Below are 288,358 nucleotides of genomic sequence, written 5' to 3' on the forward strand. Positions count from 1 at the left end.
GGCCCAAAGCCATGACAAGTGGTGACTGCAGCTGACCTCCCCCCCCCTCAGGGGGTAAGATGTCTTTTAGTATGCAGACAGTGACCCTGGGCAAGTCACTTAGCGCTCCATTGCTCCAGGTACCAATATATAACTTAGATGTTGAGCCTTTTAGGGACAGTACAAAGTAAGTGCAGAGTCAGCTGAGAGATCACTGGCCATGCAAGTACTGAAATGAAACTTGTGTCTGCCAGCTATCAGCACTGTTTCTTAAGGCTTTGATTTATTGACAGTCATGCTCCAAAGTTAACTGCAACAGGCTCCACAAAAAAAAAAGCCAGAAACACTTCCGAGCTGAAGCTCACCTCAGCTCAGCAGCACCAATGGCTTCAGCCCCTCCCCCCCTAAAACTCCAACCAGTACTCGGTATCATCACCACTGGGTCCTGCATGGTAAGTGCTTCTGTACATGACTGCACCATCTCTTAGGGCACCCTGTGACTTGACAGCAGCAGTGCTTTATTAAAAAGGAAAGAGGCGTTATGTTCTCTGTGTATTGGGTCATCTGGCCTAGGCAGCATCATGCTTGGAGCCACTGTAGCTCTCTTGAAACTTGTTAAACTGGTTTTGTTCACCACCTTAATACAATCAGGCTTGTCTAGCCTTTTACTTTACTGTCAGGAGCCACATTGCATATGTTGTAACAGTCAGAGGGGGCCAAACCACCACCATTTTGCTGCATGTTTCATCAAATAATGGCAAAATACAATGCATTTATCCGCTGCTTAGCCTTCACCTAATCTCTCTCATGTAAACCCCCCCCCACCCCCTAGTTTCTTTTCCCTCACCTGGCTTCAGCTGCAGCATAAACAGAGATTCTTGCTTCCCTTCTACAGACTAGAGCCACGTGGTGCTGGCATTCAGGTGGATCTCATGGGATTAACCACAGGATCAACCTGAACTTGTGGCAGTGTGTGGCTGATGCTTACAGAGAGCCAAGTTGAAGCAGGAATCCTGCAGTAAGCGACAAGAAATAAGCTTCTGAGGGCCATAAAACATAGTGGTCTGTTAAATAAATAAAAGGACTCATGCCACATTCACTTCTCATTACTCTTTGAGCCAGTCCTCAGTGAAAGTGTGCATTTGGTTAAACAGTGCTTAGTAATTTATGTTGATTTACACGTGGAGACAGAGCAGGGACAAACTTTGTTCCCAAATCATTCTGTAGCCAGGGTGACAAACAGTTAATATAGAACTTATTCAAAGCTATATTTATTTTCCACTGAAATTTTTACCTACACACAAAAGCAGGTGTAACTGCACTTAGGGAGATATTCCACACTCCCCTTATCTCTGATCTTTTTCTGTAATTTATTACTTAAGAGCAAGGAAGCAGCAGCTGTAATGCTAAAAAGCCACTGCCAGAATTATAAGACGTTACATTGTTCCCAGTAGACCCAAGCAACCTGTTTTAGTTCTGTGTTATAGGTTACCCCACAGGGCCTAGGAGCTGATACAGCTACATAAGCTATGATGGACCTTGCAGATGAGCTGCTGAAAACTGTAACCAGTCATTTGTCAGAATTTCTATTAGCACTTGCCAGATATATGCAATACCATGCATAGTGCAATTTGGCCAAATCCTTTGATAACACCCACATGAATATATGCTGAATTGTATGGTACTGTACTGAAAAAGACACACATGGCTGCGCAGACTTCAGTATTCATTTCTAGGGTGGCCACTGTTGAGTAGGACTATAATTGGAAAACAAACACAAAAGCCCATAGGTGCTCTTAAGGGCTATATAATAAATTCAAGAGTGAAGGTGTCTGCCCACTCTGTTGATGGCATCACTCTTTACTGTGCTACTTTTAAAATATGTAGCTTTGTGTGCCAGGCCAAGACTACATGAAGGGGTGAAGTGGGGGCGATAGGATTAAGATTTGACTAATATTCTCTCAGCAAAATTAAATGTGAAAATGGGACTGGACAGTGGAGGTTTCATCCCTGGAGAAGTCAAGCTAGACACTATAGTGCCAGCACTGAAATTAAGCCCTCACAGAATCTTTAGCATAGCCAGTAGAAGAAATCCCTGCATCCAGCTGCCTTGGTTTTGACTTTTGTAAAGAGCACGTCCTGTTCTGTTTTGCTCCCCCTCCCACCCCTTTTCAGGTGCAGCCAAAAAGCCCAGATCCAGAAACATTTATGATGCTGCCTCCTCTCAGCACAAAGGAGCAGATTGTGCATCAGCCTAGTTTTACACATTTCTGACTTCTATGAATGTAATTTATGTGCTCATCCCAAAAGCAGGAATCTACCCCTCCCGGCACTGGCCAGGTTTGTGATATGTAAATAGAAAATCAATAAAGAAAAACTTGTCTTATCTTTGTGCAGTGTGGTGAATAATGGCTAAGGGGAGAAACAGAACAGGGGGTGGGCAACATTTATAGACAAGAGGGCCACACGAATGCCAGTACTATCCCTAGTGGGCCACAACATTACATCAGAACCATAAATGCACAGAGCTTCACAGACCTGTATAAAAATGTAAAGATTTTGGAAACTTGAGTGGTTATTCTGAAAATATTTGTAAAATACAGTATTTTAAAATACCAAAACTCTGGTTGTTTTTCTCCAAGGACAAGCAGGCTGATATCACGTATGGGTCATCGTCTGCAACGGCCCAGGAGACTGGAGCAAAGAAAAAAATCTAAGAATCTAGACCCAGCATCACGTGGGACCAACACACCGCGCAAGCAACTTCCCGCCCATGATGCGAATGTGCTACCTCAGTTCTTTTCTTTTCGTGACCCATCTTGGCTCAGGAGAACCGTGTTTTACACCTATTTTTCTTAGCTCTTGTTTTGTCGAATATTAAAAAAAAAAAAAATTTCTCCTCTATTTTATCTTAGATTTTCTTCCCTCCTTAAAGTTTCCTTATTTTTTCGTCGCGGCCGCCTTTAGGCTGCTCAGCCGGGCTGTTTTTCCCTTTGTGTGCCCCTTTTTCTTGGCACCATCGAGCCTTTTGATTTCACGACCGCCGTTTTTCCCTCCATGTCATCAAGGACACCCGGCGGCTTCAAGCATTGTACTCTGTGCAACCGGACCATTTTGCGCACCGACCCCCACGCGTGGTGTCTCCAGTGTCTTGGGCCCGACCATCTGCCAGCTTCTAGTAAGCTGTGCAAATTGATGAAAAAACGGACCCAGGTGGCTCGAGAGGCTCAGCGTGAAAAACTTTTTCCAGATCGGTCCGGTCCTTCGACATCAGCATCGACATTGGGAGTTCAGGTAATGGCTGCCGAAAGACCACAACGCGCAGGGAGCAGCGAGGCATCGAGCAGATCTCCACCTGTCTCAAGGCCTACTGCTATGAAGGCCCCCCCCCCCCCGGGACTGACCTGGCCCGGAGGCGTGAGGATTCCACGCCCTCTTCGGTACCGAGGAGTCTCGACGGGCATCAAGCGAAGGTGAAGAAGCACTGTCATCGATCTCCTTCCAGACACGGTACCGAGAGCTCCAGGGAGCCAAGCGAGTCAGCACCCGAGAAGGGGTGGCACCGGGAGGATCGCTCACCCTCCATACAAGAGGTGCCGATGCGTCGGTCATCAGGCAGCCTGGTACCGGCTCTTGAACCCCCTCAGCTTCTGACACTGACTTCTGCACCAGCCCCACAGCCTTTTCCGATGCAAGCTCTCGACGAGCGCATCCGGGCCCTTCTTCCAAAGCTCCTGGAAGGGTTGCTTCGCCAGTCTGCCTTGGTATAGTGGGTGCTTGCGCCTTCCGTACCGACTGCTGAGGCGGCATCTGGGCCATCACCTGTGAGGAGGTCTCTGTCCTCAGTACCGCTTGCGGAACCAGTGCTGGCTGCCACCCGGGTCGATTCCCCCTCGATGTGGAGAAAGCGTCAACTTCTCGACATCCCCCATGAGATAGACGATCCTCGACAGGCTCGGGTTCAGGCTGCTCTTAGGGAGCTTTTGTCCGATACCAATGAGCGCTCATGGAAAGAGGAGGAAGACCCCAGCTACTTTTCGGAGGAAGAGTCATGTGGGGTTCCCTCTGATCCTACTCCGCCTATTGAAAGCAGAATGTCTCCACCTGAGGGAGTGTCTTTCTCCTCCTTTGTACGGGAAATGTCTAAGGACATTCCATTCCCTATGGAGGTTGTGGATGAGCCCAGGGCCGAGATGCTTGAGGTCTTGGACTATCCTTGTCCGCCCACAGAGGTTGCAACGGGCCCTCTGCATAATACACTCAGGGAGTTACTTATGTGAAATTGGTCATGCCCTCTTTCTAACCCAGTGGTGCCGAAAAAGTCCGAGTCCCAGTACAGAGTCCATGGAGAGCCTGTAATGGTGAAGGACCAACTTCCTCACAATTCCATGGTGGTGGACTCTGCTCTCAGAAGAGCCAAGCGTACAAGCGACTATGCCTCGGCACCCCCAGGCAGAGAGTCTAGGACCTTGTATTCTTTTGGGAGGAGAATGTATCAGTCCGCTTTGCTCGCCGCCAAGATCCAAACATACCAGCGCTACACGAGCATCCACTTGCAGAACTCAGTGAGGCAACTGTCCAGTTTAGTAGAAGCACTTCCTCCGGAGCTTGCTGAACCTTTTCACCAGGTGGTCAGGCAGCAGAAGGCGTGTTGCAAATTTCTGGCCAGGGGGTCCTACGACACTTTTGATGTGGCATCCCGCGTAGCTGCTCAAGGTATAGTGATGCACAGACTCTCATGGCTGCGTGTCTCTGACCTGGATCAGAAGACCCAGCAGCGGATGGCAGATGTTCTTTGCCAGGGGGATAATCTGTTTGGAGAAAAAGTAGAGGACATGGTCGATCAGATCAAAAAGCATCATGACGCCATAGATTCTCTCTCCCACTGGACGTCTTCTGCTACTTCCTCCTCTTCTAGGTTTTTTGGAGGGAAGAGGAGTACTCCCTATTTCTATAATAGGCATAGGTACACTCCTGCTTCTCGTCAGCTGGTTCAGGCTCAGCCCCAACATGCACGTTCCCATCAACGCCGTGCGCCTAAGGCCCCTAGGGCTCACCAGCAAAAGCAAGGGACGGGCTTTTGACTGGCTCCAGTGCAGCATAGCCGCAATAAAAGTGTCCATGCCGGATGGCTTGCCTGTTGGGGGGGAGGTTGATATTTTTTCACCAAAGGTGGCCTCTTATAACCTCCGACAGGTGGGTTCTTCAAATAGTCCGGTTAGGATACACTCTCCATCTGGTTTCCAAGCCTCCAAATTGCCCACCGGGAGCTCAATCCTTTAGCTTCCAGCACAAGCAGGTATTTGTAGAGGAACTCTCCACCCTTCTAAAGGCCAATGCGGTCGAACCTATTCCACCAGGGGAAGAAGGGCTGGGATTCTATTCCAGGTACTTCCTTGTGCAAAAAAAAAAACGGGGGATGCATCCCATCCTAGACCTAAGTGCCCTGAACAAATTCATAGTCCGAGAAAAGTTCAGGATGGTTTCCCTGGGCACCCTTCTTCCCATGATTCAGGAAAATGATTGGCTATGCTCTCTGGACTTAAAGGATGCCTACACTCACATCTTGATACTCCCAGCTCACAGGAAGTATCTTCGGTTTCGGCTGGGAACTTGGTACTTTCAGAAGTGCATACTGCCCTTTGGCCTCACGCCTGCGCCCAGGGTCTTCACAAAATGCCTGGCAGTTGTTGCAGCATTGCTATGCAGACTGGGAGTGCATGTGTTCCCTTATCTCAACGATTGGCTGGTGAAGAGCACCTCGGAGGCAGGGGCTCTACAGTCCATGCAGATGACTATTCAAGTGCTAGAGCTACTGGGGTTTGTAATCAACTGAAAAGTAGCTTCTATTTCCAAAGATTTTTGCCTCAGTTCCAGAAATTTCTTTCTTCTTTGCTGAGTCCATTTTGAAATATCTGGGAAAATCAGAATCTTATCTCCCATAAACTGAGGTTGTAAGTTCTTAAAATACTGTCTCAGTAGTGCTTCTTTGTCTTGTATAAAGACAAAAGAAATTATCAAAGTTGCACGAGTCTTAATTTCTTCTTGAGATCGTTCCAAGAATTCGGATATATCCAAAGATTCAGGAGGTGGTTGTAACTGAGTAGAATCCAATTGAGAACTTTTCCCAGGTTTAAGATAATATAACTTCTGCAAAGGAGGGAGCGAATCTTCTGGATACTTAAAAGTCTCCTTCAAAAGTTTATTGAACAGTTCTCTAGCAGTCATAAATTGTGTTTGAGGAAAAGTTAACAAGCGTAAATTTAAGTTTCTTGAAGAATTTTCCAAGTTTTCTATGAATAAGCATACGATCTCCTGCTAATTGAAATTGCTGTTCTTGAATCTTCACTAAATCCGATTCCGTCAAAGCCCCCTGTTAAACCTCCATCAGTGTCATGGGATCTCAACGTCGTTCTCACCCAGCTGATGAAAGCTCCTTTTGAGCCACTGAATTCCTGCCATCTGAAGTACTTGACCTGGAAGGTCATTTTCTTGGTGGCTGTTACTTCAGCTTGTACAGTCAGTGAGCTCCAAGCCATGGTAGTGCATGCACCTTACTACTACTACTACTATTTAGCATTTCTATAGCGCTACAAGGCGTATGCAGCACTGCACAAACATAGAAGAAAGACAGTCCCTGCTCAAAGAGCTTACTTATAATAAGTTTCATCATAACAGAGTAGTCCTTCGCACTCACCCTAAGTTCTTGCCAAAGGTGGTGTCGGAGTTCCATCTGAACCAGTCAATTGTCTTGCCAACATTTTTTCCCCGTCCTCATACCCGCCCTGGTGAAGACAAGTTGCACATCTAGGACTGTAAGAGAGCATTGATCTTTTACATGGAGCAAAGCCCTATCGTCAGTCCACCCAGTTGTTTGTTTCTTTTAATCCTAACAGGAGGGGAGTCGCCATCGGAAAACGCACAATCTCCAATTGGCTAGCAGATTGCATATCCTTCACTTATGCCCAAGCTGGAGGGCCATGTCACGGCTCATAATGTTAGAGCCATGGCAGTGTCAGTGGCTCACTTGAAGTCAGCCTCCATTGAAGAGATTTGCAAGGCTGCGACGTGGTCATCATTCCACACATTCACATCTCACTACTGCCTTCAGCAGGATACCTGACGCGACAGTCGGTTTGGGCAGTTGGTGCTGCAAAATCTGTTCGGGGTTTAGAATCCAACTCCACCCTCCTAGGCCCATTTATGTTCTGTTCCAGGCTGCACTCTCACTTAGTTGTCTTTCTTTTTAGGTCAATTCATGTTATGTCCTCGCCGTTGCGAGGCCCAATTGACCAATGTTCTTTGTTTTGAGTGAGCCTGGGGGCTAGGGATACCCCATACGTGATATCAGCCTGCTTGTCCTCGGAGAAAATGAAGATAATACCTGTAGCAGGTATTCTCCGAGGACAGCAGGCTGAAAGCGAATGCTACATACCTGTAGAAGGTATTCTCCGAGGACAGCAGGCTGATTGTTCTCACTGATGGGTGACGTCCACGGCAGCCCCTCCAATCGGAATCTTCACTAGCAAAAGCCTTTGCTAGCCCTCGCGCGCCGATGCGCATGCGCGGCCGTCTTCCCGCCCGAAACCGGCTCGTGCCGGCCAGTCTCATATGTAGCAAGACAAAGACTAGGGAAGACACAACTCCAAAGGGGAGGCGGGCGGGTTTGTGAGAACAATCAGCCTGCTGTCCTCGGAGAATACCTTCTACAGGTATGTAGCATTCGCTTTCTCCGAGGACAAGCAGGCTGCTTGTTCTCACTGATGGGGTATCCCTAGCCCCCAGGCTCACTCAAAACAACAACCATGGTCAATTGGGCCTCGCAACGGCGAGGACATTACTGAGATTGACCTAAAAAATTTACCAACTAACTGAGAGTGCAGCCTGGAACAGAACAAACATGGGCCTAGGGGGGTGGAGTTGGATTCTAAACCCCGAACAGATTCTGAAGCACTGACTGCCCGAACCGACTGTCGCGTCGGGTATCCTGCTGCAGGCAGTAATGAGATGTGAATGTGTGGACAGATGACCACGTCGCAGCTTTGCAAATCTCTTCAATAGTGGCTGACTTCAAGTGGGCTACCGACGCTGCCATGGCTCTAACATTATGAGCCGTGACATGACCCTCAAGAGCCAGCCCAGCCTGGGCGTAAGTGAAGGAAATGCAATCTGCTAGCCAATTGGATATGGTGCATTTTCCCACAGCCACTCCCCTCCTGTTGGGATCAAAAGAAACAAACAATTGGGCGGACTGTCTGTTGGGCTGTGTCCACTCCAGATAGAAGGCCAATGCTCTCTTGCAGTCCAATGTGTGCAGCTGACGTTCAGCAGGGCAGGAATGAGGACGGGGAAAGAATGTTGGCAAGACAATTGACTGGTTCAGATGGAACTCCGACACAACCTTTGGCAGAAACTTAGGGTGAGTGCGGAGGACTACTCTGTTATGATGAAATTTGGTGTAAGGGGCCTGGGCTACCAGGGCCTGAAGCTCACTGACTCTACGAGCTGAAGTAACTGCCACCAAGAAAATGACCTTCCAGGTCAAGTACTTCAGATGACAGGAATCCAGTGGCTCAAAAGGAGGTTTCATCAGCTGGGTGAGAACGACATTGAGATCCCATGACACTGTAGGAGGCTTGACAGGGGGCTTTGACAAAAGCAAACCTCTCATGAAGCGAACAACTAAAGGCTGTCCTGAGATCGGCTTACCTTCCACACGATAATGGTAAGCACTAATCGCACTAAGGTAAACCCTTACAGAGTTGGTTTTCAGACCAGACTCAGACAAGTGCAGAAGGTATTCAAGCAGGGTCTGTGTAGGACAAGAGCGAGGATCTAGGGCCTTGCTGTCACACCAGACGGCAAACCTCCTCCAAAGAAAGAAGTAACTCCTCTTAGTGGAATCTTTCCTGAAAGCAAGCAAGATGCGGGAGACACCCTCTGACAGACCCAAAGAGGCAAAGTCTACGCTCTCAACATCCAGGCCGTGAGAGCCAGGGACCGGAGGTTGGAATGCAGAAGCGCCCCTTCGTCCTGCGTGATGAGGGTCGGAAAACACTCCAATCTCCACGGTTCTTCAGAGGACAACTCCAGAAGAAGAGGGAACCAGATCTGACGCGGCCAAAACGGAGCAATCAATCATGGTGCCTCGGTCTTGCTTGAGTTTCAACAAAGTCTTCCCCACCAGAGGTATGGGAGGATAAGCATACAGCAGACCCTCCCCCCAATCCAGGAGGAAGGCATCCAATGCCAGGCTGCCGTGGGCCTGAAGCCTGGAACAGAACTGAGGGACTTTGTGGTTGGCTCGAGATGCGAAGAGGTCTACCAAGGGGGTGCCCCACACCTGGAAGATCTGTCGCACTACGCGGGAATTGAGCGACCACTCGTGAGGTTGCATAATCCTGCTCAACCTGTCGGCCAGACTGTTGTTTACGCCTGCCAGATATGTGGCTTGGAGCACCATGCCGTGACGGCGAGCCCAGAGCCACATGCTGACGGCTTCCTGACACAGGGGGCGAGATCCGGTGCCCCCCTGCTTGTTGACGTAGTACATGGCAACCTGGTTGTCTGTCTGAATTTGGATAATTTGGTGGGACAGCCGATCTCTGAAAGCCTTCAGAGCGTTCCAGATCGCTCGTAACTCCAGAAGACTGATCTGCAGATCGCGTTCCTGGAGGGACCAGCTTCCTTGGGTGTGAAGCCCATCGACATGAGCTCCCCATCCCAGGAGAGACGCATCCGTGGTCAGCACTTTGCGTGGCTGAGGAATTTGGAAAGGACGTCCCAGAGTCAAATTGGACCAAATCGTCCACCAATACAGGGATTTGAGAAAACTCGTGGACAGGTGGATCACGTCCTCTAGATCCCCAGCAGCCTGAAACCACTGGGAAGCTAGGGTCCATTGAGCAGATCTCATGTGGAGGCGGGCCATGGGAGTCACATGAACTGTGGAGGCCATGTGGCCCAGCAATCTCAACATCTGCCGAGCTGTGACCTGCTGGGACGCTCGCACCCGCGAGACGAGGGACAACAAGTTGTTGGCTCTCGCCTCTGGGAGATAGGCGCGAGCCGTCCGAGAATCCAGCAGAGCTCCTATGAATTCGAGTTTCTGCACTGGGAGAAGATGGGACTTTGGGTAATTTATCACAAACCCCAGTAGCTCCAGGAGGCGAATAGTCATCTGCATGGACTGCAGGGCTCCTGCCTCGGATGTGTTCTTCACCAGCCAATCGTCGAGATAAGGGAACACGTGCACCCCCAGTCTGCGAAGTGCCGCTGCTACTACAGCCAAGCACTTCGTGAACACTCTGGGCACAGAGGCGAGCCCAAAGGGTAGCACACAGTACTGGAAGTGATGTGTGCCCAGCTGAAATCGCAGATACTGTCTGTGAGCTGGCAGTATCGGGATGTGTGTGTAGGCGTCCTTCAAGTCCAGAGAGCATAGCCAATCGTTTTCCTGAATCATGGGAAGAAGGGTGCCCAGGGAAAGCATCCTGAACTTTTCTTTGACCAGATGTTTGTTCAGGGCCCTTAGGTCTAGGATGGGACGCATCCCCAGTACCTGGAATAGAATCCCAGCCCTTCTTGCCCGGATGGCACGGGCTCGACCGCATTGGCACTGAGAAGGGCGGAGAGTTCCTCTGCAAGTACCTGCTTGTGATGGAAGCTGTAAGACTGAGCTCCCGGTGGACAATTTGGAGGTTTTGAGGCCAAATTGAGGGTGTATCCTTGCCGGACTATTTGGAGAACGCACTGATCGGAGGTTATGAGAGGCCACCTTTGGTGAAAAGCTTTCAACCTCCCTCCGACTGGCAGGTCGCCCGGCACTGACACTTGGATGTCGGCTATGCTCTGCTGGAGCCAGTCAAAAGCTCGTCCCTTGCTTTTGCTGGGGAGCCGAGGGGCCTTGCTGAGGCGCACGCTGCTGACGAGAGCGAGCGTGCTGGGGCTTAGCCTGGGCCGCAGGCTGTCGAGAAGGAGGATTGTACCTACGCTTGCCAGAAGAGTAGGGAACAGTCTTCCTTCCCCCGAAAAATCTTCTACCTGTAGAGGTAGAGGCTGAAGGCTGCCGGCGGGAGAACTTGTCGAATGTGGTGTCCCGCTGGTGGAGCTGCTCTACCACCTGCTCGACTTTTTCTCCAAAAATGTTATCCGCCCGGCAAGGCAAGTCCGCAATCCGCTGCTGGATTCTATTCTTCAGGTCGGAGGCACGCAGCCATGAGAGTCTGCGCATCACCACACCTTGAGCAGCGGCCCTGGACGCAACATCAAAGGTGTCATACACCCCTCTGGCCAGGAATTTTCTGCATGCCTTCAGCTGCCTGACCACCTCCTGAAATGGCTTGGCTTGCTCAGGGGGGAGCGCATCCACCAAGCCCGCCAACTGCCGCACATTGTTCCGCATGTGTATGCTCGTGTAGAGCTGGTAAGACTGAATTTTGGCCACGAGCATAGAAGAATGGTAGGCCTTCCTCCCAAAGGAGTCCAAGGTTCTAGAGTCCTTGCCCGGGGGCGCCGAAGCATGCTCCCTAGAACTCTTGGCCTTCTTTAGGGCCAAATCCACAACTCCAGAGTCGTGAGGCAACTGAGTGCGCATCAGCTCTGGGTCCCCATGGATCCAGTACTGGGACTCAATCTTCTTGGGAATGTGGGGGTTAGTTAAAGGCTTGGTCCAGTTCGCCAGCAATGTCTCTTTTAGGACATGATGCATGGGTACTGTGGACGCTTCCTTAGGTGGAGAAAGATAGTCCAGGAGCTCAAACATTTCAGCCCTGGGCTCGTCCTCCACAACCACCGGGAAGGGGATGGCCGTAGACATCTCCCGGACAAAGGAAGCGAAAGACAGACTCTCGGGAGGAGAAAGCTGTCTTTCAGGAGAGGGAGTGGGATCAGAAGGAAGACCCTCAGACTCCTCGTCAGAGAAATATCTGATGTCTGCCTCTTCTTCCCACGAGGCCTCACCCTCGGTGTCAGACACAAGTTCACGAACCTGTGTCTGCAACCGTGCCCGGCTCGACTCCGTGGAACCACGGCCACGGTGGGGGCGTCGAGAGGTAGACTCCCTCGCCCGCACCGGCGAAGCTCCCTCCGCCAACGTAGTCGGGGAGCCTTCCTGGGAGGCGACCGCAGTCGGTACCGCACGCGGCACCGACGACGGAGACCTCACCCCGGGCGATGGACCAGCCGGCGCCACGCTCGACGGTACCGGTGGCGCAAGCACCGCCGGTACCGGAGGGGTAGGGCGCAACAGCTCTCCCAGGATCTCTGGGAGAACGGCCCGGAGGCTCTCGTTCAGAGCGGCTGCAGAAAAAGGCATGGAGGTCGATGCAGGTGTCGATGTCAGAGTCTGTTCCGGGCGTGGAGGCTGTTCTGGGCTGTCCAGAGTGGAGCGCATCGACACCTCTTGGACAGAGGGTGAGCAGTCCTCTCGGTGCCGATGCCTGCTGGGTGCCGAGTCCCTCGGCGACCCAGAGCTCTCGGTGCCGACACGGGAAGGGGACCGGTGACGATGCTTCTTCGATTTTTTGGAACGAAGCACGTCACCGGAGCTTCCCGGCACCGACGAGGAGGACGTAGAATCCAGCCGTCTCTTCCTCGGGGCCGAGGCCGAAGAAGGTCGGTCTCGGGGGGGGGGGGGGCTGTACCGCAGGAGCCCTCAGGGTAGGGGGAGACCCACCCGAAGGCTCACCGCCACCAGCAGGGGAATGGACAGCCCTCACCTGCACTCCAGACGAAGCACCACCGTCCGACGACATCAGCAGACGAGGTCCCGGTACCACCGACGTCGATACAGTCGTCCGATGTCTCAGCGCCGATGCAGAGGGTCGATGCCTCGATACACTCGATGCACTGGCAGCCGAGGATGAAGGTCTGGACGCTGAAGACGTCGATGCACTCGATACCTCCGGTGCCGATGCCGACGAAGAGCCCGAGAACAAAATGTTCCACTGGGCCAACCTCGCTACCTGAGTCCGCTTTTGCAAAAGGGAACACAGACTACAGGCCTGAGGGCGGTGCCCAGCCCCCAGACACTGAAGACACGACACGTGCCTGTCAGTGAGCGAGATTACCTGGGCGCACTGGGTGCACTTCTTGAAGCCGCTGGAAGGCTTCGATGTCATGGGCGGAAAAATCACGCCGGCGAGGTCAAAATTCGAAATGGCGAAAATTGGCACCACAAAAATAGGGAGAAGAAAATTTCGACCGAGGCCTAACTAAGGCTTACCCCGACGACGAAAGAAAACTTACCGGGGCAAAAAGCTCGAAATACGGGAAAGGAAAACCCGAAAAGGGTCTTCCCGAACACTTTCTCAACTTTCTCAGAAGAAACGAGTCGAAAACGACGTGCGAGGTCAACTTTCCGGGGCACGAACGGCGAAACACGACCGTACCGAGCGCGGACAAAAGAAGACTGGCCGGCACGAGCCGGTTTCGGGCGGGAAGACGGCCGCGCATGCGCGGTGCAAACCGGTGCGCGAGGGCTAGCAAAGGCTTTTGCTAGTGAAGATTCCGATTGGAGGGGCTGCCGTGGACGTCACCCATCAGTGAGAACAAGCAGCCTGCTTGTCCTCGGAGAATATTATTATCACAACCCACCCTCCTCCCCTTTGGAGTTGTTCCTGTTATATATTTTTGCTTTCTTGCAAACTGAGGTAGCATGTTTGCGTCGCGGGCGGGAAGTCGCTCGCACATGCGTGGTATGTTGGTCCCGTGCGACGCTGCATTCTAGAAGACTCTGATTTTTTTGCTTTGCAACTGCTCTGGTCTCCTGGGCCTTTGCGGATGATGACCCATACGTGATAATATTCAGCCTGCTGTCCTCAAAGAATACCTGCTACAGGTATGTACCTTCATTTTTTATTTGTATGCTTTCCCATGGTCTTGCAGGCTGCAATCGGCACACGGGCTGTAGGTTGCCCACCCAAGCTAGAATCAAGTTGACTTCTGCACATTTAAACTCAGCAAACGATACACAAACAGCCCCAGTAGGGTGATAAAGAATCCAGCACATGCATTACAGCTACAAAGGATGTTTCTTTATTTTCTATACAAATTTCAGACAAAGGCTTTTGAGGTGGTCTCAGACACAACCTTCTGCTTGCCAGCAGTGCTTCCCTTTGCTAAATCCCGATTAGCTTTACAACTGTTACATACAGTTCAGTTCACAAACATTACAAGGTTCATAATTACAGTTTTAAGAAACATGCTGCTTACATCCCTCCTCTCTGCCGAATTCTCATTTTAACAAGTACAACAGAGTTTCTGTTTTCAGTCTTTCCAACTGCATTTTAAAAGTCAGATAGGCTTGAAAAGAAGCAACAGTGACAGCTCCCACAATTACGTTCAGAGATGGAGAACCCAGTGCTTTGGCCTTCCACAGACACGGATTCTCTCGGCACCCAGAGGTCAGACGGAAAGGATAAACCCAATCAGTTCCATTTCTCTTGCAGATCAACACCCCATACATAAAAAAATATACAGAAATTGTCAATAAGGGCATTCAAAAATACTTCCATGTTTTGGCACTTAAATACCAAACCCCCCCCCCCCCCCCCCGCCTCTCACTTAAGAAAAAAAAACAACTGTTTCCTTCCCCAAACCACTGGTTTTAGCAATGATGCCATGAGAAATACTCATTCAAAAGTAATCTTACTTGTACTCTTAGATCTTGAGAAGTGCTTTTGGCCAAAGAGTATGAATAAGAGTAAGCTTAACCCTTGGGGCCAGTAGCCTACTAACACAATCATACGTGTATGATCTGGATACCAGAATAAGCTGCTAACTGACAGTACCATCCTGGCGTGCACTAGCACCTTCCAAACCACTGCTATGCCATTTCCTCACTTGTGGAAGCTGGGCTTCAGCCCTCACATGGCACTTTCCTTCCCACTCCTACCTCCCTGAAACAAACAAAAAATTCTCCAATGGAAGAGAGGTTGAGGAGGGAGGGAGGTAGACTTCAGCTGTGAGTTTCAGGTCATCAATATAATTGAGCACTAGAAAAACAAGCTGACAGTCCTGAAAGAGAAGCAATTATTTCAGAAACCTGGGATGCAAGTAGCATGAAGTTGAAACAGTTTAAAACTCAAAGCTGTGCCATATCTCTCTCTGTCCTTTGATTTGCTCCAAGTGTTGGAAGGGAGGACTCTTCTACTAGTCTTGCAAAGGCCCAAGTTATAGGGCTGCCTGAATGTTGATGAAAATGGATTGTGTTGTGAAAATGACTAAACGTCCCTGTCCCCTACTAAAATCTTCAGATTGTAATGGGCTTTATATGTTACTGAAAGAGTCACAGTTTTCAAACTGTTGACACATGGAGCCTATTTGTACATTATCAAAGAACAGTACTTTTACTGCATGCACCAGTCTGTCTTCAGCAATGCTGATGACTGCTTACTGCCAACCAGAGGAGCTACACTATCATCTGCAGACTGAGATCATCTCCAACACACCCTGGCATACATAGGAAGCAGGTTCATTTTTAGCATGGTAAGCACAAAATTAACCCATCTGGAGATGGTTCAATTTGCATACAATAAATTTGCTTCAAGGGACTGGCCCAATGGTGAGAGATTTGGGTTTCAATGTCTAAGTCCAGCTTTTGCTATCCGTTTACTCTGTGGAAGCATTTAAGCCACCAGTACGGAGGCAGCTACTGAACAGACTGAGGGCACATGCATATCAAATTCTGTTGCTGAAAAGGCTGGGCGGGAATGCTTCAAAACACTAGAGGGTATATTTACTAAGGCACGCTACAGGTGTGTTAGCATTTTTAATGCGTGTCAATGGTTGACGTGCGTTAAACGCTAATGCGCCCACAGGAATATATTGGCGTGTTAGTGGTTAACATGCTTTAAAGGCTCGTTAAAAATGCTAAAGCGCCTTACTAAACATACCCCTAGGTGCTTTGAATGAAGGCTAGTTTCCAATTTAGCTGGAAGCTCAAAAGGAAAAAAGGCCAAGCCCCCTCCTCTGACCTCCCCATCTCAACAAAAAAATTGTAAACAAAGAGTTGTATGTTGTGAGATGTGTTTTCTTGTTTTTTTAACCCCCTCTGATGTATGAAGTACCTCGCAGAAGCATTCTGACTGGTTCACCATCAGGCTGCCTTACACTGCTTTAACTTTAAAAGCATCTTATGACGCATAAAAAGGACCCCCCCCCCCCCTCCAAGCTCACCATCCTATAGGTTAAAGTAAACCAGCAGCAGTTCATAGAAGCACTAAAACAGTTATTATTGGGGCTATCAGCCCGATAAGGACCTGAGTAAAGTTTACTAATGTTTAAGGAATGAGGTTTCAGATGCCATTTCAGTGCTAAAAGTTACATGGATAAAAAGAATTGCTCACAACTTGATTTCAATTTCAGAACACAATCTGTCTGAGATTCTCTCACATCCACCTCTCCTACATCCCTGGGCTCCTAGACAAGGATGGCCACATCAGGTGCTTCTTTTTGTGGCCCCAATTTCTTTGGCTGGGGTGTAGCCTGATTGGACAGAAGTCAACTAGTCCCAATCACTCCTATTTAGTAAAAAAACAACAACCAAAAAGGCAAGAAGAGAAATGTCCTATGCCTTTCCCCTACCCTTCAACTCACTGCTTTCAAGATGAGTCCCTGAAGGATCAATGTCAAGCCTAAACACAGCTGGTAGTGCTACCAAAGTGCATCAAAACATGAGTTATGTAAACAAGTGGCCAGAACCAGCCCCCATCCCCATCCGCCTCACCTGTCCACAGTACCTGAGGCCATACTGTGTGTGAATGCGCACACAACATTAAAGGGGGAGAAAAAAACCTATTATTCTTTTTATAGTACAAGGTGGGGAAAGAGGAAGAAAAAGTAAACCTACAATAAAACAAATGCTCAAAAGAACACAGGAAAAAAAAAAAAGCTCAAATTACAGAATCTAAAAAAAAAAAAAAAAACCCAAGGTTCAAGACACTGAGCTTCACACAGCATTGCTTTAAATTACCTGCAATCAGGTTCAAAATGGATTGCAAACAGCTTGCGCATCACGATTCACTTGAAAATATATTTTCTGTGACATTACACATCTATCTTTGATCCCCATTTTCAAAAAACTAAAATTTTGTCTCTAGTGAAAGTTAATGCATTTTGTGGACAAGCACAGAGAGCTGCAGGGACACTTTTCGTGCTCTTATGGTTTATAGTAGTCTGCTCTAAGGATGTAAACAAACTGCAAAGTTTTTGAGAGGGAACATACATTAAACACACACCACAAAATAAAAACAAACCAAAAAATGATTTTGGAATCCGCAGTGTCCGAGACTAGAGGAAGGGGAAACCAAACTTGCTCCAGTCACTTCAACCCCAGCATCCTGGGGAGAGAAAAAAAATGTGTCCTTGTGGATTGAACTAAACAGATCTTAAAAAAAAAAAAAAAAAAAAAAGAACATAAACGTGTCCTTCCTGGATAGAAAGTGATGGAGGAGATGGGGTCCTGACTGCTTCCAGGTTCTCCTTTGGAATTCACTTATGTCTCTGTATGCCTTTCCTCTTCCTTCGTTTAAAGAAACAGCAGCACCTGTAAGTAGAGAAGGGGTGATGGTTAGATGCAGAGTTCATTCATAAAAGGACCTAGGCAATCCATGTTTTACAAAATATCAAGCTGCCTGTTTCTTCTGCAGAAAATCCATTCCTTACGCCTGGGTTCTCTCTTTTCTTTGACAAATGTATTGAGAATATTTTTTTTTAATAAAATTTGCAATATTTTCTTGGAACAACTCATTGTTCTCACATAAGGAAGTGCTTTCTCAGCCTTCTCCTGGAGGTAGTAGGCCTAACCAGTCAAGTTTCATGATCATTGTAATGAATATGCATGAGAGATTTGCACAGTGGAGGAGTGGCCTAGTGGTTAGGGTGGTGGACTTTGGTCCTGGTGGACTGAGGAACTGAGTTCGATTCCCGGCACAGGCAGCTCCTTGTGACTCTGGGCAAGTCACTTAACCCTCCATTGCCTACCGCATTGAGCCTGCCATGAGTGGGAAAAAAAATGCGGGGTACAAATGTAACAACAAAACAAAAAAAAATAATGGGTCACCAAAATATTCAAATGTATCTAATGCATATTTTTTATGGTGATCCTGAAAACTTGACTGGTTAGGTCTACCTCCAGAAGTGTCAACATAAGAGATTATAATAAAAGAGGTTAACTAGCATATAGGGCAAACAAAGGTCTCAACATATTAGTGGTTCTCATCCCAGTCCTTGGGACACACCTAGCCAGTCACATTTTCAGGACACCTACAATGAATATACATGAGATAGATTTGCATACAGTGGAGGTAGTGCGTGACGGCAAGAATGGAGTGGATAAATGATATGTGATTTTAATGAAGCACAAGCACGAGCACAATATACCCCAAGGGAAGTGAAATAACTGTGTGGAAAAATATAAGTGTATATTGTATTGTTGGTTTATGTAAGACATGTGGGGGAACTGAGATCAGGGTGTCATGAATTAGCATATACCTCCTTTAGGTTCAAATAAATACTGTACTGTATGTTCTATTATTTATGTATTGGATGGTAATAGAAAATGCACCATATTATATGGGTAGAGGCTTGAGCTTAAGCTTAATAATATCTAATTTGAGTAGTTTATGATTTATATATATCATGTTATAGATATATGTATATCCTGGTGGTAAAGATCCATTTAGGCTCAGCTGTATGTACATACACAACTAGGAGGCGGAACATTGTATGTGCAATGATGGTTCCATCGTGACACCACCACATATCCCTCTTGGGGATATAATGGGTGTAAACGGTATGTCTGAGCACATTTTAAACACTTAAAGTGCATAAACAGAAAAGATAAAATTATTTTGAACCCAAGTTTGTTATATAGTGAGTTGAAGTTTATACTGCCTAACAAGATATATTGCATAGTGTCATTTTTGTTTTATTATGTTCTTGATTGTATTCTGGTTTTCAAATTTTATTAAAAACCTTTACAACTAAAAAATAATAATAAAAAAAAAATGGAGAGAAAGGAAACCCCTTATCCCCTCAGCTCTGAAGAAAACCTTCTTCCCCCCCTCTCCCCCCCTTTACTGAAGCTCAGGCCCATAAAAGGAACCCCCTTCCTCAACTGGATCCTGATTCTCTAACTGGCCCAGGAACTACTATCTGTTACCAGCCTAGAAGGTGCAGACTATGCTTGTCACCATCTGCTGGGGACAAAATACTGAAGACCTAAAGCTTTACAGTAGGGCAGAGCTCATAGGTTTTTGGTTTCTATCTCCATCAGCTGGTCTGGTAAGGGCAATAAGCAATCATTATTTATGGAAAGGGTGGTGGATACATGAACAGTCTTACAGCAAAGGTGGTGAAGATGAGAGTGGTATGGGACAAACACAGGATTCTATGACAGAGAGGGAGGAATTGCAAAGCTTAGTAGTTGGTATGGATGGGCAGATTGGATAGGCTATATGATCTTTATCTGCCTTCATTTTCTCTGTTTCTATGCACAGAGGATCTGTGAGGGAGAGGAAGGGATTGTACAGCTTAGTAGTTGGTATGGATGGACAAACTGAATAGGCCGTAGGTCTTCTTTATCTGCCGTCGTTTTCTATTTTTTTTCTACACAAAAGGCAGGCAATACCCTCTTTTCAAAAGTTTAGACCCTCATTTCCTAAGACAGCTTGTGAAGACCAGATCCTTTAACTCAATAACTTACTTTGTCTCATCTGCCACCTCCACCTCAGCAGGTGCTGTGATTGGTGCATTAGAATGTCCTGCAGTTGGATCGTCTGTGTTCAGTTCACCATTGGTTGAGCTGATCACCTGAGAAGAGGTGGAGAAAAGGAGATGAACTGGAAAGTGTATGGAGGCAAAGACGGAAGTCTCACCAATTTAAAGCACATTTAGAAAGGCATACAGTGTCATTCAAAAGCTGACACATTTGTTCTACTTCACTTGTTTAAGATTTTAGTGTCCGTACTTCTTCCCCATATTGGAGATACAGTTTGCTTTTTTGAACTTTGTGAGCTGTATCACTATTAAAAGTACAGACTTCTTCCTTCCTGCCCAACTTCTTTTAAAATTTTCATGAAGTCTTTATTAATACGTAAAACACAGATTCAAGTACATAGCACATCGTACACAGCATGGTACATTTCAATTGTACAGAATCAATCTCTGATAATGTGGATGACAGATAATACAGCACATGGTAAGACTCTCACTGCATACCCATCAACCCAGACATTTCTTGCTGTACAAGTGCGCCCAGGAGACTATTCAGTATGTCCAGTCCAATACTTCAAGATTTGTAGTTTTGTATATGTTAATTCCCATCCCCCACCCACACCCCTGCCCACCCTATCCCACCCCTCTATCAGGCATCACCCTAGCCGATAACAGCAATCATATTATACATGAAGAAGAAAAGGATCCCAGATCAAGTGCCATCTGTTCAGGTGGTTGCACCTCTCAGCTAGTAGTCTTTCCATCTCGCAGATAAGCCTCAGTTTTTGAATCCACCGAGTTATCAGTGGAGTTATAGGCTGCTTCTAATGGGCTGCAATTACAACTCTAGCAGCGCATATAGCCTGCCTCAGAAAAATTTGCTGGGTCTGAGGGCGATTTGCAACACCCGCCAGAAACAGGAAAAAGGTTGGGTTCCAAGGTAATGGGCTACCCGTCCATCTTTGCAGCCTGCTACGTACAGATCTCCAGAAGGCACTGATCTTCCTACAAGTCCACCATATGTGTCCCACTGTGCATTTTACACCGCAACCCCTCCAGCACACTCCCGTTGTAGTGGGGAAAATGCGCTGAAGGCGCTCAGGCGTCAGGTACCATCGATACAACACCTTCACCGCATTCTCCTTGAAGGGCACATGAGACCACACCCTCATCACATCCCGCTCCAGTCTCTCCCACGTTGCCTCCTCCATTGTCAACCCCAACTCCCCTTGCCAGCCTTTCCTATGAAGCGTGTAATTCTGGGACTGCCTATTAACAATGTGGTAGAGGCGTGAGACCAGCCCACTCGTCTTGGGTGGCCCCTCACAGATGGCTTCAAGTGTGGATTTTTCCTGGGTCACCACCTCCCGAACTGCCCGTGTCCTAAGAAAGGTGGATAACTGAAGGTAGGCATACTGGTCCGACCCAATTATCGGGAATCTCTCAAGAGCCTCTGGATATGACAATGAATCCCCCTCATACAGTTGGCCCCACATTTGTAAACCTCCCTTGTACCATCTGGTGAAGACTCCCTTTATTGTACCTGGGTAAAATAGTAGATTGTGCGCTATAGGGGACAGACAAGAGAGTTCAGTATGTCCACGTGGAAACATACTATTCCAATTAGAAAGGGTGACGTATATGGAAGGACACAAGCCCCCCTCTCTAGGGATCTAAGTGAACTCGGGATCCACAAGAGCACCCCCAAGGGCTGCGCACCTAAGGTGTATTGTTCCAATTGCACCCACTGTCGATCCGGATAGTCCTGAAACTATTCCACTGCCGCGCGCGCCTGAACTGCTCTAAAGTACCAGGCCAGGTTGGGTACCCCCAGCCCTCCTCTCTTCTTATCCTGGTACAGGACCGAGCGCGCCAGCCGCGGACGTTTCCCCGCCCAGATAAAGCGCATGATACGTTCCTGCAATGTTACTAGAAATTTCCGGGGCATTTTGATTGGAAGGGCTTGAAAAAGGAAGAGCAGGCACGGCAAAACATTCATCTTTAGGGAAGGAAGTGACGTCACGCGGCTGAATGGCCGCTTAATCCCTGAGCTCCGTGCCTCCTTACCCTCTCAAAGGTGCCATCCGAACCAGAAAACCTCTTCAAACACGCGGACGGAGCTATAAGTGAGTGGCGAACGTCCTAGGCAAACCATCATGAGCAAGAAAAGTGGAGCGCAGCAGCGCGACCATGACCGAACAGCCACGAGGAAAACGGAATGGGGCCTTGTGCGACCTCCATCCCCCAAAGCACGCTGCCCGTCGGAGTCAGGATCAGCTTCCTCGAGGGAGGACGGTGCTGGATGCACGGAACCGGCCCCTATGCAAGCTCTCCCCGCGGACCTGGCGCGCTGCCTGGAGACCATTCGAGCTGAAATTAGAACATCCAAGGAAGAGATCCTAGAGCACGTGGATGCTCTGAGTGTGGATCTGCGAGAGTTAGGAGGCCGAGTGGAAGTCTTGGAAGAGCGGGCAGACGAGCAGGGGGAAAAAATGAGGAGGTCGATAAACAACTTGCCAAGTTAATGGAACAGTCGGAGGAATTCCAATATAAATTAAACGATCTAGAGAACCGAGGGCGCAGACACAACCTAAGATTCAGAGGAGTCCCAGAAAATGGCGACCGAGAAGTAGTCCCGGAGGTGGTGCGTGCTATATGTGCCCAGTTGATGGGAGAAGACTTTGACTCAGCTGCAATGGGCATCGACAGGGCTCATAGAGCGCTGGGGAAAGCGCGAGACAATAAACCCCGGGACATGGTGCGTTTCTCCTCATACAACTGCAAGGACCAGATATGGCAGAAAGCTAGAAAGAACCCCGACGTGGAATTCAACGGGGAGCGAATTGCAATATATCAGGATCTCTCCTTATTCACTTTGAATTCGCGCAGAGCTATGAGACCGGTAACAGAGATTTTGAAGAGAGAGAAGATTCTCTACAGGTGGACATTTCCGTTTGCACTTTGTTTTGATATTAAGGGTGCACAGAACAGATGTCGAGGAGTGGGAGCGGCCTGGAAAGTCTTGTACGAGGCTGGATTGGCTTCTACAGCTACCCTACCAGTGGAAGTGGCATCCTCCACAAAAGCAAGACTTCAGAAGTGGAAGAGGGTAGAGAAAGCACCCAGGAAGCCCAAGACTTGAGCAACAGCGGTGAGATCAAGGAACCTGTGTATGGAATTAGAAGCCGAGGGCCCTCGAGAGGAGGTGATGAAGAGAGACATTTGGGGGAGAGGTGAAAAATAATGGACGGTACAAGTTAAATATTGATGTGTTTGAGATCATATGAGGGAGGGGGGTGGGAGGGGGGATCGAAGGGAGTGTTTAGTTGTGTTAAGCTCCTGTTTAAAAGTGAGTTTGTTTGGCCAGTGGGGTCGCTTCCTTGTAACTCCCAATTGGTGCCACATGGGACCAGTTGGTGGATATTGGGTTGTGGGGCAGGGAGGGTATGGGGGGGAGGGGGGGTGGGGGGGAGTTGGGGGGGGGGGAGAGGTAAGGGACTGAGAAGAACCAGAGGGTCTAGGAAGCAAGCGGGTTGGAAGAGGGGGGGAGTAAGGCAGGATAGGCGTCCTCCATCTGAAGTGGGGTGCACTTACAGAATATTAAATGGCGGGATTTAAATTGGTTACTTATAACATTAAGGGGCTGAACTCCCCTTACAAGAGGCATGCGCTGTTTCGTGAACTGCAGTTGCTGAAACCTCAAATGGTCTTTTTGCAAGAAACACACTTAATGCAAAAACATGAAGGTCTGTTGTCCTCCAAACAGTACCCGCTGGTGGTGTGTGCCTCAGATGTAAAGGGGGCTAAAAAACGGGGGGTGGCGGTACTATTTCATAAAGATGTGCAAGTGCAGATTGTACGTTCTAGAAAGGACAGGGAAGAAAGATTTCTTCTACTGCAAGTCGTGCTTGAGCAGGAGGAGTATACCTTGGCAAGTGTATATGCACCAAATGAGAGGCAGGGGGAATTTTTCCTCCGTCTCCGAAAAGAGATGCAGGGCTTTGCCAAGGGTAAAGTAATAATGGCAGGAGACTTTACGCCACCATGCAGCCTCGATTAGATCGTTCTACTCCTCCTGCCCCGCTGGACTGTAAAATTTCACAGGCCTTAAAAGATTGTGTGGATGAGCTGGGCCTGTATGATGCTTGGAGACTGGCACACCCCAGGGGGAGAGATTACACATTTTATTCCCAGGTTCATCTGTCCCACTCTAGGCTTGACTACATCTTTTTGGACAAGGCGCTATCTGGGGGGGGAGGAGAGTCCTCCATAGGTCACATTAGCATATCTGATCATGCCCCGACCTGGTCTACTCTCCCGTCCCTAAGAGAGGAACCGAGAGAAAAAAGATGGACGCTAAATAACATTTTGCTACAGGACCCGGACTTAGTAGCTGGGTTTCGTCCAGTTCTGAAAGAATACTTTGATATGAACTTAGACTCGGGACCCTCTCTGGGAACGGTGTGGGACGCCTTTAAGGCAGTCTCGAGAGGTTATTTTATACAGGGAGCAGGTCGGAGGACGAGGGCACACAAAGCTCGATTAGCCCAATGTATGGACAAACTTGGGGCAGTGGAGGCTAAATATAAGGCCACGGGTTCTCTGTCGGACCTGCGTAGACTGCAGGCGGTTAGACTGGAGCTCAGCTCGCTGCGTGAAGACAGCTTGCAATTTGCACATGCAAGGATGAAACAGGTTTACTATGAACACACTAACAAACCCGGTAGGCTACTAGCAGTCAAGTTAAGACAGTTGAGATCCTCTCGTCACATTTTGAGAACCCGAGATGGAAAGGGGCAGGTGGTGCACAGTTCAGCGCAGATCCGACAGTGCTTTGCCCAATACTATGAGAACCTATACAGGGAAGACGCCACTATGCAGACTGAGAAAATTGACGCCTATCTGGAGGCTAGGGGGCTGGCGGTTCTGACCGACTCACAGAGGGCGGAGCTTGAATGTCCGGTGCGGGTGGATGAGGTCATTGGGGCTATTAAAACTCTACCCACAGGGAAGGTGCCTGGCTTGGATGGATTTACCAACGAATTTTTCAAGGTATACGCAGTAGAGCTGGCCCCCTATTTGACAATGATTGTTAACTCAGTGAGGGAGGGTGTGCCCCTTCCTCAGACTATGATGGAGGCGTGGGTGGCTGTAATCCCTAAGCCAGGTAAAGATGTTACGTTGTGTGCCTCATATAGGCCAATCTCCATATTAAATGCTGATGTGAAAATTTTAGCTAAGGTTCTGGCGAACCGACTGGGGGATGTGCTTCCTAGTCTCATCCACCCGGATCAAGTAGGGTTCGTAGCCAAAAGACAGGCAGCAGACAATATAAGGAGAACAGTGGACCTTCTCTATGCAGCCCAGAAGAAGGCTAGACCAATAGTACTGCTTGGATTAGACGCAGAAAAGGCATTTGATAGGGTCCACTGGGGGTATTTGGACAAGGTCCTACACAGAGTAGGGATAGGACAGTTCTACAGAACGTGGATTAGGGCCTTGTATTCGGCACCACAAGCCTGTGTGCGCATTAATGGAGGGAACTCCGACTCATTTCGGCTGGGTCGAGGAACCAGGCAGGGTTGCCCACTATCCCCCCTCTTGTTTGCTCTGGCAATGGAACCATTGGCGGATGCCGTTCGAGCTAGTGAAAACATTGCTGGGGTACAGGTGGGAGGGAGGGAGTATAAAATTGCCTTATTCGCAGACGATGTCCTCTTGACCTTAACTAAGCCATTAATTTCTTTGCCTAATTTAATGCAGGTGATAGAGGAGTATGCGACAATATCTGGGTATAAGCTAAACGCTAACAAGTCCACAGGACTGGCTGTGGGAGTTCCTTCTAGAGTGATGGACACCTTGAAGGGGTCTTTTGTCTTTAAATGGGAGGCTAGAGCGTTAGGATATTTGGGAGTACAGTTGCCTGGCAACCTGTCTGAGCTATTTACCAGTAATTATCCGCCACTTAAGCGAGCTGTACAGAGGGACCTGGATGTCTATGGGACTGTCCTGGTTTGGGCGGATTGCTGCAGTAAAAATGAACATTTTGCCCCGGCTTCTTTATCTGTTCCAGGTCCTTCCCATGCAACTGTCCAGATCATTTCTATCAGGTCTACAGGAGGCGATTAATCGCTTCATCTGGAACCAGAAGAGGCCACGTTTGCCCAGGGACCTGCTATATAAGTGTAAGCGGTTGGGAGGGTTGGGGGTACCCAACTTGTTCTGGTACTACGTTGCGGCTCAGGCCAGGGCGGCAGTAGCCTGGTTTAAAAGGGAGGATCACCACGTATGGGTTGACATTGAGCAAGCGTTGGTGGGTTCTCGGAGACTGGGACAGTTAATGTGGGTTGCGGGTAGGTACAGGGGGCAAGTAGACAGATTTCCGCTCACAGTGCAGGCTACTTTCCACTATTGGGACCTTATGTTTTCAGACAAGCAGCCATTGGTTTCGGGTTTGGCTCCGATAGTGGACAACCCATTGTTTGAACCAGGGATAGGGAGTGTCACTTTTCGCAGATGGGCGGAGTCCGGATTAGACTCATTGGGGCAGCTGCACGTGGGAGAGACTATTGTGCCCTTTGAGACACTGATGGAGGATTATGGGCTTGGGCAGGGGGATCGATATGCCTACCTGCAGCTGGTGCACTTTTTGAAGAGCCCGGCTTATGTAGAATGTTTGAGGCGAGAACTTCACCGGCTGGAGGAGATGTGTGTAGAGGACAAGGACACGCAGGGTATGCTTATCAGGGGACCAGAGCTAAACCGTCCCTCCTACATAGGCAGAGATGGGAGCAGGAGCTGCAGTTTACATTGCCGGAGTCCGGTTGGGTGGCCCTGGAAAAGCAGATTTTGAGGTCATCACTGGCAGTAGCCACGCAGGAAAACGCCATAAAGGTCTTTTACCGGTGGTACCTGACACCGGTCTGATTAAACCACATGTTTGCTCAGGTATCAAAATTTTGTTGGAGGAAATGTGGGGGGGTGGGGACCGCAGGTCATATATGGTGGCTATGTCCCAAGGCACAGGCCTACTGGAGGGGGGTGCGTTCGCGACTCCAGGGGTGGCTTGGTCGGTCTGTGCAGTGGCATCCCTTAGTTTTCCAGCTTAGATCCAGGCCGGCAGGTCTAACGTCTGACCAGTGGATGCTGACAAGGTGTGCTCTGAATGCGGCCTGAATAAATTTAGCGCAAAGTTGGAAATCCCCGCTGGTGCCCTCAATGCGAAGATGGATTACCAAAGTAAGATATATGTGTGAGATGGAAAGACTGACTGCCGTGAAACGGAAAACCGTGTATAAATGGAAAAGAGTTTGGGAACCCTTCTTACAAAGGTGCTCTGGTTGAGATATGTGTTGGTTGATGGATGGGGGGTAGTAGGGAATAAATGGGGGGGAGAGGGGGAGGGAGTGATGGTGGGAAGGGGGGTTCAAAATCACAAAAATTGGATAAAAATTGAAGTATAATAAGTTTTTGTTCTAGCATTGATATTATGTTGGTACCTTTTGGGTGCTAGAGTTATGTACATTGAATGTTCCAGATTATATGGCTCTGTATTGTGTTACATATGTATTGTATTATTTATCGATGCCTAATAAAGACTTCTTTAAATTAAAAAAAAAAAAACATTCATCTTTACAGCAGCTATGCGACCAAACCAGGAGAGGTCAAGGTCACCCCATCTACCAAGGTCCTCAGTGAGTGTCCCAGCCAAGCCCTTATAGTTTACAGCAAAGAGATCAGAGTGGCGGGCCGTCAGGTTGACCCCCAGGTAACGGATGCTCCTGTCAGCCCACTGGAAGGCATAGGTAGATCTCAACGTTCCCACAAGCTCCTCCGGGAGAGACACATTCAAAACTTCAGATTTTGACATATTCACTTTAAAGCCCGACACAGTCGAGAATTCCTCAATCTCCCTCAAGAGCCCGGGGAAGGTGGTTAGGGGGCGAGTGACAAACAACAGCACGTCGTCTGCAAATAGGGATAGCTTGTGCTCTCTTCCACCTATGGAGAGACCCGAGATATCCGGGTTATTCCTAAGCCTGGTAGCAAATGGTTCCATCACCAGGGAGATAGGGGGCAGCAAGGGAGATAGGGGGCAGCCCTGTCTAGTACCCCGATGTAGAGGGATCGCTGCAGAGTTGCCCCCATTAACTCGTATACAAGCCTTAGGAGAATTGTAAAATGCTTGAATCCATCCCCGAAACTGAGGTCCTACCCCAAAGGCCTCCATCACTTTTGTACATAAATGGCCAATGCACGCGGTCGAAGGCCTTTTTGGCATCTAGGCTAAGGAGGCCCTACCCAACTTCTTAAGTCTAGTTTCTACACGTTTTAGGGCTCCATTCTGATTAAAATGTGTAATTGTGGTTAAAAAATAAAAAGTAATAAAATGATAATAAGTACAAACTGAATAAACAGGCTTACAGTTTTCAGAGACTACTTCAGAAAAGCAAGCTTAAGTACAGGAAATGCATTCAGCTAGCCAATTAGATAAGAATGCATTTAGTAACATCAAAAGAAACAGCTGGGTGGACTTTCTAAAGGCTTTAGTCTACTCCAAATAGAAGGCTCCGGCTCATTTGCAATTCAAAGCGTGCAAAGTACTTTCACCTCTGTGGGCATGAGGCCGAGGGATAAACCTTGGCAGGATGATTAAGATGGAAAATCCACCACCACCTGAAGAACAAACTTCAGATGGGTGCACAGAACCACCTTACGGTTTAAAAATCTAATACATGGTAGAGATCAGTTGCTAAAGCTTGGAGCTAACCAACTCTGAGACAAAATGAATGCCACTAAAAACAGGACCTTCCAAGATCAGGTATTTCAGATCAGAGTCTAGCAGCTCAAAAGAAGTTTTCATCAGCTGGGTTATATATAGATCCAGAATTGTCTTATATTATCTGCTTGTTATTCTAATTCCATGCTTTTTCATTACCATGTTACCAAGATCATTCTGTAACTACTAAGAGCTATTTCTTATATACCTCCATTATTCATGATAATTGTAAGCCACATTGAGCCTGCAAAGAGGTGGGAAAAAGTGGGATACAAATGCAATAAATAAATAAATAAAACAAAAGTGAGGTACCAACACACTGTGGGAGGTTTGATGGGAGGCATCAAAAAGAGAAAGCCTTGCATAAAATGAACTAAAAGTTGTATAAAGATGGTTTACTTTCTACACAGTAGTGATATATGATAGTTGCACTAATGGGGCTGATTTGAAGACCTGACTCTGAAAGAGATAGAAGTTACTCAAGTAGTTTTGTGTGGAATAGGAGAATGGCTTTAGGATCTTCCCATCAAACTATATGGCAAACTTCTTCTATTTAAATTTGTAGTACCTTCTTGTACAGTCTCTCCTGAAAGCCATAATGACTTGTTATATATTATCAGGCAGATTGAAGAGAGTCAAGGTTATAATCTCTACATCCATACTGTCAGGAAAAGGGATTTGATGCTGGGATGCAACAGTATTCTCCAAGCCTGAGTGATCAGTGCTGGAAATTCCCCCATTTTATGGATCTTCTTGTGAGAAAGTTTCAGAAGAGGAAACCATACCTGTTTCTGCCATCACAATGATATAATGATCATAGTTCCCTACCACCACATGAGTTTCATGAGAATCTTAGCTATTTCAGGGGAGAGATGAGGGCTGAATAAGAGGACACACACATAAGACCCTCTTCCCCCAATCTAGGAGGAAAGCGAGGCTAGTTTGCAGCAGAACTGATGCACTTTCCTGTTCTTAGGAGTGGCAAGATCAAAGCCACTTACACACCCGGGGACTACTCGTGTGGATTTACTACACATCTCAGTTTGTCTGCCAGACCACTTGTCCTTGCCTGCCAGACAGGTGGCCCTGAGAGTTATCCCATGAAATACAGCCCACTTCCATATTCTAACAGTTTCCCCAATACAGGACAGTAGGATCTTGTTCCTCTGCAAGTTAAACCCATGTGTAGGGAATTCAGTAGCAAAGTATGCTCCCTCTTCCCCACACACTCCTGAATAACCAGAGATATACTAGATACAGCACAGTAGTCCATTAGGAATAAAGCTAATCCGTATGAAACTGATTCACATTATTTAGTGGTGGTTATAGTCACATTTTGTGAGACTGTAGGTAGAAAACCTTTTACTGGTTATATAAGACAAATTTTTAAAAAAACAAACCTGAAAAAGAACAAACAAAAACCCTATTGCTCCTTAAAGGAAAAATAGGATCTTACCTGCTAATTTTCCTTTCTTGAGTTCAACCGGACTAGTCAAGAATATATGGTTACACCTGTCAACCAGCATATGGAGATAAAGACCTAAAAGCTGTGAGCTCTACACTGTATGAGATTCTGTGCAGCCATAGCTCAGCAATATTCCCGTAACAAAGAAATTATCCACATACTAAAAATCACGGAAGAGAATTCAGGGTTCCACAGAACCAAACTGTCCCCTCAGGGAAATCTTAAAGAGCACTCACTCCTCCTCACAAATTACACTGCATAGACAAGAAAACCAGATACTAAAAAGTATGTCCCTCTCCGGGTACAGGGTGGGCCTATGGACTGCTTTTGTTGGACTCGGGGAAAGAAAATTAGTAGGTAAGATCAAAATTTTCCTTCTTTTTTGTCCTAATCAGACTAGTCCAGAATGCACTGGATATAGCAAATCAATCTTTAAATTGGGAGAATAGATACTTCTACTGCCAAAACTCGAGCTCCGAAAGTAGCTTTTTCCCTTGCTTAGAGGTTTAATCTGAAAACTTGGCAAAGGAATGCAAGGAAGACCAGGTAATGCCTCTACAAATCTCTTCTGGGGAGATTGACTGATTTGGCCTAAAAAATCTCCCACTTCACTATAAGGCTTATCCTGTAATTTTCTGCACTTCCGGTACACGGCAATATAAGGGGCATACTGATCTCTTGGGACATTCAAACAGTGCTTTGAGGTTTAGAGACCAAGAGGGGCATGTACTAAAACGGAGAACTAAGACTCATGGCAGTATACTAACATGAGTAAATTATATACCCCAAACAGACAACAGGAGGGCTTTTTGGAGACATTGGCTCTGCAGCTAGCAAGGGTTCTGCAGATGGAGAAAGGGTTGGGAAGCGATTTTAACTGAACTTTAAACCATAGTATCAACTGTTCTTGTAAGAGTGATACTACCTCTAGGGCAGCAAGACGCTGCTTGTGAGTGAGACTTGATGAACACTATAAGCCTGTGGACACATGGCGACACAACCATGGGAAGGCAAGGGATTGCACATTTATTTCTAGACCTTATAACAGTTATTTGCATTTTGATTATCTTTTATTGGATCCTTAAGAGGGTGGAGGCAGCAGACATAGGCTCAGTTACTTGGTCTGATCATGTGCTGTGTCAGCTTCAGTGGAAATTGAATGACAGCTTATAGTTGGATGAGAAAATCAAAATAGCTATCAATATACTGGTGTACCTAGCCATTAATGATAATGAGTTACCCTTCCCTGTGGTATGAGATGCTTCAAAAGTGATCTTGAGGGAGAAACTTATGGAGTAGACAAAAAGAGCAAAATATGTTTGCTGGGCAGAAACATACATGAACTGGAAAACCAGCATAAAAAAAGAACCCTTGCCCCATCAATTAGTCTTGCTAGCAGACCCATCTGAAGGGGAGGTAGCTTTCCAGTTGCACAGATTAACACAGTTCTTTGAAGGGGGCAATAAAGTTGGAACATTTTTGGCTCAGCAACTGAAGCAGAAACAATTTGCAGAATCATATATTGGAAGTCACAGGGCTGGGGAAACCCAGTTCTTGATCTGGGGAAATTACAGAAGCTTTCATATGTTATCATCAATAATTGTATATTCTGGAAGTCTCAGTGTAAGATACAGAAGTCTGTGTAGTGAATGCGCTGCTGAATGTACTGGAAGTAAAAGAGCAGGACTCTTTTAATGTTCCCATTTCTGTCCTAGAACTGGTAGAAGCAGTACAGATGCTCAAGTCTGATAAGGCACCCAGGATAGATGGTTTTACTGCTAAATTTTATAAGTACCTTGGATGCTGTGTTTAGGAGGTAGTAGAGCTGGAGCCTGTGTGCCTTAGGCCAATTATTGGATAAGAGAGTACTTAAAAGGTTTAGTACTTTATAGGTTGAATTTCCATAGGGGAAAGGGAGGTCCAGAGTACTGAAGTGTGGCATTACCTTATTACCTGGGAGGGGGTAAATTGAAAGTGGATTTGTAGGGGGAGGGCCAAAACGTGGGTTTGAAAAATTACATATACATGCTGATGTGCAGAGGCACCAGATTTCCAAGATTTATAAGCTGCTTAAAAGACAAGGTGAAGCCAAATGAAAATTATAGCTAGCATGGGAAAACGATGGGCTTGAAGATAATGGAACTACAATGGTGCGAGATGGCATTCTTGCTGTTCTAAGGGCTTATAACTATGAATCTTACTAAAAATAGGGTTAAATTGCTTTTAATGGTACTGGACTCCAGCAAGGCTACATGTGGCCTGTTGAGCTCGGTGATTGGTGCTGGCACCAATGTGATCAACGAGGTATGTGGCACCATGTCTGGTGGGACTGCCCTGGGGTGGTGAGTTGTTGGGCACAGATACAAGTTGAGAATATCATCAGTAGTGCTGCTCTGCATGCCTGTTTATCTCACATCTTGCCTTCCTGAAGAAATCTGGGAGGGGTCTCAGCATTGCATCCATCACATTTTGGTGGTGGAAAGAATCGCTCTGGCTGCGAAATAGAAATAGGCAGTGCCTCCAGACAGAAAAGATTTTAAGCAGATTGAGTTGTGTGTATGTGATAGCCACAACCTATAGGTAGGATAACTGGCCACCCTTCTTGACAGTGTGGATACCCTACAGGGAGTGGAGGTCTAAGCTTCCATTGGGAGAGCGGATATGTTTTGGAATATTCAGAGGTATTTATGTTGGTATACTACAGGTGGGATGGGAAGGTGGGTTCAGGAGGGGGACGTGTTAGTTGTATTTGTTGAAATGTAGTATGCGCTTTCAAATCATATAACATAACATGGATTTTATGCTTTGCCCGACCAAATAAAAACAATCACCATCTCAGGGTGAGATACAAATCACTGCAACACTCAGCCCAACAGTGGCCATGGAGGAAAAAGACATACAGCAAGTCTAATTGTGGTCATGCCTGAAGTATAGCATACAGGCCCATAGATCTTGGCTCTCTCTTTGGCATTCTGACTGGACACCATCAAATTCACTGCCAGGACTCCCCACTGGTTAACAATTCCCACTTTCTGGGATCCAACGTGTCCCCACTCAAAATGTCCACCTGGACATTCTCGACTCCTGCTGCTATGTGGACCACTGACAGCCTGAAGATGTTGCTTCGTCCAACAAAAAAAAACATGACTGTTTCTCTGGACACTCCTTGACTTTCATGCCTCCTTGATTGACATAAGCTATTGCTCTTGTACCGTCAGAGCAGATTTGCACTGTTTTCTTCTGAATCAAAGGCTGAATGATCTCCTGCATTCTCCTGATGGCTCGAGTCTCCAAATGATTGATTGACCATGTCGCGTTAAACCTTTGTCCAGCACCCCTGAGCAAACTGATACTGAAAGGGAGCTCCCTAGCCAAGGAGACTTGCGTCCGTATTGACTGTCTAAACTTGACGGTTACAAATTCTGAGTCTAACTACCATGTCATGTTGGTCCCGACTCCTGCTATCCATGTGAAATGGAGTCTGAGGGAACCAATGACTCAGCAGAGAAGTCTAAAGGGGATGCATACGAGCTTGAGCCCATGGTACCAAATCCATAGTTGTAGCCATGGACCCCAGCACTTACCTATAATCCCAAGCTTGAGGAGCATTCTGCTTCATAAGGGGCCGAATCTGGCCCTGAAGCATCTGGATCCTCTGCTTAGGCAAGAACATCTGCCCCAGGATCCCAAATATTCTATGGATTTGGAGGCCTGTAACTTGTGCTTAGTGAAGTTAATTACCCATTCTAGAAAAACTGCAGAAACTACACCTCCAATCATCTAGATACTATTGGACCGTGAAGCCTTCTCTGCACAATGCAGTTGCCACTACATCCATAACCCTTGAAAATGTCTGTGGAGCTGTGCTAGGTCAAATGGTAGAGCCTGAAACTGGTAATGCTGATCTAGGATGACAACAGGGATATTTTTACTAATGAGAATAAGAGTCAAAATGAAAAATTTTGACCATTAGTTCACGAGAACTAGAAGTAAAAAAAATATATATTTTTTCAAAACAAAAACTGAATAGGAATAGAAAATTTACTGTTCTGAACAGAATGAACTATAAATAATTTTTCTTAACAAACATGGCTTGAGAAAGAAAATATTTTCATATATTATATATAAACCAAAGAACTGAATAAAACTAAAATTTTTAGAAGAGGACTGAATAAAAACTAGAATTATTGTGTCTGTTTTGCATAAACTGAAATTATTTGTTATGAGTTTGTGACCGGAATAAGAACCAAATAAGAACTAAAATTTTCAGAAGACTGAATAAAAGCTAGAAGAGTGTTGTCAAAACTAGAATAAAATAAAAATAAAAATTATATGTTTTGTAACTGAATAGGAATTAGAACTAAAATTTTATGCTGAACTAAAATATAATTGGATGACAAGTCTCAGAAAGTTTGGGTGTGGAAACTAAGTGGGAATGTGCCAACATGCTTCTTTGAGATTTAAAGCGTGAGAAACCCTCCAAGTTCACCTTGTTGAAATGACCAATTCATAGAGCTCAGGTCACAGTTTTCGAAGTCAAGAATTGGCTGAAAACTACCTTCTTCATTTGCTACCACAAAATAAATTGTCTCTTACAATGACACAGGAGCAGCTACCTGTAACACAAGCAGTCTCTGTAATATACCTAATACTTACAACTTTTTTGCCAGTGCCTGACAAGGAAAGATTAAACAGGCATTTTGTGAGGTGATGGTAAAATCGCAATTTGTACCTGAAGAACATAAAAATAGCCATAATGGGGCATACCAATGGTACATCTAGCCCAGTATCCTGCTTCCAACAGTGGCCAATCCAGGTCACAAGTACCTGGCAGAATCTCAAATAGTAGCAACATTCCAAGCTACCAATACCAGGGACAGCAGTGGCCTTCCCCATTTCTATCTTAATAGCAGACTACGGACTTTTCCTCCATGAACTTTTTTTTAAACCTAGATATGCTAACTGCTGTTACCACATCCTCTGGTAATGAGTTACAGAGTTTAACTATTTATTCATTGAGAGAAAAAATAGTTCCTCCTATTCATTTAAAAAGTATTACCATGTAACTTCATTGAGCTTCCTCTAGTCTTAGTACTTTTCATGTTTTTACCCATTCTACACCACTCAGAATTTTGTAGACCTCTAATATATATTCCCCTAGAAGTCTCTATTCCAAGCTGAAGAGCCCTAACCTATGTCTTTCCTCATATGAGAGGAGTTCCATCTTCATAATCATTTTGGTTGCCCTTCTTTGAACTTTTTCTATTTCCCTGCTCTCAAAACATCTAGAATCTACTTAGTCAGAAGTAATTTGGGTCTATTCCTCAAAAAATGTGGACAGCCAACCTCTTAACTGCTCCAATGTGGGATGAGGTTCAAGAAATCTCTCCAGGCGATGGTATGTTAAAGTAATACTGATCATACATTTTTTCTTTTACAGCCTGCACCTTATTTGTATTCTTATTTATGTTTATACATTTTTGTATTTCCATTTTTTAGTCACATGTTTTTCACTGTATACATTGATATGCAGTCAATACTGCACACACATCTGTTTGCCTCGGACCACCTTTCTACTTTATTTAATTATTGTTTTATTTATTTTTTGTTCCCCAACATATATTATAATGACATTAGCTTTTGCACATTTACCCCTTTTCTCCAACTGTTTGATTTATTATGTGTTCTTCCTTTTTGCTTTCTTCATTGTTCTTCTTTTTGATTTTCATTCAGACATTGTTACCAGACATTCTTCTCTCATTCCGCATCTACATTTGGTGATTTTCCATTGCCATTGCCTATTACATATGTTCTCTTGTTAACTTCTATATGCCATTTTTATCAATGTTATTACTTACTAGTAAAACATGCCCGTTTCTGGAGTAAATGAAACGGGTGCTAGCAAGGTTTTCCTCCCGAACCCCCCCTCCCTACCCACCCCTTCGGCGTTCTGAAGCCACTGACCGCCATTGCTCCGCACCTCGTCAACGCACGCCACCTTCATCTCCTGAGTCGTGAAGCCACTGACGCCATTGCTCCGCCCTTGCTCTGTGATGCCATTGCTCCGCCCTCGACGTCATCACGTTTGACTAGAGGGCGGGGCCCAGAGACAGTGATTTCGGTGGCTTCACCACCATGAACCCTTCGAACCCGAAGGAAGTGCCCCAAGGAAGTGACACTGACGTCAGTGTCCTCAGAACGTTGAGGGTGAGTTTTATTATATAGGATAATATTACCTCCATTGTTTATTCTATACAAATTGTAAAGTTTTTGTTTTGAATTATTTATTTTTATGTATTTATTTGTTATGCAGTGTATGACCCCTGAAGCAGACGGTAGAGCCGTCGAAACACAGCCCCGTGTCGGGTCTTGTACACACTTGGTGCTGAATAAAGTTACTTTAACATACCATCGGCTGGAGACATTTCTTGGTCCACCCCTAATCTTTTGTACCTGATTTGGACTTCATGTGGGAATTTTCTTACCATGACCTGTTGGTTGTTGTTCTGATGCCAATGTGGGATGAAACATCTGAGGGCTTCTAGATGTCCCTGTAGGCTTTGGACCCTAGGAAACTTTCCTATGTTCAAAGCAAAAGGATGAAGTTCTGTTTTATGGCCAAGCACACTGCAATGCGGTTGTACTGTCTGGTCAGTAGTGCCTTGTCTCCCCGAAACACGATCAACTTTGCAGTAACCTTGACATGCCTCGATGTCTGTCCTCCGGCAATCTCTTGTGTTATTGTCTCTCACAGGTAACGATTTCCCAAATCTTCTATGAAAAGGAAGTCTGTTGAGATGAGTCATGGAAGCTGTATCCCCCTGGCAGAAAGACACCATCACAATCTGACCAGTCGTGATGAGATTGTATAAAGTATCAGCCGCTTGGGCCATACTAGATTCCAGGTGGGCCACTTTCTTTGGATACTTGGCCTCCAATGTGCCCCCTACCGCTAAATCCAGTGCAAACATATTCTAGACATGTATGCTCCATATACAGCTGCCTGTAAAGCTAATTCTTCCACCTCAAAGACTTGCTCGAGTATGGACTCCAATTTACTATCTTGGATATCCTTCAGGGTTGTTCCATCCGGCACCAGGATAGCTAAAATATCCATCTTGATGTAGAACGAAACAGCCTGCTTTCACCAAAACATCATCTTTTCGTAAGTTCAACTTTGCCTTTTCTTCAGGAAGTAAAGGGTAAATATTATCCATGGTTCTTCCCAAGTGAAGATGAGTCTCTGGAACATCCCACTCTGCTGTAATGAGTTCTTGAATACCTCAACGAATAAGAAAATCTCTAGAAGGGTTATATATCCCTTGGAGAATGGAATCTTCAGATTCTTGCCTCCTGTGCAGCAGGCTCTGTAATACTCACAGCTTCCAATGCCTATGAGATCATTCCCGTTAGTTCTTCTCTGTGGAAAAGCTAAACAATCCACAGTAGGGTTAATTTCCTTCTAACACAGAATCTAAGGAGAGTCTTCACTCTATATTGCTCATCATACTCCAGCTGCTTGCACCAATGTCCCTAAAAACAATGGACAGAACTTTACAGTCTTCCAAAGTGTCCAGCCTCGGCATTTAGCCTGAGAAGGGACATCTAAAATCTGAGACCTCGAGTGGCCAGGTTCCCCTGCAAATGTGCAAAAGAAGGGCTTTGTGGAGGAGGAGGAGGAGGAGGAGGATAAACTCCAGGGAAAACTCACACAGTTGGTGCTGTTCTTCAGAATTCTCCTCTGCCTCCTGTACACCTTTATGAATTGGCAGAACCTGGGGGAGAGAGGCCACCAAGGCCCTAGATTCCTCTTGGTCTGCCTATGTTTAACCAGGGACCAGTTCTCCAACTTCACCCAGGAGATGCCTTCACCAGTTTAGTCTAGAGTTACATAGAAAGTCTGTAACCAACTGCTGGAGACAAGAGAATACAGCTGAGCTGTGGCTGCTTGGAACTTCTTATAGTGGAGAGTTCATATCTCTTAGGTCCATCTGCTGGCTGACAGGCATAACCCATATGTTACTGACTGGTCTGATTAGGATGAAAAAAAAATTATGTTAATGAGAGAAGAGGGAAGGCTACACTCTGCTCATAGCATTTAGTCTTCCCTGGTGGACTTCCATGCATCATCCCATGGGTGAGATGCCTTACCTGGTGTTTCGTGTGTGTCTGTGCTTTGTCTCGGCTGGGTGGCTGCACTGGTACATCACTATGGATTGTTCCAATCGGAGTTGGCTACAAAGTGGAAGACAATAAGAGGAAATTTTTTTTTAAAAGTGCTCCGTTTTAACACCATGCAGCAGTTAGACATCTTTTAGATCTAACTGCATTAGAAACCCAAAGATTTTCCAAATGCTTTGCAGATTACACTGTTAATTCACAATGCTATTTAAAGTTACTCCATCTTCCGCTCCCTCCAAAATCACTTCTTTGCTCATATGCAGTCACAGGCTGGACACTAATTCTACTGCTTTAACATGGCTAGGCAGTACAAAAAAAAAAAAGTTCTCTCTTCTCAGCTGCAGCACAGCATTAGAAAATACATTGATATTAACTGCCGTGCTCAAGATCATAGAATGCCAAAGGCAGAGCAGGGATCCACTGATGCCCTCAATCACACTCAGTAGATGACCAATCAAACAGAATTGAAAGAGATCCAGGTCAGCACTTACTAGGGGTTTTCCCACCCAGTCATACTCATAGTCAAACACAAATCCATTCCTGTCGAACAGGTCTGTGAAGAGTTTACGGAGATAGTCATAATCAGGCTTCTCAAAGAAATCCAGCCGCCGCACATAGCGCAGGTAGGTTGCCAGTTCCTCTGTAAATTAAAGCAAACAAAAAGATTCTTATAAGAGAGAAGGACTAAATAGTCAGTTTCACAAATGGTGAAAGGTCAATATTGGCATGCTCAAAAGGATCTATACTGGAACCTGCGATGTTTAACATATTCATAAACGAACTGGAGAAAGGAGCAATGAGTGAGGTGACCATATGTGCAGACATAATTATTCAAAGTCATAAAACATCAGAGGATCGAGAGGAACTTGGGCATCTAGATGGCAGAAGAAATTTGTTGTGATCAAGTGCAAAATGATACACAAAGAAAATAATCCCAACTACAGGTAAAAAAAAAAATACTGGGTTCTGAAAAGTTAAGATACTTACCTGTAGCAGGTATTCTCGGAGGACAACAGGCCTTATATTCTCACAAGTGGGTAACACAGGCCATGTTGCCCGGTCTGGGTCTTATGACCAGCATAAGAAGAGTTTTATGGAATGTGAGAAGCGCATGCTTGAGTGCCTTCCCACCCGCAGCATGAACGCAGTTACCTCAGTTGAGTATAATAGCAAAAAAGGAAAAATAATAAAGGAAAACTCCAAGGGGAGGTGTGATGGATTGCGAGAATATAAGGCCTACTGTCCTTGGAGAACACCTGCTACAGGTATCTTTCTCAGAGGATAAGCAGGCCTATCTATTTTTACAAGTGGTGAATCCCTAGCATCCAGGCCCACCAAAAACAAACCATTGGTGAATTGGACCTCGCAATGGCGAGGACACAACAGATTAACCTGAAACTATATACAATCTGAATGACAGTGCAGCCTGGAACAGAATAAAACAGGCCTAGGAGGGTGGAGTTGGATTCTAGACCCCAAACAGATTCTGCAACACTGTCTGGCCGAACCAACTGTCGCGTCGGGTATCCTGCTCAAGGCAGTAATGTGATGTGAATGTATGGACTGAAGACCACTTTGCAGCCTTGCAAATTTCTTCAATGAAGGCTAACTGCAAGTGGGCTACCGACGCAATCATGGCTCTAACATTGTAAGCCGTGACACGACCCTCTAGGGCCAGCCCAGCCTGGACATAAGTGAAGGAAAGGCAATCTGCCAATCAATTGGATAAGCAAAGATAATTTACTGTAGCAGGTATTCTCCGAGGACAGCAGGCTGATTGTTCTCACATGTGGGTCGACACCCGCGTCGGCCCAGGAACCAGCATTTTGCCAGCAAAATAAAAACAAAGTTTTGCTAGAGTCTTATAGTGCGCAAATCACACGCACCGCGCATTCGCAGACGACTTCCTGCCCGTCGCGTGAGCGTGCTTCCTCAGTTTAATCAAAAAGCATAGAAACAACAAACAACAAGAACTCCAAAGGGGAGGAGGGCAAGTTTGTGAGAACAATCAGCCTGATGTCCTCGGAGAATACCTACTACAGGTAAGTATCTTCGCTTTCTCCGAGGATAAGCAGGCGGCTTGTTCTCACATGTGGGGTATCCCTAGCAACCAGGCTCACTGAAAACAATGAACACTGGTCAATTGGGCCTCACAACGGTGAGGACATAACATAGACTGACCTGAAACCATAAACAACTAACAGAGTGTAGCCTAGAACAGAACAAAAATGGGTCTAGGGGGGTGGAGTTGGATTCTAAAACCCAGATTCTGTAGCACCGACTGCCCAAACCGACTGTTGCGTCGGGTATCCTGCTGAAGGCAGTAGTGAGATGTGAATGTGTGGACTGATGACCACGTTGCAGCCTTGCAAATCTCCTCAATGGAGGCTAACTGAGACACTGATGCAGCCATGGCTCTAACATTATGAGCCGTGACATGGCCCTCTAAAGACAGCTCAGCTTGGACAAAAGTGAAGGAAATGCAATCTGCTAGCCAAATGGAGATTGTGCATTTTCTGATGGTGACTCCCCTCCTGTTGGAATTGGAAAAAAAACCAAACAACTGGATGGACTGTCTGAAGGGATTTGTCCGCTCCAAGTAAAAGGACAATGATCTCTTGCAGTCCAAGGTGTGCAAACTGCTTTCGACAGGGCGTGCATGAGGACGGGGAAAGAATGTTGGCAAGACAATTGACCGGTTCAGATGGAACTCAGACACCACCTTTAGCAGGAACTTAGGTGCGTGCGAAGGACTACTCTGTTGTGATGAAATTTGATACAGTGGTGGAAATAAGTATTTGATCCCTTGCTGATTTTGTAAGTTTGCCCACTGACAAAGACATGAGCAGCCCATAATTGAAGGGTAGGTTATTGGTAACAGTGAGAGATAGCACATCACAAATTAAATCCGGAAAATCACATTGTGGAAAGTATATGAATTTATTTGCATTCTGCAGAGGGAAATAAGTATTTGATCCCCCACCAACCAGTAAGAGATCTGGCCCCTACAGACCAGGTAGATGCTCCAAATCAACTCGTTACCTGCATGACAGACAGCTGTCGGCAATGGTCACCTGTATGAAAGACACCTGTCCACAGACACAGTGAATCAGTCAGACTCTAACCTCTACAAAATGGCCAAGAGCAAGGAGCTGTCTAAGGATGTCAGGGACAAGATCATACACCTGCACAAGGCTGGAATGGGCTACAAAACCATCAGTAAGACGCTGGGCGAGAAGGAGACAACTGTTGGTGCCATAGTAAGAAAATGGAAGAAGTACAAAATGACTGTCAATCGACAAAGATCTGGGGCTCCACGCAAAATCTCACCTCGTGGGGTATCCTTGATCATGAGGAAGGTTAGAAATCAGCCTACAACTACAAGGGGGGAACTTGTCAATGATCTCAAGGCAGCTGGGACCACTGTCACCACGAAAACCATTGGTAACACATTACAACATAACGGATTGCAATCCTGCAGTGCCCGCAAGGTCCCTCTGCTCCGGAAGGCACATATGACGGCCCGTCTGAAGTTTGCCAGTGAACACCTGGATGATGCCGAGAGTGATTGGGAGAAGGTGCTGTGGTCAGATGAGACAAAAATTGAGCTCTTTGGCATGAACTCAACTCGCCGTGTTTGGAGGAAGAGAAATGCTGCCTATGACCCAAAGAACACCGTCCCCACTGTCAAGCATGGAGGTGGAAATGTTATGTTTTGGGGGTGTTTCTCTGCTAAGGGCACAGGACTACTTCACCGCATCAATGGGAGAATGGATGGGGCCATGTACCGTACAATTCTGAGTGACAACCTCCTTCCCTCCGCCAGGGCCTTAAAAATGGGTCGTGGCTGGGTCTTCCAGCACGACAATGACCCAAAACATACAGCCAAGGCAACAAAGGAGTGGCTCAGGAAGAAGCACATTAGGGTCATGGAGTGGCCTAGCCAGTCACCAGACCTTAATCCCATTGAAAACTTATGGAGGGAGCTGAAGCTGCGAGTTGCCAAGCGACAGCCCAGAACTCTTAATGATTTAGAGATGATCTGCAAAGAGGAGTGGACCAAAATTCCTCCTGACATGTGTGCAAACCTCATCATCAACTACAGAAGACGTCTGACCGCTGTGCTTGCCAACAAGGGTTTTGCCACCAAGTATTAGGTCTTGTTTGCCAGAGGGATTAAATACTTATTTCCCTCTGCAGAATGCAAATAAATTCATATACTTTCCACAATGTGATTTTCCGGATTTAATTTGTGATGTGCTATCTCTCACTGTTACCAATAACCTACCCTTCAATTATGGGTTGCTCATGTCTTTGTCAGTGGGCAAACTTACAAAATCAGCAAGGGATCAAATACTTATTTCCACCACTGTATAAGGTGCATGTACTACCAAGGCCTGAAGCTCACTGACCCTACGAGCTGAAGTAACAGCCACCAAGAAAATGACCTTCCAGGTTAAGTACTTCAGAAGGCAGGAATTCAGTGGCTCAAAAGGAGCTTTCATCAGCTGGGTGAGAACGACGCTGAGATCCCATGACACTGGTGGAGGTTTGACCGGGGGCTTTGACCAAAGCAAACCTCTCATGAAGCGAACTAAAGGCTGTCCAGAGATAGGCTTACCCTCTACACGGCGATAAAAAAACACTAATCGCACTAAGGTGAACTCTTACGGAGTTGGTCTTAAGACCAGACTCTGACAAGTGTAGACGGTATTCAAGCAGGGTCCGTGTAGGACAAGAAAGAGGATCTAGGGTCTTGCTGTCAAACCAGACGGCAAACCTCCTCCATTTGAAAGCGTAACACCTCTTCGTGGAATCTCTTCTGGAAGCAAGCAAGACTCGGGAGACACCCTCTGAAAGACCCAAGGAGGCAAATTCTAAGCTCTCAACATCCAGGCCGTGAGAGCCAGAGACTGGAGGTTGGGATGTAGAAGCGACCCCTCGTTCTGAGTGATGAGGGTTGGAAAACACTCCAATCTCCACGGTTCTTTGGAGGACAACGCCAGAAGAAGAGGGAACCAAATCTGACGTGGCCAGAAGGGTGCAATCAGGATCATGGTTCCGCAGTCTTGCTTGAGTTTCAGCAAAGTCTTCCCTACTAGAGGTATGGGAGGATACGCATACAGAAGGCTTGTCCCCCAATGTAAGAGAAAGGCATCCAATGCTAGTCTGTCGTGGGCCTGAAGACTGGAACAGAACTGAGGGACCTTGTGATTGATCTGAGTGGCAAAAAGATCCACCGAGGGGGTGCCCCATGCTCGGAACATCTTGCGGACTACACCCTTGTTCAGTGAGCATTATCCTGCTCAACCTGTCGGCCAGACTGTTGCTTACGCCTGCCAGATAAACGGCTTGGAGAAACATGCCGTGACGGCAAGCCCAAATCCACATATGGACGGCTTCCTGACACAGAGGGCGAGATCTAGTGCCCCCCTGCTTGTTGGTGTAATACATGGCAACCTGATTGTCTGTTTGAATCAATATGATATGGTTGGCCAGCCGGTCTCTGAAAGCCTTTAGAGTGTTCCAGATCGCTCGCAATTCCAGGAGATTGATCTGAAGACCTTTTTCCTGAAAGGACCAGGCTCCTTGAGTGTGAAGCCCATCTACATGAGCTCCCCATCCCAGGAGGGATGCATCCGTCATCAGCACTTTTTGTGGCTGAGGAATTTGGAATGGACGCCCCAAGGTCAGATTGGATCGAATCGTCCACCACTGCAGAGATTTCCGGAAGTCAGTGGACAGTTGGATTACATCCTCTAGACTCCATGCAGTTTGATACCACTGGGAAGTTAGAGTCCATTGAGCCGATCTCGTGTGTAGATGTGCCATGGGAGTCACATGAACTGTGGAGGCCATGTGCCCCAGAAGTCTCAACATCTGCCGAACCGTGATCTGTTGAGACAGGGACAGGAGGTTGTCTGCCCTTGTCTCAGGAAGATAAGCTCGAACTGTCTTTGTGTTTAACAGGGCTCCAATGAATTCCAACTTTTGCACTGGAGTGAGATGGGACTTGGGGTAACTGATTACAAACCCCAGTAGCTCTAGCACCTGAACAGTCATTCGTATGGACTGCTGAGCGCCTGCCTTCGAGGTGCTCTTCACCAGCCAATCGTCGAGATAAGGGAACACATGCACTCCCAGTCTGCGTAGTGACGCTGTGACTACCTATACACACTTTGTGAGTACATTGGGTGCAGATGCCAGACCAAAAGGCAGCACACAGTACTGAGAGTGCTGAGTTCCCAGCCAAAATCAAAGATACGCCCTGTGAGCTGGAAGGATTGAGATACGAGTGTAAGCATCCTTTAAGTCCAGAGAGCATAGCCAATCGTTCTCTTGAATCATGGGAAGAAGGGTGCCCAGGGAAACCATCCTGAACTTTTCTCAAACTAGAAATTTGTTCAGGCCCCTTAGATCTAGGATGGGACGCATCCCCCGCTTTCTTCTGCACAAGGAAGTACCTGGAATAGAATAACAGCCCTTCTTCCTCTGGTGGAACGAGTTCGAACGCTTGGGCCTGTAGAAGGGCAGAGAGTTCCTTTGCAAGTGCCTGCTTGTGCTGGGAGCTGTAGGACTGAGCTCCCGGTGGGCAATTTGGAGGTTTGGATTCCAGATTGAGAGTGCATCCTAACTGGACTATTTGAAGAACCCACCGGTCGGAGGTTATAAGAGGCCACCGTTGGTGAAAAAATATCAACCTCTCTCCAACCGGTCTGTCGTCTAGTACGGACACTTTTATTGAGGCTATGCTGAACTGGAGCCAGTCAAAAGCCCGTCCCCTGCTTTTGCTAGGGAGCAGTATGGGCCTTAGTCGCATGCTGTTGACGAGAACGAGCGCGCTGGGGTTGAGCCTGGGCAGGCTGCCAAGAAGCAGGAGTGTACCTACGCCTAGAATAGGAATAGGGAGCACTTCTCTTCCCGCCAAAAAATCTAGATGAGGAGGCAGTAGTAGAAGACGTCCGGTGGGAGAGAGAATCCATAGCATCATTATGCTTCTTGATCTGATCAACTAGATCCTCTACTTTTTCATCAAAAAGATTATCCCCCCCCCCCCCCCCCCCGGCAAGGAACATTTGCCATTCGCTGCTGGACAGATCCAGGTCAGCGACACGCAGCCATGAGAGTCTGTGCATCACTATACCTTGAGCAACTCTGGATGCCACATCAAAAGTGTCAAAAGTACCCCTGGCCAGGAACTTTCGATACACCTTCTGCTGCCTGACCACCTGGCGAAAAGACTTGGCCAGCTCTGTAGGAAGTGCATCAACCAAGCTCGACAGTTGCCGTATCGAGTCCCGCAAGTGCACGCTCGTGAACAGCTGGTAAGACTGGATCTTGGCGGTGAGCATAGCAGCCTGGTACGTCTTCCTCCCAAAAGAGTCAAGAGTTCTAGCCTCTATGCCTGGGGGCGCCAAAGCATAGTCTCTAGTACTCCTGGCTCTCTTGAGGGCGGAGTCCACCACCATGGAATTGTGGGGTAACTGAGACCTCATCAATCCAGGTTCACCGTGGATCCGATACTGGGATTCAGCTTTTTTCAGGACCAAGGGGCCAGACAGAGGGGCTGACTAGTTTCGCATAAGGACTTCCTTCAGTACCTTATGCAAAGGAACTGTCACAGCCTCTTTAGGTGGAGAAGAATAATCCAGGACCTCGAGCATCTCAGTCCTGGGCTCATCCTCAATTTCCACAGGGAAGGGAATAGCCGTAGCCATTTCCCGGACAAAAGAGGAAAAGGACAGACTCTCCGGTGGAGATACTCTCCTTTCTGGCGGAGAGGAAGGATCAGAGGGAATCCCAAAGGACTCATCAGAAGAGAAGTACCTGGGATCCTCTTCTGACTCCCACGAACGCTCCTGCTCAGTATCGGATAGAACCTGAGTTAAAGTGCTTCGACACTGAACCTGCCTTGATGCCGAGGAACGATGTCCTCTATGGCAATGTCGAGAGGCCGATGCCTGGTCTAACTGCGGCGAAGCTCCCTCCACTGACGTTGAAAGGGAGTCGACCTGAGTGGCAGCCGACATGGATGCCGCAAGTGGCACTGCGGTCAGGGACCTCACCGCAGGCGAAGGGCCAGACACCGCTGCTGCAGCAGGTACAGAAGGTGCAAGCACCCCTGACACTGAAGCGGACTGTTGTAGCAGTCCCTCCAGAAGTTCTGGAAACAAGGCCCGGATGCGCTCGTCAAGAGCCGCCATCAGAGAAGGCTGCGGGGTTGGTGGAACAGGTGGTGTCAGAATCCGTGGAGGCTCGGGAGCAGGTACCGGGCTGCTAGGAGACCGACGCATCGGCACCTCCTGTATCGAGGGGGAGCGATCCTCTCAACGCCGACGCTTCTCGGATGCCGACTCTCTCGACACCCCTGAGCTCCCGTTACTGCGTGTCGGAGAACAATGACTGTGCTTCTTCGCCTTCGCTCAACGCCCGTCATCGAGACTCCTCTGTACCGATGAGGATGTGGAATCCTCACGTCTCCTCAGGGCCGGGTCCAACGGTCGGTCCTGGGGGGGCCTGCATAACAGGAGGCCTCGAGGCAGGTGGAGACCCACTCGACGCCTCACTGTTCCCAGCCCAAGTTGGTCTCTCAGCAGCCATTACCTTTCTTCCCGATGTCGATGCTCCTGTCGATGTCGACGTTGAAGGACCGGACTGAGCCCCAAAAAGTTTTTCTCGTTGGGCTTCTCGAGATGCTTGGGTCTGTTTCTTCTAATGAAGACACAGCCTGTTTTGCAATGTGTGGGAAGCCTACATTACCTGGAGTGATCAAGCAGTGGCATTCTCGAGGACTATTGTGATGGGTGGTATCTACTGACCTTGGTTTGGTGGGGGAAGTGCTTTAGGGGGTTGGGGTAGGACTGGTAGGGGTAGGCTTGTTAGTTAGGTGCTGAAGAAACACAATGTATCTGTACTGAGTGTTGGCAGGAAGTATTGTATTGATGGTATTTTTTTGTGTTCAAAGAAAAAAAAAACATAAAAAAAGATAACCAAATAACTTATCTGCTTATCTTTCAGTGGTGTGATCACAGGGTTCAGAACAGCAAGCTTCTTAAAGAAAAAAAAAAAAGGAGGAGGATTGCTCCTTTTAAGCAGATGAATAATTCAACTTCCTTCTGAAAAGTAGTTTCTTGGCCAGATATTTATGTACAACCATCTCTGGGGTGGAAAAAGGAACCCTGAACACTGCATTTGTAGGAATGGAGGAGAGGGGGAAGAGAACACATCCTCACATACAGAGATAGAAAGGGTGTCCTGATTGTTCAGCCATGTTATTCCCACAGTGCAGCTTGGCAGCTGAAGCACCACCATAACAAGTGGGCATAGAGACAAAACTAGACACATATTACAGACAGAAGTGGTTAGAGCAGTGTCTAAGAACCAGGGAGATCAGTGTTCAAATACTGATGAATGTCCTCTTAACCTTGAGTAAATGAGGGGAAGGAAATATCCATCTGTACCTGAATGAAACTCACCTTCAGCCACCACTGAAAAGGTGTGAGGTTAATACAACTAAATAATAATTATACATAAAAAATAAGTTGAACCAGTTTATCAATAGCTAAGCAGAAAGATTTAAAAGTATATGCGCTTAATTATCATAAAACTGATTTCTTTAAAAAAATTGCATTTCAAAACGTTCTTTCATGGATAATCTAACCCTGCTTCCAAGTGTGTACTTACCTACAATAAACTGCTGTCTTAAGTAGGTCCCAAAGAGGGAAATGTTACATATATAGCAGTACTGGCAGCAAATAGGGTGGGGGTGGGGGATGTAAACTAGGATCCTTACCTGGGAAGTTTTCACACAGCACTTCCACGGGGGTGGCTCGTTTCGTGTCCCCTATCTTTTGATACCTTTCCTTTAACGTGTCAGCCTGAAGGAGAGACGAGAGATCACTCAAGCAGGGCAGGCACATTCTGATAATGGAAGGGGACGCCCAAAAACAAGGTCAGATGCACAAAGCTTACCTTGCTATTAACGTTTGCTTTAGACTGGTTGTAGCCAGTCTAAAGCAAATGTTTAGGTAGCTAGGAATGCACCAAGGGGTTTTCTGTGGCTCTAACATGTGCCATTTGCAGCCACCGAGAACCTCATGCAAATGTATAACAATGAGCTCATTACTATTCTAATGAGCTCATTCGTAATTGAATGTGTATTCATGGGATGCACAGCCCAGAGCAGCCCTAATTTAAGGAGCAAATTTTATGACTGCCCTGGAGCTGTTGGAGAGGAGAGAAGCACATGCAGGAAGCTATAAAGGCTGCCTGCTTGTGCTTCCTACCTCTCACCTCCCGGCGCCACCCCCTCCCCCGAATAAAAATTTGTTTTTTTCCCCTGGTGGTCCAGTGGGCCAAACCCCTTCCCCTGCGCAGGCACACATACCGCTCTCCCTCCCTCCCATACCACACCCCACCCCTCCCCGTACCTTACAACAGGGTGGAGAAAGGAGGGCAGGAGAAACAGCTCCCCCCTCCTGACTCGGGCCTGCCCGGAACAAAATGGCGGCACCCAGGACCTGCTCAGTGCATTCCCAGTCTAGTGGTAAAAGCAGCAGCCTGAGGAATAAGGGAAGTCAGGGTTCAAATCCCTCTGGCATGAGTTAAATCCCAAATGAAAAAAACGAAAGTGACAGAGACAACCAACTATGTTTTTTTGGTCCTATTAAAAAACTTCTGGGTAGTGCTAAGTTTTGGTCCTACAACAATTTAATTTTGCAAATTATTTCTGCATTCCAAAGAGAAATTATTGCAGAAATACAAAAAATAAACAAAAACCCTGCCAATTCAGTGCACATGTACATTCTGTACAGTTTGAGCATGCTCTAAAAAGGACCAGAGACTGCCACTTGAATCCTCTAGCATGTTATCGCCTCAGCTTTTTGTAATCTCTTAGTAAGCAGGGACCCTTCCATCATCTCACAGCCAGTCCATGATCAGGCTGCCATATTTCACCCTTAGGTTTGGGAGTTAAAGTCCTCACCTTGAGCCCTTGCCAAGGGAGGCTCCCCCGCAGGAAGTACATAAACATGTGGCCAAGGGCTTCTAGATCATCCCTGCGGCTTTGCTCTAGAGAAAGAGAAAAAAACGTATATAAAACACACAACAATGTGTTTTAAACATTCCCAAGTCAAACAGCAAATGCTCATTTGCTTCATCTTTCCCTACCTGCATGCATCTCTGGGGTCTCATTCCTCAGTTAGGAGTATGAATACAATACATAGTCCTGAGGAAAGATGAATCCTTGGGCCCCCAGATTGCTTTTGCAGGAAAACTTCACCCGTTTCCTGAAAAGATAGCAATCCTAGCTCAGGGAGAGAATTCCAGAGGGTGGGGACTAGTCCTGTAAAGGCCCATTCATCTGGGGAAGTGGGGGAAGATTTCTTACAGAGAAGAGGGTGGAAGTGGAACTGGTCCTTCAGAAGACCACTGAGGCCTAGACATCATCTGGAGATAGTTTGTCTTTTAAGGTCCTCAGGAAATGGACCAGAGTTCTTAAGAGCCAGAGTTAGTATTTTAAATTTGTTCCTGAAGTAAACTGGTAGCCAGTGTAGATTGTGTTCTTTCTGCTTGCATCTATCATTCATGGTACTGCAGTCAGTCTGGATTAGCTAGATGTGAAACAAGCCCTTTGTTTTCAATTTGTTATATAGCACCTTACTGTAGTCAAGTCATGTTGACATTACAGCAGGGACTAATGCAATCAGACTTACTTTCTCAATGTAAGGCTTGTGCTTACACACTGACACAAAGGAAACCGTTTTTAAGCGTTGCTTGGATGGGATATATGATTGGTTAAGTCCAGTATCTATAGGCTCTTTATCTGAGATTTAGGGACATGCACAGTTCTGAAAAAGAATTTTAACATCTGGTGCTTGAGTTTTGAATCCATAGAATCTCTAGTTTTATTCTGGTTCAGGGAGAATTTATTTCCTTTTTTGGAAATTGAATGGCTAGCAGACTAGGCATTTATCAAAAATATTAGGACTAGGGGGCACGCAATGAAGCTACAAAGTAGTCAATTTAAAACAAATAGGAGAAAATATTTCTTCACTCAACATGTAATTAAACTCTGTAATTCGTTGCCAGAGAATGTAGTAAAAGCAGTTAGCTTAGCGGGTTAAAAAAAGTTTTGGATAGCTTCCTAAAAGAAAAGTCTATAAGCCATTATTAAGATTGACTTGGGGCAAATACACTGATTATTCTAGGATAAGCAGCAAAAAATGTATTGTACTGTTCTGGGATCTTGCCAGGTACTTGTAACCTAGACTAGCCACTGTTGGAAATAGGATGCTGGGCTTGATGGACCTTCGGTCTGTCCCAGTATGGCAATACTTATGTACTTTTTTTTGTGGTCATTTATAAGTCTTTTTCCAGAGACATAAGGAGTTTGTAGTTTGAAATTTATTCAATATACTGCTAAGGCCATTCACAGTTCCTTCAGTATTTTATAAAAGGCTCTGCTGAACATGGAGCCTTTTGTAAAATATGTATCAGGACACTGGCAAAGGAAAAATCACGGCTTACCTGATATCTTCTCTCTTTTAGTTTTGCCAGAGCAGTCCACAAACATATGGGCTATGCCCGTCTACCAGCAGATGGAGACAGAGAACTTGTGAGCTCTACCCTTTAAGGGTATTGTGCATATTAAGTCCTTCGATATTTCAAGTAGGAGGCAATAATGACCAATTTCCGCTTAAAATAAAACTCTGCCCCTGTTAATTATTTCCTTTAAAAATTATTATTATTATTTTATGTATTTCATTTTTTAAGAAAATGAGGTCTTGTCAAAACTCTAAAAGAAGGTAGGGAAAAACATGAATTACAGGAAACAACTTCCAAAGCAAACATGAAGTAAAAACACAGACCAGAATGTGCATGTATAACTGGGCTGACCAGGTGGAAATAATGGAAAGAAAATTAGCAAGTAAGCCATAATAATTTCCTTCCTTAGTGTCCTCACCAGACCAGTCCAGGAACATGTGGGTTGTAGCAAAGTAGTTCCAACGGAGGGATGGATTCTGAAACTGCAGTCAGCAGAATCACAGTGTCAAAGAAACTCCATTCTCACTGCAACATCCAACCCATAATGCTTTGCAAATGTGTAGCAAGGACCATGTTGCCACCTTACATATCTTCTGGTGAAACACATGAAGCTGCATCCAAAATGCTACTCCTCTGGTTGAGTGTGACTTTAGTGCTTAGGGGGCTGCAAGAATATAGGTGGAAGAAAACACCTCTTGTAACTAGTACGAGTTGTAGCTTTAAAAGCGATTTCTCCCTTCCTAACTCCACCAAATACGAATACATCTGTCCAACTTTCTAAAATTAATAGTTACCTCCAAACAAGAGAGAACTCGACCAACATCCAGTTACTGCAAGATCAAGTTTTTGACTTAAATTCTCACTTCTAAAGAAAGAAAGGAGAAATGCTTGATTGGTGTGAAAGTGGGAAACAACTTTTGGAAGAAAGGACGGTACAGTTCAAATAGAAAACCCATGTCTGTGAGATATAAAAATTAGGGCTGTACATTGATTTAAATGTTTAATTCCATAAAGCACCCCCTCACATTTCATCCTGTACAGATAGCAGTATCTGAGAATTTACAATTTCTAAACTAAAAATGAAATCATTTTTCTTACCTTTGTTGTCTGATTTTATTTTTATAATCATCTCACTCCCTGTCTATAGTTCTGCTTCCTTGTGCTACCAGCACACTTCTGTGCTCTGAACTTTGTTTCTAGGGCCTCCTTTCTATTCACTATTTTTTTTCTCCTCCTTCAGTTCCTGCCTTATCTTCACATTCAACTTTCTTCCATTTTTTTCTCCTTCTCAAATCTAACTAGTTTCCATCTCCTCTTACCTCCCCTTGCCCTCCTCTCCAGGGGCATCATCTCCTCCAGTCTCTTTACTATCTCCTTGTCCTCCTCTCCAAGGGCACCATCTTCTTCCCCTTCCCTCATAGGTCATCATCTCCCTTCTTTGATTTTTTCCATTCCCTATTTCCAGCATCTGTTCCTCTCAAGAAAACCCTCCCCCAGTCCACATCTCTCTCCCTCTCCTGGCACCTCTTTCTGCATCCTGAACCCTCCCCTCCAGATCCCTCTTCCCTCCCCCCCGGCAACTTTTGTCTGTACCCCTGAACCCTTCTCACAACCCCCCCCCCCCCACCCCCACTGTGGTCCACATCTCTCTCCCAGCACTTTTTTTCTTCACAACTGAACCCTCCTCCTGCCCCCTCCGCGGTTCACATATTTCTCTCCTCCTTTCTCCCAGCACCTCTGGGCCCTCAAGACCTTGTCTCTGAGGGCATGATGTTTCTCTCACCTGAGCCAAGCTTCTCTGTAGTGTCCCGCCCAGAAATAGGAAGTTCTGTTGTAGGAGACAGGATGCTACAGAGAGGCTTGGGGCAGGTGAGCGAAGCAGCAGAAAGTGGGGAGGAAAATGGATGAGGGCGAGACCTGTTGTAAAACTGTGTTAAAATTTTTAATGTGCTTTAAATGTGCAGCCCTAATAAAAATGGATCTCTACACAAGACAACCTGTCATTCTGAAATTCTACTGGCTGAACAAATGACCAAGGTCCGAGAAGGATAGCTCCCGTTCAAGAAATGGGCATCAGGATGACCTGTCAAGGAAGCATTTTGAAAACATCCACAAACACAAGTTAAGGCTATTAACTTGAATCTTAAGATATTGACAGCCAGGCTTTTCCAATGAACCTCAAGAAGGAAGTCCACATACTAATCCAGTAATCTAAGAGTACATCACAACTCAAACACATGCCAAACCCTAGAATAAGCTAAAGAAGTGAAATGTTTTCTAACATGAAGAAGAGTACCAATGACACCTTCCGAATAACCATGAATTCTCAAGAGCCAAGTCGCAAGACAAAACTGTGTTGATCTTCCATTAGTACTGGAACTTGGACAAGATGATCTTTTAAGACAGAATAGACTGATCGATCTTTGAAATAAGTCAGACCTGCAAACCAAGGTCTTCTGGACCAATCTGGAGACACCAACACTATATTCAAAGGTTGACTGGCTATCCTCTGGAGCAATTGTCCTTTCATCAGCCACAGTGGGAAAACATACAGAAGCTCCAACTATAGAAAAGGTTGGGCTTGGGTGTTCAACCCTTCCAATCCCTGTTTTTTTCACCAATTGAAAAAAAACGTGGAACTTGGCATTGACTTCAGATACAATCAGATCTATAAGGAGCATCCTGCACCACTTTGTTATGACACAGTGTTGTTTCAAACAATTCCCACTCTCCTGGATCTAGAAAATGTCTGCTGAGGAAATCTTTCTGAATATTCTGAGCTCCCTCTGTATGGGCTACTGAGATGGAGAGAAGGTGAGACTATGCCCATGACAGAATAAGAAGCAAGGCTTCTCCTATCACCATATTCTTTGTATCCCCTTGCTTGCTGATGTACGCAACTGCTGTGGAACTGTTAGAGAACACTATTACCAGTTTGTCCTTGACTAGCGTGCTGAAAGCCAGAAGAGCTTTCTGCTCTGCTCTAAACTCCAATTAGTTGATGGATCACAACTTCTTGCGTTGAGATCCAAGTTCCCTGAGACACTTAACAGTGGGATCCCCAACTGAGGAGACTTGCATCCATTGTTACAATTGACCGACTAGATAACCACTCCTTTGTGCAAGTTGAAGGAGTGCAGTTACTACTTCATGCTAGCTTTCATCTGAACAGTTCACAGAAGATAAGACATCATAGCTTTGAAATTAAGGATGCCAGCAACTGAGCAAAGAGTATCTAAGCTCAGGCCCACAGAACATGTCTAATGTCATAGTCATTGATCCGAACATAGGCAGAAGATGATGAACTTGGGACTGGAGTTTCACCATCCTCTGTTCTGGAAGACTTTGCCCTTCTTTGTACTGAACCTCACTCCTAGATACAACGACTGCGAAGGAACTAGACTGATTCTGTCAAAATTGGCAACTCAACCTACAGCTTGGAGAAGGTGAAATCACCCAGTGGTCCCCTGAATACACCAATCGTCTAAGTAGAAATGGACTCTGATCCCCTCATGCTGGAGAAACACAGCCACTACAATCATGAATTTGGAGAAGGCTTTGGGAGCTGTTGCCAGACCAAAAGGAATTGCTTGAAATAAAGTGCTGGCCTAAGACTGCTGACCTCAAAAACCTTTGATACGGGGGCTAAACTGGAATATGGAGATAGGCCTCCAAGGTCTAGAAACGTTAAAAATTCCCCTAGCCAAACAGCCACTATCACAGATCTGAAAGTCTCCATTCTCAAATGTTGCACTTTTAGTGCCCAATTTACACTCTTGAGATCTAGAACAGTTTCCAAGTTTATTAAAATTTGATAACCGCCAAGATGCAACAAGAACGAAAGGTGTTCTTTTTCTTTGGGACTATTTTAATACCTGTGATGCTACTCTTTTTGGCACTGTAGCAACTGTTCCCAACTCCAACAGATTTTGAAGACTAGCTTGCACTGCAGCCACCTTAGCTGGAGCTTGATAAGGAGAGACTAAAAATGAATATGTGAAAGGGTGGAAAACTCCAAATTTGCAACCTTGATGTATGTAATTTGGGTCCATTCCTCAAAAAAACTCAGACAGATGAGGAATGGACCCACCAGCCTTCATGACGTACAGTGTAAGGAGCTCACAGTCTTGGATCCTTTAGAATCTCCTTTTGTTTTTGAATGAAATGAAGTCTGATGAGATCGGGAATCACGTTGAAAAAGACATTGTATGCTCAGGCTGGTGTTTTCACTTCCCTATACCTGGAAACGATAGCAAAGGAACAAGAAGTCTGTCCTCAAGTAGTCTTTGTAGCTTAGAAGCTTAGACTCTCCCAAATCTTTCAAGGTTTTCATCAGAGAGCAATTTATTTATTTCCATTTGATATACCACCATATGGCCTGTACTAGGCTTCAAAGTGAATTACAATGCAATAAAAGAAAAAGGGGAGAAATGAAGAGAAAGAAAGGACCCCCCCCCCCCCCCCCAAAAAAAAAAAAAAAGACACCACCACACACAACTAGTTGCTATCTGGACCAAAACCTTGAGTAAACAGATGAGATTTGAGAAACCTCTTAAATGCAGAGAGTTGATTAGTTCCTGATGTGAAGTGGGAGGTCGTTCCACAATTTGGGGCAATAAAGCGGAAGGCAGTAGAGCGTGGTGAGATGAAGTTCTGAGGGTGACAGCAGCCAAAGAAGATAAGTGATCAGTGGAAGGAGGGAGCAGAGGGGAGTGTAGAGGATGAGAAGTTTATTGAGATAAGCAGGAACAGAGGGTGAGCGCTATTTCTAAACCAAAGTGAGAAGTTTAACATGGTCAAAGCAGGAGCAGAAGGTGAGCGCCATTTGTAAACCAAAGTGAGAAGTTAATACAGTCAAAATGGTATGCATTGTAGAGCATCTTGACTGATGTAGATTGAACAAGCTGAAGGTGCTTAAAAGATTGAATACGGTTGCCAGCATAAAGAGAGTTACAGTTTTGAGGCGAGATATGACTAGGGCCAAAATAAGTGGACAAAGAAGGGAAATTGGAAAGAAGGGGCATACTGAACGAATATGGTGGAGAGAAAAGAACAATGACTGAATAACAGAGTTGATTTGTGGTTTGAAAGCAAGTTTATTGTCATAGATAACGTCTAAAATCTTAATGGAATCTTTAAAAGGTAAAGATTAATTCTCAATTCTCATTAGCTCCGTGTGAGGAGAAAGCAGATAGATTCAATGTTTTGTAGCATAAGAAAAAGGAGATTTGTTTTAAGCCATGCTGAGACTGTAGTCAGACATTCATTGAGGACAGCAATGGAGCAGGACAGCTCAGTGATGCAACAGAGAATCTGAATGTCGTATGAATATCACAATGGCATACACCCGTGGTTTTGTATGATAGTCAGAAATAGAGAAAGATATTGAATAGCGAGATGCCAGGATAGAACCCTGGGGAACACCAGATCGGAGGTCAAAAGTGGCTGTAGAGGTGCAATTAAACATGAGTTGGTAAGAATACCCAGAGAGGAAGCTAAAAAACCAGGAGTACTATACCTGTGATACCAATTGAGCTAAGACTATGGAGAAGCAGGGTGAACCCTAGCATCAAGTCAAAAGGTGAACCCTAGCATCAAGTAAATATTTTGGATTATTATTCCCAATTTGCATCACTTTGCATTTGTCCACATTAAACTTTATCTGCTATCTGGATGCTCAGTCTTCCAATTTCCTAAGGTCTTCCTGCAATTTTTCACAGTCCAAATATTTTTAAAACTTTGAAAGGGAAGCTATATCTGCTGACCAAGAGTCTTGATACCATTTTTATAGATAGCTATAGACTGTTTATCTTTTTAGCTGATTTGTGTTTGACATTTTTAATAAATATCCCTGAGCACTGCATTTGTAGGAATGGAGGAGCGGGGGAAGAGAACACATCCTCACATACAGATAAAAGCGCTGAAATGACTTTACCAAAGGTCACAAAGCAAGATAGAAAGGGTGTCCCGACTGTTCAGCCATGTTATTCCCACAGTGCAGCTTGGCAGGTGAAGCACCACCATAACAAGTGTGCATAGAGACAAAACTAGACACATATTACAGACAGAAGTGATTAGAGAAGTGGTCTAAGATCCAGGAAGGAGAAGTGGTCTAAGAACCAAGGAGATCAGTGTTTTTCCTCATGCTAACTACTGTAACCACATCCTCTGGCAACGAGTTCCAGAGCTTAACTATTTATTGAATGAAAAAAATATTTCCTCCTATTCATTTTAAAAGTATTACTATGTAACGTCATTGAGTGTCCACTAATCTTTGTACTTTATAAAAGAGTAAAAAACAAAACAAAACCCCCAAAACAAACGAAAAAACAACAATTTGCTTTTACCTGTTCTACACCACTCAGAATTCTGTAGATCTCTATTATATCCCCCTCACCCCCAGCTGTCTCTTCCAAGCTGAAGACCCCTAACTTCTTTAGCTTTCTCTCACATGAGAGAAGTTCCATCCTCTTATCATTTTGGTCACTCTTCTTTGAACCTATCCTAATTCCACTATGCCTTTTTTGAGATACGGCGACCAGAATGGCACTCAAGATGAGGTCACACCATGGAGCAATATAGAGGCATTATAACATTCTTGGTCTTATTTTCTGTCCCTTTTCTAGTAATTCCCTAGTATCCTGTTTGCCTTTCTGGCTGCTGCTGCAGAATATTTCAGTCCATTGTCTATGACACCTAGATCTTTTTTTTGGGTGCTGATTCTTAATGTGGATCCTAGCATCAAGTAACTATGATTTGGATTATTTTTCCCAATGTGCATCACTTTGCATTTGTCCACATTAAATTTCATCTGCCATTTGTATGCCCAGTCTTCTAATTTCCTAAGGTCTTCCTGCAACTTTTCACAGTCTGCATGTTTTAACAACTTTGAAAATATTGTCATCTGCAAATTTAACCGCCTCACTTGTTTTGATTTTCAGATCATTTATAAATATGTTAAATAACACCAGTCCCAGTACAGATCCCTGTGGCACTCCACTATTCACCCTCTTCCACTGAGAAAAATGGACATTTAAACCTACCCTCTGTTTTCTATCCATTAACCAGTTCCTAATCCACAACAGAATATTGCCTCCTATCCCATGGCTTTTTAATTTTTTCAGGAGTGTCTCATGAGGAACTTTGTCAAAAGCTTTCTGAAAATCTAGACACACCACAGTCGATCCTTTTAGCTTCTTTTTAACCATTTTTCTAATTTTATTATAGTCACCCATTTGAAAATTAAATGCAGCTACAGTAGATTTTCCTTTGTGGCTTAATTCCAGATATTAGCTCAGATGTGATCATGTTATGATCACTGTTTCCCAGGGTACTCAACACCATTACCTCTCATACTATGCCCTGAACGCAAAGGACTAGATCTAAAATGGCTCCCCCTCTAATCGGTTCCTGGACCAGTTGCTCCAAGAAGCAATCATTTATTACATCTAGAAATTTTATCTCCCTGGTGCTCCCTGATGTAACATTTTATCAAGTCAATATTGGGGTAATTGAAGTCAACTATTATTCACAAAGAATTCTACCCTATGAAACCCAGTATTGGAGGTGTAAAGTCACAATTCTACATGAATATAAATGTGGAGAAAAAAAGACTTCAGAAACCATGGAGTTGTCTCTTTAAAGGAAAACCTTTCAATATCTAGAGGACTCCTCTTCAATCAATAGTCTAAACAAAAAAAAAACCTCCACTCTTCTTATTCATGGATTATATGTAAATACACCTTTTACAATTCTTAATCCATGAATAAGAAGAGTGGAGGTTTTTTTTGTGAAGACTACTGATTGAAGAGGAGTGCTCTAGATATTGAAAGGTTTTCCTTTAAAGAGACAACTCCATGGTTTCTGAAGTCTTTTTTTCTCCACATTTATATTCATGTAGAATTGTGACTTTACACCTCCAATATTGGGTTTCATAGGGTAGAATTCTTTATGAATAATAGTTGATTTGTATTCTACTAATTCCAATATTGATATTGGTAATTGAAGTCACCCATTATTATACTGTTGCCCAATTTGCTAGCTTTCCTAATTTCTGTAAACATTTCTTCATCTGTCTGTTTGCTCTGTCCCGGCGGTCAGTAGTATAGCCCTATAAGAATACTCCTTCCCTTCACACATGGAATTTCTATCCATAATCAACCAGAGAACTCTCTCTCTGGTTTTGTAAGCCACATTGAGCCTGCATGTTTGTGGGGATAACGTGGGGTATAAATACATTGATAAATAAATAATGATTCCACACTGCTGTTTCATGTGGAATGTTTATTTGACTAAATTCCCTCTTTAACATGTAGTACAATTTAATACTATCATTGCGATACAATTTGTACCCTGTTAACACAGCGTCTCATTGATTGTCTTCTTTCCACTAAGTCTCTGAGATGCTAATTATCTCTACCTCATTATTCCGTGCTATATACTCTTAACTCTTCTATCTTGTTTTTTAGGCTTTTAGCATTTGTATACAGGCACTTCTAAGCAGCTTGTAGATGCAAGGAAAAAATACATTTTGAAGATGATGTGCATCCGTTCTCCTGCTCTCTCCTTAAACACACCTGGCTTTCTTTGAGTATTGTTGAAACCTCTCTACTGGGATTCCCTGAATGTCCTGCTTCAATAGTATCCTTCCAGGATACTCCACACCGAATCATGTGCTCCTGGATGACTGTCAGTTCTCCCCCCCCCCCAATTCTAGTTTAAAAGCTGCTCTATCTCCTTTTTAAAAGTTAGTGCCAGCAGCCTGGTTCCATCCCAATTAAGGTGGAGTCCACCCTTTCGGAACAGTCTCTTCCTTTCCCAGAATGTTGCCCAGTTCATAACAAATCTAAATCCCTCATCCCTGCACAATCGTCTCAACCATGCATTAAGACTTCGGAGCTCTGCCTGCCTCTTGGGTACTGCACATCTAACGGGGAGCATTTCTGAAAATTCCCCCACATACTTTCTGCTTCTGATGTACCTGAAAAAGTTATTACTTTGAGTTTTTGCTTCTTTGGCAAGTTTTCATATTCTCTTTTAGCCTTCTTTATCAATACTTCGCATCTAACTTGTCAGTGCTTATGTTACTTCTTATTTTCTTCATTTGGATTTTTTTTCCATTTTTTGAAAGATGTTCTTTTGGCTCTAATAGCCTCTTTCACTTCTCCTTTTAACCATGCTGGCTGTCGTTTGCTCTTCTTTCCACTTTTATTAATATGTGGAATACATTTGATCTGAGCTTCTAAGATGATATTTTTAAACAATCTCCATGCATGATTTAAAGTCCTAACCTCTGTGGCTGATCCTTTTAACGTAACCATTTTTCTAATTTTATTATAGTCGCCCTTTTAAAAATTAAATGCTACTACAGTAATTTCTTTAGTGACCACTCCAGATATTAGCTCAAATTTGATCATGTTATGATCACTGTTTCCCAGTGGACCTAACACTGTTACCTCTTGTACTAAGCCCTGCATTCCACTAAGGATTACATCTAAAACAGCTCCCCCTCTTGTCGATTCTTGGACCAGTTGCTCTAAGAGGCAGTTATTTATTACATCTAGGAATTTTTCTTCCCTAGCACTCCCTGATGCGGCATTTATCCAATCAACAGTGGGGTAACTGAAATCACCATTATACTGTTGCCCAAATTTGTCAGCTTTCCTAATGTCTATTAACATTTTTTTAAATCTGTTTTGTCCTGGCAGACGGTAGCACAGCCCTACGAGTATACTCTTTCTTTTCACACAGAGAATTTCTATACATAAGGTGTAGTGCTTAAGTGATCATGCTGCCCAGAACTGGTTTTCTTTTCATTTAGTTTTGGTAAAGAGCTTTAGGATGGTTTACAGTTCTGGGTGAGGGAAAGAAACCCGGAATGGAATCCAGTTAAGTGGAAGGGAGGTGACCTACCCATTAGCTACACCTGGGAGCTAAGACTGCTTGGAGGGATTTGGCAGGGGTGGAGAATTTGGTTGGATGGGCTCTTCAGGAAAGCGGAAGTCTAACTAAGGGGAGGAGTTTCCAAGCTCCTTCAGTTCCTACCTGTACATCAAAGAAAGGGATGGGCTGGAAGGGAGGGGCTGGAGGACTCCGTCAGCCAAAGAGAAAGAAAGGGTGGGGACAAACAGGGAAAAGGGAGAGCCTGAACCCAAAGACAGGGGAGGGGGGGGGGGGTAGAGAGAGCCCACCTTACAGAGAGCAAGGCCAGCGATAAGTAAAATGTGCTACCCAACCTGGGACAAGAAAGTACCCCAAAGTAAAAGGCTGAGCCAGGAAGCTCTGGAATGCCTAAGGAGCTGTATATGAAGATAATGGATCTAAGGGAGACTGAGGAGTCAAGGGCCACCCCTGAAGCTGACATGCAGTAAAGCTAAGTTACTAGTGTTATAAAGTTGTGTTTTGGGAAACTGAATAATTTATTGGTCTTGATGAACCTGGGGCAGCGCAGGAGGGACTTTTTACCTGCTCCTCATTACAAGTGTCACTTTGGGGGCTAATCCCATTTCCCTCTCTCACTGCCTGTCTCAGAGTGCAGCTCTCCCCCCCCCCCCAGGTTAGTAATCAGACAGTACTGGGGCCTGGTGCCAACTTCAGCACTGAGGAGCCTTCAAGCTCCTGGAGGCCCTGTTGGTATATGTCAGCAAGGATGGAACCAACAGGGCCTTCCCAAGTATGTGGGCATGAAGGCTCCTCACTGCTGAAGTTAGCGCTGGCACCAGGCCTAGTACTGTCCAATTACTGCCAGGGGCCCAGTCTCTCAGAGGCAGGCAGCGGAAGGAGGAAGGTTTGATGAGAAATAGTGGATCGGGGGTGGGGGGGTTACGTTGGACCGAGGGAGGTGAAGAAATAGAGCAAGTGGGTGAGGTTGGATGGGTAGGTGGGAGGGAGGGGACAAATGTTGGACATGGATGGAGGGGAGGGAGGAAAGAGAGAAGAAATGCTGGACATGGATGAGGGAAGGGGGAGAGGAAAATGCTGGACATGGATGGAGGGGAGGAAAGAGAGAAATGCTGGACATGGATGGAGGGGAGGGTAAGAGAAATGCTGGACATGGATGGAGGGGAGGAAAGAGAAATGCTGGACATGGATGGAGGGGAGGAAAGAGAGAGGAAGGAGATGAATATGGATGGAGAAGAATGGAAGGAAAGTAGGGAGGAGATGCACATGGATGGAGAGGAGGTAAAGGGAAGAGAGAAAAAAAAAAACTGCATGTGGATGGAGAAAATAAGCAAAAGCTGGATCCACTCTATACCACCTTCAGAAAGTCCACGGAGGACCCAGATTTTACTTATGACATAGGGTAGGAAGTGGGGAAAAAAGGAATGTAAAGAAATAAATAGACAAGAGGCCCTGGAAATGGAGTTGAGAACAGATAGAGAGCAGCAGAACCACAGACTGGGACCAACATGATCAGGAAAAACAGTCACCAGACAACAAAGGTAGAAAAAAAATCATTTTATTTTCATTTTAGTGTTTGGAATATATCCAATTTGAGAATTAACATCTGCTGTCTTATTTTGCACTATACAGGAGGAAATGTGTTTCTTTCTGTTTTCCTGGTATTGTGCTCCATACAGAGGCTGGCTTTTTATGATTTCAAGTTAATTTTTGTCTGTATATGAAGAGGGGCTATGTGTGATAGCTAGACCAGTGTCTTGGATAGGGATCTTTTTGTTAGGTTCTCAGATTTTGATAACACTTGGTCTGTGTGCTAATTTGGTTTATGTCATTTTGGGTGTACTGGGGCTGTTAACAGCTTACAGAAATTATTTATAATGAAAAAAATCATAAGTTATTTTTCATCTCCTATACTGGTGTAATACTTTCAATTATGCCTTTCTATATGCTCCATGGCTGTTAAAAGGGTGTGGCTACTATAAGGGCAAAGCCATAGTGACCCTGTCTCAAATTTTCCCTGTATGAGTACTGGTACCTTTTTAATACAAAAAAAAAAGCACTGGCCGATGCTGCAGCATTGCCAAAGGTTCCGGTGGCAGGCAGACAGGAGGCTCAGGCTGCATCGGTCTCGCCTCCTGCTTATGCGCGCCAGCCAGGACCTGAGTTATTGAGTTAATGCGCTGTCTTCTCTGCCACCACAGGTCCTTCTTCCTGCCTCATCCCGCGCAACGTACTTCCTATTTCTGTTGCACGAGGGATCGTGGCAGGAAGAGGATCTGCAGCGGCAGAGAAGAGTTAATTTGGGTCCCAGCCAACACACGAGCGCAGAAGAGAAGACAACAAGGCGGGAGCAGACACTGAGGATTAAGCAGGAATTGAGGTTTGGGCTGAGTGCACACAGCTGAGGAAGTAACTCCACAAACACTTTCTCTCTCTCTCCCAATCCTATCATCGCTCTCCATGCCCTGAGGTCACCCAGTCGCTTTTTTAGCTCATTACACTTTACCTAAGCCCTACTCCTCATCCCAGGAGCAGCAGAATGCCTTTATGGTAGGGGGTGCCCAAGCTCCCCCCCTCCAGCATCTCTCTCCTTCCCTTCTTCCTTACCCCCCCCCCCCCAGCCCATGGTGTCCAGCATACCCTCCTCCCCTACGCCTCACCCCATCTAACCCTCACTACCCAGGAGGACAACTGGCCACCTCCCTTCCCTATCCTTGTACCCGAGCCAGCCAGCAGGCCAGCCTTCTCCAGCCCTATACCTTTAGCCAGTCAGCCACCCCCTCGCCAGCCAGATACCTTGTTCCCCAGCCTTGTACCCCAGCTAAGCAGCCACCCATCCCACTTCCCCAACAAGCAAGGCAGTTACCATCTCCCATCCCTATCTCCAGCAAAGCAGTTTCTCTCCTCCTCTTCCACTAGCCCTTGGAACTACCTGTTGCCCTGCTATCCATGGCTAACAAGAGAATCCTCTTCCATGCATCAAATGAGTCTGAGGCACTTTTTGCAGGAATACTGGCCTTGCAAGATTTGAGGCCAGCACAAGAGTTCCTGCAGCCACACAATGCAGAGGAATTTCCTGCTGGAGCACCTTAAGTTGAAAACACTTAAACCTGCAAACAAATCCTAGATGCCAGGGACAAATTCAAATATAGGCTAAAAGCCCACCTTTTGACGCTGCTTTTAACTCCTAACTCAGTACCTATGTCTGTTTTAATCATTCCCACCATACTTAATTCCCTAATCCCTTATTTGCCCCGTTTGTCTGTCTTGATTAGATTATAAACTGTTGAGCAGGGACTCATATGTGTTTAGTGTACAGTGCTATGTACATCTAGTAGCGCTATAGAAAATTTTTGGCGACCTGGGATTTGTCGAGCCCTGCTCATAGGTGTGGAGGAGTGGCCTAGTGGTTAGAGCACCGGTCTTGCAATCCAGAGGTGGCCGGTTCAAATCCCACTGCTGCTCCTTGTGATCTTGGGCAAGTCACTTAACCCTCCATTGCCTCAGGTACAAACTTAGATTGTGAGCCCTCCTGGGACAGAGAAATATCCAGAGTATCTGAATGTAACTCACCTTGAGCTACTACTGAAAAAGGTGTGAGCAAAATCTAAATAAATAAAATAGGTCTGCATTAACAATGCCTCCAGTTTCCTGTCTTGAAAATCTTTCAATGCAAAGTTCCTTCAACAGGAATGGTGATCTTTTAGTGACTGCGTGACCAAAGCATCTATTTTGGGCAGTCTGAAGGTTTTCATCAGATAACAGAGAATAAAGCTTACCCATAGCTCTTCTTACTCTGAGACCTGCTTCAGGCGTATCAGCCAAGATCAATATCTTAAAGGCTTTCTAATATCTTCTAAAATGGGATTGTCATAAAGAAGCCTTTTGAACTGGAGTGTCTGAGATGCTATGCACTTCCACAGTTCTTAAAATTAATGTAGGCAATTCCTCTATGTAGAAAAGATAAACTGTGGTATCATCCCCCTTCACTTACAGGAATTTCTCCTTCTTCTAGGGGATCCAAAACCGATGAAGCTTTTATTTTGAATAACTCTCCAACTTTAGAAAGTGGTAAGGAAGGTTACCGACTAAGAATCCCCATTCTCCTGATAGCTCGTGCTGCCATTTATCAGATCTGGCTTCACCCTCAGAAGCAGGAGTCACTGTGCACTTTGAGATTTCTTAAATAAAAACACTTATGGAACAGAAGCTATGAAAGTATCCATCTGTCTGGTGATGAAATGCACCCTGAAGACACCAAGTCAGACTTTGACAGGAATGATAATGGAAGGAGCAGAAAGAGAGGAATCTAAAATGACCACCACCACTTCCGCCTCTTCCAAGAGAGAAATGTGGCAGAATATTCAAATTTTCATGGGTTAAAATCTTCTCCAACATAGCCCTTTTACTTAATACAGTACTCTTTTCCCCATGTGGGCAGGTTAACGGCTTGCTAAGACAAATGGAGCAGTAACCCAAACTTGTACAACTGCTGTTGCACCTTGAGCACCTCTTTACCTGCTTTGCTAAGGGTTTCTAATGCCCTAGGATAAACCTTCAGCTATGTATCCCACCTCCATCCCAACCAGGCGGCTTGCAGCTCAAGGCTCTCCACCCCACCACCAACTTGGTGTCAAGCATGTCTTCCAACCTCCTGTGGTCTCAAGCATCTCTCATATCCATACCCCAAACCTAACACCCATCCATCTCTCTCATTCCTTTCTTCCCTCCATCTACTCCGCCCCACCTACTCTAAGGTGTTCAGGCCTTACCTCCCTTCCAAGTCAGCAATGCAGTAGTCAGCAGCTATAGAAAATGTTTGGTAGGTGGCATGGGGTCTACAGCATTTGTGAATGCTCAAGTCCTACCAGCTTCTGCCCCCACTGAACTTCCTGTTTTGGAGGTGTTGGGAGCTGGCAGGCCTTGAGAATGCACAGATGCTCAAGGCTCCGCACTAGCCACCATGCATTTTCTATAGCTACCGACTGCTGTGTCACTGCCCTGGAGGAAAGGGTGGTAAAGCCTGAACACCTCAGGGTGGAGGAAGGGAAAGAAGGAGAGGGAACCTGGAGACCAAAGTGCCAATGTGAAGCCGCTGCCCCCTAAATTATGCTGCCTTAGGTGGCCATCTAGTCTGCTTAGTGGATAGGCCAATATTGTGCACAGAAATGACAGACCAGAAATTGAAATATTAACAGCTTAGAGAAATGAGGAAGCACAGAAGGACAGACTCAGATTCTTCTGCTTTTACCTTTAAAGCTGAAAAAAAAGTTTCCAGAATGCTTAGTGAGCACTGCATAACATGCTAGTTATACTTTGTATGTGGATGAGGAGGAATTTCTCATTTACCAAACTAGCATTAACCAGACCAATGTTAAAGGCAGTTCAGTTGACAGAAGTGATTTAGCAGCAGGAGGGTGGTAGCCGAGGTAGAATTAAGGTAAAATTAGGCCTTACCTGATAATTTTCTTTCCTTTAGCCGCAGCAGATGAATCCAGTAACTGGTGGGTTGTGTCCATCTACCAGCAGGTGTAGATAGAGATAACTTAAACTGAAGTGAGTGATACTGGACGACCAACCCCTTCAGTAGCCAGTACTTGTCTCATCACAAAGCATGAAAGAACAAACAGAAATCAAAAATCTTCCTCACCAACAGTGCACCAAGAACAGGCAGAGTCATGCCACACGCTGAAAACTGTAAGTAAGAATCACGACAAGACAGTGCCTGTAATTCTGAGATTCTCCTTGCAAAGGCCATAGCCACTAAAAATACCGCCTTCAAGGTTAAGATCTTTCTTAGATGCCTTGCAGAAGAGCTTGAAAGGCCATCCCTACAAAGCCTTAAGGACCAAATTCAAATTCCAGGTCGGGCAAGGCTGCCACTTGCATCCGCTGGGAATTATAAGCCAGCCCCTTCTGCAACCCATCCTGCAAAAAAGCCAACAGCTGCACCACCAAGGCATTGAACGGCGACTAAGCATGATCCTCACACCACGCCACAGACGTCATACGCGGCCATAGGCCACTGAAGTAGGCCACTGAAGTAGATCTCTTCTAAGCCTGCAATAATGTAGCAATAACCTCATTTTAATAGCTCTTCTTTGTCAGACGTAACTGCTCAAGAGCCAGGCTGTAAAATCAAAGCGGTAAGGATCCTCCATGTGAAATGACCCCTGATGCAGAAGGCCAGGGGTTACCAGAAGCCGAAGTGGCAGCTCCATGAGGAGATGAACCAGGTCCGCATACCATGGGCGCCATTGCCAATCCAGGGCTATCAGGATGACCTACCCTTGGTGTCACCCTATCAGGAGCAGCACCCTGCCTATGAATAGCCATGGAGGGAACACGTAGAGAAGGACCGACTCCAGCCCCGGCTGCAGCAGCATGTCCAGACCAGCGAACCCAGCTTCTTTTCTTCTGCTGAAAAAGACTGGTACCTTGGCATTGACTTGGGTTGCCATCAGGTCCATCTCCAGAATGCCCCACGTTTGGCAAATCAGGCAAAAGGTGTCCTCGGATAACGCCCACTCCGCCGGATCCAGGAGAAGCCAGTGAGAAATTCAACCTGCACACTGCATTGCCCCATGATGTTAGCTTCCGAGAGACACTGCAGATGGGCTTCTGCCCACTCCAAGAGACAGGCTGCCTTGACTGCTCTGTGTGCCTCCCTGGCGATTCATGTAAGCCACCGCCGTTGTGTTGTCCGGAAAAAAAACTCAGACTGCCTTAGCAGAGCCTAAAACGCCCATAAGGCATACATCAACGCCTGCAGTTCCAGCCGACTAATCGGCGAAGTCGCCTCCAGTGCAGTCCAAGTGCCCTGCACATACCAATGGAGACAATCAGCACCTCAACCGGAAAGGCTGGCATCCGTCATCACGACTACCCACTGCGGAGATGCCAGCAGCATCCCCTTCATTAAACTGTGGTCATGGAGCCACCAGGTCATACTGTGGTGGGCCTGAGGGAGCCACGGAAGCCAGAGCCGATGAAGTTGGGAAACCGGCAACTACTGACTCAGGAGTGACAGTTGTAAGGGCCACATGTGGGCCTCAGACCACAGCACCACCTCTAGCATGGCTGCCATGGAACTTCACACCTTCACATAGTCCCAGACTCGAGGGCTCGATGACCGGAGAAAATTGTGAATCTGAGAGTGTAGCTTGATCCTCCTGTCCTCTGGCAAAAATACATGGCCTGAGCTGTGTCGACGTGAGCCCCGAGAAAATCCAGGATTTGAGACTGGACCAGATGACTCTTGAGATGGTTGATAACCCAGCCTAAGGACCATAACCAAGCTATAACTCAATCGGTGGCCTGCCGACTCTCCTGGAAGGAGTTTGCCCGAATCAGCCAGTCATCCAGGTAGGGATGAACTCGAATTCTCTCCCATCTGAGGGCCGCCGCTATGACCTTCAAAAAAGGTACGCGGAGAAATGGCCAGATCAAAAGGGCGAGCTCAAAACTGAAAATCGCATCCCAGGAAACGCTGATGCAAAGCCCAAATAGGAATAATAGGTAGGCCTCCTTGAGATCCAACGCTGTGAGAAATTCTCCTGGCTGAACCGCTGCCACCACCGAATGAAGTGTTTCCATGCAAAAGTGTTGTAAGGAAGTGACTGATCTTGAGAAGGTCGTGAATAGGACAAAAACATCTCCCTTTTTGGGGAACCACAAAATAAATCGAATAACGCCTGTGCATACCTCTGAGGGAGGAACCAGCACCACAGGCCCTAGGTCCAACAGGGAATGCAGAGTAGATTTGACTGCCACTTGCACGGAGACAGTTGCGCACAGACTCAAAAAATGCCTTGTCGACAGGTGAAGCAAATTTGAGCTTGTAACAGTCTCTGATAATATCCAAGACCCATTGGTCTGAAGTACGCTTGGTCCACTCTTCGTAGAAAAGGGTCAGCTGACCCCCTATTCTATGGGACGAGGAGTGAATCGGTCCACCATCATTGGGAAAAACGTCCAGGAACTCCTGGACAAGCTGTGGCAGTAGCCAGTTTCCGGTCTTCCCGAAAGGAAGACCGCTGCTGAAATCTAGGACGCTGAAAAGGAGTCACGGGGCGACTTGGATGGTACTGGGAGGTCCTGGCCAGAGGGGTGGACCTGGATCTATCCTCTGGAAGATGCTGTCCCTTGGAGTTACTCAAATCCTTCACTATCTTCTCCAGTTACTCGCCAAATGGGAGCTTGCCTCGAAAGGGTAACCTAGAGGCATATTTTCAAAGCACTTAGCCTTCCAAAGTTCTATAGGTTTCTATGGAACTTTGAAAGGCTAAGTGCTTTGAAAATATGCCTCCTAGTGAGGTGCTGCTTCAAGGCCAAATCTGCCATCCAATGGCAAAGCCACAACTGTCATTGAAAGGAAACAGTCAAATTCATCAGCTTGGCTGAAGTACGGATAAGAACATAAAGGGAATCGGCCAAATAGGCCCAACCCCGATTCCTGATGAGATCCTATGGAGCCCAAGACTGAAGGCGCATCCACATCCGGCTCCAAAGGCACACTCTGGCTATGTATGAACTACAAATAAAGGCCTGGCCGGCCAACTCAGAGACCTCAAAAGCTCATTTCAAGGAAGCCTTCAGCCAACTGTCCTACATATCCTTGAGACCTACACCACCCTCCAAAGGGAGAGTAGTCTTCTTGGTAATCGCCGTCACCTGCGTGTCCATGGTAGGAAGACCAAACCTTTCGGTCTGATCAGCAACAACAGGGTAAAGATGGGATATAGCCTTCACACCCCAAAGACCCCCATCAGGGTCTGACCACTGAGCTGTAATGAGCTCTTGAACGGCTTCATGCACAGGGAATGCCTTCGTAGGCTTCCTGGTGCTGGCCATTTTAAGGTTGACCGCAGCAGACTCAGCCACCTCAGGGTCAGCGACATTCAAGGTCGCTAAGGCATTGGAGATCAGGAAAGGCAATTCATCTTTATGGTAAACATGAACAGCAGTGGGATCATCAGGTTCCTCCTGAAACAATTCGCCCTCCTCCAATTCTTCAAGATGTGAATTCCCAGAAAGGGTGGCAAGGCGGGTGGGCAAACGGGTCCACCAACCCCAACCCCACACTCAGACTCCACGTCCACTCATCTTCTCTTCTGGGCAGAGAGCTCTAGAGGCTACTGAGAAGGAGATCCCAAATCTTGAAAGGAGCACCCTAGGGTTGAGAAATCAGCCAGGAGTTGCGACTGAGGGAGGGTCCACTTTAATAAGTAGGCCTGATGAAGCAGCAGGATAAATTCATGAAAAAAAACCCTCCCCTGCCCCACCAGCTCCACTAGAAGGGCCAGAGGCAGCAGCGAGGGAAGAAAGAGGAGCCCCAGGGGAACAGGAGCCAAATTAGCAAAACAGCACAAAGGATCCGACACTGCTGTCAGCTGATCAGCGGGAATCACAACAGGGCCTGCAGGCAAAATGGCACGCGTGCCGGAAGGCTCAGGGTGGAAACCAAGGATGCCGAAGTTGCAGCACTATCCTCTGCGACAGGCTCCAAGCAGCCTGGCTAAGTCGATGCCTGCTGTGAATCTCCTTTTCCTGCAGCGGGAACACTGCTTTACAACTTCAGCAGCCATGCCGCTGATGCGCCTGGCACGAACCACTGCGAACAAGAGTGAGGGAAAACAAATCAGGTACTCACAGAAATACAGCTTAAGGCACGGCAGCAACACCCAGCGCAGTCCAGCAGCCACAGAAACTCTGTGGAACAAGGGGAAACACCATTATGGTCCTGTCAGCAGCCATTTGACCGTAACTTAATTTTTTTTTTTTTTTTAAAGGTTGGTGAGAAAGGCAAAGGCTCACAGGCCCCAAGGCTGGGATGTAGGGTAAGATGGGGTGAAGCAGAGACCTGACTGATCAGGTATGCTTCCAAAGAGAACCAACAATGTCCAAACACCCCCCAACTCTCAACTGGCCAGCAGCCCAGGAGAGGACCCCAGAAAAGAATCCAGGAGCTGATGAGGAGTCATCCATCACCTGGTGGAGATAGAGATATAAAGGCTACTGAAGGAGCTGGTCATCCAGTATCACTATTAAGTTATCTCTATCTTCACCTGCTGGTAGATGGACACAACCCACAGTTACTGGATTCATCTGCTGCATGCGCTAAGGAAGGAGGCATTTCATTTCTTCAAACTGTGCCATCTTCATGGTCTAGGGGAATCATGGCTTTCTCTCTCTTGTACAGTTAGGATTCCAAAGGCCGTTGTATCTCTGGTTTGCAAAATATTTCAGGGTGTTTGTACTTATTCATCAGCTTTCATCAATGTAAGAAGGATATAAGGAACAGAATAAGCACAAGGATGGAGAAATGGTCCTGGGAATATCATCAAACCTGTGAGAATGGAGAGCTATACTGAGCCTGGCAAATGGTTTGATGGCATCTAGCCATTTGATTTAGAAGTAGGGTGAAAAGCTGGAATGAAATGCTGATAAAAGGATGAGAACAAAAGGGGCATGTCATTTGATTATAGGTCCTGCCAGTGGTGTGACTTTTAAGGGCACCATGCCGGCTGTAGCTGATGTCATAGAACTGGGGGCAAAGTCAACAGGGCCTCTCTTCCCAGCAGAAAGCAATGGGCTGGGGAGAGGAGAGAGACAACCTCTCAGGGCAATAGGAGAGCCAAGTTCACTCCCTGCTTTAATCTCAGCACAAAGGTCTCAAGATCTTCTTTATCCATGACTTTTTAGGGGGCTGTATCAGTTGCTGGAGAAGTCACAGGTCTGTAGACAGTCAGCAGGGTCCTGCTTTCCAGGAGAGTGCAGCAGATAAATAGTAGTATCCCAGGGGTGCCAATGACTTATCTTTCCCCAGGTGTAACATATCCCAGGGGTGCCAAAGACTTACCTTTCCCCAGGTGTGTGTTTATACTCATGTATCGTGCGGTCCCAGTCAAGCTCTTGTGCTCTCGGTATGGGATGTGTTTTTTGGTCTCAGGGTCAATATATTCTTTAGCCAGTCCAAAGTCAATGATATGAATGGTATGCTGCCGCTTACTCCCCGGACGCCCCACCAGGAAGTTCTCTGGCTTCACGTCTCGGTATATTAGACTCTTTGTGTGTACATACTCCATCCGTGTAATCTGTAAATTCATGTAAAGACAAAATAAAACAGTTACGAATTTTCCACTGAATGCAAGTTAGAAATTCTTATGGCTGTGCAACATGATGGGCAAAAGAACACTTGCCATTTCTGAATCTGTTCAAAAGTTCCGACAGTGGTAGCCCAAACAGAAATCAATGGACCATTGCTGAGCCTCTGTTAAATCACCAGCAACATACACTAAGAAGTAGATAAAACTGGACTCTGTAGAATCATGAGTCAACCCTGAAAAACTGGAATAGTGCCATATATCTAAAAAGCATAGGATACAGAGCTAATATGCAAATATGTGCGCTGTCCTTCTGTAACACACACACACTAAAAAGAGCAGGCTCTTATTCGCTTGCCCTGCTTTGCTCTCTCTCTCAGCTTCCATCATGCTGCCTTTCTTCCTGTTATGTATTAGCAGTAAATTAAGGACACTAATAGTAAAGAAGAAGTTAACTGTCAATGGCAACCCTCTCCTTGTGTTATCTGAGGACCAGGTAGTCTTTCAGATAGACCCACATGTGTCAGAATTTTACTCATTTACACAAAAACAAACTAGAACTTGTGCAAAAGCAAGGTAGCAGACTCACCAGCTGGATCGCTATCATGAGCACCGTTTTCAGTGTGAATATCCGATCGCACAGATCAAACAGGTCCTCCAGGCTGGGCCCCAGCAGTTCCAGCACCATGGCATTGTACTTTCCACATGGCCCAAAGTAGTACACCTGAGGGATACCTTCTATGGGAACAAAAGACAAGAGACTCACAACTGACAGAATTATACACAGCAGAGGACAGGCCCATAGTGCATGAGCATGCATATCATGGGAATTAAGCAGGGAATAGTCTCAAAGGCATGATTCAATGGAGCCTGGATAATGAAGGAAATCTTAAAGTTCCATCCCCATCTGTCACCAACATGCAACTCAAACACCATCAACTTTAAATCCCCTTATACTGCTTATTGTTAAATTAACCAACTGATCATTCTTTCTTCTTAAACCTCACCTGAATTGCCAAGCTGTTTGTAAAACCGATATTCCAGATGTAGCTGCGGAGCTCTGGATTTTATAGGTTCCTTGTGTTTCGTAGGGGCATGGAAAGAAAGAGGAAATAAGTGATTGATCTAGATAATTTCATTTCATTTATTAGGTTTATATCCTGCCTATCAGAAGGAGAGCAGGCCTCAGCTTTTTAACAGAAGGAGTTTGGAAATAAAGAAGCAGAAAGTTTATTGTATAATTGTTAAATTCAAGAAAGAAAAAAAAAAGCTTTCACACCAGAGAACTAAGAAGAAAGGTTGCACAACAGGTAAATAAGGCGTTGGCAATAGCCAGAAGGATGGTTGGATATACCAGCAGGAAGGAGGAGGAGACAATGCTTCTGCGTAAGTTTTTCTAACCAAAGAAAGCAACAAATGAGTCTAATTCCTGCAGTAAACCAGACCAAATCAAAGCAGAAATAATATTTATTATAATCATTAAATAGATAAAAGCAATCCTAATAACGTGTGTATGTATATGTGGAGCGGGGGGGGGGGGGGGGGGGGGGGTTCCTGCTGGGAGGCATATGTGAGTTTAAAATGCTCTAGAAATATATTAGCTTTCCTTGTCATCAAGCAGATGAAGCCATTACGTATGGGTTGTGTCCATCAACCGGCAGGGGGAGATAGAGAGCACTCAACTTTTCTCAGTGCCTCATGGCCAGCTAGCTCCACTGCCTCTTCAGTATTCTCTATCTCCCTAAGCAGGATGGCTGCAGCTTCTTCGAGCTCCATCAAAAATCTGCCTGGGGGTGGCTCCTGGCTTGCCAGTTGTTAGCCGGGGTGTTAGAGGCTATAGCAGCTTCACTTTGAAGGCACATAGGTCAGCCCTTTCCCTGCCTTACCCATGCCCCCGTGGATGTGGACATATTAGCTTGCTTTTCCCTGTCCTTTCCCACTCAGTGGATGCAGGCACATTGGTTCGCCTTTCCCACTTATCTGAGCCTCCAGAGTGTTTTTATTTACCTCTTTTGCCTCTGCTTTCCTCACAGCATAAAAATAAATAAATAATTAAAGTTGTGTCGCGCTTTAGTGCAGCGATCTTGGAAAAGAGGGTTTTTTTTTCTTCAGATTCTTCTGCAGGACCGGAGCTGTGATACTCGGTCTAGTGAGGTACGAGTGTTTTCCGACTCCTCTGGGGTGGGCCTGCGATCGTGACGTTTTAGGCGGTGTTGGGAAAACATTTCCAGTTTCGGGCCTTGCCTTTTGGCCTCGCCACAGCTCCCTGAACCTTCTCCAAGGTAATGGTAGTAGTAGCTGCCTTTCTCAGGCGAGAGGGTATGCGGGTTCACCCGTACCTAGACGACTGGCACATCAGAGCAGACTCAGAGAGAGTCATCTCGCTACAGCCAGAGTGGTTTCAGTCCTTCAATCTCTGGGCTGGGTCGTCAATATGGCCAAAAGTTACCTGACCCCTCGCAATCTCTAGAATATTTGGGGGCCAGGTTCGACACAGCCTCGGGCTATGTGTTTCTTCCCGAACAAAGGCGGTACAAGCTTCAGAATCAGGTCTGTCTGGCTCCTGAGGATGCCCCGCCCACGAGCTTGGGACATTGTCCAGCTGTTGGGATCGATGACGGCCACCTTGGAAGTGGTGCCATGGGCAAGAGCGCACCTGAGACCTCTACAGTATTTTCTACTTCAACGATGGTCTCCAGTATCTCAGGATTATCAGTGCAGACTTTCTTGGCTCCCTGCGGCCCGCCTCAGTATGGAGTGGTGGCTCTCGGACAGCATATTGCGGCGGGGAATGCCGCTAGTGCTCCCCGATTGGTGCCTAGTGGTGACAGATGCCAACCTGAAGGGCTGGGGCGCACATTGCCAGGGGAAGCATGCCCAGGGTCTGTGGACATCAGACGAGTCGGAGTGGTCTATCAACCGCCTGGAGTTGAAAGCGGTGTTTCTGGCTCTTCTGGCCTTTCAAGTGGCCCTGATTGGCTGTCCGAGTGATGTCAGACAACACGACAGCAGTGGCCTACATAAATCGACAAGGCGGCACTCAGTGCAGAGCTCTAGCCGCACAGGCCAAACAAATTTGCCACTGGGCCGAGCTGCATCTACAGTCCCTGTCAGCAGCTCACATTGCAGGTCAGAGTAATGTGCAAGCCGACTATCTAAGCAGGCATCAGATCGACCCAGCGGAGTGGAAACTAGCAGACGATGTATTCCTGCAGATATGTGCCAAATGGGGCAAGCCAGTGATGGATCTAATGGCGACCAGTTCCAATGCCAAAGTCCCGTGCTTCTTCAGCAGATGGAGGGATCCTCGCTCTGCCGGGTTGGATGCCTTGGCTCAACCCTGGCCCTTGGGCTTGCTGTATGTCTTCCCTCCGTGGCCCTTGATAGGGCGAGTGCTCCTGCGGATTCGGCTGCATCCAGGAGAAGTGGTGCTCATCGCCCCGGATTGGCCCAGGAGGCCTTGGTATGCGAACCTCCGACAGATGCTGTTGAAGGCTCCCTTTCAGTTACCTCTGGTTCCGCACCTGTTGTCACAGGGGCCGGTGGCCATGGAGGACACCTGCCGCTTTGGTCTTATGGCATGGCGATTGAGAGGGCGCAATTGAGAGATAGGCTACTCAAATAAGGTAATTTCCACTCTCCTGCAGGCCCATAAGCTCTCCACTTCCGTGGCTTATGCCAGGATTTGGCGCCAGTTTGAAGTCTGGTGTGTTTCAAGAGCGCTTTCTCCGTTGTGGGCTCCTCTCTTGCTGATTCTGGACTTTTTGCAGGATGGTGTACACAAAGGCTTGGCCTATAATTCCCTGCGGGTGCAAGTGGCAGCATTGGCCTCCCTGTGTGGCAAGGTTGAAGGCGTGTCCTTAGCTGCTCATCCAGATGTGGCACGGTTTCTTAGAGGGGTGCTTCGGCTCCGTCCTCCCCTGCGGGCAAAATTGTCCAGCTTGGAACCTGGGTTTAATATTGAAGGCCCTTCAGGGGGCTCCCTTTGAACCGCTTTGGCGTGCTTCAGAGAAAGAATTACACCGAAGGCCGTCTTTTTAGTGGCCATTACCTCGGCAAGACGGGTGTCAGAGCTCCAGGCGCTGTCCTGTAGAGACCCTTTTCTGCAATTCTCAGAGTCAGGGGTCACGGTTCGGACCGTGCCTTCCTTCATGCCTAAGGTGGTTTCAGTGTTTCACCTAAACCAGCCTGTTTTTCTTCCCTCCTTTGTTGAGGAGGAGTTTCCAGGTTCATTTGGGCAGTTGCACCTTTTGGATGTGCGCAGGACTCTGTTGCAGTATCTGCGAATTACAAATGCTTTCAGGACCTCTGATCATCTTTTTGTGCTGTTTGCAGGTCCTCACAGAGGGTCTTCAGCGTCTAAAGCCACTATTGCCCGTTGGCTCAAAGAAGCTATCTTTTCAGCATATCTGCTGTCTGGCCGGGCTCCGCCTGAAGCCTTTAAGGCACATTCCACAAGAGCGATTTCCTCTTCCTGGGCAGAAACTGGAGCACTATCTCTTCAGGAGATTTGCAGTGCTGCAACATGGGCTTCTAAGCTCTCTTTCGCCCGACATTACAGGCTGGATGTGGCTGCCAAGAGGGATGCGCTTTTTGGAGCACAGGTGCTAGCGCGTGGTGTGGCTTGTTCCCACCCTATTTAGGGATTGCTTTGTTACATCCCATACGTAATGGCTTCATCTGCTTGATGACAAGGAAAGGAAAATGAGGTTCTTACCATGATAATTTTCTTTCCTTTAGTCATAGCAGATGAAGCCATGAGCCCTCCCTGTATGATTGTCTGTATTGCAGTGATTCTGATTTTAGGTGCTGTTCTTGTTTCCTGAAGTTATATTCCTTCCTTGGGGAGTCGTAAAACAGACTTCAGGATTCTTGTTACAGTTATAGGAGGATGAGTTCATTCCCTCCAGTTCATGATTTGGGAGGATGAGTTTATTCCCTCCAGGAGGATGCAAGTATTCCCTCCGTTTATACAAAGTGGAGGACGAGTTTATTCCCTCCAGGAGGATGAGTTCATTCCCTCCTTTATTGAGTTCATGCCCTTGTTAAGGAGCCATCGTTCGCTGTGAGGAAAATTCATGTTATTCCCATTGCGGTTTGCCATACTGCTTTGGAAGCTTCAAATACTGAAGAGGCAGTGGAGCTAGCTGGCCATGAGGCACTGAGAAAAGTTGAGTGCTCTCTATCTCCCCCTGCTGGTTGATGGACACAACCCATACGTAATGGCTTCATCTGCTATGACTAAAGGAAAGAAAATTATCATGGTAAGAACCTAATTTTCCAATCTCCTCTGTATAATGACTATGCTCCTCTCTAGCATTAACTAAATTAGAAATTTATCTAGACCCCTGCCAGGTTTTTCTGACCCTAGCCAAAAGCCTGCAGATTTATTGTCAAAACAGTGGTATTTATATTTGTGATAAAATAACATCTTTTTGGTATATTCATGAATAAGAGAGTTAAGTGCTGTTTGTATAGATTCTAAAGACTCTTTTGCCACTGTGGTGGGATATTTAACGAAGTGCAACTTAGCTACTCTATATTTCTTTTCCAATGATAATATACCCTGAAAAATACGCTTAGCTTGAACTGCCATATACATAAGTCTTGCCATACTGGAACAGACTGAAGGTCCACCAAGCCCAGCATCCTGTTTCCAACAGTGGCCAATCCAGGTCACAAGTACCTGGCAAGATCCCAAAAAAGTACAATACATTTTATGATACTTATCCTAGAAATAAGCAGTGGATTTTCCCCAAGTCCATTTTAATAATGGTCTATGAACTTCTCCTTTAGGAAGCCACCCAAACCTTTTATAAACCCTGCTAAGCTAACTGCAATGAATTCCAGAGTTTAATTACACGATGAGTGAAGAAATATTTTCTCTGATTTGTTTTAAATTTACTACTTAGTAGCTTCATTGCGTGCCCCCTAGAGCTAGTATTTTTGGAAAGAGTAAACAAGCGATTCACGTCTACCCGTTCCACTCCACTCATTTTATAGACCTCTATTGTATGTCCCCTCAGCCGTCTTTTCTCCAAGCTGAAGAGCCCTAGCTGCTTTAGTCTTTCCTCACAGGGAAGTCGTCCCATCCCCTTTATCATTTTCGTCGCCCTTTTCTGTACCTTTTCTAATTTCACTATATCCTTTTTGAGAAGCGGTGACCAGAATTGAGCACAATATCGGTCTCACAATTGAGCGATACATTATAATATCCTCATTTCTGTTTTCCATTCCTTTCCTAATAATACCTAACATTCTATTTGCTTTCTTAGCCGCCGCCACACACTGAGCAGAGAGTTTCAACGTATCATCAAAGATGACACATGTAGATCCTTTTCGTGGTCAATGACTCCTAATGTAGAACCTTGCATTATGTAGCTATAATTCAGGTTCCTCTTTCCCACATGCATCACATTGAACTTGCTCACATTAAACGTCATCTGCCATTTAGATTCCCAGTCTCGTAAGTACATATGCTCAGTTTCACTTAAAGGAACATGCAGGACGTGAAGAGGAAGAAAAAGCAGGCAGGGAACGTAGTGGCACTGGCGCCGGAGACTGGTACTGAAGAAGGCTTCAGCTGGCAGGGGTTGGGGACCCCCGCCAGCAAAGGTATTTGCTGCTGTGTGTGGGAGGGGGGGGGGGGGGAGCGGCAAGGCAGCAGACTAAAATATGCCCCCCCCACTTCAGGCTCTGGCACCCTCCCACTGCGAAGTCTGGCTATGCCCCTATCTACCCTTCTCCATTGAGAATACTGACCATTTACCTTACTCTCTGTTTTCTATCTTTTAACCAGTTTTTAATCCACAATAGAACACTACCTGCTATCCCATGACTCTCCAATTTCTTCTGGAGTCTTTCATGAGGTACTTTTTCAAACACCTTTTGAAAATCCAGGTACACAATATTGACCGGCTCACTTTTATCCACGTTTGTTCTCTCCTTCAAAGAAAAGCAGTAGATTGGTGAGGCAAGATTTCCCTTCACTAATATGGGAGTGTCTCATAATACAGAGACAGTGCATCTCTTTCACTATCAGTCAAACAGGTCCTTTCTTGCCAGCGATAAAAGGAACCAAGAAGTGTTTCTTCCCATGTTGTTTATCAGGTAGTCGCTGTAACAGCCCCTGATGTATCCTCCAAGTTAATCCACTCCACGGCTTTGTCTGGAGAATCAAATATATTCCTGTGGCCTTCTCTGTGCACTTTAAGCAGAGCAGGCTACAGCAGCATAAATCTCAAACGCTTCGCATTGAACTTAGCATACAATGGGACAAAGGCCTTTCTTTTTTTTTCGTGAGTGCCACAGAATAATCCTGAAAAATATGGATGGGAAGGCCTTCATACTGAACCTTATCACTTTTGAGCTTATAGCAGCGCATTAGCTCCATTTTCTGAGCAAAATTATGGAACTTAGTGATAAATGCTTGGGACTTCACCTCACCCTCCTGCTGCTGACATAGGCAGTGCACCCGCTCAAGCTGTATTTGGCCCTGCTGTAACCGTAGTCAGGAAGGTGGCCATAATCCAATGCTCCAACTCTGGCAACAGGTGCTGATCCATGATAGACTCTGGAAAGCTGACAAAATGTTAAGATCTGTTTTCCAGATCATCCAGCGTGGCTGTGTGCTCTATTACCTATTTAACAAGCGTTTTGAATTCAGTGCCAAAGGACTGCACATCGACCTCAATGTAGACACTCAACATTCTAAATTCCCCAGTTCTTTTAGAAAGTTCTGACATTAATTGACACACACTGTTTATTGGAGAAGACAGTTTTCAAATCTAGGATCCAGTGCCTTTACCACTGCCGCAGTGTGCTCCGATATTAAAGGTTCTGAAGTAGGCCCCTACAGGCCTGGCTGCAGTTCCACCATCTTCTCATCAGGCAACTTATTTTGGTCCTTTTCTTTCTTTCAAGTTTTAGCCACCATAACATCCAATGACTTCGTAATATATTTGTCCATACAACTATCAGAAGACATCCCCCACAAGGAGGTAGGTGAAATCCAATGTTAGAGAAAATATTTAGGGGGGGGTGGGGGTGGGGGCGGGGAATACCATAGCAAGTCCAGACACAAACACCCTCTGCTGTTCACAGCATTATGTGACCCCTCCTAGAACTCTTTTTAATAATTGTTGTTAAATTGGCCACCTTCCAATCTTAATTTTATCTTTGAGTTTTCAGTAACCTGCAGTGTATACTATCTGGTCCAGATGATTTGACACACTTTAAATTTGTCAGATTGGCTTATTACATCATCAGGGTTCACTGATATTTCTTTCAGCTCCCCCATGTTGTAACCATTAAACACCATTTCTGACACAGGTAGCTCACTTACATCCTCCTCAGTACAGACTGAAGCAAAAAACTCATTTAGTTTCTCTGCTATGGTCTTACCCTCCCAAGTGCTCCTTTTAACTCCTTGACAGACTCCCGAACAGGCTTTCTGCTTTTAATGTACTGAAAACGTTTTTGCTATGAGTTTTTTCCTCTACAGCAAGCATCTTTTCAAATTCTTTTTTAAAATCCTTTATATCGCACATCATCTCTTGGAAACAGTGGTTGGGGGCTCAGGAGGAATTTTGGAAACATGTTCACTTATACCCTCACAAATGCTCGGCAGTTACTTTGTACAGGCAGATGCAATATATGCTAACCACCAGACTTTACTGGACATAAGAGAGGTACATACATGCTCTGCAATAGACCATGGTGGATATTGTTGGGAGAAATCTTGGGAACAGGGGAAGTTATGAGCATGTGTGGTTGGAATGCCCTAGAGCTAAACAGGTTTGGGTGAAATATAGGATGACTAGTAAAACATGCCTGTTTCAGGCGCAAATGAAACGGGCGCTAGCAAGGTTTTCCTCCCGAACCTCCCCCCCCTGCTCACCCCTTCGGCGTTGTGAAGGCACTGGCCGCCATTGTTGCGGACCTCAACGCACGCCAACACCACCTTCAATGTGCTGAGTCGTTGGTTGTGAAGCCACTGATGCCATTGCTCCGCCCTTGACGCAAGGGCGAGGCCCCAACACAGTGATTTCGGTGGCTTCACCACCACGAACCCTTCGAACCGGAAGGAAGTACCCAGAGGAACTGACAGTGACGTCAGTGTCCTCAGAACGTTGAGGGTGAGTTTTATTATATAGGATATTACTTAAGTGGACAGGTGTGAACTGGAGGGGATCCCCAGAGGTGTGCCTGTTGGGAGTTATGTTGGATGAAGGCAGGCTGAGGGACACAGGTAGACTAGTACTGACCCTGTTATTAGTGGCAAAGATGACTTCTGCGAGACGCTGGAGAGATGCTCCGAGTCCCATCAATGAGACCTGGAAGCTCCTTCTGCCAGAAAAGGTATACCACCAACAAGTGCTCCTCCTTCTGCACTCCATCAGTGCACCTCTACCTCTATCTACAGGGATAACAAACTGGGTTCCCAGGGGACAGTGGCTTCATCTGGCTCCCTCAACACCAGCTGCACCCAGGTTGAGCCCCTCAGGGGTTTCTTCAGCTTGGAGTGCGTTGCCACCGAAGGCATGGCCCCCAGGGAATCTGCTACCTCAGAGCTTGGGAGGCTTCCCTCCGTGAAGGCTTTCTGGCATGGTCCTGTGGTTTGGTGGGAACAGCAGCCATGTTGTTTCTTCCCCTTCTCTGCTCCTAGAGCAGCACCAGCAGGTTCCTGTGCTGGGAGAACCCATGGGTGGGGGTGGGGGGAACCACCACCCACTCCACTTTGGGTCGGGGGGGGGGGTCCTCTTGAGAGTCTGATGGGGCACCTAGTGCAAAATGGCTCCAGCATGTTATTTTGCTGGCTAAGGAGCCAACCAGCGGTGGAGCCACAGACACCTCCTGGCCATGACCACTGAGACAACTGATTGAGAAGAAATATAAATCAAGTTGTATAAGACATTTGCCAGAAAGGCAGCTCTGGACTCCAAAATATGCCATCTCCAGGGAATCAGGGAGCTGCTGGTGCCAAAAGAACAGTGAGCAGCAGGGAATAGAGCCTCTAGAGGATCTTTGCCCCTTTTAAGGTCCCCTCCGGGGTTTCCTACTCCGTGACCATTATGCGCATGACCACTATGTAGAGGGGGAAAGGGCTGTTAAGGCAGTGGGTCCCATTCATCTGGCTCCAGTGCCGAGACAGAAGACAGCTGCAATGCCTGCTCCCCCCACCCCACTGATGGCATCAATGAGGCTAGGGAATTCTTCCAGCCAAAATAGCTCAATGATCAGGGAGTGCATCTCCTTCACATGGGGAGGTTCTTGGTTCGAATTTGCATCCAACACAGAATCTTCCAGTAGGAAAGGCACATGTGGGCAACATTTCCTGGACTGGTGTGGCAAATTTTTTTGTGTGTGAGCAACAAGTTTTAAAAACTAAATTTTTGAGCACCAGTATTAGAAATGCATTTATGTAAATAGCGCAAAAAAACATGTTTGTGAGCAACCATGAAAAATCTGTGAGCGACGCTCCTAAAATGTATGAGCAAATTGCTCATGAGCTCTGTCTTTGAGGAAACATTGCACGCGGGCTCTATCTGGCATAAACCCACTCTGAGCCATTTCCATTCAATTGGAAATGGCCCCAGAAGGTGCTTCACCCCTGAAATCCCCCTCCCCCACCAAGTGCCCAGAAGTGGCACTGTCTAATGTAAGAGACTGCTTAATGAGTACCCCCCAGATCCTCTCTCAGGGACTGCTGAGGAGAAAGTAGCTGCCGTTTCCATCCAGCCCTTGAGATTGCAGGCCACCCTGACCCTCCCCAGGGCCATTTTCACTAAACTGCTTACCCACAAGCCGGGCAATGGGAACCAGCAGAGCTGCTGGTTTCTGCCGGAAGTGCAGCATCTGGCAGCCAGCATGCCCAGCTATATAGTCTGCCTCTGTCCACATCCTCCTCGGCTTCTGATGTGGCTGCTTTTTCTCTTTTTTCAAAGCCCTAAATTAGGCTTGTGCTTTTTTTTTTTTTTTTTAACTTGATGTTCCTGAGCAGCAGGTAAATAAAGCTAGGACGCCGAGATCCCTAACCTTTTTTTTTGGAGGACCTTGACTACTCAGAGCTGCAGGGCACCCCCAGGCAAGCAAGGAGAGCGGGGATGTGGAACCACACACCCTGTGGGGTTTGAGCCTGACTGCTTCGGAGTTCAAGCTCTGCTCGACTAGACCCGGTTAATGAACCAGGGGCAGAAGCGAGGCTGTTTGGCTCAACCATGGTTCTATCTAGGCCAAAGGACCAAAGAGCTAGGCCTAGGACCAGCACCAGTCTGAACACCTTTACTATTTCTAGAGAAATACTGAAAAGTTCCAGTAGAGCACCAGTCTAGATACAGATGATCTCACTGGAATTTTCAGCTCTCTACCTCCATCTTCTGGTAGGAAAGGGAACACACACAAGTCACTTGTACAGACTGGAGTGACTGGGACGCTAAGGAAGTACATATATGATTGCACTGGAAAAGGTACCCAAGTACCTGTGGCATGAAAATACTGATACAGTTTTTGTAGTAAAATAAAATAATCATCTTTAAACTGAAAAATAAACACAAGTTTACAAACATGTAAGAATAGAAACCCTATTTATAAAAAAGTCAAGAGGTGCTTGTGTGTCTCAGAACTATGTCTAAATGTCAGCAAGTATTCTGTGCTATAGAAATAAAACTCCACCTAAACTACACTCCCAGAATGCATACATGCAGTGCACATCTGAGCATGTGTGATCTTGTCAGCATGTTTATCGTTTATTGTTGTTTATTGCTTATTAAAATGTGTTATACTCTGATCTCAGTGTACAACAAATATTAAAATAAACTTTAGTGAAAAGAACTCCATTTAAAAGACAGAAAGGCCTAACACAAAGTACACATATCACGGTTATGTCCATAATTTAATAAAGAACCGTACCTTCTAAAATCACCCTTCTTTAGTAAAGATAAGTTGTTGTTGTTACATTTGTACCCCGCGCAATGCACAATGCTGTGTTGTAGTACATAGGTACATATTTACTGCACATACCTGCACATAATTTTCAAAGCAAATTATCTAATGTAGAAACTAGGTGCTAAAGACAGGCATACACTATCCAAGGGAGGGGATTAAAATAACTAGCACATGTTGCTTTCTTCCCTCAATTAACCTTTTCCATTTTAAGAGTAGGAAATTCCACTGTTATTTTAGCGTTTATTTCTGCTATATTTTTATAACAAATCTGTGATATGTTTATTACCTCTCTTACTTTAAAATCAAGACTTGAGTGGAGGAGTGGCCTAGTGGTTAGGGTGGTGGACTTTGGTCCTGGGGAACTGAGTTCGATTCCCAGCACAGGCAGCTCCTTGTGACTCTGGGCAAGTCACTTAACCCTCCATTGCCTGCCGCATTGAGCCTGCCATGAGTGGGAAAGCGCGGGGTACAAATGTAACAAAAATAAAAAATAAAATAAAATAAAATTTGCTCAGCTCAAGATAAACTGCTCAGCTAAGCCACAGAACCATTAAAAGCCACATCAAATAAGCTCTTTTTGGAACTAAATGTTCTAAATGAGGCATTTGTGCCTGTGACATACATCCTCGGAAAGAACACTGTTGTCAATCTGGACTGTAACCCTGTTCAGTGCCACTATGTAACAAATTCTAGGCAATACTTCAATACACAAACTCGCTAACATGGGGGCGTCCATATTTTGTTTCCTAGTGATGTTACTAGTCTCATTTTAGTCCAAACTCACTGGAATAGCAATACTTTTCTTGCTTAAAGAAAAAAAAACCAGAAGTGAGAGAAATACCAGCACTATGACAGACACATACCAAAGCAAGATTATGGATGTCATTAGCAAGGGTTGAAAGCGAAAGGCTGGGTAGAAATCTTTGGCTGACACTGAAGTTTTTAAAAAATGTTTAGGCCATTTCTTGGCTTGTTTTGCTCAACTTCATTCTTTTTACCTTTGGTTGTTCTTTTTCTTCCTCCTCCTTCCCCAGCTAAACAGCTTAATTTGATTTGATTACTTGATATACTGCTAAAGACTAGTGCTATAGCAGTTTACAATTCTATTAAACAAAGTGTAAACCATTTCATAAAACCAATTGAAAACACAATATTGGTGAGTGGGGGGAGAGAGAAATGCACCATAACCTCTTCTTGATTTCACTCATGGTTATTAACACTAACAGCAACACCAGTGAACATTTTACTAAAACAAACATTCAAGCAAAATGAAAATTGTTTTAGATTTGATCACCTTAATTGACTGCTGCAGCTTATACACTGAACCAGTGAGTAGTTTGTCTCCCTCCACACCCAAATCTCATGAGCTGGTCATCTTCCCCCTCCCCCAACTTCCCACTTCATTCAATAGAATGGGACTAATGCAGGCAAAGCACAAGACTAACCAGTCAAACCAGCTATATAGAAAGGAAATGAGAGGGCTTACCAGTTTTATAGCCACATAATCATTGGTGTAAAGATTCTTTCCTGCATGAAGAGAAAGTAAATAATCCAGAGATTAGCAGCCTGCCTAAAAGTCAGGTCACCAACAGGCAGATGATCAAAAACCCCATGCTGTTCCAAACAAAACCGTAAAATTAGTGCCAGAAGAGTGCTGGGAAATGAAGCCTTGATGATCAGACTAATAGCATGCAAATTAAAGCAAGCTATTAACGCTGATCATTGGGGTAACTTCTGTGGAAGGATTTTGTGATTGGGCACATGTCCAAGGCACAATCCTCCCGCAAAAGTTGTTTGACAGGTCCGGCCTGTCAAAAAAAGAAAGCCTGGACCTGTCAAACAGAGTAGTACATGGGGCTGGAGGTGCAGAGGACCTCCAGACCCCCCCCCCCTCTCCCGCACACAAGGGAATTAGATCCAGTGGAACTCCACCCCCCACTTGCACACAAGGGGTTGGGGGTCCGGTGGACCTCCAGCAACCCTCCGTTCAAAACAGTTTCCCTAGTGGCCCAGTGGGCAACACCCCACCCATCCTGGTGGCCTTATTCCACTCCCTCCCAAAGGCCGAGTGAAGCTCCCTCCTCCTGTGAGTGCCACCTTCAAAATGGCAGTGCCCTTATATGGTACTGAAGCCCTGCCCAGAGCATCCCAGGATGCACTGGGCAGGGCACCAATCTGAAGGTGGCACTAGCAGGAGGGAGTGTTATTCCCTTCTCCTGCTTCACAAAGGTACGGGGGGGGGGGGGGGGCCCTAGGCCACCAGGGCGGGTGGGGGTGTCGCCTACTGGTCCACCCACCAGTGAAACCTTTGCATAGAGGGGAGTAGAGGGGCCTGCCCTGTAAGCATGCAAATGCATGCTGGACAGGGCTCCTCATTCCTCCCCAACGCTGAACAAACATGAACACCAGCTTGGAGCTGACGTAGGGTTTGCCATGGGAGCAGTGTCAATGTTTGGTAGGCTGCCCACTGAGCACTGGGGAGGAACACCTAATGCCCTGCTTAGCATGCATTTGCACGCTACTTGTGCTCAGAGCCAGCGAGCGTGTTGTTACATGCGCTCGCCCGCTCTGATCATACGATGAAGGCAAATGCGGCTGCTAGTCCAGTGCTAATGGCCTCTAGCACCTGCGTTTGCTTTTGATCATTGGCCCACAAATCTCCTTGAATGACATTCAAAATGGCACATAGAAAGGTCAAAAACAGCCTGATATAATGCATTTTTTAAACCTCAATATTTTTGTAGGCTTTGCTAAAATAAAGCATAATGCAAGCAGCAGCTGGTAAGGGAGTGCACAGCTTTTGAGTCAAAAAGAGCCTTGTGTGCATCAGTTCATTCTGCTTTTTATCTATTTATTTGATTTTGCTCACACCTTTTCAGTAATAGCTCAAGGCGAGTTACATTCAGATTTTTGTACCTGAGGCAATGGAGGGTTAAGAGACTTGCTCAAGATCACAAGGAGCAGCAGTAGGATTTGAACCGGCAACCTCCGGATGTCAAGATCTGTGCTGTAATCACTAGGCCACTCCTACATTACCCTATCTGCTAATGTCCCTAACACACTGAAAAATGTCCTTCGTAGCAGATCAGATGTCCATTCAGATCATATTCTGTATCAATACCTTTAAAAAGCAGTGCAGCAACTACCAAGTAGTAAAACATACAATGTAGCTGGACTCATAGGCCCATCTCCTGCAGTCATCTGATTTTAGTAAAGTAAGGAGCTGTTACTGAGATACTGCCTACCCCCTCCATTCTCCTCAAATGATGTTGAGAATGTGGTTAATAAAAGGCAGCGAGAGCACTGACAACCCCTGACAATTCTAATACACAGAAAGGATGTGCACATAGCAGCACTTATACCCATGAAGAATGGAACTACAACATCATGCTTCCTAACAAGTCTGGGTAGATCTGCAAAGAGGCACCATGGATAAAACTCAAACTTCAATGAGCAAAGGGAGGCCCAATGTACTTTTCTTTTTGGTGGCTGTAATGGTTATTACAAAACCTGGTAAAGAAAGAATGAATACAGCCTGGATGTTTGGTTATGTATTATTATGTAAGAAAATTGGGGAAAGCATACACAGCATGGCTCATGGAACCCTTTCCAACCTGTGTGTGTGTGTATATGCATGTGTGCATGTTTGTGTTTTTTTTTTTTTGGGGGGGGGGGGGAAGGAGTTGGTGTTTAATCTGTACATGTGTGACTGTGCACGTGTTGGAATTTGTGCACTTTCTGTATGTCTGATCAGGAGATATGAAAGGGGAAAGCAGTTTGAAAAGGTTCAATTCCTTAATAATCATGTTAACAGAATTTGTGCATATACTAAAGCTTCTGGAGCTGCTTCTCCCATAGAACTAGGCTTTTTTTTTGGGGGGGGAGGGGGTTCATTTTAATTCCAACCTCACCACATGCAGAAACTTCACTTCTACAGCACAGAAACTCCCACCAGATCACCTCCTCCCTTCTGGTCCTCTGCCTATACTGTCTCCCATTGGCTGTATCCTTCCTATGCTCTCTACTGCTACTTACAATGGAAGCTGCAGAGTACCTACAGTGGAAGGATGGGGAGATGTGGCAATTAATATGTCTGTGTTCAGCGACTATGCTGCCCTTGGAACTGTAACACTCCTTGAATTCCTTAACTGCATGGATCAAATTTAGAGACGGCAGTGGGGACCTTAGAAATGTGCTGTTTTTTTTCTACAACTGTAGTTGGCAAGGTGAGAGAAAATATGTGGCAGGTTCTGAGAGAGAGAGAGAGAGAGAGAGAGAGAGAGAGAGAGAGAGAGAGAGAGAGAGAGAGAGAGAGAGAGAGAGAGAGAGAGAGAGAGAGAGAGAGAGAGAGAGAGAGAGACTGAGTGAAGGCTTTAGGGGGTGGTATATAAGAGAGACAGAGGCGGGAGTCTGGATGAAGACTGGGGGCGGGGGAACCATGACATGATGATGTGCAAAACAAAAATGGTAATTACTTCTTTGGTTCACCAATCAAGTAGGCAATGCCACACAGCTGAACCATGCTCACAGAAGAGAGATTGCTGGTTTCTGGTGGTTACATGCAGTGGTACCTTAAGGGACTGATTTACTAAACTTCCACTGTCTACAGATACAGAACAGGGAAAAAAAGCTTTAGTAAATCAGTTTCTAAAGGAGCTGCTGCTAATCTCAGAAAGGTTCCTTATCCCCCCTCTCCCAGTTCAAACTTCACTATGGACAACATTGGGTGTGGGATGGAGGAGAAAACAAAACAAAACAAAACATTTTAGACATTGGTTCCTAAGGTTTTGGGCAGGTTCCTAGACTCAGTGAAAACTTGTCGAGGCCAGATATAAAATTCTGCTGACTTCTGAAAAATGCCAACCAGGCAGTTGGCAACCCTAACATCCTGAGTACTGAGTGCATCTTACAGGGCTCTCCCTAAACATATGGGCACAAAGTACAAGTCACTGGCAAATTTTGCACAATCTAGACCTCCCAGAGCACATAGGAGTAGTTGTGTGTGTGTGTGGGGGGGGGGGGGGGGGGGTAGCTTTTAGAGTTGGGACACTTTGTGGAGTATTGTGTCAGTTGCCAGTAGGGTAGTTTTAGGGAGTGGGGTAGTTTGCAGGATGATGGTGTAGTTGCAGGGGTAGTTTTTGTTTGTTTCTGAATGGGGCACTTTACAGGGAATAGTTTCAGATAGTGGGCCAGTTTGATGGTGTGGCAGTTGCAGGGGTTAGTCTTCAGGGATAGGGCAGTTGTGTTGTTTTCTATGCTACAAGATCTGAACTCCTTCCATAGAAATGCATTTTTTTTTTTTTTTTTGGGGGGGGGGGGGGGGTCTTATTTCTCCAACCCTCCGTCTGATCTGGCCTATTTTTAAGCTTATTTTTACCAATTTTTCTCACAGGCCAAGTTTCATTCCATTAATTTATTGAAAATTATTTTGCCTCCAGAGTCCAGACATAGCTTCTTTTGTATAATTCTTTCAATCTTCCAATTGGGTTGGAAAGAATTACAAAACTTAAGATGGCAAGGCCTGAGCTGGCCTACTAATGCAGGAGCTGGAGGTTTCACTGTGGCAGTTTTTAGGCACACTTGGGAAAGATTGAAAGTTCAGGTAAAAGACACAGGGGAAGTGCAGCTGGAAGTATATACAGAGTAGATGAATATCTGTCATGAGCCATCTTAGACTCCATCTACCATTATTTGCAGTACTGAGGCTGGAAAAGGAGAGCAGAAATTGAAAATTACTGGCAAGTTATGCATGCATGTTTTTGTTATAGAAAATCTTCATAGCTTTCAAGATTGGTCTTCAAGGACATCCTTTTCATCAGGATAGCTAATACGGCAACTAAATTAAATCAAACTTCTGAAATATATCTTTTCTAAGAAAATAAAGGAAAAGGATTAAAAATGACAAAACATTTTAGCCCTAATGCTGCAACTTTCAAGCTGCAGAATCCACAAACATCAGGAGTTTCACACATTACAGAGCACACTGCCCTCCACGTGCCTTTGTGCGCGGCCTTAATACAGTTTTCTGTAGCGCAGAATGGTGGTTTTCAAATCCAGTCTTGAAAAATTAGTAGCTTGGTTTTAAAAAGGTAACCTGATTATTAGACTAAATGCATGCAAATCTCGCACAGGATTGGCCAGTGTTGTCATCTTGGAAACGAAGCCTATTTGTGGGAGGGTTCTGCAGGACCAGTTCTGCAATGTCATGTCTGTGGCCGTGCCCCCTCTCAGACTCACCTTATTTCCTGTGGTCAGCTTCTGAGCTGGCTTCTGTCTGTTCTTTGTGAGTTAGTTCTGTCTCTGTCTGCATTAGACTGCCTGTGTGCTGTCACCCGTTCCAGATTTCAGCAGAGTCCGGTCCGGATCTTCCAGACCTGCCTGTTTTGTTTGAACCTGCACAGCACCCTTAGTTGCCTGGTGATTGTTGCAGCTGAGTCTCAGCTGCTGCTGGGCTTACTAGCCATTTTGAAATCTCTCTGCTTTGCCTTTGCATTGTGTCTAAGGCCCTGGTATGTTGGTGCTTTTGCACTTCAGCCTGAGTTTGTTTCCTTGCTCTTGTTCTTGCCTGAAGTCTTGCCTGTTCTAGTTAGTCTATGTTTAGTTTAGGGTATTGCTTGTTTCCCAGTCTTGTGTCTTGTTGCATGCCTTTGTCTACTTCTGGGTTTATCTGTGTTTGTTCCCTGCTTCAGTGGCTGCTTGCAGCTTTCAGTTCAGTCTCCTGCCTAGCTGTGTTTGTTCCCTGTTTCAGTGGCTGCTCGCAGCTTTCAGTCCTGTCCTTTAGCCTATCCTTTCCCTGCCTTGCTGTCCCTGTGTTGCCTAGCTGTTATCCAGTCCTGCCCTGTCCAGTAAGTCCTGCCGGCCACCTGAAGCCTGAAGCTCAACTCTTGGTGAAAAGTGGCCAGGTACAGGTGAAGCCTAACTGTTTGTCAGAGATCTGCCCTCTCTCTAGCGTAGGGTGGTTTTGCCTGCCACTGCCGCTCCTCGGCAGTGGTCCAAGGGCTCACAAACCCAGTTTCCAGTTTTGAAAACGTGACATGCAAACACTTGATAAAGAGTTGCTACTAGAGCCAGAAGGACGGTTATCCACTATATTTCTCCAGACAATAACTTTTACAGTAGCTCATACATGACAATATCTCACAGTCATTTACACCAACAAACGAAGGAGCACAGGAACATTTCACTTCATCTGAAAACATGCAATATCCAAAATCTGAACTTGCACAAATCAACCTAGGGTAGGCAACCCATTTCATAAAGATTCTCTTAGCACATCAGGAATACACAGTTCAGTGAACAGGTTTCATTATGGTCAAGTCCCTTTATTATCAAGAAACACCTCAAAATAGCTGACATGCAATTGTTCCTTTCACTTATCAGCCCAGAATTTACAACACTTAGCAATTTTATGTAAGTTCCCTCTACTCCCCCCTCTTGTTCCAACCCTCCCTAGAGGACAACTTGAACTACTGCGCTCGGCCTCCACTGTCTTCTTTATTCATCCGTTAAGCAGCATGCTTCTAGCCATATGTGGCAGTGCATTCTATAAGGGGTCCCAAGTCTGTCTGCATTGTTTCCACTTACAAAATGACCCTCCCATGGCCACAGGGATTGGAACAGTCCATTTATAATGCTGGGGGCTTCTCTAGGCATCAACTGATTAATATAAACCCTTTTTTGCAATACAAAAAGATTTCCTCAGAAACCTCTCCCTCAGTTAAATCCAGTACCCAGTGACATAGTTGGAATTAAACAGGCCCGGGCGTAAAAATTAAAATGGGTCTCTATCTCTCTCAAGGTACTGGAGACAGAGACACATAACCCCTCCAGTAAACAAACCCTACAAAAAAAAAAAAAAAAAAACATTCCAGACCTATACAGGAAAACTGTCATAGCAATATGAATAAAAACTGAAATGTAAGATATTAGAGATGCACATTTCCCAAAGGTGACACGTAACAATTAATAAATTCATACCAGTGTCCTTTAGTCTTTTGGCATCTTTGTGCTACACCTGGTTTCTTCATTGCAGGTTACTGTGACGACCACCACTGGTGGACCTGTGCTTCCTTTTTTTTGTACCTTTCTTAGTCCCCCCTCAGTGTATGTATGCTCTCTCCATTCACAGCATCTCTTCTATGTCCCTGTCCCTCCTCACATCCAGCTTCTTTCCTTCTCTCGTCCCTCCTCCCTCTGTGGTCAGCATCTTTCCCTTTCTTACCCTAACCCCCTCCCCCAAGGTCCAGCATCTTTGTTACACCCTCTGTTGATCCACAGCCTTTCACCCATGTTCAATCTCTTTTTCCTCTGCTTCTCCCCCTCTCTCTACCCCTTTTTGCTCTATCTCCCCCAACCGCTTTCCCCGCAGGTCCAGCATTTCTCCATCTCAAACCTCCCCTCCCCCAGCGTTAGCTTAGTGGTAAGGACTGTCTGCTGTTGAATCCTCACCCCTCTTCCCCTGCAAGTCCGGCATCCCTCCCTTCCTTTCCCAAAGGTCCAGCATCTCTTTCCCTAGACCCCCCTCCCTCATCCAAACTCCCTTAAACTATCTCCCTCCAAACTAGGACTTTCACTTGGCAGTTAGGGACTCAGTCATATGGGAGTTGGGGGGGGGGGGGGGAGGTCAAACTGCTACTTTTGGGTCTATTTGGCTGTGTCTGTAATAATCCCTCTTGCACACTCCCCTGTGTCCATGATGGACTTGCAAAAAGAGAAACTCATCCCTCCTTTCTGAAAACCCAACTTCTGCTAACTCCATAAATGACATACCTCCCATGTTCATTTATCATTTCGGACACATACGTTAAACCTTTATGTCATCACTCCCTTAAATCGCTGTGCAAGCCTGGCTCAAACTCTAGGTTTCCTCCGAGGGAGCATTCAAGCTATGATCCACTGCCACTGTCTACTGAGTCAAACTACATTTTCCTTAGTGGGTTCACTAACAGATGCTTGCTAAGTTTTGATGGCAAGTGCAAATATGGTACATACAGGACATATCAAAATAAATATAAAAGGTCCCAATGGTGCCACAATAGATCTGTCAATTTCAAGCAAGTTGTCAGATGCCTCATTACAGCCCACATTATACTTCCTTAGAACTGGCAGAGCCAAACCCACCTTTCCACATGATACTACAGCGAAAATGCCTCCTTAGGCTTCCTCCACACCACAAACTTCTGCTATGGAGCATTAAACTGGGTTACACCCGTCTAATCAAAAATAAATAATGAAAACCTCTGGAGCATATACAGCCATTTCGGGAATAAAGTCATTTTGAACAGAGATATCTGATCTTCAAACTTAAAGGACAGCAGGTCCATGGTTTGTAAAACATCCTTTGACTCTCTCAATACAGATCTTTTAGATCTCTAGTAAGGTGAACTAAGTATCTCATAGACTGCTCTACCCACCTTCAACAGTGAGCCAGCTCCCTAAAGCCTAGGCTTGAACCTAAAATTAAGCAGGCTGGAAACATCACAAATGCATCTATCTCCTACAAGGCTGTACTCAGTGAAAGTACAGAGTTTCTTAATACCATACTAGAAGCTGACTGAATTTCAGTTTTGGTTATGCTGCTGAATGTATATTTTTCCTTGTTTCTGCTTGTTTTTTGGTTTCTGCTGAATGTATATTTTAATTTTTGACTATGTTTTGGTTTTTGGCTGAAAATGACCATGTGTTTTCGGTGGAAGCCAACAATTTGTGCTTTGTCCCGTTTGTCTCCCTCCCTCCCTCCCTCCTCCTGAACAGGAGCTACACTTCTTCCCCCCCCCCCCCCCCCCCCCCATCATAGGCCCCCCTGGGCCTATCTTACAATCTCTGGTAGTCTAGGAGTGTAGATGGGGTAAGAGCGATCCCTAATTACTCCTGCCCATTCTGGCTCTGCTCTCAAAATGGCTGCCACGACTGGGGCATCACTCCTGTCTTGGCTACACTACAAGACCATCAGGGAAAGTAAGGTAGTCCTGGGGGGGGGGGGGGGGGGGAATTCTTTGTAATTTTTTTTCTGTACTGTGATTGCAAGTAATGCAATTATGATCTTGAACACTGGTTTAAATAGTAAAAAAAGTGCTTGACAAATGCTTTTGATCTAAATTTCAGCAGGAATTCAAGTATTTAAATTTCAGATATGCTTCTCAGGAATTAGTCTCTGTGGAGTTATGATGTCAGCTGTCACTCAGTGTGGCACAAGGTCAACCACTGTAAAAGCACTGTGGATTATAATTTCACTTTTTATTAGCTGTGGTCCATATGCGTGTGAAGGCTATTTTGCTTGCAGGTATAAAACAGTCTTTCATTATATAAATTATTATATTTTGGCTTGGTTACTGTGAATTTAGCAGGGGAATGCAGATTGCAAGCTATGACAATCCCCAGTGGTGCTCACATTCACTCAAAGTTTGAGTTTTCGGTTTTGGCTTGGTTTTGACTGAAAGCTTTCGGACAGTTTCGGTTTTGGACGAAACTAAAGAAAAAGGCCTAGTGGTTAGGGCTTTGGTCCTGAGGAACTAAGTTCGATTTCCACTTCAGGCACAGGCAGCTCCTTGTGACTCTGGGCAAGTCACTTAACCCTCCATTGCCCCATGTAAGCCGCATTGAGCCTGCCATGAGTGGGAAAGCGCGGGGTACAAATGTAACAACAACAAAAAACGGTCTTGGTTAGCCTCTATGCCATAGATTTTATGTGCTCCCCCCCCCATGTTAATAGAGGTTCCAAAAACAATATACAAAGTATATGAGATAGTCAGAAGAATGAGGCAGGGATGCCCCCTAATGGAAAGCACTCTGATATAACCCCATTGACTGCTAGTGCTGAGAGAGAGAGAGAGAGAGAGAGAGAGAGAGAGAGAGAGAGAGAGAGAGACTGTATATATATCTAATATAATAATTCGCACCTCCAACGTTCTGAAGCTGACTCCGTGGCAGCGTGACAATGAAGCCGTGTAGTGTTCGTAATCGCACTCCCGATCAGTGCCCCGCCCTCGAGGGAACTCTATATAACGTGACGCGTCTCAAGCACGAGGCGCCAACAGACTCAACCCTCACCCGCTAACAAAGGTACAGGAGGACTCAGTGCCTCTTCTGCACTCCAACCGAAGGCAGACACGAGGGACAGCCGGACTCAACACTGCCTGTACCGCCGCTGTCACCCCCCTCCGAGCCACACGGCACGCTGCCCACCCCCCGCACTTACTTCAGTTTTCCCTTCTCTCTCAGCTCTGATCCCACCTTTGCGGAAACAGGAAATGAGGGCGGGACCAGAGCTGAGAGTCAGAGAAGGGAAAACTGAAGTGCTGAGCCTGCACGCTTTTTACCGTTGCTGCCGGCCGCCGTAACCCCGACAAGGTAAGTCAAGATGGTTTTCCCTTCTCTCTCAGCTCTGGTCCCGCCTTTGTGGAAACAGGAAATGAGGGCGGGACCACAGCTGAGAGACAGAGAAGGAAAAACTGAAGTAAGTGCCGAGCCTGCATGCTTTTTACCGTTGTTGCTGCCGGCTGCCGTAACCCCGACAAGGTAAGTCTTTTAAAATGATGACTTTTAAAATTTGGAGGCAGGGGGCCTGGCGCTGGAAGGGAGGGAGGGAGGAAGGACCCTGGAACTGGGAGGGAGGGAGGGGGGGACGCTGGAACTCCCCTTAAAAACATTAATGGCAGAAGGTGATTACCTTGCTAGCGCACGTTTCATTTCAATGAGAAATGTTATTTTTTTTACTAGTGTGTTATATATATATACTAGTAAAAAAGGCCCGTTTCTGACACATATGAAACGGGCGCTAGCAAGGTTTTCCTCGGAGTGTGTATGTTTGGGAGAGTGTATGTGAGAGTGACTGTTTGAGAGTCGGAGTGAAAGTGTGATTGTGTGAGAGAGAGCGTGAGTCTGGGTGTGAGTGTGTTTGTGAGAGAGTGTGTGTGTGAGAATGAGAGTGTGTGCAAGTGTGTATGTGAGACACAGTGTGAGTGAGAGTGTGTGTGTGTGGGAGAGAGAGAGAGTGTGTGTGAGACACAGATTCTCTGTTTGAGTGAGTGTATGAGACCAAGCGAGTGTGTGAGTGACTGTGTGGCACATAGAGAGTGAATGTGATACAGTGTGAGACAGAGTGTGTGAGAGTGAGAAAGACATTGTATATGAGAGAGAGAGTGTGAGCCGTGCCCTCCCAATCCATGGCCATCTGTCCCCTGCCCCCTCCATTCATCCTTTTCCAGCAATTCCCCTCTGTCCGTGAGCCCTGCTCTCCCAATCCATGGCCATCCATGTTTGTCTGTCACCTGCCCCCTCCATTCATCCCTATCCAGCATTTCCCCTCTCTGCTTGAGGCCTGCCCTGCAATCCATATCCATCCATGCCCATCTGTCCCCTCCATTCATCCCTATGCAGCAATTCCCCTCTCCCTGAGTCCTGCCCTTCCAATCCATGCCCATCCATGCTCCTCTGTCACCTGGCCCCTCCATTTTTCCCTATCCAGCATTTCCCCTCTCTGCCTGCGGCCTGCCCTGCAATCCATATCCATCCATGCCCATCTGTCCCCTCCATTCATCCCTATCCAGCAATTCCCCTCTCCCTGAGTCCTGCCCTTCCAATCCATGCCCATCCATGCTCCTCTGTCACCTGGCCCCTCCATTTTTCCCTATCCAGCATTTCCCCTCTCTGCCTGAGGCCTGCTCTGTAATCCATATCCATCCATGCCCATCTGTCCCCTCCATTCATCCCTATCCAGCAATTCCCCTCTCCCTGAGTCCTGCCCTTCCAATCCATGCCCATCCATGCTCATCTGTCACCTGGCCCCTCCATTTTTCCCTATCCAGCATTTCCCCTCTCTGCCTGAGGCCTGCTCTGTAATCCATGCTCCTCTGTCCCCTGCCGCCTCCATTCATCCTTTTCCAGCAAGTCCCCTCTCGCCCTTCCATGACCCCCCCCCCCTCGCATCCATGCTACGCTCTCTCCCATGTCCCAGCCTGGCCCGCCCTCTTCTTTCCCCCCCCCCCCTTCGCATCCATGCCTCGCATCCATGCCCCCCCCCTCGCATCCATGCCCCCCCCTCGCATCCATGCCCCCCCACCCCTTCGCATCCATGCCTCGCATCCATGCCCCCCCTCGCATCCATGCCACCCCACCCCTTCGCATCCATGCCCCCTCCTTCGCATCCATGCCCCCCCCACCCCTTCGCATCCATGCATCCCTTTTTTTTTTTTTTAATTCTTTTTAACTTTACCTCCGTGGCGGTTCGTGCAGCGAAGCGTCAGGGAAGGAGGCGGCGCTCCCGACGTCTAGCTTTCCCTTCGCTGTGTTCCGCCTTGTTTTGAAGGCGGAACACAGCGAAGGGAAGGCTAGACGTCGGGAGCGCCGCCTCCTTCCCTGACGTTTCGCTTCCGGATTTGTTTGTTTTGTCGCGAGGGCGGGGCAGAGACGGCTGGCTGGCTTGAAGGCTTCACACCACGAATCCCCGAACCCTTCAGCCTCAGCCTGGGAGTGACGTCAGATGGCTTCAAGGCTTCAGGCTTCAGGCTTCAAGGCTTCAGACTTCCGGCTTCAAGCTTCCGGCTTCACAGAACGTTGTCCTGAGAACTTAGGCTTCCGGCTTCAAGCTTCCGGCTTCACAGAACGTTGTCTTCAGAACGTTCACGGTGCGTTTTATTATATTAGATATATATATATATACACACACACATACATACATACTGGAACATTTCTAAAATGGAACCCTTTATCTCATATTTCTGCAACACTGTGAAAAGCTCCAGTTTACATGATCAAATGTTTTGTCTGCATCCAAGTTTATTATCACTGCTTTCCTTGCACAAATCCATACCTGGTCACTATGAATCAGATGTGGAAGATATTCTTTCACACCATTATCTTATAGTAACATAGTAACATAGTAGATGACGGCAGAAAAAGACCTGTACGGTCCATCCAGCCTGCCCAACAAGACAACTCATGTGTGCTACTTTTGTGTATACCCTACTTTGATTTGTACCTGTGCTCTTCAGGGCACAGACCATATAAGTCTGCCCAGCACTATCCCCGCCTCCCACCACCGGCTCTGGCACAGACCGTATAAGTCTGCCCAGCGCTATCCCTGCCTCCCAACCTCCAGTCCCGCCTCCCACCACTGGCTCTGGCACAGACCGTATAAGTCTGCCCCGCACTATCCCCGCCTCCCACTACCGGCTCTGCTATCCAATCTCGGTTAAGCTTCTGAGGATCCTTTCCTTCTGAACAGGATTCCTTTATGTTTATCCCACGCATGTTTGAATTCTGTTACCGTTTTCCTCTCCACCACCTCCCGCGGGAGGGCATTCCAAGCATCCACCACTCTCTCCGTGAAGAAATACTTCCTGACATTTTTCTTGAGTCTGCCCCCCTTCAATCTCATTTCATGTCCTCTCGTTCTACCGCCTTCGTATCTCCAGAAAAGGTTCGTTTGCGGATTAATACCTTTCAAATATTTGAACGTCTGTATCATATCACCCCTGTTTCTCCTTTCCTCCAGGGTATACATGTTCAGGTCAGCAAGTCTCTCCTCATACGTCTTGTTACGCAAATCCCTTACCATTCTCGTAGCTTTTCTTTGCACCGCTTCGATTCTTTTTACATCCTTAGCAAGATACGGCCTCCAAAACTGAACACAATACTCTAGATGGGGCCTCACCAACGACTTATACAGAGGCATCAACACCCCCTTTCTTCTGCTGGTCACACCTCTCTCTATACAGCCCAACAACCTTCTAGATACAGCCACCGCCTTGTCACACTGTTTCGTCACCTTCAAATCCTCAGATACTATCACCCCAAGGTCCCTCTCCCCGTCTGAACCTATCAGACTCTCGCCACCTAACACATACGTCTCCCGTGGATTTCTATTCCCTAAGTGCATCACTTTGCATTTCTTCGCATTGAATTTTAATTGCCAGACCTTAGACCATTGTTCTAGCTTCTTCAAATCCTTTTTCATGTTTTCCACTCCCTCCGGGGTGTCCACTCTGTTACAGATCTTAGTATCATCCGCAAATAGGCAAACTTTACCTTCTAACCCTTCGGCAAGGTCACTCACAAATATATTGAACAGAATCGGCCCCAGCACCGATCCTTGAGGCACTCCACTACTCACCTTTCCCTCCTCCGAGCTAACTCCATTCACCACCACCCTCTGGCGTCTGTCCGTCAACCAGTTCACCACTTTAGGTCCTATCTTCAGCCCATCCAGTTTATTTAAAAGCCTCCTGTGGGGAACCGTGTCAAAAGCTTTGCTGAAATCTAAGTAGATTACGTCCATAGCTCGTCCCTGATTCAATTCTCCTGTCACCCAATCAAAAAACTCAATGAGATTCGTTTGGCACGATTTCCCTTTGGTAAAACCATGTTGTCTCGGATCTTGCAACTTATTGGCTTCCAGGAAATTCACTATCCTTTCCTTCAGCATCGCTTCCATTACTTTTCCAATAACCGAAGTGAGGCTTACCGGCCTGTAGTTTCCAGCTACTTCCCTATCACCACTTTTGTGAAGAGGGACCACCTCCGCCGTTCTCCAATCCCTCGGAACATCTACCGTCTCCAAGGATTTATTAAACAAATCTTTAAGAGGACCCGCCAGGACCTCTCTGAGCTCCCTTAATATCCTGGGGTGGATCCCGTCCGGTCCCATGGCTTTGTCCACCTTTAGCTTTACAAGTTGTTGATACACACTCTCTTCTGTAAATGATGCTGTATCCACTCCACTATCATTTGTACTTTTTCCAGTCCATCGCGGTCCTGCTCCAGGATTTTCTTCTGTGAAAACAGAACAAAAGTATCTATTTAGCAAATTTGCTTTTCCTTCATCACTATCTACATAGCGGTTCGCAGTATCTTTTAGTCTCACAATTCCCTTTTTAGTCATTCTCCTTTCACTAATATACCTGAAGAAACTTTTGTCACCCCTCCTTACATTTCTAGCCATTTGTTCTTCCGCTTTTGCCAGACGTATCTCTCTCTTGGCTTCTTTCAGTTTCCTCCGGTATTCCTTCCCGTGTTCCTGTTCTTGAGTTTTTGTGTATTTCTGGAACGCCAACTCTTTAGCCTTTATTTTCTCAGCCACTTGCTTGGAGAACCATATCGGTTTCCTTTTTCTCTTGCTTTTATTTACTTTCCTTACATAAAGGTTTGTAGCCCTATTTATAGCTTCTTTCAGCCTGGACCACTGTCCTTCCACTTCTTGTACTTCCTCCCAGCCCATCAGCTCCTTCCTCAGGTATTCCCCCATTTTACTAAAGTCAGCATGCTTGAAATCCAGGACTTTGAGTTTTGAGTGGCTGCCCTCCACTACAGCAGTCATATCAAACCAAACCGTTAGATGGTCACTGCCGCCCAGGTGGGCACCCACTCGGACATTTGACACGCTATCCCCATTTGTGAGCACCAGATCCAGCGTCGCTCCCTCCCTCGTGGGTTCCGTCACCGTTTGTCTGAGCAAAACAAGGTAAGTCTTTTAAAATGATGACTTTTAAAATTTGGAGGCAGGGGGCCTGGCGCTGGAAGGGAGGGAGGGAGGAAGGACCCTGGAACTGGGAGGGAGGGAGAAGGGACGCTGGAACTCCCCTTAAAAACATTAATGGCAGAAGGTGATTACCTTGCTAGCGCACGTTTCATTTCAATGAGAAATGTTATTTTTTTTTACTAGTGTGTTATATATATATATTATATATATATATATATATATACACACACATACATACTGGAACATCTCTAAAATGGAACCCTTTATCTCATATTTCTGCAACACTGTGAAAAGCTCCAGTTTACATGATCAAAAGTTTTGTCTGCATCCAAGTTTATTATCACTGCTTTCCTTGCACAAATCCATACCTGGTCACTATGAATCAGATGTGGAAGATATTCTTTCACACCATTATCTTAGAAGCAAACAATCTCAAAGTTAAGCAGAGAAATAAGGAGGTATCATTATTTAGGATTAGGAATGACCATTATGGTTTCTAGGTTTCCGTTATTGGGAAGATGCCTATTAAACTATCATCTGCCCATAATAGGCTTCCAGTGGTAAACAGACAAGCTCCCGCATCTATCTGTAAAATTCTACACTCAGCCCATCTGGCCTTGACAACATGTCCCTCTGTGCCTCCTTAATAACCTCCAATTTTTCTGATGATGTAATGTCTGAGTTTAATCTCTCCAGCTCTGCTAGGGTCCAACTAGGCAGTAATTGTTCTCAGGAAATCTCCTCTCAATTCCTCCAATACTTGACACTGATAAAAAGATGGATGCCAGAAAACTGGATATAGCGGTAAAAGAGAAAAACACCTGAAAGGCACTGATTATAGAGGTGTTGGTCTCAAGTGATTACTCTATGAATCACGTGGAGAGAGGAAAGATCCTCAAGTACCAAGAAATGCAGTACGAGACCAAGAAAATGTGGCAGAAAGATACAGAAATATTTCCCATTGTTTTGGGTACCACAGGCTTGATCAAAACACTTCCAAGCGCACCTGGGTAAGTTGCCTATATATGTTGCATCTTATGAATTCCAGAAAGAAGCTCTCTTTGGCGCAAGTACTATGGTGAGTGTCAGTAGTAAAATTGAGAGACTGAGATCATATTCCACATATCCTGGCTTAGGAGTGAGGTTCTTTCCTATCACAGTATGCACAAAACTAACCCATTTGGAGAAACTGAACCCGAGAGAGATCCAAGGCTAATTATATTGGCATGTCCTCTCCCTTAAACCACCCTTCCATGAGTAAATTTACCCGTAACTCCTCCTACACCCTCCCCAGCCCTTACAAGAACACTACTGCTAGTCACCCACATCCAATTCCATCACTTGCATCCCCAAAACACCCATATTACACAATAATGTGACACAGCTAAATTCCCCACTCCAGTCCCGATTAAATAACTGCAATTGATGACGGTTCAAAATTTCTAGTGCCAGTCATAGCAGAATGGACTGCCAAACTTCTCAGGATAATGATGCTTGAGGCTATCCTGTGTGTAAGTTACACTACAGCTATCAATTATCTGAAGTCACTCTGCTCCTCTCAAGAGAAAGTGCTGGCAGTCCCCAATACATAGTCTTTGGCGTAAGCTCCTCTGTGAATTGCAGTCTTTTGCAGATCATCGTAAGTCAGTGTGCCTTGGACAAGTGTTAATTCAATGTAGAACTCTCCTGCAGTCACAAAGACTCTTCACCTGCTGCCATGTGAACCAACAAGCATTCAAAAAAGCTTTCCGCTTCCTCCAACAATAAGCAGGGTAACCACTTATTAGTGATACACAGAGTCAATGGATATAGAAGTGTGAACCTGATATTCTGTTTTACCAATGAGCATCCCGGTACTAATTCTCGCCTCTTCACTGAGTAATCTTGAAAAACACATCTTGTTAAGTTCTTTTTTTTACTTTTTAAGCTTTCAATACTACCACTTTATGTGCATAATTCAACACTTTCATAATGACCACTTGCAGACTGTTTACATCTCCAGTACTGCGGCACAAGTGGCGAGTGAACTCAATGTGCAGTTTGCCAAGATCAGCACCAATTCATCCACCAGCCAACACTCCCCCCCACCCCCCCAAAAAAAAAAATCTAATTCCACATCCACAGTCAATTCCATTAAGCCAACTGTGTGCGCGCTGCTTCTACATGGATCTGCTCTCAAAATCAATTTTGTCCTTATAAGCCACCATCATTTTTTGCAACATCTCAAGATGCCTTTGGGCCTGGTGCATGAAGTCCTCTATATCCATCTTTACACCTTGGTTACCTGTGTGCTGAATTTGGACATTGCCTGTGTCATTGGGTCCAACTACGCCAACAATGTCTCAAACCTGTTATGTAGCACAGTAACCACTGATACAGGTAACACTCTCATACAAATCCTAACAGTGACATGCATAACATAACATCAACGCTTATATACTGTTAACACCTTTTTTCAGTTCTAAGCAGTGTACAAACAAAAGAAGCTAGTAAAACCTACTAGGAATTACATAATAAATTGTAGTAAATTAAATCAGCCTAGGATTGATAAAAACAAGCATAATCTTTCCATAATATAGGTTCTTGAAAAGTTATTAATTTCTCATGTATCTTCAAACTTTTCCTAACTATTGCTAATGGAAAAGCAAATATTATTACAAGTTCTTCAGGCTCTGGAGTAGTTCATGAAATGAAAATGATCGTACATGCAATGTGGCTACAACAATAAGAGTACTTTAAGAATTTACATGAAAATGTGAATAAAATTCTTGCTTCAACTGGAAGCCAGTGACGATTTTGGAAGTAGCACAATACACTGTCATATTTTCCTAAGGAGAAAATTAAGCAAACCACCAAATTTTGTATTGCCTGCAACTTTTTCAGTATATGTTTAGAATTACCTAAAATAATTGCAGTAGTCTAATTGCAATAATAAGTGCATCCACCTTAGGCAAATTAAACTGTTCCAGCTCTGACAAAAGAGAATATGAAAAGTTTCTGGAGGCCTTTTGGTGCCAGACATAATAGATGGTGCTGCAGGGGGAACCTGAGAAGCTGGTGAGAAAATATTAAGCACCTTTAAACGTTTTGTAATTAACATACTGTATAGTAGAAAGTTTTTTTGAATTGAAGACTTTCTAACAAGGTTCCATGGTTTACTAATGAAATTACATTAATGAAGCAGGAGCTACAAAAAACTGAGCGTGAATGGAGAAAATATCCTTTAAAGGTAACTCAAGTTGCTTATCTTGATAAGATGGATGAATATAGGAATACAACTTAAGGCCAAATGTGAATTTTATGATAACGAGCTTGAACAAGCATCTTCAAGTACAAAGGAGCTTTCTCTTGTAGTTAATAAGCTGGTTAGAGTTGAAGGGAATATATATATGTATCTTTGAATTTTTCTCAAATATCTAGCAATGATCTTGCCGATGGTTTTGTTGGAAAGGTAAAATAGGTAACAGATCACTTTGATCAGTCAAAGGTTATCAATTGAGAGTAATTGTCCTTCAGAATGAATTATGGGTTACTTTTTCTGAGGTTTCCCAGGAAATGATTGAACATATATTCTCTAAGGTAAATAACAGTGTTTGTAAAAATGATATATGTCAACCATCTGTGATTAAGAGGGAGATAACAGTTCCCATGTTTAGGAAAATTACTGATAGATGTTTAGAATTAGGTAAGGTTTTTAAGAGGGCTGTTGTAAGACCATTGAAGAATCCAAAGGTGAATTTGAATTCTGTTGAGAGATATAAGCCGATTTCCTCATTGCTTTTTACGGCAAAGGTAATGGAGAGACTGGTCTAGAAACCAACTGGTGCATTTTTTGGATGTGAATGAGGTTTTAGATTCTAATCAGTTTGTTTTTTTGTTCACATCACAATACCGAGACTTTATTATTGCAATTGATTGATGTTGTGCGTACTGGTTTCAGTAATGGACAGTATTTTTTATTGGTGATTTTAAATGTTTCAGCTGCATTTGACACCATAAATCATACCAGTTTGATAAATAAATTACAATCGATTGGAATAAGTGGTAAAGTATAAAGGTGATATAAATCTTTTTGTTAGAGAACAGAGGTTTTTGTTTTGTACAAGGGAATGATGTATCAGAGTTTAAGTCATTAACAACAGGTGTTCCACAAGGATCCTGTCTGTTTGCTGTCCTTTTTAACATTTTTTTTAATACCTCTGTGACAATTACTGACCTCTTTTGGTGTACAATGTAGACAGTATGCAGATGATATACAATTTCTAGTCCCTTTTGAGAATATACAAAACATTTGATAGACTGAAATTAATTATGTGATCAATTAATTGTTGGATGTCTGCGAACAATCTAAAATTGAATATTAATAAGATGCAAATCTTATTATTGACAACCTATGAATTATCTGATATACCAACAGTGTTTCAGTTTAATAATGAATCTGTCCCTATTGTTCAGGATTTGAGGGACTTAGGCGTGACGCTCGACGAAGGTCTGACTATGAAAGCACGTGTACAAAAGATTAGATATGTTTATTTTATGGGTAAATATCTTTATTAAATTTCAAGACAGAGAAGAAAACATAAAAGGAAAAATTAGGTTCTTACCTTGGTAATTTTCTTTCCTTTAGTCATAGCAGATGAAGCCATTACGTATGGGTTGTGTCCATCAACCAGCAGGGGGAGATAGAGAGCACTCAACTTTTCACAGTGCCTCATGGCCAGCTAGCTCCACTGCCTCTTCAGTATTTGAAGCTTCCAAAGCAGTATGGCAAACCGCAATGGGAATAACATGAACTATCCTCACAGCGAACGATGGCCCCTTAACAAGGGCATGAACTCAAAAAAGGAGGGAATGAACTCATCCTCCTGGAGGGAATAAACTCGTGCTCCACTTTGTATAAACGGAGGGAATACTTGCATCCTCCTGGAGGGAATAAACTCATCCTCCCAAAACATGAACTGGAGGGAATGAACTCATCCTCCTATAACTGTAACAAGAATCCTGAAGACTGTTTTCCGACTCCCCAAGGAAGGAATATAACTTCAGGAAACAAGAACAGCACCTGAAATCAGAATCACTGCAATACAGACAATCATACAGGGAGGGCTCATGGCTTCATCTGCTATGACTAAAGGAAAGAAAATTACCAAGGTAAGAACCTCATTTTCCCTTCCTTGTCATCAAGCAGATGAAGCCATTATGTATGGGATGTAACACAGCAATCCCTAAATAGGGTGGGAACAAGCCACACCACGCGCTAGCACCTGTGCTCCAAAAAGCGTCCCTCTTGGCAGCCACATCCAGCCTGTAATGTCGGGCAAAAGAGAGCTTAGAAGCCCATGTTGCAGCACTGCAAATCTCATAAAGAGATAGTGCTCCAGTTTCCGCCCAGGAAGAGGAAATCGCTCTTGTGGAATGTGCCTTAAAGGCTTCAGGCGTAGCCCGGCCAGACAGCAGATATGTTGAAAAGGTAGCTTCTTTGAGCCAACGGGCAATAGTGGCTTTAGACGCTTAAGACCCTCTGCGAGGTCCTGCAAACAGCACAAAAAGATGATCAGAGGTCCTGAAAGCATTTGTAATTCGCAGATACTGCAACAGAGTCCTGCGCACATCCAAACGGTGCAACTGCCCAAATGAATCTGGAAACTCCTCCTCAACAAAGGAGGGAAGAAAAACAGGCTGGTTTAGGTGAAATGCTGAAACCACCTAAGGCATGAAGGAAGGCACAGTCCGAACCGTGACCCCTGACTCTGAGAATTGCAGAAAAGGGTCTCTACAGGACAGCGCCTGGAGCTCTGACACCCATCTCGCCGAGGTAATGGCCACTAAAAAGACGGCCTTCAGTGTCAAATCTTTCTCTGAAGCACGCCGAAGCGGTTCAAAGGGAGCCCCCTGAAGGGCCTTCAATACTAACCCCAGGTTCCAAGCTGGACAAGGTGTCCGCAGGGGAGGACGGAGCCGAAGCACCCCTCTAAGAAACCGTGCCACATCTGGATGAGCAGCTAAGGACACGCCTTCAACCTTGCCACACAGGGAGGCCAATGCTGCCACTTGCACCCGCAGGGAATTATAGGCCAAGACTTTGTGTACACCATCCTGCAAAAAGTCCAGAATCGGCGAGACAGGAGCCCGCAACGGAGAAAGCGCTCTGGAAACACACCAGACTTCAAACTGGAGCCAAATCCTGGCATAAGCCACGGACGTGGAGCACTTACGGGCCTGCAGGAGAGTGGAAATTACCTTATTTGAGTAGCCTTTATCTCTCAATTGCGCCCTCTCAATCGCCATGCCATAAGACCAAAGCGGCAGGCGTCCTCCATGGCCACCGGCCCCTGTGACAACAGGTGCAGAACCAGAGGTAACGGAAAGGGAGCCTCCAACAGCATCTGTCGGAGGTCCGCATACCAAGGCCTCCAGGGCCAATCCGGGGCGATGAGCACCACTTCTCCTGGATGCAGCCGAATCCGCAGGAGCACTTGCCCTATCAAGGGCCAATGAGGGAAGACATACAGCAAGCCCAGGGGCCAGGGTTGAACCAAGGCATCCAAATGGTGACGGAACCCACGAGGGAGGGAGCGATGCTGGATCTGGTGCTCACAAATGGGGATAGCGTGTCAAATATCCGAGTGGGTGCCCACCTGGGCAGCAGTGACCATCAAACGGTTTGGTTTGATATTACAGCTAAAGTGGAGAGCGGCCACTCAAAACTCAAAGTTCTGGATTTCAAGCGTGCTGACTTTAGTAAAATGGGGGAATACCTGAGGAAGGAGCTGATGGGCTGAGAGGAAATACGAGAAGTGGAAGGACAGTGGTCCAGGCTGAAAGAAGCTATAAATAAGGCCACCAACCTTTATGTAAGGAAAGTAAATAAAAGCAAGAGAAAAAGGAAACCGATATGGTTCTCCAAGCAAGTGGCTGAGAAAATAAAGGCTAAAGAGTTGGCGTTCCAGAAATACACAAAAACTAAAGAAAAGGAACACGAGGAAGAATACAGGATGAAACTGAAAGAAGCCAAGAGAGAGATACGTCTGGCGAAAGCGCAAGCGGAAGAACAAATGGCTAGAAATGTAAGGAGGGGTGACAAAAATTTCTTCAGGTATATAAATGAAAGGAGAATGACTAAAAAGGGAATTGTGAGACTAAAAGATACTGCGAACCGCTATGTGGATAATGATGAAGAAAAAGCAAATTTGCTAAATAGATACTTTTGTTCTGTTTTCACAGAAGAAAATCCTGGAGAAGGACCGCGATGGACTGCAAAAAGTATAAATGAGATTGAGGTGGATAGAGCACCGTTCACGGAAGAGAGTGTGTATGAACAGCTTGAAAAGCTAACGGTGGATAAAGCCATGGGACCGTATGGGATCCACCCCAGGATATTGAGGGAGCTCAGAGAGGTTCTGGCAGGTCCTCTTAAAGATTTGTTTAACATATCCTTGCAGACGGGAAAGGTTCCGAAGGACTGGAGAACGGCGGAGGTGGTCCCTCTTCACAAGAGTGGTGATAGGGAAGAAGCTTGAAACTACACGCAGGTAAGCCTCATTTCGATTATTGGAAAAATAATGGAAGCGATGCTGAAGGAAAGGATAGTGAATTTCCTGGAAGCCAATAAGTTGCAAGATCCGAGACAACATGGTTTTACCAAAGGGAAATCGTGCCAAACGAATCTCATTGAGTTCTTTGATTGGGTGACAGGAGAATTGAATCAGGGACGAGCTATGGACGTAATCTACTTAGATTTCAGCAAAGCTTTTGACACGGTTCCCCACAGGAGGCTTTTAAATAAACTGGAAGGGCTGAAGATAGGACCCGAAGTGGTGAACTGGATTAGGAACTGGTTGACGGACAGAAGCCAGAGGGTGTTGGTGAATGGAATTCGCTCGGAGGAGGGAAAGGTGAGTAGTGGTGTGCCTCAGGGATCGGTGCTGGGACCGATTCTGTTCAATATATATGTGAGTGACATTGCCGAAGGGTTAAGAAGGTAAAGTTTGCCTATTTGCGGATGATACTAAGATCTGCAACAGAGTGGACACCCGGGAGGGAGTGGAAAACATGAAAAAGGATCTGAGGAAGCTAGAAGAATGGTCTAAGGTTTGGCAATTAAAATTCAATGCGAAGAAATGCAAAGTGATGCACTTAGGGAATAGAAACCCTCGGGAGATGTATGTGTTAGGCGGGGAGAATCTGATAGGTACGGACAGGGAGAGGGATCTTGGGGTGATAGTATCTGAGGATCTGAAGGCGATGAAACAGTGTGACAAGGCGGTGGCCGTAGCTAGAAGGTTGTTAGGCTGTATATAGAGAGAGGTGTGACCAGCAGAAGAAAGGAGGTGTTGATGCCCCTGTATAAGTCGTTGGTGAGGCCCCACCTAGAGTATTGTGTTCAGTTTTGGAGGCCGTACCTTGCGAAGGATGTAAAAAGAATTGAAGCAGTGCAAAGAAAAGCTACAAGAATGGTAAGGGATTTGCATTACAAGACGTATGAGGAGAGACTTGATGACCTGAACATGTATACTCTGGAAGAAAGGAGAAACAGGGGTGATATGATACAGACGTTCAAATATTTGAAAAGTATTAATCCGCAAACTTTTCCGGAGGTGCGAAGGCGGTAGAACGAGAGGACATGAAATGAGATTGAAGGGGGGCAGACTCAAGAAAAATGTCAGGAAGTATTTTTTCACGGAGAGAGTAGTGGATGCTTGGAATGCCCTCCGGCGGGAGGTGGTGGAAATGAAAACGGTAACAGAATTCAAACACGCGTGGGATAACCATAAAGGAATCCTATTCAGAAGGAATGGATCCTAAGGAGCTTAGCCGAGATTGGGTGGCAGAGCCAGCCAGTGGTGGGAGGCGAGGATAGTGCTGGGCAGACTTATATGGTCTGTGCCAGAGCCAGTGGTGGGAGGCGGGGCTGGTGGTTGTGAGGCGGGGATAGTGCTGGACAGACTTATACGGTCTGTGCCCTGAAGAGGACAGGTACAAATCAAAGTAGGGTATACACAAAAAGTAGCACATATGAGTTTGTCTTGTTGGGCAGACTGGATGGACCATGCAGGTCTTTTTCTGTTGTCATTTACTATGTTACTATGTAACCCGGCAGAGAGAGGATCCCTCCGTCTGCTGAAGAAGCACGGGACTTTGGCATTGGAACTGGTCGCCATAATATCCATCACTGGCTTGCCCCATTTGGCATATATCTGCAGGAATACATCGTCTGCTAGTTCCCACTCCGCTGGATTGATCTGATGCCTGCTTAGATAGTCGGTTTGCATGTTGCTCTGACCTGCAATGTGAGCTGCTGACAGGAACTGTAGATGCAGCTCGGCCCAGTGGCAAATTTGTTCGGCCTGCGCAGCTAGAGCTCTGCACTGAGTTTCATCTTGTCGATTTATGTAGGCCACTGCTGTCGTGTTGTCTGACATCACTCGGACAGCCAATCCATCCAGGGTCACTTGAAAGGCCAGAAGAACCAGAAACACCGCTTTCAACTCCAGGCGGTTGATAGACCACTCCGACTCGTCGGGCGTCCACAGACCCTGGGCATGCTTCCCCTGGCAATGTGCGCCCCAGCCCTTCAGGATGGCATCTGTCACCACCAGGCACCAATCGGGGAGCGCCAGCGGCATTCCTCGCCACAACATGCTGTCCGAGAGCCACCACTCCATACTGAGGCGGGCCGCAGGGAGCCAAGAAAGTCTGCACTGATAATCCTGAGATACTGGAGACCATCGTTGAAGTAGAGAATACTGTAGAGGTCTCAGGTGCGCTCTCGCCCATGGCACCACTTCCAAGGTGGCCGTCATCGATCCCAACAGCTGGACAATGTCCCAAGCTTGCGGGCGGGGCATCCTCAGGAGCCAGACAGATTCTGAAGCTTGCACCGCCTTTGTTCGAGAAGAAACACATAGCCCGAGGCTGTGTCGAACCTGGCCCCCAAATATTCTAGAGATTGCGAGGGGTCAGGTAACTTTTGGCCATATTGACGACCCAGCCCACAGATTGAAGGACTGAAACCACTCTGGCTGTAGCTAGATGACTCTTTTTCTGAGTCTGCTCTGATGAGCCAGTCGTCTAGGTACGGGTGAACCCGGATACCCTCTCGCCTGAGAAAAGCAGCTACTACCACCATTACCTTGGAGAAGGTTTGGGGAGCTGTGGCGAGGCCAAAAGGCAAGGCCCGAAACTGGAAATGTTTTCCCAACATCGCAAACCGCAGAAACTTCTGGTGCGGGGGCCAAATTGGTATGTTCCTCACTCAGAGGCTATAATTGCCCCATAGCCCTGGCAACCTTCAAAGGTCCCTCGGGGTCAGCCCATTGAGCCGAAATAAGCTCTTGGATGGAGTAATGCAAAGGAAAGACTCGAGCAGGCTTTCTGGTACTAGCCATCCTTGGATTAACCGAGGAGGCTGTGCCACTCCCTGGATCTTCAATCGAGAGGGCTTGTAAGGCATCTGAAATAAGCACTGGCAGCTCCTCGCGGTGGAAAATCCTCACCGCAGACGGATCATCAAGCTCCTGTGGCAATTCTGCACCCGACTGGCTGCTCAGCCCAAGAAGTTCTGCCAGACCCCTCAGAATCCTCATAGCCCGACCACGGGGGGGGGGGGGGGGGGGGGGGGGGGGGGGGGGGGGGGGGTGCGCCACACTCAGAAGGGGATGAGCCAGTCGTCTAGGTACGGGTGAACCCGGATACCCTCTCGCCTGAGAAAAGCAGCTACTACCACCATTACCTTGGAGAAGGTTTGGGGAGCTGTGGCGAGGCCAAAAGGCAAGGCCCGAAACTGGAAATGTTTTCCCAACACCGCAAACCGCAGAAACGTCTGGTGCGGGGGCCAAATTGGTATATGCAAGTAACTTCTTTAAGGTTCAGAGACGTGAGAAACTCTCCTGGCTGTACCGCCGCAATGACGGAGCGCAAGGTTTCCATGTGAAATTGCTGCACTCTTAAGGACTTCAGCTCTTTTAAGTCCAGGATCGGGCGAAAAGACCCGCCTCTTCGTGGCACCACAAAGTAAATGGAGTAGCAGCCTACACCTTGTTCGGCAGGAGGCACTGGGGCCAAAGCCCCTATCTGGCACAGACTGTGAAAAGTCTCCTCTACCACCGCCCGTTTGGCGGCAGAACCGCATCAGGACTCCACAAACACGTCTCTCACCGGGGCATCGAATTCTATTCAGTATCCGTCTCTGATCAGGTCCAAGACCCACTGATCTGCGGAGATTTTGGCCCACTCCTCGAAAAAGAGGGAAAGTCTTCCTCCGATGACAGGAAACGAGGAGGGGGCCGGCGCACCATCATTGAGAGGGTTGCCCCTGAACTCCAGGCCTAGAACCGGCAGCTGCGGAACGTTTGTCCGAGCGAAAGGAGTTTCTCTGCTGAAAGCAGGCACGAGAAGTGAACCCAGCAGCACGCCCCGGGCGGTACCTTCTAGCTTCATGGAAGCGAGGTCTGAAGAGGAGCGGACCGCCTGACCCTTAGAGGAAGGCTTCGGCCTATCTTCGGGCAAGCGCTGATGTTTGGAATCCCCCAGGCCTTTAACAATGTTTTCCAGCTCCTCACCAAACAGGAGAAGGCCTTGAAAGGGCAACTTCACCAACCTTTGCTTAGAGGCCATGTCTGCCGCCCAATGTCGTAGCCAAAGAGTGCGGCGAGCCACCACTGCTACAGCCATTTGTTTAGCCGAAGCTCTGACCATATCATAAAGGGCGTCAGCCAAAAAGGACAAGGCCAACTCCAGCCGCGGAGCCACTTCAGATAAGGTCTCCGCTCCATCACCGGGCTGTTCCACTGCCTGCTGTAACCAAGCCAGGCAGGCTCTAGCAGCATAACAACTGCATGCAGACGCCCGAACAGTGAGACCTGCCAAATCAAAGGACCGTTTCAGAGCTGAATCAAGCCTGCAGTCTTGAATATCCTTCAGGGCAACACCTCCTTCAACAGGGAGGGTAGTTCTCTTTGTCACAGCCATGACCAGGGCATCCACTTTAGGCATTGCAAAGCGAGCCAAATGTTCCTCACTCAGAGGGTATAATTGCCCCTTAGCCCTGGCAACCTTCAAAGGTTCCTCGGGGTCAGCCCATTGAGCCGAAATAAGCTCTTGGATGGAGTCATGCAAAGGAAAGGCTCGAGCAGGCTTTCTAGTACTAGCCATCCTTGGATTAACAGAGGAGGCTGTGCCACTCCCTGGATCTTCAATCGAGAGGGCTTGTAAGGCATCTGAAATAAGCGCTGGAAGCTCCTCGCAGTGGAAAATCCTCACCGCAGACAGACCATCAAGATCCTGTGGCAATTCTGCACCCGACTCTTGCTCCTCAGACCAAGGAGCTCTGCCAGACCCCTCAGAATCCTCATAGCCAGACCCCTCAGAATCTTCATAGCCCGACCTCAGGGGGGGAAAAGGGGGGTGCGCCACACTCAGAAAGGGAATTAGCCCTTCTGCGTTTATCAGGAGGATAAGAAACAGGCAAAGCCAACTCCAAAAGGCCAGGATCCACTGGGGGGGGGGGGTAGGCAGAGGTTCCGAAGATCCCTGTGGAAGACTCTTTTAAGCATAATAAGTACATAAGTACATAAGTAGTGCCATACTGGGAAAGACCAAAGGTCCATCTAGCCCAGCATCCTGTCACCGACAGTGGCCAATCCAGGTCAAGGGCACCTGGCACGCTCCCCAAACGTAAAAACATTCCAGACAAGTTATACCTAAAAATGCGGAATTTTTCCAAGTCCATTTAATAGCGGTCTATGGACTTGTCCTTTAGGAATCTATCTAACCCCTTTTTAAACTCCGTCAAGCTAACCGCCCGTACCACGTTCTCCGGAAACGAATTCCAGAGTCTAATTACACGTTGGGTGAAGAAAAATTCTCTCTGATTCGTTTTAAATTTACCACACTGTAGCTTCAACTCATGCCCTCTAGTCCTAGTATTTTTGGATAGCGTGAACAGTCGCTTCACATCCACCCGATCCATTCCACTCATTATTTTATACACTTCTATCATATCTCCCCTCAGCCGTCTCTTCTCCAAGCTGAAAAGCCCTAGCCTTCTCAGCCTCTCTTCATAGGAAAGTCGTCCCATCCCCACTATCATTTTCGTCGCCCTTCGCTGTACCTTTTCCAATTCTACTATATCTTTTTTGAGATACGGAGACCAGTACTGAACACAATACTCCAGGTGCGGTCGCACCATGGAGCGATACAACGGCATTATAACATCCGCACACCTGGACTCCATACCCTTCCTAATAACACCCAACATTCTATTCGCTTTCCTAGCCGCAGCAGCACACTGAGCAGAAGGTTTCAGCGTATCATCGACGCCGACACCCAGATCCCTTTCTTGATCCGTAACTCCTAACGTGGAACCTTGCAAGACGTAGCTATAATTCGGGTTCCTCTTACCCACATGCATCACTTTGCACTTGTCAACATTGAACTTCATCTGCCACTTGCACGCCCATTCTCCCAGTCTCGCAAGGTCCTTATGCAGCATTAAAACAAAATCAGGGGAGAAAACCGCTCCCTGACCGCCTGGATCCTGCCCATGGCTATCAGCTCTATTATAAGCCTCACTCAGAGGGCCCCCCCCCCCCCGGATTCAGGGCTCTCCGTCGCAATGGAGGCCGCGCCATGTGGAAAATCCAAAATGGCGTCCGCTGCCAGCTCAGAGCGCGAAAGATCGCTGCTCGTCATGCTCGGGCCGGCTCTACCGTCTGTATAGCACGATTTACAGAGCCCCGCTGCTGATTTGCGCTTGCCACATTTAGAACAGTGCTTTACAGTCTCCGCAGTCATCGCCGAAAATGGTGGTAAAATTCAAAATGGCGGTTCGAGCCAAAAACGTCCCGATCGCGGGCCCACCCCGGAGGAGTCAGAAAACACTCTTACCTCACTAGACCGAGTATCACAGCTCCGGTCCTGCAGAAGAATCTCAAGAAAAACCTCTTTTCCAAGATCGCTGCGCTAAAGCGCAAACCGACTTTTTTTTATATTTTTTTTTTAACACTGTGAGGAAAGCAGAGGCAAAAGAGGTAAATAAATTCACTCCGGAGGCTCAGATAAGTGGGAAAGGCGAACCAATGTGCCTGCATCCACTGAGTGGGAAAAGACAGGGAAAAGCAAGCTAGTATGTCCACATCCACGGGGGCATGGGTAAGGCAGGGAAAGGGCTGACCTATGTGCCTTCAAAGTGAAGCTGCTATAGCCTCTAACACCCCGGCTAACAACTGGCAAGCCAGGAGCCACCCCCAGGCAGATTTTTGATGGAGCTCAAAGAAGCTGCAGCCATCCTGCTTAGGGAGATAGAGAATACTGAAGAGGCAGTGGAGCTAGCTGGCCATGAGGCACTGTGAAAAGTTGAGTGCTCTCTATCTCCCCCTGCTGGTTGATGGACACAACCCATACGTAATGGCTTCATCTGCTTGATGACAAGGAAACAGGAGATATACCAAACATCAATATACCTATCCAACATCCCCCCCCCCCCCCCAGCCTATACCCCAATCCACCCCTAAACTCTTCCCTCTGAAGTCCCCTTCCCCCACAGCCATCAGAAATAAGAACAAGCTCCATCATATGCAAAAATGGTGGACACTCAACACAGAATAAACAAGCACAATTAAACCTCTAATGTATTAAGGAGTGCAGAATGCACCCATGTGGACAAGGTAGCTAAGTAGGTTGACCAGGTGCGCAGAACTTCATACGCACTCGTCTCAATCTAATGTTCACAGATAAACATTTCATATTCAGCAATTCATACATCTGATTCCGCCATAGAAACATTTTAAATTGTGAGTAGTGAGAAGACTGAAGAAACAGCATAATTTTAGAACTGTTATGCAAAATTTAATTATTCCCTGTTTTGATTATGCTAGTATGTTATTGTTACAACTTCAGAGGACTCAGATTAAAGCATTACAAATAGCACAGAACTCAGTGGCTAGGGTTCTGACAGAGACCAGTTGCTTTGAACATATTACTCCTGTATTGAAAAGTTTACATTGATTGCCCACTGAGTACAGGATCCAGTTTAAAAGTCTTTGTTTGGTTTTTAAAATATTAATACAATAAATCTCAAAGATACTGGCACCTAGGCTTTATATTTATCAGCCGAATCGATTGTTACTATCAAATTACTTGATAGTCCATCTCATCGTGTTATAACGGTCTGATGAGTATAAAAATAAGATATTTTATACTGCAGGACCAGTATATTGCAATAAGATGCCTCTCAGAATCAGGATTAGAGAGTTCAAAAGGGAGCTTAAAACATTTAAATTTATGCAGGCTTTCAGCTGGGGTAATGAATGACAGAGATTATTTTTAATGTGTTGATTTGTTTTATCTGTTACTAGTGAAAAAGGCCCATTTCTGAGACCAATGAAACGGGCGCTAGCAAGGTTTTCATCGTAGTGTGTATGTTTGAGAGTGTGTGTGTGAGAGTGACTGTGTGAGAGAGAGAGACAGAGTGAATGTGCGAGTGTGTGTGTGTGTGTGACAGAGTGAGGCTGTCTGTGTGAGAGTGAGAATGAGAGTGTGTGTGTGAGAAAGAATGAGAGTGTGCGGCAGGGCCCCCCCCCCCCCTCTGTCTCCTGCCCCCGTCTTCCCTCTCCCCCTTCCTTCCCCTCCCCCTCCCAGCTTCAGGGTCGTGGCCCCCCCCTCCCTCCGCCTTTCAGGGTCGTGGCCCTCTCTCCCACTGCCTCGTTCAAGCTGCCTCCCTCCCTCCCACATTCTGGCTGGCTGGCTCCCTCCCTCCGACATTCAGGCTGGCTGCCTGCCTTGTGACATAGAGTGAGGCTGTCTGTGTGAGTGTGTGTGTGAGAATGAATGAGAGTGTGCAGCAGGGGCCCCCCCCCCCCTCTGTCTCCCGCCCCCTGTCTTCCCTCTCCCCCTCCCTCCGTCTTTCAGGGTCGTGGCCCTCTCTCCCACTGCCTCATTCAAGCTGCCTCCCTCCCACGTTCTGGCTGGCTGGCTGGCTCCCTCCCTCAGACGTTCAGTCTGGCTGCCTGCCTGCCTCCCACGTTCAGGCAGGCTCGCTCCCTTCCTCCGAAGTGTCAGTGCTCCGCCCTCGTTGTCATCGCGTTGTGACGCGAGGGCGGGGCGATGGTAGTCCTCCCTTTCTTGCGTCTGACATCCCTTTTTTTCGCGTAGGGTGGGCGATGCTATTCGTTGAGTGTAAGTGCTCCGCCCTCGACGTCATCACGTTGTGACGCGAGGGCGGGGCATACACTCATGGAGCAGCATCGATCTACACCGCCTCATTTTTAGAACGTTTGGAAAAGTGAGGCTTCACTAGAACGTTGGAGGTGCATTTTATATAGAGAGATATGTGGAATTATATTGTGTGGTTTATTTTTACATTATATTACATATGTACTTATGTGATCCGCTAAGAACTATGGATTAAGCGGAATAGAGGGTTTTTAAACAAAGCCAACTCCTCTTTAATGAATCGCTTTGCAGCTGTGGGGTTATCCACTTCTATACCAGGAACTTCTGCCTCAAGCTAACCCCTGAGAAACAGAATGGTCTAAAAGGATGGACAAACCCCCTTCTGACCCCATGAGGAGATGGAGGGGACATTTCATCAACTTCCCTAAATATCTACTTTCCTCTTAAAAGGGTGTTCTTCAGGCTGAATCTGAAAGGGAAGTGGGTTCAGAAACATTTTGTGAACATTTTAACATATGCCTGGAGCAGGAGGAGGATAAATTCCAACAAAAAAGGCACAGAAGAACTATGCTGAGAGATGTATAAAGGCTCACAAACACTTGGCATAAGCGGCAAAACAAGTGAAGCTGAATTCAAGATGGCTGTGGCTGCCACAGCTAAGCCCGCCAAAACCCGCAGGTAGACTATCCTGCAATATACTAGAGCCCGTGAGGCATCCAAAAGAGGTTCAATTTGGCTGTTCGAGGACTTAAAACAGAGTGCACTGCCCTGACGCTGTAACCCGACACCCCCGACGCTGTAACTCAACTCCCATACAAGGAACAGCACTTCACAAGTTCAGCCATTATTTAACGGAGAACGAGAAATACTCAAATTTCAGCACAGGAACTGCCTGTCTGTTTAGCTCAGAGGCAATTCAGAGACAAGCTTCCCCAAAAAAGCAGAGAAAATCTTTGCCAGAAATCTTTTTTTTTTTTTTTTGTTCGTTTGTTTTTTTAAGGAGGCAGGAGAAATATTTGGGGAAGAAAATAGAAGCAGAGTAGTGGTAGTGAGGAAGGGAGGGGGGGACCTGGCACCACCAAATTTATAAAATAAGCAAAAAGGAAGAGACCTGACGTAGTTTCAAAAACCATGGGGATCCTCTGCCAGGTGAAACGAAACAAGCAAAAAAGAGGAGCAGACCTCATGTTTGCACCTTAAGCTTTCCAGAATCTCAACCCAACTCAACTGAACCTTTTAGGAAAGGCCAGGAGACCACCATAGAAATGGACACAGAGCTGCACACGAGCTGCTTTCTGCCTGCTAGCGATATAGAATACTGGCTGAGTTAGGCTGCACAGTACCCTATAAAAGCAAAGCTCATTAGTGCTCTCTATCTCCACCTGCTGGCAGATGGGCATAACCCATTAGTCTGGACTGATCCTTTGGTGAGTAATGGAAGTATAATTTATGTAGCACTGTAGCTTTAAGTGTAACTTCTTTGGTAACATACTGCCTGCAATTTGGGGATCTTAACTTTTTTTTTTTTTTTTTTTTTTTGGGGGGGGGGGGTCCTGCACCTCTTTACCTGTCAGACCCTCACATCCCTTTCCTAACTGCATATCCATTAGTAACTACTGCCAGCTGCATATGTCACTAGGACTCCCCCCCCCCCCCCCCCCAAAAAAGAAAAAGTTAAGATCCCCAATATACATGAAAAAACACCCCATCTATGTCAAGTTGATAAATTCCACCAGCTAAAGAGAGAAGGGAGGCACACTGCAGAGTTGGCAGCACATAACATTTTTTTCCAGTTCTGCAATTAAAAAAGTCAGAGCTAAGAAATGGTTTGCCTGGCACCACAGAGTCTGCAGCTATGGGGAGAGCTAGCATTAAGCAGCTAACACAAACCAAAATCTTGATTGTATAAGGATTTAGGAAGTCTTCCTCTCAAGATTTAGGCATTGTTCCTACAGGCAACAGACACCAACTTGGTGTGGGATGGATCAAAAATGAGAAAAAGTGATAAAAATGAGTCCAAGATTTAAAGAGAAGAAAAGATGGAAAGAAGCAGAGAAATGTTAATTATCAGGAGACAACTGAAGGGAGGGGATGAAAATAAGAATTATGACATGGGGTGGGGGGGTGGTGTTCAGAGTATAATAAATAGAGAATAAAAAGAAAAAGCAGCAAGAAAGGAGGAGAAACAGGATAAATAAGGAAAAGAAAGGGCATGAGAACAGAATGAACTGGTGGCAGATATGGGGTGGGGTCTGCTCTATTTCTTAACCAGAAAAAGCTTAACTGAGTTAATGCAATAACAGGTCACTCAAAGAGATGCAGATTTTGGTTCACATTTATACAATACTTCACGGAAAAAGGAGGGCTGTGGAGGAGGCGGCGCTCCTGCCAATTGATCAGAAAAATGCAACAGAACTAATCTCACTCCTGACATTCAATGTAAAATGGCAGGAGTGAAGTGAGTTCTGTTGCACTGTGACTGCTGGCCCTTATACCTTGAAGGAGCAACAGTGAAACGGGTGCCTGTCAGGATTCAGTGGTTCCAGATAAGTGTCACTACAACTATTTTTCTCAGCTGCCATTATAAGGTTATAATTTAAGAATGAATAAAGTGCTGATAAGAGACTTTTGTATCCTTTTGAAACAATTTTTGCACTAAAATTTGATTAAAAAAAAAAAACCAAACCCAGCGTCTTTTGAAGATAAAGATGGAGGAAGTTTTTGGTCAATGATTGAAATGGTCACTTTAAGATTTGTGCTCTGACCCGTTTTTATTGGAAAGGGCTGAATTATCTAGTGATGACTGGAGACCTTTTCCTCCTACCGCAAGTGGTAGAACTAATTTTGCCTATTTTGGTGATGTGTTCAGATTACTGAAGTGTGGACATTGGAATTAAGTATTCTTAAACCCAAAAGAGAAGCACATATCCTTGTCGCTGCTTAGCTTTTCAAATTTTCTTTTGGTGTCAATGTGTGGTTTCACTTTTGGGTTTGCTCAGACTCATACACATTTCTTTCCCCAGTACTGGCACTTACAGGCTTGCATGGGTTTCCTTCCACTTCCAAAAAAAAAAAACCTTGCAGGTTTTAAACTGAAAATCAAAAGAAATCCTCTCTTTAGCCCCCCCCCCCCCCCCCACCAAATGCCAAATCCAAGCTGGCAGTAGGTTTCAAACGGTAGGAGATGGGTTTTTTTGTGCACTGTTCTCTGAGCATCGAGAGGGCATAGCAAATAACCTCCGTTCAAGTACATTTAGATACAATTTGCGGCTATCTCTGGTGCAGAGATTGTTGCCTGTCCTAAAGCCCTTTGAGCATTCTGTGTAGATTAACGCTGGTGCTAGTCCTGCGCTAATTGGCTCTAATACTGGTATTAGGTTCTGAACATCAACCCATAAGTCAGGTAGGAAGTTAGGCCACAGGTCACAACTGCAAGTATAAATTTCCTTTAGTTAGGGAGGTTCTATAGGTTCTACACCTATAGTCACAACCAGTGTTCAACTTTACTGTATATGGAATATCAATGATAAAAGCATATGATGTGCCATACTGGGCACAAGCAGCTAAGCATCCTAAATAGCAGGATCCCCTGAAGTAGATCCATTTCTTATTGCTCATACCCAATATACAAAAACAGGGTAAATACATTCCAATATAGTTGTATCAATTGTTCCAAAAAACTATATCAATTACAACTATAATTCATCACAAATATTTTTATTATATCTCATATTAAATGTTTAAAAATGTTTTAATATTAAAACCCAATATTGTTAAATAACCAACAAACAAATCACACTATTTATACTATCCATCACTCACCATTCCCACATAAATTTTTTATAACATTCTTGCTGATTGAATCTTTGGGTCAAGCCCGACATGAGGGTCAAGCTGGATGTGATAATTTTTGTATCTTGGAGAAACTTTTGAACAACATTGGTTGTATCCAGGTTGACTTGGCGTTTGTAACATCATATGGAGTGTGAAGATTCAATCAGCAAGAACGTGTATTCTGAGCCATAGATTAACTGAAGTTCACAGCGTCTTAACTTGGAGCACGGCATGATTTGGGAACACAAATTAAGACCTTTTGATAGGATGCTATCCTTACAGTCAATTTTTACCTGACTATTGACTACCATGCTGGAGGACTGCTAAGTTCAAAAACATTTTAATCTCTGTTACTAGCCACGCTATACGCCATGGGATAAACTGTATTGGTTTCATGGTTTCTTTCAATGACAATATGTTACAATAACTTATGTGGGAATGGTGAGTGATAGTATGAATGGTGTGATTTGTTTGTTGATGTTATTTATCAGTATTGGTTTTTAATATTAAAACATTTTGGACCATTTAATATGAGCGATAATAAAATATTGTTTATACCCAGAGATAAGCTGGGTCTTTCTTAAGCATGCATGGCTAATATTGATTACTAGGTCATTAAAATCTTGCAAAAAGAAAAAAAAGCTTCCTGTAAAATGACATTTTGATAATTTGTTTTTTACCATTAGGAAAGCCATGCTTCTCCTCTCCTGTCAGAATAGAAATCACCTGTAATAAATTTAACAAATATGGCTGCGTTTTGGAGAGAATGTTTTCCCATTCTACCTCCTTCTTCTAACTGATAGTTATTGGAATATAATGCCCCAATAGGCCATATTAGGCTTTTTTTTTTTTTATGGGGGGGGGGGAGAGAGAGACAACACCATCATTTCATTCTACTTAGACTTAAAACCACATATGTCCCCCACCCCCCAGTAATACTTTACTTTATGCTGTGTCTAGTTTGGTGATCAGAATTATCTTTCTTCCTAAAGGTATCCTGGACTGTAAAACAAAAGCTCCTGTAAGAGAAAGTCTCTCATCACCACAATGCCTGTTCCTGATAAAATGCACACCAATGCAGTTCTGCAAGTACATCAGATAAATGCCTCACCTAGACGGAGCTCTCCGAAGTTTCCACAGCCAATCTTCTTCCCAACCCGGAAGTTAGGACCCACCATTAAGACTCCAGAATTGGTCCCAGCACTGCGGCTGCCATGTGTGCTCCTTCCCCCAGCTGTCTTGGACATCCTTTTACCGTCCTCAGTCTCCCCTTTCCCTCCTCTCTTATCAAAATCCATAAGTTTGTGATACCCTGGCTTCTCCACGGTTACACCACTGCCATAAAATCCCAAAGCCACCGAAATGGAAAACAACGGTTGTTGTGATCTGTCAGTACATCATCATGGTTTAAAGGAGGAGGTTGGGGGAGGGGAGGGAGTGGTGTAACACCTCCCGCAAAATTCTCAGCTACTGCAATGTCACCGTTTCTGTGCACTCTTCTGGGACTCCCATGTTCCTCGCCTTTGGATTACTTTTCGGTGAAGAACACATTCTTCTTAAAGGCTTCTTCCAAAGTTAAAACCTTTGGTTTGAAGCTGGGGAGGGAAAAAAAGGAAAAAAGGGAATTACTAAACAAGCAGCAAACTTTGCTACAATAAGCCTCCGCAGCACCATCTAATGACCCAAGAATATCAACAAAATAAAGAATGGATCATAATTATTCTTTGAAAGATAAACTGAATGTGTGACTGGTTATGCCAAATTTTACAGGACCGAGAGCTGGATACTTAATAAGTAGCATCACTACCCACAAGCTTCAAATTTGTGCCAAGGAATTATTATACAGTGCTGGGGTGAAAAGTGGTGTCATGGGCTTCCGAGGCTCATCTATAAAATTTAGAATTTCTCTGAATGAAAAACCCCTAACATCCAGAATTACAACTGCCGGGCATAGTCCATGTAAAGCCAAATGCCTTTGGGACAAACAGCAGGAGATTAAAATAAGGGCTCTGCTAAAATTTGCAAGCACTAACACTTAAAAACAAAAAAACCCCCAAAACATTTAGGAGGTTATTTACAAAGTGGCAGTAAGCCCAGCTAGAGGCTTACCACTTGCAAATCCAGACCTACCACTGGCCCAATGAAGACACTGGCGGTAGTTCACGCTGGAGCACACGCGCCATTTCCAGCACTCTGGAAATTTTTTTCTGTAGCGCAGCGCTAACCCAGCGGTAATCGGGCAGTGCAGTTACCGCTGGGTTACCGCAGGAGTCCTTACTGCCACCTCAATGGGTGGCAGTAAGTGCTCTTCACCGAATGGTGACACGGTAAGGGTTATCTTACTGCATGGCCATTTTTGGGGGGCATTTAACCCACTGCGATAAAAAGGGCCCTGGCATATGGGAAAAGCAGCCCCCACTGCTACCGCAGTATAGTAAAAGGAATCCTTAGCCTCGTAAGAATCAGAATCCTTCATAAAGACACATCACTTGACCTATTTAAAGGTCATTGTTCTGAGTTCTGTAAATTATTTCCAAGAACTTCTGCATCATTAAAGAATTTTGTCCAGAGTAACACATTAACCATTTCCCCCCCAACATTCTGAGTTCACACAAGTGCAAATGGATCAGTAAGGCCTAAATCTACTACTTATACTTTCTTGGCACTTTCTGTAAACCAGCAGACACTGAGGACAGTTTCCAATAAACCCTTCTGCTAGGTCTCTGTATTGTAAGGGGAATGTCAGACAGCCTGGCATGTTTCTGTATGCTGGTTTTGTGCAGTCAGGTGAGTCCTCTGGGTTGGGCACTACCAGCTGTGCCCCCCCATAGGAGTGCCAGAGCATCAGAAAATAACAGCAGCAACCCTCAGCACATTGGGAAATGCATGTATAACTTTTTACAGCAAGCATGCCCAAGCACTACATGGAGAAATCACTCGAGAAAAATTGTCTTCTCTGGTAAAAGGACTATTATACAAGTTTACAGTTCTAAAAAACAAAAACAAAAATAAAAAACAGACAGGCTAGCAGAAAAATGAACTTTTTGCAACCAGCATATTATAATATAACAGAAAATGCAGTTTTGCTATCCCTACAAGTGAATCAGGAACCAAGAGAGCTAATAATCACCTTGGCTTATTCTTAGCTGCAGTCCTCTGTGGAATTCAAGGAAACAAACAGACTTGTAAGTAATCCTCCTGCTCTGTGGGTTTTAATGTTCTCGCCTCCTGTACTTTTAATGATCAGAGGGGAAATCCTGGGGGACTCATCACTAGGTTCCTTTCTTTCACAATCTATATTTACAATGCTTTCTACTGCAGCAAGATGCAGAGAGACTGGCATGCCATTTGTATAGCGAGCTGATGGACAGGCATGTACGTCACCAAGCCACCAGTACAAATGGCAGCAGCCAGAAAACCCTCAACCATTTTATCTCTCTCCTTGATCTCACCTGGAACAAGACTGAGGCACAACTGCAGGTCTGACCTCTACTTCTACACATTTCAGAAAAGCATTAAAAATTTACTACAGAAAAATGTTAAGGGTAAAAGAATTATCTTGTAAACTTAAAGCTCACAATGAATGAACGGGTCACAAAAATATTTGGATAAACTGTAAGAGATGGTGGAACAAGGGCAAGGCTGAGAGAAAATTTACTCCACCACAATTTGTGTACCTGATGTACAGATAAAAAGAGGCAGCACATGGCATTTTTCATTAAAAAGTAAAAATTAAAAAAAATGTTTAAAATGGAAAACATCACTTCTTGGGTAAGCAGTCTCTCCCCTCAAAATCTCATTATGACAGCAATAATTTGCTAGCACTTTAAAATCTCAAAAATCACTGCTCTGTGTTTCAAAAAAACAATACCTTGTAATCTGAAGTCTTGGGTGCTACCTTGAAATCCTAAACAGTGGTTGAACTCTAAAGATCAGTGCTTCTGTCAACCCCTTGAAACCTTGCCCATCAAACAAATAATCCCCCTACAACATGCTGGATGAGAAGGAAGAGACTGTCCTGCAGAAACAGCATTTCATTTACAAATAAAGCTGCAGGACGCAAGGGATGAAAAAGAACTTTTCAGCACACACACACTTCCCAAAATAGAACTTTCCCACATATACCAATATTCCTATTCTCCCACAGCCAAGCTCACTCCATCCAGAGCAGTGCTGGCTGACTTGCATCACCTCTGCTATGAATTAGCCAAATCATTTTTTCTGGTTTTCCATTATACTGCACTGTAGAGACTTACAACTGATAGGAAGAAAAGTCGTCACAGGTTTGGTAAACAGGGGAGAGGGAGCATCCTTGGCTTCAATATGAGAAGAACTAGTAACTAATAGACGTGGTTTTTTTTAATAGATGAAAACAATAACATCCTACTTGCCTCTTCTGAAAGCACAGATCTCTTATCCTTTTCATTCTTGCTGAAAAGGTGTCATGGTGGCTTTTCATTTCTGTTTGAAAATCTGTACACACTACTCTGTCCTCTACCTGTTTACACCATTCTTTTAATTTATATAAGGGCTTTATTTTCCCCCTAAAGCTGTGTTATTTGCAAGATTTTTTCCCTAATTTTCCCCACACACTAGCAGGCTCAATGTGGCTTACAAGACACCGTACTGGTGAACGCCAAGTACGGCAGGTGTTTAGCAAATACAATTAGAAATAGACACTAACATGTGTCTAACATAGCTTAAAAACGCTTACTGCGGGATGTGCTCAGGCGTCCTGTGGTTAAGTGCCAAATGTGCGTGCACTAACCACGCATTAAAAATATTTTTTTTTAAATTGGGGGTGGGGGGGGGGGAGGGAAGAGAAGCTGGAGGCGGAGAGTGGGCATTCTTCTGCAGCTTCATTACCGCACGTTAATTGGTTGGTGCAAGAATAACACATGAGCCCTTACCACCTACAAAATGGGTGATGGCAAGTGCACAAGCAAGATTTGTTTTTAACGGCTGCGCATTAATGGCCACAAATATAGAAAGACCATTTTTATGGTTGCAGTAAAAATGGCCTTAGTGCATGGGAAAAAAAAAAAGAGCACACTAAGGCCACTTTTTAAACACAGCTTAGTAAAAGGACCCCACAGATATTATCGATTATGTGCTTGTTAATTCACTGTAAACTGCCTTGATATGGAAATGCAAGGAGCACACCAAATTCAATAAATTTGACTGTGCATTTCTGTAACTTATCATGAGAAAAATTCTATACCTTCCCGAAATGTGAAAGGGCTTAAAGTAGATAGGGCTGAGCTACCTGTACAGCTTGAAGACTTGAGGAGCAAATAAGAGGGGAAGAGGAACTGCAAGAACTTCCACTGAAAAACAGAAATACAATAGGAAGCTATTTTAAAGCTGCCTTCGCACTGTATGAGACAATTGTGCATAAGACAATTAATGGAAGTCTGATTTGTTTTTACTTTATAACCCCCTGGGAAAAACCAAGCTAGGAAGAGTTAAAAATGATCTCACATGCATGGAACCTGGTTGGTTTATATTTGTTATGTCCTCACACTCACAGGCACTGCAATAGGATCAGAAGACATTCCAGGTCCACTGCCTGGTAGGAAGGTGCATTTTTTTTGAATTACTGTTTTAAACTGTGCCACTATTAAAAAATGATTCATGAAAGGAAATGAAAAGTTTCTGTCTGCATATCACTAACTTGCGATTCGTAGCAGAGCTTCCCTCAAGGCATTCAGGAATAATCACTTTATGAAAAAATTAACATAGCACTCATCCGAGCAAGCCTTCTCTCAGCAGTTTACAATAAACTTTTCATAATTGCATTTATAGTCCAACAATACACAGAACAAAGACAGATTCCACACCACAGACAAAAAGAAATGTTGGATGTAGGTGGCTAAGTTTGTGTGATATAATGTGGCCAGTTTTTAAATCTGGTAGATAGTCCAATGGGACTACCAAGTCTGGCATCCCTTCTGTGCCTACTGAGAGAATACTACTCTTTGCAAGGCATACTTTTAAAATACACAGAAAGCGCTGCTTTCTTTCAAAGCCACATCCCCTAGCCCCTGGGATTCAGAGACACCTGCAGCCCCTCTTCTTTGCATTACAATGGATTACTGAGTTTGAAGATGAAAGCCTTGCATAGTAATCCAATACCAACCCCAGTCAGCAGAAACATCTGGATCACAAGAGATATGATGCTTCCTGCTCTTTAAAGCTTGTATTTAGAAACAGAGAGAAACCTTTGAAACACAGAAAGCACAACAGGCACCTTACTGATGCCACTGCCTGACAAAAATACTTGGCACGCAGATCTGCAGCCAGATAACAAAACAAAACAAAAAAAAAACCCCATCAAACTACACACCTGAAAAATAAAAAATGGAATTATAAGCAGGCAATGGAGTGGAGGAGTGGCCTAGTGGTTAGGGTGGTGCAGTGGCCTAGCCACAGGCACTTAGGGCTCAGGCCCATCGAACAGTAGCACATGGTAATGAAAATGCTGCTCTCCACAATACTGGCACCTTCGCATGCTCAGTTTTCAGTGCATGCCTGCTGCAGACTACCAAGGTGGAGACTGGAGAGAAGCATTTTCTCACCAGCTGAGATATATGTTTTTGATGTGGGGGTGTGGGAGAGAACATTTGGTGCCCACCCACTTCTTGCCTAGGTCCACCCAAAATCTGCTGTCTGGCTACGCCCCTGGGGTGGTGGACTTTGGTCCTGGGGAACTGAGTTCGATTCCCACTTCAGGCACAGGCAGCTCCTTGTGACTCTGGGCAAGTCACTTAACCCTCCATTGCCCCATGTAAGCCACATTGAGCCTGCCATGAGTGGGAAAGCGCGGGGTACAAATGTAACAAAAAAACAAACTATAAAAAGGTAGTTGCAAACTTACAGCACTCATTAAGATAAAACAAAATACACTCAAGGTTCACTGATTTGGACCAAAATAAAAAACTCTGATCTCTTGAAACTATTCTTGCAATTCATCAGATCCTAAGGTGGAGCTTAGAAGGACTGGGGAAAGCTCTTGCACAGTATCTTGATAATTCTCATTTTGCTCTAGTAAAACATATCACATCTTGCAAAAAATCTGTCTCTCTCCTGAATTAATATGGCTACCAGACCTCTGTGCTACTTCAGTTAAAAGTTTGTTGTTTTCTACAACAATGTGGGCTCATTTTGTAGGTATCTGACACTTTCAGCACACTAGTCTGACACTTTCAGCACACTAGTCTTGCAGAGTATAGCACAATTTGATAGTTGTTATGGAAAACAGCACTACTCCAAGAGTGTTAAAGCTCTTTTTTTTCAACCTCCTCCTCTCTTCCCTCCCTGCAAAATAAATACATACATCACTTTGTATCTATCTATATACAAACACACATACATATGCATGCATTATAAACACCTACCGTCAGACCTAACAGATAAAATACAGCAATAAAACTACTCACAGCTTACTGGACCAGATACATAAATATACCCTGCCAAGTATGTTTTTACAGCTCTATGCCTAGTGCTGAGAAGTAATAACCTACCTTGTGCACTGCATGCAGGGAACCCCTCCCCCCCCCCCCCAAAAAAAAAAGACCAGGTTGTGACACAAATAGGGAGAGGTCTAGATCAAGGGCACATGATCCTATTTCACAGTAGATACCTGTATCTTCCTCTAGACATGAAAACGATAGAGAGAGAGAGAGAGAATAAAAAGCTAATTCTGTAGGTGAACAAAGAATACTGCTAGTGCAATTCCCTCATTTCTTTCCACAGAGAGAATCCCAATTACAAACATTTCTGCAAAACATAAGGTAGCTACAGGAATTGAGTAACATGTTTTACTGCCCAAAGCCACAAATTTTACTAAACATTTAGGAACACAAATTCAAACAGAGTGAGTCTTTCTAATCTGAACCTTCCTCTTGTGTACAGTGCCCTGCAAATCATCTGATGAGAAAACACAACTGTGGTGTCTCCTTATCCTGTTCTGGAAAACTAGGCCAAGCAGTGTGAACTTGGCCTAGGTTCATGGGGGGGGGGGGGGGGGGGAGGACAGAGATTCCCACAGGCAGTAGGATAAATTTATATAGACATGTTCTAAAGTTGACAAGCATTTTGAGCATACAATTTAATGTACAGCACCCTTCTTCCATGCATTCCCTCCCGAAGGGCCACAAAAAAAAATGCTCTTTCCTCAGGTTCTCTAGCAGACTCACCTGTTAACGCCAGAATTCTCTATTGGTATGGCAGTTTGTAAAAGATGTAGGGGTGAAAAAAAAAATAAGAAGTCCAACTGTGCTCAGATTACAGTTTGGACAGCAGAATGTGTTAGAACTGAGGGGAAGGGCAAGGGATGAACAGACAGAACACATCCAGGAAAACTAGACATCTAGCTTGGTAAAATAAACCTGCTCACTTTGACTTCCTTGAGCTGTCAAAATCAGAGCAGCCTCCCTTGGACTGAAAACTCTTACATCCGGATGGCATATGTAGTTTGGCTGAGGAAAACAAGATGCACAGATTATATTCTCAGTTGTATATATGTGCTATTTCTATGGAAAAGTACCCACATGAAAGGAAATGCAAAACTGCACAGAGTGAAAGTACACAAAAACTCTCTCATTGAAGCTTGGTGCAAAGGATGCAGATGAGAAGCACCCACAGGCCTTCACTAGAAACACTAATATTTAGGCATAATGGTTCAAACTGGAGGTGGATGCCAGCTTGGGCATACAAGAACCAGCAGGCCAGCATTCAAAACATGGAACTACACTGCTACACATAGAGGTTTATTTTCACAGCACTCAACACTTACAAAGTTGCATAAGCCTAAGTGCTTTGAAAATGAGCCCTGTTGTGATCTAGTGCTACAAAATAACACTTTAGCCTACTCAATAGTACCTAAATAATTTTAACTTGGTATTTATAACCTGCTTTACTGACAAGTTCTAAGCGGTTTACTACTACTAATCATTTCTACAGTGCTACTAGACGTATGCAGCACTGTACACTTAAACATGAAGAGACAATGAAGAGACAGTCCCTGCTTGACAGAGTTTACAATCTACATTTAACAGTGTGTTATCAAAAGATTAGCTAACATTAGCTAGTAATAACTTACAGTGGAACTGTTCCGTATAACTAAACAATATTACATTACATCTTATTAACTAGCTAGACATGGTTGAGCATAATTGTTGTTTATGTAAGATCATATTTAATATGAAACTTTATAGGCTTTGGAACTCAGTCTGTAGACCCTTTGCCATTTTTATTGGGAGAAGTTTAGGTTCTGTGTGAATGTTCTGCTAGGTTTAGCAGGTGGTTTCGTGTTTCATCTTCCGTGTCTTGTGTAGATGTGGGGCTAGTTTTCCTGAGATTGGTGAGCCAAAGTGTTTCTGGAATAACCAATTTTTAACTGAGCATCTGAAATGCAGATAGTCTGTTATTAATCTTATGTCTCGTGGCAGTTAAGTTCCAAAGTTTTGCTCCTTTGCCTATAATTGTCATTGCAAGTATTCTTTCTTGAGCATTCTTGTGAAGTTGGTATAACCAGTTTGATTTCCTTTAAGGATATTAGGGTTCTTTTCTAAATTTTTTTTAAATTTCTTCAGAAACCTCAGTAGTTGACTTTTCAGATAAGGAATTCAGCATTTATGACTCACCAAATTTTGTCATCAGTTTCACCAAAATAATTCAATATACATTTTTATTAATATTTTTGCAAAAGGTTTTTTTGGAATATTAAAATAATTTAAAGCTTAACTTAGCTTTGAGAAAGCTCAAGTGGTTTAACTTGATTTAAGATTAGGACCCCTTGCCCACATGGGCCATGTTTCACTCCACAAAAGTTGCTGCTTCAGAGCATGGTCCTTCCAAGCATTTCTTCTCTCAATTAAACAAAAAAAACACGCTCATTAAGTTCTTTTAGGTAAGACTAAAATTTCACCTTCCATAGTATCACATCTGTACCATTCTGAACTACTGGAATGTATCCAAGCACAGCTCACTGGGTGGAGGAAGTCAAGGCCCCTGAATAATGACTCTGCCAAAGTCCGAAAGGATCTGGTTAGCATGCCCACTCTGTAATGCTATATATATATATATATATATATATATATATATATATGTATATATATAACAAAAAAAAACAATAGAGTGATGACCATGTTGCTAGCCCACAGACATCTTCAGGAAACACCACCCGAGACTCTGCCAAAGAGGACGCCACCCCAAGTTCAGTGAGCTCTCAACCTGGGAGGCACTCTTGTTCCTGTAAACGTAGGTGGCCTCAATGGCCTCCTTAATTCAATGTGCAATGGAGGCCTTGTACATGAACGAAAAGAAAATGTTGATCTGAGAGATGAAATTTGTTAGTTTCCTGCAAATACCTGAGCAGAACTCTGTGGACATTCAGCTTGTGAAGCCTTCTGGTAGTAGTCTCCAGCCCAATTCACTAAAGCTTTTCTCTTATTCTGCCTAACAGATAAAAGCTTAGTAAATCAGGACTTACAGACATCTTGTCAGCTCTTTATGGCATGCTAAACTAACTTATAGGTTCAACATTTTTACTATTTTATCCTGAATAGAGAGTAAAACACACACACACAAATGTGCGTGTACCAGCCCTTGAGGAACTTATGTACTCTGCTGAAGGTGGGACCATCAGTTTGAGACATCAACATTTTTACTGTGGGAATGGAGGAAGGGCAACAGGAAACCTCACGGACACTCACCAGATCAATAGGAAATATACTGAAATGAGAGCAACTCCCACTTCATTTGTTCCAGTACCATCTAATGGCCATCACTCCTCCGCCCACCCCAACCTCCCAAAAGTCCTCTGGACAGAGGATTCACTGTTTTCCAGAATTGCATTTCCTTGTTAAATGCTGTGCAGAGAGCACAACATTTTTATAAATACCACTGCTCAACACCATGCCAGGTTTTATTTTGCACTTTATCGGATATTCCCCGGGGGGGGGGGGGGGGGGGTGGATGGATTATTTTTATTCTGACTAGAAAGATGACCTACAGCTTAGTTTCCCACCTACTCAGGTGGGAACAAATAAACTCACAGTAAAAACTAAAATGTCTCAGACTTTATACAGTGAAGAATCACTTGTGAGTGGGGTGGGGGGGGGGGGGTGTCATCATCTGAGAGAGGGTGTGTCACCTAGAAGATGCCTCTAGACAAGCCCACATCCCATCTGCTTAGTGACTCGATTGATTTTCATGTTTCACATTTCAGCCTGAGCAGCTCAGAAAGGCAGAACACTGAAATATCAGCAAATGCCATTCTGCAGACGCTAACAATTTCCTTCCTCACTTACTTTCCCACTTTGACTCAGTGGCTGAAGTCCCACCTTTGTCTTTTTCATCCTGACCAAGTGCAAATGCCTTTCTGTTTTGTGTTAGACTAATAATTCTACTGGGACACTGTTCTTATAAACAGCAGCTACCCACCATATAGGTCTGGAACCAAATTCACAAGTTTTTGACTGAGAAAAGCCATGGGAGTCCCCAAATCATGTTTACTTTTATTTACATCATCACTTAAAGCTATAAAAACAAAATTTTATTAAAAGCAGTGTTTCTCAATTGTGGCTGCTCCATATGAAAAAAACACTCTGCTAAAAGGAGAAATTAGATATTACATGAATTTTCTTTCCATTAGTCCTTCTTACTATTCCAGAACCTCTGGGATAGTTGTGTCCATCAACCAGCAGGTGGAGATAGAGAACTGAAAATTAAGCTGAGACAAATTTCTCTTGGCACCCAGCCCAGCTCCTTAATATTTACATAGACAAGCAGCAAGCAGTAAGGAGAAACTCAGAATAAACACAACAACCTTAAATAACTTGCTCACCTGGCAATAACCAGATGAGCAAACATGTGGATCTCTCTCATCTCTGGACAACTTGCAGAGAACAAAAGATATGCAAGTAGAACCATGCAAGGTGACAGTTGTTATTTGACCCATTACATCACACTAACTAAATGTCCCAGAAATCTCAGGCAGGCCTCTGGAATAACGGAAAGAAAATTATCAGGTAAGATCTAAATTCTCCTTCCATTACATAGCTTCACACTACTACAGAACCTGTGGGATGTTTAACAGCAAGCCCTAGAGCAGGGGTAGGCAACTCCGGTCCTCGAGAGCTGCAGGCAGGTCAGGTTTTCAGGATATCCACAATGAATATGCAGGAGATAGATTTGCATACCATGGAGGCAATGCTTGCAAATCTATCTCCTGCATATTCATTGTGGGTATCCTGAAAACCTGACCTGCCTGCGGCTCTTGAGGACCGGAGTTGCCTACCCCTGCCCTAGAGAGTGAGGCATCCTGGCTCCGCTACCCTGAGGACCGAAGCCCCAAAACTAGCTCCCCAGTGCACCGCAATGTCGATCCTGTAGTGCTTGGCAAAGGTATGCACTGTCGACCACGTTGCCACCTTGCAAATATCCAGAGACAGTAGTCTCCGCTCAGGATGTCACTGTACATCTTGTAGAATGAGCCCACAAGGCCTGAGAAGCCTGCTTCCCCGCAGGTAAATAAGCTGATGTAATAGACTCCTTCAACCATCTAGCAATTGTGGTCTTGGAAGCCATGAGGCCAAGCCGCTATTTACCAAAAAGAACAAAAAAAGTCTGTCTTACTTGTAAAACTCATTCGTGACTTTCAGATACCTAATGAGGACTCTACACGTCAAGGAAAAATACTGAGCATCTTTGTCCTCTCTGCGAAAGGATGGAAGCTCCACAGATTAGTTGAGATAAAATGCTGATACCACTTTTGGAAGAAAGGAAGGGACCATGTGCAAGAAGACCCCTGCCTCTGAAAAGTAGAGAAAGGGATCCTGAGAAGACAGCCTGAAGCTCCAATACCCTACGTGTCAACGCAACAGCCACAAATGCTGTTTTTAGCATAAGATCTTTCATGGAGGCCTCCCGGAGTGGTTTAAAAATGAGGCTTTTGAAGAGCCTGAAGGACTAAATTAAGATTCCACTCTGTACACAGTATACAAAAGTGAGGCCGTGAGAGGCGCACTCCACATAAAAATCAAATGATATCTGGGTGAGTTACAAGAGATGTCATCTTTTCTGAAGATCTGCTTAGAGAAAGACTAGGATGCGCGCAATCTGAGCAGAGAAGGGAGAAAGTTCAAGCTCAGACCAGCTCTCGAATGTCCTCCATGCCCTTGCATACACCATGGATGTACAGCATTGAGTGGAGGAGTGGCCTAGTGGTTAGGGTGGTGGACTTTGGTCCTGGGGAACTGAGGAACTGAGTTTGATTCCCGGCACAGGCAGCTCCATGTGACTCTGGGCAAGTCACTTAACCCTCCATTGCCTACCGCATTGAGCCTGCCATGAGTGGGAAAGCGTGGGGTACCAATGCAACAAAAATAAAATAAAAAATAAAAAATTCTGAGCCTGGAGCACGGTCATAATGACCGAATCAGAATAACCTTTCATCTCAATCAACCCTTTCAACGGCCAAGCCGTAAGTTCAAAGGAGCACATATTCTCCATGAACACTGGACCTTGTTCAGCAGGGCGTGTACCTGCTGAAGACAGTAAGTATCCCTGTCCAGCAGTCGAATCAGGTCCGCACATCATGGACTCCCTGGTGCAATGCATCCTACCATGGGCCAAGAAGGGAAGACATACAGTAGATGTATCTCTAGCCAGGGCTGCAGTGGGGCAATCAATCCCCAACAAGCCCGGTTTTTGTGACACCTGAAGAACTTGGACATGGGAAAATTAAGTTCTTACCATGATAATTTTCTTTCCTTTAGTCATAGCAGATGAAGCCATTACGTATGGGTTGTGTCCACCAACCAGCAGGGGGAGATAGAGAGCACTCAACTTTTCACAGTGCCTCATGGCCAGCTAGCTCCACTGCCTCTTCAGTATTTGAAGCTTCCAAAGCAGTATGGCAAACCGCAATGGGAATAACATGAACTTTCCTCACAGCGAACGATGGCCCCTTAACAAGAGCATGAACTCAAAAAAGGAGGGAATGAACTCATCCTCCTGGAGGGAATAAACTCGTCCTCCACTTTGTATAAACGAAGGGAATACTTGCATCCTCCTGGAGGGAATAAACTCATCCTCCCAAAACATGAACTGGAGGGAATGAACTCATCCTCCTATAACTGTAACAAGAATCCTGAAGACTGTTTTCCGACTCCCCAAGGAAGGAATATAACTTCAGGAAACAAGAACAGCACCTAAAATCAGAATCCCTGCAATACAGACAATCATACAGGGAGGGCTCATGGCTTCATCTGCTATGACTAAAGGAAAGAAAATTATCATGGTAAGAACCTCATTTTCCTTCCTTGTCATCAAGCAGATGAAGCCATTACGTATGGGATGTAACAAAGCAATCCCTAAATAGGGTGGGAACAAGCCACACCACGCGCTAGCACCTGTGCTCCAAAACACGCATCCCTCCTGGCAGCCACATCCAGCCTGTAATGTCGGGCGAAAGAGAGCTTAGAAGCCCATGTTGCAGCACTGCAAATCTCCTGAAGAGATAGTGCTCCAGTTTCCGCCCAGGAAGAGGAAATCGCTCTTGTGGAATGTGCCTTAAAGGCTTCAGGCGGAGCCCGGCCAGACAGCAGATATGCTGAAAAGATAGCTTCTTTGAGCCAACGGGCAATAGTGGCTTTAGACGCTGAAGACCCTCTGCGAGGACCTGCAAACAGCACAAAAAGATGATCAGAGGTCCTGAAAGAATTTGTAATTCGCAGATACTGCAACAGAGTCCTGCGCACATCCAAAAGGTGCAACTGCCCAAATGAATCTGGAAACTCCTCCTCAACAAAGGAGGGAAGAAAAATAGGCTGGTTTAGGTGAAACGCTGAAACCACCTTAGGCATGAAGGAAGGCACGGTACGAACAGTGACCCCTGACTGAGAATTGCAGAAAAGTGTCTCTACAGGACAGCGCCTGGAGCTCTGACACCCGTCTCGCCGAGGTAATGGCCACTAAAAAAGACGGCCTTCAGTGTCAAATCTTTCTCTGAAGCACGCCGAAGCGGTTCAAAGGGAGCCCCCTGAAGGGCCTTCAATACTAACCCCAGGTTCCAAGCTGGACAAGGTGTCCGCAGGGGAGGACGGAGCCGAAGTACCCCTCTAAGAAACCGTGCCACATCTGGATGAACAGCTAAGGACACGCCTTCAACCTTGCCACGCAGGGAGGCCAATGCTGCCACTTGCACCCGCAGGAAATTATAGGCCAAGCCTTTGTGTACACCATCCTGCAAAAAGTCCAAAATCAGCGAGACAGGAGCCCACAACGGAGAAAGCACTCTTGAAACACGCCAGTTCCAAATCCTGGCATAAGCCACGGAAGTGGAGCGCTTACGGGCCTGCTGGAGAGTGGAAATTACCTTATTTGAGTAGCCTTTATCTCTCAATTGCGCCCTCTCAATCGCCATGCCATAAGACCAATGCGGCAGGCGTCCTCCATGGCAACCGGTCCCTGTGAGAACAGGTGCGGAACCAGAGGTAACGGAAAGGGAGCCTCCAACAGCATCTGTCGGAGGTCCGCATACCAAGGCCTCCTGGGCCAATGAGCACCACTTCTCCTGGATGCAGCCGAATCCCCAGGAGCACTCGCCCTATCAAGGGCCACGGAGGGAAGACATACAGCAAGCCCAGGGGCCAGGGTTGAGCCAAGGCATCCAACCCGGCAGAGCGAGGATCCCTCCCATCTGCTGAAGAAGCACGGGACTTTGGCATTGGAACTGGTCGCCATAAGATCCATCACTGGCTTGCCCCATTTGGCACATATCTGCAGGAATACATCCTCTACTAGTTCCCACTCCGCTGGATCGACCTGATGCCTGCTTAGATAGTCAGCTTGCACGTTGCTCTGACCTGCAATGTGAGCTGCTGACAGGGACTGTAGATGCAGCTCGGCCCAGTGGCAAATTTGTTTGGCCTGTGCGGCTACAGCTCTACACTGAGTGCCGCCTTGTCGATTTATGTAGGCCACTGCTGTCGTGTTGTCCGACATCACTCGGACAGCCAATCCTTCCAGGGCCACTTGAAAGGCCAGAAGAGCCAGAAACACCGCTTTCAACTCCAGGCGGTTGATAGACCACTCCGACTCGTCGGGTGTCCACAGACCCTGGGCATGCTTCCTCTGGCAATGTGCGCCCCAGCCCTTCAGGCTGGCATCTGTCACCACTAGGCACCAATCGGGGAGCGCCAGTGGCATTCCCCGCCGCAACATGCTGTCCGAGAGCCACCACTCCATACTGAGGCGGGCCGCAGGGAGCCAAGAAAGTCTGCACTGATAATCCTGAGATACTGGAGACCATCGTTGAAGTAGAGAATACTGTAGAGGTCTCAGGTGCGCTCTCGCCCATGGCACCACTTCCAAGGTGGCCGTCATCAATCCCAACAGCTGGACAATGTCCCAAGCTCGCGGGCGGGGCATCCTCAGGAGCAGACGGACCTGATTCTGAAGCTTGCACCGCCTTTGTTCGGGAAGAAACACATAGCCCGAGGCTGTGTCGAACCTAGCCCCCAAATATTCTAGAGATTGCGAGGGGGTCAGGTAACTTTTGGCCATATTGACGACCCAGCCCAGAGACTGAAGGACTGAAACCACTCTGGCTGTAGCTAGATGACTCTCTTTTTCTGAGTCTGCTCTGATGAGCCAGTCATCTAGGTACGGGTGAACCCGGATACCCTCTCGCCTGAGAAAGGCAGCTACTACCACCATTACCCTTGGAGAAGGTTCGGGGAGCTGTGGCGAGGCCAAAAGGCAAGGCCCGAAACTGGAAATGTTTTCCCAACACCGCAAACCGCAGAAACTTCTGGTGCGGGGGCCAAATTGGTATGTTCCTGACTCAGAGGCTGTAATTGCCCCATAGCCCTGGCAACCTTCAAAGGTCCCTCGGGGTCAGCCCATTGAGCCGAAATAAGCTCTTGGATGGAGTCATGCAAAGGAGCAGGCTTTCTGGTACTAGCCATCCTTGGATTAACAGAGGATGCTGTGCCACTCCCCGGATCTTCAATCGAGAGGGCTTGTAAAGCATCTAAAATAAGCATTGGCAGCTCATCGCGGTGGAAAATCCTCACCACAGACGGAACATCAAGCTCCTGTGGCAATTCTGCACCCGACTCTGGCTCCTCAGCCCAAGAAGTTCTGCCAGACCCCTCAGAATCCTCATAGCCCGACCACGGGGGAGGGGGGGGGAGGGGGGGTGCGCCACACTCAGAAGGGGAACTAGCCCTTCTGCGTTTATCAGGAGGATAAGTAACAGGCAAAGCCAACTCCAAAAGGCCAGGATCCACCGGGGGGCAGGCAGAGGGTCCGAATAACCCTGTGGATGAGCTCTTTTAAGCATGTACGCCCTATGCAGCATTAAAACAAAATCAGGGGAGAAAACCGCTCCCTGACCGCCCGGATCCTGCCCAGGGCTATCAGCTCTATTATTAGCCTCACTCAGAGGACCCCCCCCCCCCCGGATTTAGGGCTCTCCGTCGCAACGGAGGCTGCGCCATGTGGAAAATCCAAAATGGCGTCCGCTTCCAGCTCAGAGCGCAACAGATCGCCGCTCGCCATGACCGGGCCGGCTCTACCGTCTGCACAGCACGAATTACAGAGCCCCGCTGCTGATTTGCGCTTGCCACATTTAGAACAGCGCTTTACAGTCTCCGCAGCCATCGCCGAAAACGGCGGTAAAATTCAAAAAATGGCGGTTCGCGCCAAAAACGTCCCGATCGCGGGCCCACCCTGGAGGAGTCAGAAAACACTATTACCTTACTAGACCGAATATCACAGCTCCGGTCCTGCAGAAGCATCTCAAGAAAAAAAACCTCTTTTCCAAGATCGCTGCGCTAAAGCGCGACGCAACTTTAATTATTATTATTTTTTTTTTTTTAACGCTGTGAGGAAAGCAGAGGCAAAAGAGGTAAATAAAAACACTCCGGAGGCTCAGATAAGTGGGAAAGGCGAACCAATGTGCCTGCATCCACTGAGTGGGAAAGGACAGGGAAAGCAAGCTAATATGTCCACATCCATGGGGGCATGGGTAAGGCAGGGAAAGGGCTGACCTATGTGCCTTCAAAGTGAAGCTGCTATAGCCTCTAACACCCCGGCTAACAACTGGCAAGCCAGGAGCCACCCCCCGGCAGATTTTTGATGGAGCTCGAAGAAGCTGCAGCCACCCTGCTTGGGGAGATAGAGAATACTGAAGAGGCAGTGGAGCTAGCTGGCCATGAGGCACTGTGAAAAGTTGAGTGCTCTCTATCTCCCCCTGCTGGTTGATGGACACAACCCATACGTAATTGCATCATCTGCTTGATGACAAGGAATCTGGAATTCCTTTTCGCTGCCATGAAGTCCAGAAGCGGCAAACCCTATTGGTCCACCATCAGCTGTTCCCCATTCTCCTGGGTCCATGGAGTGCCTGCTGAGAAAGTCCACCTCCACATTCTAGGGACCAAGCGATGTAAGCTGCCGAGCAGAGAAAAAGTTTCTGTGCTCATGAGATAGGCATGTCTGAAAGTGGGACTTGTGACCATATTACTGACCATCGAATCAGTACCATCTGCTGTCTCAAAATCGAGAGCCCCCTGAAGACAGATGAGCAGAGGCTTTCAGCTTTCCCTCCGGCAACTGCTATGGCTTACTTTCCCCCAATTCATTCACCAAGTTACTGAGATCTTCTCCAAATAGCCACATGCCCAAAAGGGCAGTTTAACCAGACGTGACTGACCCTGTATCTGCTGTCCAATGCCAACCAGAGTTGCTGATGTGCCATGACAGCCAAAGACATACTGCATAACATGTCAAATAGCATCCACCAAGTAGGTCAACTCCACTTCCAGCTGGGCATATGGCTCCTGTCTTGTGTTGCATACTGCTGATGCCACTTCAAACATGCTTTTCTCACGAACAAGCTGCATACTGTTGCTTGAAGGCTCAAAAAGGCCAGTTCAAATGTGTTTCAGCAAGCCTTTTAGCTTCCTATCTTATAAGTCTTTTAGGCTAATGTCCCCTTCCACCACAAAGGTAGCCTTCATGGGAACTGCCATAACAAGGGAGTTCATCTTGGGAAGCTGCAAATTTATCCTTTCTCCTCTGGAATCAATGGGTAGAGGCGAGTCATGGCTCTTCCCACTCAGCCCTGCTTCTGTTGAGAGCCATTCTGCTATAACCAGGTCCTGAATGTCTAGATGTATCGGGAAGGCCTTAGAATGACCTCAAAGCCCCCTCATGATTGACAAAGATGTAACTCCTAACAACAAAGTAAAAGGTTCTTCAATTGAAAGCACCGCCAGTGCCTCAGAAATAAGAGTACTGAGCTCCTCTTTATGAAACCTGTATTTTCGGATCATCCCCCTCCTTGGGAGGGAGCTCTACCTCCTCTAATGGCTTCCTTAACGATGGCTTCTCTGAACAGACTGAGGCCACATCATATAAGGAGGGAGAAGCAGAGATATATCATCTGCCCACTCCTGGAGGTCTAAACAAAATCCCTTAGGAGCTGAAGGGGAAGTGGGGCGAGAAACTGAAGCACCATACAGCAACTCTGACTGTCCCTGTTTCAGTAAATAGGCCTGTTGTAAGAGCAATATAAACTCTGGAGAAAACAAAGATTGCAATGCAGCTGAATGCTCCGTCAGGCTTTGGTGCTATAAAATGGCAGCTGTGCTCCATGCGTGATCAGACAGAGGCTGTTCCTCACTGGCAGTCAGCTCCAACAAAATGGCAGCTGTTCATGCGCTCTCCTGCATCAAACTGTGCACCAGCCCTGTTGGAGAGCCCAAAGTCCCTGGCACATTTGGATGCTGCGCCAAATCAAAAAATGTTTCCTCCATTTCCTGCGCGATTCCTGGCTTGAACGTACTGCAACACCCCGACGCCAGCGGATCCCACAGTGGGACCACCAATTAACTGCCTCTGCGGGAGTCACCATTCACCCCGACTGTGCAAAGTGGTGAGTCAGGATCCCTCCCCTGCATCAAGTAGAACTTGCAGCCCCCCCCCCCCCCACACACACACACACACAAGCGGCTCAGTCACACTTTAATCGAACTTTCCACTGCTGGCTGCTCCCCCCAAGCTCGGGAGCTAGATGGTAGAAAGCCTGTTCTCAACCACTGAAAAGGTAAGGGGGAAGAAAAGCAGCCTTCATTCATCAACTAGCACTTTCTTACTATAGTGGGGGGGAGGGATTTTGTATTTACACTTTCATAGCCTTTTTCAGCTGTAGCTCAAGGTGAGGTTTATTCAAGGCTTATAACTTAAGTTTGCACCTGAAGGAACAGAAGGTTAAATGACCTATTCAAGATCACAAGGAGTTGCAGTGAGATTTGACCAGGTTCCCCTGGTTCTCAACCCTGTGCTGTAAACATCAGAATATTCCTTTACTCCTTGCAAAGGTAATACTTAATGGAAAAAGGTATCAATGTGGGCTACCTTTAAGACATGTTATTTTACTGTTAACCCTAGTTATTAATAACTAGGTCTTATTGCATAAAATGGGACCTGTACTAAAATAGCATGAGTTTGTGGTAAAATAACCCATCTTTACAGCAGCAACAATTAGATTTTGTCTGCTATTGTTACTTTGTAAACTTCCTGATTTTTTATCAACTTCTTTTTTGTATTTCCACTTCGAATTCTTATTGGAGATCTAGCTGTATATAGTACTCTTGCAATGTAATATAATAATTTCTCCTCATCTTGTCCCTTTCCCTAAAGTGTATCAAATGGTTAATGCGTGACTGAATGCGCACTAACAATGCAGAGGTTTGATACGTAACTAATTCCCGTGTTAACTGGACACTGCAACTTATACTAACATGCAGTACAGTACCACACAATAACTGTTAATGAAGCAGATAACACGGAGCAGTTGGCATTATGCATAGTAAGTTGAATTACTCTTAATTCTATGGGAAGAGGCTGCACATGACCCCCAACCGTTAATGCAGAGGCTTTGCAGATACCGCACATAAATTCTGGCTATTAAAAAGTGCAGTAATTGCAAAATTTTTAACACAGCTTAAAAAAGGGTGTCTCAACCTCATTGTATAGGCTTTGACTTCAAACTTCACCATCACATCTAGAACAGCTAATGCAATAACAACCTTCAAGCAGAAGAAAATGCTTCTTTCCCATTCTGTCTGCCTGGCCTGTTGGAGTAACCATAGTAGAGGGCTTGAATTACCATTTCCCTATTTCTGCTCTGTGAGGGTGCTAGGCTTGCGATAACCATAATTTTACTTTCACAGCTAAGGATCTCAAAAGCTGACCATGGGAAAATTAGGTTCTTACCTTGGTAATTTTCTTTCCTTTAGTCACAGCAGATGAATCCATTAACTGATGGGTTGTATCCGCCTACCAGCAGGTGAAGATAGAGAACACTGAAAAACCATAGTGCCTCTTGGACGGCTAGCCCCAACTGTCTTCAGTATTTGAGATTTCCAAAGAAGAGTGAACCATAAAGGTATAACAACATAAACTTTCCTCATAGCGAACAAACACCCCAGAACAGGAGCAATAACCATACAAAGGAGGGATGAACTCAACCTCCTGTAGTAGAACATCATGTAGAAATTTTGAGAACTGGTAACCAAATTCTCTCAATGAGATCTATACCTGCATTGAAAGATCTGAACAAAAAAATAAGTCAGACAGGGAGGGATCATGGATTCATCTGTTGTGACTAAAGGAAAGAATATTACCAAGGTAAGAACCTAATTTTCCCATCCTTGTCATCAGCAGCAGATGAATCCATTAACTGATGAGATGTACAAAAGCAATCCCTACTTAGGGTGGGAACAGGCCACACCGTGAGCAAGCACTTGTGCTCCAAAAATAGCGTCCTGCTTCGCTGCAACATCCCTATAATGTCGGACAAATGAGAGCTGAGAAGCCCAAGTAGCCGCACTACAGATCTCTTGAAGAGTGTGTGCACCCATTTCAGCCCACGAGAAGGAAATCGCTCTCGTGGAATGCACTTTAAAAGCTTCAGGCGGAGACCGACCTGAAAGCAGATACGCAGAAAAAATGACTTCCTTGAGCCAACGGGCTATAGTGGCCTTAGACGCTGGACCTCCACGCCGAGGACCTAACAACAAGACAAAAAGGCGATCAGAAGTCCTGAAGTAATTTAACATCTGTAGATACTGCAACAGCGCCCTGCGGACATCCAGAAGATGGAACTGCCCAAAGGAGTCCAGGAACTCTTCCCTAGAAAAGGAAGGAAGAACAATGGGCTGAAACCACCTTAGGCACATTAGGGAACACAGGAGCTCAGAGGGCCAGGGTTGAGCCAGCGCATCCAACCCCGCCGAGTGAGGATATCTCCTTCTGCTGAAAAAGCGAGGTACTTTGGCTTTTGCACTTGACGCCATTAGATCCATTCCGGGAGTCCCCCATTTGGCACAAATCTGAAGAAAAACTTCTTCTGCCAGTTCCCAATCCGCCGGGTCGATTTGACGCCTACCGATTTTGGCTTGCATGTTGCTCTGACCTGCTATGTGAGCTGCCGACAGAAGCTGCAGATGTAGCTCGGCCCAGTGGCAAATCTGAGCGGCCTCCGCGGCCAGGGCCCTGCACTGAGTGCCTCCCTGACGATTTATGTATGCCACCGCTGTCGTGTTGTCTGACAGAACTTGGACAGCAAGCCTCTTCGGAGTCTTTTGAAAGGCCATAAGAGCCTGGAATATCGCTCTCAGTTCCAAGCGATTGATGGACCACCCCGCTTCCACGGGTGTCCACAGACCCTGAGCATAGCTTCCCTGGCAATGCGCTCCCCAGCCTAGAAGGCTGGCATCTGTTATCACCAGGTACCAAGAAGGAAGTGCAAGAGGAATTTCTTGGCGCAGCATCCTGTCAGGGAGCCACCACTCCATACTGAGCCGGGCCGCAGGGAGCAACGTTAGTCTGCGTTGATATTCCTGGGACATCGGAGACCATTGTTGAAGCAGGACAATCTGCAGAGGCCTCATATGCGCTCTCGCCCAAAGCACCACCTCCAAGGTGGCCATCATCAACCCCAGCAGCTGGACAAAGTCCCAAGCTCGCGGGTGAGGCATCCGCAGGAGCAGACAGACCTGATTCTGAAGCTTGCACCACCTTTGGTAGGGGAGAAAGACAAACCCCAATGCCATATCAAACCGGACCCCCAAATACTCGAGAGACTGAGAGGGGGTCAGGTGACTTTTGGGTATATTGACCACCCAGCCTAGCGTCTGCAGGACTGCTACCACTCTGGCTGTGGCAAGACGACTCTCGGTTGCCGAATCCGCTCTGATGAGCCAGTCGTCGAGATAAGGGTGAACTCTGATACCCTCTCACCTGAGGCAGGCAGCTACGACCACCATTACCTTGGAGAAGGTACGGGGAGCTGTGGATAGGCCGAAAGGCAAGGCCCGAAACTGGAAATGTTTTCCCAACATCACAAAGCAGAGGAACCGCTGGTGTGGAGGCCAGATAGGAATGTGCAAATATGCTTCTTTTAGGTCCAGAGACATGAGAAACTCTCCTGGCTGAACCGCCGCAATAACGAAGCGCAGGGTTTCCATGCGAAAATGTCTTACTCTGAGGGCCTCGTTGACTCTTCGTAAGTCGAGGATCAGTCTGAAAGACCCACCTTTTTGAAGCACGACAAAATAAATGGAATAGCGGCCGCAGCCGCGTTCGACGGGAGGCACCGGGACCACCGCTCCGAGGTCTCCTCTACCACCACCCGTTTTACGGCAGTGCTGCATTGGGACTCCACAAACACGTCTCTCACCGGGGCACTGAATTTCAGTCAGTAACCTTCTTTGATCAGGTCCAGGACCCACTGATCCGAGGTAATCTTGGTCCACTCCTCTAGAAAGAGGGAAAGACGTCCTCCTATTGCAGGCATGGAGGAGTGGACCGGCGTCCCATCATTGTGGAGGACGCCCCTGAACTCCTGGCCTTGACCCGGCCCCTGTGGAACGTTTGTCCGAGTGAAAGGAGTTCCTCTGCTGAAAATGGGTACGTTGAGAAAATTCAGCAGTGTATCCTGGGCGATACCTGCGAGCTTCACGGAAGCGAGGTCTGGAAGAGGAGGGGAAACACAGAACCTTTGGAAGAAGGCCTCAGCCTATCCTCAGGTAACCACTGGGGTTTAGAGTCCCCTAAGTCTTTCACAATCTTCTCCAATTCCTCTCCAAATAACAGGAGGCCCCGAAAGGGTAACCTCACCAGCCTTTGCTTAGAAGCCATGTCAGCCGCCCAATGCCGCAGCCAAAGAAGGCAGCGGGCAGAAACCGACACAGACATCTGTTTAGCTGAAGCTCTGACCAGATCATAAAGGGTGTCAGCCAAAAATAACAGGGCTGACTCCATCTGCGGGGCAACCTCAGAAAGGGGACCCGCACCATCGGCGGGCTGTTCCACCGCCTGCTGTAGCCAGGAAAGACATGCCTGGGCTGCATAAGAACTGCAAATAGACGCCCTCAAGGCAAGGCCCGCAATTTCAAAGGACCGCTTCAGCGCGGACTCCAGCCGCCGGTCCTCCATGTCTTTCAAAGTGACCCCTCCCTCTACTGGGGGAGTGGTCTTTTTTGTCACCGCCGTGACCAACACATCCACTTTAGGCATCCCCAAAGGGGCCAAGTGCTCCTCACGCAGAGGGTAAAGATAACCCATAGCCCTGGCCACTTTCAAAGGCCCATCGGGGTCAGACGACTGAGCAGAAATAAGCTTTTGGATGGAGTCATGCACCAGAAAGGTCCGAGTAGGCTTCTTAGTACCCGCCATCCTAAGATTAACAGAGGCGGCCTCGCCTTCAGCAGGATCATCAATTGAGAGGGCCTGCAAGGCATCAGTAATGAGAAATGGCAGCTCGTCGCGGTGGAAAATCCGGACCGCATTGGGATCATCCAAATCCAGTGGCCAACAGACACCCTCCTCTGGATCATCCGTCCCTGAGGGCCTGTCAGACCCCTCAGACTCACCACAGCCCAACCACGGGGGGAAAAAAGGATATGCGCCACTTTCAGACAGGGAATTTACCCGTCTATGTTTAGCGTGTTTCCAACGCACGGGGGAGGAAATAACACCTGAAGCCATCCCCGGGGCCTCAGCACCCGGAGGGAAGCCAGGATGAAACGCACTCTCACCTCAGAAGACTGCGTCAACGAGCTCCGGTCAAGCTGCACAGAACCAGAATCACTGGAAAAAGCCTCAGAACAGCCACGCAGTAAAAGCGCTCTTTTTTTTTTTAACGCAATGAGGAATGTTGGAGGCAGGCAGCAACAGAGGGACTCCGGGAGGCAGGGGGAATGGGTAAAGCAGGGAAAGGGCGAACCTATATGCCTTTAAAGTGGGCACCACCAGCCACAACACCCCTGCTCAACTGGCAAAGCAGAGGTGCCACCCCAGGCAATCTAAAATCCAGGAGCTGATCAAGCTACGTCCACACCTGCTGGGAGACCGAGAAATACTGAAGGCAGTTGGGGCTAGCCGTCCAAGAGGCACTATGGTTTTTCAGTGTTCTCTATCTCCACCTGCTGGTAGGCGGATACAACCCATAAGTTAATGGATTCATCTGCTGCTGATGACAAGGAAGTAACATTTTGGATACAAACCAAGTACTTCATGAAATGGCATAGTCTCTGTATGTTGGGGGCCAAGCAATGGCAGGGAGGTCTAGTGATCATAATCCCAGATAGTCATAACAGAATATATCATGGAAGTAAAGACTTCTAGCCCAGTTCTGTTACCAACTCTGTGACGTTTGACAATTTAATAATGCACAATTCATAATTTGAATACTGTAATTACATTATTTCTCGCATGATGAAGCTTGCTAGCAGCATGGACAGCCATCAATTCTAGTCCTGACTGTACACACACTACTTAGGCTAAAGATTCATAAAGTGTATAAAAGACTAGATGTACATGTGGCATGGCATTTTGGAAAGGATGTACAAATCAGTATTGAGACGTCAAGACTGGGATGTCTCAAGTTCTGCTAGTATTTTAGAACTGGATCCGCCAATGTACAGCCTGATCTAAAATAGATGCAGAAAAGAAGTGGAGGTTACCTACAGCACGAACATCCATTTTAGACAAATATCTAAAATATCAATGAGCTAAAATGAATACACCTTTATGTGCCAGCACATAAATATTCATGTTGCAGAATAGTAACAGGTTTATCTTGGCCATTTTTGAAACATTTCTTTTTTCCTATATCTGTCACAGAGGCCAGTATCCCAAGTTGAGAACTGCTCAACAAGAGCACTTTTCTGAAACACAGACATTACACATCGATGTTAGGACATACACATTCACATCTCGTCTGAAATGGGGAATATATATTCATTTTTTAGGCCTGCCCTAGTCTTGCCTGAAATAGGCCCCCTTGACATTTGCATGTTCTTCAGTTTTAGATATGATATCCTGGTTGGTAAAATCAGGACAAGACATTTATGCAATATGAATGTATTGCTGCTGGTTTATGCATGTCTAAAAACACAGTGACTTATGAACTCAAAGTTTATATCAGGGGAGTGGAAGGGGTAGGATTCCTCTTCTCACACATTTGAAAGGAACTTGTATCTTTACACTGATTTTTTTTTTTTAATCTGAGCACACAGGACGACTTCTCTAACAAAAACATCATAAATGAAAAACTATGTTGGGAGACAGGATGAAACTGGTCAATACTACAAAAGATCTCAAGTCGAAGCAAACATAGTCCAGTCATCCATCAATCAGCCAGGTGAATGACAATTGGATATTTCCTGTGTCTTTTAGACCTTAGTCTCATTTGTTTTACTATTTTAAAACCAATTCTCACTGCAAATTACAAAGCACTAAAATGCAAAACATTAAAAAAAAAATGTAGCTAAGCATTAGAACCCCCCCAAAATATAAAAAAAATCTCATGTAGCATAGAATTTAAAAACTACACAACCCAAAAGCATTATTAAATATGCCACAGCATCATTAATAAAGCCAAAACCAACAAAATAAATACAGAATAAAAACAATATATAACTAAATGAATAAAACGTTACTAACTGGCACCTCCACTTAGGTGTGCTGATGCCGTGTGCTGGGTACAAATTCAATAACAGCAACTGTGCACCAAGATGCCATTATAAAATATTAGTGTAAGTCGGCATAGGCACATCTAAATTTAGGTGCAACCATCTACACTATTTATTTAGATTTTGCTCACACTTTTTTCCAGTAGTAGCTCAAAGGTGAGTTACATTCAGGTACTCTGGGTATTTCTCTGTCCCAGGAGGGCTCAGAATGTAAGTTTGTACCTGAGGCAATGGAGGGTTAAGTGACTTGCCCAAGATCACAAGGAGCAGTAGTGGGATTTGAACCAACCACCTCTGGATTGCAAGACCAGTGCTACTACTACTACTATTTAGCATTTCTATAGCGCTACAAGGCGTACGCAGCGTTGCACAAACATAAAAGAAAGACAGTCCCTGCTCAAAGAGCTTACAATCTAATAGACAAAAAATAAAGTAAGCAAATCAAATCAATTAATGTGTACAGGAAGGAGGAGAGGAGAGTAGGTGGAGGCGAGTGGTTACGAGTCAAAAGCTCTAACCACTAGGCCACTCCTCCACTACTATGTCAATAGCAAGTGTGAATGAGTGCACCTACATGAGCCAAATGGCATAAGAAACAAGTATTCCGTAAGTTACGTGAGTCACTTGAAGACACGTCCACAGTTCACTCATGTATATCCTCCCCATCCGTAGTTATGTGCTATAGCACTTAAGGCACCATCTTACAGAATAGCGCCTAGAGCACATTTGTGCATAACTACCAATTTCACTGGCACCTATGATGCATTTAAGTGATGTGTATGTCTAGGTGCCAATTTATAGACTTAACTACAAAGTGTATAAATTCTTCTAAAATGGCATCAAGTTATTTACAGCAAACTCTTCGGGTATGGTGTAAACTCATTACAAAGCATAAGATACTATCAACTTGCATAAAGAAGGTAAATTGTATAAAGCATTTTTTCACATGTAAAATATTTGATTTAATAATCTGTTATTCTGCTCTTTGCAATCATCATCAGAAACAAAGAAAGAGTATTAGTTTAAAACAATAAAAACTGCTTCCTAAACTTCAAATTATAAACCTACTCTCTTGGACTCAGCATGAAGGTAACATAATGAGGCATATTTTCAAAGCCTTCCAAAGTTCCATAGAAACCTATTGAACTTTGGAAGGCTAAGTGCTTTGAAAATGAGCCCCTATAGTAACATAGTAGATGATGGCAGAGAAAGACCTGTACGGTTCATCTAGTCTGCCCAACAAGATAAACTCGTATGTGCTGCTTTATGTGTATATCTGACTTTGATTTATATCTGCCATTATCTGCCATTTTCAGGGCATAGACTGTAGAAGTCTGCCCAGCACTAGCCCCGCCTCCTAACCACTAGCCCTGCCTCCCACCCCCGGCTCTGCCACCCAATCTCCGCTAAGCTTCTGTGGACCCATTGCTTCTGAACTGGATTCTTTTATCTTTATCCCATGCATTTTTGAATTCCGTTACCGTTTTCCTCTCCACCACCTCCTGTGAGACGGCATTCCAAGTATCCACCACTCTCTCTGTGAAAAAATACTTCCTGACATTTTTCTTGAGTCTGCCCCCCTTCAATCTCATTTCATGCCCTCTAGTTCTACCGCCTTCCCATCTCCAGAAAAGGTTCGTTTGCAGATTGATACCTTTCAAATATTTGAACGTCTGTATCATATCACTTCTGTTTCTCCTTTCCTCCAGGGTATACTTGTTCAGGTCCGCAAGTCTCTCCTCTTATATCTTGTAAAGTAAATCCCGTACCATTGTTGTTGTTGCTTTCCTTTGCATCGCTTCAATTTTTTTTACATCCTTTCGCAAGATACGGCCTCCAAAACTGAACACAATACTCCAGGTGGGGCCTCACCAACGACTTATACAGGGGCATCAACGCCTCCTTTCTTCGGCTGGTCACACCTCTCTCTATACAGCCTAGCAACCTTCTCGCTATGGCCACCGCCTTGTCACACTGTTTCGTCGCCTTCAGATCCTCAGATACTATCACCCCAAGATCCCTCTCCCCATCCGTACATATCAGACTCTCTCACCGCCTAACACATACGTCTCCCGTGGATTTCTGCTCTCTAAGTGCATCATTTTGCATTTCTTCGCATTGAATGTTAATTGCCAAACCTTAGACCATTCTTCTAGCTTCCGCAGATCCTTTTTTATGTTTTCCACTCTCTCTTTGGTGTCCACTCTGTTACAAATCTTGGTATCATCCGCAAAAAGGCAAACTTTACCTTCTAACCCTTCGGCAATGTCACTTACAAACTGAATTGGCCACAGAATTGGCCACAGCACCGATCCCTGAGGCACTCCACTACTCACCTTTCCCTCATACGAGCGAATTCCATTTACCACCACCCTCTGGCGTCTGTCCGTCAACCAGTTCCTAATCCAGTTCACCACTTCCGGTCCTATCTTCAGCCTGTCTAGTTTATTCAAGAGCCTCCTGTGGGGAACCATGTCAAAAGCTTTGCTGAAATCTAAGTAGATTACGTCCATAGCACGTCCATGATTAAATTCTCCGTTCACCCAGTCAAAGAATCCAACGAGATTCATTTGGCACGATTTACCTTTGGTAAAACCATGTTGTCTCAGATCTTGCAACTTATTGGCTTCCAGGAAATTCACTATCCTTTCCTTCAGCATTGCTTCCATTACTTTTCCAATAACCTAAGTGAGGCTTACCGGCCTGTAGTTTCCAGCTTCTTCCCTATCACCACATCCACCATTCTCCACTCCTATAGAACCTCTCCCGTCTCTAAGGATTTATTAAACAAATCTTTAAGAGGACCCACCAGAAGCTCTCTGAGCTCCCTCAATATCCTGGGGTGGATCCCGTCCGGTCCCATGGCCTTGTCACCTTTAGATTTTGAAGTTGTTCATACACACTCTCTTCTGTGAACGGTGCTATATCCACTCCATTTTCATATGTAGTTTTGTCAGTCAATCGCAGCCCTTCTCCAGGATTTTCTTCTGTGAAAACAGAACAAAAGTATCTGTTTAGCAAATTTACTTTTTCTTTATCATTTTCTACATAGCGGTTCACAGCATCTTTCAGTCTCACAATTCCCTTTTTAGTCTTCCTCCTTTCACTAATATACCTGACGAAATTTTTGTCACCCCTCCTTGCCTTTCTAGCCATTTGTTCTTCCGCTCGCGCTTTTGCCAGACATCTGTCTCTCTTGCCGTCTTTCAGTTTCATCCGGTATTTCTCTCCATGTTCCTCTTCTTGAGTTTTTCTGTACTTCAGGAATGCCAACTCTTTAGCCTTTATTTTTTCAGCCACTTGCTTGGAGAACCTTACTGGTTTCCTTTTTCTCTTGCTTTTATTTACTCTCCTTATATAAAGGTTTGTAGCCCTATTTATAGCTTATTTCAGCCTGGACCACTGCCCTTCCACTTCTTGTTCGTCCTCCTAGCCCATCAGCTCCTTCCTCAGGTATTTCCCCATTTTACTAAAGTAAGCACGCTTGAAATCCAGGACTTTTGAGTGGCCGCCCTCCACTTCAGCTGTCATATAAAACCAAACCGTTTGATGGTCACTACTGCCCAAGAGGGCAACCACTCAGACATTTGACACACTATCTCCATTTGTGAACACCAGATCCAGTGTCGCTCCCTCCCTCGTGGGTTCCATCACCATTTGTCTGAGCAGAGCACTTTGAAAAGCATCCACGATCTCTCTACTTCTTTCCGATTCCGCAGACGGAACCTTCCAATCTACATCTAGCAGATTGAAATCTCCCAGCAACAGCACCTCTCTCTTCTTTCCCAACTTTTGAATATCTGCAATCAGATGTTTATCTAGTTCCTCCAATTGTGTCGGGGGTCTGTAGACAACACCCACGTGGACAATTCTAGGTAACCATGCTGTGACAATCATGAAGTCAAGGCTGGCTCATATTTCTTCAGTTTATTAGCCAAATACTCTGTTGAGACATTTGTACAGCAAAAGGCTAACTTTAAAACAAATTTCTTGCTTCCACTGGAAGCCAGTGTAACCATAAAGACTAGAAGTGGCTGAACCTGGCACTTCAGACCCACGAGGCAGCACACTACGCTGTTTTGGAGCACTTGTAATCTCTTTAAAATTGTTTGCAGCGGACCTACATAAACAACATTACAACAGTCTGTTTTAAAGAGCACCATAGCAACTGTAATTTGAATAGATGAAACCTAGCTAGTCCCGATTAACTGAGAATCCAGCTTCATTCCTAAACTAGGAACAAACTCTGATCCATTTAACTGTACTCCTGCCAAAACAGGATGCCTAAATGGCACCCTATTTCACCTCAAGAACCACATGGTAGCAAACTTGTCAGGGTTCAGTTTTAGATTATGTTCTAAATTATACACTGCTTAAAAAAAAATTCATTTCTGCAATTTTAATATACATAATCTGAGTATACAACTTGTCAAGCAAAATGACAAAATTAGGGAAATCTTACAATTATAAAGGAAAAGAAAAGGAAAAAAAAATTAACTCTTCATTACTAAAGTTCACCAAACTAAGGAAGTGAAGAATCAAGGGAGAAAAATGTTCCCTAAATTGGGATAATAAACAGGAAAAAAAAAAACCCAACCCTGCTGAATGCACAAGTTATAGTGCAGTCATATATTAAAGCACACCATTATGACTAATTCTGGGGACAAAAAGGGTCTGCAGCAGAAGTCAGTGGAATTCTGACAATTTACCAACAACAACAACAAAAAAATGATGACAATTGTGAAGGTTCAAAGAACTCAAATTTCACAATACATCTTACAAGAAAATTTTAAATAACTGTCCCTAAATAATAGATCTGTGCTCTTAATAACAAAAATGTTTCCTCCTAATTTGTGTAGCGTGAGCCACATCAAGGAAGACCCAAATTTTATTATAGAAAGTTGTCAGAACTTAAAATGCTTTTTCAAAATCATATCACAATCCTCAATATCCTGGAAAACCACAACCAAAGTAGCATGCCTGAGAAAAATTACACTGACCAGTAGCTAAGCTAGGACTATTTAGTTTATCAGGTAAGTCCAACAATAGTTCTGATGATTAATAATCTTCCTTCGATGATGGGGTAGGAACATAATATAACTTTCACTTTCTTTGGACTCATTACATTCAAATTCTCTTTAAAATCTCTCTCCAATAAGGTCTTTGGAATCCCCTCCTGCTTAGGAAAGTTCAAAAACCTGAGATTTGTTTTTCCTTCATTAAGTTCTCCATATTCTTTAGTTTCCTACTAATAGAAATAGTGTCCTGAGCAATATATAACCAACTTAAACTCTCCGTCCAATATTTTCAAAAATTTGCCCCCAATTAGTCATTCTATTAAACACACCACAGCTTCAGAATTCTTTTTTATTTTTGTTACATTTGTACCCCGCGCTTTCCCACTCATGGCAGGCTCAATGCAGCTTACATGGGCAATGGAGGGTTAAATGACTTGCCCAGAGTCACAAGGAGGTGCCTGTGCCTGAGGTGGGAATCGAACTCAGTTCCCCAGGACCAAAGTCCACCACCCTCACCACTCTACTATTGAACATTCAGTAGTCGAAACTGTTCCTCCAAAGTTGTCCCCAGATTTTCTATAGCAAGCCAAACAGTTTCTAGAGTAAATATTTGTGGTTTTCCATCACCAAAACTGAAAGGGATGCAGTCTGTGTTGGAACTTCACCTCTTTGCAAATATCCTCTCCGTGTACCAATGAAATAGGTCACAAGTGTCCAGGGACAGTTGAGTAATCTTCTCCCGGAGATCACCATTATGATCACCAACCTCCCTATCCACCTCCAGATGACTGTGGGGCATTACGCTGCCTGCGTTCTTCCGGGCCCTAAGGAAGAACAAGGAAGACACAGAGTCTCCCTGCTTCAGCATTTCTCCCAGAGGCTTCTGATACAGAGCCTGTTACTCCTGAGCCGAATCCATCGGACCCAAGGTTGGGGGTGGCCAGGGCACACCTCCAAATTTGGCATGTCCCTTCCTCTCCTTCCCCATACCTGATATCTGAAGTCAAAAGAAGCAAAACTCCAGAAAACTGGACATTTCAAAGGTAACTCAGGCTCTGCTCACTAAGAAATGATCAGCAGCCATCCTGCTCTGCCCCCACTATTCATTGACTTAAGAGTTAAGATTGTTAATGTATGTCCTCTTAGTATACCAAAATTCTTATTTTATTTATAATACTTCCTATACCACCAATTGCTATAGGTTCTAGGCACAATACAAGTCTACATGTGAAATTGTAAAAAGTTTCATTAGTACATTTCTTTACATCTCTTAGCCAAAGGACTAAAGAGAAATGAAAAATTAGTCAGTCTTGAAATACAAGCCTCCTGAGATCCAGCAGTCAAGAGCTCCCTAAACTACATCAATGGGATGCCATGCACACCAATTTTTGATAATCGCTTGAGCACCAAGGAATGATTTCTAGTATGAAATTATAATATTTGAGTCCAGGCTAATCAGTACAGTTAGACCTAACAAGTGCAACCAGTATGGTCTCCATTCTATAAGCACAAAAACCTGATTGAGTGCAAGACCACATGATATTTCACAAACTGCCTTCATTGCTCGTATACAACTTTTTCCACAACAGTGGGAAATCAGAACCAACACAGCGATGGAGCGAGACATGACAGTGGAGACTCCTGTTGCGTTTGTTAAAAGTTCACTGTATAATTTTCTGACTTACCTCTATGGCGATGCCAAAGGGCACAGGGAAGATGAAGGATGTCCCTTCACTGCATCAAATCACAACATTTGAAACCCTCTCCTTGTTGGGGGCTTCCGCTGTCAGAGTTAGAAAGGACTCTGCATTGGACAACAATACTTTGCTAAGCCCATTAGGGCCAACTTCCTCCCCTGCCCTGTGGATGACCGAAGAGCAGCTGCTGTGGTTTAGGAGGAACCCAGGATTGTAATTGTAAAGGCTGCTCAATGTTTGATGGGTTTGTTACATCTACAGTGTTATTGTCCAGCTTAACAACGGTTCAGGAAGGCAAGGCTACTCAGGGAATGGGTAACCTATTTTGCTGACTGCCTGTTCCTTTAATCCCCCGTCAACTTCAGTCTTTGTGGTCTGCTCTGAAAAGTTTCCATCAGGTTTGCTCTTCATTTGTAACAATATCTTTTAAACTCCTCCACCAGAGTGCAAGATCTAGAGACATCTTTAAACTAATAAGCTTCCAGGATTGAAAGTATGGGAAATACTATCGAAGAGTTGAAAAGTCTGTCTGTACAGCATGTTCAAGAAAAGAACATGTTGGTGAGAAAAACTGAGAACTTTGAGAACAGCAATAGAAGTTTGAACTTTTGGTTGTTAAATGTTCCGGTATCCAGGGTTAGCACTCCTAAAGAACTGTTCTATCATTTTTTTTTATATTATATTGGTGCTTAAATTTTCAGAAACTGATTTACCACCTAAGCAGAAAATTTATTATTCGTCTACAATAGATTTGGAAACACATGATCAAGCCATGTTGGATGTTTCAGCTATTTCAGAATCATTTGAGCTAGAGATATCCAGGAGGAGTATTCTATTGACATCACTTGTTTTCCTATAGGAAAAAAAAAACAGTTTTTAGATGACTAGATCTTTGGATACAACATTCCCAACAACCAAAACTAGTTTTTTTTTTCCACGTTCTTCTAGATGGATGCAACTTAGAAGAAAGACCTTTTTATTTATGCACCATGCTGTTTTTCTTTCAATTGCAATTTTCTTGTAAATCCTGTTTCCTACCAAAATAATCACTATGTATTTTTTGAGCCTTCTCAGTTGCAATTTTTCCTTGAGGGTAAAGGAATTCTTTCCAGGGCAAGTTCCACTGCTACTTAGTCTGTATTGGCCTGTTAAGTAATGAGGGGATATTCCTCCCTTTCCCTTTTTAATTTTCCATCTTCCTCTGGATTTTTTTTACTTGTCTCCTCCCCTACTTACGGACTATATGTTTCTGGATTGCTTATTCAAAGTTGATTTGTGCACTTTAAAAACAAATGTAAAAAAAATGGGAGATCAGACACAGGACAATAATGAGCAACTTCCCCTCCCATAATGGTACCTTTGAATACAGTATTGGTGTAACAGACCTCTTCTGAGATTTGGGAACTGGTCCTGTAGTCAAACTATGATTGATCAGATAGATCATTACATTTTACATGTGGAAAGGGACTGATTGAAGTATTTACACGCATTCAGCACAAACACGTGTATCAATGAGATGACATGTACTTATGCTTTCACCACATGAATGCATTCCTAGGGGTGTAGTTCAGATAGAGCAGGTATAAAATACACAAGTACATCACAAATCTATAAAATACACAGGTACAAGCATAGAATATACTTTCAGGGTAGGTGTACATTTATGTTAATTATGCACTACTGGGGGTGGAGTATGCATTGTATATACCTATGTTGCCTTTATAACATTGATGTCCTGTTATAAAATTAGTCCCTCAGTGCATGGGACAGGCATGTGGGATCTCTCAGGGGAAGGAAGAGATAGCGGATGATATGATTGGGCAGATTGAACGATAGGCAATATGGCTTTTATCAGCAGACATTTTCTATGTTTCTATACATTAGTCTAAAAGGCATCAATAAGTATTTATAGCAAAAATTATCACAACATGTTTACACACAAAAACAATAACTACTACAAGCATCTAAACTGCAGGACAGCATTTCAAAAGACAGACAGCTCAGAAAAAAGGTAATTTTCTATCCATGTCCAACTTCACTTTCTTTCAGTAAGAAAATTTTAGCTGGGTTGCTTTAGATAACTGAGTAGGGCAATACCATTCTCTCTTGAGCAGGCTGGGCCCAAATTGTGCAGGGCTTTAAAACAGAATTGAAAGCACCTTAAAATGAACCCAGAAATAGGGCCATCAATGAACTTTAAAGACTGGAGTATTATATTCCTATTTGTGATTCCTGCTAAAAAAAAAAATAAAAATAAAACTGCATATAATGCTTCCCTTGATAAACCCAGATACACTTTGCTGTAATAATCCATCCAAATAATGCACGTGGATGACTGTAGCAAAACATCTCCTGGGTGAAATGTCTCAACTGTCCTAGAACACTATTTTTTGACAGATCCTACTTAATGTTCCAAAAGAACCAGTGCATATTAAACACTATCCAAGTGGTTCTGAAACCTTATCCTGGAGGCAGTCCAGCCAGTCAGGTTTTCAGGATATCCACAATAAATATCCATGAGATAGATTTGCATGAGGTGGAGGCAGTGCATGTAAATCTCTCATGAATATTCACTGTGGATATCCTGAAAACCTGACTGGCCTGGGTGCTTCCAGGACCAAGTTTGGGAACCACTGCACTGTCCAATTGCTTAATCCTACCCATTGTTGTCAAGATATCTAAATTAACTCTTGTCTGACCTTTTCAGCCACCGTAGCTCTGATTTGTCAGGATTCAGCTTACACTACCAGAACAAAACCACTAAGAGAGCCCTCAGATGTTCCTTCAGGCACCTAACAGTCATATCCCACTTTCTGCTGCAAGAGACAAGCTGAATACCAGTAGCACAAAGATAAAAATTAATTTCATATTTCCTCATCACACTGACCAAGGCAAATGTTGTGAAGAACTGGTGAGACAATGGACCCTGGGAAAGATGCCCCACGCCAAACTCCCATTGTGATAAAAAATTTCATCCTCAAGGAACTTGTCTCCATCTCTAATGAAGTGTACAAATTCCAACAACCGATCAACAAATCATGGTCAACAGCATCAAATGCATCTGAAAAGTCAAGAAAAATTACCTACACTTCAGGCCTACCATGTAAACGATAAAGTATTGCTTATTCTTAAAAAAAAAAGAAATATATTATTTTTAGATCTGCCGTTAACTGATTTGTAAGATTTTCAAACCTAGGAGAAAGGCCTTTTTGTAATATTTGTCATAGTGAGTTCCAATTTTTACTGGAAAATGGATGTCCCTTTTCAAAAGAACATACTCGGTATCCCTATATCAATACCTTTTCTCACTCATAGACCTATACACAAATTTTAAACTGAGGCAGCCAAGTATTCAGTCCCAGACATGCTCATCTTGAACATATCAGACACACAATACAAAAGTAAACTAGAAAAGATAATTTTCCTAATTTTAGCTAGACAAAACCAAAGATGAGGGAACAATAATAAACAAAGATTAAACCTGGTAGCACTCAAAAGATCACAAAAAAGATTAACTCTCAAGCCCCCTGGTGTTAAAGGGGCGATCAAGGAGGACAAAGCCGTAGCGGAGAAATTAAATGAATTCTTTGCTTCGGTCTTCACCGAGGAGGATTTGGGGGGGGACACCGGTGCCGGAAAGAATATTTGAAGCGGGGGAGTCGGAGAAACTAAACAAATTCTCTGTAACCTTGGAGGATGTAATGGGTCAGTTCAGCAAGCTGAAGAGTAGTAAATCACCGGGACCTGATGGTATTCATCCCAGAGTATTAATAGAACTAAAAAATGAACTTGCGGAGCTACTGTTAGAAATATGCAATCTGTCCCTAAAATCGAGTGTAGTACCGGAAGACTGGAGGGTAGCCAATGTTACTCCGATTTTTAAGAAGGGTTCCAGAGGAGATCCGGGAAATTATAGACCGGTGAGTCTGACGTCGGTGCCGGGCAAGATGGTGGAGGCTATTATTAAGAATAAAATTGCAGAGCATATACAAAAACATGGACTGATGAGACAAAGTCAGCACGGATTTAGTGAAGGGAAGTCTTGCCTCACCAATCTAATGCATTTTTTTGAGGGGGTAAGCAAACATGTGGACAATGGGGAGCCGGTTGATATTGTATATCTGGATTTTCAGAAGGCGTTTGACAAAGTGCCGCACGAAAGACTCCTGAAGAAATTGCAGAGTCATGGAATCGGAGGTAGGGTATTATTATGGATTAAGAACTGGTTGAAAGATAGGAAGCAGAGAGTAGGATTGCGTGGCCAGTATTCTCAGTGGAGGAGGGTAGTTAGTGGGGTCCCGCAGGGGTCTGTGCTGGGTCCGTTGCTTTTTAATGTATTTATAAATGACCTAGAGATGGGAATAACTAGTGAGGTAATTAAATTCGCCGATGACACAAAATTATTCAGGGTCGTCAAGTCACAGGAGGAATGTGAACGATTACAGGAGGACCTTGCGAGACTGGGAGAATGGGCGTGCAAGTGGCAGATGAAGTTCAATGTTGACAAGTGCAAAGTGATGCATGTGGGTAAGAGGAACCCGAATTATAGCTACGTCTTGCAAGGTTCCGCGTTAGGAGTTACGGATCAAGAAAGGGATCTGGGTGTCGGCGTCGATGATACGCTGAAACCTTCTGCTCAGTGTGCTGCTGCGGCTAGGAAAGCGAATAGAATGTTGGGTGTTATTAGGAAGGGTATGGAGTCCAGGTGTGCGGATGTTATAATGCCGTTGTATCGCTCCATGGTGCGACCGCACCTGGAGTATTGTGTTCAGTACTGGTCTCCGTATCTCAAAAAAGATATAGTAGAATTGGAAAAGGTACAGCGAAGGGCGACGAAAATGATAGTGGGGATGGGACGACTTTCCTATGAAGAGAGGCTGAGAAGGCTAGGGCTTTTCAGCTTGGAGAAGAGACGGCTGAGGGGAGATATGATAGAAGTGTATAAAATAATGAGTGGAATGGATCGGGTGGATGTGAAGCGACTGTTGACGCTATCCAAAAATACTAGGACTAGAGGGCATGAGTTGAAGCTACAGTGTGGTAAATTTAAAACGAATCGGAGAAAATTTTTCTTCACCCAACGTGTAATTAGACTCTGGAATTCGTTGCCGGAGAACGTGGTACGGGCGGTTAGCTTGACGGAGTTTAAAAAGGGGTTAGATAGATTCCTAAAGGACAAGTCCATAGACCGCTATTAAATGGACTTGGAAAAATTCCGCATTTTTAGGTATAACTTGTCTGGAATGTTTTTACGTTTGGGGAGCGTGCCAGGTGCCCTTGACCTGGATTGGCCACTGTCGGTGACAGGATGCTGGGCTAGATGGACCTTTGGTCTTTCCCAGTATGGCACTACTTATGTACTTATGTACTAATCTGCTCAAAAGCAAGTTGGCCCAAGTCCTGTTTCTTAAAGTTTATTTATAGCTTGTTATTATTGATCTGAATTTGTTCAACACCTCTCTTTTTTCTAAGGTCCCCTTTTACAAAGGTGCACTAGCATTTTTAGCTGAAGCTAAAAATTAGTGCACCCTAACTATATAGATGCCCATACAAATATTATGGACATCCACATGGCTAGCGCACACTAAAAACACTAGCGCACCTTTGTAAAAGATCACTAAACATACTGTGAAATTCAGTTTTTAAATGCCTGTGTGTGTCTGGGGGAGGGGTCGTTTTGCCAGGCAGTTACTTTGTATTTACTATTTTCACATCAACCTTGGGGCAGACGAAATACAGTTTAAACCAGAACCTTAACAACATAGATTTCTTAAAACAACGGTCCCCTCCTTACCCCCCCCCCCTCTCCTGAGGGGGTGGTGGTGAGGAAGTGCTGGCAATGAGTAAAGAAACTATCTGTTGTGTTCACTACTAAAAAGAACACAACAACCCAAGAGGATTTTAGGACATTAGGACACTTCGGACGAGCAAAAACATTGTCTCCTCTTCCAAGGGGAGGGGGGGAAAACAAAATCCCAAACTCTCAAAACACACATTTTAACCCCCCCCCCCCCCCAAAAAAAAAAAAAAAAAATTGCTGGGACAACCATAACCCGGTGGAAAGACTTCTGAATACCCGTGTCCTGGGAGCAGGAAAGGAGGCGTTAACATTATTATTTTTTTTCCTGGTAGTGTTTGGAGTCTGTGCGTGTCCCAGGCGGTATCAGAACACCTCCTCGCTGTTCCCCAACATACCGTACTCCTCTCCTTTACCTCTCTCCCGCTGAGGTGGGGATTGGGGGGGGGGAGCTCTCACGAAGGGGAACCGGATCCAGGCCTCGCTCTCACCCCCGGCATTTCCTTCCTCGACCTTCCCTCGCCGTTCTGTTTCTTTCTCTTTCTCCCTCCCTCACAGCCTCTCACCATCCGACGGCAACAGCGGCTACTGCGACGCAGCTAGCGCCTTTTGCGTAAGGCCACCATCCAGCCACAGACATTAAGTCACGCCATCTGTCTAAAGAGGCTTGTTGAATGACCAACTCGGGTGGGGAAGGAGGGGGAAGCGCCACAAGCTCCGCCTTGTTCTCGCTCAGAGGCGCAGGCGCGTACGGCCTCTCTACGCAGCCGGCGTTACTCTAGTGCTGTGCAAAGAGGTTGTTCTCTCTCTAATGGGTGCGAGGATAGGATGGACAAGACTAAACGAATGGGAATGCCAAACGCAGCGCAGGCGCAGACAGAAAAGTCAGTGATGTAAGCGAAGTGCGCAGGCTCCTTAGCCGACGTCACCGTTTTTTTTTGTTTTTTTTTTTGTTGCTTGCGCCTGTGCGCTTCGCAGTCTAATTTGTTTCACGCCATCGATGATCCAAGGAGCCTGCGCACTTCGCGCCACGCGGCAATGACGTATTTTACCGGCGCCGGAAGTATGGCAAGACGGTTCTCTTAGTAACGGGCGTCTTTTTTTTTTAGCTGACGACACATAGAGAGTTTTTTTTCTCTGATGGCTATAGTAATACTCCCAGCTGCTTCTTCCAGTACGCTTTGGGAAAATCAGATCTAAGAGCAAAGTAATGGGGCCTTCCAATTATACCCGTAGCTAATACCCAAAGCAAGGAGCAGCTAACTGGTTTGCGTACGCCCAACACCCCACATTCCCGGCAGGCGTTGCGGTCAGGGAGGCGGAGTCTTTTCAAGCAGGACAGGGGGGGAGCTGCGGTCTGGTGACTGCCTGACTGGTGCTGGTGGTGGTCAAGGAGCGTGACAAGAAGGTAAGTTGGAGAGGTTCTCCTGCTCTTAGAGTTGCGCGGGCTTATGTTATGCTGCTCCCTAAATATGGCTATTGGATTTCCTGCAGGAGTGGGGTCTCGGTATCCTTTTCCCCTCCATGCAAGCTTCTTAGTAGGAGGATAATAACTGCTTGATTAGTTAATATGCTTCGTTCATTCTCGTAGTAACTTCTCTTTGACGTTAGGGGTTGCTAATAGGATTTTGTACTGGGCATGTTGATGGACTTAGTGGTGCTCATTTTCAAAGCACATAGACTTACAAAGTTACATAGCATAAGTGACGGCAGAAAAAGACCTGTACGGTCCATCCAGTCTGCCCAACAAGATAAACTCATATAGTAACCTATGTAACTTTGTAAGTCTGTGTTCTTTGAAAATGAATTTCGCCAACTTCCACCCCCAATTCTGTTCTGACTTAAATACCAACCTCCCATCCTTCTCTTTCCGTCTTTCCTTAATTTTATCCCTCCTTACCCTTTCTCCCAAATTACACTATCCTATCCTGTCTACCCTCTTTTATCCTAGTCATATATTATCTAGCTGAACTTATCATACACTACTAAGCCCAACTTTACATTGTTTTCTACTGTTTTATTAACTTTGTATTTCAAATTACTATGTAAGCTGTATTGAGCCTGCATTATGTGGGAAAGCGCTGGGTACAAATCCTATGTAATAAAACTCACCCTCAACGTTCTGAGGACACTGACGTCACTGTCAGGTCCTCTGGGCACTTCCTTCCGCTTCGAAGCCTTCGTGGTGGTGAAGCCACCAAAACCACTGTGTTGGGGCCCGCCCTCACATCAAATGTTATGACGTCGAGGGCGGAGCAATGGCGTCAGTGGCTTCACAACCAACAAAACAGCAGATTGAAGGTGGCGTGCCGAGGTCCGCAACAATGGCGGTCAGTGCCTTCAGAACGCCGAAGGGGTGAGTAGGGAGCGAGGGAGGTTCAGAAGGAAACCGTGCTAGCGCCCGTTTCATTTGCGCAAGAAACGGGCATGTTTTACTAGTGTAATAATAATAACATTGTCTTGCGTGCTGGTTACACACTACAGATATATTAAGTCATTCAGCTGTAGATGTAATTGTGTGCTGTGAAAGGAAAGTTAGGTAGTGTGTGAAGAATTAAGTTTTGTTTGGAGTGGGGGGAGAGAATGAGCTGTCCCGTTTTCGTGTAGGGCTGCCCTTTTACTCCAGGTTGTTTGGACCTGATTTGCGCCTGTTGTATGCACGTGTTTGTGTTTCAGGGCTTCTTAAGGAACTTTGGGGGGGGGGGGGGGTGATACTATAAATAAATGTGTACCAACCAGAGGAATTAAGCAATAGAGTGTCACCTGAATCTTCTCTGTTTCTACCATAATCCACCAGTAGAATAAAATCCTGTGATTGGCTTCACATGTAGGCAGTCTGGTGTCCTTTGGGTCAACCAAGGAGGTTAGATTGAGGAGGAGACAGTACAAGGCTGTCTAGCCCATTATATGGGTTGAAGCCTGTAGGTGGAGATTGCCATCAGAGTGGTTCACCCACAACAATAGCAAACGCTATTGAAAGCAATAGTAAAAGATTATTAGAAATAAGGTACTGCCTATGCGTGGTCCATCTGTAAAAGGTCAAAAGCTGTTCTAGTTAGATAGGCAGTGCCTTGAAAGGTGGAGGACAAAAGTTTTTGGTTTTTTCTTTGCTTATGAAACCTTTTTATTTATTTTTTTAAAGTCATCTTTATTGAGGTTATTTAACATTACAATAATACAAAATTATATAGAGCTGATTTATAATCGTTATTAACAAGTTATATATGCATACATCAAGAAACAATACGCTTCAAACATGAAGCATAAAACAAGATAACAAATGAGCAGGTGAGAATAAACATTCTAACAGTACAGTGGAAATTGCTGAGTGTTTAGATAAAGATCAAACTTAAACTATTTACACTTACGTTTACAAGTTGGGGAAATTAACTTTAGAGAAATATCTTCATATTTCCTAAACAGTAATACAGCATTCCACCATAAAAAGTGGACAAGTTGGAATTATCTTTCCAATGTTGAATAACCAGTTTTAGAGATAAGAAAATCAAACGGAGATGCTTCTTCATCAGAGATGGAATAAGACATTACAAGAGATTTCCAAACAATGTGCTTAAAAGCCAAGAGTTCTGTCAAAACTATAATTTTCTGAATTTTGGGCCATATTTCAAGCCAAAATGTGTTTACATTGTTACATTCAAATATTATATGTTTAATTTGTCCTTTTTGCTTGGAGCAGAACCAACATAAATCAGTAGAGTCTTTCTTCCTTCAACATAGAGCCTTATGGACCCCTATTAAATCATTTACAAGCCAATTTTAAATGATTTAATAGGGGTCCATAAGGCTCTATGTTGAAGGAAGAAAGATTGAGTGATGGAGGAGGAAAGCGAAGGTCTGGGGCCATGGAGCCGAAAAGAGACCATTGTTTGACAACTGCTCTCCAGAATCAGTTTTCCAAGATCTCTGCGAAGAAGTGCAATATTGTTTATTGTGAGTTTGATATGTCTTATAAAATACTGAGATTGAGCAGTTATGAGAGACAAAGAGAGATTGAAAGGGGAGAGAAGGAAATAAAACTTTAATATTCTAATTAGTATGAAGTATGGCTTTTTGTAATCTTTGCCAACTGAAAAATTGAGAGGGAGGGAAAAATTTTGTTGCAATTGTGCAAATGATTTAAACTTTCCATTAGATTTTAATTGAGAAGCCATAAATTATTGTCCTTATGCCAAAGGGTCCAATCAAATGGCTTGTTATCAATCTTTATTAAAGGATTATTCCAAATTGGCATATCGGAGAACTTTCAATTTATTTGAGAGGTAAAATTTGAATCTTTTAATAACATCAGTAGTGGCGGAAATAACTACTAATAATCTCAGAGAGGGGGTATAATAGTATAGGATGTACTAAATACCTTTCAAAAAGAAGCCAAGTAGGGAAAGAGGGAAGGGAGGGTTTCAAATTTAAGTTATCATCCATAAACAGAAACCAGTTTTATTTTTATTTATTTTATTTATTTATTACATTTGTACCCCGCTCTTTCCCACATACAGCAGGTCCAGTGCAGCTTACATAGTAAAAGAGAGCATCTTACATGGTAAAGAATACAGTAAAAACAAGGAAATGTAGGAACAGTATTATAAATTGTGATGATCATAACTACTTACATTATGAAAGGCATTACAAAGGACATGTGAAAAGAACGTAATGAACTAGAATAGGGAAGGTAGACAAGGATATGATAGATGAAAGGGAAGGAGAATAGGAGGGAAATGGTAAAGGATGGAGGGAAGGCTTGATTCAAAATGAATGATGGTGATATTGTGTGAAGCTTGGGAAATGGACTCCCTTTTCTTTTGGAAGACATAACATTTTGAAAGCAACATGGAGTGGTTTTTCCTTTCATAAAAAGCTAATATTTTTATTTATTGATTTATATATATGATTTGGAAAGCGACGAGGTAGCATGTTTAATATATAGTTTATTTTTGGTGTGAGGGTCATTTTAATAAATTCTAGTCTGCCCACCAACTAAGGAACAGAGGGTACGAATGGGAAGTCTCAGAAAGGATAGTACAGTAGTAATATTGTTAATGGTAATTTCAATAGATTTATTGAAATAAATAATGAAATCTGATTGGATTTTAAACGGGAAGGAGGTTAAAATTTAAAAGTCAACTAAATTATTAAGAGGGAGACATTCCGTTTTATCCCAATTCACTTTGTAGTCTGATATGTAGAAAAATTAAGTTTAATGTATGAGGAATTGAATTGGGGTGATATGAAGTAAATCATCTGCATACAGGGGCAATTTAACTTCAGAGTTATTAGTTTTGTAACCTTCGATTAGTGGATTTTATCTAAGGGCAATGGCTAAAGGCTTTATCACTAAATAAAAGTGGGGACGGGACAACGCTGTCTTGTACTCCTGGATACAGAGAAGGCAGACGAGCATAATATTGACAGATTCTAGCTTGGGGGTTCAAATACAGGCTCTTAATTGTATTAATACAAGGAGTGTCAAAACCATTCTACTCAATCAAATTCCTTCTCTGCATCCAGCGATAATTCAACCAAGGGCTGTGAATAATTAGGTGCTAAGGAAAGTATATTACAAAAAAGTCTTGAGCTATCGGATCTACTTGGCATAAGTTCATTCTTGGAAAGCAGACTGTGGAGTACCTCAAGGATCACCACTTTCACCATACTCTTCAACATAATGATGATCCCACTGGCCAAGTCCTTATCAAAGCAAGGCCTCAACCCGTTCATCTACGCAGATGATGTCACAATCTACATCCCCTTCAGACATGACCTAACAGAAATCACCAACGAAATCAAACTTGGCTTGAACACCATGGACTCATGGGCAAACTCTTTTCAATTGAAACTAAACACTGAAAAAACACACTGCCTCATCCTCTCATCTCAATACAACACATACAAACCCATAACCTTATTCACCCCAGAACACACCCTCCCTATCTCAGACAGTCTGAAAATACTCGAGAGCCAAGTGAACTCCACAACAAAGAAAATGTTCCACTCAATGTGGAAACTCGAACGAATAAAACCTTTCTTCCTTGTCATCATGCAGATGAATCCATTACGAGTGGGTTGTGTCCATCAACCAGCAGGGGTAAGAGTGTTTTCTGACTCTTCTAGGGTGGGCCCACGATCATTTTTGGCGTGAACCGCCATTTTTGAATTTTACCGCTGTTTTCGGCGATGGCTGCGGAGACTGTAAAGCGCTGATCTAAATGTGGCAAGCGCAAATCAGCAGCGGGGCTCTGTAATTCATGCTGTACAGATGGTAGAGCCAGCTCGAGCATGGCGAGCGGCGATCTTTTGCGCTCTGAGCTGGCAGCGGACGCCATTTTGGATTTTCCACATGGCGCGGCCTCCGTTGCGACGGAGAGCCCTGAATCCGGGGGGGGGGGGGGGTCCTCTGAGTGAGGCTAATAATAGAGCTGATAGCCCTGGGCAGGATCCGGGCGGTCAGGGAGCGGTTTTCTCCCCTGATTTTGTTTTAATGCTGCATAGGGCGTACATGCTTAAAAGAGCTCATCCACAGGGTTCTTCGGACCCTCTGCCTGCCCCCCCCGGTGGATCCTGGCCTTTTGGAGTTGGCTTTGCCTGTTACTTATCCTCCTGATAAATGCAGAAGGGCTAGTTCCCCTTCTGAGTGTGGCGCACCCCCCCTTTTCCCCCCCATGGTCGGGCTATGAGGATTCTGAGGGGTCTGGCAGAACTTCTTGGGCTGAGGAGCCAGAGTCGGGTGCAGAATTGTCACAGGAGCTTGATGTTCCGTCTGCGGTGAGGATTTTCCACCGCGAGGAGCTGCCAGTGCTTATTTTAGATGCTTTACAAGCCCTCTCGATTGAAGATCCGGGGAGTGGCACAGCCTCCTCTGTTAATCTAAGGATGGCTAGTACCAGAAAGCCTGCTCGAGCCTTTCCTTTGCATGACTCCATCCAAGAGCTTATTTCGGCTCAATGGGCTGACCCCGAGGGACCTTTGAAGGTTGCCAGGGCTATGGGGCAATTATACCCTCTGAGTGAGGAACATTTGGCTCGCTTTGCAATGCCTAAAGTGGATGCCCTAGTCACGGCTGTGACAAAGAGAACTACCCTCCCTGTTAAGGAGGTGTTGCCCTGAAGGATATTCAAGACTGCAGGCTTGATTCAGCTCTGAAGCGGTCCTTTGATTTGGCAGGTCTCACTGTTCGGGCGTCTGCATGCAGTTGTTATGCTGCTAGAGCCTGCCTGGCGGTGATGGAGCTGAGACCTTATCTGAAGTGGCTCCGCGGATGGAGTCGGCCTTGTCCTTTTTGGCTGACGCTCTTTATGATATGGTCAGAGCTTCGGCTAAACAAATGGCTGTAGCAGTGGCAGCTCGCCGCACTCTTTGGCTACGACATTGGGCGGCGGACATTGGCCTCTAAGCAAAGGTTGGTGAAGTTGCCCTTTCAAGGCCTTCTCCTGTTTGGTGAGGAGCTGGAAAACATTGTTAAAGGCCTGGGGGATTCCAAACCTCAGCGCTTGCCCGAAAATAGGCCGAAGCCTTCCTCTAGGGGTCAGGCGGTCAGGCTTCTCTTCCAGACCTCGCTTCCGTGAAGCTAGAAGGTACCGCTCGGGGCGTGCTGCTGGGTTCACTTCACGTGCCTGCTTTCAGCAGAGAAACTCCTTTTGCTCGGACAAACGTTCCGCAGCTGCCGGTTCAAGGCCTGGAGTTCAGGGGTGACCCTCTCAATGATGGTGCGCCGGCCCCCTCCTCATTTCCTGTCATTGGAGGAAGACTTTCCCTCTTTTTCGAGGAGTGGGCCAAAATCTCCGCAGATCAGTGGGTCTTGGACCTGATCAGAGACGGATACTGAATAGAATTCGATGCCCCGGTGAGAGACGTGTTTGTGGAGTCCCGATGCGGTGCTGCTCCCAAACGGGCGGCGGTAGAGGAGACTTTGCACAGTCTATGCCGGATAGGGGCTGTGACCACGGTGCCTCCCGCCGAACAAGGTCTAGGCCACTACTCCATTTACTTTGTGGTGCCACGAAAAGGCGGGTCTTTTCGCCCGATCTTGGACTTAAAAGAGCTAAACAAGTCCTTAAGAGTGCGGCATTTTCACATGGAAACCCTGCGCTCCGTCATTGCAGCGGTACAGCCAGGAGAGTTTCTCACGTCTCTGGACCTGAAAGAAGCTTACTTGCACATACCAATTTGGTCCCCGCACCAGAAGTTTCTGCGGTTTGCGGTGTTGGGAAAACATTTCCAGTTTCGGGCCTTGCCTTTTGGCCTCGCCACAGCTTCCCGAACCTTCTCCAAGGTAATGGTGGTAGTAGCTGCCTTTCTCAGGCGAGAGGGTATCCGGGTTCACCCGTACCTAGATGACTGGCTCATCAGAGCAGACTCAGAAAAAGAGAGTCATCTAGCTACAGCCAGAGTGGTTTCAGTCCTTCAATCTGTGGGCTGGGTCGTCAATATGGCCAAACGTTACCTGACCCCCTCGCAATCTCTAGAATATTTGGGGGCCAGGTTCGACACAGCCTCGGGCTATGTGTTTCTTCCCGAGCAAAGGCGGTGCAAGCTTCAGAATCAGGTCCGTCTGCTCCTGAGGATGCCTCGCCCGCGAGCTTGGGACATAGTCCAGCTGTTGGGATCGATGACGGCCACCTTCGAAGTGGTGCCATGGGCGAGAGCGCACCTGAGACCTCTGCAGTGTTCCCTGCTTCATCGATGGTCTCCAATATCTCAGAATTATCAGCGCAGACTCACGTGGCTCCCTGCGGCCCGGCTCGTATAGAGTGGTGGCTCTTAGACAGCATGCTACGGCGAGGAATGCCGCTAGCGCTCCCAGATTGTTGCCTGGTGGTAACAGATGCCAGCCTGAAGGGCTGAGGAGCACATTGCCAGGGAAGGCATGCCCAGGGTATCTGGACATCCGAGGAGTCAGAGAGGTCCATCAATCGCTTGGAGCTGAAAGCGATATTCCAGGCGCTTCTGGCCTTTCACACGACCCTGGAGGGACTGGCTGTCAGGAGTTCTGTTGGACAATACGACAGCAGTGGCCTACATAAATCGACAAGGCGGCACTCAGTGCAGAGCACAGGCTGTGCAGGCCGTGCAGATTTGCCACTGGGCCAAGCTACATCTGCAGTTTCTGTCAGCAACTCATATTGCAGGGCAGAGCAACGTGCAAGCCGATTATCTAAGCAGGCATCAAATCGACCCAGCGGAGTGGGAACTGGCAGACAGTGTTCCTTCAGATCTGTGCCAAATGGGGGACGCCCATAACGGATCTTATGGCATCAAGTGCAAATGCCAAAGTCCCGTGCTTTTACAGCAGACGGAGAGATCCTCGCTCGGCGGGGTTGGATGCCTTGGCTCAACCCTGTCCTCAGCGCCTCCTGTATGTGTTCCCTCTTTGGCCCTTGATAGGGCGAGTACTCCTGCGGATTTGGCTACATCAAGGAGAGGTGGTTCTCATTGTCCTGGCTTGGCCCAGGCAGCCGTGGTATGCGGACCTCCGGCGGATGCTGGTGGAGGCTCCCCTTCCTTTGCCTCTGGTACCGAACTTGTTGTCACAGAGGCCGGTAACCATGGAGGACGCCTGCCGCTTTAGTCTTACGGCATGGCTCTTGAGAGGGCGCAATTGAGAGACAAGGGCTATTCCAACAAGGTCATCTCCACTCTCCTTCAGGCCCGCAAGCGTTCCACTTCCATTGCCTATGCCCGGATTTAGCGCCAGTTTGAGGCTTGGTGTGCTGCTAAAGCGATTACACCCATGCAGGCTTCTGTCTTGCCAATACTTGACTTTTTGCAGGATGGTTTACAAAACGTCTTGGCCTATAATTCCCTGTGTGTTCAAGTGGCAGCCTTAGCAAGTTTTCGGGGGAAGGTCGTTGGCCTCTCCCTGGCTGCGCATCCATACATTGCACGGTTTTTTAGAGGGGTGCTTCGGCTCCAACCTCCCGTGCGGGCCTCGTGTCCGGCTTGGAACCTGGGGCTAGTATTAAAGGCTCTTCAGTGTTTGCCCTTCGAGCCGCTTAGGCGAGCTTCGGAGAAGGATGTGACCCTAAAGACGGTCTTTTTGGTGGCCATTACATCGGCGAGACGGGTGTTTGAGCTCCAGGCGCTGTCCTGTCGAAACCCATTTCTGCTATTCTCAGAGTCCGGAGTTATGGTACGTACTGTGCCTTCCTGCCTAAGGTCGTTTCAGTGTTTCACCTAAACCAGCCTATTTTTCTGCCTTCCTTCTCTAGAGAGGAGTTTCCAGAAGCTTTTGGGCAGTTGCACCTTCTAGATGTGCGAAGGGCTCTGTTGCAATATCTGCACATGTCAAATGCTTTCAGGACCTCTCACCTTTTTGTTGTCAGGTCTCCAGCGTCTGGCTCGTTGGCTCAAAGAAGCTATTTTTTCAGCATATCTGCTATCTGGCGGGCCTCCGCCTGAAGCCTTTAAGGCACATTCCACAAGAGCGATTTCCTCTTCTTGTGCTGAAACTGGAGCACTCTCTCTTCAAGAGATATGCAGTGCAGCAACATGGGCGTCTAAGCTCTCATTTGCCCGACATTACAGGCTGGATGTGGCTGCCAGGAGGGATGTGCATTTTGGAGCACAAGTTCTGGTGCGTGGTGTGGCCTGTTCCCACCCTATCTAGGGATTGCTTTGATACATCCCATTCGTAATGGATTCATCTGCTTGATGACAAGGAAGGGAAAATTAGGTTCTTACCTTGGTAATTTTCTTTCCTTTAGTCATAGCAGATAAATCCATAAGCCCTCCCTGATTGATTGATTGATTGATTGATTGATTGATTGATTAATGTGTTTTGGGTTCAGTTTTTCCTGTAGATATGTTCCATCATTGGGAGAAGTTGGAAAACAGTCTTCAGGATTTCTGTTCTGTTACAGGAGGTTGAGTTCGTCCCTCCTTTCAGTTACTGCTCCTGTTGGGGGCGTTCGTTTGCTGTGAGGAAAGTTCATGTTATTCTACTTTGCGGTGTAACACTGCTTTCGAAGCATCAAATACTGAGAGGCAGATGGAGCTAGCTGGCCAAGAGGCACTGTGGTTTTCAGTGCTCTCTATCTCCCCCTGCTGGTAGTTGGACACAACCCATTCGTAATGGATTCATCTGCTATGACTAAAGGAAAGAAAATTACCAAGGTAAGAACCTAATTTTACCGTGGCAATCGTCTCCAATTGTACAGGTCACTCCTCCCCCCCCCCCCCCCCCCCCCAGCAGCTATTGCTTATTCTCAACCTTCACAATACTCCTTCTCTGGAAACATATAGCTCACAATACTTTCAGATATCAGTTCCTTCACTAAAATACAAAAAGCCTCAGAACCCTTCCTCCACTTCTGTATGTCAGAAGAAAATATGGTAGGATTTTCCAGGGTAAAATTACTTTACGGGCATTAAAAAAAACCCATGAGACCTGATTTGTTAAAACCTCAGTGAAATCAGCTTTCATGGATCCAAAACAAAATATGACGTTATTAAAACTTTCATACTTAACTGAAACATTACAAGCAGTTAGGTTAACAGGGTTTAAAAAAGGTTTTGATAGCTTCCTAAAAGAAAAGTCCATAAGCCATTATTAAGATGGGCTTGGGGAAAATCCAGTGCTTATTTCTAGGATAAGCAGCATAAAATGTACCGTTTTGGGATCTTGCCAGGTACTTGTAACCTGGATTGGCCACTGTTGGAAACAGGATGCTGGGCTTGATGGACCTTCAGTCTGCTCCAGTATGGCAACACTTATGTTCTTATTCATGCAACTTTTGCTTCCACTTGCACCAACTGTGGCCGAGGTTTTGCCGGACAGGCTGTGTCAAGGTGCGAACTGTGCATCAGCTTTCTGTCACATTACTTGGTTGAAACGTCACCAGACCCCTGACATATTTTCTTCTGACATAAAGAAGTGGAGGAAGGATTCTGAGTCTTTTTGTACTTTAGTGACAGCATTGATATTTGAAAGTATTGTGAGCTATATTATTCCAGAGAAAGAGTATTGTGAAGGTTATTGTTAAAATATTTTGAGCGATCGCTTATTCAACAGTTTTTGGCTATCTTGATTGGCAATCCAGAAAAGGAAGTCTGTATGTGATATCTGGTTTGTGGACAGTGTCCTGTTTATGCTTTCTTCAAAAGCAAGGTCTGCTGTTTTCAAACACTTTATCTAATGTTTGGATTCTAAATTTAAAAATGTAGTCCAGTGGATTTTTTTCTTTTTCTTCTTTTTTTTTTTTTTTTATAAGCTGTTTATTGTGCCAGGGGAACTGTTAGTTGTACCTTTCTGGTTGCTGTGCTTGTAGTTTTGCCTTAGTTTAATTTTAATTGCTTGATTATATCATTCTTTATGGTGCCAAAAAATCAGTTTAAAGAGGAGTTTAAAATATATTGAAATAGCATTCTTACATTACCCCTGTTTACTAAGCCGCGCGCACTAACTTTTTAGCGCATGCTAACCATAGACACCCATTATATTCCTATGGGTGTCTCTAGCCTTAGCGCATCCTAAAAAATTTGTGCTCCTACAGCTCGGCTTAGTAAAGAAGGCCCAAAGTATACTGCTAGTGATATAGAGGAATATAATAATGACCGTGCCTTTCAGTTCTGTCTTATGGGTGCTCTCTGACCTACTTTTTCCGTCTGTCTCACAGCTACATTTCTATGTGACTCAAGGGAAGATCCAGACTGGACATGGCAGGTACACAATGATCTATACAAATCTTCAGAAAAATATTTTTGTTTTTGTAGAATCACCAGGGATCTGAAGGGGTGGCTTTGTACTTAAAGTTTTTGTTGGTTCTATGAAGCGGTAAGATGTGTCAAGGTGCATGGAATATGCTTTATGCATGAGAAAAATGTAATGACTGAAGTAAGCTCTCCTCCCATTGGTTAAGAACTAATTCTTTTCATATTTTTGAGATGTGGTTGTCTTTAATGTTGCTTTTCTTCTGTATGACATCATAATTACAGCTTTCCTTAACCTGTCAGAGTGCAACTTTTGGCACCCAGAGTCCAGCATAGTGATAATAGTAGCAGCTGCTGCTACTAATTGATGGCTTTCACCACACATAGATTGTAGAATTTGAGATTTGGTGTCATTCCACGGCCAGCCATAGAGGAAAGAGTCACACGTGAACTTTGGGTTTTGTTAAAAGGCCCATCCTGAGGTTTTATATATATAATCACTGAAGATATAGGGAAGCCACTTCCCTGAAATGATGTATTTAATGATAAAGGAGGTTCTGGAGAAATCCCAGGTGCTTGACAGAAGAGATGCTGGTGGGGACGGGGTGGTGGAACACTGCAGGCAGGTGACTCCATGATTTTAGTGAGGGCCCTTTCCAAGGGTAAGTTAGGGGAATTCCTGTGTGATTATTTATATTCGAATTTCCATTGTAATTCAGCCAAATATGAATAATGTGTTGGGGCCCTATTCGGGGCCGAATCATATATGAATATTCGGTACGTGCCTAATATTCTACCCAGGGCAGGCCCAAGGGTATCTGATACCTAGGCAAACTTCAGCCATGTTCTCTAGTGCTACCTTCTCAAACCCCCCACCCCCGCCTGGGATGCCTCAAAACCTTCCCTCCCTTTTCAAGTCCAGTATCTCCCATTCCTTACTCCTTTGTAATCTAGCCTCTTCCCTTCTCTCTCCATTCCTTTAGTGTCCAGCATTGTCCCTTCCCTTTCCTAACTGTCCACCAGGCCAACCTTTAAGCAAAGTGAGAGTAGCTGGCTCTAGGCCATGAGCAGACAGGATGCTCAGGAGGATTCCTCATCTACCTAGTAGGGGAGCTTGCCTTGTTCTATATTTGTTTTGAGATCTCCAATATTGGAACTGTAAAATGAGATGAAGAAAGGCAAAGGAAGACCATCTGACTCAGGGCCGGTCCTAAGGTTTCTGGTGCCCCTACCCATCCAGGGGCAGGATTACTATGGCTCCGCCCCTACAGTAGTCATACCCCTTTTACTAGCCATGACATTGAAAATATTACACCAGTACAGAAGAAAAATAACGTGTTGGTTTTTTTTTGTTTTCATTATAAATAATTTATGTAAGCTGTTACAGCTCCATTATACTCAAAATGACACAAACCAAATTAGCATACAGACCATGAATTATGAGAACAGACAGTCTTGCCAACTCTGAAAAACAATGTGTTAGCAAAATCTCAGAATCTAACAAACAGATCCCTATTCAGACACTTGGCCTTGCAGTCACACATGCAGAACAGAAATAGCCCCTCTTCAAAAATGAACCTGAAATCCTAAGAACTTAGACTCTGCATGCAGCACAATACCAGAAAAACAGAAAGAAACACATTGCTATACATTGCAAAATAAGATAGCAGATGTAAGTTCTCAAAGTGGACATATTCCAAACACTAAAATGAAAATAAATTGATTTTTTTCTACCTTTGTTGTCTGGTGACTTTGTTTTTCTGATCATGCTGGCCCAGTATCTGATTCTGCTGCTATCTGTCCTCTTAACTCCGTTTCCAGGGCTTTCTTTCCATTTATTGCTTTACTTTCTGCCTTTCTTCTTCATTTCTTGCCCTACATCCGTAAGTAAAAGCTGGGTCCTCTGCAGACTTGACTGTCCAGTGGATCCAGCTTCTGCCCATTTTCTTCATCCATGTGTAGTTTTTCTCCTCTCTTCCTTTTCCCTCATCTCATCTCCTTCCCCACTCTTCCCTCCATCCATGTCCAGCATTTCTTCTCTCTCCCTTCCCTCTCCTCCAATCACCCATGTCCAGCAGCCCTCCTCTCCCCTGCCCTCCCCTCCATCCACCCATGTCCAGCAACCCTCCTCTCCCCCCTGCCCTTCCCCCATCCATCCATGTCCAGCATTTCTTCTCTCTCCCTTCCCTCTCCTCCATCCACCCATGTCCAGCAGCCCTCCTCCCCCTCTGCCCTCTCCATCCACCCAGCAGCCTTCCTCTCCCCTGCCCTCCCCTCCCCTCCATCCACCCATGTCCAGCAACCATCCTCTCACCCCTGCCCTCCCCTCCATCCATCCATGTCCAGCACTTCTTCTCTCTCCCTTCCCTCTCTTCCAACAGCCCTTCTCCCCCCGCCCTCTTCTCCATCCACCCATGTCCAGCATCCCTCCTCCCCCCCTGCCCTCCCCTCCATCCATCCATGTCCAGCATTTCTTCTCTCCCTTCCCCTCCATCCATGTGCATCTCCTTCTTCTGTCTTCCCTCCCCTCCATCCATGTCCAGAATTTCTTCTCTCCCCCTCCATCCATGTGCATCTCCTTCCTGTCTTCCCTTCCCTCCCCTCCCCTCCATCCTTGTCCAACAATTCTCTCCCTGCCCTCCCCTCCATCAATGTCCAGCAACTCTCCTCTCCCCTCCCCTCCATCCACCTGCTCCCCCCAGTCCCAGCAGCACCCGATTCATGAACTCCAAATATCAGAAGATTCCTCTCCCCCCTTCTCACCTTGTGAGAGTTATTATCCAGACTCGCCTTGTAAGTCTGCCACGGGGCGCAGCCCTCCACCAGTAATGACTCCGAATCCCTCGGGTCCCTGAGCGCCCTGACCCCCGCCAAGAACAGAAGAACCGCGCTCAAGCTCGCAGTGCCCATAGTGTGACCACCGTAGCCCTCAAGCACCCGATCCAACACCTCTTCGGCTGCCGCATTCTATAGGGCCATGAACACGTCAATCTCTGAACTCCATGCCCCATAGGAGCGCACGCATATCAATCCCTGCCTCCAACGATCGGTTCCACCCCCCTGCCCGCTCGCTAATGTTTACCCATTAATCACCTGCAAGACCTTCGTTTAAATACTGGAGCAGGAAACCGAAGGCAGGGCTGCTGTCGGGGTCCGGGAGCTGAGGTAACCGGCGAGGGTAAGCATGGTGCGGCGGCGCCCTCCTGCCATGCTTACCTCGCTTACTGGGTTGGACCGGCCCTGATCTGACTTGATCAGTTCCAGAGCCAACAGAAGAATTCCAACCACCCCAAGATAGTCAACTCAGTATGACTAACAGAACCACTACCTTCTAGGAGCCCTTTCTGATGTTGGCATCCGAGAGCTGTTCATATTAATCTTTGCCATATAGAACGTGGAGAGGGATTCGAGATGCCTTAGCTGGAATTGCCTTAATATTTCTAGAATTCTTAGGCACTTTGAGCCAGTCAGTTCATTTAAGCAGGAACTGGTCCCACTACCGTAGGAGTCTATGTGTCTAGACTTTTTGTGGGCATAGCTTCACACAAAAGGATCACTGTTACTGTATTGCAGTGGTCTTGAAGCCTGAAGTGGCTATGCATTTGTTATCATCTACCTGTGATTTGCACCTTGTAAATATTCTTCTCTAGATAAAACCAGATTAGTTGGAACACTGATGTTTATTGCCTGAAAATTTTCCAGATCTGCCAGGATGTAAGATTCATCCTTCCCCAGGGAGGTTTGTTTACCTTCTGTAGTGACAGTTTCACTGCATCATCTGAGCACCGACTGCTTAGAACTGTGGAATCCACACTAAGGCAATAACCAGTTACAAAACAAAAAGTAAATAAATTATATATTAAAAAGAATAAAAAGCAAAGCATTTTTTAAAAAGGGTAAAAATATTTCCCTGGATCTTAAAATGTCTTGATTAGCATCTAGACTTACTAAATATTAAGCATCTGTATTAGCTGAATGCCTCAACAAAACTGATGTGCTTTGTTTGTGGGAGGGGAGGGGTTTTTCCTTTTCTACCTAGGACACCTTTCTTTTGTCATTCTAGTGGTTTACATGTCCTTTTTGTTTTTAACGCTGCTCACTGTACCACAAAATTGGCATGAAAAAATAGCCACAGCATGCTCAAACTAATGAGCAGGCAAATTGGGGCAGTAATTTGTGGCTCAGCACTAAATGTCAATTTTCCTGTCCATGCATGAGTAGTGATTGGCTCAGGCACTGACAGGAAAATAAACTTTGAAAAAAAAAACCCCCATATGCTGTGGCATACATCAGTCACCTTACCTCCAACTCGACATCTCTTCTCACCACGCTCAAACATATCCTTAGTGTCGAGTGGCACCCTCCCCCTAATTATTAAAATAAAATGATTTTGCCCCCTCCCACCCACATCCCTGGTAGTCTAGTGGTCACCCTAACCCTTACCTGGAACAAGGCAGGAGAGATGCTCACGCGCTCCTTCCGCTGGCTGTTGCCATTTGCAAAATGCCTCGCCCCCATGCAATGCATTCTGGGATGCACTGGGCAGGGTGTGTTTACTCCCTTAAATGGTAGACAGGCTCCACCTGGTGCATCCCAGGATTCACTTCTTGGGGTGGGGTACCACCATTTTGCAGATGTTAGTGCCCAGAATGGGTATCACTCCTTCCTCATTCCCAGGTATGGGATCAGGGGGGCCTTGGGGTTGGAGTCGCAGGGTGGGGGCACTAAAATGCCAGAAAGTATTTTGTGGGACTTGTGGGAGTGGGTGTAGTGGAGGAAGACGATCACCAAACTACCATGGATTTGTGTGGTAGGGAGAGGGCCATTAGATCACCTAGGAATTTTTTTTTTAAAATTTAATATCGGTGGGAGGGAGAGGTTGTTGGGCCAGGAAAAGTGGGAAGGGTGTTATAGGTAGGGTTGGAACTGATTCAGGAAGCAATCTGGGGCAGTGTAGTCTGGTTGGAGGGAGACATTCACTCCTCTTAACCAACCCTTCTATGTTGCCCTGGGCCTGGCAAAAAACTTTTCATACTAAACACACATGAGAAACTTTTTAAAATCTTTTTGTTTTTGAGTATAGCTGCGGGATAATTAATGAATGCATTAACGCACATTTTAATGTGGTCTTTGGTAATGGTGTCAATACAAGTTTAATACATGTTGAAACCATTTGCACATAGGTTGGCCAGCAAAACCTGCATTAAAACCGGGTTAAAGCCGAGCTAATGCTTTATGCATTGGCCCTTGAGGTTGCTGTTTAGCTGTTCTTGCTGTCATAGTTCTTGGGATGTGCCATTGTGGTATCTACAAAGGGAATTAGAAAATATTGGAAGAAAAGGCAGGCACAAATCTCAGCTTTTCTCTTGGACAGTTTTTACTGGGAAAGTATATACTAAACCATTTTTTTTTTTAACTGATAGGACATTTGCAAGGAAAAGCACTGTAGACTTTTCAGTTGACTAGCAGATGCATGAAGCTGTGTCATTCTGTGCCAGCTCTGTTCTGAATGGGAAACAGTTATAGCCTAAAGATTCATAAACCCCAGTCCTGCCTCATAGTAGCGGTCTCTACACCCTGCATTCCCAGTTCCTTGTCATCAAGCAGATGAATCCATTACGAGTGGGTTGTGTCCATCAACCAGCAGGGGGAGATAGCACTGAAAAACCATAGTGCCTCTTGGCCAGCTAGCTCCATCTGCCTCTTCAGTATTCTCTATCTCCCCAGCAGGGTGGTTGCAGCTTGTTCAAGCTCCTTCAGAAAATCTGCCTGGGGTGGCTCCTGTGCTTTTGCCAGTTGTAGCAGGGGTGTTGTGGCTGATGGTGCCCACTTTAAAGGCAAATAGGTTAGCCCTTTCCCTGCCTTACCTGGCCCCTGATGTGGAAGTAGACAAATAGGCAAGCCCTGTCCCTGTCTTTGCCCCCGCTGTGGATGCAGGCACATAGGTTCGCCCTTTCCCTGCCTTTCCCACGCTACTGATCCTCTGGAGTTGGAAATTTTCCTCTTTCGCTGTTGCCTCAATCTTTCCTCACAGCGTTAAAAAAAAAAAAAAAAAAGTTGCGTCACGCTTTGGCGCTGCGATCCCAGAAAAGAGGTTTTTTTCTGATTTTGCAGTGTGACCGGAGCTCGGAGACTTGGTCTGGTGAGGTAAGAGCATTTTGTAGCTCCTCCGGGGAGGGCTCGTGTTCGGGACGATTTTGGCGCGAATCCGCCCTTTTGAATTTCCGCCGCTTTCGGCGATGGCTGCTGAGAAAGTAAAGCGCTGTTCCGTTTGTGGCAAGCGCAAATCTGCAGCGGGGCTCTGTAAGGCGTGCTTTTCAGACGGTAGAGCCGGCCCGAGCATGGCGAACAATGTTCCTTCCCGCTCCGTGGAGCTGGCAGCGGGCGCCATTTTGGAACAGCATGGCGCGACCCCTGCTGAGGCGGAGGGGTTTGAGCCTTGAGGGGTGCCTCATGTAGAGGCTAATAAGAGCGGTTTCCCCCGGACTGGAACCGGGAGGCCAGGGTGAGCCATTTTCCCCTGAATTTGTTTTATTGCTGCATAATGCATACATGTTAAAAAGAGCTCTTCCGCAGGGGTCCTCTGTGGCCCTGTATCCCCTCCAGTGGAGTCTGGCCTTGGATTACCGTCAGGCGCGTTTTCCCCTGACAGATGGCCGCAAGACAAGCGCAGAAGGGTGGATTCCCCTTCAGAGAGTGGCGCACCCCCTTTTTTCTCTCCCGTGGTTGGGTTGTGGGGACTCTGAGGGGTCTGGCAGGCTTTCATAGTCTGGAGAGCCAGAAGATGGTGCAGGATTGCCACCGGATCCAGATGATCCTTCCGCGGTGAGGATTTTCCACCGCGATGAGCTGCCAGCGCTTATTACTGATGCCTTGCAGGTCCTCTCTATAGAAGACCCTGGGAGTACTGAGACCTCCTCTGGTAATCCGAGGATGGCAAGTACTAAGAAGCCTGCTCGAGCCTTTCCTTTGCATGACTCCATCCAAGAGCTTATCACGGCTCAATGGGCTGACCCCGAGGGGCCTTTGAAAGTCGTCAGGGCTATGGGGCAATTATACCCTCTAAGTGAGGAGCATTTGGTGCACCTAGCAGTGCCTAAAGTGGATGCCCTAGTCACGGCTGTGACAAAGAAAACTACCCTCCCAGTGGATGGGGGAGTTGCCCTGAAGGACATGCAGGACTGTCACCTGGAGGCAGCTATGAAACGGTCCTTTGAAATTTCAGGCCTATCCTTATGGGCGTCTGCATGCAGCTGCTATGCTGCCCGAGCCTGCCTCGCTTGGTTACAACAGGTAGTGGAACAGCCCGGAGATGGAGCGGAGCCCCTTACGGAGTTTGGATGACGCCCTTTATGATGTCAGAGCTTCGGCTGAACAGATGGCTGTAGCGGTGGTGGCTCACCGTCTTCTGTGGCTACGGCATTGGGCAGCTGACATAGCCTCTAAGCAAAGGTTCGTGAAGTTGCCCTTTCAAGGCCTTCTCCTGTTTGGTGAGGAGTTGGAGAAAATTGTGAAAGGCCTGGGGGATGCCAAACCCCAGCGCTTACCCGAGGATAGGCCGCGGCCTTCTTCCAAGCGTCAGGCGGTTCCCTCCTCTTACAGACCTTGTTTCCGTGAAGCTAGAAGGTACCGCCTGGGGCGTTCTGCTGGGTTCACTTCGCATGCCCGTTTTCAGCAGAGGAACTCCTTTCGCTCTGACAAACGTTCCCCAGCAGCAGGCTGAAGACCTGGAGTTCAAGGGCAACCCTCTCAATGATGGTGCGCCTGCCCCCTCCTCGATTCCTGTGATAGGAGGAGTACTTTCCCTCTTTCTCGAGGAGTGGGCCAAGATTACCTCAGATCAGTGGGTCTTGGACCTGATCAGAGAAGGCTACAGAATAGAATTCAATGACCCGATAAGAGACGTGTTTGTGGAGTCCCGATGTGGTTCTGCCGCCAAACGGGCGGCGGTAGAGGAGACCTTGCAAGGCTTGATTCACATTGGGGCGGTTTCCCCTGTGCCTCCCGCCGAATTCGGCTCTGGCTGTTACTCCATTTACTTCATGGTGCCGCGAAAAGGAGGGTCTTTTCGGCCTATCCTAGACTTAAAACAAGTCAACAAGTCTCTGAACGTGTGTCATTTTCACATGGAAACCCTACGGTCCGTCATAGCGGTGGTACAGCCAGGAGAGTTTCTCACGTCTCTGGACCTGAAAGAAGCTTACTTGCACATACCAATTTGGCCCCCGCACCAGAGGTTTCTGCGTTTTGCGGTGAAGGGAAAACATTTCCAGTTTCGGGCCTTGCCTTTTGGCCTCGCCACAGCTCCCCGAACCTTTTCCAAGGTAGTAGCTGCTTTTCTCAGGTGGGAGGGTATCCAGGTTCACCCGTACCTAGACGACTGGCTCATCAGAGCAGACTCTGCAGAAGAGAGTCATCAGGTTACAGCTAGAGTGGTCTCAGTACTGCAATCTCTGGGCTGGGTTGTCAATATAGCCAAAAGTCACCTGACCCTCTCTCAATCTCTAGAATATTTGGGGGTCCGGTTCGACACAGCCTCGGAGATGGTCTTCCTACCCGTGCAAAGGCGGTGCAAGCTTCAGAACCAGGTCCGTCTGCTCCTGAGGATGCCTCGCCCGCGAGCTTGGGACATAGTCCAGCTGTTGGGGTCGATGACGGCCACTTTGGAAGTGGTGCCATGGGTGAGAGCGCACCTGAGACCTCTGCAGTGTTCCCTGCTTCAACGATGGTCTGCAATATCTCAGGATTATCAATGCAGACTCACGTGGCTCCCTGCGGCCCGGCTCAGTATGGAGTGGTGGCTCTTAGACAGCATGCTGCGGCGAGGAATGCCGCTAGCACTCCCCGAGTGGTTCTGGTGGTAACAGATGCCAGCCTGAAGGGCTGGGGTGCACATTGCCGGGGAAGGCATGGCCAGGGTCTTTGGACACCCGAGGAGTCGGAGTGGTCCATCAATCGCTTGGAGCTGAAAGCGATATTCCAGGCGCTTCTGGCCTTTCAATTGACCCTGGAATGATTGGCTGTCAGAGTTCTGTCGGACAACATGACAGCAGTGGCCTACATAAATCGCCAAGGAGGCATTCAGTGCATAGTACTAGCAGCGCAGGCCGTGCAGATTTGCCACTGGGCCGAGCTTCATCTGCAGTTTCTGTCAGCAGCTCATATTGCAGGTCAGAGCAACGTGCAAGCCGATTATCTGAGCAGGAATCAGATCGACCCAGCGGAGTGGTAACTCGCAGACGAAGTATTCCTGCAGATATGTGCCAAATGGGGAAAGCCTGCAATGGATCTTATGGAGTCAAGCACAAATGCCAAAGTCCCGTGCTTCTACAGCAGATGGAGAGATCCTCGCTCGGCAGGGTTGGATGCCTTGGCTCAATCCTGGCCTCAGGGCCTCCTGTATGTGTTCCCTCCGTGGCCCTTGATAGGGTGAGTACTCCTGCTGATTCGGCTCCACCAAGGAGAGGTGGTTCTCATTGCCCAGGATTGGCCCAGGAGGCCGTGGTATGCGGACCTCCGGCGGATGCTGGTAGAGGATCCCCTGCCATTACCTCTGGTACAGAACTTGTTGTCACAGGGCCCGGTGACCAATGAGGACACCTGCCGCTTTGGTCTTATGGTATGGGTATTGAGAGGGCGCAATTGAGAGACAAGGGATATTCCAGTAAAGTCATTTCCACTCTCCTACAGGCCCGCAAGTGTTCCACTTCCGTGGCTTATGCCAGGATTTGGCGCCAATTTGAGGCTTGGTGTGCTTCTAAAGCCATTACACCCATGCGTGCTTCTGTCTCGCCGATACTTAACTTTTTGCAGGATGGTTTACAAAAAGGCTTGACCTATAATTTCCTACGTGTTCAAGTGGCAGCCTTAGCATGTTTTTGAGGGAAGGTCGCTGGCCTCTCTCTGGCTGCTTGCCTGGATGTGACACAATTTCTTAGAGGGGTGCTTCAGCTCCGTCCTCCCGTGTGGGCTCCGTGTCTGGCCTGGAACCTGGAGTTAGTTTTAAAGGCCCTTCAGTGTTCGGCCTTCGAGCTGCTCAGGCGAGCTTCGGAGAAGGATGTGACCTTAACGATGGTCTTTTTGGTGGCTGTGACATCGGCGAGACGGGTATCTGAGCTCCAGGCGCTGTCCTGTAGAGACCCATTTCTGCATTTCTCAGAGTCTGGAGTAAAGGTACATATGGTGCCTTCCTTCATGCCTAAGGTGGTTTTAGCATTTCACCTAAACCAGCCTATTTTCCTGCCCTCCTTTTCTAAAGAGGAGTTTCCAGAAGCCCATGGGCAGTTGCACCTTCTGGATGTGCGAAGGGCTCTGTTGCAATATCTGCGCATGTCAAATGCCTTCAGGACCTCTGACCATCTTTTTGTTCTTTTGTCAGGTCCGCGCAGAGGGTCTTCAGTGTCTAAGGCCACTATAGCCCGTTGGCTCAAAGAAGCTATCTTTTCAGCATATCTGCTATCTGGCCGGCCTCTGCCTGAAGCCTTTAAGGCACATTCCACAAGAGCGATTTCCTCTTCTTGGGCTGAAACTGGAGCACTCTCTCTTCAAGAGATATGTAGTGCAGCTACTTGGGCTTCTAAGCTCTCGTTTGCCCGACATTACAGGCTGGATGTGGCTGCCAGGAGAGACACGCATTTTGGAGCACAAGTGCTGGCGCATGGTGTGGCTTGTTCCCACCCTATCTAGGGATTGCTTTAATACATCCCACTCGTAATGGCTTCATCTGCTTGATGATAAGGAAGGGAAAATTAGGTTCTTACCTTGGTAATTTTCTTTCCTTTAGTCATAGCAGATGAATCCATGAGCCCTCCCTCAGTGGTTCATTATGTGATTTGTGTTACTTTTATGTTCAGTTTTTCCTGTAGATATGTTCCCTCATTGGGAGAGGTTGGAAAACAGTCTTCAGGATTTCTGTTCAGTTACAGGAGGATGAGTTCATTCCCTCCAGGAGGAAGAGTTCATTCCCTCCTTTGAATTATAGCTCCAGTTTTGGGGCGTTCATCCACTGTGAGGAAAGTTCATGTTATTATGCTTTGCGGTGTAACACTGCTTTGGAAGCTTCAAATACTGAAGAGGCAGATGGAGCTAGCTGGCCAAGAGGCACTATGGTTTTTCAGTGCTCTCTTCCCCCTGCTGGTTGATGGACACAACCCACTCATAATGGATTCATCTGCTATGACTAAAGGAAAGAAAATTGCCAAGGTAAGAACCTAATTTTCCCATAATAATGTCTACAATGAAATATAAATTTATGAGGGATTTTGCATTTTGTTTTGGGTTTTTTTTAGTTGTTTAATAATTACTCTTTGACCTTGCAGCGCCTGTGAATAACTTCCCTCCGCTGCCAAAGTTCATCCCTCTGAAGCCATGTTTTTACCAGAACTTTGAGGATGAAATCCCAATTGAGCACCGGACACTGGTGAAGAGAATTTACCAGCTATGGATCTGTGAGTACTAAACGAATCACATTGTGGTTGTTTTTAGGTGACCATATTGGCTCTAGGTCATGGAGAACAGATTGAGGCAGTCTGGGTTTTATTACCTGTATTGGCTCAATGTGTCCTCCATGACCTGGAGCCATATGGTAAACCCCCCCCCCCCCCCCCCCCCCCCACACACACAGACACACACCCCCATCTTGATTTTTGTCTGACTTTGATATTCCTCCTCCTCAACGGTCCTAAGCAGTTAGGAGCACTGATTTGATGATGGATGGTCACTGTTAAGGAAATAAAACAGACATATCTTTCCTCAGATGGGTGATATAAAATATGGCCAGCGTACTGGTGGGCTTTGTTTTATTGATTCATATGTAACAATTGTATGATTGTAAACCACCTTGCTCATGCATCTTGTTTCTTCCATATTCTTTTTGTCTTTAGTATTTATTATGGGTTGATATGGCTAGTACAGTGGTATTTCTGTATATTATGTCTGATTTATGAATCAATGCTGTTGTTTTTATCATAAATGTGAACTACGTTTGTGGTGGTGGTGTTAGATTCTTTTGTATACCACCTTTCTGTGGTACAGTCAAAGCAGTTTCCATATTGAATTCAGGCAAGCAAATATGAGCAACGCAGCAAGATATCATGCTCTATGATCATATATCAAGACAACAAAACTAAACTCTTGGCCTCTTCTGTCTCTGGGCATCTCTCGGATCCCTCTAATGTTCCAGGTGCAAAGATATGATGCCAAGAGAACCTTCCCAAAAGAGAGTGTTGTAAATCTGTGTGCAGCCCTCAGCTCACTTAGTGCACTATATTCAGTAAGCTGTCTGTGGGTTGGTATTCTGAAAAATTATACTCATTTAGGTTAGTGGAAAGGTGACAATGTACCAATCATCCTAAAACAAAACCTCAAAAGGCAGAAACACTGTGCAAGGAGAAAAAATATCTCGATGCCTCAGAGCAATTTGCATGTGATTCTTTTATGCTGAATCAGTCATACATCTAAAAAAAAAAAAAAAAAACTTCATCTTTTTCTATTTCACCAGTCTCTCTTTTTTTTCCAAATAAAGTGTACTTAACTTCAGAATGCTGTTCAATATCCCCAACAAGGTCTTTGTTTTGGTATTCCTGCTTCAAGGGGAATACCAGCCTACAAGTACTAAAGAGAGTTTCTAATTGAGAAAAATCCAAGTCCCTGAGTTCACTACTTTCTTTGTCTCCCCTTCCTGCCTCTCTGATTGTTAATGGTGACTCCATTTGATTTTAAGTTGGTTTGGACAAGCAAACTGAAAACCTAGAATCTTTCTTTTGTCCTCAGGACATATGAACTATAAAGGAAAAATGGGGTATTTTGTTTGACATTCTTTAAGACAGTTGAAATTGAAAGGACCTGCTTCTCTGTGGCTCCCCCCCCCCCCCCCCCCCCCCCCAGTTCTTCCAGATGTGTCTGGGCTCTGTTTTACCTTGACATTTTGTCACCAGCCTTTTGTAGCTAGGTGGGCCAGTGGTCCCCAGTACATGCCCTTTTTCTTGTTTTGATCTCATCAACCCAATAAAGGTTTCAGAGCTAGCGCATAGACAAGCATCCAATCTTCTTCCTTCCTTTACATACCAACCTACAGGCAGAAACTCTAGCACAGCATCCTGCTCCCTCTACCTTCACCCTCTGCCACGCTAGTATTCCTGTGCCCAGCATCTCTCCTGTGTTACCCCTCCATCTCTTGGCTGGCACACCAACATCACCCCAGTCGTTTTTTTGCTCTCTTATTCTGTAGTGCCCAGCTCCCAATCCTCCACCCACTCAGCACCATTTTTCATCCCATCATCCCTTGCCAGTCCAAAATTCTATCTCCACACCTACCCATCGTCCACTTCTTCTTTTTTTTTTTTTTTTTCCCTTCCAATTGCAGTAGCAGCTCCAGGCTTCTTTCTTTATCTGCTGGTGGGATGAGCTTTGCTAACTGCAGATTTTTTTTTTTTTTAATGTTTTGACCAGCATGTCTGATGTAAAGGGATTTGGATTGAGTTCATGCCTTTCTCAGTAGCTCAGGAGGAAATACATTCAGGCACAGTAGGAATTTTCCTGTCTCCAGAGGGCTTACAATCTAGGTTTGTACCTGAGGCACTGGAAGGTTAAGTTAATAAAAAACAGTGGGATTTGAACCCTGGCTTCCCTGTTTCTCATCCTGCTGCTATAACCATCAGGCAGGTTGCTCCTCCACTGTCTTTACTGTTGATCTTGTGATGCATAAGAACAGCAACTGGGATGTGCTGGGTCACAAGTTTTAAAAATGCATGCAGTGTTTGTCTCCCCCCCCCCCCCCCCCCCCCCAGTTCTGGCTCCCTGGGCTACCAACTAAGGGAAGAACCATCTCTGTCTGCAAAGGTTCAGTTCTACCAGGACCAGTACTGGGATTCAGCACTCAACAAATCTTAGCTAAAGCAGCATTTTGGTGTAGTTTGTGAAAGTGGCTTCTGTTCTTGTGAACTTTGATTCATGCTCTTGATCATTCTCAGATGGCGGTGTTCTGTTGATAGTGGGATGGACTTTTGTCACCATCTCTCCTTTTCTTTTAGGAGATTCTGCAGTGCCAAGAAAAGCTGAAAAATTTCTGCATACATTTGTCTGCCATTTCTAAACATTTGGAAAACAAAAGGCCAAGTTAAGGAGTAACTGTACCAGATCTGAGCTGAGATAGAGTACGTGGTGCACATGAGCAAGCCAGAGTGTGGGATGCATTAAGAACAGAGAGGGGGAGTGGCCAAGACAGCAACCTGAAGGTTGGGTGATCTGCTTTTACTGCTATAATATTTGTTTTCCTTGGTGTGTAATGCATCATACTAAAAGGAAAAGGATTGTTAAGGCCTTACTACCAGCTGGAACTTTATCCCCAGTTCAGCAAACACTTGATTGCTATTCCACTCAATGGCCGCAGGAAAAGCCTGGAAAGAGCCCTGATGTGAAATCGGCAGAAGGAGCCACTGACCTCTTGGGTCAAGAAACATCATAGTCTCCTCCAAAAATCGATGCTCCACAATGTCGGACTGCAGTGCATGAGGCAATAGCAGATCTCGATCTAGCGGGAGGTGCCAAGCTTTGGGACCTGTGATGATGGAATTGCTTCCAGTGGTATGGTGGCAGAGAATGCTATTGTTGGGGAGAAGTGGAATTCAGCCTCCTCCATGGTGGTTACACTGGTTTTTGAAAGGCTTTTAAGAGATTGAATGCTTTGGTGTCAAGATCTACTCTGGAAACAGCTGATCTTGCATCTAAGTTTAAGCAGCTTTCTCTGTCCATGGAGAAAATTAAACAAGTACAACAAACTCAAATGGAGATAGATTCTTTAATCACAGCTGTTATATTTCCTTTAAGATAATCTTAATATACATTGAAAAATTGAGAAAACTGAAAATTTTAAGTGTTTGAATCTTAGGATATTGAATTTTCCTAAGCCTGTTGGTGTCCCCTCGATGGAATTATTTAAAAAGTATTTGGTTGAGAATGTAAAATTTTCCTTGGGTGCTATATCTCCGATTTAATAAAATGTATTTGTCTTGATGAAAAGTAGTGGGGGGGGGGGGACCTGGAAGAGCAAGAGCAAGGTCTGGGTCCAGAGGAGGAAAACCTGTTAAAGGATCTGTTGGCTATATTAGAAGAATCGCTCTCGGACGTGTCTGATAGAGCTGCTTTACTGATTTCTTTTGTGTTTGAACAGGACTTAAATGGCATATTGAAACTTTATTTTATGAACTCTCAACAGTTGTTTTGTAGTCAGAGACAGATAATGAGCGGAGTAGAGCAGACAGATGTGAAGCGTTTGTTTACACTTTCAAACAACAACAAAACCAGGGGACACAAGATGAAGCTAGAATATGGTAGATTTAAAACAAATAGGAGAAAGTTTTTCTTTACTCAGCGTGTAGTTAGATTCTGGAACTCATTGCCGGAGAATGTAGTGACAGCAGCTGGCCTTACGGAATTTAAAGGGGGTTTGGACAGATTCCTGTGGGAAAAGTCCATTGAACATTATTAATTTTTTTTTTTTTTTTGGGGGGGGGGGGGTGCCAGGTTCTTGAAGCCTAGCTTGGCCGCTGTCTGAGACAGGATGCTGGCCTTGATGGACCCTTGGTCTTTTCCCAGTATGGCGGTGCTTATGTACTTATGTAACCTGATGTGACTAAAAACACGTAGGACAGGAGAAGACGTTTTTTGAATATGAGAGTATTAGGAGCAATATTTTTTGCTCATTTATCCATGTAAATGTGGTGGTCATTATTTAGAAATGAAATGTGTGTGTGTTTTAAGCTGGAGTATCTTAACTTTTTCAGGCCAATGAAAGACCTATCTTGTGGTGAAATATCTCAAGACGTCAGTTGAAATCTGTGGGATGATTCAGGTTTAAGCTTTTTCAAATGTATACTTTTTCTTCATTAGGTCTCATTGTTTATTATACTGTCTGCTTATTTATCGTGGTCAAAGGAGGAGTAAATATGTGCTTTGTAATTACTTTTTATTTTGTCATGATTTCTGCATAATATTTCTCTGTCACAAGTGGATACTTGTAAATTGTTAATATAAATGCATAAATAAAATTTAAGAAAAAAAAACATTTTTAGATGTTCTCTTAAAGTGTCTCATTTCTAACTTTTTTTTTTCACATGTTTTCTTATTTGTGGCAGTTTACTGTATCACGCTTTGTGTGAACCTTATTGCTTGTCTTGCCTGGTGGATTGGTGGAGGCTCTGGCGTCAATTTTGGGTTAGCCATCCTTTGGCTACTTATGTTTAGCCCTTGTAGCTACATCTGCTGGTTCCGGCCTGCATACAAGGCTTTCCGGTAGGTAATGTGCTGCGTCATTCGGGCACTCTGTGCCCACAGAAGAGCAAGTTTATAATATAGCACAAGGCTGTGGAATTAGTGTGTAGTACCATGGTATCTCACTTTTATTTTTTTGATCACCCAGCTTCCTCTTACTGCTTTAGTGCTCCAGCTCAATTAAAACTGTCTTCCACTAGGATCACTGTGCCTTAAGCGTTTGCATTGCCCTGGGACACTTAACCCTCTTTCCTCTTCTGCATAGTCTGGCTATCACAGCCATAGCCTTCAGCCAGGAGTGGTAGGGTTTCTTGAGAAGCTGATGCATGTGTACCATGGCTTAGTCCTATTGGTCTCCCTGTTTGAATGACAGAGACTTTCTTGCCTCTCTCAGAAGGAGAGGGAGGATGTGGATGTGGGCAAGACAGTACCAGCTGGGCCCTGAAGGAGAAGCCCAGCCTGGAGTCCAAATGCAGATGTCCCAAAAGGCAGTGCCATTGAGTTAAGGCAGGCCATGGTACATCTTTTTTTTTTTTTTCCTCTGATCTATTTGAATTAGGTTAGTAAAAGCACACAATTTATTTATTTTTCTTTGTCTGGCAAGAGAATCCCCTTTGATCATAAGTGGCAGTGGAACATCCCTCAGCTACTGGCTGCAAACCCTGCACTAGTGTCCGCACACTGCTCCACTGTGCTAGGATTAGTAAAATGGGTGTTGGTCTGGTAACCTTCAAGGCCAAGCACTGTTTGGCTCTTTAATGCTTGTAAGGAGCAAGTTTTTGCACACAGGGCGAGGAGTGAAGATTTGGCAGAGCTGGAGTGTTGCTGCCATAGACCCTGGGCACAGAAGGCTTTGATGATATGTGATCACTTTCCTTATATTTCAGGTCGGACAGCTCCTTTAATTTCATGGCCTTTTTTTTCATCTTTGGCGCGCAGTTCATCTTGGCTGTTCTGCAAGCAATAGGATTCTCTGGATGGGGAGCTTGGTAAGCTGGTCCTGTTTTATCCCTCCCCCCTACAAACACATGTAACCAGAGGGAATCCTCTGCCTAAACAGTTTCCTCTGCATACCCTGTGATTGTTTCAGAACAGCATAGGGCAAGCAGAAACACTCACCTGGAATCAAATAAGTATTTTAGGGTTGACTTGTGTCTTTAAAATATCTTGCTGTTGCAGAAGGGGTGCAGATTATATCTCACGCCTGTGGCATGCATTGAATGCATGCTGCTGTGAAGTCTTGTACAATATGTATTTTTGCTCATTCTTTTTGGCATCTTATGAACAATAAAGGTAAAACCACAGTCCCTACCTTTCCAAGTCCTCACAATTACAGAAATCCCATTGCCATAGATCAGGGCTCGACAAATCAGGTAGCCATGGCACCTAGAAATTGCACATTGGTGCCTGGGATTTAATGCCCCTCCAAATTTTAGTGATTTTTTTTTTTTTTTGTAACCCTACCCGGCATCTGTTATGCTTCTGTACTGTGATTCAGCTTTCTATGAAAGCTTGAGCCATGCGGTGCAGGAAGTTTTGAGAGTCGCACAGGATTTGAAACTGCGAGACCAGCCTGAACTTCCTGTACCATATTGCTCAAGTTTTACACAAGAACTGAATCACAGCAGGTTCTAGGAAGCATGCTGTTTACTCTGCAAAGACAGCCTGTGAGGTGAGGGACTAGGTAGCAGTGGGCGAAGGCTGAAGAAGGGGGGTTGAGAGAGAGACTGTTGGGAACCCAGGTGTGAAACACAGGCAATTGCCTCTTTGTTTTTCACCTATCTAGAGGGTGCTGTCGCACAGCTGACAGCATGCTTTGCAAAGGGAGGCTACTGGCTTTTGCCAGTGATTTGCAGAGGCACTGTAAGAAACTGATTTACTAAAGTTTCATTGTCCACAGACACAAAATAGGAAAAGAGCCCTTAGTAAGCCAGTTTCTAAAGGAGCTATTGCTGATATGGAATGGGATCCTCCCCTCCCCCAACTTCCCTGGGGACAATGTTGGAAGGATGGAGAGGGAGAAGCAAGAGCGATCTCCGCTAGATTTTTTGAAAATTTGTCAAGGTCTGCTTAGATAATCCCTGATTTAGTCCCCCCACCCCCAAGCCTGTAGAATCCACCTTGCCTTAATAGACTAAGCCAATTAGATCCAAGAGTTTGCTAAACATGCCTGCTTCCAAGATGGAAGGAGAATCAACATGTGTATTTTTTTTTTGTAAGCTAAATGTAAATGTGACCCACTGAGCAAAAAAAAAGGTACCAAAAGTAGAGTTACAAATACGAGATGAAGGGTATAAAAGTTTAGAGGAGAGGTAAAATGGGCAACTTCCGTTTTTGCAAGTTTTGTGTACTATGGGGTCAATGTAACTGCTATTCATGTTCTACAGTCTAAAAACTGCAAGTGCCTAAAAGGTTCTGTACCTAAAATGGGGTCGCCAGTCATTACTTTTTTATTGATGAACGTTTCACATTTTTTAAAAACCTGAGGCTGAAATTTAGCAGTATTATGAAGTTAATAGAGCTTGTGGTATAAATAAGTTACATACTCCACTTTTGGTATCCCCTTGCTCAGTGGGTCACAAATGATTATGGGTTGAAGATATAAAAAATATTTTGCTACTTGTAGGGGGGAGTGGGCTTTGTGCTTTATAAGCCTGCCTTTTAATGAAGAAGAACATGAATATATGCTTGTGAAGGGCCACTTGAAGGCAGCTTTCCTAAAGATAATTTGTCCGCCATCTTGTATAGCCTACTTCGTGCTAATACGCATGCTGCTGTTCATTTTCAGCGGATGGGTGGCATCTGTCGCCTTCTTCACATCAAATGTTGGTGCTGCTGTGATAATGTTGTTCCCTGCAGTGATGTTCACGGTTTCCGCACTTGCGATGGCTCTCGCCCTTATCAGGGTAAGTGACCCTTTGTCCTCATTTTGTGCCTAATAGGTAGGCGCAATGGGAGAAGAACTGTGAAGAAGGAAGTCCTCATACTAACCTCTGCAAGCTGAGAGGAAGAGTCCATGACTTAGAGCTTCAAAGCTATTGTTTGGAAGACACTGTGACACTTTGAAATGCCTCAGGCATGTTGAACCTATTTTTTCCCCCTTCCTGCCTATAGTATCCGATTGATAATTTTATCTCTTCCTGCAATTAACTGCAGGCACGAGAAAGCAACTGCTTTAAAATTGACCTTTGTTGCTTGTAAGAAGACACTAAAAATTTGTTTCCATCCTGCTTTCTCAAGGCAACTGAAAATGGCTGAAAGAATAATAAATAATGAACTTTAGAGCTAATACAGTACATAACAATACACTTATCTATAAATACGACATGGTGGTGGTTATTTTAGAAGCTCTTTTTCTGTTTTGAATGTCTGAAAACCAGCATTTAGATGTCCATATTGCATGGATGTTCAAATCCTGATTTTATAAGGCTAGGATATAGACATGTAAAACTGCAGTATGCCCATATTGCAAGAAGTCATGGTTTGGGCATGTTTTCGGTGAGATTAGGGAGGGGCCAAATGATGGACGTTCAACTCTGATTGCGGAATAGGAACGAACGTCCATGTCCATCAAGATGGACGTCCGTATTTAGACCTCGTACTTGGCATGTCCAGGTTACAGAAAAATGGTCTGATTGAGCAGGTCTCCACTGGAGGGAGTAAGAGAAGTCACAGTAGGTATTTTTCTGTTCCTGGAGAACTCTCAACTTAAAAAATTAACAAAAGTAGGAACAGCTACAGTGGGATTTGAACCTGTGATCTCTGCTTCTCTGCTCTAACATTAGTCTACTTCTGTACATGGATGGTATAGTTTGGACATTTCAGTTTGTAAAATGGATGTTCATGCTGGATGTAGCCAGCATCTGGGTGTCCATTTCTCATGAATTTTAGAACCAGCTGTATGTCAACAGATCCTGCTCTAAAATATATGAGAAATGGACATCTGTATTCTGCATTGATGTCATTTCTAAAATTCTGCTCCACATCAAATTCATTATAGCATCCTCAAGATTACACGATCACAAAACCTAACCAACTCATCTTAACTCGCCCTCTCTCAGAGGGGCCAGTAATTTACCACTTCCATTATCAGTACTGCTAGACTAGTGGAAGGCAAATCAACAGTATCGGAGGCAGCAGAGAGCTACATAAAGCAGCTAATGGCCCAGATTGACAAGACTATTCTCCCTATTAAACAAATTGTTTATATTTAAACTAAGTTATTTTTTAGCATTTACCCCTGGATTCTATATAGCACGACTGAAACTGCTTGCACAAATCCGGTCGTATTCTGGATTTACACACGCAATTTAATTACTTAAGCCATCAGTGCTGATAATTGCCACTTAACAAGCAATTATTGATACTAATCGGCATTAATTAGAATTTGTTTTTAATTTTTAAATTTTTACAATAATTTCAAGATACATCTTGACACAGAAAAGATGATTTCCAAAAAAAAACTTAACATCACAATTTACATCCTACATTGTTATCTATATGTCAATAAGGAAATCAAGATTAATATTTCAATTTTACAATATAGAGCGTAAAGAAATTCTACATTTAACCATCTATAGTCCACTACAGTGGGGGCCTGTCTCAACATTTAATTATAATGAACGTTATAATTGAAAAGAAAATTTAACTTGAAATAGGGACAAGAGAGGAAGTTCCAGGAGTTTCTAATTACTTCATGGAGTAGATGTTATTATTGGTCTTGACTGGACTGAGGGCAACAAGGCTATTTTAGAGTCCAAAAAAGAATTAAGTTGTGTTGGATCAAAGAAAACATATTTAACGGTATTCAATTTTAGCACACATTTACATGGAAAATTTAACCAATAAAGTGCGCCTAGTTGAGAAGCCTTAGAGCGTAACTTAAGAAATTCTTTACGCCTTCTTTGGGTTGCCTTAGAAACATCCGGAAACATTCTTATCTTATAGTTCATAAAAAGATGATCTCGACGAGGAAAAAACTGTTTAAGGATCCAATCTCTGTCCGGTTGTAGCACAAAGGAAACAATTAAAGTCATTGGTACTAAGCCTATATTATCATCTTCCAGCGTTTGCGTTAAGTTCAAATCCAAAACATCAAAGGATGTTTCAGGTCTTTGACCCTCCTGTTGTACTTGTTCTCTTTTCTTATAAGGTAGTAAATAATAAATTTTGGATATTGGGGGGTATGCTTTTTCTGGTATTTCCAAAACTTCAGTCATATATTTTTTAAAAGTTATTGCAGGTGCAATCATAGGTTGCTTTGGAAAATTTATCAGTCTTAGCGTATTAGCTCGCTGAGCATTTTCCAAATTTTCTATCTTAATCTGGAAATATGAATTTTCTTTTATCAGGTTAGCTTGAATTTGTTGGATAGTTTGTGTTTCATTAATTAGAATTTATGCACATAACTTGCTAAGTGTATTCTGTAAAGTGGTGCGTGTAAATTCTAATGCGTACTGCCAAAAAGGGGGCGTGGCCCATGGGCATTCCGAATACATCTGCTCTGCACCTAACTTAGATGTCGGTATTTACACTAAGTTTTACTTGGCGCAAATGGTCGTGCCTAGAGTTAGGTGCAGTCGTGGCCGCTAGGCGTATTCTTTAAACCCGATAGGTGTATTCTATAAACCATGCCTAGATGGAAATATTTTTGGTGCCGATTTTTCAGGCACCATGTATAGAATCTAGTCCTTAATGGCTACTGAATGGTGAACACAGCTGTCCTCCTTCAGCAGTGCTGGTGTACTTTGCAGTTTGCAGGCTGGACTAGTGAGCAAAATGAGTTGTCTTCGTAAGAATCAAAGTTGAAGATGACTTACTGTTGGAGATGGTGAAGACCATCTTTATGGCAGAGTTTGGGCATGCTGTGGAAGGAAAAGGGTTGAAAGTTCAGGTGATGCAGGTTGGAGGGGGTGGGAAAGGAAAGGGGTTGGGTTGCATAAAATAAAAACAAAAAAAAACTGTTGTTTCAGTCTTTTGTACACCAGCTGAATATGTTTGCAGTGAGAATTTTTTTTCTCCCTGTCCTTTAGGAAATGAAGGGGTTCTTTTTTTACTAAACTGTGGCTGTAGTTTGCAAATACGCAGGGGTTTTCCATGTGCTTTGACCAGAAAATAGCCATGTGCTAATGTTTAAGGAAAAAATCAGTTTATAAAATACAGCTACCAGTCATTCACTTTCTGAATAGACAATGAAAAACTTATTAAATGAAACCTCAAATCTCCAGGTGACAGAATTTACCATGAATTTGTACTCCCTCAACTATCACAGGAATACATTTTTATCACTGATTTCTAAAATACAGAGGAAAAGAGAACCAATGAAAAAAAAGTTCCCCACGGGAGAAAAACAATTGGTTCCGAAACAATCCTCTTAAATGTATATCATCAAAACTCTAGAGACAATGAATGAAAGTGCTTTAAAAAAGATAGGGATAGAGTTCTTGATATCCAAACAAATACAAAAATCAACAGGCCTACATAAAACATAAGCTATATCCAAGAGTGAAAATGGGATATGTATAAGGCCAGTACTTATCTAAAAGGACAAACTTTCTGGACTCAGTCCTGTGGTTTAACTTGCAGCTCTTTATCGTGTTCCGTCTCGATCTCATTCGTCAGTATGGTATCCCCAGACATTGCTCCCCTTTGCTTTCCCCAGTGCACTGTTGATACTTGAAAATTCTTCAACAAGAGCACCTTGTTTCACTGGAGCTCACTGCTTCAGGAAGTTCTTTGACTTAGGATCTATTAAGAAATGGTGAATGATTGGTAGCTGTATTTTACAAACTGTTTTTTTTTTCTTTAGCATAGTCTGTTTTCAGTTTGATTTCCCAAGCGCTATTGTTGCCATTAGTGTGTGGCCATTAACAAAAATTAGCGCATAAACCCTAAAGGCCACCTATTTTGTAGACAGTAAGGCTTTTGCGCTAATCATATGTGTTCATGTAACTGTGCTAATTAGCACAGACATCCCCACTCTCCACCCCCTAAACATGCCCCTTCAGCAAAACAAATTTTTTAGTGTGCCGGTAGAGTATGCGTATGTCAAAAGTACATTAGGTCACCTCAATGCGCTGTGAGGTGAGCACCCGTAAAAGGTCCCTGAAGTGTTTCTGGCAACACAGTGCTGAAATCCTTTCTCTTTCTTCCATCAGGTTCATAGGCTGTACCGGGGGGCTGGCGGCAGCTTGCAGAAAGCACAGGATGAATGGAACAGTGGCTCCTGGAAGAACCCCCCCAGCAGGGAAGCCCAGTACAGTAACTTTACTGGCAATTCTCTGCCTGAATATCCCACAGTGCCCAACTATCCCACATCAAACCAGTGGCCTTGAAAATAGCCTCCACTGTGAAAGCACATTTCAAGTTAATCTCCATAGATTTAGATCCATTTTCAAACTGGATTCCCCTCCCCCTTTCTTTTTTTTTTTTGTTATACATATTCTGCAAGCAAATAAGAGGTTTGATATTTGAAGGCCTTTCCCAAGGCCAAAGGATGTAATGAGGTAATATGAAACATTAATGTCCATATATAGGAAGGTAATTATCTTTTTAGTTGATCCACAGACAGGATGAATCTACTGCCAAGCTAAGGTCCAGCAAGCATGTTTGTAATGGGCAGTGAATTTGCCCATCTTCTTTGCTGTGTCTTCCTGAGACTCTCCTGTCCTGATGTGTTACATGACAGGGATTTGAGAGCCTGAAACCTTGGCCATTTTGTGTGGACAGTAAGGTCAAGTTCTTCCTCCTCTGTTAGTGTGTTTGAGGTCCCTTTTCTCCCTCTCCAGCTTTTTTTATTGCGTACTGACCGCATGTCTGGTATGGAGCAACTTTAAACATTTTATTTTCCAAGGCAAAGGGGGCAGGGGAACAGTTGAATCAAAGGTAATGCGCTTGGGTCTCATCTGGTCACCTTAATATAGTTAAGTTGATATTAATTATTTCAGGTGCACGGAGGGTTGAATGTTCTCATAATATTGTCTCAGTGTCTAAATAGGCAGAATATAACTTGAGTGGGTATTTAAAACTGAGAATAATTATTTATTATTGTGCCTTCAGCAGTATGCACAAATGTATATAACTGTTGTTTGGCCAGAAATTCTGGGGAGAGGAAAAGGACTTCAGAGGAAGAATAAACTAGCTTTTTAAGCAGGAGCAAAACACATTTTCCAGTCTTAAATACTCCCCATTCTCCCTATCTCTTTGCTGTTAATGCACTTCAGCTTCCTCTGTGGCATCAAACAATATTCCCAGTTGCTTTGATCTTGACCTCACCTCTCTCAACCTTTGAAGCAGTTATTCTTTCGAGACCATTTGAAAATTCTCCAGGATGTTTCTGCAAGTTCAGCTGTTCCAGGTGAATGCTAGGTAAACTAACCTCAGCAGCATTTGAGGTAATGGATGTTGCTTCAGCTGGAGATCTCTAACCTAACCTTTTCTCACGGGTTTCACCTTGACAAGATCATGAAGGCCATTGTAAAACTAGACTGCTTAACTGCACGCTATCATGTGTAATATTTTAATACAGTAAGTTTTTTTGTTTGTTTGATTTTTTTTGTATTTTATTTTAATTTTTTTTTTTTTTTTTGAAGATCATGTAGCAGTTGGCTCTAATAATTCAATGGTTTGAGCTGCAGTCAAACTGCAGCTTGCTTTCGGTAAATTTAATTGGTGGATGGGCAGTCTTCTCCTGCTTCCTTCCTTAATCCTCCCTTCCCTTACAAGTCATGTGACAGCTAAGCACTGCCTTAGTTTCCAAGCAGTGCAGAAAAGAAGAGAGCTATTGTGCATACAAGCGGTGGGGAAAATAGGTTCCACCCTCCTACCTACCTAACAGATGTTACAGGAAAGGCTGAATGGAAGTGGGCATGTCTTTGATAAACATATGACGTAGAACGCTGTTGGAAACGGAATACGTGAGCAGACTGAAGCCAATACCTGTTTTGGCTGAGGAGTAGATCTAGTGCTGGGGAGCTGGTGGTTCATTAGAGGAGGAGAAGGAAGGTGGGGTGGAGGGGGGATGACTAGGATGTTCTTTGCACAGAATCAGTTGTATGCCTAACAGCTGATTTTCAACTGCAGTTTTCCTATTGAATGAGAGGAATAGTTGGCAGGATTTGACGTGATGTGGTGGTTTCATGCTTGTGATAGTAGAAAAATGTAACAAAAAAACAAAAAAAAAAACTTGACAGATGCACAAGAAAACAAAACATTAGAGACAGCCTCAACTCTTATGTAGCCAAGCCACAAATCATAGTACAATTGCACTGTTGAGGGATCTCCCCAGAAAATATGCATTTATTATAAATAAAAAATATTTATACCTCTCTGAAATAGACACACATGTACACATTCACATAACAACAAAACCAGAAAAGCCTTTATTAGTATATTAGACCAGACAATGCTCTTACTGGGTCCCTAAACAGACTAAGTAGCTGAAGATATACTAGAATTTCTCTTTCTACCAGTACTAACTGACTGACTATTCCTAGCAGCTTCAGGGATTCCAAGCAACTTAAGCTAACTCCGTAAGATGATAAAGATTGGTAAGAATATATAACTAAGAATTTCTGCCCAGTATATTTTGATGACGGAGGACAACTACCAGACATTACCAAAAAAAAAGGGGGGGGGGGCAGATTCTTTTCCACACCCTTGTCCGCAAACTGGCCAAGTTTTAATACCTATTATAATTTTGAGATATGCTTAACTGTTGTAGGGAAAAATTTTCAGTGGGTTAAAAATGGAGCATCTGAAAGCGGAGAACCATCATCTTGACACTTGCACCTGTATTTACAAAGGGGCGCTATAGGCGCGTTAGCATTTTTAACACGCTTTAAAACGCTAACACGCCTATAGGAATGTATTTTCAAGTTAGCGTTTAATGTGCCTTTACTTTATAGGTGCATTAAAAACGCTAACTCGCCTTAGTAAACATACCCCTTGGTATTCTAGTGTCACTTCCTTATTATATATTTGATTTTTCCAGTATGAAGTAAAGTTCCTATTTCCTAAACAATAAGAATAATGTTGTAGAACTGAGCAGGCTATCTCTAGATGTTTGCAACACTGCTCATGAGCAGGCTCTCTAGATGTTTACAACACTACCCAGACAAAAAAAGAAAAAAAAAAATATATATATATATATATATATATTTATTTATTTTTTAATAGGGTTTTGTTTTTTTAATTTAAATTAATGTAACACTTTGGACTGGACATCAAAGTCATTTAACCAAAGCAGGTGCATATGCAAGTCTACAAGAATGCACTGCTTCTGTGCATTGCACCTGTCCTGGATGTGGCCATTCAATAAGTGGTGGTTGGGTCTCCCATGGCCACTCAGCTACTGGCTGTTGGTGGATGGTGCCAACTCAGATAACAATTAGTGCCAATTCTAATGGGGGAATTTGTATCCATGGGTATACAGACTGAGATAGTCACTTCATTTCATAAAAGCGATCAAATACACTTTCTGAAAATACTACATATACGTTAGAAGATCATACAAGTGGACCAAACTGCCTAATGTCTTATTTTTTAAAATATAAAGTTTGATTTTTTTTTCTGCCACATATGTTCTCTAGGCAAAGACTGCAGTAGAGAAATACGAGTTTGTGAAAATGTATAGGTGGTTTAGATAAATAGTGAAGCCCCTCATAGTAACAGTGTCCTTAATTCTGCAGCATTCCTGACCAGTGGAAATATGAGACAAATGTCTCCTGGTATGTCTCTGACATTTTTTCTTATAAAACGCAAGAGAGATTGGGGCCAGCTTGGGGAGGGGAGAGAGATAGGGATGAATTAGGCATGGTTGTGGTTAAGGATTTTAAGAATTTTTTTTACACATCTCTGAATTTTTTTAGGGTGGAAGCCAATATTGGAATCCGATGATACAGTTCATATGCAATGTCATAATGTTCTAGATGCAAAACAAACTCCTAAACTTACCACCCTCCCCTTTTACAAAGCTGCACAGCAGTGCTGACACAACCCATTCACTTTGAATGGGCTGTCGGCATTACCCCATGACTTTGTAAAAGGGATGGTTATTTTGTACTAACAGGAATGAGCCTTTCTGTTAAATGTCTGAGTGGGAGGGGGATTCTGTTTTATTAGCCATTTCTATGAGCCTAAATGTTCATTATATGAACCGAAGCCTGTTTGTCTTAATATGTACTAGAAAAACCTCAATTTTTGTCAAGCAAGACCAAAATGGATTGATGGTGCCTGCTATGCTGAGTCTGCATTGTTTACTTAAACTGACATGCTGTAAACTTCTGACAAGTTTGATTGTAGAAACAGTGTTTCTTGCTTCGCTGATGTGGTCAATAAATACTTGTATTAAATGCCTTATGTTTACCCACTGGCAAATGTTATTGTGTTAGTTTACCAATATGGGGAAGGTGTGGTACAGGAAAATCTGTATAAACATGGTCCAGCATGGCTCCTTGTTGACTTAGTACTTTCTGTGAAGAATAGTGCTCCCACTTTGACCTGATAATCAGGAATTGTGCTGGAAATCTTCCACATACTGGTACATAGCTATTACCTTCTGAGCCACTAGGCTCACACTGCCTTCAGACTGTGACCAATGGACTTTTTTTTTTCTCCTTTTCATAGCCTAATGGTTCCTGTCTTAGCGTCCTCACCAGATCAGCCCAGGTTTTGTGAGTTGTGCTTGTTGAATAGCAGATGGAGAATACAGTGCTGTACATTTTTTTTTATTTTTGTCACATTTGTACCCCACGCTTTCCCACTCATGGCAGGCTCAATGCTGCTTACATGGGGCAATGGAGGGTTAAGTGACTTGACCAGAATCACAAGGAGCTGCCTGTGCCTGAAGTGGGAATTGAACTCAGTTTCTCAGTTTCCCAGGACCAAAGTCCACCACCCTAACCACTAGGCCACTCCTCCACTCCATTCAATTCTATAAAGGTTTTTGAGATTGCTGTTCTGAGTCAACACTTCCAATTCACAGCAGTGCCTTTTGCACTAAAGGATAAAAGAAGCAGGTGCACTAGATGGGAAATTTAAATAAATTAATAGTTCCCCCCTCCCCCCCCCCCAAAAAAAAAACGAAAAACAAGAGTTCTGTGTTTCTGTATTTAAACAATCTTTATTGTACAACAACCAACCTGAAGCGTTTTGCCACACAGGCTGCTTCAGTCGTTAAGGTGACATTTGTCATTAGCGTATATTAAATAAATAATCACACAACCACCAGCTCCCCAATAAAAAAAAGTTCTGGGTTTCTGTATTTAAACAATCTTTATTGTGCAACAAACAACCTGACACGTTTTGCCACACAGGCAGCTTCAGGCGTTAAGGTAACATTTGTCAGTGTATATTATGGTTTCCTCCCAGATACAGCATAGGTGCATTCATAACCACAACGAATAGCATTCATATTGAATCAAAGTAACCTTCTATGCCTTTTGGACTAGCCACAATCATGGTGGTGGCTGCCTGCCTCTGGCCAAAGTGAATTAAGATACACCCTTACTTGGATGATTGGCTCATAAGCGGCACCTTGCCTGCAGAGAGTCATTCAAGTGCTGCAGTCCCTGGCTGGGATGGATCGTTAATCAGCAAGTGCAACCTTGTTCTATCCCAGTTACTGGGGATCAAGATTAGGTACAAAAGTGGGAAGAGTCCGGCTGCTATTCAAAATGATTAAAGTGGGCAGGAGATACTCCTGCCCACTTAAATCACTTGTCTGTGCCTAACCACTGATATTTAGTGACACTTAACTGGTTAGTGCTGCTGAATATTTACAGTTAGCACCTATGCCGAGACTGGTTAACTTGTGGCCGTTTTGGAGGTGGAGTTGGCACTTAGCAGTTAAGTGCCGATATTCAGCCCTTAACCACATAAGATAACTGCTTAAGATGGGCCACATAAATAGCAGTGCTATCTTTCAGCAGTTCAGCTTATGCGGTCAAGGGCTGAATATTGCACTTAACCGCATAAGCTTTAGCAGCTAACCTAGAACCGGATATTCATTGCTGGTGCCTGGACATGGTCCAGCATTGAATATCCAGGAATACAACCACTGTTGGAAGATGCTCTAGTTGCAGGAACATGTCCGAAATCTACTAAAAGTGGTCGGCTCCTTGAGCCTGGGCTTAACAAACAGGAGTTTGGGTCAGTGGCAGTAACCATTGAAGTGGTCCCTTGGCCTCAAACACACAGATTTTCACCTTCCGTGCGTGTCATAGGTGGAAAGCAGCATGAAGTGGTGTCTATACTCTCAAAACCTGCTTCAAGTGATGGGGTTAGACTCCTCTACTTGGATAGTGGATGGATGCCAGCATTCTCAGCTGGTGCTTTCACTATCAAGATCAGGTTGCACAGCAACAATGGCCTCTAGCAGAAGCCTTCTGCAACAGACTGGGGCTTCAGGCAGTGCAGAAAGCCTTGCTACCTCTTGCCTCGATTCTCCATAAGAAAAGTGTTTGCTTTTTTTTCTGGCAATGTGATAGACTGCCATTACTACTATAACTACCTTCAGCACCCTTATTTGAACCACTTCTCACAGCGTTCATATGAAAAGCTATTGGTTTTATTCATATTGACCACCCATTCTAGGGACTTTAACAGCTAAAGGACTCAGCTCGAGTCCCTAGAATGGATGGTCAATATGAATAAGAGCAATCACTGGAATACTTGAAGGCAAACTACAATAGAAAAGTGGGAAAGATGTTTCTTCCAGTTCAAAGGATTTTGAAATTACAAGAGCAGATCAGGTACCCTTGAAAATAACTACCTCAAGCCTGGGCTTATGTGCAGGTATTCAGCTCGACAGCATCCAACATCAACATAGTATCTTGGGCATGAGCACATATACAATCTCTCTAATTCTCCCTGTGCAGTTGCAGTCTTATGAGGTGTTGTCACCCTTGGATACCGCTGGTGAGAAATATTATGAAGTGGTGGATTCACACTCAGAATGACATGGGACAAAGTTTGTGTCCCCATGCCTGCAAACTCCAACTCCACTGTACTAGTTACATCATTTGATAAAAGGCAATCCCTTGCTTTTTGTATGGATTAAATTTTGTACTGTTGTGAGGACAGGGCGTGTCATTCTCTGCTCTCTATTTTGAGGGGGAGCCAGGATTTTCCTCCTTTTATAGTAGTGATGATGGATGTCAGCCTTCTTAGCTGGAGAGCCCACTTTCAAAATCAGCTAGTGCCTAGGGAGGTGGTCTTAAGATGTCTCTTGGAACATCAACAGATAGGAGCACTGGGCAGTTTGAAAGGCATTGTGATTATTTGCCCTGAGCCTCTATGAGAAGGAAAATGTGTTTCAGATAGTGTGAACAAGAAAGTATGAGGAATGTGGTAGAATCAGCAGAGGCAAATCCAACCTCTTATTTCAGCAGATCATATAGCAGGAGTGCAGAACACACATAGACTTCCACAGCAGGCACTACCTTAAACTAGGAGAATGGAAACTATTGGCTGCTGTCTTTTGCCTCATCAAAGAGAATCCACAAGCATGGAGAACTCAATTGGAGGAGGAAAGTCGTCTTTTGCCTCATAACACTATATGGGGTGTGCCTCTGATCTATCTCATGGAAATGGTAATGAATGCCAAGGTGTCTTGGTTCTTCAGTCTGCGGAAGGAGTACCATGCCAAAGGCCCCGCTGCCCGGATTCAGCATTATCTGCAAGAGCATCTAATTCCCCGACCCCGATGTCAGGTCGGCTCCTCCAAGGAATTGTAGTCCATGCCAGACAAGACGACCTTGGTTTGCATATTTGGTCTGCCTTCAAAGTGATCAGCCACTCCATTAACCACAGAATGGGGGTTGCTCGCCCAAAGAACAATCATAGGTGGATTTTGATGACATATCAGGAAGTTACAAATGATTTCTTTAAATATAACAGATTGCTAGTCCTTTTCAGAGGCAGCATCCAAGGCCATCATAGCAAAGTAGCTTAAGGAGTAGTGATTTGGTTTTCACATTACATTAGTTAATTAAACTGGATGTTGCAGTGTGGCCTGGTATTTGGTGCCACTGTGATTGAGTAGGGGTTTCCAGATCCCACCCTTCTTGAGGATTGCTTTGCTACATCCAGATCCTGGCATGGTCTCCTGAGGATGCTAAAGAAATTAGCAGGTAAGAATGAATTTTCTTTCTTTACACCAGTCCAGTCCAGATTCTTGCCCTTTTATTTGTGACTCAGTGTTGTTTCCTATGTTAGTTTTAACACTACAGTTAATTCTTCTACTTTAAAGGTTTCTTTATGGTATTTCCCTTGGATACTGTTTTTATTTGAGTATTTGCACTATTCTCACCATTGTTTTGTTTTCAAAATACTAAGTGCTGGAGCTGCACATTAGCTATATAAAACAGGGTCCACTATTTTCTTTGTCACCATCTGTTGGTGAATTGGGGTATAACACACAGGTCCTGGACTGATCTGATGGGACTAGGTTTCTCCTTGTTGAATGAGTAATGACAGGATGGGAAGAGTACACATGAATTTGTAATATTTAAGTTGCTTAGTTCAATTTCTTTTTTTTTTTTTTAATCTAAATGCTGTAAACTGCATAAAATTGAAACTAATACTACTCTAAATGGGTCATCGTTATGGACCCAGTTGGGGACCAGGATTAGGGTTTTCTTTCAGGAGGTGACAGATAGAGGCTTGTCTGTGTCACAGCTCCACAGAGCACTTGTGAAAGGGGATCCTGGCAAGGACTTTTGCTCAATAAGGGATAAATGGGCAGGTGACTCGGTGGTGCCTTTGGGGAACTGGGATGTCGCTGCCACACTTTGGAGTGTACCCTTAATAACTACAGACGCAAGACTTAGAGAATGTGGGTACAGGGTGGTACTTAGGGTATACATGACAAAAGTGCAATTAGCTCATGTGGGGGGACTTGGAGATGCAAGCTGTCTTAAGTGTAATCACCCGCGTCATACTCTCTTCCATGCTTTCTGGACGTGCCCTAAGGTGCAGGAGTTTTGGACGAGGGTGAGAGGGTTTTTAACCCACTTGTTAGATCATGAACTCAGTGGATCAGTGAAACAATTTTTGTTAGATGTACCTGGAGCTTTATTTCCCCTGCCCAGAACTGCTAGTATTTTAAGCTGCAAGTTGTGTCCAGTGGCTAAGAAGGCCATTTTGCAGTATTGGACGTCCTCAGAGCCTCCGGAGTTTTGGCACTGGAGGAATCAGGTGCATGTTTTGGGAAGCTAGGGAGTCCTCTAAGCCCAGAAAATCCTTCTTGCAGGTTTGGATTCATATTTGCAATATTTGGGGCCTCAAGGCTGCAGCCTTCTTGTCAATTGGGGTAGTGCTCTCAGCTTTAGGAAACTTCCAGAAACCAGTGTTGTTGTTAGGTTGCTGGTTTTGACCTGCTTCTGGGGGGGGGGGGAGGGGGGAGTTAAACCATAAATTTAGGCCCAGGTGCTATCAGAGTCAAAACTCTGGACGAAGTAATGTATAAGTGGGGGAGGGGTATCTGGGGTTTCGGGTGCAGGGATAGGGTTGGTTGGAGGGGGGTTGGGTATACTTAAAAACCTTTATATTTGATGACTGCTTGCATGGAATGTAGAAACTCACGCTGTTTATAATGTGTGCTTTTGGAATGGTTGCAATTTACTGTTTTTGTGATATGTCGTCATCAAAGGGGAAATGGGACTTGATATATACCGCCTTTCTGTGGTATTTTGCAACTACATTCAAAGCGGTTTACATATATACAGGTACTTATTTTGTATCAAAATACTGAAACATAAAATTGAAACTAATACAAACAATACATCTCAGGAAAAGCCTTAAAGCAACTCTCATATGTAAAAGCCTCTCGGGGCACTGTCGTTCTCTGCAGGATGAGACTAGATAGAACGTTTCACAGAAATAAGCCTTATAAAGCTGCATTAGCTGTACATAGAGGGCGATCAAAACAAGGGTTCTCAGTTTCAACAAACTGAATCAGCACTCAAAATATGCTGCTCAGGTTTGAACAAAAACAAAACTGAAAATGGTGCCTCCGGAGCCCCACCTGTGCAGAGAGTGGGTCCTCCTGAGCCAACTGCCAGCCACCCAGCCCTACTTTTAAATGCCCTGGTGATCTTGTGGCCTCTTTGGATAAAAGAGATCCTCTGCTATAATGGCTGCTAGGACTTCTTGTGGCAGCCTTGCAGGAGTCCTAGCAGCCATTTTGAGACTGGAACCAGCATAAGCAGGAGTAATGTGCTAGATCCAGTTTCAAAATGGAGGCTGGGCCCCCCTATGACAATCTCGGCAGCGATTTTGGCTGGGGCAAGAGCAACTGGGGATCACTCTTGCTCAGAAGAAACCACCATGGTATTTAGAGGTATGCCTGGGGAAGGCCATTGGGTGGCCTTGGGGAGGGGGGGAGGAGAGTTTCTGTTTCAGACAAAAATGCACTGGCTTTTTTGACCGAAACCCAAAGCTGGATTTTGGGCCACTTTCACTGTCGAATAAAAAAAAGCAAAATTCAGTCAGTACTACTATTACTACTACTACCCTGTTTCCCCAAAAGTAAGACATCCCCCGAAAATAAGACCTAGTAGAGGTTTTCCTGAATTGGTAGATATAAGGCCTCCCCCGAAAGTAAGACCTAGCAAACTTTTGTTTGAAAGCAGGGCCGCCGAGAGCCGGACAAGGCCGCCCCTGGGCTGCCCCCCCCCCCCACCCGAGGTCGCCGGGCCCCCCCTCCACCCACCCTCCGTCGCTCCCAGAACTAACCTTAAACGCCTCCTTTCACCTTCGCAGCAAGCAGCAGCAGGGCAGACCTCTCCTTCCTTCTATGCCCCAGCCTCTCGGACGTTACATCAGGCGAGGGTGGGACACGGAAGGAAGGAGTGGCCTGCCCTGCTGCTGCTTGCTGCGAAGGTGAAAGGAGGCATTTAAGGTTAGTTCCGGGAGCGACGGAGGGCGGGCGGGCCAACCCCGATCCAACCCCGATGTTTCCCCGAAAAATAAGACAGCCCCTGAAAATAAGACCTAGCGCATTTTTGGGGGCAAAAATTAATATAAGACAGTGTCTTATTTTCGGGGAAACACGGTACTACTCAATTAAGTCAGTCTACCACATAGTTTGTAATATTCTCCTTACAGGACTCTAATGCTTTTTCTTTACTATGTAAGCCGCATTGAACCTGCTGTATGTGGGAAAGAGCGGGGTACAAGTGTAATAAATAATAATAATAGTGTGTTATCTGCCATATTAACAGCTAACGTGGAACTTAGTAAGGATTGTGCCTAACTGTTCATGTGCCTCTGTTAACTTTACTTCACTACAGGTAGCTAACTAGCTTGTTGCAATGCAATTAAGGTATGATACTGACATTTGCATTCAGTTAACAGAAGAAAACAGCTGAGGCTGCCCTCACCTGTTATCGCAGCTGTTTGAAGGTACTGCTCATTAATTTTGGCAATTAGCATGTGGTAACGCCAAAATTTTGCTCCAGTTTAATTGATAGAGCACAAAGAGCAGCAGTGTTTACCTTGACCCCTCAACACTCTGAAGATAAATTTTAAAGTAAAAAGCCAAATGACATTCCATAAAATACTTATTTTCTTTCAGCAAAGCTTGTGCAATATATTTATATATTTGTGTATAAATATATACATACATATAGACACAGAATACACACACATCTATATAACTATAAAATACACCTCATTAAAACAGCTTTTTGTACAATATAGTCCATATTTCTTTTTTTTAACGTTTTCTATGAAAACATTCAGAAAAGGCTTTGCGCTTTATTCTGTTTTAAATAAACATTCTTCCAGTGTATAGATCACCATTTGGTTATAATATTTAATAATAACCACCTTGCTTTGTCGTCCTTTTTTTTTTTTTAATTTCTTTTTCATTTTCTTAAAAAAATAGAAATGACATTCTTACAAGACATTCAATGAGAAGCTATTTCCTAGGTCTAAAAAGATCAAAGAATAGATGGCGATATAAAGGTTTTTGCTGCCATTGATCAGGGTTGTCAATTCATGAAAGTGTTTTCCATTTTTCCAGATGTTACTGATACCCTACCTTTCTTACTAGTGCATGTTTTAGCAGGGTTTATCCCCTCCCTCCCCCCCCCCCCCCTGCTCCTGAGTAGTGTGGCCCTGCAGTTTATGATACCTTCAAGGACATACCAAATATTTTTCTTTTGCTGATAGTAAATGTATTGAAGTTGGCAACCCTGCCATGGATCAGTGTGCATGACTTTTGATTATTGTTCGTTTACGTCTTATATACATAAAAATAACAGAAACAGATCTAATGCATTTTCTTTGCACCAACATTCACAAGAATATATTTATATCTGTATTTGTGTGTACAAATACATGCACACATACAGAATTTGTTTTGTATACACAGTGCTAAGGTTCCTCTTTAGTGTACATATGGAGTTAGGTCGGAATCAGAGGTTTCTTTCATCCCTGCACCTATAGAACAGATCCTCCATGAAAAAGAGAATCAACCTTTGGAGCTTAAGAATTAAGCTTCAGATCCTTATTTTCAAAATTAAAGAACTTTTAAATGGATGGGAATTTTGCAGTGTTGATCCTACTCAAATGCATCAGTTGTGAGGTAGGGGAAATATATAACTTATGCAGCTATTTGGAAGTTTGTTTTTGTTTTAAGTTACTCCGAGCTCTTCTGCAGGCCGTTGCTCTAAAGCGGGCGCTGGTGGTAGAGACGATTAATGCTGGACTAGCACTGGCTTTAGTATGTGCAGCAGTGGCGTTCCTAGGGGGGGGGGGCAGTGGGTGCGGTCCGCCCCGGGTGCATGCCGCTGGGGGGGGGGGGGGGGAGTGGGAGCATGGAACAAACGACGGACAGGCGCGCGCAGCACCCCCCCAGCGGCGTGCACCCGGGGGGGTTTCTTTCGTGAGGGGGGGGGGTCATGCTGCATCTGGGGGGGCGGGGCGCATTGGTGATCCACCCCACGTGTCAGCCCCCCTAGGAACGCCACTGGTGTGCAGAACTTTCAGAGGGCAGTAGCACCGGAACAGCATGCACGCCAAAGATGGCTGCAAATAGCATTTAGGTGTAAATTAGGTCATTAGCTATTCCCTCCCAATGCTCAGAGAAAGTGCACCAAGAAACCGTGCCCTAATGCTTGCAACCTACCGCCAGCTCCAAAGCGGCGCTGAGGAGGTTAAAGAGAGGATTTGTGTGTCAAGATTTTTTGGGTGGAAGTAGCAGCCAGAATTTCAAGTTTTCATTGGGAAGGATTCCTTTGGGCGTCATCAGCCTTCACCTTCAGGGTCAATAATCTCCATCATCAGTGACACTTAGATCTTTTTCAAGGTGTCACTGGTGGACCCTAGCATCAAGTAACTATGATTTGGATTATTCTTTCCAATGTGCATTACTTTGCATTTGTCCACATTAACTTTCATTTGCCATTTGGGTGCCCAATCTTCCAAATTTTCACAGTCTTTATGTGTTTTAACAACTTTGAAGTTTTTTGTCATCTGCAAATTTAATCGCCTTACTTGTTCCAATTTCCAGATCATTTTTTAAATATGTTAAATAGCACTGGTCCCAGTACAGATCCCTGCAGCACTCCACTGTTCACCCTCTGTCTTTGAGAAAAATGACCATTTAATCCTTCCCTCTGTTTTTGTCCAATAATCAATTCCTAGTCCACAACAGAACATTGCCTCCTAGACTACCTTGTAGACTGTTATTCTCTACAGGCAGTAGACATAAAAAGTGGAGGGCAGATAGAGGCACTCTCCTGCATAAGCATATTTTACCAGACGAAAGGATGCTAAAGAAGTCACTTTGTGATAGCAGTTATAGGCCACAGGGCAGGGGTTCTAGTAGATAGACTGGAAATCACACAGAGGGAACCACCAGTATGAAGAGAGGGAGCAGGTCATGCTTTCATAGAATTAATGTTTATGATCAAATGCTATTTTCCTTTTCGTACAACTCCAAAAGTCCCCCTCCCCCACAAGATCCTTCTAGCCTCGTTTGTAATACATAATTCTACACCTATCCTTTGCAAGCTGAAGATACGGGTAAATATGCAGATTGTATGCTTCAGAGCAATAGTATTTACCATCTCTCAGGAAAGCATCTCCCTCTAAACATGTTGGTGTGGTCCCTTTAAGAATTTTCAGTGAAATGAAGTCAGCTATGTAGGAGTGAAAAATCACACCTTACAGAATGGTTAAATCTCATTGCAGACCACTGGTTCTCAATCCAGTAGTCAGACACAGCCAAATCAGGTTTTAAGGATATCTACAATTAATACAGATTACCTATATCTGCCTGCAGTGAAAACAGTACATGTAGACCTCTTGTGCTTATGGGGCCCAGGAGGTGTTCTGTGGTCAGAAAATGTAGCTGGTAAGCTCCATGTCTGTCCATGGTCACAGGGGAAATCTAGCTGGCTATGTGAAAGCCAGCTAGAGGTCCTCCTGCAGGGTTTTCAAAATTACCCCCTTAGAAACAATACATTTTTTCAGCCCCTTTATCATGGCCAATACTGCTGTTATGGTCACAAAAAGCAGAATCCTTGGGCTGCTGCACAGCACCGATTTTTAATTTCACTCATGGGGGCGTGGACCAGTCACAAGAGGATAGGAGAACAGTGGTCATAGATTATGGCGGAGAAGCCCCTGGGTCTGATTATAAAATATCATTCCCTCCCCTGCCTTGAAAAAAATTAAACAACTATAGTCTGTTTTGCCAAGAGGCAGAATAAAGTTAGAGGGTCCAGCCCAATACTATATAATATTTTATATACCCATCCATCATTAGTCTGTCAGTACTGCTCAGTTTATTAACGTCTGATTAAGAAGTCTCAGGCATCTTTAATCTGGTCCAGATTAAAGAAACCTTGAACTCCAGCAAATCCGCTTCTTTTCCCCAAATCCAGACTCTTAACCAAAAGTCAGCCTGTATCAGGATATTTCATGAAAGGGATAAAGGTTGGATTAGGAGGAGGTGAGACTTGTACCAAGGAGAGGAAGGCGCCATACCTCCTAAGGAACAGCTGAGTGCAAGGATCTCATGTTTTCATTCTTGGTCCCTTGCTTCTCTCCTGAAGAGAATGAGTCTATGGCCTTATGTTTCCTATCTCCTAACACATCTGATAGTTCTCTCTCTGAGTTAGTCAGTATTGCCCAGGTCATAATCAACAAAATAAGTGATTTGTGGTCTGTTACTTCCTTCTGAAGTGTCAGGGCAGCAAGGCACCTGCCCGCCTCCCAGAATCCCTTTCTTCACTATCAGGTGGAGATTGGACATTTGCTGGTAAGGTCACCTCACTGCTTCTGAGGCACACTGCATTCAAAAGCTATTGTAACCAGTCCAAAGGGGGTCCACAACCATTGGTTCTGGCCTTGTAATTTGTCCTCCCCTACTGCATTCCCCAACTATTGGGGTTGGCAAAGCAAGGAACAGAGAATAAGGGAGTGGTAGTCTTTTCTCTTGCAGTGTGTCTAGCTCTCTCTCAGGTCTGAATACTGGAGCTCATAATTGAAGACCTCCTTGTACAGTGGGGGGAAGTTCTTGGCGGTCTCTGGGTGTAGAAGCCGGAAGAATTCCAACTTATCCATATGTAGATTACAGATGGTCTTCATCAAGGGCATCTTAGAAACCATCTGAAGGATAAAAAAAGAAACAGAATGAAAGAAATTACTGCTGTGCGACAAACAGGAAGAAGATGGGGTGATAGCGTAATGGACCCAGTTAGAAGCCCCATTTTTTCAGGCTAAGAACAAATAATTTAACTTTAGGGTAAAGAGAGGCAGCAGGCAAGTGAAAGTACGGGACATTAAGCAGCAGATAATACTTAGGTAGGAGCCAGTAAAGATTGAACATTTATTAATCTAAGTCGAAGCATGTACTGCACAAATTATTTTTCAAAACATTAATCCTGTTGTAAGCCACTGCGAAGAACCACAGGTTTACTAAAACAAGTCACAAAGGGGGAGATTTTCTATATATGGTGCCTAAAAAAAAAAAAAAAAAAAATCGGTGCCAACTAAGCCTAGTCTATACTTGGTGCCTAGGTTTAGGCGTGGTATATAGAATATGCTTAGTTGATACCTCAGTGCCTAAAACTACATGCATCCCATTTACACCAATGAAAATGTGGCGTAAATCCCAGCACATAGATTTACACACACTGGGCCATATTCTATAACTACATGCGTAAATTTCAGAATGCCCACGAAACCCCCATTTCTCCGCCTATAACCATGCCCCTTTTGAACTTCGCGCAATAGAAGTTTGTTGCACTTCGTTACAGAATGCACTTAGCGAGTTGTGTGCATAAATTCTAATTAGTGCCAATTAGTGCTCATTATTGCTTATTAATGCCGTTAGCGCTCATTAGCTTGTTGAGTCATACGCATTGTTATAGAATCCGCTTGGATTTTGGTGGGGATCTCTAGGCGCGCTATACAGAATCTGGGGAAAGAGCCTCAAAGGTGATGATCAATTACTGCCAGATAAGATCCGAGCAACAGCCCTGAAAAAATGTTACAACATAGGGGCCTTTATAAGACAGGCAGCCCGAACCAGTTTCAATAGTGCACAAATTCAGAGGCACATGTTTACACCTGCCTGCTCTTAAAAGGTGTAAATAGGCACAGATTTGCATAGGACCATTACTTCCATGTGTCCACTTTTTACTCATGGACACACGATTTTATACAAGCCCTTTCTTTACCCATGGATCTTGCTTTATAGAATTACCTCCTGTATGTGTTTGAATTGTCCTTATCGTGTCATAGGATGGACAGGAAGGAGGCACAGTGATACCATGATGTGGATTGTTAAATATGTTACATGTTCAGTGGTCACACACAGATAGATTTTAAAGCCATTTACCTGGGTAAACTGACCTGTTTGAAAATTACCCTATTCTCATGGCTAAGCATACATGTTGGCTGCCACACTGCATGCACTTTTAGACCTGTAGATGCTTTACATTGGGGAAGGCTTGATATTTAGTTGGGGCGGCCAACATTTGATATTAAGCATCGGCACCAGGGACTGCCTGCCTTAATAAGGGGAAGGAGCTAATAGAGCAGGGAGAAGTTTCTGAAAGGGTGAAATGTAAAACCTCTTCCCTGCAACCTCTCTGGCTCTCTGCCTGGAGGTCTTACCTTGGACAGAAGGTCATCGTTGGCATGTTTCTTCTGGAGCTCATGCTGTAATGCCAAGTAAACCAGCTCCTGTAGCTTCTGCACCTTTCTGGATTCTGTCAGCCAGGGGCGATCTGCAAATCATAACAGCCCCCATAATCATTTAAAACATGGTGGTGTAGTTGCCAATCAAAGGTGTCTATCTTTATTTTCATTTTCAACAGTGTTTAGGAAAAAGAATTTAAGACAAACAGGCGCTTTTACTAAGCTGCACTAGTAAATGAGCTTAGCGCATCCTAACGCGGGACTTTCCTGTGTGCTAAGCCCAGTTCTAGCACAGCCCATAAAATAGAAAAATGCCTACTTGTTGAATTTCTGGCCTTGTGCAAATGTTAGCATTAGTGTGCAGGGAAGGCTTTCCACAAAGTGGATGAACACAAAATCCCACAGGGTACAAGTACAGAAAGACAAAGTGGGAAATGGACCAATGACTTCAGGATGACGGGACTATGGTGGTATAAAAAGAATAAGCTTTATTGTAGACTTGACACAGTACTGTGTTTTTATAATTTTTTATTTTAAATAATTTAGATTATTTTATAATTTTTTCTTTTAAATAATTCTTTAGACTCCTGAGGCACGCCTGTGGCCGAAACACAGTACTGTGTCGAGTCTACAATAAAGTTCATTCTTTTTATACCACCATAATCCCGTCGTCCTGAAGTCATTGGTCCATTTCCCACTTTGTCTTTCAGCATTAGTGTGCAGCCATTTTTAAAGAATTAACACGGGAGCACTTATCATCTCCTATTTAGGAGGTACTAAGAACTCCTGTGTTATGAACATGCTAACCAGTTAGTGTGCCAGTAATGTCAGCATGCTTGCTGATGCCCCCCCCCCCCCCCCCAAAAAAAAAATATAACAAAATAAATACCACACACTTAGTTTTGCCATTTGCATGTGCTAATAATGATTTAGTACGTCCTGTGCTAGGCCATTTTCCCAACGTTAAGTGTGTGTTAGCACCTAACACAGCATAGTTAGTAAAAGAGCCCCAAAACGTAATAGAAATAGGCTGGCCCAGTGGCTTGGTAGCATTGTGCCTTGCTTTGAAAATATATTTCTTCTGTAAGGCCTTTAGTATTGTTTAAGCTGATCTATGGATCCTATAACAACTTACTTGCTGAATTTTGAGGCCCTGGAATTGTCTGATAGTTGTCAGTTCCTTTCTCCCTCTTTTCTTCCTTCTTTTTGTCTCCTATTTAGGGTTAACTGGATCCCTGCCCCCTGCCTCTACCTTAAAACTGCAAATTTGTAACCTAGTTTCCATATGTGTCATTCCATCACTTTGGCTCTGTTTTTCTTGTTTTTTCTTCTATTGTAAACCGCTTAGATTTTTTTATTTGCACTATGTTAAATAAAATTGAACCTTGAAGATAGACCAGAGTTCAGTTCTCAGGCCAGGATTCTGCTCCCTGAACAGGCCAGTGCAATGCTCACAGATTTAGAAACCATGATTGCATGTCTCTTGAGCAAGGTGGCCAATTGCTACATTAGCTGGCCTGAGCAAGGGAGGGGGATATAGAAAGCAGAATTCAATAGTACTGATTGTTGTAAATGAAGGCTCCTGGCATCAGATCCAAGCCCTGGTAAAAGCTGAGTTGCAAGTGAAAAGAAGAACAATGAAACCACTGGGCCAAAGGTATATGAAGACTAACATTAGAAGTCTGAAACTTTCCAGAATTCGGCCTTTTATTTTGTTGCCCCTAAACTTTGGAATAATCTCCTCTCTTCTATCCGTTCTGAAATTTCCTTTATAAAATTAAAAATTTTGCTTAAAACCTACTTTTTCCAACTTGCCTTTGGTACAGTTTAGAGAGCGGTCACTCTGGAGTCTGATGAAAATCCCCTTTCCTGTTTTTAACCTTTTTGTTTTCAATTCTATCTTATGAAGGTGTTCCTTTTCCTATTTGTTGATTTTATATTGTAAACCGCTTTGATCCTTTCGTGGGCAATTGCTGTATATCAAAAGTTTTAATAATCACAAACAAGTTACAGAGCAATGAAATGGGAGGGAAGAACATTCCGAGTAACAGTAATGATGCTCTGAATATTTCTTCCTTTCCCCCTATCTTTTGCTTCATTCCCTATGCTGCCTCTTCTATAACCTGAATGGCCTCTACTCCCTTTATCCCTCTTCTTCCAATCCTTGTGTACAATACCTGGAGACAAGAGAACAGCAGCAGTGAAAAGGGCAAGCTCCTCATCTGAGAGCTGAAGGCGACACAGATTCCTTCCCAGCTCAAACATTGCACTGATCAAATCATCGCAGCCTGGGGAAGACAGGAGAGACACCTTAACATCAGAGCAAAGGGAATCAGCTGGAGCAAACTAGAATCACAACAGATTAATTTTTTTTGTATTTTTCTCTTGCACTCTCTGCATGGCAGGCAGGTATTCCCTGATGCTTTCAAAACTTTGGTACTTTTACTGAGCCATGGAGTAACCGCTCAGCTGATATTACTTTATCAATGTACAGACAAGCTCCCAGGGTATAGCAAATGGGTTTCTTTGCAGCCAGTTTGGAGGGAAATGGCAAATTCTTGACCTAGTCACACATCTTTGGTGGCTTTGCTGTGCCATGTGGCAGAAGATACCCAAGATAAGATCTGTTGGGAGGATTCAGGGGTAAGTGAGATGTGGTCATCATCATTCCTTCCCACTGGGACTAGACTACAAGTATGAGAAAGGCACACAACAGATCATATGCCCTACCAGCCTTCCCCCAGCTAAGGGCTTTTTTTTTTCCCCTTGGTGCTATCTTAATGCCTACACCAAGCACCCAAGTTGATAAATCCCTTCCTAACAGAGTTTAAACTCTTTCCAGAACATGTTGCGTTTAAACTGCTTTGATTGTAACCACAGAAAGGCGGTAAATCAAATCCCATTCCCTTTTCCTTTCCTGATCAAGCAGAGGAATAATGAAAGGCTCTTACCTAGTGATTTGAACATCTGGATACTGCCAAACTTTCCTTCAAAGAAGACTGTGTTGTTTAAAGGGTTGAAGGCCCGACTCATTCGAACCAGCAGCACTTCCAAGCAACCTGATACAGAAAGGCCACAGCACAAGAAAGATGAGTCAATGGAAAAGAGGTGAGGAGCATGAATGCGATGTTGCAGGGCAGAAGCAGATAGAATATTTTAAAAATCCCCACAGCACCAAATCACCAATTTGTGGACTGAGTGGGTGGCAAGTAATATTTGACGAGAAGAAATATGACTATAGTGTACCAAATCCAAATCAACATAAAATATGTGAAGAAAGAAGGGGAAAAGTAAAAGGAAATTCAAGTTACAGAAGTTATTTCAGCAAAAGATACTTGTCCTGAGTAGCAAATGCACTTTTCTCTATTAAGGGTAATGGGCTCTTTTACTAAGCTGCACAAGAATTTCCTGCACACGAAGTCCATTTCTTGCACAGCCGTAAAATAGGCATTTTTCTATTTGTTGAATTTCTGGCCATGTGTTAATAATGTTGGCATTAACACATGGCCATTAAAAAAAAATTAACTCATGAGCATTTGCTCCCAAAAAATAGAAAAAAAAAAACCCACACACTTAGTGCGCGCAAATAGCAAAACTAACACAGAACACTTAGCGCATCCTACGTTAAGCCATTTTTCCTGTGTTAAGCGTGTGATAGTGATTAACGCAGCTTAGTAAAAAAGCCCCAATGTATCCAAACCAGCTCTTGTCCTTTATAAATGAGTGGCACTTTTCCGCCATCTAATTATCAGGCAACAGAGGGAGCCAGGGAGCAGTGAGGGAATGCTGGCATACATTTAAGGAGTCTAAAAGTTATGGCGAAGGTTGATTTGGTCAATTAGAGTAGCAAGGCTTCGGTGAATTTGCCTTCTCTGTGAGATGCAATAATGCTGGTTTATTTGGGCTCCTTAATGTTCTCAAGTGTGACTGGCAATAAAGGTTTGGGAAAAACTGACTTGTTAGTAGGGAACAAGGTTGATCCAGGCAGCACAAATGCACACCAAAGCCAAGCACGAGACTCAGCATGTGAGTCTGAAGTAGTGAGCCAACCTGGTGGTCTTGTGCTGTCAGGTAGGGGTGTGCAGACAAAGCAATAGTTCCACCCCACCCCTCCTCCTATTTCTGTATCTTTTGTTACTGTTTTCCTTGTTTTGGTTTTGTTTCATGTTGCTGCATTTTAGCATCCACTAATATGTACTAGTGCATGATATTTCATATTAGCATGGGTTTGGTGTGATTACAATGAAACTTCAGAAGTGAAAAATTCGTATCCCTTCTGTCAGGTCTTCATGAGGGCTGGAAAAGACCCTTAAGCAGGGTCGTTATGACCTCCATGAATCTGGGATGCACATCTATCTCCCTAACCTGCTGTGAAAGTGGTCAGGGAATGCCTATGGACGCATGCCAATTCTTACAGGAGGTTACAGCAAAGTTCTTTTGATGAGCCTAAGCCCCAAATCATGGAGAAAAGAACTTCAGATGGCCATAGAGTTCTGAGGACACATCTGCACAGGTTAGAAAGGCCTGCTGAAGGAAGTCCACAGGGAAGGCAGGAACACTTAAGCAATCAGTCTTTTTTAGGCTGCTTTTAACGTAAACTCTTATTCACCTGTAATACCCAAAATACATGAAATCTCTTAACTTCTCATTTGCCCTGTCTGTGTTGAATGATTGTAAGCTCTGTTGAGTGTTTGTGTATAATGCTGCATACACCTAGTAGCGCTATAGAAATTATTATTAGTAATAAGTAGTACTGAACCAGAGGCACAGTCCAACCAATATTTAAAGCCATTTAACTGGCTAGGAACGGCTAAACAGTACCTAACTGGCTATTCAGTGATATTCAACAGGAGATAGCCAGATATTTCCCGCTGGATATTGACGGTCAACGCGTAGTGGATTTCTGGTTTGAATCGCGTGACAAAACCGGCTATCCGCTGATATTCAGCACATTGCTGGCTAAGTTTGGTGGCCAAATTTGACCGCCATAATATCAGGTATATCTTTGGCTGGTTTAAAGTTCACTAGCCAGCTCTGAATATCTGCTTGGCCAGTTAAATTTAAAGTGGCCAAAATACACCTGGATATTCAATGCTGGTCACCGGAAACGGCCCAGAATTGAATACCTGGGCTTGGCGGCTACCTCCCATGGTCTGAAGATTGGGCCTAGTGGCGTCCCTTTCAATTATGCCCCTCTTACTGACCCAAACATATGTATACCCTGGAGGAAAGGAGAAACAGGAGTGCCTGGTTGGTGTCCTGGCATGTCAGGGGGACCAGTGCACTACAAATGCTGGCTCCTCCCACGTCCAATTGGCTTGCATTTGGACATTTTTGACATGGACGTCTTTGGTTTCAAAAATCGCCAAAAGTCATTAAGTTTGCCATTTACCGTCCTCTTTTACCAAAATTCGCAGTTAAATTATTTATTATTATTTTTTTATTTTATATGGTTCTTTTTGCATTAAACATTATTCATTTATCTAATAAGACTACTTTTAAATTTATCTTTGAATGTAATTGTTTTTATCTTTATTAAAATACCAAAATAATATACACTTCAAAACTTGCACATGCACACCAATTTATTTGTTATGTTCTTAATATATTGTTTTCAATATGTTTTAAAAGTATATGATGTCATTTTAATATATAGGATACAGGTTTATCTTTATGCATTCACTTTCTGATATCTATTATTTTATATACATGTGTTTAAATTTATTTTAAGTAAAATATAGGTATATTTCAAATTTTTTTAATTTTTAGATATCTATATATTCCATTTTTCATATCTATATATTCTATTTTTACACACTATAAATGCATGTAAGTATCTTATTTGTATTTTTATAATTTTTTTTACCTGTGTATTAAATTTTATTTTAGACTCCTGATGCAGGCCTAAAGGCCGAAACACAATGTTGTGTTGAGTCTATATACTTCAATAAACATTTCTACTATTATACATCTTCTCAGACTTTGGTATCCTTGGTCGCTCTCCCAAGTTTATTCTATTTTGGAGGGGAGAAGGACACATACCTGCTTTCAAGAGGATGATCTGGTCATTTTGACACAGGTCCATAAAGCCATCAATTCGCTTGGCAAACTCCACCACATACTGGATGGCGTTGGAGATATGCTGTGCACACTGCTGCCAGAGGAGCTCACAGGACTGAGAAATGAAGGAAAGAAGAATTATCAGCAACAACGAAGATGGCATTCCTCTCTACTGCAACATATCCCTTCCACTCCACCTTGCCAACTAACATCCCATATTACCCTCACCTTATCCTTCTCTATATCTAACACCTTTGATGATGGTGATGATGGGAACTTATAGACCGCCACTCTCACAAAAATAGGTTCAGAGTGGGTTAACAGCAAATCATTTACAAACAATAATAATCCAAGATTACGATTAAACATACTTTAAATTATCAATACTTTCAAGACAGATATTCATGAAACAAGTGTGACCAGCAGTTTCTGAAAATTAATAAAAGATGAACAAGATCTAATTTCTACTGGAAGTATGTTCTAAAATGTTGCCATTTGAAAAAAATCATAGACCTCTCCTGAATACTTTTAAATGTAATTCCTCTAAACGAGGGAATTCTCAAGTAAGTTGCTATCCAACTTTATTCAAAATTCCTCCCTCTCCAGATCTAATTTCCCCCACCATCTTTCCTCTCCAGCTGAATTAATCTCCCCTTCCATACCACCACTGTGTACAGCAATACAGTCCACCTCAAGGTCATACAAAAATGGGATGAGGAAAAGGTGCAATGATTATATTGGGGGATGGGGTGGTAAAGGGAAATGAGACTTGGTATACTGCCTTTCTGAAGTTTTTGCAACTACATTCAAAGTGGTTTACATATATTCAGGTACTTATTTTGTACCAGGGGCAATTGGTGGGGGGGGGGGGGGGGGGCGTTAAGTGACTTGCCAAGAGTCACAAGGAGCTGTAGTGGGAATTGAACTCAGTTCCCCAGGATCAAAGTCCACTGCACTAACCACTAGGCTACTCCTCCACTTGGGGAAACGTGACCCTCATCACTTTTGAGGCCTACAGCAACATGTGACATTTGCATACTGTGAAAGTATACTTTACAAGACAAAACAGCATTCCCATGTTAATTCCATTTCGCAATGCATTTCGCCCCAGTGCTGGTTTTTCTATTTCTTATCTCAAGATGGCCCAGCATACTGGCAAACTTGAACTGCATTAGCATCTCGTGAGTGATGCAGTGTTACACAATCTTCCTTTGGTGGAGCAGGGTGTGGGCAGAGAGCAGGGTTTATGTTAGACTTACCTTGTTTTGAAGATTTCGGATATCTTCCGGTGAGTGAAAGGTCCAGATCAACCTCTTCAACTCCTCTGTTGTGTACTGGCAGGTCTCCATGTGAGATCTGATCACATTCTGAGCCACCCGGTCTGGAAAAGACCAAAGATAAAATATATTACTTAAGGGAACATAGCACGGTGGAGCATCCCATCCCCAGAATAGAATTCAAAACATTTTCTTTTGTGTTTGTTAAAAAAAATTGTCTTAATATTTTCACATACACTGTTCATTAGTTATTTATGTATTCCATTTTTTGCTAGGATTACTAAATAGTTCAACTGGATTTCAGAGATGCTGTTTCCGTCCAAGTTTTATCCTAGTTCATCTATGGAATTGTAGTACCTGTGTTTCCTCTGGAAATCAGATCTACAAGTCCATGAATGTAAGGTATTGCCCTGCTGCATGCATGGACTTGCAGATCTGATTTGTTCTGAAGAAACTGGTATCAGTTCTTATGTATCAGGGGATGACTTCATGCTATGGATTGTCACTCAAATTGCCCTGAAATTCCTATTAAGGTTAAGAGAGAACCACTTCTATTTTTATTTTTTATTGGGATTTATTAGCTGCCTTTATAAAGAGATTCCTCCAAGGCAGTATACAGCAGGTACAGTTTAACATAAAAAAATTACAATTTAAAATGTTACCTTTACAATAGTAAAGTGACCAAGAGGGGCATTTTCAAAAGAAACTTCCAAGTTGCGATTTGGCCGTCTTTGCAAAACGTCGAAATCTGGGGGGAGGGGAAAACTGTATTTTCGAAACAAGATGAACGTCCATCTTTCGTTTCAAAAATACCACTCCAAGGACGTCCTTAAATTTTGGACATCCCTAGACATGGACATCTTTGACTTTCGGCGATTTTTCGAAACCAAAGACGTCCATGTCAAAAATGTCCATAAAATGCTCCCAGGAACATAGCTCCCTTACCTTGTGTGCTGAGCCCCCCAAAACCCACTACCCACAACTGTACACCACTACCATAGCCCTTACGGGTGAAGGGGGCACCTAGATGTGGGTACAGTGGGTTTGTGGTGGGTTTTGGAGGGCTCGCTGTTTCCTCCACAAATGTAACAGGTAGGGGGGGGTATGGGCCTGGGTCCGTCTGTCTGAAGTGCACTGCAGTAACCACTAAAACTGCTCCAGGGACCTGCATGCGCTGTCCTGGACCTGAGTATGACATCTGAGGCTGGCAAGAAATATTTTTAAAGATGTTTTTTGAGGGTGGGAGGGGGTTAGTGACCATTGGGGGAGTAATGGGAGGTCATCCCCGATTCCCTCTGGTGGTCATCTGGTCATTTCGGAGACCTTTTTGTGCCTTATTCGTTAAAAAAAACACATCCGAGTGAAAACGTCCAAGTGTTCGTCAGGGATGTCCTTGCTTTTTTTGATTATGGGTCAAAGACGTCCAAGTGTTAGACACGCCCAAGTCCCGCCTTCGCTACGCCTCCGACACGCCCCCTTGAAATTTTGATGTCCTTGCGACGGACTGCAGTTGGAGACGTCCAAAATCGTATTTCGATTATACTGATTTGGACGTCTTTGGGAGATGGACGTCCATCTTCCGATTTATGTCGAAAGATGAACGTCCTTCTCTTTCGAAAATGAGCCTGCAAGTATAAACATAATTACAATGATTGTAAGGAAGGAAGAGACACAAGAAATGGATTTTCAAAGAAGTGATAATCATGTCACAGATTAAATAACTCCAAACTATCTGGGGATACTGTATACCATTTTTTTTTTTTACTGTTACAACCTTTAAATCACTGCATGCTTAGCAAATGGGTTTCAGGACCAGAGCTACACCTGTCCCTTCTATCAACTTGAGCTCTTCATTCTATACCTACCGATGTCTGCCATTGAGACGTCTGAAGACAACTGTGCACCCCCCAGGTTCTGTGTGAAAAGCCCTGGCTCCATCATCATTTCATATAAGAACTCTTGTTTGCTTATTTTGTCATCGGTCATATCAATACTGGACTGGTCAGGGGATGGCTGAGCAGAGGTCATCATGTCGAGATTGTAATTAGGGTTTCCACCTTCTGGAGTGAGTGGGAGGTCAAAGAGGAGTCCGTCTGAGAGGGTGCTGATGTCATCAAGGTCAGAGAGGCCGCTGCTGACACTTGTGGCATAGACACGTGTCAGAGCCTCAGGGCCGTCTTTGATAGCGCTTTGCTCCTGACTCTGCTGGTGTTTCTGAACCTCTGCATACAGGCTGTCCCGCTGCTTTTTGGACATCCGGCCAAATTTTACAGCTGCAAAATGAAAGATATATAGTCTTAATATATAAACTTTAAAAAGTCTAGGCAACACCCTAGAATGCCAGAGGTTAGGAGGTTTAGCTTTGAAGCCAAAAGTTACCCAGTGTACCACTCCATTCTGCTGCTTATGATGTTGATTATATTTTTTGGGAACCTCAACTGTTTCCCCTGTTGAGAACTCTTTGAATGGCATATGAAACCTGAAAGCTCATATATAAAAATAGGTCCCCTTTTTCCTTTAGGATACGGGGTTGTAGATTCTTGGGCACTGTAGTAGTTTATATCATGAGTGTTTTTTTTTCTTTGTTTTTGTTTTTTTTAATTTTCTTCTCTTGGTTCTCCTTTTTGTAAATCACTATCTTTTTTTAATAAGATGAGACAACAGCTCATGGTTTTGTTAATTTGTATACTATTTGAATCTAAATGTATTTCTTTAAAAAGCTTTAAATTACTTGAATCTTAATAAAGTAAAAAAAAAGCTAAGCTACCATCATATCATGGAGATCTACTAGTGACAGACTCTGTACCTCTGAGCACATCCCCATGAGGTCTCCAGCTCTGTCACTACCTGTGATGTAGCTACTGGGGGGGACTTGGGGGACTTGGCTTCCCTCTTTTGGGCTCAGGCCCCCTCCAGTATTGCAGCATCCCTTTACCTTTGCTGGCAGGGTTGCCAAAGTCCTGTTAGCCAAATAAATGCAGTGCTGCTGCTTACCTCCTTCTTGCTCTGTTCTTTCCTGATGATGTTGTCGGCGAACCTTCAGCTGGAACTTCTCATGCATGCTGTGAACATGTGCGAGAAGTCCCGGCAGTGGTGGCTGAAGGCATGCCATCAATGTCTGCAGGAAAGAAGCAGCATGAGGAGGAGGGGAGAGGCTTGGGCACTGAATTTATTTGCCTGGAGAGGCTTCAGCATCCCTACCAGCAAAGGTATGGTTAGTGCGCACGTGGAGGTGGGAGGGGGAGAGAGGAATGCACTGCCCCCCCCGGTCCACCCCTGGGCACCTCCAAAACTGGAGGGCTGACTACGCCCCTGGTGCCCACACTTAAACTGAAAGCACAATTCTTACAGAACATGATTCTAGGGTAAGAAAAGCAACAGCGTAGATAATCATTTATGACTTACCATCACGTGACATGCCCAAGGCCAGACACTTCTGCAGGCGACAGTGCTGGCACCGGTTGCGGTTTGTCCGGTCAATCAGACAGTTCTTTTGGCGGGAACAGGAATAGCTGGCATTATTCTGCTGGCTCCGTCGAAAGAAGCCCTGGGTGAAAAGACAAAGCATTACAGAATACATCCTGAGTAAAGTAATGGGAAATTTAGAATTGGCTTCTAAGCTTAAACATTCTCTCACTTCTGCACCCCCCCCCCCCCCCTTTCTCTTCCTCTCTTGCCTGTTTTTGACTCCAGTTCTCTCTCTTCCCTTCACTTTATATTTTACATTTGTGAACCATCCTGCTACACTCTAGTGTGATTGGCAGTATATCAAGATGGTGTAAATCAGTGGCGTACCTACGTGGGGCCACAGGGGCCTGGGCCCCCTCAAATTTCCTCTGTGCCCCTGGTTTTGCTGGCGGGGGTCCCCAACCTCCACCAGCTGAAGTCTTGTCCAGCGCCAGTCTCAGGTGCCGCCACACTGCCTGCCCTGCTCTGTCTTCCCCTCACGTCCGGCACGCTCCTTTTAGTGAAACTGAGCATGCCCAATTTCACTAAAAAGAGCATGCAGGACATGAGGGGAAGACAGAGCAGAGCAGGCAATGCGGTGGTGTGTGTGGTGTGTGTGGTGTGTGTGGTGTGTGTGGTGTGTGTGTGTGTGTGTGTGTGTGTGTGTGTGTGTGTGTGTGTGTTTTTTTGCCATATTTGGACAGGTCACCCGTTGCTATTTCTGTGATCCACCAGGGAGACTCTGGTAGATGCCAGGTTAGAGGATGGGCTGTTGGGCCACAATATTTTTCAAAAAAGGGTCAGAGTGTATGTGCAGAGATGGCCAGTGTGTGTCTGTATGGGGAGGGGAGACTTTTTTTTTGTAAAAGGAATTGGGGTGAGGGATGGGGTGTACACCAAGGCAGCTACTTTGGGCTCAATATTCAGACTGAGTGGTCACTGATTTTTAAGGCACTGACCATCATGGGCTGGATTTGACCTGGATATTCAATACCAGGCCCAATCCAAGCATTAGCAGTGAATATCTGGGCAGTAGTCAGAGCAAGTTAGGAAGGGCTGGCTTAAGGCATGAACCAGGTGAGGCACTGGCTCAGGGAGCTGAAGCTCAAGGGCAAATAATGTTAAGGGGTCCACCGCCCCCACCCCGCCCCCTGGAGATGTTCTAGTTTCGTCTTTTTGTGAGCCACACTGAACTTCAATGGTATGTATGGGATATAATTGTCAAGTAATGTAATGTAATTTCAGTTTCAGTGCCGAAACAGCTCCAAAATCCATTTTTGGCCTTGTTTCTGAAAAAGTTGGTTTCAGTCAGCCTTTATTGGCAGGACACCCAAATCACAATACATATTTCTGCTTCAAGTTTTATAATGTTAAATTATCTAAGATCCTCTGTTTTCTGCATGACAAATACCTTTGCCTATTAACTCCCCCCTAATCTTAGCTGTACTGATTAAAATCCCCAATTTTTTCTAAATGGAATTACGGCAAAGCCACACAAGAGCTGAAACAGTCTGGACATTTCAATCCCACTGTGGTAAATATGAACAATGGCTTTCTAGCACAGACCATTAATGCAATGATGCAAAGAATTCTTGGGTGATTATTAAGTTTTATCATCCCCATTGCAGGTAAGGGAGGAGCAGAAGCCATACCCACTCATCCAATGCTGATCACCTGCTTCAGTCCACCTTTAACTTACAGCACATTCTGGGAACATAAGCCTTGTGTTCCCTAAGTAAAGGCAGGACTACAAGATCCAGAAAGCTTTACAATGAGAATTTTTAAAAATAACAAGCTGTGGGGAACAGTGTCACTTTAAGTTTCCTTTTACCTTACATCCCTCGCATGTGATGACTCCATAATGAATCCCCGAGGATTTGTCTCCACATATTTTACATGGAATTACTTCAATTTGCGCTGTGAAAGGAGAAGGAGGAAACCCTATTAGTGCAGTCCCAGGAAGAGATCAGATGTTACTTTTGATCCCTTTCACTAGATGGCGCTCCAATGCTATCCCATAACGAGCAGAAACTCTGGAATCATGCAGGACTCTACAGTCTCATCACTAGCGTGTCTGAGGCTATAAAAGCCAGCTGCAACTAACAATTCCAGGAGTGTTTTTAGGCCAGTACTAGGACTAGGACCTGCAGTACTGATTTCAATGCGGTGGAATCATGGATTAGAAACCCCACGCTGTTGTAGGATGTAAATTTAAAACCAGAACTGGCAAAAAAATCTCCCTCCTGGAACTGGAAAACTTGTCAGCTCTGCTTACCTCATTCCCCAACACATGTACCTCAAAAGCGAGCAATTAAATCTTAAAACAAAAACAAAAAAATTCCCTCCCTCACAAATCAGTTTACAGCCATCCCCCCCCCCCCCCCCCCCCCCGTTTGTTGTTACTTTATTAAGTTTAAAGTAGGCTTCTTTTCCTGATCCATTCTGCTAAGGTCTGGGGCTGTGAGTAAGAGGCTGGATTGTACCCCCACCCTTCCAATCTTACTGCCCCACACTTTACCTCCAACCCAGAGAAATAACCAAACTACATCCAAGGGAAATAGAACACTTTTGTTGGGTGTGGGGGTAGATGGGGTGGACAAACAAACCAAACCAATTTTATCCTCCTCAAGTTTCATACTAGCCTTTGCTATGACTAAACCTATGGTCCTATTTCTGTCAGTCCCTGGATTCCCCCTTCCACTTCCCCTCCCCCCTGCTTCTCAACCAGTAGAAATTGTACCTTACAATGTTGGTGAATAGGCATGGCTACAAATGGAAACCATCTGACAAGGGCTTGGGCCACTTCCAAGGGATGCTCAAAAATTGTGCTTACAAATATTTTTGCATGGAAATAAAAGAACTGGCTGCGCTACTTAGTCACTGCGGGGATATTAGGTACCCTATGTGAAGCTTCAGCTGGGTACTCCTCCCCCCTCCAATTAACTTCAAGGCCTATAGGCTATACATCTCCTTAGAGATTTTAACTCAACAATCATAGCCCCACCACCACCACCCCTTCCAGACCAATCCTTTAAAAAGTCAAAACAAGAAAATTTTCAGCGTAGATTAACTCTACGTTTTTTGAATTTTCCAAAGTCTTTGGGAGTCAGCCCTCTGGAAGCATTTAAGAAATACTTAATGGAGATTTTACATTATTCCCCAGAAACGTTTCCGCCAATAAGTAAAATTTACTATATCCTACCAAAGAAAGACTTACAACAACCTCCGGAGGTGTCCGACCCACCAAGAGTAAATAAAGATATTTTGAATCTGACCGATTTCTTAGAGGCTTCTATATCCGAAGAATCTGAAAGGATGACTTTGATGGTGACGTTTGTATTTGAGCAAGACCTGGAGGCAATTAAACGCCTATATTTTAGAAATTCAAAGACACTCTTCCTGGGTAAAAAGATCTGGATGTTTCCAGATGTAACTAGATCAACCCAGGAGAGAAGGAGAGCTTTTCTAGCTCTTAGGGCTGAAACTCTGGCTCTGGGAGCGTTATACTATCTTAATTATCCTTGTAAATGCGTGATTAAATTTTTGGGGATAAAATACATTTTTTTTCAACCTGAACATCTTAGTGAATTTATAAAAATGAAGAAATTGGTTGCTGGCTAGAACCAACTAATCGGGTATATTTAGTTTGGATAGATGAGTGCTAAGCTATATTGTTCTGTTTAATGTTTTCCTTAGCATTTCTCCATATATTTTCTTTCATGTGGCCTTCTTTATAGTGGTCTAAAGAGGGGGGGAAAATGTTTTTCTTATAAAAATATAATTGTGCTTATAATTTAAGTTCCGTATTGCTTGTTCAAGTTTGTATATGACTTGTAAAAATTTAAATGCATTAAAAATAAAAAATTTAAAAAAAGTCAAAACAAGAGAAGCTGGGAATTACAAAAAGTATCAGAACACTGACAAGTAAAGCCATAGACCAATTTAATATACAATTCAAAATAATGCAATAAATAACCAGGTTCAAATATTAAAACCACAAATTCAGCTAATAAAACCTGACATAGCCATGTTTCGGCTCACACCTGTATCAAAGGTATTAAAATATCAGTTTTTACCGCACATTTGTTATGCTGGGACCCATGAGGAGTTACCTCCTCATTTTTTTCCTCCTGATGAAGTTTTATGTGAAACGAGATCTGTGTTGAGGAAATTCGGATGCTTGTATTATGTGCCTATGTTTTAAAGGGACTTGGATACCAACTATCAGCTAACTGGCACAGTGAATTATTTGACACAATGACCCCACTGGACTCAGATACGTGACTTTTATTGCAGAGTATGACACATAGAGGCATATTTTCAAAGCACTTTGGGAGGCTAAGTTCCATAGGTTTCTATGGAACTTTGGGAGGCTAAGTGCTTTGAAAATAAGCCTCATAGTAACATAGTAGTGACGGCAGAAAAAGACCTGCACGATCCATCCAGTCTGCCCAACAAGATAACTCATATTTGCTGCTTTTTGTGTATACCCTACTTTGATTTGTACCTGTGCTCTTCAGGGCACAGACCGTATAAGTCTGCCCAGCACTATCCCCGCCTCCCAACCACCTGCCCCTCCTCCCAACCACCGGCTCTGGCACAGACCGTATAAGTCTGCCCAGCACTATCCTCACCTCCCAACCACCAGCCCTGCCTCCCAACCACCAGCTCTGGCACAGACCGTACAAGTCTGTCCAGCACTATCCCCGCCTCCCAACCACCAGTCCCGCTGCCCACCACCGGCTCTGGCACAGACCGTATAAGTCTGCCCAGCACTATCCTCGCCTCCCAACCACCTGCCCCTCCTCCCAACCACCGGCTCTGGCACAGACCGTATAAGTCTGCCCAGCACTATCCTCACCTCCCAACCACCAGCCCTGCCTCTCAACCACTGGCTCTGGCACAGACCGTACAAGTCTGTCCAGCACTATCCCCGCCTCCCAACCACCAGTCCCGCTGCCCACCACCGGCTCTGGCACAGACCGTATAAGTCTGCCCAGCACTATCCCCGCCTCCCAACCACCAGCCACAAGGTCTATAAGTTACCTTTGACTGGATGCATCACATGTAGTGTGATTTCTACTGGTTATATGGTTAGATGGGGGTGTGTCTATATGTACATAAGTACATACGTGTTGCCATATTGGGACAGATCGAAGGTCCATCAAGCCCAGCATCCTATTTCCAACAGTGGCCAATCCCAAAATAGTACAATACATTTTATGCTGCTTATCCTAGAAATAAGCAGTGGATTTTCCCCAAGTCCATCTTAATAATGGATTATGGACTTTTCTTTTAGGAAGCTATCCAAACCGCCAAGCTAAATGCTTTTACCACATTCTCTGGCAACAAATTCCAGAGTTTAATTACACGTTGAGTGAAGAAATATTTTCTTCGATTTGTTTTAAATTTACTACTTTGTACCTTTCATTGTGTGCCCCCTAGTCCTAGCATTTTTGGAAAGAGTAAAACAAGCAATTCATGTCTACCCGTTCCACTCCACTCATTTGTTTTATAGACCTCTATCATATCTCCCTTCAACCTTCATTTCTCCAAGATGAAGAGCCTTAGTCGCTTTTAGTCTTTCCTCATAGGGAAGTCATTCCATGCTCTTTATCATTTTTGTCGCCCTTCTGTGCACCTTTTCTAATCCCACTATATCTTTTTTGAGATGCGGTGACCAGAATTGCACACAGTATTCGAGGTGCGATCGCATCATGGAGCAATACAAAGGCATTATAACGTCCTCCTTTTTGTTTTCCATTCCTTTCCTAATAATACCAAACATTCTATTTGCTTTCTTAGCTGCTGCCGCACACTGAGCAGAGGATTTCAATGTATCATCAAGGATGACACCTAGATCCCTTTCCTGATCGGTGACTCCAAATGTGGAACCTTGCATCACGTAACTATAATTTGGGTTCCTCTTTCCCACATGCATCACTGCACTTGCTCACATTAAACGTCATCTGCCATTTTGATGCCCAGTCTCCCATTCTTGTAAGGTCCTCTTGTAATTTTTCACAATCTTCTTGCGATTTAACCAGTGGCGTACCGAGGCGGGGTGGTTGGGGCGGTTTACCCCGGGTGCACGCCGCTGGAGGGGTGCAGAAAGTAGCCGCACGGCTGTTGGCTCCGCTGGTTCCCTGCTCCCTCTGCCCCGGAACAGGTTACTTCCTGTTCCGGGGGACAGAGGGGGCAAGGAACCAGCGGAACCGACAGCCACGCAGCTGATCCCAGCAGGTAAGAATGCACCCGTGGGGGGGTGTTGATGTGCTAGGGGGGTGTCAATGCACCAGGGGGGGTGTCATGCTGCACCTGGGGGGGACGGACGCCGCTGCACCATTGTATCATGTTCATTTGGTGGCCACATAAAGGGAACATACTTGTGTGATGACGGTTCCAAGTCCAGTTATCACTGATGCATTAGATAAGCGAGCACGCTGGTGAACTGAGCACATTTCATAATATTATTCTATATGTTGTATTCATTTATTGATAGCGGGAGGTGAGATTATTACTTTTTTATTATTTTTTTTAGTCATTGTTGATATTTATATTAGGTATTGTAATATTGATGCTATGTTGTTTTGTATTGATTTTTTCTTTGGCATCTTTAGGTTTCTTATTTCCCTTTATTATTTGGCATTAAAATAACTTAGACATCTATAAAACAGTTACAAAAGATTACAATCAATATTGTGTATCATTGAGATAATACAATAAAAACCCATAGTACAACTACAGGTTTATAATCTACATAATTATATAAAAGGAAGAAAAAAATGTACTGTAAAATACTGTCACCATCACCAACCCCCCCCCCCCCCCAACAATCATGAGTATAGTTCTTAATTTGTTTTAAAAAAAATTGCTGTCCTCACTGTAAAATATAACGTATCAATGAAAACAGACAGTTTATAAATAAGAAAGCATAAAAGCACCTACTTTGGTTATACAAATCTACAGATAACAAAATCTTATATTTTCAGAGCTTCATAACAGATCATGTAACACCAATCAATTTCTGAGATTTAGAAGGCTACGTTCTAATTCTGAAAATTGTGAAAAAAATGCTCTGATATGGCAGATAGATTCTACAAAGAGGATGTCCACCAGCTTGTGTAGATAAGAGCTAAACCAGATCTAAGACGTCATGTAGAGAAGAAGGATCGTGCAGAGCCTGGTTCTAACAAAAATTGTAATTCTTTGTTTTTAGGGATGTCTTCGGCTAGGTCATCCAGAATGTAGCTGCGCGGTTAATTACAGAAGTATCAAGAGCAGTGCATATTACCCAGTATTAAAACATCTACATTAGCTACAGTTATGTACCGTGTTATGTTTAAAGTTCTTGTTTTGATTTACCAGCACGTCTATGCAAATGTTCCTGCATATTTTGTGAATGTTTTGAAGTTGTATCGCCCTATTCAATCTTTATGCTCTGAAAAAAGGCAGCAGTTGTGCATACCATCCTCTATGGCATATCACTATGCCGAAACTACAGCAAACACTTTTTCATTTGCTGGGCCTCTTTTATGGGATAGCCTTTCATAGGGGTGGCCCGACCATTAGGCCACCTGAAGCGAGGGCCTCAAGTGGCACTCTTCAGGAGATATCTCCCCTTCGCGGCATTACCCGGCAGTGGCATCGATTCTCATACGCTGCCCTACCGCCGGCACCCACCTCTTCCTTTTACTGCGGCTGTCTCTCTGATGTAACTTCCTGTTTTGCCAGAGGCTCAGGCAGCCACAGTAAACGGAAGAGGCGGGTGCTGGCGGCAGGGCAATGCCACGAATAGGCTGGAGGAAAGAAGGGGGCAGCATCTCGGCCGGGGGGGGGGGGGGTGGCATCCTAGCTCCTCCTCAGGTGGCTTCTTGCCTTGGGCCGACCCTGGCCTTTCAGGTTACTTGAAATTATGTGAGAGTCTTTTACAGTTCAAACGGGTTTTGAAGACCCATTGTTTCCTAAAGGCTTTTCTGAGGAAAGAAAGTTTGTTAAACTGTTTAAATGACTGAAATGAATGCTATTTTTTTTATGTCGAAGATTTTTTGTTTTGTAATCCGTTTTGTAGTACATATAATTCAAAGGGAAAATGTGCTTGTATGTTCCCTGGGAGAACTGGTGCAAAGCCTGCAAACTGCATTTCTGAAATTGTTCCACACATTTTAGATTCATGCTTCATGTCATAAATTTATAGCCCATCTATCATTGCACTTCTAGGTAGGTTCCAACAATGCATACACACATTAATGCATATGTCCATGTGTTGATTCCAGAGAACGTGCTGGTCATACCCCCAACAATTAGTGCATAGCCTTTTACTTAACACGTGTTAATTTCTGCTGCTAGGGCATGCTAATTGCAAAATCTTAATGCACTTTAGTAAAATGCCCCCTTTACGTCCTTAGTCCTTGGATTGTAAAAATTCTGTATACCACCTTTATTATTTGGAAAGGCAGGTTAGAGTCTGGCCCCCTTCTCTGTGGAACAGTTTATGCTTATATAAGGTCAGAATCATTATTCAAGAAGTTCGAGCAAGCATTGCCACAGTCTTATCTATTACTGAATCTTCCTGTTCTCTGATATAGTTTACCCTGGTCTATATACATCTGATATTTCCTTCCTGCCTCATTGTGACCCCAGTATGCAATTTATTGATTTAACTTAGGCCAGTGGCGTACCTACCTTGTATGGCAACCAGAGTGGAGTGAGCACCCGCGTAAGGTGGAGCACAACCCCCTCCTCCAAGTAATGGGGCACATGAAGCAGGCACGCGGTTGTCGGCTCTGCTGGTCTCCTGCCCCCTCTGACATCAACTTCAGGGGTAGGGGACCAGCAGAGCTGATAGCCTCACACCTGCTTCATGCATCCCTTTGCTGCCAGCACCCGGGACAGACTGCCCCCACCGCCCCACCCTAGGTACGCTAAAGACTTTGAGGGGCATAACTGAAAGGGGCACCCAAATTTTCCTGAGGACATCCTCGCAGGACGTCCCAGCAAAGGGGTGGGGAAAGCCGCATTATAGAAACAAGATGGGCGTCCATCTTTCGTTTCGATAATACGGTCGGGGACGCCCAAATCTTGACATTTAGGTTGCCCCTAGAGATGGTCGTCCTTAGACTTGGTCGTTTCTGATTTTTGGCGATAATGGAAACTAAGGACGCCCATCTCAGAAACGACCAAATGCAAGCCCTTTGGTCCTGGGAGGAGCCAGCATTCATAGTGCACTGGTCCCCCTGACATGCCAGGACACCAACTGGGCACCCTAGGGGGCACTGCAGTGGACTTCAGAAAAAGCTCCCAGGTACATAGCTCCCTTACCTTGTGTGCTGAACCCCTCAAACCCCCCCAAAACCCACTACCTGTCATGGAGCTGGGTATGATACTTGAGGCTGGCATAGAGGTTGGCAAAAAATATTTAAAAAAAACTTTTTTGAGGGTGGGAGGGGTTAGTGACCACAGGGGGAGTAAGGGGAGGTCATCCCCGATTCCCTCCAGGGCACCTTTTTGTGGCTTGGTGGTAAGAAAAAAAAAGGACCAGGTAAAGTCGTCCAAGTGTTCGTCAGGGACGCCCTTTTTTTCCATTATGATTCGAGGACGCTCATGTGTTAGGCACACCCAAGTCCCGCCTTCGCTCCGCCTCCGACATGCCCCCGGGAACTTTGGTCATCCCTGCGACGAAAAGCAGTTGAGGACGCCCAAAATCGGCTTTCCATTATACCGATTTGGGCGATCCTGTGAGAAGGACGCCCATCTTGCGATTTGTGTCCCACGGAAGGTGGTGGAGAGGAAAACGGTAACGGAATTCAAACATGCGTGGGATAAACATAAAGGAATCCTCCTCAGAAGGAAGGGATCCCCAGAAGCTTAGCCGGCGGTGGGAGGCAGGGCTGGTGGTTGGGAGGTGGGGATAGTGCTGGGCAGACTTATACGGTCTGTGCCAGAGCAGGTGGTGGGTGGCGGGGCGGGTGGTTGGGAGGTGGGGATAGTGCTGGGCAGACTTATACAGTCTGTGCCCTGAAAAAGACAGGTACAAATCAAGGTAAGGTATACACAAAAAATGACACATGTGAGTTTATCTTGTTGGGCAGACTGGGTGTACCATGCAGGTCTTTTTCTGCCGTCATCTACTATGTTACTATGTTACTATATGCTAGGCACCTTTGTCTTTCCTTTTACTATTCTTTTCTTGTTTGGCTGCTCTATCTGTCCTCCACCCTTTATTTTATTAACTATTGTAAACTGCCGGCATTCTATGAGAAATGTAGTATATAAAATAAAAAAGGGAATATAGAATATTCCACTGTCACCTCATTCAAAACTAGAATGCTCAAGGCAAATTACAAATTAAACATTTTCTGGTCAATATTCAGCCGGCGGCAATCAGTGGTTTTTTAAGCCTTGATCGTTGCTGACTAAATTAGACCTGGATATTCAAAGCTGGGCCATATCCAGGGCTATCCAGGCACGTGATTAAGCACCAGCACTTATGCAAGCCCCGGCTGATAGTCAGCCAGGACCTACATAAGACCTTTATATGGATCCCAGGTGAATATCACCCAGGACCTACATAGCAGAACATCAGGTCCATACCTCCCCCAACAATTTTGATTCCCCCAATATCACAAAAGGCCCCCCAGGCCTGCCTAACCATCACAGGTGATCCAGTAGGTCATTAGGGCAGTAGCAAACCCCTCTTGCTCCTGACCCTGGCTACTCTAGCTGTACAATGGTGGCCGCGATTTCTAGCAGTTTGGCTCAAGGTAATATGGCTAGGGGCTGACACTAATACCTTGAGACTTCCTCCCCCCTCAAACAGAAGGTACCCCTCTCCCTCCCTCTCAATTGGGCCTACCATATATCTGCTGGTAGTCTAGAGGCTAGTTGGGTCAGAAGCGATCCCCAGTTGCACTGTCCATGATGTCTTCTGACAAAAGGTTGCTGCCATTTCGAGATTGGTGCTGGCATGGACAGGAGCAACTGCAGATGCCAATTCCAATCTCAAAATGGCAACCGCAACCTCCAGCAGCAGAGATGGCATGGGCAGGAGCGACGGGGGATTACTCTTGCCCTGACAGCCATGAGACCACCAGTAGGTATATGTTATGCCCACAAGGGGGGCTTCTTCTGTTCAGGAGGGAGTGAGCTTCGTTCTGTTCAGAAGGGGGAAGGGGGGGTTCTGTTCGGAAAGGGAGAGAGGGAGAGCTAGGGGACCCAGTATAAAGTTTTAGTTTTAGCCAAAAATGCACCAGCATTTTTAGTTGAAACAAAAACAAGGTCAAAATACAAATTTCAGGCCAGTTTTGGTGCTGAAACCGAAATTAAAATTCAGTCAGTCTCTAGATGCAAGGGATCTTGATGGAATACAGAAAAGACTAAGGTAGCATCTCTCATTGGAAACCCTTGACTTTAAGCACATGACATTCATAATGAGGCAAGGAAAGGATTCTAGCTGAAATCCTTTGAAGCTGTGGATCCCCACCCAGTTTGCTGAATAGAATGGCCTCAGAGAAGAAACCAAGTAGTATAGCTTGGAAGATGGTAGTGAACAGAGAAAGACCTGAAACAGAATTCAAATTTGGAGACTTAAATACACAGTCAGGGCTTCGAAGAGAGGGTACGGAAATCAAACTGGAATTCTAAAGGTTGCTCCTGTGAGGACAGTTTGTGCCAGTAAGTGTCTGCACTCAAGTGAGCTCTGAGACCTACAGTATTCCTAGGAATGCTGTCACCAGGTGTGGGTGAATCACACCTAGCTACCTGGAACACAAATGGACTGCCTGTTCAGGCAGCTAGAATGTAATCCCTTGGCACTGCCAGTCATTCTTGCCCAATATTATGTGCAGGAAGAGAACGTGCTGCACTGAACCCTGGAAAATCCCTAACTGTTAGATCTTTGTAAATTTATGCAGATGCTAATCCAAACAGTAATTCTGTCTATGCCTGATTATTGCATAAGTACATAAGTACATAAGTAGTGCCATACTGGGAAAGACCAAAGGTCCATCTAGCCCAGCATCCTGTCACCGACAGTGGCCAATCCAGGTCAAGGGCACCTGTTACGCTCCCCAAACGTAAAAACATTCCAGACAAGTTATACCTAAAAATGCGGAATTTTTCCAAGTCCATTTAATAGCGGTCTATGGACTTGTCCTTTAGGAATCTATCTAACCCCTTTTTAAACTCCGTCAATAGTGTTTTGATCAGAATACTGGATTATTAATTATCCTGCCTGCAAATTTTGCAAAATATGGCTGTGAAGATATTTGGGGGTTTTGAAGTGGCATAGGTTGATGCCTTATCTGATGAGTTTTCACTGTCTTCCAATTACAGTCAGATTAGAGTTTAAGTTATTGATAATTATTTTACAAGGTCTGGCACTTGAATATGTGGGGAACTGGGTTGCATGGTCCTCACAGGAGCAACCTTTAGAATTCCAGCTTGGTTTCCGTGCCCTCTCTTTGGAACCCTGTCTGTCTGTGTATGTAAGTCTCCAACTTTTGAATTCTGTTTCAGGTCTTAGACATGGCTCATCAGGCCAAGTACAAAACCGACACAAAGGGTTTGATATTCAGAAAATGCTGTGCTCCTAAATTAGTCTTCTATACTTGTGCCCTATTTTCAGCCAAAATTCGCAGCATAACTTCTCAGCTGAAAATTCACTTTATGAACATAAATTTTAAGTTCCTAAATTTAGATCTGCCATTTGTTTGCCTAGCTTTATGAGCCTAGTGCTGAAAATCAGTGCTAAACTCTTTTTCCTGTCCTAAATCCGTCCCCGTTGCCACCATTTTTTATGATCCTAAATTTAAGCATTTAGTGAGATTTCAAGTAAAAATTCATGGACTCAACCCTAGTAAATTTTCAAAGAGGCCAATTTACGAGCATGAGCATAACTCTCAAAAATCAGGAACATTGATATCATTGTTCTAGAACCTTACCAGAAATGCAGAGTGACTTCTACACTTCACAGGTAACAAGTGATTGGGCCATTCCTGTTGGGGTCATCTAGAAGTAAAAATATCTTGGATTCTCTACAGGGAGAATTGTTCCAGCAGTTGGTAATGGAACCCACACAGGTAGGGCTGGTCTTAGAAATTGCGAGGCCCTCTTCCCCTGCCCATCACCAACCTGCTCGGCCCTCCACATAGCCCCTCCCTTAGTTAGTCCCATCACTGTTAACAAGGTTTTTAAAATTTATTTAAAAAAAATGAAAATCCACTCACTCCATACCTCAACGCATCCACTACTTTTCAGTAAAGAGCGGCAGGCAGCTTCAACAATTTTCATATCCCATCGGTCGTTGAGCCCAGAGCCTCCTCGCTGTTGTGTTCCGCCCGTGCAGAAGCAGGAAGTGACATCAAATGGGGGCAGGAGGCAGCAGTAAGGAGGCTCTGGGTTCAGCGGCTGATGGGATATGAAAATGCTGCTGCCGCCTAGTGCTCTCTACTAAAACGCAGATGCACATTTAAGCATGGAGCAGGGAGGTGTTCCGAGACAAAGGGACAGAAGTGCCAGGGATGCGGGGCCCCTAGGAGCATGAGGCCCTGTGCGACCACCCTTGTTGCCCCCCCCCCCCCCCAAAGTCCTGCTTATCTTTCATGCATAGAAGTACCGGTACTTCATGTACTGCTCCCTTAGGTTTATGCAGCCCAAATGCATGACCCTGCAATTTTTAACATTAAATCTTAGCTGCCAAATATGTCAAATTCTAGACCAGAGATTCCCAAACCTGTCTTGGAGGAACCCCAGCCAGTCAAGTTTTCACGATATCCACAATTAATATGCATTAGATTGATTTGCATATACTGCCTCCTTGGTATGCAAATCTATCTCATGAATATTCATTGTGGATATCTTGAAAACTTGACTGGCTGGGGTTCCTCCAAGACAGGTTTGGGAATCGCAGGTCTAGATCATTCTTTGAGCTTCGTTAGATCCTTCCTCATATTATCCACACCATCAGGAATGTCTACCCTATTGCAGATTTTGGTATCATCTGCAAAGAAGGAAACCTTACGACAGCCTTTCTGCAATAACACATACAAAAATGTTTAAAAAAAACAGACCAAGAATCAATCTTTGCGGCACACCACTGATAACTTCCTTTTTCCTCAGAGTGATATTCATTTACCACTACCCTTTGTCACCTTTCACTCAACCAGTTTCTAACCCAATTAAGTCACCTATGCACAACTGTGTCAAAAAGCTTTGCTAAAATATAAGAACACTATATCTAGAACTCTCCCTTGATCCAACTGTCTGGTCACCTAGTCAGAGAAATGAATCAGATTTGTCTGACAAGATCTGCCTCTAGTAAAATCATGCTACCTTAAGTTCTACAATCCTCACTATCCTCATTTCCATTAATTTACTCATCAGAGATCCAACTAACAGGCCTATAGTTCCCAACTTCCTATTTCCACTTTTGAGAAGAGGGACCACATCCATCCTTCTTCAGTACTCTGGGACCACTCGCAACTCTACAGAAGCATTGAAAGGTCAGACAGCAGAGCCATCAGAACTTTCCTAAGTTCCTTGAGTACCGTTGGATATATTCAACCTGTCCCCATCTCTTTGTCTACCTTTTGTTTAGCTAGTCTTTTGAAAATTGTTAAGGTCTACCACACTTCCATTCCTGTCTTTTGCAGTCCTACTTTCAGCCTTTCATCTGTGAAACAAAACAGAAATATTTGTTAAGCAGTTCTGCTTTATCCTTATCTGCTTCTACATATTCCTCTCTTTCACCCTTGAGTCTCACAATCCCACTTTTGCACTTCCTCCTATCACTAACCTATGTTTAAAAAAAAAAAGTCTTCTCCCTCCCCAATTGTACCATATTGGCTATTTTCTTCCATTTTGCATCTTTTCTTTCCTGACTACTTTTCCAGATTCTCATAGCTTTTCCAGATATTGTTGCCTGTTTTCATCTTTAGTTTATGAAAGCTAACCTTTTTTCTCTCTTCATTTATTTACTTTCTTAACAAAAAATGTTTGTTGGCCTTAAAATAGCTCCTTTCAGTTTTGTCCACTGCCTTTCCACTTCCCTCAGATGTTCCCATCCAGCTAACAACTCCTTGAGGTATTCCACCATCTTAAGAAAATGATTTTTTTGAAGACTAGCTCCTTCATTTTGGGGGCAAAAGGAACCCTCCATATGTGTCTTAATATTGAATCACTGCTTCTGATGATCTCTGGGTGTCAGATGATCACCCACTATAAGATCAGAAGCACTCTCCCAATCTGTAAGCACTAACACCCCTATTTACTAAACTATGCTAGTGGCTGTGATGCACTAATGGCAATACAGCCCACTCACTTTGAAAGGGCTGTGTCAGCATTGCCGTGCGACTTAGTAAACAGAGGGGGTGTCTAATATGGCCCCTTCTTCTGTACCTCACTCCTTTATCCTTGGAGAAGTAATCACACAGCCTAGGGTAAGGATTCTGTTCCACAGTGGAGGAGTCATTTAGATTTGGATAAAAGAAGACTGATATAGATTGCAAGAATTGGTATGTTACACATTGTTCAATGTATACTCATCAGTTTGATCCTATACCAGATCCAAATGGAAAATGCAATGGAAAACATAATACTCTACTCTAGATGTCTAAGGAAGCTGCTTCTTCGGCCTTTCTTTGTCTCTACGTATAGAACAAGACTCATTACAAATTTCCTTAACCTTTCCTCCCATCATGCATTATCTTCAAATGGACTAGAGTGCTAGAAGGATGGATAAGTAGGCATGAGAGTGGGAGGACACAGATGGCTTCTTCTAAACCTGATTAAAAGGTGCAATAGTGATCAGGATTTTAATTAGATGTGGTGGAATATAAAACAATTTCAAAGGGGTTGGTCTCTGTAGTGTACACAGCTAGCAATGCAGATTGATGTAATTTCTCCTTTCTCTTTACATATACCTACTTATAGTCTTTGCAATTTTACTCTTTTTTTTTTTATTTATTCTCTGAGGATATTTTGATGGGGACTGACCCAATGGGATACAGACAGTCATCTCTAGGGCTGGAGGATTCAGAGGATGGGCCCATGGACACAGCAATACATATGGGAGGCTTAACCATTAGATGCACCAGGGACAGCTTCGTGGGGGATGGAGCGGCAAAGGGCAGATGCAGTCAAAGTAAAACCACCATTGGCATGTATATCTCCTCCATGAAGGGTGTACAGTTTTCAAAACAGCCCATTATATAGTCAGTTAAAATGTTCTATTACGTATTGTGCTGACATTATACCCTACACTGTCAATTAAAATGTTCTATTACGTATTGTGTTGACATTGTAAGTAGCATACCATGCCATACTTTGTATTGTTATTTGAATATTTGTACTGCTGTAATTGTGTATTGCTCATGCTTGATTTATTCTTGCTGTACACCGCCTTGAGTGAATACCTTCAAAAAAGCAGTAAATAAATCCTAATAAATAAATAACTAAATCAAATTTACTTGGGTAAATGGCTTTTGGAAATTGTTGTCATGTAGGGGTGTGTGAGTGTATTTTGTTGTCGTGTGTGTGTGTGTTTATTGGGATTTATTAATCACCTTTATGAAGAGATTCACCCAAGGAGTATACAGCACGTATAGTTTGACATGCTGTTAACAAAAGTGTACGTTTTATAACAATAGCAAAATGGCCAAATATAAGCATAAATAAATAATGAAGTTAACTTGGAGACTGGCTAATAATAAGAACACGATACAGTGTTTGAAATATACAAATTAAAACAGCACACTAGAACAATCATATAAAAGAAATATGATAAATGTCAGTAAGATACAAATGATACATGATATTTAAAATGTCTAATTACATGTTTTTCTGGGAGGGGTGTGCAAGGCCAATGGTTCACTTAGGTAGGCTTTGACAAATTTTTGTTGGATTTAGGAGCCAACCTCAAAATGTAGGAACCAGTGGCTGAGACCTCTACCCCCCCCCCCCCCCCCACACCGTTATGTTCGTTTAGGACCTGATTTACTAGGGGGAAACCTGAAAGTTCAGTAAAAACAGGCTCTTGAGGCACCCCTGTAGACCACTGGTTAAAAATACACAACCAGCAGCCCCCTCCCCACCCAGTTTCTCTCTCCCCACTTTGTTGTCACCTAGTCTCTTTTAACCCATTCCTCCCACCAGTCTCTTTCCCTAAGTCCATTATCTACCTCCTTCCTGAAACTGGTCACCTACCCTCCAACCCAGTTAGCCCTCACAATCCAGCAAGGCCAGTGGTCCCCTTCCTTCAACAGCCTTTCCCCCACATGCCAGCTTATCAACCCAGCTTGCCAATCAGTATAGCTCCCCTTTATAGTTCCCTCCAAAACTAAAAAGAAAAAGAAAACATCCTTTAAAGGAATGGGATCTTAGGCCCAGCTTCCATTACAATGGTTATGGGATATGGGTCTGACAGCAAAGGTTCATGAGTGTTTTTCATCTTATGTGGAGAATCGCAGGATGGTAGTAAAATGGGCTGATATGATATCTGAGGTCCATTTTCTGAATTTGGGTGTTCCACAGTGTCTACCCTATCAGCTATACTATTTAACCTGTTTTTGAAACCTTTATGCGATGCGTTAAGAGGTTTGGAGGTTGATTTTTAGAGTTTATGCAGATGACTGTTTTTCTTCTTGGTAGATGATTTTGTAACCCGGTCGTTTAAAATTACAGCAATGCTATTCAATTTTGGATGAAGAGTAATAGGTTAGCTTTAAATTTATCAAAGACTGAAATTATGCTTGTTAGTCTGGAGCTTTGTAGTCAGGTTGACCCAGTACAACTCCAGGGCTTTCTTGTTACCAATAAACATCATTGTGAGTCTTGGAGTTATATTGGATGCACAGTTGAATTTTAAGGTACAGGTAGCAAAGGTAGTTCAAACTTGTTTCTAATCAGTTACATGTTCTAAGCGAAATTAAACCTATGATTCCTCAATCTGATATTTGGATAGTTGTTCAGAGTCTAGATTAGACTATTGTAATAGTTTTTACCTGGGTTTATCTCAATCTTGCTGTAAAGCATTACAAGTTGTACAACACACTGCTACATGGCTGATTGTGGGACCACAATTTACTAATCATGTTACATATTTGAAGTCTTTACATTGGCTACCTATGAGCTTCAGGATAACATTTAAAGTACTGATGATTATTTTTAAGACTTTGGCCAGTGGTGTCCCTGAATATTTGAAGAATACTCTGAAGCTCTATGAACCAGCTCGCTATTGGTACAGCCCTCTTTAGGTGAAAGTGTTTTCTCCTTGGCTGGTCCAGGCCTATGGAATAAACTCCCTGGAAGTATTCAGATGTTAACATCTGTTACTGAATTTAAGAGAAAGTGTTTGTTCAAGCTTTTATGGAGTGAGGCGGCTTGGGACTGGTTCTAGGATGCTGCTATATTAAAATCTATAAAAAGGATTTGTTATTAAATTTAATATAAGATTTGTAATATGTTTGTTATGTTTTAAGTATTTTATTATGTTTTATGTATTTTATTATGTGTATTTTTTCGTTCTTCACCTAGTTAATAGGCTGGTTATAAAGAACATAAATTAAATAAATGCATCACCTTAAACACACCAGGAAATAAGTAGCAGGCTTTGGATTGTTCCTCTGGAAAAAAAAAAAAAAAGAGAGAGGGGGAAGTTGGTGACTTGCTACGCATGTATGGTGCTGCTGAAAGAAGAAACAGAACCAGCTATCACCTCAACAGGACCAGCAATTTATAGTTACTTCACAGCTGCAAACCAACTTCAGGGGGTTTTCAGCTTACTGTTACCAGCCTCAATGGTCTGTTCCCTTCCCAAATCCCTCATCATTAGTTATGCAGAGCTTTGCCCTGGGCAGTAGCCACTGCCGATTCCTGCCTATCTGCTTTCTGTCACGTATTGTACTTTGGATTCATGCCTCAGCTGCATCTGGGGGCACATTGGATGCCCTGCAGTGTTAGTTTTTGCATTCTCAGTTATCCAAGGATATACACTGTATATACTTGTCTCTCACTCTTTCTAAAAATGCCCTGGCTTGCCCACAGTCGGTGCCTCACTGGCTCTGTTAGGAGCGCAGTGATGGGCACTGGGAATGGGCCATGTATTCACCTCAAGATTTAAATGCTGACTCCAGCTGCCAGGTGGCTGAGAGCACATATGATCTGAGAATACTGTTATACTCTCTGCTTCTGTATAAGAAATGTATGCAGCTCCTGAATAAACTTTCATTTTCATACCTTCTGCCTCTCCTCGACACTACCCACAGCCCTAGTACTGGTTGACTTGCTATCTTGCCAAAATCAGGGAGCTTCCTCAAGTGACACAGGTTTTCCTTTCTGGAAGCCATTTTTTTGGAAAATTTTACTGGTGGGAGAAGAGGACTTGGAAATTCCAGAATGCAAATGTAGAAAAGGAGAAGTAAAAAGGTGAAAAAGGCTACCCACCATAGCACTATCTCTTCCCTACATCTTGATCATTGAGCCTTATACAGGAAGCAAGACAAAAGTCTTTAAAATAGATTTATTTAGATTCCATATTCTATATAGATCTAATCTTACAGCATCTCTCTGGTCTATATCCCTTTTTCTTTCCCTGTCTGTTTCCTAACTTACTTATCTCCCTCTTCCTCTTTTTGCTCTTTTCACCTCCCCCTCTCTCTCCCTTGTTTTCCTCCTGCTAGAATGCCAGGCTGAGAAGCTGCATTCCCAAGCCATCACCAACTTGTTCCTTGCTGCCTCCCCTGCCCACAGGGCAAATGCGTCAGCCTGATCCACACCCAGCCTATGCCATCCTGAGGATCAACATTCTCCTGTTCTTCAAGGGAGAGTGCGAGATTAGGCAGAGCCTTCCTTCAACATTCCTCACATGACATTCACGGATTAAACATAGAAACACAGAAGATGTCGGCATATTAGGACTATTATGCCCATCCAGTCTGCCTCATCTCCATCTCATAAGAGCATAAGATGTTGAGTCAGACTAAAGATCCATCAAGCCCAGCATCTTGTCTCCAGTCGTGGCCTGAATCCCATTCCAATTCCCTCAGACTATTTTACTTGTTCTCCTATACATTCTTTGTGCTTTCTTAAATTTGGACATCTTTCTGTCTGTCACTTCTAATGGGAGACTGTTCTACGAATCCATGTCCTTTAATGTACCTTGCTTTTACATCTGTCTCCACTGAGAGCAAGTAAGCATATTGAGTATACACAAATGTTTTTAAATTCAGACATCTTTTTGGAGGCAGAGGCTGCTCTGAGAACTCTGATCATCATGTAAGATACCTGGGCATGGAAGGGGACAGTGATAGGGCTGTTCTAATAATCTTCACTTTGTATCTCTATAACCACCCAATTTTCAAATATAAACTGTGATGGTAGATTGTGTTGAAGATCAGGTTGGTTTGTCTGATCTGAAAAAAGTGTGCATGTATTTTTCACACCAGATAAACAAACCTGACCTTACTGGCTGCCGATACAGTGTGGTGAGGTGAATTTTGGTAAAATGGATAGAAAAATGAATAATTTAAAAATTAAAAATCTGACAAAGCTTCAACTTTACTGTACACCTTAAACTGGTTTATCATTTATTGAAACTTTCTATACCACCTAGTCATATGTGATCATGGTGGTTTTACCAAAATAATAAATTAAATAGGAAGGAATGCCACAATAGATAGGATAAAACTATAACATGCATACAAGCAACACACATCCCTATAATTAACATTCTAGAGCATCCTAAACATAAGAACAGTTTTAACCATCATAATACAACATCTTACAGATACTCACAATCAATTTACCTATTAGAACATAAGAACATATGAGTAGCCATACTGGGTAGGACCAATGGTCCATCTAGCCCAGTATCCTGTTTTCCAAACAGTGGCCAAGTCACAAGTACCTGGCAGAAACCCAAATCATGGCAACACTCCATACTACAAATCCCAGGGCAAGCAGCTGCTTCCCATGTCTGTCTCAATAGCAGACTATGGACCTTTCCTCCAGGAATTTGTCCAAACCTTTTTTTAAACCCAGATACACTAACCGCTGTTACCACATCCTCTGGCAAAGAGTTCCAGAGCTTAACTATTCGTTGAGTGAAAAAATATTTCCTCTTATTTGTTTTAAAAGTACAGTGCAATCCACTTAAGTGCAAGGGTCTGGGACCAAAGAAATACATGCAGTTAACTGGAGCATGCACTTAACCATTGTGACCCAAAGAAGCTTGACATCTGATAAACATATGTACAGTACTGTTTATTATATGTACAGTATACAGCAGGGGCGTATCTGGAATCCGGCGGTAGGGGGGGCCAGAGCCAGAGAGGGGGGGCACATTTTTGCCTCCCTCCCCCCCCCCCCCCCGCCGCCTCTGCCTCTCTCCACCCCCTCCCGCCGTCAACCCTCCCCCGTTGCTTACTTTTGCTGGCGGGGGGCCCCAACCCCCGCCCGCCGAGGTCCGACCCGCAATCTCCATATTTCGTCTTCCTCCGTGGCCACGTGCTTCAAGGAAGTAACGCTGCAGTGCTGATTCGTTGAATCCAGTTCGGCGTCTGACGAATCAGCACTGCAGCGTTACTTCCTTGAAGCACATGGCCACGGAGGAAGACGAAATATGGAGATTGTGGGTCGGACCTCGGCTGGCGGGGGTTGGGGCCCCCACCAGCAAAAGTAAGCAGCGGGGGAGGGTTGACGGCGGGGAGGGGGCCAGGGCGAAAACTGCGGGGGCCCAGGCCCCTGTGGCCCCACGCAGATACGCCCCTGGTATACAGTCTCTGTTAACTGACGTTAGGCTTACTTGAAGTAATCAGTCATAGTCCTCTGTACACTCTTGTGTCTGTGAGTTCCATAGACTATGTCTGCCAGACGGTAAAAACTGTCATTGCACTGACATGCAGTGGCCTCCAGATAGGCCCGCACGGTGTTAAGACTCTCCAGCGCTCTTGCAAAAGTGACAGGAGGTTGTTGAATTTCATCAGCATGTGTCTCGCTGCTCATTTCATCATCTGTTTCATCATCAGCCGTTGCCTGAGTATAGGCGCATATCTGGACATCAGTGCTGTCGTCAGCTGTTTGTAGACTGTAATCAACAGCTACGTAGTGATGAAACTCCTCTTCAGTAACACCAGCTGGGATGTCAATAGCCTGTTCATCTGAAGCGTTTGCAACAGTTGCATCTGTTTCGTCCCTCTCCACATCCCTAACAAATCTTGCCCGCTTGTAGCAGTTCACAATGGTTGCCTGTGTAACATGATTCCAGGCTTCTTTCTGCATATGTAGGGAATCCAACAGTGATAGATTACGGGCCAGTTCAACAGCACGTTTATCCTTGCCAGTCTGGTCATCCATAACACTCATCAGACGACGTAGCACAATGTTGTTTGAAATTGGCTATTATGCCCTGATCCATAGGTTGGAGCAGAGAGGCAGTGTTTGGTGGCAGGAAGACCACCTTGACATTAGACAGCCTGACATCATCACTGTGTGCAGCACAATTATCACAAAGCAACAAAATCTGACGCTTTTGTGCCCGCATTCTAGTGTCTAACTTCTTTAGCCACTGCTTTCAAATTTCCCCAGTCATCCATGAATTTGCGTTAGCCTCATATGACACAGGAAGTCGCTTAACATTATTGAAGCAACGGGGCTGTTTGCTCTTTCCAATGATGAGTGGTTCCAACTTCTAACTCCCATCCATATTGCAGCAAGGGAGGATTGTCGTTGGTCCTTTGACGTTTTACCTCCTGTAGTTTCGGTTTGTTTGAATGCAAGTGTTCCATCAGGAATCGCTCGCCAGTAGAGACTGTTTTCATCAGCATTGAAAATGTCACGAGGTGGTGCAAACTCGTTCAAGATGGCAGGAAGAACTGAAACAACCCAATTTTCAGCACCAAAGTCATCAGCGTCTTGTTTTTCACCATGCTGTTTCTTGAATTTTATGTTGTTCCTCTCCTTCCATCTTTCCAACCATCCAACAGTGGCTTTGAATTCAGTTAGTCCAAGACTTTCAGCTAGCTGATTAGCTTTCTCCATAAGCAGTGGACCACTGACAGGAAACTGTCTGCTCCTGACTTGAGAAAACCACTGAAGAAGAGCATCTTCTACCTCCTCAGCTTTTCCCCGCCCATTTTCGTTTCCAGTGTGGATTTGTATTGTTTTGCCAGTCTTCCAGAAGCTGGTCTTTCTGCTTCAAGATACGTGAAATTTGACTGGGATTGACACCATATTCTTTAGCAATAGATGCTTGACTTTGTTTGTTTTCTAATTTTTTAAGAACTTCTATTTGTTCAGCCAGTGTTAAAGTCTTACATTTGTGCGACGACGACGACGACTCCTCCAGTGTACACTCTAACAACATTCTTTCGCTTATTCTGCCTGTGGCAGTTAAAGGGGTGGTAAATTTTAAATCTCGTTGATTGTCACGTGCCAATCGGCTTCCATATTCCGTGCTTGCGCTTATGCGGAGTCTTTCCTGCAGAGGAGCTGTCTTAAACCATGCATATAAGCGAATCTTGCACTTATCAGTGGTGCGCTAAACCGAAGTTTGTCCCCATAGAAATTGATGGCGCCAAAAACGGGACTGAAGTACGGCATTCAGTTAAACAGAGCATGCGCTTATCTGACATGCACTTAAATGGAGTGCACTGTATTTCCATGTACCTTCCTCGAGTGTCCCCTAGTCTTTGTACTTTTGGAACAAGTAAAAAATTGATTTACTTCTACTCGTTCTACACCATTTAGGATTTTGTAGACCTTAATCATATCTCCCCTCATCCATCTCTTTTCCAAGCTGAAGAACCCTAACCTCTTTAGCCTTTCCTCATATTAGAGCTAGGATCACCTTCAAATTGTTATCCTTAATATTGAAGATTCTGAATGGCATTGCTCCTATTTACATGCTGCATCTTGTGTCTTTTGTGGATCATAATTATACTCAGATGGTAAATGTTCCTTAGATTTTCCTTCTAAGAATATGTTGCCAAGGAAGGCTGTCAAAATTGTTCTCTTACAAGGCAATACAGGAATGGAATGCTCTATTAGAAATAAGGAGGGCTCTACATTATACTCAGTTTCATCATCATGTTAAAACTTTTATTTAAAAATTTCTTGAGAAGACCTTTGGGTAATCTTTGTTTTATTGTTTAAATTGCATTGTTAAAATATTCTTAATATCTGCTATTATTGGCTTGTAATTTTAGATTGTATTGTTCTTTTTCAGTTCAGCCTTATCTTACTCTTGTGTTATTAACTTTTTATATTCATTCTGTTATTATTCTGTTCTTTTTTTTTCTGTAATCCACTCTGGAGCTAGTGGGATACAGCAGAATATAAAAACATGGAATTAAATTAAGTTACATTAAACTACTTTGGCTCAGCGGGTTAGCTTAAGAATTACTAAATTCACTTTGGGAGACATAAACAGTTTAACTCAGATTAGCGAAGCACTGAACAGCAGGGGCAGACTAAGAGTGGTCTGGGCCCCTGGGCACTGAGGGTGGTCTGGGCCCCCTGCCCAGCTGCTAACACCCCCCCTATTGCCACGCTGCTGCCCCCCCCCCCCCATTGCTGCATCCGATGCCCCTGCTTCCCCGGTTCTATCTGAAGGGCCCTGGTGGTCTGTGTGTGTGTGTGTGGGGGGGGGGGGGGGGGGGAGAAGCATGTTCTTTCCTGCCCATTGCGCTTCTGCTATTCCCCTGCCTGCTGATACCAGCGCAGGCTATTTTTCAGTGCCCGTAGCCGGTTATGTTCAACCTGCCAAAAATATCCGTTTTCATGCGGCCAAATATAGCAGCTAAAGTGGGATCAAAAATCAGTGGATAGCTGGTTATATAAATCCTAATAAAAAATAAATAAATAAATAAACAAACATATTACCTGACATTAGGATCAAGTATGTGTATTTTATATCATCACATTCAGATCACGTGCTATGTATCTCAGTGGGGGAGGGGAACACATACCTTAAGGTTGAAATTAGCAAGTACAATGTTGTGAGTTAGTAATACTATTGAATTGTTGAATTAATCATATATTGGTTGTAGCCATAATAAAACCACTCTTTGGCTACTGGCACATTCTTGTGGTATTGTGTTCCAAGAATTAACTGCCAGTCAGGCATATTTTCAAAGCACTTAGCCTTCCAAAGTTCCATAAGTTTCTATGGAACTTTGGAAGGCTAATTGCTTTGAAAATATGCCTCTATATGTGGTAGGCAAGGTGGCTAATTCCGACTGTTTCAAGAAAAAGGATGGAGGTTTCAATTTAACATTTAATCATCTCTGACTTAATGTGCAACTTTCCCTTATTTTCTAACTCCTCTTACTCTGTTATCTATCTATATGTTCCATCTTTGTTTATATCTTACGCTGTCTATTAAAATGTTCTATTACATATTATGTTAACATTGTAAGTGGCTTGGAGGCATATTTTCAAAGCACTTTGGGAGGCTAAGTTCCATAGGTTTCTATGGAACTTTGGGAGGCTAAGTGCTTTGAAAATATGCCTCATACTGTGCCATACTTTGTATTGCTATTTGAATATTTTTACTGCGGTAATTGCCTATTGCTTATGTTTGATTTATTCTTACTGTATACTGCCTTGAGTGAATTAATTTCAAAAGGTGGTAAATAAATCCTAATAAATAAATAAATTCAGTGTTGAATACATGGCAAACTTAAGTCAGCAAGAAAAACACAGGACCTATCACCAAACACTTCAAGGGCTTTGTTCCCCCAATATCAAAATGAAATGTTTGCAGTGCTCAGGGATGGTCACAAGACTGCATGCCACAGTCATGTGGAAATGAAAGGAGTGGACAGTGGATGCAGAATTTGTGCACTGGAATCATCTATGCAAGCACAATGATCTCTGACTGCATAAATGAGTCTACTGTTATATACAAAATACATCCAGGCTTGCAAACTATCCACCGGAAGGGAGGTGGATGGAGATTTCTGTTCTCTTTCTGGTGAGAATGATGTCTATAATGGTCAACATCCCTCTTGTTTGTTTCTGAATGGCCAAATTCTCCCCGACTCACCATTGCAGACTCCATACTATAGCCAGAGAACTTTTCAACCCTTGTTGGTGCTGTGTCTGTATGTTTGCATCCTGCTTTCCACATTAGCTTTACTTCCATTACATTCTCGGTTACTCCTCAGGGAAGATGATCTGCAAACTCCGAGATGCTTCCTCCCTGTGTCTGACATCACCAAACAATCTCTTCCTAATGGCTTGATGATGTCATGAGCAGAGACATCGCAGCTTGAGTTTAATGGAGAATTTTCTTTTTCTTTTTACAGCAGGCAGCAATAAATGAAGCCAATATGAAGTGGATGGCAAGGAGCAGACACACACAGGTAGCTGCAGGAAACAGGTTTGAACAGTGTGGACAAGTTAATTGTACAGGATGTTTGAGCTGTCTTTGGCTCTGGAAGCAGGCAATTGCCTCAGAAGAGTTGTGTTCTGCAAAGGTCTGCAAAGCTGCTTGGAGACTTTCAGCAGCTCAAATCTGCAATTTCTGCTAATGTCTTTGCTGACACATGTATGCACGGTGCCTCTCTGTGGGATCAGACTGAGTCACACAGCCTGCAAGAAGCTCCTCTACAAACTCACACCTTTCATCCTCAATGTCCATTCTCTCAGATTTGTTTTCCATTTTAGACTTTGGTTTTTCCTCTTCTCTCTTCCATCCCTTCCCACCTCAGTTTCCTTTCTTCATCCAAGCGCTGCCTCAGTTGGCTCCAAAGAATACCCAAATCACTTTGTAATTCTATACTTATGCATAAGCAGCCACCTCCAGTGTGGACAGTTCAAATGTCTTCTGGTGGCATCCAGACTTATGTTAGCTGGAAGAGGATGTAGAAGGCAGGGACATTATTTTTTAGGCACCAATCTTGATAAACTGGGATATAGGCAGGTTGCTAGTCTGACCTTTGCTGACAATCATACAGGGAGCAGAAGTGGATCTGTAGAGGTTAGTGTTTCCTAAGTTGGTCCTGGAGAACCCCCTTACCAGTCAGGTTTTCAGGATATCAACAATGAATATGAATGAAAGATCTGCATATAATGGAGGCAGTGTATGCAAATCAATTGTATGCATATTCATTAGGGATAAAAACCTGACTGGCAAGGGGGTACTCCAGGACCACGCCAGTTTGGACATGCATCCAATTTGCACATGCAATTTAATCAAATGAGCAAATTAGCACCAATTAGACTGAATTGGAATATTCGCGTGTAAATTTAGGTGTGGGATCCTGCCTAAATTTTACATGCGAGTTGGAAAAAGGGGGTGTAGAAATAGGAAGGTCATGGGTGGAATGGGGATGTTCCTTATATTTACATGCATTGTTACACAATGAGGGAAGATACATGCTTAATTTAGATACATACATTTGCACCACATTTCAGTTGGCCGTGCCTGAAGCTAGGCACGGTTCCTGGGCATATGCGCTATTCTATAAACCACACCTAACTTTAAGCGCGACTTATAGAATAGTACTTTATTCGGCATCATATATAGAATACACCCCCCAGTGTGCTCTCCCTGATTACCTATTTGTATATAATTTGTTTACTGCAACAGTGAGCAAAGACTGGGCACTATGTTTGCGCATGGCCTCTAACACAAGCTTTCTGCATTGGCCCATCAATGCTCATATTCAGTGCTGAAGCCATAATGTGCTTAAGTCTGGTCATTGTGAAAGGCAGTTCTAAAGTTACACTTAACATTCTCCAGCTGTATTCAATGGCAGACTTATGTGCATGTTCCACTAAATATTCATATAAAGTTGCATGTTTAACTTTATACAGTTAACTTATGCATTTGCTGGCTTTTAAATATCAGCCCATAAAGGGGCATTTCTATTACTGGACCTCAAAGTTAGACCCCCCCCCCCAAAAAAAAAAAAAAGCCTATTCTACAATTGCAATTACATGTGTAATTTCCATTATACTAGCTTAAATCGGTATAAATGCACCTACATTTAGGCAAGCCCACTTATGCCAGGTCTATGGCTGGCATAATTTCTAGCCCCTAAGCCAGGATTCTATATATTGTGCCAAGATTTCTGTGCAGAAATCAAAGCATATCCTATAACAATGCGCATAAGCTAATTGGTTAACAAGCTAATCAGCACTGATAATTGGATGTTAACAATCAATCACCAGCACTATTTGGCACAGAAGGCATTTGGTAGGTTTTGGAGGGCTCAGCATACAATATAAGGGGGTAACAGTGAAATGTGCACTTGGGACCTTTATGTGAGGGCCACTGCAGCACCCCCTAGGGTACCTCATTGCTCTGCTGATATGTCTGTGTGGCCAATGGGAAAGGGAAAGGGAATGGGACTTGATATACTGCCTTTCTATGGTTACAATCAAAGCAGTTTACATACCATGTACAGTTACTTATTTTGTACCTGGGGTGATGGAGGGTTAAGTGACCTGGCCAGAATCACAAGGGGCTGCAGTGAAAATTTAACCCAGTTCCCCAGGATCAAAGTCCGCGGCATCTACTAAGAATGTTGCCTCCTCCCCCCCCCCCCCCCCCCCCCCCCCAACAGACGTCCCAATGGCTTGTTTTTGTGCATTTTTCCCTTGGACATTTTTTTTTTTTTTGCAAATGGTCACAAAAGTAAAATGCACTGAGCACAAAACGTCTACATGTCAGATTTAGATGTCATATCCAAATACTTTTTCACATGAAATATGGAACACTAGCCGTTAAGCCCGTAACAACGGGCTAGTTTTTTTGTTTTCCTATGGCCTCCCCCCTTCCACCAACCTGGCCTGCTCTCTCCCCTGCCCTCCCCCCAGCGTCTGTTTCCCTCAGTTCCGCCCCCTCCTTCCCTCCCTGCTCCCTCCTCCTCCGATTTCCACGCCCATGTCCAAGCCCTCCTCCCTATTGGGCTGTACTGCTGGTGGAGGCGGGGCTTGGACTTCTACACTCTCAGCGTTCCGACTCTACTGCGCATTTGCAGGTGAGTCGGTCACTTGCCGTTTATATGTTTGATGTTATAATAAAGAATGGCAGTGGAACAGAAACATGCAATGTGATGTAATCTCCTGAACAATCTCCCCCGCCCCCCCTCTCTAAAAAAAATATAAGGCAGCAGCTGAAGAGGAAACAAGAATGTTAGCTAGTAAATTGGGCAGACACAAGCTATGAGCCAGCTCTACACAAGCAAAAAAAAAAGCATCTCCATCTACTTATTTATTTTCAAAAGTGGATACACCAATCGCATCTGAGTGCTCCTAAATGGTTTACAAATTCTGTGTAGGAGAGAGAAAAAGGGAAAAGGGGGGGGGGGGGGGGAATGCTTGCAGAGTGGTCTGGGATAACAGAAATGAGGGGAGGGGTGGGAAAGGTGGGATGTCGATACCCTAGGTAGATGAAGATCACTTCAGGTGTCCCGTATGTAAGTTTGAATATCTAAGCTTTTTGTTTGAAAAAGGTGGCAGAGGCAAAGCACAACTTCAGGCAGCCGTTATGGAGGTCCACATTTCAGATATAATATTGCCATAAAAATGAAGACAAAAATAAACCAAAAATATGAAAATAAAACGAGGAATGTGCCAGCGTAAATGTATTAGGTACGGCCATGCTGTTCCTTCCTGTCTGAACTACCTCTTACCTAATTCAATCAGCTTCTGGTGCCATCTGGCTGTAACTGCATAAGTTATATAACCAGCATCTGTTAACCACATTCCTGACATCACTCCCTCCCTCCTGGAGTGCCTCCCTCTTCACTCCGCCCACTCTTACCCCATTGGTGCACAGGAGTTGTTTTCTGATTCCATGGGTGCCTCAGCTGGCTGGGCAGCCTGTCAATCAGGCTTCTGCAGGCGCTGCTGTCCCACTGACACACTTTTTTTCTCCCCTATGATGCACTTGTATAACTGAAGCTGCTGGAGTATTCACTTAACTCTGGCACTTCCAGCTCAAGAGCTCTGGCTCTTTCCTTCTTTCTACCTTTTTCTTCTGCTCCCTGTATTCATAAATGTAAACCTGAACAGCACTAAAGGAATTTGGGATTTGTAATTTTCAGTACAGTCATGAGCAGGTCTGAGGTTTACAAGGCAGAGAGCCACTGTGCTCTCCAGAGCAAGGACAACCTCGGATTGCCTTGAACTTAAAAAGCTAAGAGGTGAGGGTGGGCTGGAGGGTCTGACCTGATTACTGTGTCCTCACCTTGAACAGCTTGGTATATAGTAACAATCTAAATATGCCTGAATTCATCACATATCATGCATATATATATATATATATATATATATATATATATATATGTATGTAAAGGGAAACAATTCTGGGGGAGATAGATAGGAAACTTTCTCTGCCAACCTATGCACTTTCCTGAAAAATTACACCTAAGGACATGAATTACAGGAATGCAGGAGACTTACTTACATTACTCCAGCCCCCTTCTTCAAACCCACAGCTTCCTGATCAACAAGACCTTAAAATTCCCCAAACACTCTTTGCTCTGATTCTTTGCCAGCCAGCTGCCTGTGCCAGAAGTGAAATTGGCAAGGGCCTGTTGTAAGCACCCTTCCTAGAGAAACAGCTCATTAATCATCCAAGACCTTGGATTCCTTTTAAGTGCTGCAGCACAACACCCTCTGGCCCAAAGACTACTTGGCACCAGCCACAGCTACCTAGCTTCATTCCTTCTTAGCCTGCAATTTACTGAGGGCGTCAGGGCGTGCCCCAGTCACCTGATTAATTCGCAACCTAAATCCTTACATTTCCCCAGATATTTCGAAAAACAAAACAGGGTGTTGCCATCATTCTCCCTTGGCGAAACCTACAGCAGTAAACGCTATGAATTATACAAATGGTGTACCTGTGAAGCAGCAATGCCGGGAGGGCAGCAATAGTTATCTCTGGTTACAGTTGCTTGTTTTATGGTAGCCGGTACTGGTCTGCTCTACCACTTTAAGAAAACAGCTCAGCATCACAAAACAGCACAGCATATGAGTACAAGCTGGAGATAAGACCCGTACTTGATAAGCGTGACCATATGCTGTCATTCCTGGGAACGTGTTTATAGACTGCTTCCTGGAGGAAGTCTATTTGCTGGTTTTTTGTCCTGCTGTTTTGCTCTAACTTGCAACGCATTCAAGCCCCTGACACAGCCCTTGTGGGTGAAACACAGCCTGTGTTGAGCGATCATTTTATAATAAAATTTGAACTGTATTATTGACTGATCTGCTTTGTTTGCTTCCACGTGATTTAAGAGAAAGCAGGGCAGGCAATGTGCAGAGAACAGCGCTGGAGAAAGGCTTCAGCTGACAGGGGTTTGGGACCCACACCAGCCAAACCAGGGGGCCCCAATCCAATTTGTGGGGGCCCAGGCTCCAAGGACCCCCCTGTAGCAATGCCACTGGTATCCAGGAGGCTCTAACTCAAACACCTGTACAACAGAAGCCAGGTTGTTGCTCTGCTCTATGATCAAGGCTGTCAGACCAGGAATCATTCCCATGGCAAAAATGATGTGCGCTCCTTGTACACCATGTTTCAGCCCCTTGTTCTTTCTTCAGAAGTATTTAAAACAATTCAAAATTTCCAAGAGTGGAGTCTGAAGGATTAGGGGCTCCTATACTAATCTGTATTAGGTGCTCTGAACAATAAATTGAAATAAACTGAAATTGAATGCACAAAAAAAATCAAGGTCCTGTGATTCTGAAATTTATTTATTTATTTGTTACATTTGTATCCCACATTTTCCCACGTATTTGTAGGCTCAATGTGGCTTACATAGTACCGGAGAGGCATTTGCAGATTCCGGTGTAAACAAATACAAAGTGATGTTGTGGTAAGAAAACAGGGAGTTGAGGTCCCATCATCAATATCTTTGTTCAATGGTCAAAGCTTTACAGTCTAGTCTGAAACCACAGTACTAGGGGTCTTGCTTAATTCTCAAGGAAGATACTGGAATGAACACAGCAGAACTGAAAGAAGCTGTGAGAGATCAGAAGGCATGGTGAACACTGATCCACAGAGTGACCGAGAGTTGTACTCGACTGATCGGATAAGGAAGAAAGACTTCCTCTGTCCCTAGTGGACTCAAAATCTACATTTAGAGGATTTAGGATTGATGCCCGTCTCTTATGCTGATGATGTATAAAGGCCTTTTCCAGTTAATGGTACATTAGAGGAGGTTTATGGACACATCAGCTCTGTTATGGAAAAGATTCAGGTGTGGAAGGGGATAAATTATTTGAAGATTAGCCCCAATAAAACTAGATTAATATGGGCTGGGGGAGGAAGAATGATTTATTAATGCCCCATGTTATTGGAGACAAAGTCCAAGAGTCTGGGGGTGATAACTGATTCCAGTTTAAATAATGTAAAGTGATGGAATGTTGCTTATTCACATTTATGTTTAATAAGGTAGATTAGATCATATTTATCACAAGAAAATTTGGGGATAATTACCCAGACCATGGTTATATCACATTTCGATTATTGTAATCTGGTAACTTGGCCCTTGAGAAGAAAGCTCCCATTCAAGATTACAATTAGAACAGAAATAGCCACCAAAGTTATCAAGACAGCCAATAAACGAGGATCATGTCCTTAACAAAATTACACCAATACATCCGAGTATAGAATAGATTCAAACTTTTGGACACCGGTGCATAAAATAATCTGGGATCTCACCCCCCCGGATTATTTGAATAAATATCTATTGTAGTTAGCAAAATTGAGATCGGAAGGGAAGTTCACGTTGCAGTTTTTGCTCAAAACACGGGTTTAGATTAGTAAGCACACTGTTCTTAATCAGTATATAATTTTTTAAATTAAAGAGAGGCGAGATGGAAGAAGTCACCCCAGGATTTCGTAAGAAGGAATAATGGACCTAGTAGTAATGCATGGCTAAAAAAGCAACAAAAAAAAGCAGGCATCATGCCATCCAAAAACAGAGGAAAGAAGAGCAGGCCTTCCTGGTAAATGGTAGAGCAGCCACCACCTTAAGTGACCCACTTTAGGATTTCCTTCTCTCTTTCTGTTGTTACTTGGTCATTTTTGTCTTGTTACTGGCAAACCAAACATGGATTCCAACTGTGCACCTTGTCAATTCTCACCCTCCACAAAGGTGGCCACACAGTTTTTACTAGGCTCCAAAAAATTATTACCAAACAAGACAGAGAGGAACCTGAGAGGTAAAGAATTTGAAATGGAGGTAAAGAAATTTACAGCAGTAAGGACTGTGGTTAGAGCCATCAGCTTCCAGAACTCAAGAACCCACTAGAAGACCACTAAACAGGTCTTAGACCAATGGAGTGTTGCAGAACACTAGGATCAATGAACGTCTGCCAAGGCAAGTCAAATATGGATTCTAGGAGCCAGAATCACATCACAGAAACAGCAAACACCAACAGAATTGCCTAAATCTCCTTCATGATCCGACTCAAATTCTGGTGACCTAAGGGTGCTTTCAAGTGTCTATACAACTAGAATTGGGAACTTGATAAAAAGTTTTAGAATGCTCTTCAGGTGGCCGGATAGGGAAACTGTCTATTAAACTAGCAACTTCAGGAGTCCTGATGAAGGAGAGAAAATATGCAATCAAGCAAAATAGAGAATACTGTATAAGGTTGTTGATTATGATTCATCAGGCTATTTATCAAGACTCGGCTCACTATTTGAAGCTATTGTACAACAAAATATGCCATCTTGAGCTTTGCATTCTGAGCATCAACATTTGCTTGTAATTCCTGCATTACAGCATGTATGTTTGGAATTCACAAAGTCGGGTACTTATTCTATCAGAGGTCCCATTGAATGGAACAGTTTGCCACTGTGGCTTAAAATGTGAACCAGTAACTCAGCATTTTGGAAACACCTGAATGGACTTTTTGTTGGTTAAGGCTTTTGATTGATGCTGTATTTGAGTTCTTTGGTTTCTGTATTTGTTATTGTAAGTTATGTATGTTTTATTGTAACTCACCTTGGATAAGGGTGGGCAAAACAAAATAAAAATCAAAATCTAGTGAGGGGCCTCAAAAGGTATTTAGTTCAAAACCTGAAATGTATACATTTTAGTCTCTAAATCCTAAGAAAAATTAGTGCACTTCCACCAAAATGAGAAACTCCCCAGCAACGTAACTGATGAAAAGTGTAATATCAAAAAGAGTACTCATCTTGGTGGTAGAGACTATGAAACCTAGAAATATTAGTAGCTCATGAATCCTCATTTTTGAGGTAGAATGGTGAAATAGAAAAATGATATATGCTGGAAGCCAATTGCAACACCTTAGCTGTAGTGTTCTGTAAGAGTAGGGAGATCCTGGATTCTCTAAAGGAAGAGGCTGTTCCAGCAATTGGTAATGGAACCCCATGGAAGCGGGGCGATACTGGCATGAATGCTGTGGGTGCTTAAGCACCCTCAATATTGAACAAACCCCTTTACTGTGACAAGGGAGCATGTGCTTGCGTTGTGTTTAGCACTTCAGTCATTTTGAAAGTTGACTGCAATGGATACTGGACCTGGTACTTACAAATGATTGTTGGGCATCCAGTGATTGCTGGATATTGTGGTTCAGCATTAAAACATAGGTGGAGATGGTTCATTCAAAAATAAGTGTCCTAGACTTCAGGAAGACTAACTTTGTGATGATGAGAGAAGGAGTCATTAGCTAGATGAGAACATCTAAGGGAAGTAGAAAACAGTGGGAAAAACTGAAAGGAGATATTGTAAAGGGAACTGTTAGGAAAATAAATAAATGCCAGAAGAAGAGGCTGCTGCTATGGGTTTTGAAACAAAAGTAACTGAAAAACTAAGAAACAAAATAATTTCATTCACAAATTACAAGAAACCACATACGGAAGACAAGCAACAATATCTGGAAAAGCTATGAGAAGTTGGGAAAGTAATCAGGAAAGTGAAGATGCAAATGGAATTAAAACAACTAATATCGTAAAAATAAAAGTGAGGGGTTTGTGCAATACTTTTTAAAAAATATGTCGGTGAAGGAAGGAAGCACAAAAACGACATGTGAGACTCAAGATAAAAGAGAGGAATATGTAGAGGCTGAGGAGGACCAGTAGAATTGCTTAATAAATATTTCTATTATGTCAGAAGAAGGGCTGGGAGTAAGACACAGAAAACAAACACATAAAAATGGACGTCAGTAGACCTCAAACAATTTTCAGAAGACTTTAGTTTAGCTAGCTGCTCAAGACCACAACGTAGACAAAGTGATAGGGCTGGATGGGCTCCACCTGAAGGAATGACAGAGTTTCTAGTGACTCTGCTGCTTGACCTCTTCAATGTTTTTTTTAGATTTTGGGAGTGGCTCATCACAGGCCTACAGCACAGGCAGATGTGGTCATAAGTACATATAAGTATTGCCATATGGGAACGACAAAGGTCCATCGAGCCAGCATCCTGTTTCCAACAGTGGCTAATCCAGGTCACAAATACCCAGCAAGATCCCAAAAACGTACAAAACATTTTCTACTACTTATCCCAGAAATAGTGGATTTTCCCCAAGTCCATTTAATAACGGTCTATGGACTTTTCTTAGGAAGCCGTCCAAACCTTTTTTAAAACTCCAATAAGCTAACCACCTTTACCACATTCTTGGCAACGACATTCGAGTTTAATCTACACATTGAGTGAAGAAAAATTCTCAGATTCGTTTTAAATTACTACATTGTAGCTTAATCACATGCTCCCTAGTCCTAGTATTTTTGGAAAAAGTGGTAAACAGACGCTTCACATTTACCCGTTCAACTCCACTCATTATTTTATAGACCTCTATCATTTCTCCCCTCAGCCGCCTTTTCTCCAAGCTGAAGAGCCCTAGCCGCTTTACCCTTTCCTCATAGGGAAGTCGTCCCATCCCCTTTATCACGGGAGGAATACTGGATGAACTGAAAGATGCCAAGGACAGAGGTACGTCTGGTGAAGGCGCAAGCAGAAGAACAAATGGCTAGAATGTAAGGAGGGGAGACAAAAATTTCTTCAGGTATATTAGTGAAAGGAGAATGACCTAAAAAGGGAATTGTGAGACTAAAAGATACAGCGAAACGCTATGTAGATAATGATGAAGAAAAAGCCAATTTGCTAACATAGATACTTTTGTTCTGTTTTCACAGAAGAAAATCCTGGAGAAGGGACCGCGAGGGACTGGCAAAAGTACACCTGAAAATGGAGTGGACAGAGCACCGTTCATTGGAAGAGAGTGTGTATCAACAACTTGGAAAGCTAAAGGTGGACAAAGCCATGGGACCGGACGGGATCCACACCAGAATATTGAGGGAGCTCAGAGAGGTTCTGGCGGGTCCTCTTAAGATTTGTTTAAATAATCCTTGGAGAAGGAGAGGTTCCGAGGGATTGGAGAACGGCAGATGTGGTCCCTCTTCACAAAAGTGGTGATCGGGAAGAAAGCTGGAAACTACAGGGCCGGTCAGCCTCACTTCGGTTATTGGAAAAGTCATGGCCGTGATGCTGAAGGAAAGGATAGTGAATTTCCTGGAAGCCAATAAGTTGCAAGATCCGAGACAACATGGTTTATCAGAGGGAAATCGTGCCAAACGAATCCTCATTGAATTCTTTGATTGGGTAACTGGAGAACTGAATCATCGACATGCTATAGACGTAATCTATTTAGATTTTAGCAAAGCTTTTGACACGGTTTCCCCACAGGAGGCTCTTAAATAAACTCGATGGGCTGAAGATAGGTCCCGAAGTGGTGAACTGGCATTAGGAACTGGTTGACGGACAGACGACAGAGGGTGGTGGTAAATGGAGTTTGCTTGGAGTGAGGGAGAGGTGATTAGTGGAGTGCCTCAGGGATCGGTTGCTGGGGCCGATCTGTTAAATATATTTGTGAGTGACATTGCGTAGGTTAGAAGTAACGTTTGCCTATTTGCGGATGATACTAAGATTTGCCAACTCGGGAGGGAAGTGGAAAGCATGAAAAAGGCTCTGAGGAAGCTAGAAGAATGGTCCCTTTAAGGTTGGCAATTAAATTCAATGCAAAGAAACTGCAAGTGATGCACTTAGGGAGTTCGAAACCCAAGAGAAGAGACTTATGTGGTAGGTGGGGATGAGTCTGATAGGGTACTGAGGGGGAGAGGGCTCTTGGGGTGATAGTATCCGAGGATCTGAAGGCGATAAAACAGTGTGACAAGGTGGTGGCCCCGTACGTAGCGAGAAGGTTGCTAGGCTGTATAGAGAGAAGTGTGATCAGCAGAAGAAAGGAAGTGTGATTGCCCCTGTACAAGTCATTGGTCAGGCCCCACCTGGAGTATTGTGTTCAGTTTTTGGAGGCCGTACCTTGCGAAGGATGTTAAAAAATGGAAGCGGTGCAAAGAAAAAGCTCGAGAATGGTACGGGATTTGCGTTCCAAGACGTATTGAAGAGAGACTTGCTGACTGAAATTTATACCCTGGAGGAAAGGAGGAATAGAGGTGATATGATACAGACGTTCAAATATTTGAAAGGTATTAATCCGCAAACAAATCTTTTCCAGAGATGGGAAGGTGGTAGAATGAGAGGACATGAAATGAGGTTGAAGGGGGGCAGCCTCAGGAAAGATGTCAGGAAGTATTTTTTCACAGAGAGGGTGTTGGATGCTTGGAATGCCCTCCCGCGGGAGGTGGTGGAGATGAAAACGGTAACGGAATTCAAACATGCGTGGGATATGCATAAAGGAATCCTGTGCAGAAGGAATGGATCCTCAGAAACTTAGCCGAAATTGGGTGGCGGAGCAAGTGGGGGGAAGAGGGGTTGGTGGTTGGGAGGCGAGGATAGTGGAGGGCAGACTTATACGGTCTGTGCCAGAGCTGGTGATGGGAGACGGGACTGGTGGTTGGGAGGCGGGATGTAGTGCTGGGTAGACTTGTACGGTCTGTGCCCTGAATAAGGCAGGTACAAATCAAGGTAAGGTATACACATATGTTTGTCTTGTTGGGCAGACTGGATGGACCGTGCAGGTCTTTTTCTGCCGTCATCTACTATGTTACTATGTTGCCCTTCTCCGCAAGTTTTGTAATTCCACTATATCTTTTTTGAGATGCGGCGACCAGAATTGAACACAATATTCGAGGTGCAGTCGCACCATGGAGTGATACAAAGGCATTATAACATCCTCATTTTTGTTTTCCATTCCTTTCCTAATAATACCTAACATTATATTTGTTTTCTTAGCCGCAGCAGCACAGCAGCATACTCTCCACAAAAACAGAAGAAAGAGGCTGGAAACTACAGGCCAGTAAGCCTGACCTCCATAGTAAGTAAATTAATGGAATCACTGCTAAAACAGAGGAAAAAGCAATTTCTGGAATCCATTGGATTCGCAGCAGCATTGTCTTTCTAGAGGTAGGTCTTGTCAGATGAATCCGATTAATTAGACTGGGTGATGACAGAGCTGGAGCACAGGAGAGCACTAGATGTTGTGTACATGGATTTTGGCTAGGCTTTTGAAATGGTTCCACATAGGCAATTTATGAATAAGCTTGGCATCCTTGGTATTTATTCACAAATCTATATACTGCATTATCTAATAGTCTAAGTAGTTTACAAAATGCACACATAATAACATAATGGGTCTTAAAGGTACAGACTGAGTTAGAATCTGGAGGAAGGTGACAAACAACAACGATACATGGAGTTCACTCAGAGGCATCACTAGTGGTGCGTTGCAGGGATTGATCCTTGATCTGGTTATTTTCTGCATTTTTGTAAGCAATATTGTGGAAGGTCTACTTGGGAAAGGCTTGTCTTTGTGGCTGATACCAAAATCTACAAGATGGTAGCCAACCTGGTAAGTATGAAAAACATGAAGGCTTGAGGAATGGTCTAGTTTGGATGGTAGGACTTAGGGGCAGATGCACAGAACTCCTGTGCTGTAGAGAACAGTGCCGGAAAACACGGCTGGAACGCTGAGTTGGAATACCGACCATGCTCGACACTAATAGCATGCCAAATTACTTGCACGCTGTTAGTGTTCAGTGTTGGACGTTAAAGGGGGAAAAATGTTCTTGGCACACGTCCACAACAGCTAGTGGTAGGCACAGCTCTTGTGTGCCTGCCCAGTCAACGGGCACCACAAATGCAAGAAATTTGTGGAAAACACATCAGAGGGGAAAGACAAGTGAAAGACGGAAGTGTGATGTGCACATAAAGTGATATAAAATTGTTTAAACTTTGTTGCTCTGTATATTGAACAGCTAACGCTGAGACCAAATCATTTTTTGAACTGTGCTTTTAGGAGCCAAGATAAAAAGCACCCTTTACGATCCCCATTATGTTGAGGAGAAGAGGTGATGGTGTCTCTATATAAACATCTGGTAATATCATATTTGCAGTACTGTGTACAACTCCGGAGAAAGCACCTTCAAAAAGAATATAAACAGGATGGAATTGGTCCAGAAATGGTCAATGGTCTTTCTCAAAACACATATGGGGAGAGGTTTAAAGATCCAAATATTTATTTATTTGGATTTTGCTCACACCTTTTCAGTAGTAGCTCAAGGTGCGTTACATTCAGGTACGCTAGGTATTTCCCTGTCCCTGGAGGGCTCACAATCGAAGTTTGCACCTGAGGCAATGGAGGGTTAAGTGACTTGCCCAAGATCACAAGGAGCAGCACTTGGAGTTGAACAGGCCACCTCTAGAAGTCAAGGGGGGGGCTGCTAACCCACTAGATCAAATATGTATTCTCTGGAAGAAAAAAGGTGGAGTAACAGAGATATTAAATATTTTCAAGGTATCTCAATGAAAGGAAGTTCTGAAATGATGGTGTCATGTGGGGGGGGGGGGGGGGGAGGAATGAGACTCAGGAGTAATCTAAGGAAATAGTTATTTACAGAAAGCATGGTGGATGCAAGGAACAGCCTTCCAATGGAGATGATGGAGGTGAGGTCCTCTAAAGGGGGACAAGATGGAAGTTGGGGCTCATTTTCAAAACACTTAAACTTAAGGAACTTTGTAAGTCTAAGTGCTCTGAAAATACGCTCCATGTAACTTTTTAAGTCTAAGTGCTTTGAAAATTCTCCTCCATGTAACTTTGTAAGTCTATGTGTTTTGAACATGAGAACCATGATCTTTATCCATGTTTCTATGCACACAGGATCTGTGTGTCAGAGGTACGGATTGTAGAGCTTAGTAGTTGGTATAGATACGCAAACTGCATAGGCCATCTGGTCTTTATCTACCATCATTTTCTATGAGCCCGATATTCAGAAGGGTTTAACTGGGCAGGAGAGATTCCTGCCCAGTTAAACCCTGCTGAGCGGCCCAGCACCTGATATTCAGCAGTACTTAACCAATTAGTGCCGCTGAATATCACCACTAACCAGCCATCTCCTAACTGGTTAGGTTAGGGGGCGGTAGTGTCTGCTTAGCTGGTTAGTAGAGATTTTTCGTCCACTAACTGGTTAAGTAACCACAAAAGTTAGGAACTTTATGCACCAAAGTTAACCAGGCTCTGGTCTGAATATTGGCCGGTGCCCCAGTTAACTTCTGGGTGATCACTGATACCTGGATATTCAATTGCCCAGGAGTTGCTCATGCTCCGGGTATTGAAAATCCTGTGACAGGTCAGCCTATGGCTGTGAGGCTGCTCGATGCCACATATGGTAAGTGGTATGTTTCTATGTTAATAACAATGTGGAATCTAAGAAGTGCTAAACACTGGGAAATATACAGCTTTGTAGCAAAGAATGCAGAAATCTCACCCAGCCAAAAAGTCTCCAAGCACAGGTCCCCACTGCTATTTTTGATCAGTGAGGTGGGAGGTGGGGGAGGGCCCGGTATCTCCTAAACGTCAAAGTTCTGTACATTTACTTAGACAGAATGAGCTGTTCTATTTCGAGAACAGTTTCTACAAGAAGGCAACACCTTTCCCTCAGAGGATGGGTGTCACAACTTGTTACATAAGCTGGTGGAACCAAAGCTGTTCTTCCATCCCAGGTATGGCTGTGGCAGAGGGAATGACAAGTTGTGATTTGCTACCAGAGTGTTTTTTTTCACCACTAATTGCATAAAGCAGGTTGTGTTACCAACAGACTGTGAATTCAATGAAGGGTGGCTGTGTTGCTAAGGAAAAGCCCGATCTCTTCCTCTTCCTCTATCCCAGTCCCCCTCCTAGAAGGGGGGGGGGGGGGGGGGTGTCACACTTTAGTTTCTCCCGAGCTGGCTTTCTCTGACAAACTAATCTATTTTTTTTCTCTTAACCTTCTATCTCTTCCTTCTTCTGTCCTTTTTCTCCTACTTGTTCCTATATGACTTGTGACTCTTTTGCTTTTCTCTTTTCTGAAATGCAGACCTGTGTGATTGGATAAGATCGGAAGTGGTCTGATCTGGAATTAGAGACCTCCAAGAAAATGTGTATGACAAAAAAAATTATGGTTGTTTATCCTGATCACACTGAAGTTCCGGGGTACTTTTTTTTCCAGAGGAGGGTTACTAATCTCCAATATTAATAGATACCTTTACCCACGAGCTATCTCAACCCCTCTAAACTACCACAATGAAAGAAGTTAATCAAACATGGTAGTGAGAAAACAGAGGGTGTATGCTCTTTACCAGCTTCTCAAATCATTTCACTCTCTACCTGTCTCTCCCCAATTTCTCCCTCATCATTTCTTCTTCTTCCTTCCTTTCTTTCTACCCTCCCTTTCTCACAGAGGTCATTTTGCTAAGGTTTTAAGTCACAGTACCAGCAGTCACACAGATCAGGTGCTTAGCCAGAGACACAAAACAAGACCAGAGTGCAGTAGTACCACTGCTATATAATCTTACCCAACTAAATTAAGGTAGACAGTGCCGAAAAAGGAAAGGTAGTAGGTCACTTTTAGCTGTGGATATTGGATAAGGTCATGTGCTTACTATGTTAGTCCACTTAAACGCTTATAGAACTAAAAGTTTTAACAAAAACAAAAAATATAAAAGCCATACATTTTTTGATTAGTGTTGAGGAGCTAAAATTCCCTTCTGTAGGCCAGGACAGAGGGAGCAAAGATATACAATATTTTAGTGAATATGAAAGCTTTCCAATGTATAGTCCTAAAGGGGAAAATAATGAGGAGATGAATAAATGGCATGTGGTGACACTCCTGCTGCTAATTCAGAGTTGAGGGAGGAGAGGACTACAGGAACAACGTAGAGCAGCACAGTACGCCTAGTCAGTTCTCATTCTCACCCCACCTCCCCAATTTCACCCACCCCTAGCTCAACTCTTCATTTATAGTCAATTATTCTAATTAGGACATCAAGAGGAGAGTTTTTCATTAGAGTTTTTAATACATTAATTAGTTTCTGAGGACGCAAACACTAAATAAATTACAAATTACACCATACAATCTTAAGGCTCTTATATTCATCTGATATCAATGTAGTAAAAGCAGTTAGCTTAGTGGGGTTTAAAAAGGTAGGGATAGCTTCCTAAAAGAAAAGTCCATAAGCCATTATTAAAATGGACTTGGGGAAAATCCCTGCTTATTTTCTAGGTTACAGCAGCATTAAAATGTATTGTACTGTTTTGGGATCTTGCCAGGTACTTGTAAGAATGCTGGGTTTGATGGACCTTCGGTCTGTCCCAGTATGGCAACACTTATGTAGTTATGTAACAAGTACCAGCACCTATTAATAATCCTGCAGAGAAGATCTGGCCCAACCAGTCTTCCCTACTGCCCCTACTTACTGTGTGACCACAGATCCAGACCCAATAGAAGCTCAGAAAAATAACCCTCTGCTTTGCTACTGTGGGAACATCATAGAAAATCACTCAGTAATCTGGATACAACTAATTCACAACCATCACCTACAACTCCTACTTTCCTAGCTTATCTCTTTTGATATCTTTCACATTAAATACATATTTCACAAAGGAAAGTGTCTAACTACCAATTTATGTATCAATAATCAAATGGGCACAAAGATTTCTGGCAGTATGTAAAAAACTTTTGTAATAAAAGTACTAAGAATCCAGTCCTGTAATAGAGAGGCATATACTGCAGGAATTATACAAAAACACAATTAAATCTATAATCCCATATACTGCGCACAGCAGTCAGATGGGCTGGTACAACTGTATATCCTACTAAAGATTACTTTTTTTAATGGGAAATAACTTTCCCCCCTGTTTACAAAGCCATGCTAGTGGCTGGCCACGTGGCAATGACGACATGGAGTCGGCATTAGCGCACTGGGCAGCTGCTGGCGTGGCTTCGTAAACAGGGGAGTTTGTTATTTAATTCCACTGACGATCCTTATTCTGGTTGAAATTACTAACATCAAATTTGAAGATATGACCTGAGCATTTATAGCACTTCTCTCCTTTTTCTGTAAGTTTGTACTCTCGTCCATGAGTCACCATTCACCTTTCACTGCTGTTCACATAATTTGCACCCATCTCAGTGGCAAAAAAAAGCAGTATTAAATCTGTAAGGGAAAGGGAGAAGGAAGATCTGGAACCAAGCCTTCTTCAGGGTATCTTGATTTTGCCTTAGAAAATTAACTATGATCTTATTTCCTGAACCTATGCTGTGAGCAAAGGTTGCTAGTGGTGGGAAGGAGGGCTGGATTCTTGACTCTGTCTCACTTAGAAAATATTGTACATGAAGAGGTGCTGTGACCGCATGAGGCACATACTGCAAACTAAGTATTCTATTACCTCTCACACGTACTTGCCCTAATTTGGGTTAAGGCGCTCATGGTGACAATCAACATAGCTTGAGTGAGTCCTGGCACGTCAGTAGTCACTGCTTATGTGAGATGATTTTCCTATTCTCTGATCCCAAGCAAAGGAGGGCCTCTTACCTTATTCATTGTCCCCTCACTGTTCTCTCCATCATCTGCCTCTTTAGATGGCTATGGCATGTACAATCAGTCTATATATATAAGGGGGGGGGGGGGGTTTCAACAGTGTTTTCTTAATTCTATCATAAAAAGTCATTAGACAGCTCCCTTGCAGTGCCTCTATAAAAATGTCAGTTGCCTTGCTACCTTCTGTTTTGAGCATTTGTAGGTGAAAGACGTAAAGGGTGAAAATGAGTTCCTAGTTTGTGACTCATTTCTTGCATGACTTATGCTGCCTTGCATCTGACGCCAGAACGTAAGAAGCTATGAATTTCTGGTTTCCTGACCAAGCAGAAGTCTACGTACAGAAAGTACAACCAAATCAGTTTACATATATTTTATGTAGGTATTTTCTAGTGGGCTCACAATCTAAGTTTTTGTATGTGGGATAATGGAGGGTTAAAGGACTTACCCTGGGTCACAAGGAGCCACAGTGGGAATCAAACCCAGTCCCCCAAGTTCTCAGCCCACTGCACTAACTATTCCAAGTCTACTTATGTTCATGCTTAGCAGTTTTCCTCCTGTGTTCAATCAGAACTGGCCTGTACTAGGGGCTATGGTACTATGAGCCTTCATTCATAACAACCCTAAATTTTGTCACATCTTAATCCCTTTCCCTACCTAGCCCAGCCATCACAGTGATAGTGTTCAGTTAAGGACCATTCTGAGATCGACTCCTAATTCCTGTTTATATGTAAAATCAAGAAGAGTAATGATGTAACTCCCTCCCATCTTGGAGATTAGGAACACTGCCTCCACAGCATCCTCAGCCTTAACCAGCCCAAGCAACAAATGTACAAGCTGATCTCACACAGCAGAGCAAAACAGTGACAGTGATCCATCAGGACAGCCCCTTGGAGGTAGGACTGGGTTGAGAACCCCTGCATTTGGGACACACCTAGCCAGTCAGGTTTTCAGGATGCCCACAATGAATATATGCATGACATAGATTTGAATACAATGGAGGCAGTGCATGCAAATCTCTCATGCATATTCATAGTGGGTATCCTGAAAACCTGACTGGCTAGCCAGCTCATTTTCGAAAGTGAGCACCGGCCATCTTCCGACACAAATCGGGAGATGGCCAATGATCTCCTGAACTCGGCCAAATCGGTATAATCGAAAGCCGATTTTGGCCAGCTTCAACTGCTTTCCGTCGAGGAGCCAGCGAAACATCAAGGGGGCGTGTCGGTAGGGTATTGAAGGCAGGACGGGGGGGCGGGACAGGGGCATGCTCATGAGATGGCCGGCTTCGCCCGATAATGGAAAAAAAGAACCAGGCTTGACGAGCATTTCGCCGCCTTTACTTGGTCCCTTTTTTTTCACGACCAAGCTTCAAAAAGGAGCCCCAAATGACCACCGGAGGGAATTGGGGATCACCTCCCCTTACTCCCCCAGTGGTCACCAACCCCCTTCCACCAAAAAAAACCCAAAAACCCCTCTTTTTTTTCCAGCCTTCATGCCAGCCTCAAATGTCATACCCAGCTCCATGACAGCAGTATGCAAGTCCCTGGAGCAGTTTTAGTGGGTGCAGTGCACTTCAGACAGGTGGACCCAGGCCCATCCCCCCTACCTGTTACACTTGTGGTGGTAAATGGGAGCCCTCCAAAACCCACCCAAAATCCACTGTACCCACATGTAGGTGCCCCCCTTCACCCCTTAGGGCTATGGTAATGGTGTAGTTATTGGGAGTGGGTTTTGGGGGGATTTGGGGGGGGGGGCTAAACAACCAAGGGAACGGAGCTATGCACCTGGGAGCTATTTTTATTTTTTAATTTTTAGAAGTGTCCCCTAGGATGCCCAGTTGGTGTCCTGGCATTTGAGGGGGGCCAGTGCACTACAAATGCTGGCTCCTCCCACAACCAAATGCCTTGGATTTCGCCGGGTTTGAGATCACCGGCATTATTTTCTATTATGGCCAAAAACCAATGCCGGCCATCTCAAACCCGGCGAACTCTGACATTTGGCCGGGCCAACCGTATTAGCGAAGAAAAAGATGGCCGGCCATCTTTTTCGAAAATGCAGTTGGCTCCGCCCACTTACGGCGCCAGTTCCGGAGATGGCCGTCCATAGAGATGGCCGGCGCCATTCAATTATGCCCCTCTAGGTGTCCTAAGAAATGGGTTGAGAACCCCTGACTCAGTGCAATGACATAGTGCTCTTTGCTGCCAAGCAAGAGACTCAGATTTTCTTCCCAGTTCAGGAGCTGCTGAGAAAGTGCTCACAGTTGCTAGAAGTCAAATGTACCAGATGGCCAAAGAGAAGCACTCGAACAAGTAGATAAAGTCCTGCATCCTATTCTGATGAAACACATGAAGCTGCTGCAGAACTTGGGTAGGATTATACACTGGAGGATATGCTATGCTCATTTTCCTCGCTAGTCTCAAAACCCAGAGTTTTATTGGTCCCACACTAAGGATATCACATTTCTCTCTTGCACTCAGTTTTGCAATGCTCCAGTATTTTGTTTTTTGTTTTTTTTTGCTTCTCATTTAAATCTTTTTTTTGTTGTAATGATTTTTTGCAGCGTTTAGTGTGAACTATGCTTAACATTACATGGATGAAGAGAATACTTGGAAATTTAAAACAAAGCAAAAAGATATCTTTGCTAGAGTAAGGTCAGGGATGGTGTGGCTGACTGAACTCTTGATGGAGAGACTAGAAATCAGAAGCCATCTTTATCTGTCAAATAATTATCCACTCCTTGTATTACATACACTTAAGCACCAGTTGCGTAGCTACGGTGGGCCTGGGTGGGCAAAGGTTCCCTCATTCTTGGCTCAGGGCCACCCTGTTTGGTGGCCAGTGAGGCCCCCAGATCACCTCAGTGGTGGCCACCTCTCTCCCTCTACTCTAGCCATGAATCTGGCATCTGCCCCTCACCAGTCCAGCAACTTCCCTTCCCCTCCTTACTCTGAGAAATGCCAGTGGCAGCAGCAATTTACATCTGCTGCCTGCACCTGCCCTTCAGGCTTCACTCTGCTGCAACCCATCTTCATGACATCACTTCCTCTTTCCTCCTTGGCAGAGCGTGGCAGAGGGAAGCTTGTGGAGCTGCCAAACACAGCAAATGTAAATCATTGCTGCCGCCAGTGGTGCTCAGGTAGAGCCGGGGGGGGGGGGGGGGGGAGTTGCTGAGCTGTGATTGAGAGGCTGGATCCAGGGGTGGAGGAGAGGAAGAGAGATTCAGGATAAAAGATGGTAGGGGAAGGCAAGTTTTGGAAGAACCCACCCAAGTTTACTTGGGGCCCTCCCAAAATGGCAGGTCTGGCTATGCCACTGTTAAGCACAGGCTGTACAGACACAGTATCTCCCTGAAACTTAAACAGTTGAGAAAAAGCATTGTATATTTAGAGCATATGGGCATGAAGACAAAGGCTCAGAGTCCACTGGCCATCTTCTCAGCTCTTTGTTAGCTCCCCTAAAGTCATGCATTTCTCCTATGAAAGAGATATGGTTAGAACGATTCTAAGCCCAATGGAAATAACCCCTCCCTAGACACGCACAAGGACTTTTCTCAATGTTGGGGGTGCTCAAGCACCCACAGTACCCACAGATCCGGCTCCTATGATGTGTGGGCTCTCCTCCTAATTTACTTTTGTGGCAAATAGTTGGAATAATGACGCCAATTTCAGTTGAACTGTCTCCTAAACAGACAAGGCTGCAGATGAGACATTGCAGAAGGATGATCCTGCAGCTCAAGTGCTGCAGTTTCTACTGACTATGCAGTTTCTGGTTAAATCACTAGTGATTCAGTGATCTGACTGTACCATGTTGGACAATCTGTGCAATACATTCTAGGCTGCCAACGGCCCAAAGGTCAGCACTGTCACTGATCTGGTAGAAAGGTGGCACAAATCACCTTAAAGGAACGCCGAATTTGTGTTAGAGCCTGCGGATGGTCATTATTCAATATAGGATGCCTTGGGTTGGCTTTTCTCAAGTTTCCAACAAAGATGAATGGCTACCTCCTGATGGCCTAAATTTTCTAATATGCTGTCAAGGAAAATATTTAAAACAATATCCAGTACTCTGAAGGTAAACAGATCTATAATGTCTTAATTCATTAGTTTCAAGTGTATTCACCTCTTGATATACTGCCCATCAGGAAATACCATCTAGACAGTTTACATTAGTACTTCTAGTGACGACCAAACCTAGTGTCCTGGCAGCTGATAAGTTGATTTTGAATGATTTGAGAAGAGAAAACCCAAAGCAGGGGCAGTATGTTTGCTCTTCCCTCTGTGTGTACATTGGCAACACCGAGTATGTTTGTTACCTGGTAGAACCTGGCCTTTACACCCTGAGACTTGTGAAATGCTGAATCCTGACTGGCAATTTTTGGTCAGGAGCAAATAGAAGCCAGGTTTTCATCTTACTGTGTGTACCGGCTTTCAGTTCTAATTTCCCTAATACTGCGCAATTGTAAGAATCTGAATGCAATGAGATAAAACCAGGGCTGACTCACCCTCTCCCTGATATACTTAGGGGCCAATTCTCACACACTATATTCCCATTCCATGTCTATGAGAAAAGACTGGGTTGCATCAGGCCTTTTAAGCAGTGGAATAACTGTGCTGGAGTTGACTTTTTTTAGGCCTCCTCCCGGACCTCATAACTAGTTTATCAGAGCCACAGAGCATGGACAACCGAGAGCAGGCCTTTTACTAATGGAGGAATCATCATTTGTCTTGGTTCCGCTTTTACTTGTTACTTTTAACTGCAAGCATCAGATGTAACTGAGTAAAAGTAGTAAATGATAAAAGTTAAACATCCATAGCTATCCCAGTATACTGAAACAGCAACACCGGGAACAGGATTTCCCTATAGCAAACCTTGTCCCACAAACAGTGGACCTCCTCATCTTAAATTTTGCTATTCAGTGAATATAGCCTATAAGAACAGAGGAGTTGCCTGTGTTTGTCGAACTGGATACTGGTCTCCAGTGATGAGTTGGGACACTTTAAAGTGGAGATGAAGCTGAAGTTTTTAGCAATTCTTGGTGAACAGACATATCTTTATCACAATGGACTGCTGGTCTTCCCATGGACAATATTACATTAGGGTGACTGTATTGGTTTGATAGAATCTTTAGAGAGGATATCTGCTTCTCTGGCCTTAAGACTGAAGGGTTCCCACAAGAGAATGACACGAGGATGAGGACCTTTAGTAACCATGGGGATGGGGACGGGGACAGAGCCTGAGGGGACCGGGCAGGGACAGGGACAGAGCCCGTGGGGACATGGACAAACTTTGTCCCCGTGTCATTCTCTACTTTGAAGCCTGTTAACGAACTGGACCACTACTTATGTTTGAGTGATGCAGATGACTACATTTTGATTTTCTGGAAAAACAAGCAAACATGAAGGCCACAACTGGCAAAATTTGCATGGGGGGGGGGGGGGATCCTGTACATTCCTGCTACGAGCACATCTTCTGAGAAGACATCTTCTATTGCAGGAAGGACTGTGGAAGACAGGAGAGCTAGACTGAATCTTGAGATTGTTGATGAGGAGTGGCCTAGTGGTTAGGGTGGTGGACTTTGGTCCTGAGGAACTGAGTTCGATTCCCGGCACAGGCAGCTCCTTGTGACTCTGGGCAAGTCACTTAACCCTCCATTGCCCACCGCATTGAGCCTGCCATGAGTGGGAAAGTGTGGGGTACAAATGTAACAAAAAAAAATATTCATCCACAGATTTAAAAAATCATATTACTCCCCCGCTAGGGCATACAGAACAGGTTGTACTTTGTACCCCTGGACATTTTAACAGGGTGGATTAGGGTTCCATGGGGTAGTAGAAGTCAGCTATTGTTGAAAATGGAAGGGTAGAAGGTGGTGGTGGTGGGGTTATTATAGTCACTCATTGTTGTTATTCTTTTCTATTTGTGATTTATAAAAGATTTAAATATAAAATCATAAGTGTTTGAGGCTTCCGCAGATGAGGACAGAGCCCGCGGGGATGGGGACAAGGCCTGCGAGGACATTTTGGGGATGGTGACAGAACCACGAGGATGGGGTGAGGATGGAGACAGAACCTGCGGGGATGGAGAGGGGTTGGAGACAGAACCCTCGGGAATGGGGCGGGAAAAGGGACAAACTTTGTCCCCATGTCATTCTCTAGTTTCCACACATTTGACGCTCTTGCATCAGTTCTCAAAGATATTTAGAGTTTGCCATCAGACATAAAATTGTTACAACAACAACAACAGACAATGATTCCAACTTCGTGAACACTTTCTTTGTAATTGGACAGTATGACAATGATAATGAAGATGAAGATGCAAGTGATGAATTAGATAGCACTACTTCTAATGCACATGATAATGAAAATAAAGATGATAAGATATTCTTTGCTATATGGAAGTCAAGTGTTTTAGAGATTCCTTACATCAAAACCCGCAGACCCAGTCAGAAGATAGTGCAGTGTTTACTCCAGGTAGCTACGCATCCCCTGTCAGTCCATCGGAGGCGCACACCCTGTAAAAAATTCTACTGTGCCACTGTCAGAAGACACCAGTAATATTGCAACAGGGCCTGATTGGAAGGAATTTTGCTGACAGAACAATCCACTTCTTGCTAATGCAGTTCTTGAACAGTGCTGGATTAATGACTCACAAGCACACTCGCATGAGACAGTCATTTAAAAAATATATATTTTACTAAAAGCCAAGTGGATTGCTAGATCTCGTGGACCTACCTCCCAGAAATGCTAAAAGAACTGCCCGCACATTTCTCAATCTACACTTCCCCAGCTGTAAAAGGATTAAAATACAAACTAACACACGCATCCAGCTTTTCCTACATGAGCACGCAGCTGTGGAATGCACTACCAACTAACCTGAAAACAATTAACGATATAACCCACTTTCACAAATCTCTGAAACAAGACCTACCACGAGAATCCATAGCTTAATTATAACACTTCACCACTCTTCCCTTGTTCTGAACGTCTTCCTTCTATATTGTTTGTCTAGCTCTTTTTTGTCATACTCTTTGCAACACCAATTGTATCTTTACCCTGGAATGGCGATGCCATAACTGAGCCTGCAAATAGGTGGGAAAATGTGGGATACAAGTGCAATAAATAAATAAATAAATAAATAAAATTGTACAGCGATAAAGTTGCTGGGATAAAACAGTCATTGTAGTCGCAGTACTTCTACTTTTTACTCAAAAAGTATTATAATTAGGCAATAACTTTTTTACCTTCACTTAAGTAAATTATTTAATATGGTCTTCACTGTATTTTTATTTAAGTATTAAAATATACATTTACTTTTACTTTTATTTAAGTACTTTGATCAACACTAGGGGTTCATTGTGCCTGCATGAGTGGGAAAATGTGGGATATAAGTGAACAATAAATAAATAAAATTTGAAAGCACCTAGACTTACAAAGTTCCATAGGTTAGTATGGAATCTGTGCTTTGAAAATATGCCTCCACGTGTATCATCTAGTTAATTTTCAAGGAAAAAGTACTTGGGCAGTTTCATATGCCTGCTGTTGGTTGTCCATGCTCTTTGGTTCTCATATACAATTACAAGGTACATAGTGACCAAAGAATATGCCTGCCTTGCATCTAGGCAGCTTAGTGAAAATGGTTCCTTTCCTGTTTTCTCTAGGACAGGAGATCTGAATCCTCAGGACTCAGCAAGCCAATCTGGTTTTCAAGGTATCCACAATGAATATGCATGAGATAAATTTGCATGCACTGCATCCAATGTATGCAAATCTCTCTCATCCATATTCATTGTGGGTACCCCGAAAATCTGACTGACTTGGCGTGTCCTGAGGACCGAGTTGAGAACCCTTGCTCTAGAACTACAGGAGGTTATGCATAATTGAAAAAGACGCATCCTTTCAGCAACAACAGGGAACACACATACATTATTTATTATTTCCACATATAAAGGAAATAAAGAGAAATATCCTTTGTGGATGTTTGCACACTTAGTTCAAGTTGCTGTTATGAATGACTTTACCAATGAGTTCTGCTTCAGTTACTTATGACAGCTAAACAGTGGTGTTCCGCCCCGGGTGCACGCCGCTGAGGGAGGGGGCCGCGCGCGCCTGTCCGTCGTTCATTCCATGCTCCCTCTGCCCCGGAACAGGTTCTGTTCCGGGGCAGAGGGAGCATGGAACGAACGACGGACAGGCGCACGCGACACCCCCCCCCCAGCGGCGTGCACCCGTGCGGGGGGTTCTTTTGCGGGGGGGGGGGTACTTTCGCCGGGGGGGGGTCATGCTGCATCCGGGGGGGCACTGCACCCGGGGGGGCGGGGCGCATAGGCGATCCGCCCCGGGTGTTAGCCCCCCTAGGAACGCCACTGCAGCTAAATCAATCCTGATGTATACAAGATATATATCATGCTTTTAAATGTGTACCAGGGATCCTCAAATCTGTGCTGGTGACTCACACTGCCAGTCAGTATATCAAGATACCCACAATACATATACAGTACATGACATAAATTTCCATATGCTAGGTTTTTAATATACAGGCCCGTGCCGATGCGGTAAGCGGGGTAAGCACCGCAGGAGGGCGCCCACCTCTGGAGGGCGCCGCCGCAGTGCTTACCCTCGCCCCGCAATGCCGAGGCCTTTAAATCTTTTACTTGCAGTCGCAGCAGCGTCTGTGAAAACGGAGCGCTGCCGACGTCTCCCTTCCCTTCCCTTGCACTCGTTGGCTCCCTCAGTGTCCCGCCTTCTTCTGACATCAGAAGAAGGCGGGACACTGAGGGAACCAACGAGTGCAAGGGAAGGGAGACGTCGGCAGCGCTCCGTTTTCACAGACGCTGCTGCGACTGCAAGTAAAAGATTTAAAGGCCCCCAGGGCGCGCAGCGATCATCTTCACGGGGGGAAGAGGGGGGGAGAGGGGCGCGCGCGCGCCAACTGTTCTTCTGCGGGGGGGGGGGGGGCGCCAACATTTCGTCTGCGGGGGGGGGGCGGCATAGACCCTTGGCACGGGCCTGTTAATATATATCGGTAGAAACACCCAACTCCTATCATCATCTCTTCTTTTCCTTGACAATAGGAGCTGGGTGTTTCTACTGATATATACTTTACCCCCTCCATTAAGAAATCATTTTGGTGCTGAAGATACTGAGGTTTTTAATATATGCAGGATTTATCTCATATATCATACTGCATTTCCTAAAAATCTGATTTGTTGTGGGGTTTAGGAAACATGCCCTCTGCGTTGAAATTCATATAATGGATCTCTAGGAAGATACATACAAAATCTTACATTTTTAGAATTAGAACATGTGGAAGGGCAATTTAGAAAGGTCATCTAATTCAGAATATTGACATCCAAGTCTGTACGTCATATATGGACGTCCATCTCACATGAAATTTAGAGCAGGATCTGCCGACACAAAGCCTGTTCTAAAATATATGAGAAATGAACGTCCAAGTGCTAGTGATGTCCAGCATAAACATCCATTTTACCAACTGAAATGTCCAGACTATGAACAGGGTAAAAACAAAGGATGTGGACATTTTTGTGGCAGCAGAGGAAAACCATATTATCAAATGGCCTCACAGAAAACCTAGGGGCCCTTTTACTAAGCCACGTAAGCGTCTACGCGCACCCAACGTGCACCAAAATGGAGTTACCGCACGGCTACTGCATGGCCCTTGCGGTAATTTCATTTTGGTGCACGTCCCCTACGTGCAACTGAAAAATATTTTTTATTTTCTGGCGCACGGCAGCTACGCGTGCCAAATGTACCACCCGGTTACTGCATGAGACTTTACCGCTAGGTCAATGGCTGGCAGTAAAGTCTCAGACCCAAAATGGACACGCGGCAATTTTAATTTTGCCACACGTCCATTTTCGGCAAAGTTTTAAAAGGCATTTTTTGCAGGTGCGCTGAAAAATGATTCTGCACGGACCCAAAACATGCGTCTACACTACCGCAGACCATTTTTCAGAGCACCTTAGTAAAAGGACCCCCTAATGAATAACCACACAAACTCTATGAATAACCACACGAACTACAGGTGCCCTCCCAACATTGCACAACGCTATTGCAACTCCACCAAAATGTAAACTGTAAGCCACTTTGAACCAAAACTTGTTTTTTGATAATAGTGGGATGCATTAATGGTTACACCAGCAGGGAGAGAAGCAGCATAGAGAAGAGAACCAGAGGTTTCTGGTTCAAGTTCCCCTGTAGTCGTTTGTAATTTTCTTTTCTTTTTAAATTGTGAGCCTCCCAAGGACAGAAAAATACCTGCTGCGACTTCCACTACTCCATCAGTTACAGCACTTGTCTGTAGCCTGGACATGTCAAGTTCCAGGTCTAAACACAGATGTCCATCTCTTTGGACAGGGATGTCTCTTCCCCTTCTGCAATTGAAGTTGGATGTCTATATTGTGACCCCTCCTTAGTCCCACCCAAAACACACCCAGACCACACCCCCATGCTATATGGATGTGCTGCAGTTTCAGACCTCCATATCCTGCCTCAATAAAATTGGGATTTGGACATCCTAAATGCCGGTTTTCGGACATCCAAAGCACAGAAGAGCTGCTAAAATAACCACCATATATTTCAAACCACTGGACTCATTCTTTGCAAATTACAAATTCATCAAGCTGACCCCATCCAACTTAGAATTATCAATGTTTAGGATGGTTCATCTGCCATGTTTTTGTAATATGCTGATTAACATGGATAAAGATGTTTTTCATTACTCTAATAGCAGAAATTTGTCTTTTAATTTTACTGTGGGTATGAAATTCCTTTCAGGGACACTGCCACAGTTCATATGTGCAGCTGTGTTCCTGCAGACAGAAGCCCAGCTCTAAACTGCCCTAACATTGCTAGAATCAAATGAAGAACCACATTAGTAGAGGGAGACCAGATTTTCCACACAGATGTTTCAAAATTCACACCCTTCTACAGCTAGTGATAGCAGTGCTCACAGTAATAAAAAATGTCTAATGGTCGCCCTTTAATATTTCTTCCCCGCTTACCAGTCTCAGTGGACCAACCTGCTTCTCTTATCCACAGACAATGCAGAAGCGAAAGCTTCACTCCACTTCCCCTTCTCTTCCTCCTCCTTCCCCATTCCCAATGACAGATCTAGGTCACTAGGACAATCTTTAAGGCTCACCGGCCTCCAGCACCCTCTCCACCAGGCTATCTTTGGAAAGGAGGGAGCAGAAGGTCTATAAAGCCAACAGGATTATACAGTGTAAAGCCCCATGCACCACAGTCTGCAGGGAATGCAAAAAGGGCATCCAGTGAAGGGAGGAGAGCAGAAGCAAAAGCAACAACTGAAATCAGTTATGACAAACTGGAAAGACTTCCATAATAAAGTGGCATGATTAAACTGCCACTGGTGCTCTCTTTAAATAGTTCCATGCAATAAATTATCTACCAGGATAGGCAAGGGACCTTAGTAAACAAAGCCACTGGAATTCCATAAAAGAATTCCATAAAAGAAGCCCAGGAGAATATTTTAGATCCTCAAAAACTAAATCTAGAATTAGCTCTGTTCACAAAGTGTCAATCTATGCAGATTTGCAGACATATTTCCATTGCTATAAACAGCAAAGGGTACATATTATAAGGAACAAGGAACTAAGATGAAATGCTGACCCTTCCTCTGAAAACTCTTATGCACCTTACACAAGAAGAGAAACCAGCTTTGCTAGCTTAAAATTAACTTTCAGATAGTCTCCCTACAGCCTTCTTGGAATGACCTCTAAGTAGACCTGTCCCAAAAATCCACAACAAAACCAGATTCTGATTCAAACAAATGATCCAGTGCCTCTGCTGCAGCCTGTCACACAGATTTGTAAATTTAGAGACAAGCTGGAGAGTAGTCTCGAAGGGCCCCTGTTAACCGTGGGCTGGGCACTTACCTTGACTTGGGACTTGGGCAGAGAGAAAATCTGAGAAGGTGAAAGGGGCTTCGCGAGGGAGCCAGTGACTAGAGTCGCTGGTCAGACAACATGATTGGCCACTTCAAGTAATGCACCTAATCCCGCTGGACCCTCTCCCCGATTACCCCATTGGTCAGACCTTCAGATGGGGGAGGGTTTGCCAGCAGGAGTATTTAAAGCAGCCCCTCCAAGGCTCATGGCTTTTCCCTGCTCCTCGGAGGCAGCTTACCCTTTTGCCCACCCTTACATTGGCTTGACTTGGGATTGTTCTTCTGTTGTAAGGGTGTGACAATGTTTGTTTGTTTTTTGTTATGGTTGTCGCAGTGGGTGGACACCGGAGCTATGGGGGTCATGGCTCATGGGGGATAAGCCATAACAAAAGCAGGGTTCAGGATTTGATTATCATAGTGGGTCTCAGGACCCAGTTAACAGGCATGGAAGTCCATACTTGTTCCATGGCCCTAGCTCAGCGGTCAAGGCAGGGCTGGGGGAGTGAAGATTGTCAGATACAGAGTGGTTGACAGACTTGCTACTTAGCTGATAAGGCAAGTAGCTGGGGGATATTGTCTCAATATTTTAAGCGTAGCTCGGAGTATTACTGTATGGAATTTTTTTTACAATTTTCATAGAATTGTTAATAAACAAAGCTGGGGCCTACTGTTTACTTCCAGTTGGTGTGCTGTTCGATTTAAGGTTTGATGTAAGAATGGTATCAAGGTTGGGGGGGGGGGGGTGTGGAAGGAAAGGGACTGGAAGACATAGGTAAGGCAGTCCCACCTCCAGTGGTCAAGCGTTCCTAATAGATCATAGGATACAACTTATGTGCAGCCTTTTTTTAAAGTTCATCAACCAATATCTTAACAGCCTCATACTGAAAGAGGGATTATGAGGCTTTTGTTACTGTAATAACTTAAGTCAACTCTAATCTGCCTATTGCCATGCAGAATTAAACAGAGCACACTGAAGGTATAATAAGCAGTGTGTATATGAAACAAGTCCTAATTACATGTATGCAGAAACATCTCAGCGATATGGAAGGATCGCCAAATTTTAAACCCCTCCCTAGCAACGGCCAACTTCAGCAGCTGAAAATATTTGCAGGCAGCCGTCCCCTTTAGAAACTGGGAATGCTTTTGCAGTTTCTAAGCTATTACTTGTGCCGCTGCTGGAAGAGAATGGGTGGATCTCTCTTTCCAAATGTTGCCAAGGTCTTACGTAGGAGATAAACAGTGCAGAAAGTTGCACAAGATGAAAGCACTGGATGACAACAAGGAAGGGCTGAACAGAATAATACATAAACAATCACAGCAGCGCAAAAGATGCAGTAATACCACCTATCGCGCGGAGATCATTAGCGTCCACCAAACGAATGTCTTTTCCCCTTCCCGCACCTTTTGTTTTTAATACAGTTTCCATGTCTCTTGTACCTGCACGCACCGAAAGCAACTAATCCTTCCCGATGCTGCTACATTCAGACTGGATAACAGACGCTTTCTTCCAGAAAACTTATGAAAAATATTAGTCAAACATATAATCATACTACTTCTTTCTTTCATTCCCTCTAGAAAATTACCTCGCATGTTGGCTTTTTATTATGAAGTATCCGAGAGGCTCATTAAAACTTGCAGTGGAGATGGTCCAAATTGACACGTCCTACGCGATCCGTTTAGACGTCCAAACGAATCCTTTTCTTTTTTTTATTGTACCTCTTATTCTCTCCCGTTTGGCTATCCAAGTGACCCCAGTGGTTGCCCGTACGAACAGACAGAAGGACAGAGCAGAAAGTGACTCGTCTCTTTGCCACCTTCTCTCCACCGGGCTCGATCGGGTCTGCTAACCTACTTTACGCGGCAGCTAGAGCATGTGGAAATTCACATGACAAATGTCTACCCCTCCTACTCCTGGTAGCGTTCCGCCCCGAGTCCCGCCTCTTTCCCTTTTCTAGCAGTTCATTTCTAGCAGAAAACCCCGCTTACTCCTCCTTCTTGTAGTTAAAGCACGCCCCTTTTCTTGAAACCACGCCTACTCGCTTACATCTCATGCTGTTAGTCAAGTGTTCGCGGCGTGCTTTCTGCTTTGTAGCTGTTATGTGCTCTTCTCTTGTGTATAAAATCGATCAACCGCCCTAGGCTCATACAAGCCAACTTTTCAAAATTATTGGGGGCGCTAAATACAATTCAAATTTACATTCCCAGAACACAGCAAAAAGAAGCTTCCTCAATATTGGGGATGCTCAGCAATTATGCATGGGTGGTGAGTAGCCTGGTGATTAGTGCAGTGGGTTTTGATCCTGGTGAACCGGGTTCAGTTCCCACTGCAAGTCCTTATGCCTCTGGGGTCACTTAACCCTCCATTGCCTCAGGAACAAAATAAGTACCTGCATATACAGTGCTGGCTCAAGGGATAGGTTACCCTGGCTGAGCCAACCTGCTTTGCCCCCCCCCCCCCCTCCACCCTATTGCATTGCTTCTGGCATCCCCCCTCCAACAAGTTCAGTATCTCTCGGTCCCAGGTCTGGGACTTCTCTGTCACTTGGGTCTTCCTTCTGCTGCATCCTACCCACAGGAAATTATCTATTTATTTGTTACATTTGTATCCCACATTTTCCCACCTTTTTGCAGGTTCAATGTGGTTTACATAATACCATGAAGGCGTTCGCCAACACCGGTAGAGAAATAAATACAATATGGTGTTGTGTTCGAATAAGGTTCATGTGTACAGACACATTTAGGAATCATGAAGAGGAACAGAAGAGTTAGTTTATGACCATTACGAGCTTTGGTTTCATTGTGTTGCATGGTTCAGGCGTTTAAGTTGAGTCAGTTGGGTATGCCTTTTTGAACATGTTGGGTTTTAATAGTTTTCTGAAGTTTAGATAGTTATACGTTGTTTTTACGGCTTTTGGTAATGCGTCCCACAATTGTGTGCTTATATAGGAGAAGCTGGCTGCATACGTTGATTTGTATTTGAGTCCTTTGCAGTTTGGGTAGTGGAGATTTAGGTATGCTCATGTTGATCCGATTGTGTTTCTGGATGGTAGGTCTATGAGGTTGGTCATGTATCCCGGGGCTTCGTCATAGATAATTCTGTGAACCAGGGTGCAGATTTTGAAAGCTATACGTTCTTTTATAGGGAGCCAGTGCAGTTTTTCTCGGAGGGGGTTGGCGCTTTTGAATCTTGTTTTTCCAAATATGAACCTGGCTGCCATATTTTGAGCAGGCTGCAGTTTTTTTATGAGTTGTTCTTTGCATCCTGCATAGATTCCGTTGCAGTAGTCAACATGGCTTAGTACCATTGATTGTATCAAATTACGAAATGTTTCCCTAGGGAGGAATGGTTTCACTCGTTTGAGTTTCCACATTGAGTGGAACATTTTCTTAGTTGTAGATTTCACTTGGCTCTCAAGTGTAAGGTTTCGGTCAATCATAATGCCGAGGATTTTCAGGCTATCTAAGATGGGGAGGGTGTAATCCGGGGTGTTTATATTTGTGGGTTTGTACGTATTGCGTTGGGATGAGAGGATAAGGCAATGTGTCTTTTCTGTGTTGAATTTTAGTTGAAATGCATTAGCCCATGAGTTCATGATGTTTGTGCTGAGATTGATTTCGTTAGTGATTTCGGTCAGGTCATGTTTGTAAGGAATATATATTGTGACATCGTCTGCATATTTCCTGCTTGAATTTGGCTAAGAGAGTAACTAGTACTGTTTCGGTAATGTGGAGGGGGCGAAATCCTGATTGTGATTCGTGTAAAATTGAGAATTTGTTTATGTAATCATTCAGTTGTTTGGTTACCATGCTTTCCATCAGTTTGACAGCCAATGGGATAGATGCAACTGGGCAATAGTTTGCAAGATCGTTTATTTTTTTTCTTGGTATCTTTTGGTATTGGGGTGAGTAGGATGTTGCCTTTTTCCTTGGGGAAGAAGCCTTGTTGGAGCATGTAGTTTAGGTGGGATGTGAGGTCTGCTATGAAGTGGTCGAGGGCGGATTTTATAAGGTAGCTGAGGCAGATATCCAGTTCACAGTGAGTGTTGAAGATCCTATGAATCGCCTGGGTAATTGCTTCGACGGAGAGGAGAGCGAAGTTAGTGCAGATTCAGTCCGCTGAGTATTCACCTGTGGTTGGGTCCAGACTGGTGATGAAGTTATCAATATCACTAATGTCCTGGGGTAGTGTTTTGCGTAGGTTTACAATTTTTTCGTTGAAGTATTTGGCGAGTTTATCTGCAGATGGGATGTCTGTATTGGTTGTGGTGACCGGGGTTGTGTCTTTGTAATCTGGCCCTATTACATTAGAAGAAGGGGCATAGCCAGACTTCGATGGGAGGGGAGCCAGAGCCCAAGGTGGGGGGGGGGGCACATTTTATCCCATCTCTCTGCTGCTGCCCTCTCACCGCCACCTCTGCCTCCCCCGCCGCTGCCGCCCTCTCGCCGCCACCTCTGCCCCCCCACTGCTGCCACTCCACCCGCTACTTCTGCCTCCCTGCCACCGCTGGAAGGTACCACTTCTGCTACCGCTGCTCCCCCCCACCGCCACCACCACCACCACCACTGGAAGGTACCTTGGCTAAAGTGTTTGTCCCGTGCTGCTCTTACATTGCCTGGTGCCCTGTCCTGCTTTCAGCGCTGTGCACGCTCATTTTAATGAAACTGAGCATATGAGCCTGCTCAGTTTCATTAAAATGAATGTGCATGGCGCTGAAAAATAGGACAGGGCGCTAGCAATGTAAGGCCAGCACAGGACAAATGCCTTAGCTGGTGGGGATGGGGACCCCTGCCAGCCAAACTGGGGACCCTAGAGCCAGTTTGAGGGAGCCTAGGCCCCCGTGGCCCCCTATAGCTATGCCACTGATTAGAAGAGGCAGGACACAATAGAGGAAAGACCCAGGGGTTGGCCAAAGGCAGCCCATTCTACTTCTACCTCCAGCAACCAAAGAAAACTTTACAAGACCGCAGGGAAGTGAGTGAGATGAGGGAGCAGTGCCAAACCCTTGGGGAGGGGAAAGAGAGAAAGGGACTGTGTGTGTAACCTGTAGACCAGGTGAGGTCAGAAGCTGGATGTTTTGGCACACTTAATCACTAGCATCCAATGTATATAGTATGTAAACTCATAACCATAGCTGTAGACATGCAAACAATTAAGCAGATGTCCTTTTGAGTTCCAAGTTCATTTGAAAGCAGGGTACCTGCTTGTACAGGAGGGAGAAGAGAAGAATTTGACCTTCTCCCAATTTTAATAACTAAATTATAACTTTTTGTATATTGGTGTTTTTATGTATCCCTCCCAAATATGTCTGTGGGCACTCCTGCAAAAAGGTGGGAAAATGTGGGATACAAATGCAACAAACAAACAAACAAATAAATAAATAAATATTTCTATACTGCCAGGAATGACTTGCCTCAATATAGTTCTTTGAACTTAAAACATACCGGTCAATATTGCTCCTACCAGTTCTCCCTCTAGACCACCAGGGATTGGGCACAAGGAACCTTGGGGGGGGGGGGGTTGTGGTTGTTTGGGGGAGAACGAAGGAGATCAGAAGGGGCTTGACAGTTGGGGGGCGGGGTTCAGAACCTGGCATTGAATATCCAGGGCTAATTCTGTTTGTAGCAGTCAGCATTTAAAAAAATGCTGACCACTGCAGGCTGATTATCAACCAGATAGTGTTTGAATTCAAACACAACATCAGCCAGTTTTTAAAGTGGCAGAGCAGTCTGTGCTTTGGAAGATTTTAGCCTGTGGAAAAGGAGAGTGCAGGAATTAGATACCATAAAACACCACATCCTCTAGGGCCTTTGGCTGAAGTGTCATGTGTCTCTACATTCCAGTGAGGAAGTCACTATTTCATCTGTTAACACAAGTTCATCATATCCACCAAGGAGAGAGAATGGGAGAAACGGAGAGAAGGATAACAAGAAACCAAACGTGTGGAAAGGTAAGGGGAGGAAAGAAACGAGTGGCTGATATGTACATTTATATGTAACAAATGAAAAATACATCAACATGTCTTTCACCCTGTTAGGTTCTAATTTCCCTACCCTACCAGCTGTCTCCCTTTTCCTAATCTATCAGGATTTATCCCACTGGATCAATGTGGTTGAAATTTGGCAAGAATAGTGACACCTCAGCACCCCATTTTCTACCAAATTATAGCCATATCCATCCGTGGAAATAGCCCCTGATGCATGCGTGTAAATGGCTGGAGAGACAGCTGGAGTATTGACAATAGGCCAGAAGCATAGCCAGCATTGATACTTTGGTGGGGCCTGAGGTTAACATACTTGGGGACAAAGCAGTATGAATGTCAATACCACCTCCAGTTCTCCTGTGCCACTGCCACTGACTGGATGGGCCTGACTCCTCCATGCAGACTCTGCAATAGGCAGGTCCCATTTATGGGGGAAGGGGAGAAGCAGTAAAGGAGGTTACATATCCAGGGGGGAGCCGACACCAGGAGGGGTGCTCAGAAGGGGGGAGCGGCCCTGGGAGGGTCTCAGGAGAGGACAGCTGCTGCCAGCAGGCCTGTCTTCTGCTGTACGGGAGCTTAGAGTGATCGCGAGGAAAGGGAGAGAGCTTTAGTTCAGCTGAAAATGCACTGGAATTTTCGGCTGAAACCTGAACCTGCATTTCGGGCCACTTTTGGTGCTGAATTCAAAACCAAAACTGACATTTGGTCAGCCTTTAGTAATGTAAGGAGGTAAGTAGTTCCTAGCTATGCAGAGAAGTTTTTCAGCTGTGCGCTGATCTCTACCAGGTAAGTTAACTTCAGTACTGAAAGCCTTTCTTGCATTGTGCAGCCAATAACGCACACATGTTCACTGTACACCAGATCTGAGGTGGCATAGAAAGGTTAGTTGAGGGGATTTTAATGTTCCCCAACTCGACCCAACCTGACCCCTCCTGCCCCTGAAATAAAAAATAGAATTCATGGTGTCTAGCAGCACCTTCTCCCTCCCCTCCAACCTGACCACCATACACCTGAAATCAGAAGTAAAATTCACGGGGGTCGCTATTCAAATCTTGTGCTGGGCTATCTGTTGATATCCAGCAGCACTTTTTTATACCTCCAGGTTCTGAGCAGTTCACATCAAAAATAAAGTCAAGACATATTCTTGGGAAGCTTAGTGAGAGTTTTAAATTCTTCTTAAAAAGATTAATATCCAACTGAAAATTGACACAAGGGTACAAATCCTTCCATAATTTTGGTGCTTGCACAGCTAAAGGGCTATTGAATACTCTAAATCTATACCCCTAATAGAGCACGAAACAAAAAATGAATTCCAGCAGGATCTTCTAACTCTGTTATTAGACTGAAATTCAAAATTGGTTATCAGATATGAAGGATGTTTAAGATTTTAACCAGTTAGTACTGCTGAATATCAGCACTGATATCAGCTATTCAGTGAACACTCCAGGGGCGGAGTCAGCACTTATACGGTTAAGTACCAATGGTCAGTAAATTTTTAGCCAGTGGCGACGTTATGCCTGGATATTCAATGTCAGCCCATGTCTGGCACCTAAATGAAACCAGACAAAGATAGGACTCTGTTTTATGTGGTCTGCTTTGTCTGGTTACACTTAGATGCCAGACATGGGCCAGCCAGGGCATAATGCCACCACCAACTGAATATTTATCCCAAAGTGTCTAATGGCACCCCCCCCCCCCCCCGTGACTCCACCTGGTCACCTGAGTGGGGTCAGTCTGCCAAACAAGGAACTTTACTTTTGATTTTGGGGGCAGGGGAGTTGGGTTGGGGGAGGGAGGGAGTGCCGCTAGACACCTGGGAGAAAGGGTCAATGCAGGGGCAGGGATTTTACTGTGGTTAGGGGGATGCTGACTCAACAGAATGTTTTTGGGGTTTTTTTTTAACGTCACCCTTCCTGTCAGTATGTGAGCCAATTACCATTAATGCACTGTCAGAAAGGGGGGGCATTTTGCAATGAGCTTCAGGTTACTGCTGCATTTTTAACGTGGCAGTAATTTGCATTCTTATTGCTTACTGCATCCCCATGGCATTTAAAAAAGGTTTTGTTAAGTTGGTGGTAAAAGCACACGCTCAGCCATGGGCATGCGGCTCTATCTTGTGGTTTTCTGCATCAGCCCCTTTGTGATTTCCTGCAGGATCTGAGTAACAAGGTGAACATTAAAGCATAGGCATGCCATGTTTAGAATATTCCCCCTGAAACATTGTATTGGCTCTCTGCTATTAAGAATTTAAAGCTTCAGTATCAGACAAGGCCAGTATTAGGGGTGGGCAAACAGGGCAATCGCTCTGGGTCCCCATATCACTGGAGGCCCCAAACCTACCTACAGTTGAAAGAAGGACAATCTGCAAGCAAGCTTTGGGGTCTCTTCTCTAGCACCAGCCCTGGTATCAGATAATTACTGTAATGCAGCAGTCAGATTTACTACAATAGCATTATAATCACAGGTAAATATTAAAACATCTTTGGCTTTGGAGTAATTTTGTGTGATCAATCCCAAAACAAGTAGAAACTGGAATGCAATAGTAATATAGTAAATGACAGCAGATAAAGACCGAAATGTCCCATCCAGTCTGCCCAGCAGTGATTTCTCCACTGAGGGGTCGATGCACTTATGTCCTGGAAAGAACCGCCCACTATTTCCACCCTGTTAAAAATTACTGAGGTGGAAATAGCGGGCAGTTCGCTAAAGAAACCGCTTGCAAATGAGCAGCTTGGACTTTTACTGTACTGCTCAGTAGGGGAAAGCCCCAGGGCATGCTCATAGCAGTCAATTGGTAAGCGTGGCTGCTATGCGCATACCCTGAACATGCCTCCACAGCGTTTCACACACATGCGGAGAAAGGGAGTGGCCAGCTCTCAGCAGATGCTCTAGTAAAGAACGGAAGTGTTAATAACGATACAGAATGCGCAGGAGAGGAAAGGAAATATATAGTCAATGGTTTAAGAAACGTCTGATCTGCAATAAACACTCACGAGTGATTGCGCTTATCTACCTCACAATAGACAGACGTTTGGGTGAGGGGCACTCTTCTCTGATCAAGCACTGACCATGGAAAAAGAAAGAAGAGTTATATTTAATGTGCAGCTCC

General features: G+C 44.6%; 3 protein-coding genes across 6 annotated transcripts; 1 reads left to right on the forward strand and 2 right to left on the reverse strand.

Annotated features, from left to right (window-relative positions):
• Nucleotides 1-14,005: 14,005 nt before the first annotated feature.
• On the reverse strand, nt 14,006-160,417 carry CSNK1G2 (casein kinase 1 gamma 2). Of its 4 annotated transcripts, none has more exons than XM_030217723.1 (12): nt 160,095-160,417; nt 121,216-121,699; nt 85,107-85,147; nt 72,682-72,751; nt 72,264-72,412; nt 71,431-71,665; nt 49,108-49,193; nt 47,917-48,001; nt 38,615-38,763; nt 38,094-38,177; nt 19,688-19,794; nt 14,006-17,527 (listed from the first exon to the last, which is right to left on the reverse strand). In XM_030217723.1, the coding sequence occupies exons 2-12, from the start codon at nt 121,400-121,402 to the stop codon at nt 17,473-17,475; spliced, it is 1,248 nt and encodes a 415-aa protein (XP_030073583.1). In that variant the 5' UTR covers nt 121,403-121,699; nt 160,095-160,417; the 3' UTR covers nt 14,006-17,472. The 4 variants fall into 4 exon arrangements, with proteins under 4 accessions (XP_030073583.1, XP_030073582.1, XP_030073585.1 ...); XM_030217722.1 differs by having other exon boundaries at nt 160,077-160,417; XM_030217725.1 differs by lacking the exon at nt 160,095-160,417 and adding an exon at nt 128,503-128,523.
• Nucleotides 160,418-160,705: 288 nt separating this feature from the next.
• Nucleotides 160,706-199,972, forward strand: SCAMP4 (secretory carrier membrane protein 4). Its single transcript, XM_030217832.1, has 7 exons — nt 160,706-161,086; nt 172,305-172,351; nt 183,657-183,785; nt 188,472-188,628; nt 189,495-189,596; nt 191,396-191,513; nt 195,765-199,972. The coding sequence occupies exons 2-7, from the start codon at nt 172,345-172,347 to the stop codon at nt 195,939-195,941; spliced, it is 690 nt and encodes a 229-aa protein (XP_030073692.1). The 5' UTR covers nt 160,706-161,086; nt 172,305-172,344; the 3' UTR covers nt 195,942-199,972.
• Nucleotides 199,973-209,568: 9,596 nt separating this feature from the next.
• Nucleotides 209,569-281,115, reverse strand: LOC115480614 (nuclear receptor ROR-beta-like). The gene is made up of 10 exons (XM_030219422.1): nt 280,852-281,115; nt 225,382-225,467; nt 223,509-223,650; nt 221,969-222,376; nt 220,086-220,207; nt 218,809-218,941; nt 215,718-215,825; nt 214,944-215,054; nt 212,743-212,855; nt 209,569-211,230 (listed from the first exon to the last, which is right to left on the reverse strand). Exons 1-10 carry the CDS (start codon nt 280,856-280,858, stop codon nt 211,069-211,071), a joined length of 1,392 nt encoding a protein of 463 aa, XP_030075282.1. The 5' UTR covers nt 280,859-281,115; the 3' UTR covers nt 209,569-211,068.
• Between the last annotated feature and the right edge of the window lie 7,243 nt (nt 281,116-288,358).

The sequence above is a fragment of the Microcaecilia unicolor genome, chromosome 11, assembly GCF_901765095.1.
Source record: "Microcaecilia unicolor chromosome 11, aMicUni1.1, whole genome shotgun sequence".
Classification (NCBI taxonomy): Eukaryota; Metazoa; Chordata; class Amphibia; order Gymnophiona; family Siphonopidae; genus Microcaecilia; species Microcaecilia unicolor.

Bases quoted from the DNA above. Each gene is read 5' to 3' on its own strand.
- CSNK1G2 (XM_030217723.1), bottom strand. From the start codon at position 121,402: ATGGATTTTGATAAGAGAGGAGGGAAAGGGGAGACTGAGGACGGTAAA. The intron at 85,148-121,215 runs GTGAGGCATTTA...CTCTTCATGCAG, and splicing joins CTTCGGAGAGCTCCGTCTAG to GAAAGAATCTTTACACCAAT. The intron at 49,194-71,430 runs GTAAGTCTTTGG...CTCTTTCTCTAG, and splicing joins AAACACACACCTGGGGAAAG to AGCAAAGCCGCAGGGATGAT.
- SCAMP4 (XM_030217832.1), top strand. The intron at 189,597-191,395 runs GTAAGCTGGTCC...GTTCATTTTCAG, and splicing joins TTCTCTGGATGGGGAGCTTG to CGGATGGGTGGCATCTGTCG. The intron at 191,514-195,764 runs GTAAGTGACCCT...TTCTTCCATCAG, and splicing joins TGGCTCTCGCCCTTATCAGG to GTTCATAGGCTGTACCGGGG.
- LOC115480614 (XM_030219422.1), bottom strand. The intron at 222,377-223,508 runs GTAAGTCATAAA...TTCATTTTGCAG, and splicing joins CTTGGGCATGTCACGTGATG to CTGTAAAATTTGGCCGGATG. The intron at 211,231-212,742 runs GTAAGACCTCCA...TTTATCCTTCAG, and splicing joins ACGATGACCTTCTGTCCAAG to ATGGTTTCTAAGATGCCCTT.